The 288358-nt window shown below is 45.4% G+C and overlaps 1 protein-coding gene and 22 pseudogenes across 1 annotated transcript; 21 read left to right on the top strand and 2 right to left on the bottom strand.

Annotated features, from left to right (window-relative positions):
* Positions 1 to 24186: 24186 nt before the first annotated feature.
* LOC134366621 (polyadenylate-binding protein 1-like 2) lies at positions 24187 to 24879 on the bottom strand. The gene has a single exon (XM_063082980.1). It carries the CDS (start codon positions 24787 to 24789, stop codon positions 24187 to 24189), a length of 603 nt encoding a protein of 200 aa, XP_062939050.1. The 5' UTR covers positions 24790 to 24879.
* Positions 24880 to 101689: 76810 nt separating this feature from the next.
* Positions 101690 to 102156, bottom strand: LOC134367514 (protein tyrosine phosphatase type IVA 1-like; annotated as a pseudogene).
* A 56354-nt stretch (positions 102157 to 158510) lies between these two features.
* On the top strand, positions 158511 to 162060 carry LOC134368102 (doublesex- and mab-3-related transcription factor C1-like; annotated as a pseudogene).
* Positions 162061 to 164498: 2438 nt separating this feature from the next.
* On the top strand, positions 164499 to 168048 carry LOC134368101 (doublesex- and mab-3-related transcription factor C1-like; annotated as a pseudogene).
* A 2440-nt stretch (positions 168049 to 170488) lies between these two features.
* Positions 170489 to 174039, top strand: LOC134368100 (doublesex- and mab-3-related transcription factor C1-like; annotated as a pseudogene).
* A 2435-nt stretch (positions 174040 to 176474) lies between these two features.
* On the top strand, positions 176475 to 180024 carry LOC134368099 (doublesex- and mab-3-related transcription factor C1-like; annotated as a pseudogene).
* A 2435-nt stretch (positions 180025 to 182459) lies between these two features.
* On the top strand, positions 182460 to 186009 carry LOC134368098 (doublesex- and mab-3-related transcription factor C1-like; annotated as a pseudogene).
* Positions 186010 to 188444: 2435 nt separating this feature from the next.
* Positions 188445 to 191994, top strand: LOC134368097 (doublesex- and mab-3-related transcription factor C1-like; annotated as a pseudogene).
* Positions 191995 to 194428: 2434 nt separating this feature from the next.
* On the top strand, positions 194429 to 197978 carry LOC134368096 (doublesex- and mab-3-related transcription factor C1-like; annotated as a pseudogene).
* Positions 197979 to 200414: 2436 nt separating this feature from the next.
* On the top strand, positions 200415 to 203964 carry LOC134368094 (doublesex- and mab-3-related transcription factor C1-like; annotated as a pseudogene).
* A 2435-nt stretch (positions 203965 to 206399) lies between these two features.
* On the top strand, positions 206400 to 209949 carry LOC134368093 (doublesex- and mab-3-related transcription factor C1-like; annotated as a pseudogene).
* A 2432-nt stretch (positions 209950 to 212381) lies between these two features.
* On the top strand, positions 212382 to 215931 carry LOC134368092 (doublesex- and mab-3-related transcription factor C1-like; annotated as a pseudogene).
* A 2432-nt stretch (positions 215932 to 218363) lies between these two features.
* LOC134368091 (doublesex- and mab-3-related transcription factor C1-like) lies at positions 218364 to 221913 on the top strand (annotated as a pseudogene).
* Positions 221914 to 224349: 2436 nt separating this feature from the next.
* On the top strand, positions 224350 to 227899 carry LOC134368090 (doublesex- and mab-3-related transcription factor C1-like; annotated as a pseudogene).
* Positions 227900 to 230330: 2431 nt separating this feature from the next.
* LOC134368089 (doublesex- and mab-3-related transcription factor C1-like) lies at positions 230331 to 233879 on the top strand (annotated as a pseudogene).
* A 2445-nt stretch (positions 233880 to 236324) lies between these two features.
* On the top strand, positions 236325 to 239874 carry LOC134368088 (doublesex- and mab-3-related transcription factor C1-like; annotated as a pseudogene).
* Positions 239875 to 242302: 2428 nt separating this feature from the next.
* LOC134368087 (doublesex- and mab-3-related transcription factor C1-like) lies at positions 242303 to 245851 on the top strand (annotated as a pseudogene).
* A 2438-nt stretch (positions 245852 to 248289) lies between these two features.
* LOC134368086 (doublesex- and mab-3-related transcription factor C1-like) lies at positions 248290 to 251839 on the top strand (annotated as a pseudogene).
* A 2435-nt stretch (positions 251840 to 254274) lies between these two features.
* Positions 254275 to 257823, top strand: LOC134368085 (doublesex- and mab-3-related transcription factor C1-like; annotated as a pseudogene).
* Positions 257824 to 260262: 2439 nt separating this feature from the next.
* LOC134368083 (doublesex- and mab-3-related transcription factor C1-like) lies at positions 260263 to 263812 on the top strand (annotated as a pseudogene).
* Positions 263813 to 266248: 2436 nt separating this feature from the next.
* LOC134368082 (doublesex- and mab-3-related transcription factor C1-like) lies at positions 266249 to 269797 on the top strand (annotated as a pseudogene).
* A 2428-nt stretch (positions 269798 to 272225) lies between these two features.
* On the top strand, positions 272226 to 275775 carry LOC134368081 (doublesex- and mab-3-related transcription factor C1-like; annotated as a pseudogene).
* Positions 275776 to 278203: 2428 nt separating this feature from the next.
* LOC134368080 (doublesex- and mab-3-related transcription factor C1-like) lies at positions 278204 to 281753 on the top strand (annotated as a pseudogene).
* The last annotated feature ends 6605 nt before the right edge of the window (positions 281754 to 288358 follow it).

Genomic DNA, 288358 nt, shown 5'->3' with positions numbered 1-288358 from the left:
CATTGTCCCTTGGCCTTTAAGGTTTCTGCTGAGAAATATGATCTTAGTCTAAAGGGGATTCCCTCATATGTGACTTGCTGCTTTTCTTTTGCTGTTTTTAGAATTCTATCTTTGTCTTTGACTTTTGACATTTGACTATAATATGCCTTGAAGAGAACCATTTGAGGTTTAATCAATTTGGGGACTTTTGAGCTTCCAAGATCTGTACATCCATAACTCTCCCAAGACTTGGAAAGTTTTCAGCTATTATTTTATTATTAAGTTTTTGGTGCCTTTTCGTTCTCTTCTCCTTCTGGAACACCCATAATTTGAATACTTGTTCACTTAATTCTGTCCCATAGTTCCTGTAGGCTCTATTCACTGTTTAAAATTCTTCTTTCTTTTTAAAGCTCTCTATTGTATTTCATATTTTATTCATTGAATTCTTCCGATGCAGGAGTTCTGTTTTTAATGATATCTATCTTTTTGTTAAATTTCTCACTCATATTATGATTTTTTTCCTGATTTTTTTGATTTGTCTATCTGTACTCTTTTGCATCACATTGAGTTTTCTTATGATAATTATTTTAAATTCCTTTTCCAACAGTTCATTAATTTTCTTTTCTTTGGGGTCTGTCACTGGCATGTTGTCATGTTCCTTTGGTGGTGTCATATATCCTTGCTTTTTCATGTTTCTTGCATCTCTGTGTTAATGTCTGTGCATCTGGTGAAACAATTGCCTCTTCCAAACTTTACAGAATGGCTTTTATAGCTAGAGTCTTTCACCTACAGTTGGGTCTCAATGTGCTGGTTGAAAAGCATGTGGTGGTTCTGTTTCTATGTATATGCAGTGGTTTAGTATCTGGGCAGGTTTTTTAGCTGTGATCAATGTCACCAACAACTGTAGGTGCCTCAGTACCCTAGGCTGTAGAAGTTTGTGGTGGCAGCAGCACTGGCATGTCTTCACTGGCAAGAGCTTTTGGGGTCCTCCTATTCTTGTTTTACCCACAATGGGGCAACTTTGTCAAGGGAATTACTTTTGGTGTGGGTCTGACCCAACCTACAAGCAGCTTCAGTGATGCTGTGTTCCAGGTGCAGGTGTTCAGAGTGGCTGTGGAGCTGGAATCCTGGGGTCAGTGTCTTGTGAACCTATTGTAACACCTAGGTCTTGGAGTGTAGGTTTACTCTCTGTGGCAGGGTTGGATGTCAAATGCCTGCAGCACCAGGATCATTGGCTGTGAGTCTCCCCTGGCAGCTCAGGCTCTGTGGACCAGGTTTTATCTGTGACTCTGACCCTGGGGGACTAAGCAGAGTACTGGCCCAACTTTGGGGGACAAAGGGTTTTCTATAGATTTGGGCCTGGGGAGCACAGTATGGCTACAATTTGGGAACTAGAGAAAATGGGTCTCAGCTGTCACTTGGTTCCCAGAGGGCAAGGCAACTTGTAGTGCTGACTGTAGCCCCTGGAATGGTGAGACTCAGCAACAGATCAGTCTCTGTGAGGCCAGGTGCAGTGGCAGCAAGAGCCCAGAATGGTAGGCTGCAGCTGTAGTTTGTGCCTTGAGGGCAGGGAACATCACAGTGCTGACTTCACTCCCTAAGGGAAGGAATGTCTCAGCAGCTCAATCTCTAGGAGAATATTCCAGCTCCAGGAAAGCAGGGTACTAGAGTTGTTTGGCTCATAGGGCAGGGTGTCTCAGCTCAGCCACTGCTCTTTTCCTATGAGGTGTGGTACTGTGTCATCTCAGCCCTAGGATGCACAGCTGCTCAGCTCAGCAAAGTTTCTTCTTAGCCAAGCAGCTTCACAGCCAAGCAGCTTCTCAGGCAAGACAGCAACTCCCCAGGGGACAATGTTCCCCTTCAACTCAGTCCCAGGGGGATTGGGCACAGCCAGAACAGAGAAGTAGTAAAAATTTCCCCAGACGGAATGTGCAGATTTGCAGCTTCAGTTCCAGCCTGAGGGGGAGGGGCACTGCTGCAACTGGGAGGGATGGGTGAAGCAGTTTCACCACTGTCTAGTCCCTCAGGGTAGGGTGTAACAGCTACTCTCAGCTTGGCTGGGGGACGTCAACTCAACAGCTGCTTAGTCTCTGGTATAAAAGAGTGTCACTCACCCCCAGGGTAAGACACCCTCCAGCAGCAGTAGCCACATGAGCCACAGAGGGTGGGACATAGTGTTGTCTCCTCTGAGGGAGCATAACTGTGTGGAATCCAGGAAGTTCCCTCAGCTGGGCTTAGTGCCTGTGAGCATTGCAAGTGTCCCCAGTGGTGAGGACAGTAAGTGTCCAAGGTGCTGATGAGGGCTTCTGGGGTCCTCTCATTTACGTTTTCCCTGCATGGAGAAGTTTTTTCTTGGTTCCCTCCACTCCTTGCTGAGAGATGAGATGGTGGAGGCTGGGTTTTTCTTTCATTCTCTGTGTGGCTATCCTGAGTTTCTGTGCTCACTAGTATTTCTGTTACTCCTTTGATGTGCTCCAGGGCTCTCCTTTAGTTATTTTCATCCAAGTATAGTTGTTTATTGTTTTGTCTGTCTTTGTAGGAGAAACAAGTGGTAGAGTGTTCCAGTTTGCTCTGCCTTCTTGCTCTCTGTTCTTGATACAAGATATTTTTCTTTTCTTTCCTTTGAACATTGGTGTTCCTGGTTTTCAGGCCTTAAGACTTGGATTGAATTATGCCACTGGCATTTCTGGTTCTCCAGATTGTGGGAACAGATGGTGGGATTTCTCAGACTGCATAATCATAATCATCTGATTTAATTTCCATAATATATGTCTACTATTGGTTCTGTTTCTCGGGAGAACCCTGCCTGACTAACAGACTTTGGTACTGAGGTTGGTTCGAGAGGAACAGAATTTTAAGAATGAGGTTTCTAAATTGGTTCTTGGGTTTGTGGAATTGGCTGTCATATCTGATTAAATTTTTAAAAAACTAATGACTGTTTCAAGTAGTAGAGAGCACTGATACTCCATGACATAAACTGTTTATGGAAAAATGCAAAATATTTGCACCGGATACTCCTATCAACTACTAATAAGAAGCAAGGACCTCAGTGACTCTGTATATGATACTTTTGAAAACTTTTGAAAAGCTAAGAAATATAATGTCAGTTGGTTCTTCCTAACTGTCACTCAACAAAGTAGTGAAAACAAAAGATGAGCTTAAGAATTTGAATTCCCAGCTCAAGCACTACATAAATAACCTAAGAGCTTCTAGGTGTGCTCTGTGGGATAGCCTTACCACCTGTAACAACAGGGTTGAAACCGCTAAAAATCAAACACAGAACCTCATCCTGCAATTGGCTGAATTACAATGAAAGTTGAACTCCCAGGCTTGCAAGATGTCTAGTATTAAAGTGAAGACATCAATGATGAAAAAATGGGATTCCATAAATTGGGACGGGGATGTGTGGGAAGACCCTGATTAAGCTGGGATAATGACCCCCTACATCCCCATAAGTCATTTTTGCCAGTAGAAAAGTTCTCTCCACCTCTAGTGGGAATGGACCTTTCAACCCCAGGGGAAGTGGCCTTCCTATCCACAGTGGTATCAACCTTTCCACCTTAGTCTGAGGGAATTATCTCCACATTGCCTGAAAAAATGGCAATGGCCTCCCATGAAACAGTTGCCATGCAAGACAATGCTGATTCCCCTCAGGACCCACCCCCACTACACCTACTTGCTTTTAGACCTATAACTAGACTCAAGTGTCAGCAGGCACCTAAAGATGAGGTACAAGGAATGAACCATGAGGAGGGGCATTAAATCACAGAAGAACTACTCCAGTTTCCTAATGTGTACAGATGGAAATCCGGGGAACATGCATGGGAATGGATGCTAAAGGCATGGAATAATGGAGGAAGAAAAATAAAGTTGGATCAGGCCAAATTTATTGATATGGGCCTACTAAGCAGAAATTCTGCATTTAATGTTACACCTCAGGGAGTTAGAAAGGGCACTAACAGTTTATTTGGTTAGATGGACAAAACACTGACCAAAGGTGGCCCATCATGAATGAATCAGAAATGCTGGACATACTTTGGTTTAATGTAGAGAAAGAGGTTCAAAGGCTAGGAAGATTGAAATGTTAAAGCAGATTTGTCATTTAAGACCTACTCACCCACACTGGGAGGGTCCAGAAGACATATGTTTCACAAATACTGTGGGAATAAATTTGTAAGAGGAGCCCCAGCATCCTTGAAGACCTCTGTGATCACTCTTTTCTGTAGGCCAGACTTCACAGTGAAAACCACACTCATTTAATTGAGAAACCTATGCAATAGGTGTTATTGGATCCTATGGTGGCAAAGTGGCACTTGGCTAAGTGGTGGCACTCAGCCACCTAAGGCAAGGTGGGCGTGGTTACCATGATGGACAAAAGAGTCAAAGTGGCAATCAGAAGAGTCTGACCCACACAGACCTAAGGCATTGGCTAATTGATCATTGTGTTCCTAGAAATGAAATAGATAGCACGCCTACTAAATTCCTACTTGATCTGTATAAGCAGAAAAGTTCTAGGTAAAGTGAACAAAAGTCTAACCTGAATCATAAAAATAGAGTCATAGCTTACCCCTCAATCAATTCCCAGACTTTACCCAATTTACACACCCAGAATCCCTTGAACAAAAGGGAGACAGGGTCCCTTTGAGGAAGGAGCCCATTGTACTAATGAAAATACTGTTAATCTTTTTCCCAGCCTTCCCCAAAGGGGGCTACAGCATTTTACCAATGTAACTGTGCACTGAGAAAAAGGAAATAATCAGATCATTCAGGGATTACTGGACACTAGCTCTGAAAAGACACTGATTCAGGAGGAACAAAATATCCCTGTGGCCCCCTACTCAGAGTTAGGGCTTATGGAGGTCAAGTGATCAATGGAGGCTTTGCTCAGGTCCATTTCACTGTGGGTCCGGTGTGTTTCCAAACCCATCCCATGGTTATTTCCCCTGTTCCAGAATGCATAATTGGAATAGACATACTTAGCTGCTGCCAGTATCCCCACACTGGCTCCCTGACCTGTGGAATGAGAGCTATTATGGTGGGAAAGGCGAAATGGAAGGCTTTAGAGCTGCCTCCACCTGGGAAAATAGTAAATCAAAAACAATACCACAAACCTTTGAGGGATTACAGAGATTATTGCTACTATTAAGGACTTGAAAGATGCAGGGGTGGTGATTCCCACCACATACCCACTTAACTTTCCTGTTTGGACTATGTAGAAGAGAAATAGATCTTGGAGAATGATAGCAGATTATTGTAAGCTTAACCAGATGGTGACTCCAATTGCAGCTGCTGTACCAGATGTAAATTCATTGCTTGAGCAAATTAACACATCCCCTAGTACTTGGTATGCAGCTTTTCCTCTGGCAAATGCCTTTTTCTCCAACCCTGTTCATAAGGTGCACCAGGAACAGTTTGCTTTCAGCTAGCAACACCAGCAATATACCTTCATTGTCCTACCTCAGAGATGTATCAACTCTAAAGCCCTATGTCAGAATTTAGTTCAAAAAGATATTGATAACCTTTCCCTTTCACACGATATTACACTGGTCCATTACATTGATTACATTGTGCTGATTGCACCTAGTGAGTGAGAAGTAGCAACTACTCTAGACATATTAATCAGACATTTCTTTTCGTCAGAGGGTGGGAAATAAATTTGACTCAAATTCAGGGGCCTTCAATCTTGGTAAAACTTCTAAGGGTCCAGTGGTGTGGGGCATGTCCAAATATCTCTTTTAAGGTGAAGGATAAGTTGTTGCATTTGGCTCCTTCTATAACTAAGAAAGAGGCACAATGTTTAGTGGACCTATTTGGATTTTGGAGGTAACACATTCCTCATTTGGGTGTGTTACTCTGGCTCATTTACTGAGTGGCCTGAAAGGCTGATAATTTTGAGCGAGGCCCAGAATAAGAGAAGGTTCTGCAACAGGTCCAAGTTGCTGTGCAAGTTGCTCTGCCCCTTGGGCCATATGATGCAGCAGATCCAATGGTGCTTGAAGTGTCAGTAGCAAATAGGAAGGTTGTTTGGAGCCTTTGGCAGGACCCGATAGGCTCAAGGCTTCAGAATTCTGGAGCAATGTCCTGTTGTCATCTTCAGATAACCACTTTCCTTTTCAGAGACTTGGCCTGCTACTGGGCCTTAATAGAAACTGAACACTTGACCATAGGCAACACTTTACCATGTAATTGGAGCTGCCCATCATGAACTGGGTTATTTCTGAATCATCAAACCATACAGTTGGGTGTGCATAGCAATGCTCCATTATCAAATGGAACTGTTATATATGTGATTAGGCCCAAACAGGCTCTGAAGGCACAAGCAAGTTACATGAAGAAGTGGCCCAAATGTTCATGTCTCCACTCCTGCTATACTTCCTTCTCTCTCCAACTTTCGTGGTTCTCCAACTTGCAGAAAGCAGATTGTTGGACTTCTTAACCTCCAAAACCATGTCTGCCAATTTCCAAAATAAATATTTTCACATGTATATCATATATACATATATATGTATCAGAAGTTATTGGTTCTGTTTCTCTGGGGAACCCTAACAAATGGAAAGATCTCTCTTTTTTTTAATGTGCATTCATCTTTATATTATATATATATATAAAAGCATGAAAAGTCAATAACAAAAATTTAAATGTGGTTTTTACCCAGTGACAAGATTATGCTTATCTGCCATATTCCTCACTGTTTAACAATACAATATGGTTTGTCTAGGATTTGTTTGCCCAGCAAACAGAAATAAAAGAAAAATGTTTTTACAACAAGTAAAATTTAAGGATATGAATTATCTTTTATCCACTGAAAACATAGCAAAATTAAGATAAATTCTAATACCCAGTCAGAGCCTTGTGCAGAGAACTGGGTACACTTTTATACTGGAAATAACAGTAATGGTGTAAGTTGACACAACATTATAAGCAAAAATTTGACCACAAAGTATAAATTCTTAAAAATGCTGCATAATTTTTTTTTTCTTCTAGAAGCATTAACTACAAAAACAATCACAAATATGACTCCAAATTTAGGTAAAAGGTAGAACTGAGAATGAAAAATTTTTTTGACAATGTAAAAATGAAGAAATGAGTCAGTCCATACATATAATAAATGTTCAAAAACCATTTTAAGTGATGCGAAAAAAACAAAAATATGTCAGAGGTTTATATATTATTAAGAAAGATGCTGAAACAATGTGAAGATGTAAAGCATGATTTGATATTTTATGTAAGAAATATATTTAAATCATAATATGTAATGATATGTATATATTGTACAATGTCATATATATACACAGACACACACACACACCATATATACCACATATATATGTAGGTTTTTTAGGTACAGGTCAAAATATTAAAAGCAACACTAAGGATAGGGTTGTAGGTAGTTTTAAATTCTTCCTGTAATCAAAAGTCACTGATATTCTGTAATAAACCTTTATCTATTTAGTAAAAAATGTGTAGAAATTAAAAACATACATACTACATAGCAGCAACGGGATACTATAAATCTGTTTGTAAGAATGTTTGTTCAGGAAATGCTGCTGAATGAAAGCAATGATTTGTGCATCAGAATATTCTTAGCAGCTTTCGTTTGAGTGAGGAAAAACCAGAAGCAACACAAACCCAAATCCATCAAAACTGGAGGCCAGATGAAGACGAAACCTATCAAATTAGATCTATAGCACAGACCAAAAGGCTGACAATTGTTATATATGGATAGGAGAATTATCAGTGATTTTTATTTTCTGTATTTTGACTGTCAAAATTATTTGATTTCTTTTCTAAAATAACATTATTTGAATAACAAGCAAAATAAAACATTTTTTAAAAATTGAAAAAGTAAAACAAAAAATGAGGTTTGGCTTGTATAGCATTATGTTGGCAAAAAGTAAAATCTATAATACCCAGAAAGGAACTTGTGCAGGAAAATGGGCCTTCTTCTAAAGTGCTGGTGAAAGTGTAAATTGGTATATCCAGGCTACTTGATAGTACAGTTAAAGAACTTAAAAAGGCCTTTATGTTTCAATTTCACTTTTAGATATCTAAAGTAAATAACATGACAAGATTGCTGCTGCAAAATTATTTACCACAGATTTGGGTTTACAGGGGAAAATTTAGAAACTACTTAAAAGTCCAAAGTGAGGTAAAACAAAAAAAATTTTTGATCTATCTATACAATGGCAGCAAGTTGTGGGTGAATAGTGATAGCAAAAAAATATTTTAGAGGTATTTGCAATATTTTGAAAAGGAAATTTTGACAGAATACATTCTGTATGAATGTATAGAATATACATTTAGTACAGAATACATTAGGAATGATTCTATATTTGTTAAAAATTGACAAATAGGAGCATCTGCCAAGGTGAGCTAAGACCAGACCCTTGTGGCACTGGGGCTCAGTCTGAGGCCCAGAGGGAAGTGCACACAGCCCAGCAGCCACAAAAGTGAGCCAAAACCAGACCCTTGTGGCACCATGTCCAGTCTAAGGCCCCAGGGGGAAGGGAAGCGCACATAGCCCAGAAGCCACAGAGGTGAGCAGAGACCCTTGTGGTACCAGGGCCCAGTCTAAGGCCCAGAGGGAAGTGCACACAGCCCAGCAGCTTTGCAAGTGAGCCAAGACCCATATGTCAGTGGGGTCCAGTCTAATGCCCTGGGGGAGGGGGAAGTGTACAGAGCCCAGCAGGCACCAAGGTGGGCTGAGGCCTTCACAGCACCAGGGTCTCAGTCTACAGCCACAGAAAGCTAGAACAGGAGCCAAGGTGGTATAGTATAGACTGTCAAACCTTCTGTCACCACAAGGACAGTTCACCACCACAGTAGCAGCCAGGGCCACTCTACAGGCAACCTGCCATTCACTTGATTACACTGACATAAGAAGAGTCACCAGTAGAGCCTGCAAATAGAGGAGGAAGCCTTTATCCTCATAGCCAAACTCAGAGTAACAGAAGAAGCAAGCACTTCACCAGATGACCAAACATCAAGGAAAAAATAATAGAACTGCAAACAAACAAAAAGATATGACACCACCAAAGGAATACACTAGTTTTCAAATTCTAGACCCCATAGAACAGGGAATCCCTGAAATGTCTCAAAAAGAATTCCGAGCGATGGTCTTAAGAAAGCTTGAAGAAATAAAAGAAAACTCAATTCGAGAACACAAGGAAACAAGAAAACATGTAAAGAATATGAAGGAGAAAATTTACAAAGAGACTAATTACTTAAAAAAGAATGTAGCAGAATGCCTAGAAATGAAAGATTCACTCAGTGAAACAAAACAGACGACAGAGAGCTTAAGCAGCAGGTTAGAGCAAGCAGAAGGAAGAATTTCAGATCTCAAAGATGGTCTTTTTGAAATAACCCAGGAAGACAAAAAAAGGAAAACAGAATTAAAAATAATGAGGAAAATCTAAGAGAGATAGCAGACAATCTCAAGCACTCTAATATCTGAACTGTGAGTATTCCAGAAGGGGAGGATAAAGGAAAAGGTACCGAAAACCTATTAAAGGAGAAGATAACAGAAAACTTCCCAGGGAGAGATGCAGACCCTCAGATCCAGGAAGCTCAAAGGTCCCCAAACAGATTCAATCCAAAAAGATCCTCCCCAAGATACATTACAGTCAAATTTGCAAAGCTCAAAGACAAACAGAGAATTCTAAAAGCAGCAAGAGAAAAGCTTCAAGTCACCTATAAGGGAACCTCAATAAGACTAACAGCAGACTTCTCAAATGAAACCCTACAGGCCAGAAGAAAGTGGAATGGCATATTAAAAACACTAAAAGAAAAAAATTGCCAGCCAAGAACTCTTTACCGAGCAAGGCTCTCCTTCAGAATGAGGGAGAAATAGTGTATTTCCCAGACAAACAAAAATTGTGGGAGTTCACCACCACATGACCAGCCCTGCAAGAAATTCTCAAGGGAGTCCTGCATATGGAATCCGAATAATGAATGTCACTACCACAGATACACAAGAAAGAGCAAAACCTGCTGGTAAAACAAAAATAACAGTGAAAAAGAGCAAGAAGCTAAATCATGCTACCTCAAATATCCAACTGACATTGAGAAGAGAAATAAAAGGGGAAGGAAGGATCAAAAGATATTTAAAACATCTAAACAAAAAGCAATTGAATAACAGGAATTAAACAATATCTGTCAATAACCACTCTAAATGTGAGTCGATGAAACTCCCCACTCAAAAGGCACAGATTGAGTGTGTAAGAACCCAAATGCCCCAAGGGATCACACCCTGATCACATAAGTCCTTCTCGGCCACACCCCATCATGGCGCTGGTTGCCCTTCTCTTCCGTACTCTCCTTCCTGCCGGCAAGAATTGCACACCAATCAGCTCACCCCAAGCCCCATGCGGTATGCTAAGTAGGGATTGTATTTTAAGCCAATCAGCCTTCCCTAAAAGCCCCATATATATGTGTGTGTGCCACCTAATAAACGAGCTCTCTCTGGTGGATCGTCAACTGGTGTTGACTCGTCCTTTCATTTGGTGCCGAAACCCGGTACGGAGCTTCTCTCGAGCGGCGACACTTTTCAGATTGCAGCGGCAACACCTTCCAAGTTGCCCTTCAGAGCTCCCTCGAGCTGTAACACTTTTCGAATCACAGCGGCAGCACTTTCCAAGTCGCCCCTCGGGAACTCCATCCCGCCAGGACCGGCCTCCCTTCCACTGCTCACCATTGACAGTCCACCCTCATCCATTTTTTTCGGCGCTGGCTCCTTCCGCTCACCACTGGCTCATCATTAGGTAAGCCCCCTTTCCTAAAGGGCACCAGCCCTTTTTCAGGCTACCACAGGGAGTCTAGATCGTCCGGTAGCCCCTAACGCCCATACCCCACCCAACCACAGTCTTCAGGACCACCATAAATTCCCAAACTATAACAGGTTCCAAAGCCCTGGTAAACTTTTACTTTCATTTTTGGAGGTTAAAAGCCCCATTCTGTTCTCTCCTTCAGCCTCCTGTCCACCACTCTCTTCTCTCCACCTCCCGGGTCTGGGACCTGACCAGAAAATCCTGGCGCTAGGTTCCTTCAGGCACCGGGCTTTTGCCCTAGAGAAGTGGAGGTCTGAGTGACAACCCACACCTCCCTTCTCTCCTCCTGGTTCGTACCTGAACCTGCCGGGACTGACGTGACCTACTGGGGACGCCCTCTTGGATCCCGCCTTTCCCAACCGGCCAAAGGATCTGTCCTATCACTAAATCTCTGTCCGATTTCTGTCTAAATTCCCATTAAGAGACCAGAATGGGCACTTCCTCCTCCTCCCTAGGGGACTCTCCACTTCAATGCCTTCTGAAAAACCTCACCAAGCTTTCCCTCAGGCCGGGTATTGAACCCAAACTCCTCACCAAATTCTGTACACAAGATTGGCCTTATTATCCTTTAGATAATCAAAACACATGGCCCCCTGAGGGCACACTAGATCCTAACATTCTACGAGACCTCTTTAACTACTGCCAGTGCCTAAAAAAATGGAAGGAGATCCCCTACATCGAGGCTTTTCACCTCTTGGCTCAGAACCCCGCCCTCTGCTCCTCCTGTGCTCCCTCTCAAGTCCTTTTAGCCTGTAAACCCTCTTCACAGTCACCCCTCGATTCTTCCACCTTCAACCCTGCTGATGAACCCCCACCCTACCAACCTCCTCCTCCCCCGGTGCCTCTGGCATCCGCTCCTCCTCCCCCGTCATCCGCGTCACCTTCTGCACCTCCTGCGCCATCCACTCCCCCATCTTTACCCTCATCTACTCCTGACCCACTAAGCCCCCCTTTCACCCATTCCCTAAGACCTCCCCCCACCCCTTTAACAATCGCCCCACTACATGAGGTAGCTGGGGGTCCATGTTCCCTTTTCCCTAGCTGACCTTACAGAATTAGAAAAAAGACTAGGCTCTTTCTCTACCGACCCTACCACCTACATTAAAGAATTCCAATGGATCCTGCAGGCCTACAGCCTCACACATCATGACATCTTCATGCTCCTAGCCAATACCCTCCTCCCCGAGTAACGCCACAGGTTCTGGGATACAGCCCAAACCCATGCCACTGACACCCGTCGTACCAATCCGAATCACCCGGCAGGCCCCCAAGCAGTCCCAGAACAGGAACCTAATTGGGATTATAACACAGCCCAGGGAATCCAGGCTTGAGACCGTTTTGCCTCTTGCTTAATAATTGGCCTCAAAAAATCGGCTCGCAAGGTCGTCAATTTCCAAAAAATTCAAGAAATTGTCCAAAAAAAGGAGGAAACTCCCTCCGAGTTCCTCAATAGATTAACTCAGGCTTTTCAACAATACACCAACTTAGACCCCAACTCAGAAGACGGCCAGTATGTCCTTATGACCTATTTCCTGGCCCAATCCTACCCCGACATTAAAACTAAACTTAAAAAATTAGAGCAGGGTCCTGCAACCCCTCAGACCGAAATCCTGTCAGTGGCCTTCAAGGTTTTTCATAATCGGAAGGAGGAAAAAGAACGTTGAAAACAAAAGGCCGACCACACCAACTTCCAGATGTTGGCCCGGCTTATCAAACCCCCTGGGCACCCTCCCACAGCCTCCACCTCTAAGCCTCCACCTGGAGCCTGCTTTAAATGTGGAAAGGAAGGGCATTGGGCAAAGGCTTGCCCCACCCCCAGACCACCCACCACTCCTTGTTCAAAATGAAAAAAGAAGGGACATTGGGGATCTGATTGCCCCCTTGCCCGAAGGGGTGAGGGAACAACTGCCCCACAGTCCCCCGAACCGTGGACACCACCTATGGTGGGCCTCACTGAGGAAGACTGAAGGAGCCTTGGGCCCTTCCCGACCATCTCTATAACAAAGAAAGAGCCCAGGGTATCCATGGTTGTGGATGGCCACCCAATATCTTTCCTCCTGGACACTGGAGCCACCTTTTCGGTCTTAAGGGAATATAAAGGCCCCACCACCTCCAGCAGCTCTCCTATAGTCGGGGTAGGAGGTAAACAAATCTTTCCCCCAAAAACCCCTCTTTTAACCTGCTGCCTTCAAGGCACTCAATCCGTTTTCTCCCATTCCTTTCTAGTCATGCCACAATGCCCCGTCCCCTTGTTGGGTCGGGACATTCTATCACAGCTTCAAGTCTCCATTACTTTGCCCCTGTCCTCTCCCTCTTCCCCCATTTCCTTCCTCCTAGCGCTAGTCCAAGATCCTACTAATTCCACCCCTCCAAAGAAGTCCTTACCCATGCTAAGACACCCTGTTAACCCCACAGTTTGGAACACTGCCAGCCCCGCTCTGGCCCAGTGTTCCCCTGTACACATAAAACTAAAAGACCCCTCCAAATATATTTGTCAGGCTCAGTATCCATTAACCACAACAGCCCTCCTCGGGTTAAGCCCCATCATTCAGGACCTATTTAAAAAGGGGTATCTCCGTCCCACTATGCCTTCTTTTCCATACCCCTGGAAACTGATACTCAGGACATTTTTGCCTTCACATGGACTGACCCCCACTCCCGCCACTCCAAACAACTCACTTGGATGGTCCTGCCACAGGGATTTCGGGATAGCCCTCATATTTTCGGCCAGACCCTAGCACAGGACCTCAAATCTTTTCACTTAAAACATCCTCCTTCTATGCAGTTAACTTCCTAGCAGGTAGGGGATATCGAATGTCCCCTGCCAAGGCCCAAATCTCCTTGCCGTCTGTAACCTACCTTGGTTTTCTCCTCTCCCCGGGAAGGAAGGAAATCACCCTGGACAGGAAACAGCTTCTTACTGACCTGCCCATCCCCAAAACCAAAACAGAGATCCTATCTTTCCTGTGTCTAGCTGGATATTTCAGAGCATGGATCCCCATGCTAGCCCGACCTCTCTATAATATGAGTAAGGGTCCTCCTGAAGAACCTTTGCTCTCCTCACCTCAGCGCCCTTTTCTCAAGCTTCGGCAGGCCCTTCTAATGGCCCCTGCACTTCATCTTCCTGATCTAACTAAACCCTTTTTCCTCTATGTTCATGAAAATACGGGACAAGCTCTGGGCGTTCTAGGACAGAATTACGGCCCCTCCTTTGCCCCCGTAGTATACCTATCAAAACAATTAGACCCCACTGTACAAGGCTGGGCACCCTGTTTAAGAGCCCTGGCAGCGGGGCAGTTACTGCATAAGGAGGCATCCAAATTAACATTTGGGGCACCTCTCACCAGTCTCTCACCACATCACCTTAAAGTCCTCCTTACCTATAAGGCTCTCCAATCCCTTCCACCTTCCAGAATCCTAACCCTCCTATCCTCGCTTCTGGAAAATCCTGCCCTATCCTTCAATACCTGCCCACCCCTAAACCCGGCTACCCTACTGCCTATACCAGATTCCCCCAACACCCCTTTGCACAGCTGCGTAGAAAGCCTTCAGAATTTCATACCTTACCGCTCTTCCATCACTGAGGGGCCCCTGTCTCATGCTGATGTCGCATGGTTCATGGATGGTTCCTCATTCAAGGAAGGAAACACTCATTACACAGGGTATGCCATAGTATAGAAGCCCAACCTTTACCCAAGGGCACTACCAACCAGCAGGCTGAACTTATTGCTGCCACGCGAGCCTGCGTTCTAGCTGAAGGAAAAACTCTTAACTTATACACTGACTCCAAATATGTCTTTCATATACTTCTCTCTCATGCTGCCATATGGAAAGAATGTGGTCTGCTTAACACCAAGGGTAACACAATCACCAACTTAGCTTTAATCTCCACATTAATTGAGGCATCCCATTTACCTTGTGAATTAGGAGTCATTCATTATAGATCCCACCAGAGGGAGGATTCCCCAATCACTTGCGGGAATTGTAAGGCTGACCTTGCCACACGCACTGCGGCATGGCACCCACAGACACAAAACCAATTACCCATTCTTCCATACGGCTCCCAAGGTTCACAGACACCCTCTCAGCCTCAACCGCCTAATGATGATAAGTCCTCTCTCTTTCGCTTGATCCATGACCTGTTTCACTCTAGCCCCCAAGCTTTATCCCAGTTTTTACAAGCCTTCTTCTCAATCACCCCATTTGACAAAGCCCTCTTACAAAAAATTTCCTCCTCATGCACAATCTTCCAGCATACCAATCCTAACACCCCTCTCAAACCTGGGCCATACCCCTCCCACTAGGCCAGAGGTCTCACACCCACGGCCGACTGGCAAGTTGATTTTATGCACATGCCTTCCATCCGGCGCCTCAAATACCTCTTGGTGTTTGTTGATACCTTTTCAGGATGGGTAGAGGCACTCCCATCATCCAATAAAAAGGCCTCCACCATAGCCCAGACTCTCCTTTCCCAAATCATCCCATGATTTGGGATGCCCACTTCCATTCAATCTGACAATGGACCTGAATTTACCGCCCAGATAATAAAAAAACTCTCCCAGTCACTCTCTCTCCTCTGGCACCTACATTGCCCTTACCGACCTCAGGCATCTGGAAAGGTAGAGAGAACCATACTAACTAAATTGTCTCTGGAATTGCACCTTGATTGGGTCCGTCTTCTACCTCTCGCTCTACTCAAGACCAGAGCTCTCCCAAAAAAGCCCTCCAATCTTTCCCCTTTTGAAGTCATGTATGGTAGGCCCCTCCTACCCCCAGGGATCACAGCAACTGAAGGACCCATACCACCCACCATGGCCTTACCCTTGCTCTCCCACCTTCGCACCAAATTATGGAAGTACCAGGACTGGCTACTTCCAGATCCGTCACTTTCCAAAAATAACCTTTCACTCAGCCCAAGTCAATTAGTATTCTACACTTCCCTGGAACCCAAACCCCCCTAACCCCTAAGTGGGAAGGCCCATGTCCTGTCATCCTTTGCATATTTCCAGGCTGAAGCCTTACACTCAGGATCCTCCCTTGGCCACCGAGAACTCCAATAACAAGCTGCAAAAGAACTTAACACACCATTCTTTTAAGTGTATCCCTCATCCTACCGACCCTTTCAAACTCCGCCTATCCCGGACCTCAGCCTTATCCCCAATTCCGGAGACATGAACCTTCTCCTTGGCCTTCTCCTGTTCTTTTCATTTCACCCCGGGAGCTTTCAGGCCCCTCTGCTAGCTCCCCAGGGTCACCCACTTACACCTGGCAACAGATCATTTCTGAAACACTCATCTTTCTCTCTCTCTCCCGGAAATTGTTTTCTCTCATGTGACCGCTCCTGGCGGCCGTCCCCTTAAACGCTTCCCTTCCTCAACCATTTGTAACCACACTGTCGCCCCACCAGGCTCTTTCTTCTGGTGCAATGGAACCCTCTCTACTTCCATCCTGCCTAATCTTACTGCCCCATGCCTTCTTGTCACCATCGTCCCTCAACACACTCTGTACACCAGTTCAGAAATGTTCCATCTTCTTCATCCCCCTCAAGGCAAAAAAAGGGCCGCCTACCTCCCGATCATGGTTGGTATTTCCCTAACAACATCAGCGGTCGGAGCCGGCCTGTCGGGAGGAGCCTTAGGACACAGTTTATGGGCAGTCGAAGACATAAATGCTAAACTTGAAGGGGCTCTGACCTCCACTGCCAAATCTCTTTCCTCTCTACAGAGACAAATTATCTATTTAGCTCAGGTCACCCTCCAAAACCGTAGAGCACTAGACCTCCTCACCATAGAAAAAGGAGGTACTTGCATCTTCCTTGGGGAAGAATGCTGTTATTATATCAATGAATCTGGTCTAGTAGAAAAAACCATCATCAAACTCACTGACTTAGCTTCCAGCCTATGAACCACATCCAGTTCTAACCCCTTTTCTTCTTTTATCTTAAACCCTATCCTAACTTGGATTTGGCCCATTTTGGGACCTCTAATCATTATCCTCATAACCTGCCTTTTCTTGCCCTGCATCATTAGGTTTCTTCAAACCCAAGTGGGAAAAATCTATAATCAGGCCTTTAACCAGCTTTTGCTTAGAAACTACCAGCTTCTAGGTACCAATGAACCCCCCGCCTCATCTCGTGAGCACCTCAGCTGATGCTGAAGAGACACCACCTTACAGAGGAAATGCATTCCTACACGCCCTCGCCACCGACGCCTGGCTGCTCCCTCCAGTCTCCAACTACGAAGAATGGAACCGGTGCATATTCGACTTGTGGTTTCAAGGAACGTTTATGGACTTTTCCCCTTTTGAAATTACTTGTTTCTCCACTCTCCTTTGGGGTTTCATAATGGGTATTTATGTACCTTCCTCCCTTTGCCCCCCCCCCACAAAACCCAGTTCAGCAGGAAGTAGCTCGATGACTTCAACGTCCCCTTTCCTAAAACAAGAAAAAGGGAGGAATGTAAGAACCCAAATGCCCCAAGGGATCACACCCTGATCACATAAGTCCTTCTCGGCCACACCCCATCATGGTGCTGGTTGCCCTTCTCTTCCGTACTCTCCTTCCCACAGGCGTGAATCACACACCAATCAGCTCACCCCAAGCCCCACGCGGTATGCTAAGTAGGGATTGTATTTTAAGCCAATCAGCCTTCCCTAAAAGCCCTATATATGTGTGTGTGTGCTGCCTAATAAACGAGCTCTCTCTGGTGGATCGTCAACTGGTGTCGACTCGTCCTTTCAGAGTGATTGGATTAAAAAGCTAGACTTACGTATATGCTATCTTCAAGAGACCCATCTCACATATAGAGACACACACAGACTCAAAGTGAAGGGATGGAAAAAGATTTACCATGCAAACAGAAACCAATAACAAGCAGAATTAGCTATTCTTATATCAGATAAAATAGACTTTTAACCAAAAAACATAAAAAGAGACAAAGAAGGCCACTATATAATGATAAAAGGATCTATTCAGCTAGAAGACATAAAAATCATAAATATATATGCAACCAATACTGGAGAACCCAGATATATAAAGCAAACATTCTTAGACCTAAAGAAAGAAATAGGCCCTAATACATTAATAGTGGGTGACCTGAACACTCTTCTCTCAGTATGGGACAGATCATCCAGGAAACAAATCAACAAAGAGACACAGGATTTAAACTACACATTAGACCAACTGCAACTGGCAGAAATATACAGAATATTTCACCCAACGACTAAAGAATATACTTTCTTCTCATCAGCACATGAAACATTCTCCAGGATAGACCACATATTAGGTCACAAACCTAGCCTCAGCAAATTTTTAAAAATTTAAATCGTTCCAAGTATCTTTTTAGACCACAATGGACTAAAAATTGGAAATTAATAATAAGGCACACTCTGGAAACTATACAAATATATGGAAACTAAATAATAGACTCCTGAATGACCTATCAGTCCAAGAGGAAATTAAACAGGAAATCAAATAATTTCTAGAAACTAATGAAAATAAAGATACATCATACCAAAACATGTGGGATACTGCAAAAGCAGTACTAAGAGGCACATTTATTGCAATATATGCTTACATCAAAAGAACAGAAAGACTTCAAATACACGACCTAACACTATGGCTCAAGGAACTTGAAAACAACAACAACCCAAACGTAAAGGTAGGAGACAGAAGAAATAATTAAGGTCAGAGGAGAACTAAATGAAATAGAGACCCCCCAAAAACAAAAGAAAAGAACAACAAAACAAAACATTGGTTTTTCGAGAAGATAAAGAAAATAGACAAACCATTAGCGAGATTAACCAAAAAAAAAAAAAAAAAGAAGAAGAAGAGAAGACCCAAATAACAAAAATCTGAAATGAAAAGGGAGACATTACAACTGATACCACAGAAATATGAAGAATCATTAGAGACTATTATAAACAACTGTATGACAACAAATATGAAAATCTGGAAGATACGGATAAGTTTCTAGACACATAGAAATTACCAAGACTGAATGAAAAAGAGAGATAAAACCTGAACAGATCAATAACAAGCAAGGAGATTGAAGTGGTAATCAGCAATCTTCCAACAAATAAAAGTCTGGGTCGGGATGACTATACAGCTGAATTTTATCAAACTTTTAAAGAGGAATAAATACCGATTCTCCTCAAACTATTCCGAACAATTGAAATAGAAGCTACTCTCCCAAACTTATTCTATGAGGCCAACAAAACTCTAATACCAAAACCAGATGAAGACACAACAAAAAAGAAAATTACAGGCCAATATCTTTGATGAACCTAGATGCAAAAATCCTCAGCAAAATACTATAAATCAGAATATAGCACCATATTTAAAAAATTATACACTATTGATCAAGTGGGATTCATCCCAGGGATGCAAGGATGGTTCAACATATGAAAGTCAATAAATGTGATACATCACATCAACAAACTCAAGGACAAAGAATATCTCAATAGATGCTGAAAAAGCATTTGACAAAATTCAACATCCCTTCATGATAAAGACTCTCAACAAATTAGGTATAGAAGAAAAATATCTCAACACAATAGAACCCATTTAGGACAAGCCCACAACCAGTATCACTCTGAATGGGGAAGAACTGAGGGCCTCTTCCTTAAGAACAGGAACAAGAAAAGATTGCCCACTCTTACCACTTCTATTTAACATAGTACTGAAAGTACTTGCCAGAGCAATCAGGCAAGAGAAAGAAATAAAGGGAATCCACATTTGAAAAGACAAAGTCAAACTTTCTCTATTTGCAGATGACATGATACTATATATAGAAAAACCTAAAGACTCTATCAAAAACCTCCTAGAGCTGGTTAATAACTTCACTAACATTGCAGGATACAAAATAAATGCCCTCAAATCAATTGCATTTATATACTCAAATAATGAACAGAAAGAGAAATAAAGAAAGTAAGCCCATTTACAATTATCATGAAAAAAATAATATACCTAGGGATCAATTTAACCAAGGAGGTGGAAGACTTCTACAATGAGAACTACAAACAACTTATGAAAGAAATTAAAGAAGACACAAAAAGATGGAAAGATATCCCATGTTATTGGATTGGAAGAATTAACATTGTAAAAATGTCTATACTATCCAAAGCAATCTACAGATTCAATGCAATCCCCATGAAAATACCAATGACATTCTTCACAGAAATAGAAAAAGCAATCTTACCCTTCATATGGAACAACAAAGAACCCCGAATAGCCAAAGCAATCCTGAGCAAAAAAAATAATAAAGACAGAGGTATAACACTACCTGACTTCAAATAATACTATAAAGCTATTGTAACCAAAACAGCATGGTACTGGTATGAAAATAGACATTCAGACCAGTGGAGTAGAATTGAGAACCCAGAAGTTACCCCTCAGGCTTACAGCCATCTGATATTGGACAAAGGCAACAAAAATCTGCATTGGGGAAAAGACTGCCTCTTCAATAAGTGGTGCTGGGAAAACTGGATATCCATATGCAGAAGAATGAAACTAGATATGCACCTCTCACCATACACTAAAATCAACTCAAAATGAATTAAAGACTTAAGTATAAGACCTGAAACTCTAACATTACTAAGGGAAAATATAGGTGAAATGCTTCAGCAACTAAGTCTGGGCACAGATTTTATGAACATGAGCCCAAAAGCACAAGCAGTAAAAGAAAAAAATAAACAAATGGGACTATATCAAACTAAAAAGCTTCTGCACAGCAAAGGAAACAATCAACAGAGTGAAACAACAACCTACAGTGTGGGAGAAAGTTTTTGCTAAACATGCATCCAACAAGGGATTAATATCCATAATATACAAGAACCTCAAGCAACTATACAGTAAAAAAACAAATAACCCAATAAAAAAAATGGGCAAAGGAGATAATAGACATTTTTCAAAGGAAGACATACAAATGGCCAAAAGATACATGAAAAAATGCTCAACATCACTAGTCATCAGGGAAATGGAAATTAAAACTTCATTGAGATACCACCTCACCCCAGTTAGACTGGGTATAATTAAAGACGGTGAATAACAAATGCTGGAGTGGGTGTGGAGAGAAGGGAATACTCCTACACTGTTGGTAGGACTGTAAATTAGTACAACCACTATGGAAAACAGTAGGGAGTTTTCTCAGACAACTACAGATAAATCTTCCATATGATCCAGCAATCCCACTTCTGGGTATATACCCAGAGGAATGGAAATCTCATGTCGAAGGGATACCTGCACTCCCATGTTTATCGCAGCTCTCTTTACAATAGCCAAGATATGGAACCAACCTAAATGTCCATCGATGGATGATTGGATAAGGAAACTGTGGTATACGTACACCATGGAATACTACTCTGCCATAAAAGAAGAATGAAATACTCCCATTTGCAACAACATGGATGAGCCTGGTGAAACTTATGTTGAGTGAAATAAGGAAAGCACAGAGGGATAAATACTGCATGTGCTCACTCATATGTGGGAGCTAAGAGAGAAAGAAGGAAGGAAAGAAAGACCACAGTGGTGCAGTGGACTTGCAGAGGGAGAGAACATTCCTTGGGCTACAATGTAGAGTGAGGGGCGGGGGAAGAGGAGGGAGAGGGAGGTTGGGGACAATTGGGTGGGGGACACGGGCTACAAATGCAATTTGTGTTCATGGGTATGCTGCCAGTTTGAATCTGGCCCTCACACCATGGGCACGAGGGGGGACAATCAGCTTTGTATCTCATGAATATTCATAATCAATAATAAATAAATAAATAAAATTTATAAATAGTCAAAGCCTGCAAAGACATAAAATAATCTCTTTGAAGTGATGGTACCTATTTAATATGTATGTCTTTTTTTTTAAACAATGCACTTCAAAAAATCCAGAAGCCTAACAAATTTCTCATAACTTAAAAAAACAGTAATTTAAGAAGAGGAGCACTCTCTTACACTGTTAGTGGGCATAAACATTATGGAAGAAACATTTGGCGGAATATGTCAAAGTATGTAAGGCAATTAAATACCCCTAGATAAGAGCAAATATTCGGCTACAAATGTATTCTCTATAGAATTAAACGTACTGAGGAAAAGCCACAACCATTTAAGGGACTAAGATTTAGAAATTATACCTCACCCATAAAATAGAACATTAAGTAAAAGCAAAATTATAGGAGAATATATAATAATTTTGAAAGATTATAATAAAGAACTGTTATAGTGAAAATATCCCACAATGAAACATACATACTGTATATATTTTTCGAAATATTAATTATTTGTACATGTGTCAAATGTTTCAATTTTTTTTTTTTTTTTAGTCAAATGGTGGGATTAGGAATGATCTTAATTGTTTTCCTTTCCAATATATTTTTAAATGTTTCTATTATGATAATGTATTACGTCTATAAAGATAAATGCTTAAAACAAGTAAAAACAAAAAATCTTCAGTTACCCTGATAAAATATTGGAAAACTGCAGAAGTGGTTGTAATACCATGTACAGAAAACTGTCCAGGTGTTCAGGGTCTCTCGCAACATTTGTGTGCTTGACTAAGGAAAACAAGTACTATCTTCATGGATTATCAATAACTAATGAACCAAAAATAACAGCAATTTTAATCCTCCCATATCATTTGACCCTTCAATTATACTTTTAACAATGTTTATTCAGGAAATAATCTTGAATGTAAGCAAGGATTGTGCACTATGATATTCTTGGCAGCTTTGGTTTGGATAAGAATAAAACTGAAACAATCCAGATGTTCAAAAATGAGAAGGTAGATAAAATAAATATCCACATATATATGTACATATATCTATCATTCTATCTAGCCTACCCATACACTGGAACACTAAACAGCCATGGAAACTATTTTAGAAGAATATTTAATGACATGAAAGGAGTTTCAAGAATATCTTTCTATACATCTATATCTATATTATATATTTACGTGTGAAAAAGCAGATATTGAAACAGTATATACATTAAATTCACATATATCACATGAAAAATACTGCGCAGGTACAGATGAAAGTCTTTCAGGAACACATGGGCAGTCATTAGGACTGATTACTGGTGGCATTAGTTTTCTTCTGTTAACTTGTCTGCTTTGTGATTTTTTTTCCTGTAGTGAAGCTGCACTGTTTTTCTGACAACAGGGAAAAGTACAGGAAGTGGGCACAGAGGAAAGGGGTGATAAACAGTGTTTAATTCCAGCAAAGGACCAAGAACAGCAAAATACTACCATTTGCATTTCATCAAGCTGGCCAAGACACACACGCACACACACACAAACACACACACACACACATCGATTACAGTGAACAGGAGACTATGCAGGGGAAATGGGCATAATCATTTTACTAGCTGTGCTGGTTGGCACGAGTGCAAATCTGTACAATGCTTATGAAGGGGTCCTTTTGTCAACACACAGGAAAAGTCTTTAAAATGTCTGTATGCAGATCCTGCAAGTCCACAGTTAAAGAGACCATCCAGGATGCTAGCAAAGATTTGGCTTGACAAGGAAGGATTCACTCATCAGAGCACGCAGTGTTGGTTTTAAACACAGGGAAAGAACTAGGCACCACCTGAATGTCTAACAACGCCGGAATGATTACAGAAATGTTAAGGTCCATGGATACACTGGAGCACTCTGCAGGCACTGAAGATGACGTTTCATAAACCTGTTGAATAACATGGAAACAAATTCAATGGATTGATTTCTGTTTGGTTTTAGTTGCTGCAAAAGCAGGTTAAGAAACACCACATAAATGAACCATTCTATAACAATGTGTTAAAAGGGAAGGGGGGGGTAAGAAAGGGAGGGAGCAAGAGTAAGAGAGCCTGAAAAAGCAGCACACCAAAAAAGTAAAAGTGGTTCTCTCTGGGTGGTGGATCATGGGGAGCAAATACTCTCTTGGTTTTCCCTCATCTGATTTCCTTGTCCTGTCTGAGGTTTCTACCATGAAATTGTATCACCTGTGCAGTAAACAAAGAAAGAAAGAAAAATGCCTTTTAAACCAAACCACAGGGAGAAGGGGCAGCCTGTAACCTGTCAAATGGCACAGATTAGTAAAATCATTCACAACGCCCTCGGTGGGTGTGGGCGTGGGGGAGAGAAAGGGAAAGAGAGAAGAGGACAGAAAATGGGAGAAGGTAGGAAGTGGTGAGAGGGGAAGAGCAGGAGAGGGGAAGGGGGAAGAGAAAGAGCAGGGTGGGGAGAAAAAGAGGAATGGTGGGAGAGAGAGAGAAAGAGAGACAGAGACAGAGAGAGACCTGCACTCCCAATACAATACACTGCTGGTGGGTTAGCGGGTGGGATGGTGGGGGGGGTTGTAAACCGGGTAGGAGCCAAGGTTTGGCTCTGCTGGCTGGGTCGCTCCTAGGATGTCTTCATCGCAAGGTGGCCTCCTCGTCGGTGTCTTCCTCGAAATCCTTGACGTCAGCACTGGTGGACTGCCTGGCCCAGGCTCCCCTTTCGGCCTCTCGTTCTTTGTGCGACTTGAATCTCCCGACGAAAATTTTGCGGTAGTTCAGGAACATGCCATTCATCGCATCGATGGCCCGCTCGGCGGACTCCTGCTTCTGGAAGTGCACGAACCCATAGCCCTTGGGACCCTTTTCGTCACAGGCCACTTTGCAGGAGAGGATGTTGCCGAACGCCGAGAAGATGTTGTACAGCGCCTTGTTGTCGATGGTCTTGCCCAGGTTCTTGATGAAGACGTTGCCCACCCCACTCTTGCGGAGCGACGGGTCTCTCTGGGACCACATGATGCGCACTGGCCTGCCCTTTATGACATCAAAGTTCAGGGTCTCTAGGGCCCGCTTGGCGTCCACCGGTTGCTGGTAGTTGACATACGCGTAGCCCAAGGAGCGGCGGGTGATTTTGTCCCTGCAAATGCGGATGGAGAGGATGGGCCCGGCTGGGCTGAATTTCTCATACAGCATTGCCTCGGTCACCTCAGGGTGCAGGTCTCCCACGTACAGCGAGGCCATGGGAAAGTCTGGGTTCCCTTCGGGGCCCCCGCCGGTCTCAGCATCCGCATCGGCATCTGCAGCGGCGACAGTCGCCGCTGCCGCCACTTCCTCATCCTCATCCGCCTCCCCCAAGGGGGGCGCCGCAGCCTCCGCTGCGGTGGTGGCGGCAGCGGCGGCGGCGGCTTCGGCCTCGCTGGCCTCCTCCACCGCCGCTGCCGCCCGGGCGGCCTCCGCCTCCTCACCCGCCAGGACAGCCGCTGCCTCCCCCAGGGTGGCCTCCGCCGCTGCCTCCCCTGAGGCCTCGGCCTCCACCTCAGCCTCCACCTCTGCTTCCGCCTCCGCCACGGAGGCCTCCGCCACCGCCTCTGCCACGGTCGCTGCCGCAGCCTCCGCCGCCGCCGCCGCCTCCGCCGCCGCCACTGTCGCCGCTGTCGCCACGGTCACCACTGCCGCCAGGCCGCTGCCGCGACCTCCCTTCCCGCGAGCTGGGAGGCGGAGAGGCGGAGGAGGGCAAGAGGGCCGGTGGGTGCCGGAACCCGGGCCAGGGACGACAGCGGGAGCTGCGGCGGCAGGGGAACGGAGCCAACTGAGCTGGCGAGTCCAAGTCACCTGGGATGGGGAGCGCTGCCAGGACCGCGCCGGTGCGAGTCGCCGCAGCCTGCAGCGTGCAGCGTGCAGCCTGCTGCTGTTGCCGCCGCCGCCGTTCGGTCGTGGGCTAGCGTGCGGGGCGCGGGCGGGCGGGCGGCGCGTGGTGGGGGGCGGGGGGTGTTGGCGTCTGTGGTCCGGGCAGCTGGGAAGACTTCTGTCTCTTTGGTTCCCCCTGTGGCTGCTGCGGGGCTGTGGGGCACCAGGTGGTGAGAGGGGGCAGGAGCAGGAGGCTGGGGGCGGGGGCGGGGGCGGGGGTGGCAGTGCTCAGTTTCTTGGGTCTCCTGGAAATTTATGAAGAGGATGTCAGGGAAAGGGCTCCACGGTGGACGTAGGGAACACAGGTTAGAAATTGGGTGGGTGGGGAGTATTTTATCCCCTCTCTCCCCATTAAGGGAACGTTTAAATGATTAAATCAAGCACCTTGCAAGAGAGAAGACACACACACTCACTAACATCACCACCACCACGGAAACAGCTCCTGAGCCTCAGAAGCTCCCCATGCAGTCTGCTGATCCATTTTCTCAGAGATCTCTTTCCTTTTTCCAGCTCTTTCCCTCCTCTGCAACACTTGCAAAAGAGCCAATAAAGAGCATGTATTCATTCATAATGCCCTGCCGCAGATATTTATGGAGCCGACGCCAGTCCCTAGGGATACAGGGGTCTGAGAGATGGGAGGACATAGACTGGTCTTGAGCTTGTCTCTGGGAGCAGACAACCTGGGCTGGAAATCCTGCCCATGCTCCAGACTACCGGCGAACTATGGACCTGGGGTCCTGCATAACCCCAACGCACCCCACCCCCAGCCTCAGTATATGCAGCCTGGAAATGGGGAAATCAAGAGTACCCTGTCCCTAGTGCTGTCCTCAATGATAAGGTGAGGAAAGCCAAAGCAAGGGCTGGAAATACGGCCTGGTCCGGTGCCAGACACTTGTTTATTCTTGGCTCTGCTGAGGTTCTCAACCTGGACCAAGAAATGCGCATCCATGCTCAAAAGAAAAACAAAAACAAACCTGAAGTCTCTGTGTGGAAAGAGGTGCCTGTTCCCAGTTCACCAATATTTATGGAATATTGTTCACCTATATTTATTGAAAGTTTGTCAAGGACTTGGCACTGGGGGCTAAGGGACAGGCAATGTGAAAAGTGATCGGTGAGTATGGATGTGTCAGAGGTGTGGGGCAGGGTCAGAAGATGTGAGCAGCATGTGTGGTGGGAGCAGATTGGCCAACAGGGCCAAATGCTGAGGGGATAGACAAGTCAGCAACTCTTAGAGTGTAACAGAGGCTGGAGTCCCACTTTCTCCAGAAGGGAAGACCAGCTGCTACTCTTTCTAGTAGGAATCAAGTGAGGCTACACCAAAGATGGAACCTCCAAGGTGGGCTCTAAAAGATCTACTCATCTTTCCACCGTGTCAAGGCAGGAGGGAAGACGTTCCAGGCAGAGCAGAGGAATCAGTCTGTGCTGAAGGCCCTGTGACATGAGTGCACACACGTGGTCACTTCTGGTCATGCCTAATAATCTGGAGTGGGCAGAGCTCATAGTCTCCAAGAGCATATGGTAGGAGATAGGTCTGGAAGGTATTGGGCCCTGAGAGGCAAGTTAAGGTGCTTGGACTCTATGCTCAAGATCACGGGCACCACTCAGCATGTTCAAGGAGAAAGTGGTATGATCAGAACTTTAGAAAGAGTACAAATTAAACATCAGTACACATATAAGTGTGCGTGCATGCACACGCACACAAGTGCACAAAACCAGGACAGGGCTGACAGAACAAAAAGAACAAAGTCAGATGTGACCAGTTCCCGAAGATACAGAACAACCCTTCTCACTGCCCCTCCTTTCATTCCATAAATAGGGTTCTCACAGTTACCGTGAGCCAGTGGGGTCAGATATAAAGCAATGACAAAACCATAGTGCTTTCCCTCAGGACATCTCCACTCCACTAAAGCTTAGTTAGGCTGACCCCACAGATAACAGAAATGCCTGTAGAGGGCTGTAAGTCCTATGTGACTGAACTATGGTGGCCATGGAATTTCACCTGCTCAGCACATATTCTCTCCTTCCCCTCCTCCCCAAATTCCACCTTCTTTTGGTAAATAAAGCTGATTTCCGTAGTGGCAGCATTGCCTGGACCTGGGCAATCCCACGCGATAGAACAACGGTGAATCTAAGGAAGTGACTGAGTGACTCATCGTGGAGTGCCAGGCAGTGAGCACTTTCCATAGCTGCCTGGAAAGCATCCCAAGATGACTGAAAAGCAGGCACACCTCACCAGATTGCAACGTCCAGCTCTCTGCCCCTAGGCTGGACAAATGCTAGCAAAGGCAAGGGACAGAGACCTAGGAAAAGCCTGCTGTAAGAGCCCATGCCTGACCGAGGTGATCACTGTCATCACTGTTAGGAGTCATCTCCTGGGGGTCTAGGTTGCATGCAGGCAGGGGGCAGATGACATGTGCCTCACCATTCCAGGTGGTTATCCAAGAGGCATCAGAGGAGGCAGAGGCCGAGGGGGAAGTCATGATTGCTGAGGAGTAGGGGATGTGGCGATGATGAAAAGAGCTTCTTGGCCAATTGTTAGATTGTTAGGAGACAGAAATGAGAAGGGGCACTAACTGGGGACCAAGTTGAGGACCAGGACTCAGAATGATCTCTTTCTCTGGCTTTTTCTTCCAGCCCACAGTGCCAATAAAAATCAGTGAAACAGCAGGAAAAAGGTTCAGGTAAGTCATGCTATAGCCAGCAAATCTCCAAACCTGAAGACAATCCCTAGGATCCTGAACCTCCAGCAACAAGAACAGGATTACTAAAGGGACAAGGACAGCACTCCAAGTCCTTTCTCAGGGGTAATCATGGAGTCACCACCTCCTTTAGTTTGCGGTCAGTTTCTGCCACCTGCAGTCGAACGTGTTCCTGACTACTACACACTGTGACAGAGGTAAAAATAAAGAGCCTTGTGGAACATCACTGTCGGAGGAAGTGCTGTTTCTCTGTCTTGCCCTCTCTCTGTCTTTCTTTCCCTCTCCCCGCCTTTCTCTCTCTCTCTCTCTCTCTCTCTGTCTCTCTCTCTCTTTCTTTCATGATTCAAAAAGTATTTAGGCCTTCTATATACCACGAATTCTTCTAGTCAGAGGGTTTTTGCACTCAAGGGGCTTATTTTCTAGTGGGGAGGCAGACAAGAGACACGTCAGAAAATATAGAAACAATTAAAGGTTGTTATGACTGCCCTCAGGGAGATACACAAGATGATTTGGCACATTTTACCTAGAACCTCAGAGAAGTGGCAAAGCTCAGAGAAGGCCTTTCTGAGGCCAATGACGAAGTGCCAGTACTGCAGGAATCCAGGGGAAAAACATGCCCAGCAGAGCGAACTGCTATTCCCCCAGCCCTGTGGCAGAAAAGAAGGATGCTGGAGGGACAGAAAGGATGTCATTGTGGCTGGCACCCAGTGTGAGAAAAGGTAGAAGGAAGGGATGGCGGAAGGTGCAGTGGTGGGCGGCAGCCACTATGAAGACTTTGGCTCTTGTTCGGCGTGCTCTGGAGCCAGAGAGAGCATCGCATCAGGGGAGTGTCATGATATAATTTACGTTCAATCATTTCTCTCTGACAGCTCTGTGTGGGAAATATTGCAACCGGACAGAGCACAAAGGAAAGCAGGGAGAGCAGTTAGGAGGCTCTTGGAGTATCCAGATGAGAGACAACAGTGGCTGGGCCCAGACTGGAAGCATGAATTTGGAGGATAGTGCATGGATTCAGCTGGTATTTTGGAAATAGAAGAAACAGCACTTGTTAATGGATTAAAGGCAGTTGGTGAATGAACTTAAGAAATGAACGATTACTATGAGAGAGTTTTCTTGTATGTCTTCATCACGGAGGTGTTATATATGGTCGTAGGCAATACGAGGAGTGGGTGGGGTAGATTTGGAGAAGTGAGAAAGACAGTTGGGGGGTTGAGGTGTCAAGAGCTCCTATTTGCACATGTTTAGTTTCTGAAGTCTGTTTGTCATCCATAGAGGCCAGAGAAACATTTATTGAGATGACAGGACACAGATAGTGTTTAAAGTCATGAGACGGGGTAGGATCACCTAAAGAGAGTATAGCCAGGAGAAGAAGGTGCAGGGCTATTTCCCGAGACTCTCAGACATTCAGAAGTTGGGTTGAGGAGGACAAGCCAGCAAAAGAGATTGAGAAGGGCTGGGCAGTGAATGGGCCTTCCGTCCAAAGCCCTGCATGTCCAGCCTTAGTTTCCTCACTCAGGTCCTGCTCTTGGTGCTCCTAGCTGGCACGTGCATCGGAGTTGGTTTAAAATGGGAAAACAACCTCTTCATGTGCTAGGGTTTGGACTTCTTCTTCTGATCATTTCTCAGTGGCGCTTTAAAAAGAGAGAGGTTCAGGAGACTCTTCCGACCAAGATGGCAGAATAGATGGTCCCCAGTGTCACCCTCTCCCACAATCAATCAATTTGCAACTATTAAAAAGCAACAAACTGCCAAGCTGGGGTCACTAGAGTTCAGGGGAACAAAAAGAGAGACCTACAGAGTTCACAAAGGCAGGAGACGTCACGATGAGAGAAAGAAAGGACCACTCTGACCGTTTCAAGTCCCAGCAATTTCAAGACTGGCCCTGGTGAGCACATGGAGCTAGAGCAGGAAAAAGCCTCAGCTGTGCCCTTTGTATGAAGTTGCTTGGAGGCTGCAGGGGAGAAGAGGGCCTTGGTGGCCCCCAGGCCAACAAGACCACTAACGGGGTTCCCGTGGACCTGCATAGGAATGAGGGACCACAGACACCTGAAAAAAGGAGCCACTTAAGAGGCCAGTGAGTCACATGGCCTGTCCCACAGGAAATGTCTGGAGTGCGGGTGGTGGGGGAGACAGACCCACCCGGGGAACGTGAGGGTACATCATGGATAGCTGATCTATCCCCCTAACAGCACAGGACCATGCAGTGGAGACTGGTCAGGGGTATAGAGCTGTAGGGGGTGCAGTTTACTGAAAAGACTCAGGCCCAGACCAGAGTTTCCACACAACCCATGGGTATTGGACCTCACGAGACCTGGAAGTACATACAAGGTCAACCATCAAAACCTGCGCTGCACAAAAGGCCTTTCCCAGGGAATGAGCAGCAAAGCAGCAGTTTAGTTCAACCACATGGCTCAGGTGCTGGTCCCCACAGGAAGTTCTTCCATTTTAGAAGTAACCAAAGGACAACAAATTAGTTCCAGTGCAGACTTTATTATTTCTTATTTTATTTTATTTTATCAATACACAATGTAGTTGATTTTCGTGTCCCTTTACTGATTCCTCCCTTCCCCCTCCCTCTCCCCCTCCCACCCATCAACATCATATCTGTTCACTTGTCTTAACAAGTTCAAGGAATTATGATTGTTGTGTCTTCTTCCCCACCCCACCCTCATTTGTTTCTGTATTTATTTATTTATTTCTAGGTCCCACAAATAAGTGAGAACATGTGGTATTTCTCTTTCTGTGCCTGACTTATTTCACTTAATATAATTTTTCCTAAGTCCACCCATTTTTGCAAATGGTAATATTTCATTCTTTTTTAGAGCAGAGTAGAATTCCATTGTGTATATATACCACATTTTCCGTATCCACTATGTGATGATGGACATTTGGGCGGGTTCCAACTGTTGGCTATTGTAAATAGTGCTGCAATGAACATTGGAGTACAGGTATCCTTTTGACATGATGATTTACATTCCTCTGGGTATATTCCCAGCAGTGGAATAGCTGGGTCATATGGCAGATCTCTCTGTAATTGTTTGAGGAACCTCCAGACCATTTTCCATAAAGGCTGTTCCATTTTGCAGTCCCACCAACAGTGTAGGAGGGTTCCTTTTTCTCCGCAATCTCACCAGCATTTATCATTCTCAGTCTTTTGAATATTAGCCATCCTAACTGGAATGAGATGGTATCTCAGTGTGGTTTGGATTTGCGTTTCCAGAATCTTGAGTGATGTTGAGCATTTTTTCATGTGGCTGTTGGCCATTCATATATCTTCCTTTGAGAAATGCCTATTCAGCTCCTTTGCCCGTTTTTTAATTGGGTTACTGGGGGGGGGGTTGTTTTGTTTGTTTGTTTGTTTTTGCTGTAAAGTTGTTTGTTTCAGTTCCTTGTATATTCTGGATATTAATTCTTTGTCAGATGTATAGTTTGCAAATATTTTCTCCCACTCTGTTGGTTATCTTTTCACTCTGTTATTTCTTTTGCTGTGCAGAAGCGTTTTAGTTTGATATAATCCCATTTGTTTATTTTTCCTTTGGTTGCCTGTGCTTTTGGGGTCGTATTCATGAAGTCTTTGTCCAGTCCTACTTCCTGGAGTGTTTCTCCTATGTTTTCTTTAATGAGTTTTATTTTTTCAGGGATTATATTTAATTCTTTAATCCATTTTGAGTTGATTTTGGTATATGGTGAGAGGTACGGGTCTAGTTTCTTTCTCCTGCATATGGATATCCAGTTTTCCCAGCACGATTTGCCAGTGCAGAGTCTAAAGAACAAATAATCCAACACAGAAGTGAAAGAAAAAACAAAAAACCCACAGATTAAAGTTCTGATATTAACTAGTAAAGGTCTAACACCACCAAAGAACACCTAAAAAGCTAGAAGGAACAGAAGCTCCTTAGTCTCCCAAGCCAGAGTGGGGGGATGCCAATGGCCTCAGCCATGTGCCCCTGACATCTGTATCCAGCCCTGTGATGATCACCACTGCCAGAAGTGCCCTGGACTCCCGGGTTGGGGGAGGGGGGCCGAGGGCTTCAACCACCACCCCCCAATGTCTGCATCCAGTCAAGCCATGACCGAGCCACCACTGGAAGCCCCCTGGACTCCCCTGCCAGAATGAGGGGGATGCCATAGGCCTCGACCATGCCCCTCTTTCTCTTCCTCCCATTCTATCTCCCTCCCTCTTCCTCTCTCCCCATCCCCCAAACTGCTCTGCAGCATCTTAGAATGTAAATAATAATAATGATAATTAATAAATTAATTCTAAATAATTTTAAAAAAGAAAAAACAAAGACGGGTTCAGATTCTGAGACCTTCAAAGAGTGAGGCAGGCACTGCTCTGCTGTCTCATGTGGCTCACCTCCGTCGTCCCATCAGGAGTGAGAAATCACAAGGGGCAGGGATGCAGTTCAGAGAGCAGAGGAAAATAATAGAAAAGCATGGAAGAAGGAAGGGGATGGGTGCTCCAATGGGGAGAGGTAGAGATCAACTCTGTATGCAAGAGTGAATCAAAACACCCAAATCAGGGGTCTACTTAAAGATGCCTTTTCCCAAGAATTTCTCATTGCCATAGCTGCAGGGAAGATGCTGAAGTGTACAGAGAATGAAAGCATTAATGTCTTTTGGAGTAAGGAAGTTGTTTCTGTCAATGCACACTAACCGCCCCCCCCAATTCCTCCAAATAAAAATAATTATGGGATACAGGCCAACAAATATTCAGCCTTGGGCTTTTATTTAGGGAGAATTGGAAAGTGTCTGGACCTGCCCCTGTTATGTAACAAATAACTAAAATGATTATAAAATTGTCTTGAATAAATTCAACAAATTTAGCAAACACTCCTTCAGATTCTTATAAAGAGTTAAGGGAGACAGTCATGTATGTGAGGGAGGGATGGAATGAGAATCTGTCCTATAGAAGTAAGAGCCCCGGGGCGTAAGGACATATGGACAAGAATGTTTGTATCACAGAATGATTCATATTGGGTACACTAGGACACAAAGCAAGTATGCATCAGTGGGGGAATGACTGAATGACTGATGCATTGTGGTGCAGCCATTCTGTGGATCATTATGCAGCCAATAAAAAGCATGAGTTTGTTGGTTGGCTGATTTAAGGGGATTTTCAAAATGTGCTATTACTATGTGAGAAAAGCATTTTGCAAACAGTGGAGCAGTATGCGATCCTACTATTGTGTGTTTGGGGGTGAGAGGGGGGTGAGAAATGAGATTGGGATCTCATACTTACTTGACCATCTACCATAGCCTCCTAACTGGTCACCTGCTTCCACCAAACTCCCTTCTCTACCGAATAGCCAGACTGATCTTTCTGAAAGATGAACCATGTCCATTGCTTCCCCTACGTAAAAACCCCAGATTGGCTCCCTGTTCCACCTGGACTGAAGTGCAAACTCCTCAACATGGCTTAAGTAAAATGAGCTGCATGGTGTGGCTCTTGCCAACCTCCCCATTCTCACCCCTCTTTATCCTGGCCAACGTGGGGCTTCTTAGAATTCTTTGGCTATTCCAGGCTCCAAGCTCAATCCTTCCTGAGGGCTTCCATCTGCCTGAAACCTTTCTCCATCTTTTTTACATCACGGGCAAGTTTTTAAAAATACAGAAAATTACAGCTAGTCACAGGACACATACCCAATTACACACCATTCAGAATGGAAAAACAAAAACAGTTTGTCCTATTTTCGTTTCACATGTTTTGATTTTTAGGGAGATAAAACAATACGAAATACAGCTACCACTCCCTTTGGAGCCCTCGCCAATCCCATTTCCCTCTTTCCCTTCCCATAGAGACATGACCAAGTCAGTTCTGGGTACAATTAAAGGCAGGAGACAAAGACACATCACACCAAAACCTGTGGGATACTGCAAAAGCAGTACTAAGGTGGAAGTTTATTGCAATAAACACTTACATCAAAAGAATAGAAAGACTTCAAATAAATGACATAACACTATGCCTCAAAGAACTAGAAAAACAACAACAATCCAATCTTAAAAGTAGTAGATGGAAAGAAATAATTAAGATCAGGGCAGAACTAAATGAAATAGAGACCCTCAAAACAAAACAAAAGATAAATGAAACAAAACATTGGTTTTCAGAGAAGATAAACAAAATAGACAAACCATCAACTAGGTTAACCTAAAAAGAAGAGAGAAGACCCAAATAACAAAAATCAGAGACATTATATTACAAACAATACCACAGAAATATGAAGGATCACTATATATTATTATAAACAACTGTATGCCAACAAATGTGAAAACCTGGAGGAAATGGATAAATTTCTAGACACATGCGGACTACCAAGACTGAACCAAGAAGAAAGAGAGAACCTGAACAGACCAATAACAAGCAACGAGATTGAAGCAGTAACCAGCAGTCTTCCAACAAAGAAAAGCCCAGGACTGGATGGCTTTACAGCTGAATTCTATCAAACCTTTAAAGAAGAATTAATACCACTTCTCTTCAAACTTTTCCAAAAAATTGAAACAGAAGCCACTGTCCCAAACTCATTCTATGAGGCCAGCATCACCCTGATACCAAAACCAGATAAAGATGCATCAAGAAAAGAAAATTACAGGCCAATATCCTTGATGAATATAGATGCAAAAATCTTCAACAAAATATTAGCAACCAGAATACAGCAGCACATCAAAAGAATTATACACCATGATCAAGTGGGATTCATCCCAGGGATGCAAGTTTGGTTCAATATAAGCAAGTCAGTAAATGTGATACACCACACTAACGAAACCGAGGACATAAACCATATGATTATCTCAATGGATGCAGAAAAAGCCTTCAACAAAATTCAACATCCCTTCATGATAAAGACTCTTAAAAATTAGATACAGAAGGAAATTATCTCAACACAATAAAAGCCAATTATGACGAACCAATAGCCAATGTCATCCTGAACAGGAGCAAGATAAGGATGCCCACTCTCATCACTCCTACTTAAGATAGTATTGAAAGTAGTAGCCAGAGCCATCAGGCAAGATTTTATACTCCAGTAACAAACTAGCAGAAAACAAAATCAGAAAGCAAGCCCATTTACAATAGTCACCAATAAGATCAAATACATGGGAATCAATTTAACCAAGGAGGTGAAAGATCTCTACACTCAGAAATACAAAACGCTACTGAAAGAAACCAAAGAGGATACAAAAAGGTGGAAAGACATACCATGCAATAAAGCTGGAGGCGTAACACTACCCAACTTCAAATTATATTATAAAGCTATTGTAAATAAAGCAGCATGGTACTGTCATAAAAACAGACACTCAGATCAATGGAACAGAATAGAGAACCTGAGAATCAACCCACATACCTACAGCCAACTGATCTTTGACAAAGGCAACAAGAATGTACGTTGGGGAAAAGACTGCCTCTTCAATAAATGGTGCTGGGTAAACTGGACATCTATATGCAGAAGAATGAAACTGGACCTGTACCTCTCACCATATATTAAAATCAACTCAAAATGGATTAAAGACTTAAATATAAGACCCGAAACCATAAAGTTACTAAAGGAAAGCATAGGGGAAACACTCCAGGAAGTAGGACTGGGCAAAGACTTTATGAATAAGACCCCAAAAGCAAAAGCAACAAAAGAAGAAATAAACAAATGGGATTATATCAAACTGAAAAACTTCTGCACAGCAAAGGAAACAATCAACAGAGTGGAAAGACAACCAATGTAATGGGAGAAAATATTTGCAAACTATACATCCAGCAAGGGATTAATATCCGCAATATACAAAGAACTCAAACAACTATACAGTAAAAAAAACATATAATCAAAGTAAAAAGTGGGCAAAGGAGATGAATAGACATTTTTCAAGGGAAGACATACAAACGGCCAAATAGTACACAAAAAAATGCTGAGCATCACTAGCCATCAATGAAATGCAAATGAAAACCACACTGAGATATCATCTCACTCGAGTTAGACTGGCCATTATTAAAAAGACTGAGAATAACAAATGCTGGCGAGGATGTGGGGAAAGGAGAACACTTCTACACTGTTGGTGGGACTGTAAACTAGCATAGCCATTATGGAAAACAGTATGGAGGTTCCTCAAACGACTACAGATAGAACTACCATATGATCGAACAATCCTGCTATTGAGTATATATCCAAAGGAACAGAAATCATCTTGTGGAAGGGATACTTGCACTCCCATGTTCATTGCAGCTGTATTCCCAACAGCCATGTTATGGAAAAAACGTAAGTGTCTATCAACAGATGACTGGATAAGGAAAATGTGGTATATATACACAATGGAATACTACTCAGTCATAAAAAAGAATGAAATTTTTCTATTTGCAGAAACACACATGAGTCTGGAATAAATTATGTTAAGTGAAATAAGCCAGACAAGGGAAGAGAAATACCACATGTTGTCACTCATAGCTGGGTGCTACGAAGGAAGGAAGGGAGAGAAGAGAGAGAGAGAGAGAGAGAGAGAGAGACCACAGCAATATGCTGAACTTACAGAAGGAGAGAACAAGCCTAAGGATACTAGAGATTGGCAGGGGATAGAGGGGGTTTGGGGAGTGATAGGTCAGGTAAAGGGCATAAAGAAAAATCATGATTTGTAATAATGAATATGCTAATAATAAATAATAAAAATTTTCTTTAAAAGGCAGGATACAAGCAAGACCTTGGTTTCTCTCTCTAATTTCTTTTTTTCTCTCTCTCTGTCCCTTTCCCTTTACCCCTTCCTGAGGCTGTGAATCTCCACGACCCTTTGGTCTTTGTCTCTCAGAAGCAGGAAGGGTCCACAAAAGGGATCATAATTGGTGATTTGGGGACTCAGGATAGTCATGAGAAGCAAAGAAATCTATACTTCTAGCGGTTCTTATATATTCCTAAATTCCTGGGCCTGGCTTGGTGCAAACAAAAGAAGATGGGCCTTGGAGTCAAACTGGCTTGTAGGCAGAACTCCAGAGCAAAACATTTAAACACTCTGAGCCTGAGCATGTGCTTGGAATTTGAATTTCAGATACTCCCATTAAAGATCTTGGGGATCTCCCTTACAACAAGTAGTTTTGCTCCAACCCTGCTTAGGAACCAAGAACAGGACTGTCTTGACTGATGGTTTTTACATAGCATTCCAGATATTTTTCTCTCCGGGAACTAACTCATCTTCCAAGGTATGCTTAAAGTTTTCACTAACGCCCTTCTTTGTCATAATCTTGAGCAGTTTACAGAAGTGATCTTATGACAATATACCTATAGATACACTCCAGGCCATGACTTACTAATTGTGCTTACCTTGCTTGGTCAAGTTCCTTTACCAGCCCCCCCCCCCCGTTTTTTTCTTAGCTTTGGAGTCCTCATCTGTACAAAGGCATATTTATAAGGATAGAAACTGATGATGTATGGCAAATGTTTTTCTTTTTCTTTTTTTCAATTTTCTCTATATTTATTTTCTCTATATTTATTTTTATATTTATTTTGTTGTTTCAATTCATGCATATACTGCACAATGAATCACTTAGGGTAGATAGCACAGTTTTGTACCCGTTGACGGGTAAATGTTTTTCACAGCACCTGGCATGCATTCAATGCCCAATACAGGAGACTTTTTATTAATCTCATTTCCCTGTGTCCTAAGCGTGTGCTTATTCAGCTGGGTTTTGAAGACCCAGGATCCTTTCTTTCTTGTGCCCTAGGAAGTCTGGAATTTTCTTTCTAACCAGGAGAGAAGTGTCAGTACACAGGGAGTCTGATCCTCTGGATTCCATCCCAGGTTATGGCTGGATTTTACTGCAGGCAACTGCCTTATTCTCTGGCCTGAACTCACTTAGCTTACACCCTCATTCAGCTTCTCGATAGTTCTCCCAACCATAGGACCTTTTTATGATTCATTTATTTATTTTCCGGAGGTCCAAAAGTCTTGGAAATTAACCTATGTGGAAGCGTGGCATTTTCTGTACTCAAGAAAACCACCTAGAAGTTTTGATAATCCAATCTCAATGAATTGGGGTATTGAGTGGGGTGTAAATTTTCTGTCAACTGCTATTCATCCCTTGGAGCAATCTCTTGGGGGCCATTTCAGAGATAATTTACTGTAAGGTAATACACTCCTTCAGCTCCTTTGTTGTAGGGTACTGGATGCATTTATATGTCTCCGTGCTATCTCTGGAACAATATTACCAACATTCGTGATTGTTATGTGCTTGATTAATTCATGTTAATGATCTGTGAGTCGCTGATCTTCAGTACCATGAGTTGCTGAGCAATTTAGCTTTTCACTCTTTTTAATAGATGTAAAATTAAATCTCCTTCAATATGGTAATGTCTTGCTAAAGTCATGGTGATTAACCTTGGGGCCTCCTCCCGTACACACCATCTTTTATAAGTAGTCTACCAAAAAAGAAAAATTGTTTTTAATGAGAAAAGGTCCTACACTTGATAAATATAACAGTAATGAGCAGAAAGTACAGAGGCGCTTATGCTAAAAAACAGAGGTCCGAGGTTCCATCACTTCCTCCTCCCCAGTTGTGCTTCGCAGGGTTGACTGTTTTAATTATTTCTGTGCGTTATTCTGGCAGTTACCTCCTTACATCTAAATAAAGTGCTTAATCTTCTATTTCAATAATTCACCAACTTCAGACATCATCAAGTGACCACATTCGGAAACTAGAGAGGAGGATTTAACTCACTCAGTGTCATCAATCTGCCCTCTCTTTCTTTCTCTCAATTTTTATACCTTCTTCTGATTTTTAGTTCCTCTTCTGGTGACTCTATCAACTTTAAATGACACCCTTAACTCTCAACTTCTTACATACACCTTTGTCAGTTTCCCTTGGTTTTCGATAAAATGGAGATATCACTACCCCTCCCCTTCCCTTCCCTCACTCCCTCCTCCTCCTTTCTATATCCTTCTTCTAACCAGATTGATAATCATTTACATCCACTCTGGAAACTTAATCAAATCCTTTGCACTCTGAAAAGCAACACGAGCCTTTTATCTTTCAACGAATGTCTAATACTGCTGACCCAAAGGCCCCATTTCTTCACTGAGTGTAGGCTGGGTCGCTAGAAGGAGATTAATTCTGATATTAAGTTTGAATTCTCTCTTTTTCTTTATTCCAGGATCTCCTGAAAGGTCCACTGCATTTGAGTTTGATTTATATTTGATTTATGCATCAAACACGCATTCTATGTCTCTCTCTCACACACACACAAGCATTTAAAACAGTAGAACAGGCGACTGATTATTAAACCATTTAAGCCTACAACAACCTATAAAGTGGGTGTTATTATAATCTCCATCTTACATATAGGAACACTTTGGTACCCAGTAGTTAAATAACCTGCCCAAGGTCTCACATATAATAAGTGACAGATTCTGGTTCCAGAGTTGGTCCTGGTGACCACTATGTTATTCTACACTGACCTTCCCTCTTTTGGTTTCTTAGGGACCATAAATATTAGCAAATTAACTCATGCTGTTCAAACAGATGGGATAGTGCACAGATGTACAAATAATGGTTAACAATCCCCTTACTATTGCATCCCCCACCAATCCCAGACACTTGAGATTACAGAGAACACAATTATCCAGGGTTTTTTACACTTTTCTCAAGCTCATACAAATAAATAAAAGCATATGGGCATTTTCCTGTGTCGATTTCTTTTTGTTTGTTTGTTTGTTTGTTTGTTTGTCTTTGTCAACAATGGGATCATACATTTTACATTTTTCTGCAACTTCCTACGTTCACAGAACAGGTTGACACAGGAAGATCAAATACAGTTTTTTTGTATTAAAATCCGCATAAGCATCCACATTAGGTATGAACTGGACTTTATGTAACAATTCCCTGATTGCTTCAGATGTTTTATTTTCGAAGAGTAGAAAACAGAAGTCATTTCTGACCTTGTTTCCTTTCCCATATTGTGTGTCTTTTCTCAGCCTGCTTTTAATGATTTCTCTGTAGTTTTGCTTTTTAGGCAACTTGTTTATGGTGAGCCTTGGTGAGACTCATTTTGTTTCCTGCTCGGAGTTCGTAGAACTTCTTGGAGCTGTGAGTTTATAGTTTTGCCTGATATTTGGAATATTTTCTACATTATTTCTTCAAATATTTTTCCACCCCTCCCTCCCCATACCCCTTCCTGTTTTCTTCAGAGACGCTGATTACATGTAGGCTTGGTGACTTGACATTGTTCCACAGGTCAGTGAGGTGCTTTCCACTTTTGTTTGTTTGACTTTCTGAAGCTTTATTATGGTATAACTGGTATACAACAACGTACACATATTTAAAGTTCACAATTGGATAAGTTTTAACATGTAACCCATGAAATTACTACCACAGTTAAAATAAGGGACATTTACTTAAGCCCTTTGCAACCCCTCCCTGCAGCTTTTGCCTGACACTCCCCTCCTCATCACCAGGCAATCACTGATCTGCTTTCTGTGACTATAGATCACATCGCACTTTCCAAAATTATGCACAACTGATGATTGTCACACACATGCACAAATATCACAGTAATATGAATGTTTTGGTTTGGCTTCTTTCAGTCAGAATAATTACTTTGAGATTTATCCATGCTGTAGCATGCGTCAATAGTTCATCACTATTTATTGCTGACTAGTATTCTGTTGTGTAGATATACAATGGTTTATTTATCCGCTCACCTGATGATGAACACTTGAGATGTTTCTAATTTGGGGCTATTACAAATAAGGCTGTTATGGACATCCGTGTACAAGTTTTGTGTGGATGTATGCTTTCATTTGACTTTGATAAAAATACCTAGGAATGGAATGGCTGAGTCATACGGTAGGTGTGTGTTTAACTTTTTAAAAGACTGCAAAAAGTGTTTTCCCAGTGGTTGTACCATTTTACATTCCCATCAGTGGTACATGACCATGCCAGTTCCTTCATTTACTAGCCCACACTTGGTACGGAAAGTCTTTTTAATTTCATCCATTCTAATATTTGTGTAGTGGTATCAAATAGGGGTTTTTAGTTGTATTTTCCTTATAATCAGGGATGTTGAACATATTTTCATGTGCTGATTTCTCATCCATGTTTCTTCTTTGATGAAGTATCTGTTGTCTTGTTTTGTCCACTTTGAACTTGGTTGTCTGTATTCTTATTAGTGAGACTACATGCTCATACATAGTTCTGTACATATTCTGGATAACGGCCTTTTATCGGATTTATGTTGTATCTCAGAAAACTTTGCCTAACACAAGGACAATACAGGTTTCCATACGTTTTCTCCTAGAATTTTTTAAAGCTTACATTTAGGCCCATGATCAACATTGAGTCAATTTTTGCCCGGAGTAAGAGGTACCGAGCGATGCTCATTTGGGTGGAATAGGAATATCCAACTGCTCCAGCACCATTTGTTGAAAAGTCTATCCTTTCTACACCAAGTTGCCTTTGTATTTGTGTCAAAAATTGGTTGTCCTTACGTGGGTGGGTTTATTTTTGCATTATTTATTTTGTTACATGGTCTGTTTGTCTATCTTTATGCCAGTATCACACTGTGTTGATGACCGCTGCTTTATAGTATGTCTTGAAATAAGGTAGTCTTAACTCTCCAACTTTGTTCTTCTTCAAGGTTATATTGGCTATTCTAGGTCCTTTGTAATTGTGTGTGAATTTTAGAATGTTCTTGTCAATTTCTACAAAAATCCCTTCCAGAATTTTGAATATGATTGCATTGATTCTATTGTTCAATTTGGGAAAATTGGCATGTTAACTATATTGTCTTCTGACCAATGAGCATGGAACCTCTCTCCATTTGTATAAGTCTCCTTTCATTTCTCTCAGCAGCAGTTTTCTGGGTATAGTTCTTGAAAATATTATCCCTAAGTATGTCATATTTTCTGTTGCTGTTGTAAATTTATTTCAATTTCTCACTGCTTGTTATTAGTATATATGAATAAAATTGAGTTTTATATACTAATGTTGTATCCTGAAATCTTACTAAGCAGACTGGTTAGTTCTTGTTGCTCTTTTGTGTGTGCCTGAGGAGTTTCTATGTACAAGATCATGTTACCTGCAGAGAGAGAGTTTTACTTCTTCCTTTCCAATCTGGATGCCTTTTATTTATTTTTCTTGCCTAATTGCCCTCGCTAGAACATCCATAGAAGCGGTGAGAGTGGACATCCATGTCTTGTTTCTGATCTCAGGGGGAAGTCATTCAGTCTTTCACCATTATGTATGATGTTATCTGTCAGTTATTTGTAGGTGCCCATTATCTGGTTAAGTTCCCTTCTAGTCTTAGTTTGGTGAGACCTTTAATCATGAACTGGAGTTGAATTTTATGAAAGCTTTGTTGGAATGATCTTATGGTTTTTCTGTTATTAGTTTGCTCCCATGGTGAACTACATTGCCTGACTTTAAAAGTTAAGTGTATCTTGTATTCCTGGGGTAAACCCCATTTGGTCATGATGCATTAGCTTTTTAACGTACTGTTGGATTTGATTTGCAAAAATATTGTTCAGAAATTTTCTGTCTTCTTCACGAGTGATATTGGTCTATACTTCTCTTTTCTTATAATGTCTTTTCCTGATTTTGGTGTCAGAGCGATGCTGGCATCACACGAGTTTGAAAATTAAATTAAAATTAAATTATCTGAGTTTATGCAGAATTGGTATTATTTCTTCCTTGAGGGTTTGGTACTATTTGCCAGTGTCCTGTATGGACCTGGAGTTTTCTTTGTGAGAATAATTTACTCACGAATTCAATTTCTTTACTAGGTAGAAGACTTCAGGTTACCTATTTCTTCTTGAGTGGACTTTGGTAGTTTGTGTATTTCAAGTCATTTGCCCATTGCATCTAAGTTGTTGATTTTTTTAGCATAGAGCTGTTCATAATATTTCCTTAGTAACATTTTTAATATTTATAGCCTCCTTGTGGAGAAGTCATCTGCCTCATTTTGGCATTGGTAATTTGTAGCCCTTCTCTCTCTCTCTCTCCTCTGTCTCTCTTTTTCTCTTAAACTGTTAAGCTGAAGGCTTATCACGTTTATTGATCCTCTCAAAGGAAATAACTTTTTGTTTCATTGATTTTCTCTATGTTTTTTCCTGTTTTCTGTTTCATTGATTTCTGCTCTGATCTTTATTATTTCCTTTCTTCTGCTTATTTTGGCTTGAATTTTCCATTCTTTCTTAAAATGTAAGCTGAGGTCATTGATTTCAAACTTTTCATCTATTCTTTATGTATAAAGTGTGTTTCTTGTAGACGACATATAGTTAGTTGGATCTTGTTCTTTTATTTTTCATTTTTTAATTGACAGATGACATTGTATATTTATATTGTGCAAAACATGATGTTCTGAAGTATATATACATTGTGAAATGGTCAAATATAGCTAATTAACCAATGCATTACCCCACATAGTTATTGTTTTTGTGGTGAGAACACATATCCACTCTCTTCATATTTTTCAAGAATACAATATATCACCATTGACTATAGTCACCTTGCTGTACAATAGATACCTTGAAATTTATTCCACCTATCTAACTGCAATTATGTATTCTTTGACCCACATCTCTGCATCCCCCCACGCCCATCCCCCTAACCACCTGATCCTCTGGTAACAACCATTCTACTCTCTGCTTCTGTGAGATCAACTTTATTAGATTCTGCACGTGAGTGAAATCATGTGGCATTTGTCTTTTGGTGCCTGGCTTATTTCACTTAGCATGATGTCCTCCAGGTTCATCTATGTTATAGCAAATGACAGGATTTTGTTTTTTATGGCTGAATAGTATATTGTTGTGCATACATACCACATTTTTTTAAACCCATTCATCCATTGATGGACACTTAGGTTGATTCCGTATCCTGGCTATATTGCAAATAGTGCTGCAATGAACATGGGTGTGCAGGCATCTCGTCGAAATACTGATTTCATTTCCTTTAGCTATATGTCCAGAAGTGGGATTACTGGATCATACAGTAGTTCTATTTTTAATTTTTTGAGGAACCTCTATACTGTTTTCTGGTAATTTACATTCCCACAGCCAGTATATAAGGGTTTCCCTTTCTCCACATCCTCTCCAACACTTGTTATCTTTTGTCTTTCTCATAGTAGCCATTCTAACTGCGGTGAAGTGATAGCTCATTGTGGTTTTTACTTGCATTTTCCCGAAGATTAGGGATGAACATTTTTCATATATCTGTTGGTATTTGTATGTCTTTTGAGAGATCTCTATTCAGGTCTTTTGACAATTTTTATTTTATTTTATTTTTATTGAGACATAATTGATCGCACATATCTGTGGGGATACAGAGTTGAATATCAACACTTGTGTGCAATATGTGATGCTCAAATCAGGATAATTAGTATATTCAACATTGTACAGTGTAATCGTTTTGAGAACTTTTAAATGAGGTTATTTGGTTTTCTTGCTCTTGAGTTATTTGAGTTTCTTATACATTTTGTATGATAGCCCCTTGCCAGATGCATAGTTTGCAATTATTTCCTCCCATTCTACAGGTTGTCACTTTACTCCATTGTTTCCTTTGCTGTGCAGAAGCTTTTTAGTGTGGTGTGATCCCATTTGTCTATGTTTGGTTTTGTTGCCTGTGCATTTGAGGTCCTATCCAAAAAATCCTTGTCCAGACCAATGTCATGAAGCATTTTCCCTATGTTTTATTCTAGTAGTTTCATAATTTTCAGTCTTACATTTAAGTTGTTAATCTACATTGAGCCAGTATTTGTATATGATCAGAGATAAGGGTCTAGTTTCGTTCTTCTGCATGTGGCTATTCAGTTTTCCCAGCACCATGATATGAAAAACCCACAGCTATCATCATACTGAATGGGGAAAGGTTGAAAACTTTTCATCTAAAATTTGGAACAAGACAAGGATGCTTTACTTTCACGAATTTTAGTCAACATCATACTGGAAGTCCTAGCCAGAGTTATTAGGCAAGAGAAAGAAATAAAAGGCACCCAAATGACAAAGGAAAAAGTTAAACCATCCTTGTTTGCAGATGACATGATCCTATATATAGAAAAGCCTGAAGACTCCACCAAAAAAACTGTTAGAACTAAAAAATGAATTCATTAAAGTTGCATGATAAAAAAACAACATACATGAATTGGATTGGTAGTATTTGTGTACGCCAATAGTGAACTATCTGAAAATAAAATCAGAAAAACTACCCCATTTACAGTAGTTGTGAAAAAAAAAATTTTAAACCTAGAAAATTTCGCCACAGGAGGTGAAAGACCTCTACAATAAAAACTATAAAACAGTGGTGAAAAAACTTGAAAAAGACACAAATAAAAAGAAGGATATTCTGTGTTCATGGATTGGAAGAATACTGTAAAAATGTCCATATTACCCAAGCTATTTACAGATTGGTATAATCCTTATCAAAATACCAATGACATTCTTCACAAAAAATAGAAAAGCAAGTCTTAAATTTCAAAAGGAACTGCAACAAACCCAGAATAGCCAAAGCAATATTGAGTAAAAAGAACAAAGCTGGAAGCATCCAGCTTTCAACATATACTATAAAGCTACAGTAACCAAAACAGCATGGTATTGGCATAAAAACAGACACATAGACCAACAGAACAAAATAGAGAGCCCAGGAATTAATCCACATATTCAGAAAAAGGGACAAGAACAAGGAATGGAAAGCTATGTACAGCGGAGCACATCAGTGGGGAGCATGGGAAGGCAGCAGGAGCCTGGTGAGGACCCTGTGGAGCATGAAAACGAACCAGGGTAGTGTAGAGAAGAAAGACACATGGGGCTTCAGCCACTACCACTACTCCAACACTGGGATCAGGCAGGAGGAATTCTCCCTTACGGTGGAAAGAATCTGCTTGGCCATGGGCACTTCCCAGCAGTAATCCTCCTCCTGCTCCTGCCCCAGTTCACAACCACTACTGCCACTCTCACCTGTGCCACTGTCTAGCCCCAGAGCCTGGCCCTTCTCCCTGCACAGGAGTTCATCCTGCACTGCGCATCCCATTTGCACAGCCCATGCTGCACACTTGGTCTAGTCCAGCTGCTGGCATGGCACCGGGTGCCTGTGGAGTTCCAGCCCTCCAGCTGCCCACACGGCCCCAGCCACCCACGTGGCCCTGGCTGCCCACATGACTCCACCTGCCTGGCCACCTGTGTGGCCCCACCCACCCATGTGGGCCCTGCTGTCTGACCACCTGCGTGGCCCTGGCCACCCACATGGCCCCACCGGCATGTGTGTGCCCAGCCATCCAGATGCCTGGCTGCCAACACAGCCCCCACCTGCCCACATGGGCCAAGCTGTACACATGGCCCCAGACACAGACATAGCTGCCAGTGCCCCTGGAACTATGGAGTCTACCCAGAACTGCAAATTCTACCTGGAGCAACCGAGTCTACCCGGAACCAATGAAACTACTGAGTCTACTCAGAACCAAAACTAAAATACTCCACCCAACAGGCAATATATAACAAATCTACAGAGGGAGGAGGGAGTCTCTCTCCTCAAAAGCCACGCCATAGTAATAGAAGGAGTAACCACTCTACCAGATGACTAGAAATCAATGCAGGGATACTAGAAAGATGAAAAAAAGAAGAAAATATGACACCACCAAAGGAGTACCATAATTTTCAAATACCATATGTCAAACAACAGGAAAACTTTGAAATGTCTGAAAAAGAATTCTGAATAACAACCTTAAGGAAACTCAGTGAGATACAGGAAGACTCAGCTAGACAACACAATGAAATGAGGGAAAAATCCAGTACATGAAGGAGAAAATTTACAAAAAGGTAAATACAATAAAAAAGAATGTAGCAGAACTCCTGGAACTAAAAGACTCATACAATGAAATAAAACTACATTTGAGAGCATAGGCAGCAGGCGAGAGCAAACAGAAAAAGAATTTATCATCTTGAAGATGATCTTTTTGAAATGATCCAAGTGGACAGAAATAAAAAAGAATAAAGAATGAAAGAAAAGTAGAAAATCTAAGAGAGCTAGCAGACAACATTAAGCACACAAACATCCAAATCATGGGTGTTCCAGAGGGGGAGGAGAAAGGAAAAGGCACTGAAAACATTTAATGAAATGATAGTGGAAAACTTGCCAGGTATTGGCAGAGATATTGACTTCTAGATCCACGAGGCTCAAAGAGCCCCAAACAGATTCAATCCAAAAAGGTCCTCTCCAAGAAACATTATAGTCAAACTATCAAAAATCAAAGACAAAGAGAGAATCCTAAAAATAGCGAGAAAAGCATCAAGTCATCTATGAGACAGACCCCATCAGATTAACAGTGGACTTCTCAATGGAAACTCTATAGGCCAGAAGAGAACAGGATGATATATTAAAATACTGATGAAAAAAAGAAACTGCCAGCAAGATTGCTGCACCAAGCAAGGCTATCCTTCAGAAATGAAGGGGAAATGGGGCATTTCCCAGATAAACATAAGCTGCAGGAGTTTACCACCACATGACCAGGTCTACAAGAAATCCTTAAGGGAGCCCTGCACCTGGAACCCAAACAATGATAATCACCACCATGAATACATGAGAAAGAGCCAACACCACTGGTAGAGGAGATATGCAAGTGAGAAAGAGAAACAAACTATACCCTACCACCTCAAAAAACCACCAACATTGAAGACAAACAATGAAAGGTGAAGACAAGAACATAAATCAACCATACGGAAAGCAATTATATGTCAGGCATAAGATACTACCTTTCAATAACAACCCTAAATGTAAATGGATTAAATTCCTCACTCAAAAGGTACAGACTGACTGATTGGATTAAAAAGCCAGACCCAACTTTATGCTGTCTACAAGAGACTCACTTCACCTGTAAAGATACACACAGACTAATAGTGAAGGAATGGCAAAAGATATACCATGCAAATGGAAAACAAAAATGAGCAGGAGTAGTTATTTTTATATTGCATAAAATAGACTTTAATCCAAAAACTATAAAAAGAGACAAAGAATGCCACTGTATAATGATAAAGGGATCTATCCAGCAAGAGGACATAATAATCATAAATATATATATGCCCAACCCCAGAGCACCCAGATATATAAAGCAAACAAGCAAACACTATTAGACCTAAAGAAAGAGATAGACCCCAGTGCAATAATAGTGGGGGACCTGAACACCCCTCTTTCAACATTGGACAGATCATCTAGGCAACAAATCAACAGAGAAACACAGGATTTAAACTACACCATAGACAAATAGGATTTGGCAGATACCTACAGAGCATTTACCCAACAACTACAGGGTATACATTCTTCTCACCAGCATACTAAATAATATCCAGGATAGACCACATGTTAGGTCACAAATAAAGTCTCAACAAATTTTTAAAAAATCAGAATCATTTCAAGAATATTTTTACACCACAACAGATTAAATATAGAAATGAATAACAAGCAAAACTCTGGAAACAATACAAACACACGGAAATTAAAGAACACACTCCTGAATGACCTGTGGGCCCAAGAAGAAATTAAACAGGAAATCAAAAAATTCCATGAAACAAACGAAAATAAAGACACACCATACTAATATCTGTGGGATACAGCAAAAGCAGTATTAAGAGTAGTAAGAGGGAAGTTGATTGCAATAAACACTTACATCAAAAGAATACAAAGATTTCAAGTGAACAACCTAACTCTACAACCCAAAGAACTAGAAAAACAAGAACAATGCAATCTCAAAATTTAAAGATGGAAATAAAAAATTAAGATCAGAGCAGAACTAAATGAAATAGAGACCCCAAACATGATATGAAAGATCAATGAAACAAAAAGTTAGTTTTCTTAGAAGATAAACAAAATAGACAAGCCATTCGTTAGGCTAAAAAAAGAAGAAAGAAGACCCAAATAACAAAAATCAGAAATGAAAGAGGACACAATACAACCAGCACCACAGAAATACAAAGAACGATTAGAGACTATCATACAACTATATGCCAACAAATTTGAAAACTGGAGGAAATGGACAAATTTCTGGACACATACAAACTACCAAGACTGAACCAAGAAGACACAGAAAACTTGAACAGACCAATAACAAGCAATGAGATTGAAGCTGTAATCAGCAGTCTAACAACAAAGAAAAGCCCAGGACTGGATGGCTTTACTGCTGAATTCTACCAAACCTTTAAAGAGGAATTAATACCAATTCTCTTCAAACTTTTCCATAAAGTTGAAACAGAGACCATTCTCCCAAACTCATTCTATGAGGCAAACATCACCCTGATACCAAAACCAGACAAAAATAGAACAAAAAAGAAAATTACAGGCCAATATGTTTGATGAACATCAACGCAAAAATGCACAATACAGTATTAGCTAACAGAATACAGCAACACATAAAAAAAATTATGAAACATAATCAAGTGGGATTCATCCGAGGGGTGCAAGGATGGATGAACATATGCAAATCAATAAATGTGATCCAAGATGTTAACAAAATCAAGAAAAAAACCATATGATTACCTCAGTAGATGCAGAAAAAGCATTTGATAAAATTCAAACATTGCTTTACAATAAAGACTCTCAGCAAATTGGGTGTAGAAGGAAAGTATCTCAACACAATAAAAGCTATAAATGATAAACCCACTGTCAATATCATCCTGAATGGATGATAAAAGCTTCCAGCTGATCTCTTAACGACAGGAACAAGACAAGGATGCCCACTCTCACCACTCCTATTTAACATAGTATTGAAAGTACTAGCCAGAGCAATCAGGCAAGAGAAAGAAATAAAAGGCATCCAGACTGGAAAAGATGAAGTCAGACTGTCTCTGTTTGCAGATGCTGTGATTCTATATATAGAAAAACCTAAAGACTCTACAAATAATTCTTAGAGCTGATGAACAATTTCAATAAAGTTGCAGGATACAAAATCAACACGCAAAAATCAGTAGCGTTTTTATACTCCAATAACAAACTAGCAGAAAAAGAAATCAAGAAAGCAAGCCCACTTACAATCGTCGCCAAAAACGTAAAAAACCTAGGAATCAGTTTAGGCAAGGAGGTGAAAGATCTCTACAATGAGAACTACATAGCACTGCTACAATGAGAACTACATAGCACTGCTGAAAGAAATTAGAGGACACAAAAAGATGGAAAGACATTCCACATTCTTGAATTGGAAAAAATATCATTGTGACAATGTCCGTACTAGCGACAGCAATCTCCAGATTCAATGCAATCACTATCAAAATTCCAATGACATTCTTCACAGAAATAGAAAAAACAATCCTAACATTCATACAGAACAACAAAAAACCCCAGATAGCCAAACCAATCCTGAGCAAAACTAAATTAATTAATTAATTAAATACAGCAGGAGGCATTACACTAACTGTCATCAATTTATACTGCAAAGCAATTGTAACCAAAACAGCATGGTAGTGGCATAAAAACAGACACTTGGACCAGCGGAACAGAACAGAGAACCCAGAAACCAACCCACAAAGGCAACCAGGACATACATTGTGCAAAAGAGTGCCTCTTCAATAAATGGTGCTGGGAACACTGGACATCCATATGTAGAAGAATGGAACTAGACCTGTACCTGTCGCCTTACACCAAAATCAACTCAAAATGGATTAAGGACTTATATTTAAGACCTGAAACTATTAAACTCCTAAAAGAAAACATAAGGGAAACACTGGGAATAGGACTGGGCAAAAACTTTATGAATATGACCCCGAAAGCACAGGGAACAAAAGGAAAAGTAAACAAATGGGATTATATCAAACTGAAAAGTTTCTGCACAGCAAAAGAAACAATTAACAGAGCAAAAAGACAACGTACAGAATGGGAGAAAATATTTGCAAACTATGCATCCAACAAGGGATTCATATCCAGAATATACAAGGAACTCAAACAACTTAACAGTAGAAAACAAGTAGCCCAATTTTTAAAAAATAGGCAAAGGAGATGAATAGGCATTTCATAAAAGAAAGATCTAGAAATGGCCAATAGACACATGAAAAAATGTTCACAATCACTAAGCATCAGGGAAATGCAAATTAAAACCACACTGAGATATCATCTCACCCCAGGTAGACTGGCCATTACAGAAAAGACAGAGAATAACAAATGCTGGCAAAGATGCAGAGAAAGGGGAACCCTCCTAGACTGTTGGTGGGACTGTAAATTATGGAAAACAGTATGGAGTTTCCTCAAACAACTACAGATAGAACTGCCATATGATCCAGCAGTTCCACTGCTGGGTATGTACCCAAAGGAATGGAAATCATCATGTTGAAGGCACACCTGCACTCCCATGTTTATAGTAGCTCTATTTACAGTAGCCAACTTATGGACCAACCAAAATATCGATCTATGGGATGACTGGATAAGGAAAATGTGGTATATATGCTCAATGGAATACTACTCTGCCTTAGAAAAAAGAATGAAAGTCTGCCATTTGCAGCAGCACAGATGAACTTAGAGACAATTATGTTATGTGAAATAAGTCAGGCACAGAAAGAGAAATACCACGTGTCCTCACTAATAAGTCGGAGCTAAAGAAAAATAAACAAAGAAAGAAAGGTCATAATAAAATGTTGAAATTTCAAAAGCAGAGAACAGAACTGAGGTTACCAGAGGAAGGAAAGGGGGAGGGGGAGGAGGAGGAGGGCATTAGCCACAAACTGGTAAAGGGTCACAAGAAAAATGATTACATTGTGTAATGTTGAATATACTGATTATCCTTATTTGAGCATCACATATTGCACCCAGGTATGGATATTGAACATGGAACCCCACAGATATATACAATCAGTTATGTTTCAATAAATAAATAAATCCACATGTTTACAGCCAACTGATTTTTGACAAGAATGTTAAAAACACACATTGGGGACAGGACAGTCTCTTCAATAAAGGGTTTTGTTTTTTTAATTCACTCTGACAATAAATGTCTTTTCATTGGTGTATTTAGACCATTCACATTTACAGCGGTTATCGACATAGTTAGATTAATATCTACCATATTTGTAACTATTTTCTCTCCATTACACTTGTTCTTTGTTTTTTTTTGTTTTTTTTTTTTTTCTCCTTGTCCTCCTTTTCTGCCTTCTCTGGGTTTAACTGAGCATTTTATATGATTCCATTTTATCTCCTCTTTTAGCATTTTATGGGTTTTTTTTTTTAATTCAAGTGGTTACCCTAGAGTTTGCAGTATACATTTACAGCTAATATGTGTCTGTCTTCAAATAACACTACACCACTTCATCTGTAGTACAAGTACCTTGAATGTGACCTTCAATAGCACAGTCTTCCTAGTTCCTCATTCCTGTGTCTTATGCCAATAGTATCATTCATTTCACTTATTTATGTGCTATAATCACCCAATATATGGTTACTATTATTACTTTAAACAGGCAGTTATCTTTTAGATTAGTTAAGAATAAGAACAACAAACAATTTCATTTTACCTTCATCTCTTCCTTGTCCTACACTCTTTTCATCATGTAGATCTGAGTTTTTGACCTTATATTAGTCCTTTTTGTGCTGCTATAACAGAAATACATGAGACTGGGTAATTTATAAGAACAGAGATTTATTTAGCTTACAATCCTGGGACAACTGCATCTGGCACAGGCCTCAGGCTGCTTCTACTCATGGCAGAAAGCAGCAGGCAGCTGGGAGGTACAAGCAGATCACATGGTGAGAGGAAGCAAGAGAGAGAGAGAGAAGGTGCCAGGGTCTTTTAATCAACCAGCTATCGCAGGAACAAATAGAGCGAGAACTCACTCATTACCCCTCCTCCCCCAGGGAGAGCATTAATCCAGTCATGAGGGATCCACCCCCATGACTCAAACAGCTTCCAACACTGCCACATTGGGGATCAAATTTCCACATGAGTTTTGGAGGGGAGAACACATCCAAACTCTATCAGACCTATACCATTTTTCTTCTCTCTGAAGAACTTCTTTTAACATCTCATGCTCAGCAGATCTGCTGGCAATAAATTCCCTCAATTTTTGCTTGTCCAAGAAAGTCTTTATTTTGTCCTCATTTTGAAGAATGATTTTGCTGCATCAGATTGCTAAATTAATGTGGTCCCCCCCCCCACCAGTACTTTATTTCACTCCGCTTTATGGTTTCTGACCACAAGGTCGCTTTTATTCTTATCGTTCTTCAATGCTTAAGGCATTTTTTTTTTCTTTCTGGTTTCTTTCGGGATTCCCTCCATTGTCTTTGTTTTTTTCTTAGCAGCCTGCAAATTATATTCCAGATTTTGTGGTATTTATCCTGCTTCATGTTCTCCAAGCTTTCTGAATCTCTGGAGCTTGGCATCTACCATTAATTTCAGAAATGTCTCAGCCATTATTATATCAAATATTTCTTCTTCTCCATTGTCTCCTATCATTCTGCTGTTTCATTTGTGCTTGTGCTGCAATTTATCAACTTGTTGTAAAATATTATGGATACTCTGCTACTTTCTTTCATTTTTTTTTCTCTTTGTACTTCAGTTCACAAAGTTTCCATGGACATATCTTCAGACGCTCTGACTATTTCATTGTCGTGTACTGTCTATTGATGAGTCCATCAGAGGTATTCTTCAGACCTGGTAGTGTTTTTTTTTTTTTTTTTAATTTTATTTTGTCGATATACATTGTGGCTGATTATTGTTGCCCATCACCAAAACCTCCCTCCCTCCTCCCTCCCCCCCTCCACCCCAACAATGTCCTTTCTGTTTGCTTGTCGTATCAACTTCAAGTAATTGTGGTTGTTATATCTTCTTCCCCCCCACCCCCGGTTTTTCTGTGTGTGTGTGTGTGTGTGTGTGTGTGTGTGTATGTGTGTGTGTGTGTGTGTGTGAATTTATATATTAATTTTTAGCTCCCACCAATAAGTGAGAACATGTGGTATTTCTCTTTCTGTGCCTGAATTGTTTCACTTAATATAATTCTCTCAAGGTCCATCCATGTTGTTGCAAATGGCAGTATTTCATTCGTTTTTATAGCTGAGTAGTATTCCATTGTGTAGGTGTACCACATTTTCCGTATCCACTCATCTGATGATGGACATTTGGGCTGGTTCCAACTCTTGGCTATTGTAAAGAGTGCTGTGATGAACATTGGGGAACAGGTATACCTTCGACTTGATGATTTCCATTCCTCTGGGTATATTCCCAACAGTGGGATAGCTGGGTCGTATGATAGATCTATCTGCAATTGTTTGAGGAACCTCCATACCATTTTCCATAGAGGCTGCACCATTTTGTAGTCCCACCAACAATGTGTGAGAGTTCCTTTTTCTCCACAACCTCGCCAGCATTTATCGTTCATAGTCTTTTGGATGTTAGCCATCCTAACTGGGGTGAGATGGTATCTCAGTGTAGTTTTGACTTGCATTTCCCGGATGCGGAGTGAGGTTGAGCATTTTTTCATATGTCTGTTGGCCATTAATATATCTTCCTTAGAGAAATGCCTACTTAGCTCTTTTGCCCATTTTTTAATTGGGTTGCTTGTTTTCTTCTTGTAAAGTTGTATGAGTTCCTTATATATTCGGGATATTAATCCTTTGTCAGATGTATATTTTGCAAATATTTTCTCCCACTCTCTTGGTTGTCTTTTAACTCTGTTAATTGTTTCTTTTGCCATGCAGAAGCTTTTTAGTTTGATATAATCCCATTTGTTTATTTTTCCTTTGGTAGCCCGTGCTTTTGGGGTCATATTCATGAAGTCTGTGTCCAGTCCTATTTCCTGAAGTGTTTCTCCTATGTTTTCTTTAAGAAGTTTTATTGTTTCAGGGTGTATATTTAAATCCTTAATCCATTTTGAGTTGATTTTAGTATATGGTGAGAGGTATGGATCTAGTTTCATTCTCCTGCATATGGATATCCAGTTATCCCAGCACCATTTGCTGAAGAGGCAGTCCCTTCCCCAGTGAATAGGCTTGGTGCCTTTGTCAAAGATCAGATGGCAGTAAGTGCGTGTGTTGATTTCTGGATTCTTTATTCTATTCCATTGATCAGTGTGTCTGTTTTTCTGCAAGTACCATACTGTTTTGGTTATTATAGCTTTGTAGTATAGCTTAAAGTCAGGTAGTGTTATGCCTCCAGCTTTATTTTTTTTTGCTCAGCATTGCTTTGGCTATGCGTGGTCTTTTATTGTTCCATATAAATGTCTGGAGAGTTTTTTCCATTTTTGAGAAAAATGTCATTGGAATTTTGATGGGGATTGCATTGAATTTGTATATCACTTTGGGTAGTATGGACATTTTCACTATGTTGATTCTTCCAATCCAAGAGCATGGGATATCTTTCCATCTTCCTGTATCCTCTCTAATTTCTCTCAGCAGTGGTTTGTAGTTCTCATTATAGAGATTTTTCACCTCCTTGGTTAACTCAGTTCCTAAGTATTTTATTTTTTTGGTGGCTTTCTTGATTTCTCGTTCTGCATGTTCACTATTGGAGAAAAGAAATGCTACTAATTTTTGTGTGTTGATTTTGTATCCTGCTACTGTGCTGAAATCATTTATCAATTCCAAGAGTTTTTTTGTAGAGGTTTTAGGCTGTTCGATATATAGGATCATGTCATCTGCAAACAGGGACAGTTTGACTTCATCTTTTCCAATCTGGATGCCATTTATTTCCTTCTCTTCTCTGATTGCTCTGGCTAGTACTTCCAACACTATGTTGAATAGGAGTGGTGAGAGTGGGCATCCTTGTCTAGTTCCTGTTTGTAAAGGAAAAGCTTTCTGCTTTTGCCCATTCAGGATGATATTGGCAGTGGGTTTGGCATATATGGCTTTAATTATGTTGAGATACTTTCCGTATATACCTCACTTATAGAGGGTCTTTTTCATGAATGAGTGCTTAATTTTATCAAATACTTTTTCAGCATCTATAGAGATGATCATAAGGTCCTCGTGTTTGACTTTATTAATATGGTGTATCACATTTATTGATTTGCGTATGTTGAACCAACCTTGCATCCCTGGGATAAATCCCACTTGATCGTGATGAATAATTTTACGTATGTGTTGCTGTATTCTGTTTGCTAGTATTTTAGTGAGGATTTTTGCATCTATATTCATAAAGGATATCAGCCTGTAGTTTTCTTTTTTGGTTATATCTTTACCTGGTTTTGGTATCAGGATGATGTTTGCTTCATAGAATGAGTTTGGGAGATTTGCGTCTGTTTCAATATTTTGGAATAGTTTGTAAAGAATTGGTGTCAATTACTCTTTGAATGTTTGGTAAAATTCTGCTGTGAATCCATCTGGTCCTGGGATTTTCTTTGTTGAGAGCCTTCTGATAACAGCTTCAATCTCCTCTATTGTTATTGGTCTGTTCAAATTTTCTACGTCTTCACGGTTCAGTTTTGGGAGCTTGTGTGTGTCCAGAAATTTATCCATTTCCTCCAGATTTTCAAATTTGTTGGCGTATAGTTGTTTATAGTAGTCTCGAATGATTCCTTGTATTTCAGATGAATCAGTTGTAATATCGCCTTTTTCATTTCTAATTTTTGTTATTTGAGTCTTCTCTCTTCTTTTTTTTGTTAGCCATGCTAATGGTTTATCAATTTTATTTATCTTTTCAAAAAACCAACTTTTTGATTCATTGATTTTTTGAATTGTTTTTTGGGTTTCAATTTCATTCAGTTCTGCTCTGATCTTAATGATTTCTTTCCATCTCTAACTTTAGGTTTGGATTGTTGTTGTTATTCTAGTTCTTTAAGGTGAAGTGTTAAGTTGTTCACTTGCCATTTTTCCATTCTTCTGAGGTGAGCATTTAAGGCAATAAATTTCCCCCTTAATACTGCTTTTGCAGTATCCCACAGGTTTTGGTATGATGTATCATTGTTTTCATTAGTTTCAATAAATTTTTTGATTTCCTGCTTGATTTCTTCTTGGACCCATATGTCATTAAGTAGAATGCTGTTTAATTTCCATGTGTTTGTATAGTTTCCAGAGTTTCGTTTGTTATTAATTTCTAGTTTTAATCCATTGTGGTCTGAGAAAATACATGGGATAATTCTAATTTTTTTGAATTTGTTGAGACTTGATTTGTGACCTAATATGTGATCTATCCTGGAGAATGATCCATGTGCTGATGAGAAGAATAAATATTCTGAGGTTGTTGGATGGAATGTTCTGTAGATATCTGCCAATTCCAATTTGTCTAGAGTCTTGTTTAGATCTTGTGTTTCTCTATTGATTATTTGCCTAGATGATCTGTCTAATATTGACAGTGTGGTGTTCAGGTCCCCTGCTATTATGGTATTAGTGTCTATTTCCTTCTTTAGGTCTAATAGAGTTTGTTTTATAAATCTGGCTGCTCCAACATTGGGTGCGTACATATTTATGATTGTTATGTCTTCTTGATGGATCAGTCCTTTTATCATTAAGTAGTGTCCCTCGTTGTCTCTTTTTCTGGTTTTTAGTTTAAAGTCTATTTTGTCAGATATAAGAATAGCTACTCCAGCTCGTTTTTCTTTTCTGTTTGCATGGTAAATCTTTTTCCATCCTTTCACTCTTAGTCTATGTGAGTCTTTATGGGTGAGGTGGGTCTCTTGTAGGCAGCATATAGTTGGGTCCTCCAATTTGATCCAGTCAGCCAGTCTGTGTCTTTTGATTGGGGAATTTAAAACTTTTACATTAAGAGTTGTTATTGAAAGGTGTTGATTTATTCCTAGCATTTTATTGGTTCTTTGGTTGTCTTAGGTGTCTTTTGTTCCTGGCTTTCTGATTTACTCTTTGGTTTCTGTGTTTGTTCGTTCCTTAGGTTGTAGATAGCCATTTTGTTTGCTTGTTTTCTCTTCATGAATGCCATTTTTATTATACTAGTGGGTTTTGATTTTTCTTGGGTTTTTATGGCAGTGGTAGTTATTTTTCAGGAACCAAACCCAGTACTCCCTTGAGGATTTCTTGTAAGTGTGGTCGTGTGGTAGTGAACTCCCGCAGTTTTTGTTTGTCTGAGAAATATACTATTTGCCCTTCATTTCGGAAGGATAGCCTTGCAGGGTAGAGTATTCTTGGCTAGCAATCTTTGTCTTTTATTATTTTGAATATATCATCCCATTCCTTCCTAGCTTTTAGGGTTTGTGAGGAAAAGTCTGATGTTAGCCTGATTGGGGCTCCCTTATAGGTGATTTGACGCTTCTCTCTTGCAGCTTTTAAGATTCTCTCTTTGTCTCTGAGTTTTGCCAATTTGACTATAACATGTCTTGGAGAAGGCCTTTTTGGGTTGAATACATTTGGAGATCGTTGAGCTTCCTGAATCTGAAAATCTGTTATTTTTCCTATACCTGGGAAGTTTTCTGCCACTATTTTATTGAATATGTTTTCAGTGGAATCTCCATTTTCCTCCCCTTCTGGAATACACATGACTCGGATATTTGAGCGCTTAAGGTTGTCTGATCTCTCTCTCAGATTTTCTTCAATGTCTTTGATTATTTTTTCTTTCTTTTTGTCTGCTTGTGTTATTTCAAACAGCCCATCTTCAAATTCAGAGGTTCTCTCTTCAACTTCGACAAGCCTGCTGGTTAAACTCTCCACTGTGTATTTTATTTCGCTGAATAACTTCTTCAGTTCAGCAAGTTCTGCTACATTTTTTTTCAGGACATTGATTTCCTTGTACATTTCCTATTTCAGGTCCTGTACACTTTTCCTCATTTCATCATGATGTCTAGCTGAGTTTTCTTGTATCTCATTCAGTTTCCTTAGAATTATCACTCGACATTCCTTGTCAGTCATTTCAAGGGCTTCTTGTTCTATAGGATCTTGAGTTTGAGATTTATTAACTTTTGGTGGTGTACTTTCTTGATTTTTTGTATTTCTGGTATCTTTTTTTTATGTTTATTCATTGTGGCGGGGGGGTTCACAGTCCACCGGTTTGAGACTATTGACTAACTAGGATGTTGCCGTGGTTGCCAATTTGGTATGGCTACCTCCGTGACTGCTCAGTTGGCCTCTAGTGCCTTGTATGTATGGTTGCCTCAGGTCTTGGGCCTCTCCGGGGAGCCACCTTTCTGGTCAGCTTGGACTCTGCTGGGCTGCTCGATCACATACCACAGGGTGTGTGATCTCTGTTGAGCTTTCACTTCCTGTGCAGGACTTCTCCCTGTTCCGTGTGCTCTGGCCCAGGCTGTTGGATCGTGCAGTGGCAACCCCACAGGGTGTGTGGTTTCTGTCGAGTCTCCGCCTCCCTTGCTGCACGTCTCCACACTCTGTGTGCACTGGGCTGGGCTGGGACGTGTCTTCTGCAACCCTCCTCTATCAGCTGGGCCTTCAAGACCCTGCTCGGCACCGCCTCGCCCAAGAAGTCTACCAGGTTTTTGCTAGGCACAGATGACCGGTCACTCTGGATGCCTTTGTAGCACTGTGTAGATCTTTCTCGAGACATCACCTTCCTTCTGGTATTGCGGTTATTTGTGTACTTGTCTTATCTCCCACACCAGAGCGTGAGCTCCTCGGGGGAGGAGCCTGCAGCACATTGTTCACCTTTGTATCCCCCTGGCATGGACCGAGTCTAGTGCCTGCCTGCAGTCAGCTCTCCGGCAGGTTCAATAGGACTTGGGAACTCTCCTACCACACTATTCCCAACCAGAAATTGGTTAGGCGTTTTTTCCAAACTGGTGGCCACAGAGATGGTATCTGCCTCCCAGTAACAGGAAGTTGACCGGGGGCCAGAATCCAGGGTGTGGTGGAGTGACAGTCGGCCCCACCCATACTTCCTTCCCCCCAACACTGGCCGTGGATGCCCCATGCCACCAGCCCCGCCAGAGAACCACGGAGGGAGTGGGAGGGGAGGCCAGCCTGCAGGCCCTGGGAAGGCCCGTGCCAGGGCAAGCAAGTGGGAAGGCTCAGTGAGGAGATGAGCCGGGTCGGAGCTGCCACCACCTGAGAAAATGGAGGCATCCCCGGGGCGGTGAGTGGCCCGGTGATGCAGGCGGAAGCCAGGTGGGCGTCAGCCCCCCAAGCAGGGCCGGGCCAGGGGTCACTCACAGGGCTGTGCCAGGTCGGACGCTCACTCTCTGCCTCCGGTTTGTCTCCTTCCCCGTTCTCGGCTACCACCGTCTCGGGCTGCTTGCTCGGTCCCGCGGCATGGCTCGGGCGCTCCCAGGAATCTTCTTTAATGCTGGCCTGAAACCTCGAATCATGAATAGGTCAGCTGGCTGCCTTCAGCGCAGCCCCGGCCTCTGGGATCCTGTCTGCATCCACAGCAGCCCTGGCGCTTTGTTCTCTGTTTAGAGACTCGCTTTTGCAGCTACGGAACAGTTCTTTTCCTGGTCCATTCTTCAAAGCTGTTTCCTGTAAATGAGGCAGCCTCTCCCGCCGAGGGCAAAGTGGCGGTCAGCCCCCATGACCGACCACCAGCAGCGGTCCTCCCTTAAGAGATGGCAAGAGGAAGGTCCACAAGTTTCCCAGCTGCCTGAGGCCCAGTGGCCACCTTTTCCACCTCAGCTACTCCGCACCAACCGCTGCAGCCACCACCATCTTGAAACCCCCCCTGGTAGTGTTTTTAATTTTTAACATTTACCTTTGATTCTTTCTCAGAGTTTTCATCCTTCTTATAATACCCATCTGTTCTTTTAGTGGTCTACATTTTTGCTTTAAATCTCTTAATATATTAATCAGGGTTGTTTTAAATTCCCTGTCTCTGTGTGTTTGAATACATAAGTTGTGACAGATGCTAGGCTCAGAGGAAAGAATCTAACCATGCGACCAATTGGTCATGTGTTCTTACCAGGCCTTGACCCCTGTTCTTTAGAGAGCTCAAGGGAAAGAACTTACACCTTGTGCAATATACAGGCTCATGATAATCTCCGTTCCTTTGGATATATACCCAGTAGTGGGATTGCTGGATCATATGCTAGTTCTATCTGTAGCTGTTTGAAGAGCCTCCATACTGTTTTTCATAATGGCTGTGCTAATTTACAGTCCCACCAACAGAATAGAAGAGTACACTTTCCCCACATCCTCACCAGCATTTGATATTCATGGTCTTTTTAATAATGGCCAGTCTAACTGGGGTGAGATGATGTCTCAATGTAGTTTTGATTTGCATTTCTCTGATGACTAATGATGTTGAGCATTTTTTCATGTACCTGTTGTCCATTTCTACATCCTCCTCTTAAGAAATACCTTCTACACTGTTGGTGGGACTAGAAAATGGTGCAGCCTTTATGGAAAATGGTATGGAGGTTTCTCAAACAATTACAGATAGATCTACCATATTACCCAGCCATCCCACTGCTGGGTACATACCCAAAGGAATAGAAATCATGTCGAAGTGATACTTGCACTCCTATGTTCAGCCCAGCTCTATTTACAATGGCCAAAATATGGAACCAACCTAAGTGTCCATCTACACATGACTGGATAAGGAAAATGTGGTATATATGCACAATGGAGTACTACTCAGCCATAAGAAAGAATGAAATTCTTCCATTTGCAGCAACATGGATGAGTCTGGAGAAAATTATGTTAAGTGAAATAAGCCAGACTAGGGAAGACAAATACCACCTGTTCTCACTTATAACTGGGTACCAAGAAAGAAGGAGAGAAAGAGATAGAGAGACAGAGAGAGAGAGAGAGAGAGAGAGAGAGAGAGAAGAAACAAAGAAAGAAACAAAGAAAGGAAGGACAGACCACAACAATTCATTGAACTTTCAGAAGAATAGAACAAACCTAAGGTTACTAGAGGCGGGGGAGGGAGGGAGTGGGTTTGGGGAGGGACAGGTTGAGTAAGGGCCATAAAGAAAAATCATGATTTGTGATAATGAATATGCTAATAATAATAAAGAAACAACTTTTATTTAAGAAAGCACATAGAAACTTAAACAAACAACAGCAACAACAACAAAAATATATACAGGCTTATTGGGTAGTTGCTCATAGAAAAAGCACTCAGTAGAGAGGAAAAAAGAGGAAAGAAAGAAAAAGAAAGAAAGAAAGAAAGAAAGGAAGGAAGGAAGGAAGGAAGGAAGGAAGGAAGGAAGGAAGGAAGGAAGGAAGGAAGGAAGGAAGGAAGGAAGGAAGATGATTTTTGTTTTTTAAAAAGGCAGCAACAACTCCGTGTGGCCTGCTGAGTTCTACACTCCTAAGAACAGACAGCTCACTAAGACCCTTAAATCCCTTTGCTGCTGCTGCTGCCCATGCTTCAGTCATAAAGATCCTGATTCTCAGGGTTGTTGGAGAATACACCCGTGGTGTCCTGTGGCACAAAGGACTATAAAAAGTGGCCCCAAATGCCTTATCTGAACATCCTAAATGCCAAAAGACACCATGATTCTACTGGTTAATTGTAAACAGAATGACAGTGGATACTTGCTCTCTTAAGAGTTAAAGCATAACAAACAAGCTAAAGGGCTACTTTCCTCTTGGCTTAGGCCCATGGCCTCTAAAGCTAATAAGATAGAAACCATGGAGGATTCCCCTAACCCTGCTTAAACTGATTGGGACTCCCTGGAGGAGGCAGCTGTGGTAGGTCTCCCAAGATGAACACATTCCAACCCTGGAACCTTTGAATGTTACTTTATATGACAAAGACTTTGGAGATATGATTAAGCTAAGGATATTGAGGTGGGAAAACTCTGCTGTGTTATCTGGGTGGGCTCTAAATGTAATCACAAGTGACCTTATGAGAGAGAGGTAGACGTAGGAGGAGAAAGCAATGTGATGATAGAGGCAGAGATTGGAGTGATGTAGCCACAAGCCAAGAAATGCCAGCAGCTCTCAGCAGTCAGAAGAAGCAAGCAACTGATTCTCTGCTAGAGCCTCTGGAGATAGCACAGCCCTTCAGACAGCTTGATTTCAACCCAGTGGAACTGGTTTCAGACTTTCCTCCAGAACTGTGGAAAAGTTAATTTCTGTTGTTTTAAGCCACTAAGTATGTGGTGATTTTTTTTTTTTAACTGCAGCCATAGGAAACTAATACAGAAGCTTACTAACATGAGCTGAGTAGAGAAGATCCCCCTGAAGTACATATTATAACCACACCAAAATCAGAAATACAAGAGGAGGAAACTGAAACAGAGGTCCAGGATTGGCCTTGATTAGACATTCAAAATTTATTAAAAGATTTTATGTAATTAGCAGTTGAAAGGGGAACTGATTGGCTCTTGTGCCAATACTATGCTGGCACCAAATTAATTTTAATTTCTGCCAGGATGAGCCAACTGGCTGGCATATCTCATGATCCTCAAATTAATTCTTTACTTTGGGATTCACCAGACTTATGGAAACAGGTGCACAATGTCCACCCATCTCAACGATCATGGGCATGTGTTTAATTTTTATTGTAGTGGTTTCTTTCTAATTTGGTCTCAAGTTCTCTCCATCAAGAGTGGCTGTAAACCAAGACAGCCACTCTTCATAAAAGCCCTGAACTGGGGGGAAAGTTAGGTTCTGGTCAGATGAGACACAATGAGAAAATGAAACCAAACTGCATGAAACAACAACAACAACAACAAAACTCATGGTCCCAGAGAGGCTAGGCTTGTCAACCGGAGGCCCACAGGGGTTGTGGACTGCCTGGTTTGAAGAACAAAAAAAACACACAAAGGGGAGAATTTATTCGCATGACTCTGGTGTTTCTGCTGTTGACCATTAGGTTTTACTGTGTGTGTTGGGTTGGGTTTTGGGTCAGTGGGGTGAGAAACAAATGAACTATATCAGAAACAACCACACTGGATTTCAAACAACTTACGTCAGGCCTAAAAGTGGATGCAAAGGAAGCAACTGTATTAAATAAATTTATGGCAGCACAGCATATAGTCTTTCTCTTGCTACACTGGGTGGTGTTCATAGCATGGAACATGGTCCATCCTACTCTCAAAGTCATTAATGAGGATGCCTTCACAAATTAGAATACTTTAGAGGAGGGGTGCCAATTAAGGGAAATTGGTGTAGTTCAATCAGTGTTATAGAGAGAACGTTTATGTTCCCCCCCCTCCAAATTCATATGTTGAAACTTAATCCCTAATTTGATGGCATCTGGAGGTATGGCCTTTGGGAGGTGATTAGGTCATGGGGGTGAAGCCCTCATGAACAGAATTATTGTTCTTATGAACAAGACCTCACAGTGCTCCCTCACCCCTTCTGCCATGTGAAGACAGTGAGAAGATGGCCATCTACGAACCAGGAAAGTGGACCCTTGCCAGACACTGAATCAGGTGGGGCCTCAACCATGGTCTTTCCAGCCTCCCAAATTGTGAGAAATAAATTTATGTTGTTTGTAAGTCACCCAGTCTGGTATTCTGTTATGACAGCTCAAATGGACTAAGACAATTGGCACATGACTATTTCATCACTCCAAGGGACGGAAACCGTAGCCAGTCTTAAGCAGGCTCCTTCTGAAACCAACACCTACCTGTTATTTCTCATGGGAACACTCACAAATTATAGGGCTTCCGAACTATCCTTAATCAGCCAAGGGGCTATTAAAGTGGTCTTAGATGGCCTGGAATCATTGACTGCTCATGGAGAGGGCCCTGAGACCTAGGTCTTCACTACTACAAGGCAGCACTACTACTGAGGTAAGCCCCTACTTCAGAGTTTTCTGTGCCTCCTCCCATCACCTGCAGAGCCCTTGCCAAAACTCTTGGTATTGGTGATTCTGTGACCTGGGGTGCCCCGACTACATGATTTTGGGTAATATCCCTGGAAAGTGTCAGTTCTTCTATGACAAGCTATATACAGCATCCAGTCTCCTTCTCACCAAAATCCATCCCCAAGGTACAGGACCAACTGCCCCATTCCCTGACATGAGGCATGCCCCTGGGACTTCAGTGGACACCTAAAGAAAATTTCTCATGTGGGTTCATTGCTTGCCACAAACACAATACCTTTTATGACCTTGATTAATATTGGTTTCCCAATTACAGTGATCCCTGAAAGCCATGATAAATTTAGGAGAGAAACTCCCTATGTTTTCTGGGGAATTACCAGACATAAAAAGGCAAATAAGTCTGCTCTACATCATCCACTGGCACAAAAATGTGCCTAGTTTTCCAGTGGTCGTAGCTCCCACCCCCTTTGGATTTTCCATTATTGGGATGAATGCTCTAGCCGGCTGAGAGGCCCAATGGAATAAAATTAAAACCTGAGCCCTTATTGTTAGCCTCACCGAATAAGACCCCGTAGATCTGCCCCAGTCCCTTGAAATTATTAATAGAGCCAAATATAAATTGAAATAGGGCTTTTGAGGATTGGGACCCATTATGCAAGAGCTATTAAGTGAAGGGGTAATTATCTCCACTTTTATTTCCATTTAACAGCCCGATTTTGCCTCCTCATAAACCTGGAAAGAAAGAATGGTGGCTCATGGACAATCATCACAACTTTGATGCTACCTACTGTATGACCCATGAAGGCCTCTACACCTAACACAGTTGCAATGACCAATGCCATCCAGTCTTCCACTGACAGAGAATAGCGTATCCATTGCTATATCCACTGCTACGGATCTGGTTAACACATTGTATTTGCAGTGCCTATTTTTAAGAGCCTTCAGCCTCAGTTCACATTCACCTTAGAAAGGACACAATACATCTTTACTCAGTTACCCATAGGGTAACTTAATAGCCCTCCAATTGCACACAACTCCTGTTGGCAATACCTTAATCGGATACAGTTTTCCCCAAGACACTCAGTCTGGCACTGCCTTGATGATAGCCTCCTGTGAGAAGAGTCTCTAGACACTCTCATACAAGACACGCACTTACTGAGAGCAGACGGGCTATTGCCCCATGTAAGGTTCATGGGCTGGTCACCTCAGTTAAATTTATAGGCATCATCTAGACCACTGAGGGCTGCCCCACTCCTGATATAGTTTAAAACCAACTCCCAACTTTGTCATCCTCAACCACTCTCATGGAGGCCCAACAACTATCAGGTCTCTGTGGTTCCTTGAATCAACATATTCCTTATTTGCAAACACTGTTACAGCCTACTTACATGTTCTCTCACAAACTGGCCCATTTTGAATGGGACCCTTTAAAAAAAGAAACCTCTAGAGGCAGCTCAAAGGACCATACAACAGGCACTTCATTCACTACCTCCTGGTGAATCCTTTATGTTAGAAGCTCTGGCAACCACCTCCTTTGCTTCTTGGAATCTCTGGACCACCCATGATAAACACCATGGGCTTCTCGGGCAAAATCTTGCTCATTTTGGCCCCATATCATTACAGCAACAACTGCTGCTTGCGTACTGGATACTCCTGGAAACAGAGGCTCCCACATAATCTGAACCTGTGACCTTCTGCACCTAGTTGCCTGCTATACCCGGCTTATAGAAGCAGCACCCCCATGGGCTTGGCACGTCAACCAAGGCCTCCTTGCTGAAATGGAAATGGCATATACAGGATAGATCCCAAACCTAGCCCTCTGTAATATCACACCTGCAGGAGGACGGGGCCTCCCCCATCTTCAATCTCTTGCCAGATGCCATGACACTGGGAGGTCACCTCTCTCAGACTCCTTGGCTACCTGGGGCTCCCCTTGTGATCAGCTGAGTGAACACCAAAGGAAGTTCATATACTCTATGATGTTAGTGCTGTCATCAAATGCTACAGACCTAGTTGGAGGACTGATGTTTTTCATCCCTTAGCCAGGATACCCCTAACAAATGATGGCATCCACAGTTAGCACAATTGGCTGAACTTCTGGAAGTCACATTAGCAATGGAGGATGCCCTGGACAGCAATCAGCACCAGTAACACCTCTTTACAGACTCCTAAGTCATTGCCAATGGTCTAGCTATTTGGTCCGGGCAACGGCAGCAACAATTCTGTATTCAGAAAGCATTCAAAAAATTTTGCTACCTGCCCCTTTGAGATAAGGAATTTGGAAATTCCTTGCCTTTCAGATATAAAAGGTATGTATTATGGTTATGGATATCTATGCCCACGTCAAGGATGAGACTACTGAAGCCCAATTTAATGACCAAGGTGATAGATTAATATAATTTTAGAGACTGGGGACAAACTTCTTGAGATAACACTCCAGATTCCATTCTCTTACTTTTGATTTGTTGGGCTCATGAAACATCAGGTCGTAGAGGTCCTTCTGCCCTTGAGGCTTGAGCTGAATGCAAAGGGCTACCCCTCTCCTCTGCCATGGCCCATATGCTGACAAGCTAATGCACTCTATAGAGAAAGAGCTGGCATTGGTGGTATAATCTCTGGAATGCTACCCCATGAGTGATTTTATCAGGCCACTGCCTCCCTCTACTGGTGCCACTCATTATATACCTTGACCCTGGTGAATAGGTGCACCAGCATCTTGCTCTCCCGATACACTAGAACTGCCATTGTTTAACCTACCTTACAGTGCCTCCCCAAAACACAGTTCATTCCCTATGGAGTTCTGGACATTATCAACGGTGTCCAATGCACTCACTTTACTTCTCAAAGCACACAATACTGGACCCTTGAACAAGGAATTCAATGGAATATTCACCTTGCCTGTTGTCCTGAGGCAGCAGGTCTTATAGAGTGTCACAGTGGCTTGCTTAAGCAAACCTTACTGAAATAAGAAAAAAATATATGGTCTCCTAAATGGCTCTTCCTCCTTCCTGTGACCCCTTTATACTAAATTTCTGGCCTCGTGGCCACTTATTCCATATTAAAGTGCACAAAAACACTTCAATCAATTTTCTTTCCTGGCTGTCTTTGGTTCTTTGGTAACACTTGGCATATCAGGTTTACACTAAACTGGGCATTCTTCTCTGCCTCTCCTCCCCTTTTATCTACCCCTTTTTCATTCCAGCCCCCATTCCAACTAAGATGGAAGCTAGAGCAAGTATAAATTGTTAGTTGTGATCCACTCATTATTGACTGACCCTCTGGCAATCTTTTAGAGCTATGCTGGCATGGTGATGGTGATGGTGGTGGTGGTGATGATGATGATGATGATGATGATGTGCCTAAGCTACCAGCTTTGCCCAAATTTTCTGGCTGCCATGGATGTTTCATTAATAATGTCACTCAAAGTAGAGAACATAGCTCCAGGACCCACACCCACAACATAGTGTAGAGCAGAAAGAGCCAAGGATAAAAAAATTGGTCTCATCCAAGAGCATCCTCCACTAAAGAATGCAGGCTACGCTCATCCACACAGACATGGAATGAGGATGTTAACCAGTCCACACTGTGCCCATCCTGTCAGCGGCTCCCCAGTGCCTCGGGTTACAGCATTCTCACAGCACACATATTCTTGTTTGGCCTTCTTGCTTATGGTAGCCTGGCTACGCTCACTATGGGTAATAACGTGGGCCTGGGATACTGCAGGTCATCGGGAGAACCACACCTGGAAATAGGACAGCTACTGGACTATATTTTGGCCTCACTGCCACATGTACTTATTTGGCATCTTTAACAATACTGCTGTAGCAGACCATTAAATGGAACCATAATTTCATTCCCACTTCACTTGTGAAATTTTCTAGTGTTCAAAACAGTCTCTTTTAAAATAGGCTATTCTAAACTCACAAGAGTAACACCACACAGGAGGAAGCGCTCATACTTGTGGCATGCAACACTGTTAAGATGCTTGAATTAATGTCTCTATGCCCAGATCTTGCCTCTCGAAATACATGTCAGATCATCACTGAAAGGGCAATGGAAATCTTCATGTGGGGATTATATTCCCAAAGTAATTACAAGATGGCAGCCTCTTTTCTTGCTTATCGTGCCCTTCTTTATCCAACTATATTCATGCACTTCTGTGAGTCTGCAACCAACAAGGCTTTACATCTGAAGGTCCTAAATTCAGCCCAAGATTATTACAAACACAGTGAGGTCCACGGTCTCACTCTCAACCACTTCTGTTACTGCTTGATGGTCCATCAGATGATCTTAGCCCAGCACCTGGACTTATCTTTGATAATAACATCAGAACCACAGCTGGATTCATTCCCAATTATGGCCTCAGCCTCACAAATGGATTAATTCATCATATTGATCTCTGTCGACTGTTGGGCTCATCCCAGGTGATATCTTCCATGACCCCAAGCCCTCATCATGCCTCCTATCAAATGTCTCTTCCATTGTTTTATCATTTTGCTGGTTGTTTTAAAATTTGTATCATATATCTTTATCTTATTTCTGTCTAACTTCAAGTGACGTTATAAACATCACGTATATTATAACGATATTACAATAGTATGTTTTCATTTTGTCTCTCCTGACCTTTGTGCTATTGTAATACATTTTACTTCTACATGTCTCATAAACCCCACTATGCATTATTATTATTAAACAGTCAATGATATTTGAAATAACTAGGAAAAATCTTATGTGTGTACCCATGCATTTGCCATTTCCTGTGCTCTTTAATCTTTTGAATAGATCCACGTTTCTCCTCTGGTAATATTTTCCTTCTGCCTGAAGAACCTCATTTAATATTTCTTGCAGTCTTCTGATGATAAATTCTTTGAGATTTTGAATGTTGAAAGAGCCATTATTTCACTTTCCTTCTTGAAAGCTCTTTTTGCCCAGTATAGATGTCAAGCATGAACAGTTTTGGTCTTCTGTGCTTTAAAGATGTTGCTCCCCTTTCTTTACTTGCATTGTTGACAAGTAATCTGCTGCTATCCTTACCTATGTTTCTCTTACTGTAATGTGACTTTCTTTTCTCTGACTGCCTTTCAGATTTCTCTCTATAGATGCACCTGAGAACTTAGATTCTGATGGGCCTTGATGAAGTTTTCTTCATTGTAGTGGATTGAATTATTGAATTATTTAGTCCCCCCAAAACTCCCCGAAGCTTGAATTGTGTCCCCCAAGTTTTATGTATTAGAATTTTAGCCCCCACTGTGACCATTAAGAGGGTGGGAAATCCTATTATGGTATTTGAAAGGTGGAGCCTTGAAGAAGTGATTGGATTGTAGAACCTTGCAGTAGGGAATGGATTAATCATGGTGGTCAGGGGCATAATTCTGAGGGTTTTAAAAAGTGAGTGACTGAGGAGATTACTCTCCCTCTGCTCCGCCATTTTGCAATGTGACACCCTGCCATCACTGTCGCCACCACCAAGGCCTTCATCACTATGTTCCCTGGACAATGGACTTCCAGCCACAGAATCTGTAATCAATAAATTTCATTTTCTTTATAAATCACCTAGTTTCAGGTATTTTGTTATAAGCAACAGAAATGGACTAATACATTCATGTTTCTAGTAGTTGGGGCTTTTGAGCCTTATGTCTGTAGGTATATAATTTTCAACAAGTTTGGGACGTTTTTGGCCATTATTTCTTTAGTTATTTTTATGCCTCCCTCCTTTAGTGACCCCAATTCCATATATTTTAGGAAACTTAAAGTTGTTCTGCAGCTTCCAGATAACCTGTTCTTTTTTTGCACTTCAAATTTCTCTCTGTGTATTATTTGTATAGTTTATATTGCTATGTCTTTGGGCTCACTATTGTTACACTTTTTGCTGTGTAATGGAGATGCAAGAAAGGATTACTCAAAGCAACATGAAAGCAATGAGAAGCCCAAAAGGACTGCACCTCAGCAACTCCTCTGTGAAAAGGAGAAAACTGGGTACAGCTCTGATTCAAAGTTAGTTTCTGTTTTTTATTGTAAACATAAGGAAGTTTTACAAGAAAAATCAGTTGATTCAATCATTTTAAAAGGACACAAGGACATAGGCAATATGACAAAAGTTATCTACAGCTAAGTATAGCTTAAATAATGGAAACTAGTAGCATCATTTAAATTAACAAGGTGACATTCCAAAGTACGATCTCCAAAACGCTAAATTGATCAGACTGCAATCATTATCTGATCCAAAATATAACCTCTCCTTAAATGATTTAAGCAAAAGTTGCATTCTTATGATAATTGTCTCTCAAGTTTCCACCAACAAACAGCTTGCCCTTAGCAAACATTTTTTCATATTTTTCTCTACATCAGTCCTTTCAACATCTTTTAACAACAATCAGTATGTTAAGTAGTCAAAGTACATAATCCCATCCCTAAACAGTGACTAGAATTAATTAGATGGACTTTTGCCCACTGGCTGTGGACTTTTGTCCCTTAATCGAGGACTTTTGTCACATACATGCACTACCTAAAAACCCTATTCTAAAAATCAACTGAGAATCAACATATACTTGATTAGAATTGATTAGATAGGTTACTGGCCACTGGCTGTGGACTTGGCCCTCAATCAAGGACTTTTGTCCCATACATGCATTACCTAAAAACCCTATTCTAAAAATCAAATGAGAATCAAGATTTCTAACCTTCTACACACTATTTTTTTCTTTTGCAGAGTTTAGTATGCTGTACATTCCATCCATTCTATTTTTTATCTCACATGTTGTAGTTTTCATTTCTTGAAGTCCAATTTTGATTACTTTTGGTAAATGTCTTCCATGACTCAATTTAACCTTTTCAACACATGGAATATTATTATGACTGTTTTAAATGTCCTTGTCTAATTTTAATATCTTTGTCAGTTTGGAGTCTCCTTCAATTGATTTCCCCCCTTGTTACAGGAGAGTATTTCCCCGTGTGTTTGCATGCCTGGTTTGTCTGGATGCCAGACACTGTGAATTTTACTTTGTTAGATGCTGGATATTTTTTATTCCTACAAATATTCTGTTTTTTAATTTTTTTATTGGGACATAGTTGACTGTACGTTATCAGTGGGGTACAGCATTGAACATCAACACCAGTGTGCAATATATGATGTTCAAATAAGGATAATTAGTACATCATTATACAATGTAATCAATTTTCATGACCCTTTACCAATTCTTCCCTTTCTCCTCTCCCTCTCCCCCTTTCCCACCCCTGGAAACCTCAGTTCTGTTCTATTCTCTTAAAAAGTTCAACACATTACTGTGATTGTTGTATCTTTCTTTACCTTTTTTATTTATTTGTTTATTTTTTTATTAGTTCCCACATATAAGTGAGGGCATGTGGTATTTCTCTTTCTGTGCCTGGCTCATTTCACTTAACATAATTTTCTCTAAGTTCATCCATGTTGCTGCAAATGTCAGTATTGCATTCTTTTTTATAGAAGAGTACCATTCCATTGTATAAACATACCACATTTTCCTTATCCACTCATCTGTTGATGGGCATTTAGGTTGATTCCAACTCTTGGCTATCATAAATAGAGCTGCAATAAACATGGGAGTACAGACATCCCGTCGACATGGTGATTTCCATTCCTTTGGGTACACACCCAACAGTGGGATTGCTGGGTCATATGGAAGTTCTATCCACAGTCATTTGAGGAAACTCCATACCATTTTCCATGATGGCTGCACCATTTTACAGTCCCACCAACAGTGTAGGAGGGTTCCCCTTTCTCTGCATCCTTGTCAGCATTTGTTATTCTTTTTGATAACAGTCAGTCTAACTAGAGTGAGATGATATCTCAATATGGTTTTGATTTGCATTTCCCTGATGCCTAGTGATGCTGAGCACTTTTTCATGTGTCTGTTGACCATTCATATATCTTCCTTTGGAGAAATGCCTATTCAGCTTCCTTGCCCATTTTTAAATCAAATTACTTGTTTTTTTTTTACTAAGTTGTTTGAGTTCCTTGTATATTCTGGATATTAATCCTTTGTTGGATGCATATTTTGCAAATATTTTCTCCTATTCTGTTGGTTGTCTTTTTCCTCTGTTAATTATTTCTTCTGCTGCCATGCAGAAGCTTTTTAGTTTGCTATAATCCCATTTGTTTATTTTTCCTTTTGTTGTCTGTGCTTTTCGGGTTGTATGCATAACGTCTTTGCCCAGTCCTACTTCCTGAAGTGTTTCCCTATGTTTTCTGTTAGGGATTTTATAGTAACAGGACATATATTTAATTCCTTAATCCATTTTGGGTTGAGTTTGGTATACGGTGAAAGGTATGGGTCTAGTTTCATTCTCCTACATATGAATGTCCAATTTTCCCAAGCACCATTTATCGAAGAGGCAGTCTTTTCCCCAGTGTATATTCTTGGTGTCTTTGTTGAAGATCAGTTGTCTGCAGGTATAAGGGGTGATTTCTAGGTTCTCTATTTTGTTCCATTGGTCCATGTGACTGTTTTTATGACAGTACCATGCCGTTTTGGTTACTATAGTTTTGTAGTATAATATGGTCATGTCATGCCTCCAGCTTTATTTATTTATTTATTTATTTATTTATTTATTTATTTATTTATTTATTTATTTATTTATTTAATTTTTCTTTGCTCATGATTGCTTTGGCTATCCGGGGTCTTTTTTTGCTCCATATGTATGTTAGGATTGTTCTTTTCATTTCTGTGAAGAATGTCATTGGTATTTTGATGGGGAATGAGTTGAATCTGTAGATCACTTTTAGTAGTATGGACATTTTCACAATGTTAATTCTTCCAATACAAGAGCATGGAATATCTTTCCATCTCCTTGTGTCCTATATAATTTCTTTCAACAGTGATTTTTGCTTCTCATCATAGAGATATTTCACATCCTTGGTTACCTTTGTTCCTAGATATCTTATTTTATTGGTGCATATTTAATTGGATTAGCTTTCTTGATTTTTTTTTTTGTGCAAGTTCATTGATGGGGTGTAAAAATGCTACCGATTTTTGAGTGCTCATGTTGCATCCTGAAAATTTGCTGAAATAGTTTATCAATTCTGAGAGTTTTTTTGTAGTCTTTGGCTCCTCTCTATATACGATCATGCCATCTGTAAACAGGGACAATTTGACATCATCTTTTCCAATCTGGATGCCCTTTATTTCTTTCTCTTCCCTGATTGCTCTGGCTAGTATTTCCCATACTAGGATGAATAGAAGTAGTGAGAATGGGCATTCTTATCATGTCCCCATTCTTAAGGGAAAATCTTTCAACTTTTCCACATTCTGCATGATTTTGGCAGTGGGTTTGTCATATATGGCTTTAATTGTGCTGAGATATTTTCTTTCTCTACCAAATATATAGACAGTCTTTATCATGAATGAATGCTGAATTTTGTCAAATGCTTTCTCTGCATCTATTGAGATAATTACATGTTTTTTGTCTTTGATTTTGTTGATCTGGTGTATCACATTTATTGGCTTCTGTATGTTGAACCATCCTTGCTTACCTGGGATGAATCCCACTTGATCGTGCTATATAATTTTTTGATGTGTTGCTCTATTCTATTTTTAGGATTTTTTCATCAATACTCATCAAAGATATTGACATATAGTTTTCTTTTTTTGTTGTATCTTCATCTGGTTTTGGTATCAGGGTGATGTTTGCCTCATAGAATGAGTTTGGGAGAATGGCCTCTGTTTTAATTTTTTGGAATAGTTTGAAGAGAATTGGTACTAATTCTTCTTTAAATGTTTGGTAGAATTCAGCAGTAAAGCCATCCAGTCCTGGGGTTTTCTTTGTTGGGAGACTGTTGTTTACTGCTTTGATCTTGTTGCTTGTTATTGGTCTGTTCAGGCTTTCTGTGTCTTCTTGGTTCAGTCTTGGTAGTTTGTATGTGTCCAGAAATTTGTCCATTTCCTCCAGATTTTCAAATTTGTTGGCATATGGCTGTTTGTAATAGTCTCTTTGATTCTGTGGTATTGGTTATAATGTCTCCTTTTTCATTTCTAATTTTTGTTATTTGTGTCTTCTCTCTTCATTTTTAGTTACCCAAGTTAACAGCTTGTCTATTTTGTTTATCTTCTCAAAAAACCAAGTTTTTGTTTCATTGATCTTCCATATCATTTTTGGAGACTCTATTTCATTTTGCTCTGCTCTGGTCTTAATTATTTCATTCTGTCTACTAACTTTGGGGTTGGATTGTGCTTGTTTTTCCTTTTCTTTGAGGTGTAGCATTAGGTTGTTTATTCGCACTCTTTTTATTCTTCTGAGGTAAGTGTTTATTGTGATAAACTTCCCTCTGTGTACTGCTTTTGCAGTATCCCACAGGTTTTGATATGATGTGTCATTATTTTGTTAGTTTCAAGATATGTTTTGATTATCTGTTTCATTTCTTCTTTCACCTCTATGTCATTCAGGAGAATGTTGTTTAATTTCCATGCATTTGTATAGTTTCCAGAGTTTCGTTTGTTATTGATTTCTAGTTTTAGTTCATTGTAGTCTGAAAAAATACATGAAATAATTTTGATCTTTTAAAATTTGTTGAGACTTGATTTGTGACCTAATATTGGTCTATCCTGGGGACTGTTCCATGTGCTGATGAGAAGAATGTATATTCCTTGGATTTTGGATGAAATGTTATGTAGATGTCTGCCAAATCCAATTGTTCTAAAGTGCTGTTTAGATCTTATGCTTCTCTTTTGATTTTTTCCCTAGATGACCTGTCCAATATTGAGAGAGGGGTGTTCAAGTCCCCAACTATTATGGTATTTGGGTCTATCTCTTTCTTTGAGTCTAATAGAGTTTTCTTCATATATCTAGCTGCTCTGATGTTGGGTGCATACATATTTATGATTGTAGTGTCTTCTAACTGGATCGATCCCTGTATCATCATACAGTGGCTTTCTTTGTCTCTTTTTGTGGTTTTTGGTTTAAAGTTTATTTTATCTGGTATAAGAATAGCTACTCATGCTCATTTTTTGTTTTCTACTTGAGCGGTATATCTTTTTCTATCCTTTCACTCTTAATCTGTGTGTGTTTTTACAGGTGAGGTGGGTCTCTTGAAGACTGCACGTTGTAGGGTCTATCTTTGTAATTCAACCAGTCTGTGTCTTTTGAGTGGGGATTTATTCCTTTTACATTAAGAGTTATTATTTAAAGGTGTCGATTTACTCCAGGCATTTTATCGATATTTGTTTGGCTGTTTAAAATATCTTTTGTTCTTTTCTTTCTTCATTATTGTTAGTCTTCCGTGTTGTTGTTTTCTTGAGGTGGTTAAATAAAGTTCCTTTCTTTTTGTCATTTGCGTTTTCATTCTACTGGTGGGTGTTGTTCTTCTTGTGTATTCATAGTAGCGATGCTTGTTTTTCAGATGCCAGGTCCAATACTCCAATGAGGATTTCTTGTATGGTGGCTGTGTGGTGGTGAACTTCAGCAGTTTTTGTCTCTGAAATATTCCATTTCTCCTTCATTTCTGAAGCATAACCTCACTGAGTATATAATTGTTGGCTGGCAATTTTTGTATTTTAGTATTTTGATTATATAATCCCATTCTCTTCTGGCCTTTAGGGTTTCTGATGAAAAGTCTGCTATTAGTCCAATAGGGGCTCCCTTATAGGTGACTTGATGCTTTTCTCTTGCTGCCTTTAAGATTCTCACTTTGTCTTTGAGCTTTGCCAATTTGCCTATAACATGTCTTGGAGAGGACCATTTGGGGTTGAATCTGTTTGGGGAACTTTGAGCCTCCTGGATCTGAAGGTCCACGTCTCTCTCTATACTTGGGAAGTTTTCCACTGTTATTTTATTGAATATGCTTACAATACCTTTTCCTTTTTCCTCCCCTTCTGGAATAGCCATTATTCAGATATTTGTATGCTTAAGGTTGTCTGCTATCTCTCTTAGATCGTCTCCATTTTTTAAATTCTTCTTTCTTTTTTTGTCCACCTGGGTTATTTCAAAAAGACCATCGTCAAGATCAGAAATTCTCTCTTCTGCTTGTTCTAGCCTGCCGTTTAAGCTCTCTTTTGAGTTTTTTATTTTGTTGAATGAATCCTTCAGCTCCATGAGCTCTGCTACATTCTGTTTTAGGCCATTAATTTCTTTGTACATTTCCTCCTTCAGGTCTTGGATACTTTTTCTCATTTTGCTGTGCTGTCTAACTGTGTCTTCTTGTATCTCATTGAGTTTTCCTATGATTGTTGCTGTAAATTCCTTTTCAGCCATTCCAAGGACTTCCTGTTCTGTAGGATCTAGTAATTGAGAATTATTACATTCCTTTGGTGGTGTCATATTTCCTTGTTTTTTTTTTTCTCACATTTCTAGTTGGTGTCTAGTCATCTGGTAGAGCAATTGCTCTTTCTAGTACCCTGGAGTGGTGTTTGTGTAGAGGGAGTTCCTCTTGTAGATGTGTCTTATAATGACTGCAGAATGGGGTGTTTTACTATTGGCTCCAGGTAGATGCAACAGTGTAGTCTCCCTGTAGGTCTTTTGCTAAATTCATTGTTGGAGTTGCGTGAGACTGCCTCTGTTGTGTAGTCCCTGAGGTACTTAGTACTTCCTTGCTGAAGTTGGTGACATTATGTTGGTTTGTCAGGATGTGGGCAAGGTCTCAAATTTTGGGGGGAGGGTAACACCCTGGAATCTTGTCCCAATTAGGTTATGATGGGTATTCTTGGGTGGTCCTGTTGGCACCCTGGCTATCTGCTCCATCTCTGCTGGGTGCACTGGAGTATATTAGTGCTCCTTAATTTGAATGGATGACACTGGGTGGGTTTTCCCTTTTTTCCTTCCTCTTTCCCTGAGCTCCACTGGTGATTCTCCTGTCTATGCTGATAAGTGGTCAGTGGGTCACCTGTGAGGTAGTGGTGTCTGCTGATGTGGCAATGAGTGACGCTTGTGGCAGCAGTTGTTGTGGCAGTTGCTGTCATGGACCACTCAGTTGGCACGGGTGTCTGTTGCAGAGGCTGGGAGTGGTGCTGATGGCATGGCTGCCTGTCGTGCTAGCGCCCTCAGTGGCAGATGGGTCAGGTTCTCAGGGATGGGGCCCTCTCACCAGAGTCCTGCATGGCTGCCTGTTGCACTGGCATCCCTTGGTGGTGGCTGGGTCAGGCTCCTACAAATATTCCGGAATATTTTCTGGGACAAACTGAGGTTACTGTCCTTTGGGTTTTGCTATTTTTGTGTCCTCAGATTTACTGTTTATTTTCTCCCATACACAGTGTCTAATATGCTCTTGAGCACATCCAGTTAAATTTGCACCTTAGATATAATTATTCTGTGATGGGCACAGAGGAGGCACCAAGTAAACATTTACTGAAAGTATAAATGAATGAATTTGTACTTAACTTTTTAGATTTGGTTAATTCTAGTAAAATTCTGGTTTTACCTGACTACTTCATCTGAACAAGTCAAATCGTTCAGGACAATTTTAAGTTTATAGGAATGTCTCATGCCGTTTTGCCTCCATCTGCCTTTAGCACATTTATTTCTCTTGCTTTTTTGTCCTCTGATGGCAGAGTATCAGAATGATCATTGGGATGATCACATCAGGCATCCAATTTGTGAGCTTGGCTGTTATCAAATTTCCCTGCAGACACTTCCATCACTCCTCACAATCTCATGTAAGGACTTTACCAAGCTTTCTTTAAACCCATCATTTTATAATATTAAAATGACACACCCAACCACCCTCTTGTGCTGTTTCTTTCTTACATTTTGTCTTCTATTCATTTGATGAGGGTAGGAGAGCAGAATTACTTGCGTATAATCCAGAAGACCATAATACTTTACATGACTGACAGCACACTACCTACATGTGCACTCAACAAGAATTTGTTAAACACCAAATGTATACCTAGAATTGTATACTGTGTCAGATGTTGTGTGACAAAGACAAATGAGACAAGGGTCCTGATTTCAAAAACTTTAATGAGGCAGACATAGAACCAGACAAGTAAATACAATGTAGTAAGAGCAATGCCACAGATACACAGTGGCATGTACTATAACTTAATAAGAATATGTGTAAGATAATCTCCAGATCACTCGGATGTGGAAATGATTGGTAGGTCTCCCCACGTAGTGAGGCTTGCAGCCTCTCTTCATGTTTACTAATTATATGAGCGAAAAATTTGAGATTTGATACCATATCAAAACAACAAATATTTTTTTTCAAAGAAATCGTGTAGAATTAGTATTACTTTATCCATAAATGTTGGAATTCAGTAAAACCATCGTAGGCCAGAAATTTTCTTTTCTTTTCCTTCCTTTCTTTCTTTCTTTCTTTCTTTCTTTCTTTCTTTCTTTCTTTCTTTCTTTCTTTCTTTCTTTCTTTCTTTCTTTCTTTCTTTCTTTCTTTCTTTCATTTTTTCCAAAGGTTTTAAATTACTTATTCAGTTTATTTAATAGATACAGGACTAATTGGGTTATTTATATTTCCTTGAGTGAATGTTCATAGTAGTGTCTTTCAAGAAATGAGTCCATTTCCACTAAGATATCAAATTTGTGGGCATAGAGTTATTCATAGCTTCCTCTTGTTATCATTTTAATGTCCATAGATTCAGTATTGATGACCCCTCTTTTATTCCTGAAATTGGTACTCACTGTCTTCTTTTTTTATGGTTAGCCTGGCTAGAACTTCATAAATTTAACTGATCTTTTTAGAGAACCAGTATTTGGTTTTGTTGATTTTTTTCCATTTTTTCCATTCAATTTCATTGATTATTCTTTTTTTATAATTATGTGCAATGCATATTTATATTCACATACATATATCAGTGTACATTTAGGTTACAGGTTGAATATCCCTTATCCAAAATGCCTGGGACCGGAAGTGTTTCGTATTTTGGATTAGGTGGCAGTGGTCATGTTTTTTTCTTACAGAAGACATCTCCTGTGTCCAAGGAGACCCATGCTCTGCTGTGCATCTGGGCTCTTAGCTGAGGTCCAGGTGGGTCTCCAGGGCCGGGGTATTTTGAGCAGTATTGAGACAGGTCCCCATTGCCTCCTTCTTAGGCCACTTTCATTATTTATTTTCATCCATTTGTTTTATGTTTCATTAGCTCTGATTTCTCTAGTTTGTTAAGTGACAGGCTTAGGTATTCATTTTAGATCACTCTTCTTCCTATTTATTTAATGCTATAAATTTATTTATTTAATGCTATAAATTTATTTATTTAATGCTGTAAACTTCTCCCTAAACCCTGTATATATGCATTACACAAATTTTGATCAGTTGCATTTTCATTTTTATTTACTTCAAAATTTTTTATTATGTTAATTTATCAATATACAACATAGTTGATTTTCATATCCCTTTACCAATTCCACTTTTCCTCTCTCTTTCTCCCCCCTCCACCACATAAACATCATATCTGTTCACTTGTCTTAACAAGATCAAGGAATTATTGTGGTTGTTGTGTCTTCTTCCTCCCCCCACCCCCCATTGATTTGTATATTTACTTATTTATTTTTCTTAGCTCCCACAAATAAGTGAGAACCTGCAGTTTTCTCTTTCTGTGCCTGGCTTGTTTCACTTAATGTAGTTTTCTCTGAGTTCATGAATATTGCTGCAATTGGTAGTATTTCATCTTTTTCATAGCAGAGTAGTAATCCATTGTGTAGGTATATGACATTTTCCTTATCCACTCATCTGATGATGAGCATTTAGGCTGGTTCCAACTCTTGGCTACTGTAAATAGCGCTGCAATAAACATAGGAGTACAGGTATCCCTTTCGACATGATGTTTTCCATTCCTCTGGGTATATACCCAGCAGTGGAATAGCTGGGTCATATGGTAGATCTACCCGTAGTTGTTTGAGGAGCCTCCAGACTGTTTTCCTTAAGGGATGCACCATTCCACAGTCCCACCAACAGTGTAGGAGGGTTCCTTTTTCTACGCAACATACCCAGCATCTATCATTCTCAGTCTTTTGGATATTAGCCATCCTAACTGGAGGGAGATGGTATCTCGGTGTGGTTTTGATTTCCATTTCCCGAATGCTGAGTGATGTTGAGCACTTTTTCATGTGTCTGTTGGCCATTCATATGTCTTCCTTTGAGAAATGCCTATTCAGCTCCTTTGCCCATTTTTTAATTTGGTTACTTGGGTGTTTTTGCTGTAAAGTTGTTTGATTTCCTTGTATATTCTGGATATTAATCCTTTGTCAGATGTATACTTTGCAAATACTTTCTCCCACTCTGTTGGTTGTCTTTTCACTCTGTTAATTGTTTCTTTTGCTGTGCAGAAGCTTTTTAGTTTGATATAGTTTTGATATAGTTTGATTTAGTTTTATATAGCTTAGTTTCTCATTTGTTTATTTTTCCTTTTGTTGCTTGTGCGTTTGGGGGATCTCGTTTCATTCTACTACCTATAAATATCCAACTTTCTGAGCACCAGTTACTGAAGAGGCAGTCTCTTCCCCAGTGTGTAGTCTTGGTGCCTTTGTCAAAGATCACATGGCTGTAGGGGCATGGGTTGATTTCTGGATTCTCTATTCTCTTCTATTGGTTGGTGTGTCTGTTTTTATGTCAGTACCATGCTGTTTTCGTTACTATTGCTTTGTAGTATAGTTTAAAGTCAGGTAGTATTATGCCTCCTGCTTTATATTTTTATTTTTATTGCTGAGGATTGCTTTGGCTGTTCATGGTCTTTTTTCATCCATACGAATGTTAGGATTGTTATTTCCAATTCTGAGAAAAATTTTATTGGAATTTTGATGGGGATTGGGTTGAATCTGTAGATCACTTTGGGTACTATGGACATTTTCACAATATTAATTCCTCCAATCCAAGAGCATGGGATATCTTTCCATCTCCTTGTGTCCTCTAATTTCTCTCAACAGTGGTTTGTAGATCTCGCCATAGAGATTTTTCACATCCTTGTTTAAATTTATTCCTAAGTATTTTACTTTTTTGGTGACTATTGTAAATGGGTTAGCTTTCTTGATTTCTTTTTCTGCCAGTTCACTGTTAGAATATACAAATGGTACTGATTTTCTGTGTTGATTTTGTATCCTGTAACTTTGCTGAAGTAATTCATGTCATCTGCAAATAGGAATAGTCTGACCTCATGTTTTCCAATCTCAATGCCCTTTTTTTCCCTTCTTTTCCCTGATTGCTCTGACTAGTACTTCCAACACTACGTTGAATAGGAGTGGCAAGAGTGGTCATCCTTGTCTTGTTCCTGTTCTTAAGGGAAAATCTTTCAATTTTTCTCCATTCAGGATGATACTGGCAGCAGATTGTTCATATATGGCTTTAATTGTGTTGAGATGCTTTCCTTCTATACTCAATTTATAGAGAGTCTTTATCATGAATGAATGTTGAATTTTATCAAAAGCTCATTCAGCATCTGTAGAGATCATCTAGTTTTTGTGTTTGATTTTATGGATGTGGAGTATCACATTTACTGATTTGTGTATGTTGGACCAACCTTGCATCTTTGGGACAAATCCCATTTGATCATGATGTATAATTTTATGTATGTGCTGCTGCATTCTATTAGTTAGTATTTTATTGAGGATTTTTGCATCTATCTTCCTCAAAGATATTGGCCTGTAGTTTTCTTTTTTCTTTTCTTTTCTTTTCTTTTTTTTTTTTTTTGCAATATCAGTGTGATGTTTTCCTCATAGAATGAGTTTGGGAGAGTGGCCTCTGTTTCAGCTTTTTGGAATAGTTTGTAGAGAATTGGTACCAATTCTCCTTTAAAGGTGTGGTAGAATTCTGCAGTGAAGCCATCTGGTCCTGGGCTTTTCTTTGTTGGGAGACTGCTGAAAACAGCTACAATCTCTTTGACTCTTACTCGTCTGTTCAGTTTTTCTATGTCTTCTTCTCTCAGTCTTGGTAGTTTGCATGTGTCCAAAAATGTATCCATTTCTTGCAGATTTTCAAATTTATTGGCATATAGTTGTTTATAGTAGTCTTTGATGATTCCTTATATTTCTCAAATATCAATTATAATATCATGATTTTCATTTCTAATTTTCATTACTTGTGTCTCTCTCTTCTTTTTCTAGTTAACCGTGTGAATGACTTGTCAATTTTATTTATCTTTTCAAAGAATCAACTTTTTGTTTCATTGACCTGTTGTATTATGTTTGGGATTTCTATTTCATTTATTTCTGATTCTGATCTTAATTATTTCTTTCTGTGTACTAACTTTGGGTTTGGATTTTTCTTGTTTTTCCAGTTCTTTAAGGTGAAATGTTAGGTTGTTTACTTGCCATCTTCCTGTTCTTCTGAAGTAAGCCTTTAGTGGAATACATTTCCCCCTTAGTACTGCTTTTGCAGTATCCCACAAATTTTGGAGTGATGTGTCATTATTTTCATTACTTTCAATAAATTTTTTCATTTCCTGTTTAATTTTGTCTTGGACCCATAGGTCATTAAGTAGAATGTTGTTTAATTTCCATGTATTTATATAATTTCCAGAATTTGGGTTGTTATTGATTTCTAGCTTTAATCCATTGTAGTCTGAAAAAATGTATGGAATAATTCCACTTTTTTTGAATGTGCTGAGACTTTGTTTGTGACCTAACATGTGGTCCATGCTGGAGAATGTTCCTTGTGCTGATGAAAAGAACATATATTCTGAGATTGTTGGGTGAAATGTTCTGTAGATATCTGCTAAGTCCAATTGGTCTGAAATGTTGTTTAGATCTTGTGTTTCTCTGCTGATTTTTTGCCTAGATGATATGGCCAATGTTAACAGTGGGGTGTTCAGGTTCTCTGCTACTATGGTATTAATGTCTATCTCTTTCAATAGGTCTAATTGTGTTTCCTTAAAAAATTTGGCTGCTCTGTTGTTGGGTGCATATATATTTATGATTGTTATGACTTTTTGTTGGATAGATCCTTTTATCATTATATAGTGGCGTTCTTTATCTCTTTTTATGATTCTTGAGTTAAAGTCTATTCAACCTGATATAAGAATAGGTACTCCAGCCTCTTTTGGGGATCTATTTGCATGGCATATGTTTTTCTATCCTTTTACTCTTAGGCTATGTGTCTTTACAGGTGAGGTGAGCCTCTCAGGTGAAGGTAGTATATTGTTGGATCCATCTCTTCAATCCAATCAGTCTGTGTCTTTGAATGGGGAATGTATTTCTTTTACATTAAGAGTTACTATTGAAAGGTGTTGATTTACTCCTGGCACTTTATCGATTTTTGTTTGGATGTTTTAAATATCTTTTTTTCCTTTCTTTCTGATTTACTGTTTGTCTTCTGTGTTCGTTGGTTACTTGGGATGGTAGATAAACTTCTTTTCTCTTTATTATTAGGATTTTTTTTTTTTTTTTTTTTTACTGGTGGGTTTTGAGTATTCATGGTAGTGAGGGTTCTTTTTCTGGTGTCAGATCCAGTACTCCCTTGAGAATTTCTTGTAAGGCTTGTCGTGTGGTAGTGAACTCCCACAGTTTTTGCTTTTCTGGGAAATACACTATTTGTCCTTCATTTTGGAATGATACCCTTGCTGGGTAAAGTATTCTTGGTTGGCAGTTTTTGTCTTTTACTATTTTGAATATATCATCCCTTTCTCTTCTGGCTTTTAGGGTTCCTGATGAAAAGTCTGATGTTAGTCTGATAGGGGTTCACTTACAAGTGACTTGATGCTTCTCTCTTGAAAATTTTCAGATTCTCTCTTTGTCTTTGTGTTTTGCCAGTTTGGCTATCACATGTCTTGGAGAGGACCTTTTGGGGTTGAATATATGGGATATCTTTGAGCCCCTTGTATATGAAGATCTGTATCTCTTCCTATATCAGGGAAGTTTTCAGCTATTATTTCATTGCACATATCTTCAATGCCATTTACTTTTTCCTCCCCCTCTGGAATACCCATGATTCAGATATTTGAGTGCTTGATGATGTCTGTTATCTCTCTTAGATTTTCTTCAAGTTTTTAAACTCTTTATTCTTTTATTTTCTGTCCACCTGTGGTATTTCAAACAAGCCATCTTCAAGTTCAGATATTCTCTCTTCTGCTTTTCCTAGCCTGCTGTTTAAGCTCTCTGTTGTGCTTTTTTAAAATTTTAATCTCATTGAATGAATGCTTCAGCTCTGCAAGCTCTGGTACATTGTTTTTCAGGGCACTGATTTCTTTGTACATTTCCTCTTTCAGATCCTGTGTGCTCTTTTTCATTTCATTGTGTTGTCTAACTGAGTCTTCTTGTATCTCATTTAGTTTCCTCAGAATTGTTGTTCGAAATTCCTGTCAGTCATTTCAAGGACTTCCTGTTCTATAGCATCTAAAACTTGAGAGTTATTATATTCCTTTGGTGATGCCATACTTTCTTGGTTTTTCATATTTCTAGTATCTCTCCTTTCGTGTTCAGTCATTGTGGCAAAGTCTATTGCAGTCTACTTGTTCCACCCTGGTGGCTGGAGCAATGTCAGGGAGTCTTGTTGATGCTCAGCTGCCTGTTGCTGCCTACAGTCCCGGGGGCTGACAGTGGCTGGGGCCTTGCTCAGGGGTGGAGACTCGCCTGGAGGTCACTTCAAAATATTAAAAACATTTCCTCTTGAGATTTTGCTTTTATGCATGGGTCATTTCAAAGTGTCTTATTTAATTTCCAAATATTTGGGTATTTTTCAGATATTTTTCCGTTATTGATTCTTAGTTTAATTCCATCATTTTCTGATAATATATCATGTATGACTTCTCTCCTTTTAAATTTCTCAAAGTGTTTTTTGAGGCCCAGAATACAATATATCTTAGTGAATGTTTCATGTGCACTGAAGATTGTGCATTCTGCTGTTGTTGGATGGGGTGTTCTATAAATGTTAATCAGTTCAAGTTGATTAATAATGCTGATCAGGTCATATATATACCCACGGATACAAAGTGAAGTGGGGAAAGTGGGATAGTGAGGGAGGTCAGGGATAATTGAGGGGATAATTGGGTGGGAGACATGGGGTATAATCGCAATTTGTGGTAATGTTCATGCTGCCAGTACGGATCTGGCCATCACATCTTAGGCATGAGTGGTGATGATTTGCTTTGCACCCTGTGAATATTCGTAACCAAAAAAACAAAACTAAGCATTAAAAAATAAATAAATAAATAAATAATACCTTCAACGGGTAATTTTTAAAGAACAGACATTTATTTCTTACAGATCTGGAAGCTGAAAATTCCAAGATTGAGGGGTACACATCTGGTGAAGGGCTTCTTGCTGCATCATCCCACAGAGAAAGGATGAAGGGCAAAAGAGTACACTCACACATGACAGAGAGTAGGGGGAAGGGATCTAAACTCATCCTTGTATCAGGAGCCCATTCCCGCAATAACCAGTCTACTCTTGTAAAAACGACATTAGTCCATTCATGAGAGCTCTTAATCATCTTTTAAAGGCTCCACCTCCAACTCCATTGCATTGAGGATTAAGTTTCTAATGTGTGAACTTTGACAAATGCTTTTTCTAAAAATAAAAAAAAGTTTCTAACACATGAGCCGTAGTAAATTCCTTTTCTAAAAATAAAATAAAGGTGGTTTCTCACTTGTAGAAAAAGAGAGAGAGACTATCTTTTCTCCATTGAATTGTTCTTGCACTTTTGTCAAAAATTTGTTGTCCATGTATGTGTGAGTTAATTTCTAAACTCTCTATTCTATCCACTGATCAATTTGTCTATCTTTATGTCAATACCTCACTGTCTTAATTAGTCCTCTTTTGTAGTAAGTCATGAAATCAGGTAGTATTAATCCTCCAAGTTTGTTATCCTTTTTCAAAATTGTTTTGGCTACACTGGGTCTTTGCATTTCTTTGTAAAACCTAGAATCAGCTTGCAAATCTCTTTCTTAGAAAAACCTTTCTGTACATTGGATTTGGCAATGATTTCTTAGATATGGCATCAAAAGCACAGGCAAAAAAAAAGGATAAATTAATCTACATCAAAATTTAAAACTTTTGTACATCAGAGGACACTATCAACAGAGTGAAGAGGCATCTCAGAATGGGAGAAATTATTTGCAAATCATATACCTGATAAATATATAAAGAATATCTAAAGAACTTCTATAACTCAACAACAAAAACAAACAATCCAATTAAAAATGGGCAAAGGACTTGAATAGACATTTCTTCAAAAAAAGATATATAAATAGCGAATAACCCCATGAAAAGATGCTTAACATCGCTAATTATTAGGGAAATGCAAATCAAAACCACAATGAGATACCACTTCACATCCATTAGATATGCCTATTACATAAAAAATAATAATACCAAGAGTTGGTGAAGATGTGGTGAAATTGGAATCCTTTTGCACTACTGACAGGAATGTAAAATGGTGCAGCTGCTTTGGAAAACAGTAGGGTGGTTCCTCAAAAATAAAAAGTAGAATTACCATATGATCCAGCAGTTGCACTTCTGCATATACACCCTAAAGAATTGAATTCAGGAACTTAAACAAATATTTGTACACCCCTGTTTATAGCAGTATTATTCACAATAGCCAAAAGGTGGAAGCAACCCAAGTGTACATTATACACTGATGAATAAATGGATAAGCAAAATGTGGCATATTATGTTTTTCTTTATTTATAAAGGAAGGAAATTCTGACACAGGCTACAACATAGATGAAGCTTGGAAATATTATACAAAGTGAAATGAGCCTGCCACAAAAGGATAATTACCTAGAGAAATCAAATTCATAGAGACAGAAAGTAACTTACTGAAACTAAACTGTATAATTATAAAATGATTAAAATGGCAAGTTCTATGTTTTGTATACTTTACCATAATTAAAATAATTGAGCTTTGAAAATGATGAAAAATAAAGCCTTCTGGAATTTAGATTGGGATTGTGAGGAAGCTATAAATCAATATGGGAAGTGTTGACATTTTAACAATTTTGAGTCTTCCAGAAAAGGTGGATTTTCATTTATTTAGGTCTTAAATTGTTTCAAAGCAATGCTTTGTAGTTTTCAACGTACAGGTCTTAAATATGCTTTTCAGATTTATTCCTAAGTAAGATTTTAAAAAATTTCAATATCTAATTGTTGATAGTATATTCATACAAAATAGATTTTCGTATACTTATCCTATGTCCTGCAACCTTGCTCATTTTCCTTTTCAGTTTGAGTAGCTTGTTTTTTAGATTGCATTAGAGTTTCTACATTGACAAACATGGTGACTGTGAATAAAGACATTTTCATTTCTTCCTTTCTGATCTGGATGCCTTTTATTTATTTTTTCTTGCCTAATTGCACTGGTTGGAATCTTCAGTATATTGTGGAATAGATGAGAATGAACATTCTTGTCTTGTTCCTGATCTTATGGGGAAAGCATTCAGTCTTTCACCACTGAGTATGATGCTAGCTGTAGGTTTTTCGTGAATGCCTTTCATTAAGTTGAAGAAGTTCTCATCTACTCCTGGTTTGTTGAAGATTTTTACCAGGAATAGATTTTTGGTACTGTCAAATGATTTTCCTGTGTATACTGAGGTGGTAAAATGGATTTTCTTTTTTGGATTGTTAATGGTGAATTAGACTAATTTTTGAATGCTAAGCAAAACTTCCATTCCTGGTATAAACCTGCTTGGACAATATATCATCCTATTTATGCAATGTTAGATTTGATTTGCTAATATTTTGTGGAAAATTTTTTACACCTGTGTTCATGAGGGATATGGGTCTGTCATTTCCCTCTCTTTTAATGCATTTGCCTAATTTGGTTTCAAGGTAATTCCAGCCTCACAGAATAAGTTGGGAAGTATGCCGTCCTCTTCAACTTTGGGGAGGATTTTATGTAAAATTGGCATTATTTCTTCCTGAAATCTTTGGTAGAATTTGCCAGTGAAACTGGGGTTTTCTTTGTTAGGAAAGTATTTAACTACACATTAAATTTCTTTAATAGATAAAGGGCCATTAGATAAAGAGCCATTCAGATTATCTTCTACTTGGGTGAGCCTTGGTAGTTTGTGACTTTCAAAGAATTGGTCCATTTCATCTCAGTTAATGAATTTATCTACATAAAGTTGTTCAAATTGCTCCCTTTTAATGACTACTGAATCTATCAGGTTATCATCCCTCTTTTTCCTGGTATTGGTAATTTGTGTCTTCTCTCTTTTTTTCTTCATCAGTATGGCTAGAGGTGTCTGGATTTTATTTCTCTTCTGAAAGAACCAGATTTGGGCTTCATTGATTTTCTTTATTGTTTTTCTGCTTTGTGTTATGTTGATTTCTGATCTGATATGTACCATTTCCTTTGTTTTGCTTACTTTGTGTTTAATTTGCTTTTCTTTTTCTCATTTATTAATGTGGTTGCTGAGGTCATTCATTTGAGATCTTTCTTCTTTTTTCACAGAGGTGCCTAATACTACAAAAATTTCCCTTCAGTACTTCTTTACCAGCATCTCAGATCTTTTGATACTGTGTTTCAGTCAGGTCAACATGCTTCTTTATTTTTGTTTGTTTGTTTGGTATTTTTGTTTTTTTGCTTTTTTAAAAATTTTGTTTTAATTTTTTCCACGTACAATGTAGTTGATTTTCCTGTCCCTTTACCAATTCCTCTTCCCCCCTCCCTCTCCTCCCTCCCCCCATCAACATCATATCTGTTTACCTGTCTTAACAAGTTCAAGGAATTGTTGTGATTGTTGTGTCTTCTTCCCCACCCACTCCCACCATTTGTTTGTATATTTACTTATTTATTTATTTTTAGCTCCCACAAATAAGTGAGAACATGTGGTATTTCTCTTATTATGCCTGACTTATTTCACTTTATTAATTTTTTCTAAGTCCATCCATGTTGCTACGAATTGTAGTATTTCATTCTTTTTTTTTTTATAGCAGAGTAGTATTCCATTGTGTAGATACAGCACATTTTCCGTATCCACTCATCTGATGATGGACATTTGGGCTGGTTCCAACTCTTGGCTATTGTAAATAGTGCTGCAATATACACTGGAGTACTGGTATCCCTTCAACATGATGATTTCCATTCCTCTGGGGATTCAAAATACTTTCTAATTTCCTTTATAACTTCTTCTTTGATTCATGGATTATTCAGAAGTGCATTATCCAAATATTTGCAGATTTTCTGAATATGATTCAGTTGTTAATTTCTAATTTAATTTTATTGTGGTTGGGGAACACACTTTGTATTACTGGAATCCTTTAGTATTTGTTGAGACCTGTTTAATGGCACAGAATATGGTCTCTCTTGGTAAATGCTCCATATACACTTGAAAAGAACACATATTCTTCTGTTGTGGGGTGGAGATAAATGACAATTAGGTCAAGTTGGTAGTGGTGTTGCTCAAGTTTTCTATCTTGTCATCGATTTTATGTCTACTTGCCCTACTTATTATATATAGAGGGGATTGAAATCTTGGCCTACAATTGTTGATGTATCTCTCTCTCCTTGTAGTCCTATTATTTTTTGCTTCATGTACTTTGAAGTTCTGTTCATTGGTGCACAAACACTTAGGCTTGCTATCTACTCATGAGAAACTGACTCCATTGTCATTATGAAATGATCCTCTTTATCAATAGTAGTATTCTTTGTTTTGAAATCTACTGTGTCTCTTGTTAATATAACCACATCATTATTGTGATTAGGGTTAGCATGGTATACTTTTCCCTACCTCTTTACATTTAATGTATATGTGTCCTTGTATTTAAAGTGGATTTCTCATGGTCAATTTATAGTTGGGTCCTGCTTTTTTATCCAGTCTGACAGTTTTTGCCTCTTGATTGGCATGCTTAAACATACATATTTAATGTGATTGTTGATAAGGTTAAGTCTAAATTTCCCATCTTGCTTTAAGTTTGCCTTTTGCCTTGTCTGTTCTTTCTTCCCTATTCCTCTTTTTGGCCTTCATTTCTGAAAGATATTTTTTCCCTGGTTATAGCATTCTCACTTTCCAATATTTTTCTTTTAGTTCTTTAAAAATGTTGCTCCACTGTCTTCTCACTTGGATTTTTTCTGATGAGAAATCTATTGTAATCCTCATCTTAGTTCCTCTGCATCTGATGTGCCTTCTCCCTCTTTACCTCTGTATCTGTGTGCCTTCTCCCTCTTTACTGACTGCTTTTAAGATGTTCTTTTCACTGGCCATGTGAAATGTTATTATAGTGTACTTTAGTATAGCTTTCTTCATGTTTCTTGGTGTTTGTTGAGTTTCTTGGATCTGTGGGTTTAAAGTTTTAATGAAATATGGGGAGTTTCCAGCCAAAATTTCTTCAAATAATTTTTTCTGTCCCTCCCTCCCTTATTTTCTGTCCTTCAGAGATACCAATTACACATATATTTGGCTGCCTGACATTGTCCTGCAATTCTCTGTTGCTCTGTTCATTTTTCTTAAAATTTTTTTCTGTCTGTATTTCATATTGTATACCTTATATTGTTATGTCTTCAAGTTCACTAACCTTTTCTTCTGCAATGTTTAATCTACTGTTAATCCCATCCAGTCTATTTTCCATCTTAGATACGGTAGTGCTCATCTCCAGAATTTTGATTTGCATCTTTCCTGTATCTTCCATGTGTTGACTTGACTTTTGAACATATAGACCACAGTTATTATAAGTTTTAATGTTTCTCTATTCTATTCAAAAATCTGTGCCAGTTCTAGGTCACCTTCAGTTGATTGATTTTTCTCCTCATTGTTGTCATTTTCTTGCTTCTTTGTATGTCTACTAAGTTTTGATTGTATGCCCACATATTTTAAAACTCAGGTTGGATGTTGGATATTTTTGTATTCTTATAAATTTTACTGAGCTTTGCTCTGGGACACAGTTAAGGTGCTTTCAGTTTCATAACTTCGGATCTTGCTTTTAAGACTTGCTGGGTGGCAGCAAAGCTGTGTTTCGTCTAGAGCCCCTTATTCTCTGTTAGTTAAGCAAAACCCTTTTCAGTATCTTACATACTGTCCAAAGAATTGAGAGATTTTTCCATTTGGCTAGTGACAATAGGCACTATTCCAGGCCTTGTGTGGGCACCAGGTATGGTGCCCTCTAACTTTTTTAAGTGGTTCTTTCCCACCTGGGGTAGTTTCCTTGCATCTTTGTGCTGCTCGGTACTATGGAGGGCATTGAATTGCAATGCATCACGTGTTTATTTCTCTAGATTATGATTATATTAGCAAACTTTTATTAAGCACTTTTTACATTCCAGGGCTGTACTAAGTGTGTTAATTTATTTAATATAATAATCCCATTAAGAAAATGCCATCATGATGATTCTCATTTTATAGATGAAGAAGCTGAGGTACAGAGAATTTAAGTAACTTGCTCAAGGACACACACAGAGGACATGGTAGAACTGGAGTTTGAACCCAAGGCAGTTTGACATCAGAGATTAAATTCAAAATGTAAACCATCATGTGCTAGAATACTTGGATATACAATCAGGATTCAAGTAAATGATAAGCCTGCAACTCCGTATCTCAGCCTCATTAGCCAATCAGCCTCTAATACACATCCAAATCCCTCCCTCCAGCCTAAGGGCAAGGAAGTACGGGCGGCATATGGGAGGAAGTAAAGAGAAGATATGTATAATCCTTGTGTTCTGACAAATTGCCATTATCTTCTTTGTCCCGCAGAGCCTTTTTGTCTCCCACGTATATGAGGTAGTACCCAATTGTTCTTAACAGATACGAGCCCAGTGCCAATGCTGTCGCCCTGTCAGTACTGCTGCTGCCACGTTCCGCCATGCGAGAAGCAAAGACCTCCAAGGGATATAAACAGCCTTGTCTGGGGTGACCAGGCCTGGCCTTGTGTCTTTGGTGAGGAAGATTGGGGGCTATTTTCTCTTGTTTTCCATGTGCCTCATTGAGTGGGAAGGCATGTCCTTCTTCATCTGTGTCTCCAAGTGTTGCAGTGGACAATAACCCCTAAGAAGCTCCTCTCCTCAGCAATGATATGTCCCACAAAAGGGACATGTCATTCTCTTCCCACATCCAGCCAGTCACCTCCCCTCAAGTCTTTTGTCAAATTTGATGCATTTTCTCATAAGTATTCTATACCACCTCCCCAACCGAGTAAAAAACCTTTATAATCCTTGTGAGATTACATCTTCCTTGCTCCCTACACGGAATGACAAATTGGCTTTGCAAACATTTAACTGGGGCACTCTGGTAAATGCTCTGGTTTATGTTTCCAGGGACACCTCAAATAGGAATGATGTATGTATATGGTACTTTCCTGAGACATATCAGAAACAGCATGGCAATGGGGACACAAGCCAGAGTTTATGCCCCTATGCCTATGAAATATTGCCCTACCACCTGGCTGCCCATTTCACAGAGGGCACTACAACAATTTTTCACAGAAGTTCACTTCGGAGCCTTGAGCAACAGCCTGTGCTACTGTCACCTACCTTCAATCACTAGGCAGTCAATACCTTCTAGAACATTGCTACACCAGCACAGACCAATTTTAACCAGAGGTTCCTCTGTTCTGTAACTTGAGACCAGCAGATGCCACCAAGCCTCATGTCTCTGTTATTCTCAGATACTGGCCCAGTGCAAAAATTTCTGTTCATTTTTTTTTCTCTTTTCCTCTCCATATCGCACTCTGCGCGGCTCTTTCTTGAATACACTCTGGCTTTTTGTTTCATGGCTAAAAACACCCAACTCCCATCTATCCTCCAATTTTTTCAGTGTTTATTTTCTCCTTGTCTTAATTGTAGCAGTAGAAGATAACTAGGTACCATTTCCCATTTTTGCCTACTTTACCTAAAGACACCATTGCCCTGCAGCATTTTCCAGTAGATGATTCTCTTGTTGTCATACCCAATATACTATATAGACCTGGGGGCAGAGACATCATTCTCTTAGTTTCCCAGATTAATGCAACACAGCAGTTAAGAGCTCCAGCTCTATAGTAATAGGTTTTGGTTCAAATCCTGGTGTTTTCATTTACTAGCGATATGATCTTGGGCAAGTGAATTCGTCTTTCTAAACCTGTTTCCTTATTTACAAATACAGATAATAAACCTGTTCTACTAAGATTGTAGTGAGGATCAAGCTTAAATGAGGTAACCTGTAAAGTATCTAATAATGATCATACCAGATGGGAACCCGTTATTGTCGTTGTTGCTACATTCATAGTATGACTCCTCCCCCATCTTAGAAAAGCCCTTCCTCTTCTGAGGTTCACGACTCATGACAGCTATCAAGAGCCTAAATAGGACATAACGAAGGAACTGAAGTAAGATGCAGAAGACAAAAGTGGGAATGTGGCTCGAGGGTCCAGAACTTTTTTATTTTTATTTTATTTTATTTTATTTTGTCAATATACAATGTGGTTGATTATTGCGGCCCATTACCGAAACCCCCCTCCCTCCTCCCTCTCCCCCCTCCCACCCAACAATGTCCTTTCTGTTTGCTTGTCGCATCAACTTCAAGGAATTGTAATTGTTATGTCTTCTTCCCTCCCCCGCTGTTTTGTGTGTGTGTGTGTGTGTGTGTGTGTGTGTGTATTTATTTATTTATTTTTAGCTCCCACAAATAAGTGAGAACATGTGATATTTCTCTTTCTGTGCCTGACTCGTTTCACTTAACAGAAAAAGAATGTCTGAGTTTCCCTCTTCTTGAGTGCCACCATGTGGTACAACTGGAAATGTAAGAAGGCAGCTTTGGGAGGAAGCTGTGGCTGGAGAGGTCACTCGAAAAAAGGGTGAGGGCAGAAATTGGAATAATAGAAGTCAAGACTTCCTTCAAAATAAAAAGTCACCTGAACAGACTGGTGACTGCGGATTCCTTAGGGAAATAAGACAATGTGTAAAGATAAGTGAATATGTGCTTGGGCCAAGAAATAGAGCAAGAAAACCTGAATTGCTTCTCCTTTCCTCCCTCCCTCCCCCTGTCTTCCTCTCTACCTCTTTATTTTCTTCCTTTCCCCTTCCACTTCTCTCTCTTTCCTCCTTCTTTTATACTTATCCTTTCATCCGTCCATTTAGCCTTCCATCATATATCCATTCACCACTGGCGCTGGGGACAAAAAAATAAGTAAGCCACAGGCCCTGTCCCAAAGAAGGTTGCAGTCTAGGGGATGGGCAACGGTGGAAGGCAAGTAAACAGATGTTTATAATATGTCAATGCCCACCAGTCAACAATCACCAGGAGCACACCTGTAGTTGAACAGAGATGGCTTTATTGCTTGTTGTAACAAGGGAGAATCCATCCCATGGGGAACTCTGGAGAAATTCAGTAAGAGGGTATTATAAAGGACTTAAAGGTTTTGGGCAAAGTAGAACTTCACTTTGGATTGGATGCTCTTAAGGATCAGTGCAATCCTATGATCAGGTATTTCAATAAATTTTCTCTAGAAGGAGGGAGGAATAACCCAAGCCTAGAGCTGCAAGTGTAAAGAAGCAGCAGTCACCAATCCTGGCTGGGAGAGGGGTATGTTTTATATTTTGGGGGTTTTGCACAGTGACCTGAAGAAGTGGTCCTACTTCTCATATGTCACTTCATCGCAGTCGCAGAGTGGCCTTGACTGAGGTGAGTGCTGTGTGAGATTGTTTAGCTTCAAAAGAAACACATCACGGCCTAGTTGCAAGTGTCAGTCCAGCTCTTAACAACAGCAAGCCCTGGCTATAAGAGTCAGGCCAGTTCCCAGGTGTCAGGCCAGTTCCTGGATATCAGGGGCTGCTTTTCTCTTTCTGAGTCTCCTCTTTGGGGTGAAGAAAGATAAAGTCAGGGCGTAGGACATTAATCCATGATATCCAGATTTTCACCATTGCTGGGATTTTGCTAACCCAGATCAGGAGGGTGTTCAGAGAACGTAGTCTGTAGTTGGAGTAGAGTTAATCCCTCCTTTTCCTTCTGATATAGGCAGAGCTGTTGAAACATTTGACGTGATAATGGCCACATGGGAGCATTTTAGACTCTAATGAGTTTAAAGAATATTTTTTTTGGAATCCAGTGCTGAAGTTGTGTCATTTATCACTTCTGCCATGGTCAGAGAAAGGTTTTGGACTACCATTTCCAGTATTTCTGTTGCGGGAATTGTAGCCGGCACAGAATGCAAAAAGAGGGAGTCAGTTATCTCCCCTGGAATTCTCCCAAGTAGCTTGTGCTCACCATATTTTAAAGGTTTCTGGGGTTCCCCCCCCCACCCCCCACCAGGAAAACATAAAGAGGTAGTAGTTTTAAATATCTCAAATCTCTATCAATTATCTGGAATGCTCAGGCTAAGTTAGTGGCAGATGAAGGTAAATCTGATGTTCACATAAGTAGCATTCCAGTGGAGCACAAGCTGTATTGGGAGTATGACTATCACTTGGCACAACAGGAGTGAGCCGATGTTCTGTGTCTTGAGGTGGGCAAATTCCTTGAGCGGAGCCAAATATTTCCTGCAAAGCAGCTGCAGTGTCTCTGAGTAGAAGAAATATTTATTCCCATTCCCAGAGGTCTAGGTTTTGTCAAGGCTCATTTTTCACAAGACTGAAGTTTGGGGAGGAAAAAGGAAATACTGGAAGGGGCCTGTAAAAGGAAATCCAACTTCTTAGATACCTGCACTCCCATGTTTATTGCAGCGCTATTCACAATGGCCAAGATACGGAATCAACCTATGATTCCATCACTGGATGAATGGATAAAGAAAATGTAGTATATATATACACAATGGAATACTATTCAGCCTTTAAAAAGGAAGGCAATCTTGTCATTTGCATCAGTGTGGATGAGCCTGGCTGGAGAACATTATGTTAAGTGAAATGAGCGAGGCACAGAAAGATAAGTACCACATGTTCTCATTCATATATGGGAGCTAAATAAGTTGATCTTGTAGAAGTAGAAAGTAGGATCATGGTTACTAGAGGCTGGAAGGGTAGTGGGGAGGTAGGGAGAGGGAGAGGTTGGTCAACAGATACAAAATTACAGGTAGATAGGAGGAATAAATTCTAGTGTTCTATAGCACTGTGGGGTGACTAGTTCCCAATAATTTATTCTATATTTTCAAATAGCTAGAAGAGAGGATTTTGAATGTTTCCAGCACAAAGAAATGATAAATTTTGCAATGATAAATATGCTAATTACTCCGATTTGATCATTACACACTGGATAAAAGTATAGAAATATCATACTGCACCCAATACATATGTACAATGATTATGGATCAACAAAAAAATAATAATTTTTAAAAATCCTGTCCCAGTGCAGGGGTTTAATCAGAGATGGAGCTGAGCAGTGAAAGCACAGATTCTTCATAACAAGATCTTTTGATATATGACTGGCTGTGACGTGGAAGGTACAATCCAGCTAAATTGACTTTAACTCCTTGAATGTTGGAAGAATACTAAAGGATCTTTCAAAGGAGTTCTATGTATAATGAACTATGCAATTCCAAATTCAGCAAAACAAATAATATAGTGTACAAATTTTTAAAAGAGGAATTCTACCTTCTGAACTACTTAAAGAAGCAGCTATCAAATTTTCATCAGTAAGGAGAGAAAGGGGTTATCGGTCCAGTAATCAGTTAACTTCAGAACCATAGCTATAGTCTGGGGAAAAGGCACAAAAGAGTTTTGTCTTTTTCTTAATTGGCAGAAGGAAACCAGAGGGGGCCAAAAAAAAAAAAAAAAAAAAAAAAGACCATAGTAGCGTTTTAGAGGGTGACAAAATTTAATAGGCAAGACTGAGTAGAATACTACAGGGACAGAAAAGAGTGCTGGAAAATCAGACATTAATCTTCTTCCATAGTTTCAAGCAGAAGTTGTCCAATTCTGAAGTAGGTGTCTTGGTTTGTAGAAATGGGCAGAATCTGTCCATTTCTGAAATCAACTGCTTCTGGAAAATTCCTAAGAATCCTCAGTTTGAGGCCTCCCAGTGGAATGGACAGGCAGTAGTCAGGAAAAAATGATGTATGTCTTTCTAATTGGAAAATACGATTGCAAAGATCAACACCTCATTGTTTTATTGTTCTGCCAGTTATTAGCAGTACCTGATAAGGTCGTTTTCATTGAGGTTCAAGGGCAGTTTCTCCCTTATGTCATTTCCAGAAGACTAAATCTCTAGGTTGCAGATCATGCAGAAGCTGCTTAAGTGGGATTTTGGAAATGAAGCTTGTACTTGTTGGTGATACATGTAGAGGCATCATATGATCTCTTGTATTCAGACGGATTAGCCTCTAGTATGGTAGAATCCAGAATTGGAAGTAATTTACAAACGTGTGGGGCAGTGGGAAATTAACACAGGAGCAGACAACTTGTGGGTCCTAGAGGGAACTGATCTTCTTGTCATCAAGGCCAATGGCAACAGTTTGGTTGTTGACAATTTGAGGATTTCTGAGAGCTTTTATGATTATAGTTAGAGAATTCCATTAGCTCTCTTTTCTTTTCCTGAAGTAAAGATGATGAATGATAAAGACAGCGGAGCTCTGTGTAAAGGGTATTAAATTGTTCTTTGATAATAGCACCAGTAAAATATGTGTTCCTGTTACCAGAGAGATAAATTGGGATTATGCAATTTTGGAATAGAAATAAAGTAATTTAAAAATCAAGACAGCCATAGCTCACCAGCTAAGACAGTACACCCACCCTAGGGATGAAAAACAATAACCAAAGCATATTTATGGGCAATTGGTGGGGCATTTGTAAAAAATCCCTATGGAGGTGCTCAAAGGGGCCTTGAGCCTTTGGTTTCTATTCATGTCTTACCTTTATAGTCTGGCCAGGATTGTGTCATTGGCAGGTACCATATGCATTGGAAACATCCTTGGCAGTATCCTTAAAATTACCCAACCACTCTTGGTTCGATATCATGACCAATTCATCTCCGCTATTGTGAGTAATATCGTGAAGCATTTTTGCTAAACTACACTTTTATTACAGGCATCCCCTTAGGCGGCAAGGCATCTCAAGGTTTTAAAATTTCACATCAATTTTATGGGGTTCTTGTAAGGAGAGAAGAAAAGTCTACATGTAGAGAAGCCAATTTTGATAAACGTGCACACTAAAGAGAGTAAGGTATAGCTGTTTTATACAACTTGAGCCCTTGACAAATTTATCAAGCCATGTGAATTTAAAGCCAGCACTTTTTAATTCCCCAAGTGATGGAAATAAAGAGAAGGCTGCCTCCTATACTGAACAAGATGATCTCTTTTAGACAAAAAGGAAAAACAAACTCCTCGTGAAGATTTCTTCACTTCTTGTTTAAGTTGCCCCTCAAATGGAAAATCTGTTTCATGTCAAAAGGTCCCCTGAAAGGCCACAGTGACTTAAAATTGCTCTTAGTGAAATCGTGCCAGCCAGGGACAAGTATACAAGTTCACATTACAATGAAAAAACATAAAGGAAACAGGTATTTTGCCTGGAATAAATGCAGGGTTTTTTTAGATAAGAGGACCTCATGAGAACAACAGTCTATAAGTATGGTGCTTGTGTAACTTGATGTCTGTAGAATTTGGTGAAAAGCCAGTTGTTGCCATTCAGGGGCCAGACAAAACCAACTGATACTGAGCAAGTGAAGCTAAACAAAGCAGTTTACAGGGACACAAAGACAAAACTGAGAAAGAAGTTCTTGTAACAATTTGATATGGTGACTCGAGGCAACATATGTCTGAAGGAAACTGGTCTCAGGAGACCGCCTGTGCTCCTCAGCCCCAGGGACTAGCTTGAGGACACACTTATTGGGTTTATGCCTCTCATCCCTTATTGATTTGGCTAATCATCTTATAGCCAAATGACACTTATAGCCAAATGACACTCAAATACTAGACGAGCAGACAGACCATATGAGCAGCTATTAGAAGGCCAGAAAACCTTTTCACCAAGGAACAACACAAATCTGATCAGATAATCAAATAGAGACTTTAGTCCTAGAAAAATAAAATAAGCCCAATGATGAAGGGATTCAAGAGAACATCAGAGCTTAATTCAACATAAACATTCTATCAGCCATGGGTAGGATGACGCTTTGAAAAGGTAGAGACACAAGGGATCTCAGATGTGCACACTATCATTGAGCGTCCCGGTCCAACACAGTGAGGACTTCAGCTGAATCTTGGTGGGTGGAAACTCCATTTGTGGGACTACCTTCCAGACAAAGATCAGCAGGATGACACCTATAGTTTGAACAAAGTTGGTTTACTGCTGGTTGTGACAAAGGAGAATATTCACCATGCGAAACTGTGGAGCATCTCAGTAAGAGATTGTTTTCAGTTTTCAGCTACTAAAAATAAATCCACGGTGACCATTCATGTATAAGTCATTCTACAGATACCTGACATCCGTATACCTTTTTTGGTTCAAATAGTTTGCCCACTTTTAAAATTAGGTCATTTATTTTCTTATTATTGAGTTTTGAGAGTTCTTTATATGTTCTGGATACAAATCCTTTACCAAATATATGCTTTGCAAACATATTCTCCCAGTCTGTGGCTTGACTTTTAATTCTCTTAACCAGGTCTTTCAAAGAGCAAAAGTTTTAAATTTGACAAAGTCCAATTTACTACGTTTTTCCTTATGGGTCATACTTTTGGTGTCAGATTTAAGAACTTTTTGCCTAATTCATTGGCACAAAGGTTGTCTCATATTTTCTTCTAGGACTTTTGTAGTTTTAGATTTTACATTTAATTCTATGATCCACCTTAATATTTTTGCATTTCATTATTTATTTAGATGTTTAAGCTCTCACACTAAGTTTTTACAAGCTTGTGAGCACTGACAAATTATTTCTCCCCACAGAACTATGACCGTACATTCCCAGACAGTATAAATATATGGTCGAACTAACACTAATACACCGTTTTATCAATTAGATATTAAAACAAATCATCAAGTATCCAGATATTAAGTTACACAGTTCAAAAAGCATACAAAATATTAGATGTCTGCTCAATTCATTAGCAGAAACACACTTTTTGGTTTTTTGCAAGAGAGATTGGGAAGAAGAGAAAAAAACCACACTTCAAACAAAAATAAGTTGGTAAACAACTTCTGATAAGCATGGAGAAAATGACAAGAATTTCAGAAATTTTATGATTAGGAATTGCCTTAGCTACAATAACAAAGCCTTCTAAAAAACATTTACTAAATTAAAGAGCATATTTTACATTTTCTGCACGAGACAAAGGCAACATTTTACTAAAAATATTTAATAGCCCCCTCCCATTCATTTTTCTTGCACTCCCTGTTAAGTGCACCTCAGAGTGCAAACATTAAATTAACTGTAAGGCTTTTTGGTCTGGAGATATTAAAGACATGTTTCCGTATAATGTATATTTCCAAAATGGAGGTTTTTTCATAACAGCACTAAATGAGACTTATAGAAAGACACTAACTAATCGCTGTTAGACTTGGTGAAAATAAAACAAAAAGTCAATGGTTACACAAACCTGATGTATACCGGTATGAATGTGGGAGATGTAAACATCAAGTGAGTAGGCAAATAACCATGTAGGCCCTATTTTCAATGTCTGGGATGACTGAGAGAATAAACCACATAAGGTCTAGAGTGTTCATACTTCCTAGGATTTTAGTTCTGTATGATGCTAAAAACATACAAGTACTGTCCTGGGCATTTTGGCACCTAATCTTTCTAAATTTCTTATACATTGACAAATTCTGGCATGGGAATAGATTTAAAGAAGACATAACTCGATACCACATGATTTCAGGAAAGGTCAATTGGTACAAATGATAAGCACATTTAAAACGATCACAATTCCTTGAACTTGTTAAGACAAGTGAACGGATGTGATGTTGATGGGTGGGAGGGAGGAGAGGGAGGGGGCAGGGAGGAATCAGTAAAAGAACATGAAAATCAACCACATTGTATATTCATAAAATTTTTTAAAATTTTAATTAAATAAAAAATAAAAAATTAATTAAAATAATAAGAATAAAAATAAAACACTAAACAGTAAGAATCTTATGCTAAGTGTCCAAATAGTTTGATCGCAACCCAAACGTAGAGGTTGCAATTCTGTCAAGCTTGTGGCCTGGTGAAACTGCTTTTCGATCCTCCTGTGGAAGCTTCATTAGACTTATTCACCAAGTAACATGTTGGCTAATATGTACAACAAATTAGGTCCTGTCTCAGATTCCACTTCCAAGGCACCCCAGTTTTATTCAATGCAACAGCTATTTCCACAACCACTGGAGTCTTTGAAGTGCAGCCACATTTTAGGATGATACTTCTCCAAATATAAAAGCTACACGCCACTTTTGTCTCATGAATTGTACTGCATCTTCACACTTCATTCCACCTTCAATTGATGGTAGGGCAACAAGCACTGGAGCTCTCCCAAGACCTGCAACACAATGAACACCATAATTTTCACAAGACTTAACCAGTCCTCAACAATCTGGTTGGACGGTGGTGCATAAGGCCAATCGAGAACATAGATGGCTTCTTTCTCCACAACAGTAGTGTCGTAAGTTCTTCACATACTCTTACTATTGTGGTAACTCCATACTCCTTAAGCTCCTCTAAAAATTTGTTTAAGGTCGCATTGGTTGGATTGTGTGTGGCAAGAAATATCATGTTCTTACATGTGACTTCCACAGGAGCTGAACAGTTCATTAGAGCCATGTTAATTTAGTTAAAAAAAAACACTCAACAGGGTTAGGAGAGAATTCTAAAAATTGAACACAGAAATGATGCAAAGAAACTGAAATCTACTTCACTATGTTCCACTTGAAATTCTCAGTGCTTTGAGTATGAATTTGGAAGAATGGTAAATGAAATGAACCTCCTAACAAGAAGCAATAGAAAGGAAGTGCACTGAGGTTTACCCCATCCAGCTCACAACTCTTGTAAAATGCTCTGCGGATTTCAATTCATCACTTCTGTGTCCAGGCTAATCACTCTTATGGGGGCTTGTTGGTGGAGTAGTAATGAATTTCTACAATTCACTTGTCTGCATAAAGGTCGTGCTGTGTGCCTGGCACAAATCTCCACTGCCCTTCAGAAACTCCGTAAATGTGTGACCAAGGCCACCACAGAACTGAGGAATGTGTTTGCTCACTGATGATTGTGGCCAAATCATACAGCCGGTCCTGAAGAGGCAGCAACAGGTGGCGGCAGTGGCTGCAGCTGCAGGGCAGAGGGATGGGGGTGGTCCTTGCCTGGTGGCAGCAGTGGCGGCGGTGGCGGCGACGCAGGCGGCGGCAGGGACCCAATTAATTTTTAATTTTTTAAAAATATTTTATTGGTTATGAATATTCATGAGATACAAAGCTGATTGTCACCACACTCATGCCCAAGATGTGAAGACCACATCCATACTGGCAACATGCCCATTATCACAAATTGCGAGTATACCCCGTGTTCCCCACCCAATTATACCCGACCTCCCTCCCCATCTCCCCTTCCCCCTCTCCACTTTCTTTCCCTAGGTATGCTCTCTCCCTCTGCAAGTCCATCACACCACTGTGGTCTATCGTTCCTTCCTTCTTTCTCTCTTAGCACCCACTTGCGAGTGAGGACATGTGGTATTTTTCCCTCTGTGCTTTGCTTATTTGACTCAATGTAAGTTTCTCCAAGCTCATCCATGTTGTTGCAGATAGGAGAATTTCATTCTTTTTTAATGGTTGACTAATATTCCATGGTGTATGTATACCACAGTTTTCTTATGCAATCGTCCATCGATGGACATTTAGGTTGGTTCCATATCCTGACTGTTGTAAACAGAGCTGCAGTGAACATAGGAGTGCAGGTATCCCTTTGACATGATGATTTCCATTTTGGGGGGTATATACCCAGAAGTGGGATTGCTGGATTGTATGGAAGATCTATCTGTAGTTGTTTGAGAAACCTCCATACTGTTTTCCATAGTGGTTGTACTAATTGACAGTCCCACCAAGAGTGTAGGAGTGTTCCTTTCTCTCCACACCCTCACCAGCATTTGTTATTCTCAGTCTTTTTGATTATAGGCAGTCTAACTAGGGTGAGATGACAGTTGGACCAGTGGAGCAGAATAGAGAACCCAGAAATCACCCCTCAGGTCTATAACCATCTGATATTTAACAAAGGCAACAAAAATCTACATTGGGGAAAAGACTGCCTCTTCAATAAGTGGTGCTGGGAAAATTGGATATCCATATGCAGAAGAATGAAACTAGACATGCATTTCTCACCGTATACTAAAGTCAACTCAAAATGGATTAAAGACTTAAGTCTAAGACCTGAAACTGTAAAATTACTAAGGGAAAATATAGGGGAAACACTTCAGGAAATAGGTCTGGGCACAGTCTTCATGAACATGAGCCCGAAAGCATGGGCAACATAAGAAAAAATAAACAAATGGGACTGTATCAAACTAAAAAGCTTCTGCATAGCAAAAGAAACAATCAACAGAGTGAAACGACAACCTACAGAGTGGGAGAAAATTTTTGCTAACTATGCATCCGACAAGGGATTAATATCCATAATATACAAGGAACTCAAGCAATTACCCAGTAAAAAAACAAATAACCCCATTAAGAAATGGGCAAAGGAGCTGAATAGACATTTTTCAAAGGAAGACATACAAATGACCAATGGGTACATGAATAAATGCTCAACATCACTAGTCATCAGGGAAATGCAAAGTAAAACCACTTTGAGATACCATCTCACCAATTAATTTTTGTATAAAGTTTGAGATTCATTTTATTTTTCCACATGAATGTCCAGCTGCTTCTACACCGTTGTCAAAAGGACTGTTCTTTCTTCACTGAATTGCTTTAGCATCTGTATCAAAAATTGATTGGCCATTTTCTATGGGTCTATTTCTGGACTCTACTCTTTTCTGTCAAGTCCTTTGATAATACCACGTTGTCATTGTCTTGCTTAGTGTAGCTTTATAGTAACTCTTAAAATCAGGTAGTGTGATTCCTCTGTTTATTATTCTTTTACAAAATTCTTTTATATCTTTTATTTCCTCTACATTTTTGTACAACATTTAGAATCAGCTTGTCTATATCTACAAAAACTCTGGCATTACATCTATCTGTGAATTTAGGGAAAATTGACTTTTTAGCCATCCTGAATCTTTCAATACACAATTATGGTATGTCTCTCCATTTACTTAGGTCTTTCAGCTCACAAATCCTGTACACATTTTGTAAATGTGTATCTAAGTATTTCATTTTTTTGGAGCTATTACACATTTGATTGTTTTTAATTCTTCTGTTTCCAATTATTCATTGCTAAAATATAGAAAAGAATGATTAAATGGGATTATATCAAACTAAAAAGCTTCTTCACAGCAAAGGAAACAGTCAGTAGAGTGAGAAGACGACCTACAGAATGGGAGAAAATATTTGCAAACTATCTGCCTGACAAAGGTTTCATATCCAGAATATACAAGGAGTTCAAACAACTGCACAGTAAAAAATCAAATAACCCAATTAAAAAATGGACAAAGGATCTGGACAGACATTTTTTGAAGGAAGACGTAAAAATGGCCAACAGGGTTTTGAAAAAATGCTCAACATCACTAATCATCAGGGAATGCAAATCAAAACCACATTGAGATATCATCTCACTCCAGTTAGACTGGCTATTAGCAAAAGGACAGAATTACAAACGCTGGTGAGGATGTGGAGAAAGGGGAACTCTTCTACACTTTTGGTGGGACTGTAAATTAGTACAGCCATTATGGAAAACAGTATGGAGGTTTCTCAGACAACTACAGTAGATCTACCATGTGATCCAGGAATCCCATTTCTGGGTATATACACAAAGGAGTGGAAATCATCACGTCACAGGGATAACTGCACTCCCATGTTCACTGCAGCTCTGTTTACAATAGCGAAAATATGGAACCAACCTAAATGTCTATCGATGGATGACTAGATGAGGAAAATGTGGTATATATACACAGTGGAATACTACTCAGCCATAAAAAAGAATAAAATTCTGCCATTTGCAGGAACATGGATGAGCTTGGAGAAAATTATGTTAAATGAAATAAATCTGGCACTGAGGGAAAAAAAATGCCTCATGTTCTCACTCATAAGTGGGAGCTAAGAGAGAAAGAAGGAAGGAAAGAAAGACCACAGTGGTGTGTCGAACTTGCAGAAGGAGAGAACAGACCTAGGTTTGCTTGGTCAGGGGTGGGGCAAGGAGAGGGGCATTGGGGAGAGGTTGGGTGGGGGACATGGGGAATAATCACAATTTGAGGTGGTGGTCATGCTGATAGCATTGATTTGCTTACCACATCTTGGGCACGGGTGCTGATAGTCAGCTCTTGCCCCATGAATATGTATAATCAATAATAAAAAGAAAAGAGAATTATTTCTCAAATTAATGCATGTTACTTTACCTAAATACTTATACTTGTAAAGAATTTTCCAAAGTATTTTATAGGACATTTGTATTTTGAATGTACAGAGATTGTTAGGCTTTTAGAAAAAACAGTGAAAAGTAAAACTCTATTTGTAAAGTGAAAAAAAAATACAATTGATTATGGGGCCGCTCAACTCATTTATTAGTTCTAAAGGTTTTATGGTGGGTGTCTTGGGATTCTCTACATAGACAGTCATGTGGTCCATAAATAACAACAGTTTTCTTTCTTGCTTTCCAATCTGTAAGCCTTTATTTATTTTTCTTCCTTTATTATACCTTTTAGGACATCCAGTACGATGTAGAATAAGAGTGGTGAGAGTGGGTATCTTTTCCCTTTTTTCTGATGTTAGTGAAGAAGTATTCAGTCTTTCATCCTTGAGTATGATGTTTGCTGTTGGTTTTTTGCACATGACCTTTATCGGGTTGAGAGAGTTCCCTTATATTCTTAGGTTGCCGAGAGTTCCTATTTATATATGGAGGTCGAATTTTGTCAAATGCTTTTTACTACATCAATTGATACGATCATTTGGTTTTTCTTCTTCAGTCTGCTAATTTGATGGGTTGCATTGATTAATTTATACCATAATCACCCACAAAGCCATAACTCAAGGGCAAGAAACGGAAATTCAAAATGAAACCCAAGATCTTACCCAGCTGGAAATTCAAATTTTAATTAAAGATTACATGCACTCAGAGGATGAAAAGGGGACTGTTTGGCTATTATGCCTCTTCAACACTAACCCTGAGCTAAACTTATCCCATCCCGAGATCTGCCAACTTGTATTTCATGTGACCCCTCAGTTAACAGCCTGTTAAAGAGAGTCCCAACTGACCTCCTAAAATGTGCTCTCTCAGAAGACGATATTCCTCATAGACGGATCCTACATTTTTCCCTCCTACATTGAGTTTTTATGTCCTTGTGGATAGCCCACTCTATCACTGCAGTACTTAATGTTAGGGTTCTTAGCAGCTGGGCCTCATTAGAAGAATACAGACAACTGTCGTGCAAAATTCTTATAGTCCAAAGGGTCAACTACTTAGATAAACATCTGGAAGTCAAGAATGCCCTTCCTAGTTCCAGGTATGCCCCCTTAGGTGCACACACTCAGCAGTGATCTCTTGGGTCCTTTATTAGTCCGTTTCTGTTGCTTATAACGAAATGCCTGGAACTGGGAAATTTATAAGAAAATGAAATTTATTATTGCTTTCAGTTTCAGAGGTGGGGGAGTCCAAAGCATAGGGAACATATCTGGTGAGGATCTTATGGTTGGTGGCTTTATGGTATTGCAGGGGTCTCACATGGCAGAAAACGGCAGAGCAGAGAGAACGAGACTCTCATGTGCTCTCCTTTTAAGGCCCTCAGAACCACGCCCCTGACCACTATTATTAATCCATTCACTACGACCTAATCACCTCGTCAAGGCCCCCCCTTTCAATCACCATCATAGGATTTCCCAACCTCAACAGTTGCGGCGGGATTAAGTTTCTAATATATGGACTTTGGGGGACACGATTCAGTCCATCCACAGCAGATCCATTCCCAAAACTGCAGGGCAACTCTACTCTTTCTATCTGAACTAACAGCCACTGTAAAAGAGGACCTGCATGGATTAGAATCATCAGCCAGCCACGAGGCCATCTTGGATGCCATTGTCTACCAAATTCAAACACAAAATAAACCCTTTAAAAAAGGAGATGCCCACAGGGTAATGAAACCCAAATCATCAAATATCCCCAACAGAATCTCTGGTACTAGAAACTTTGAGATTTAGGCTTCCCCAACCATCTAATATCAGGGAAAACTGTCTCAGAACTATAGGACATCTAAGAATGAATTATTCAAATGGCCCACGAGTATCCTTTTCTGCGGCAAATTCTGGACCACTAGTTCCCAGTGGCTCTCCCACTATATAGCCTCTCTAGCTTCTCCAAACATTGTCAGTGGTAACCTCTAGCTCTCTATCAGCCCATTTCTGTTGCTTATAACAAAAATACCCAGAACTGGGCACTTTGTAAGAAAACAAAATTTATTGCTTACAGTTTCAGAGGCTGGGAAGTGCAAAGTCCAGGGAACACATCTGGTGAGGGTCTTGGTAGTGTGACAGTGACTCAGGAGTCTCACATGGCAGAAAATGGTGGAGGAGAGAGAGAGAACTTCTCATGTGCTCTTCTTTTAAAGCCCCTCAGAGCCACATCCCTGACCACCATTACTAATCCATTCACTATGGCATGGTCCTACAATCTAATCACCTCTTCAAGGCTCCACCTTTCAATTACCATAATAGGATTTTCCACCCTTGACAGTTACAGTAAGGGCCAAGTTTCCAATACCTGGAACTTTGGGGGACACAATTTAAGCTTCAATGAGTTTGGGGAGGGGACATTCAATCCACACCAAGCTCCACATAATAATTAGAGAGTTGGCAGCCCTTTGGTGCTCCAGTCACCCTCTGGGGTTGCAAGGCCATATACAAACCTGGTGCTTCATTGATCCCTTCATAATACTCAACATTTTCTGGCCTTAATTTATACAGGTGCTCAGGTCATTCGTATTCCTGGGGATACTTCCAAATTCAAACAGGGGAAATTCTTTCTCACTAAGAGGTATTACAGGCCATAGAACCATTGAGACTGTTACTCTGTGTGATTTCACCATGGTCATAGCCCCCATTCGATTGGCTACCCTGAAAACTGCCATTGATGCCCTGACCCAAGGAACAACAAGTTAGCTCAAACCCGAAATGGTTGTGCTACTTATTGGGCAAGTCAAATGGACCCCAGTGGAATTTCCCATGTTGGTGAAAGTTGTTGATCCCCCAGTGCAGACACTTTTGGGCTCCGAGCCACGGATTCTCACTCTGACTCCTCACTCCTGAGCACTGCCACCACCCAATACTCTATTCCTCTATCTTTTTCAACCCAAGCACAATCCATAAAGGAATGACTCCTGGACCAATGGCAGATAATATGCTGAGATCCACTGGCCATAGACTGAGCAATGAGATATCCAACATTGCTTCTCTACTTTTATGGAAAGCAGGCACTATTACCCTCTAAAACTTGCCCCAGTTATGATGGCTTTAAAGGTTTTCCCAACAGGAAATAGAAGTACTGGTACACAGACCAATGCCTACCACCGTATAAATCTTGCTCAAAGGTGAAAAAGATCCCAAACGGGCCCCTGATGCCAATATCCTAAAATAGCATGCCTGAGGCTACCTATTCCCCACCATAGGGCAGCCTCTCACAACCCTGGGACGCAGATGGCCCCTGTTGCCATAAACAGGAAGCCCCCGATGTCCAGAGTACAACCCTTAAAAACTTGAAATGTTATTGTGAAACTTTACTGGCCTGGCTATGCCTGGTATGTCTGATGGTTTGTATCTGGAACACAGTTTCCCCTACTCAGTGCTAGGCCACCCGAGCAATATTGCAACCACGGTGTCATCCTTACCTATAGTGTACCCCTATTCCTCTACAACGCCATAGACTAGGCATATTACATTACCTTGAACAGCCATCAGGATGATCAAAAAATAATGTGGTCCCACATTTGTAGTGCACCCCAAAGCTACCTTTAGGGTAGGTATGATGATAGATTTTCTGACACTGACCTGTGCTTCCATGTCTTGGATTTTGCTCAAGAGTGTGCTGGCCTTGGGAATCCATCGCTGCACCCCACGTGCCATCAAGTACCGTATCCCAGAGGATGACCACAGCCCAGACAACAACCACATTCTAGACTCCAGAGTTTTTAACCTTATCCTCCTCTATCATCCACATGGTGTGCAGTAAACCCCACCTTCAGGACCCCGCTCACTTATGGTCCTCACACCCACCCTAGGAGAACAAACCTCATTCCCAGTAGGGCTAAATCTTGCACTCCTCTGCCTCTTGCAGCAAGGCTACTGCTTAAGGCTATTCCCTGTGCATATCTGTATATTCATGTGGCTGAAGCTATATCCCAATGGCTGGACCTCACACAATGACAGGCCTGCTATCTGCCCCACAAGCAGGCCACCCTCTTATTTGCCACATGCTGGCTGACCCTAAGCTCATAAAACAAGCCTGTAAGACCATTCATAGCAAACACTATTGGTTTAAGACTTTACATTTATTTTTAATTTATTTGTATTTTTATTTGCTTTTATTTTGGCCACAAAACAAATCTTAATATGTTTAAAAAGATTAAGATCATAGAAAATATGTTCTCTGACTGCAATAACAGAAGGAAATTTAGAAAATTTACAAACGTGGAAATTAAACAACGCTCACCCAAATAAACGATGGGCAAAAAGAAAAAATGATAGAGAAATTAGAAAGTACTTTGAGATAAAAATCAGAGTGCAACATATCAAAACTTCTAGGATGCAGGATTCATACAGTGCTTAGAGGAAAATGTATACTTGTATGCATTTATATTAAAAATAAGAAAAATATCAAATCAGTAATGTAAACTTCTTCCTTAAGAAAATAGAAAAAGGAGAGCAAAGTAAAACAAATGCAAATATAAGTAGGAAATAACAAAGATTACAACAGAAATATATGAAATGGGGAAGTAAAAAAACAATAGAGAAAACCAACAAAACCAAAAGTCGATTCTTTAAGAAAATCAACAAAATTTGCATACCTTTATCTAGACTGACCAAGAAAAAAAAGAGAGAAGACCAAAATCACTAAAGTCAGAAATACACCAGGGGCATTACTACATTGTCATTATGGTTTTTTGTGGTGGTAAGATTTAGTTTTTTTCTCTTTCTCATTTGCATTCTTGTTCTAGCAGTGGGTTTTGTTCTTTCTTGTGTATTTGTGACAGTGAATATTGTTTTTCTGAGTCCAGATGTAGGACGTCCTTGAGGATTTCTTGCAAGGCTGGTCATGTGGTGGCAAACTCCCACAGTTTTTGTTTGCCTGGAAAATACACTGTTTTTCCATCATTTCTGAAGGATAGCCTTGCTGGGTATGGTATTCTTGGCTGGCAGCTTTTTTTTTTCTTTCTTTCTTTTAGTATTTTGAATATATCATCCCATTTTATTCTGGCCTGTAGATTTTCTGTTGAAATCTGCTGTTAGTCTGATAGGGGCTCCCTTACAGGTGACTTGATGGTTTTCTCTGGCTCCTCTTAAGATTCTCTCTTTGTCTTTGAGCTTTACCAGTTTGACTACAATGTGTCTCAGAGAGGATCTTTTTGGGTTGAACCTGTATGGGGATCTCTGAGCCTCCTGGATCTGAAGGTCCATGTCTCTTCCTATACCTGGGAAGTTTTCCACTATTATTTTGTTGAATAGGTTTTCCATGCCTTTTCCTTTTTCCTCCTCTTCTAGAACACCCATGATTTAAATGTGTGTGCCATAAAGGTTGTCTGCTTGCTCTCTTAGATTTTCTTCATTTTTCTATAATTCTCTTTTCCTTTTTTTTGTCCACCTGGGTTATTTCAAAAAGACTGCCTTCAAGACCTTCTTTCATCTGCTTGTTCTAGCTTGCCGCTTAAGCTATTGGTTATGTTTTTTATTTCACTGAGTGAATCTTTCAGTTCTATGAGTTCTGCTACGTTCTTTTTCAAGATATTAATCCCTTTGTAAATTTCCTCCTTCATATCTTGGATTTTTCTCCTCATTTCATTATGTTGCCTAACTGAGTCTTCTCCTATCTCAGTGAGTGTCCTTAAGACTGTTGCTCAGAATTCCTTTTCAGTCATTTCAAGGGTTTCCTGCTCTATAGGGTCTGGTATTTGAGAATTACTGTATTCTTTTGGTGGTGTCATATTTTCTTGGGTTTTTGTATTTCTAGTATCTCTACATTGATGTCTGGGCATCTGGTAGAACAGTTGCTTCTTCTATTACTCTGGAGTGGGCTTTGAGGAGAGATGTCCTCCTTTCTGTTCGGTCTCTGCTTGTGACTCTCCTGGTATCAATGCAGTTGAGTGTCTGGCATGCTGCCTGCACAGTGGCTGTGGCTACTGCTCTGGTGTTGAGCCGTTTTTGCAGCAGCCATGGCTGTGGCAGTGGCTATGGTAGGCCACCCACATGGAAGTGGTGTTTTTGGCATACTCTTTTGCCTGTTTCTGGGAGGAGGGGGTTGCTCTTGGCTCCTGCCTAGGACCCCAGGTGTGCTCTCTTCCATTAGGTTTTGCCCTATGCTATCCAGGAGCATAGCACCTATCCCAATGCATGTGGCTGTATTTGGTTTCCTATGCCCACACAATGCAACTGGATACCCCCCTTCCCTCTTCCCCCAGATATTAAGTGAAAGTGATCCCTGGAGGTAAACTGGTTCACATGTGTCACTCGCCTAGAGAACTCCCGTCTGATCTCCCACCTCCATAAACTCACTCTTAGCCACTTCACCTGCACATTGCTAACCCTGACCTTCTTCCCTCCCCCACCCCCTGCGACTACAACACTCCCTGGGCTGCCAGAAATTAGTCTTCCCTCCTGGCATTATTCAAAAATCCCACAGAGAGTTCCTGTTCTCTATATATTTCCTGATACCCTCTGCCTCCCTCCCTCAGGCACTCCCCTCACGTTGAATATGCCTGAGTGAGTAATAAACCTTTAAATTACTTGACATCAGTTGTTGGCTCCAGTGTGGTGTGTTCTGACATTGATACCTTTAAAGGGAAGGGAGCAGCAGACCTAGGTCTGAAGCTGGCTGGGTCAGACTGTAACACTGTCAATAGGAAAGTAGATAAACAGACTGTGATGTATTCGTATAGCGGAATGCCACTCAGCAATAAAAAATAACAAACTACTGGTACACACAACAACATGGATGAATCTCAAAAACATGTTGAGGAAAAGAAGTCAGACAAAAGGAGCATATACAGTACCGTGATTCAATTTATATAAAGTTCCAGAATAGGTAAAACTAATCCATGGCGATTGAAATCAGAAAAGTGGTTGCAGGGCCGGCCTGTGGCTCACTCGGTAGAGTGCGGTGCAGAAAAGTGGTTGCCTCTGGGGGGAGGGGTGGACTTTGACTGGAAAGGAATCCAAGGTAACTTTCTGGAGTGATTGAAGTCGCCTCTATTCTGATCTGTGTGATAGTTGCAGAGGTGAATGGATTTGACCAAAATCAGCAGTTTTTATACTTACCACTTGGATTTGTGCATTTTAGGGCATGTAATTTATACCTCAGTTTAAAGTGCTGTCAGTATAAGAAAAGAAACAAAACCAAAAAAATATTGCTACCCCAGCTTTCTTTATGTTTTTATATCATTTTCTACCCTTTCTTTCTCAATCTTTCTGTGTCTTTTTGATGTAAATGCATTTTGTGGATCTTATTTTTTAAATCCAACTCTAGAGTCTCTTTTCATTGGTAAGTTTACCAGATTTACAATTACATTTACTAAAATTACTTTACATTAGGACTTATTCATGCCATTTTATTTCATCACCTGTGGACAGACCATAGCTCAACAGTCCTAGATACTTGGATGCTTCACTGAACAGAGGGTGGGGGGATACAGACACCTGGGGATGGAGCCATATAGGGAATCCTCGTCCCCTGACCAAGGTGAAACTGAACTTGCCAATTGAGAATTTTCTCACGGACTGAACAGCAGTGAATGTACAGTTACTCTTATGAAATTTTGAAAAATAAGAACTCAGAGGAGAACTTGTCATAATATAAATTATGCATATGGTAAAGATATACTAATTAGAACAGTGTTGCCTTGTCTCAAGACAAGATAAATAGATCAACCTAAAAGAACCAGAGTTAGATCCATGCATACATGGAATTCGGTAAGTTCAAAATTGTTTGGCACTTAAAGTCAATGTTGAAACGATGGACATTCAATAAAAAGCACACATTCCAAACCCCCCAAAATTAAAAGCTCCACTCCAAAGTTGACCACTCTTAAAAGGTTGATGAGTATCTTTTTAGACCTAGTTCTACGCATTTACACTAATGTATTTTTACCTACAGAAATGTATAATTCAGTTTCGCTTTGTCTTACTAAATGATATCAATTTCAAATATTGTTCCACAACACTTTTTAACTCAAAACAGATTTTTTTTCATGTCACTACACAAAAATCTGCCTTGATCTTTTAACTTATGCATGGTATTTAAGTCACAGTGTAGTTTTTTACACCATTCTTCTATTGATGAATATTTTTTATTATTTTCCATTCTCTTCCTTATTATAACAAACAAGACAGCAAAAACTACACTCTTCTGCATACCTTCTTGGGCACAGGATTGGGTGGTTCTCTAGGATTCTGATTGCCAGTGTTAGTAAATAAAAGTACAGAACACCCAGTTAAATTTGAATTTCACATAAACAGTGAGTAATTGTTTAACATTTGGTAATTGTTTTAGTATAAGAATGTCTTATATATTGCACGGGACACATGTACACTAAAAAAGCATTTGCTGTTGATCTGAAACTCCAGTTTAGCTAGACGTCTTGTATTTTCTCTGGTAACTATACCTAGGATGAATATTTCTAAGTAAATTTTTGTTGTCAAGTGCATGCACATTTAAAATTTGAATAGATATTGCCTACCAATTTACAGTCTTAACAATAGTATGTTACCATATTTGATATAAATCTATTTGTTTTGCCAATATTTTGGGTGAAATCTGTATCTCTGCCATTTTAATGAGCATTTCCCCAATTACTTGTGCAGTTGAGCATTTAAAAATAAGTTTATTGGCCCTTTGAATTTCTGACTCTGGCTAGTGTGTCTCTACGTTTTGCCCATTTTCTATTTTTTCTCTACCTTTTAGAGCAGGCTAGCATGGGCCGTGTGTGGCTGGTAGAGGGAGGGAGTGCATAGGCCTGTGCTGCTGCACAGATAAGCAGAGGGCATGAATGGCAGCTTGACTGCATCACTCCCCCTGAGTGTACCCAGCAAGCAGGCTGCTCTCAGGTTGGGTCATTTTCTGGTGGTCCCTCTTCTGAAATGTAAAGCCTTCTGGCCTTGGATTTTTCCCCTTTTCTTGGTCTTCAGAGGCCCTCTCTGATCTGGCTGTGGACAGAGTAGGGGGTTCAGTGATTTTGTCATGGGGAGAAAAGAAAACGATTGTGAACAAATTCTACACTGGAAGGTGGGGAGTCTTCCAGGGAACAGAGTTCTCCTCCGACTCACAGGCTAAACCCTCCACGTGGCCAATGGCCTGGGTATAGTGGGCAGTGTAGAGAGGATTCTATACTATTTGTGGTATCTTGATGAGAGTCTGCAGCCAAAGATTCATCAAGGACAGTTTTAAAGAAACTTGTATTATTCTCTCAACTTGCAATGATTTCTAATGCATGTCTCTTTGTTCATGTTTTCTGCATTTTTCTTAGGCTGCTTTACGATTAGAACGTTATGGGAAAAAAACCATGTGAATAATTTGATGGATGATGAAAAGCCATTCAATAAAATCTAAAATGCATTTTCAAATTGAAACAATCAATCAATCAAACAAACAAACAAACACCTAGAAAGTTTGGCTTAGAGGGAAATATCTCTAGGTTGATAATTGGTATGTGAGTCAGGGTCCAATCAGGGAACAGAAACCATGCTGGTTATTTGGACAGAGAACATTGGAGACAAAGGATGGCTAAGTAGTAGAAGGAGGTGGTTAACTACCAAAAGGAGTAAAAGAGGATTTCAAGGGGTCCAGAAGTAGCAGATGCAAAAGAGCAGCTACCACCTCTAGGATAAAGAAGAGCAGACAATAAAGGAGTAGGAGAGGCCACCCTTCCTCCCAAGCTGAGAATCAGACCTCTTTGAAGAGGGCGTGGCTATTGAAAGAACATGCAGCCTGCCAGTGGTGTAGAAACTTGCCAGAGAGTGCGGGCCTTCGCTGGTCTGCAGAAGAGACCACCATTGCAGGATGGTGATGGTGCGCGGGAAGGCTGGAGCTGCTCAGAGGCAGCAGATGGTAGAGAGAGCACGGCCTGAGGATGCATGCAGCTGGAGCTTGTCTGTGCTGGCCTCTGACCTCCTGCAGTGAGTAACATAAAACGGGAGACTGCAACTAGAAAAGAAGTACTTTCCTGCTGGGATTAGTAGGGTCACTCCAGTGCTCTCTATTGACAAAGCCTAATACTCTGTTCACCGGCACAGGAGAAATGTTAACAAAAATCAGCTCTAGTATCAGAAAGCAGGGCAAAGAAGGATTGGTTTGGGCCTGACAGACAATAAGTGGATAACTGGCACAATTGGTATCAGAAACCAACAACATATTTAGCCCCAAATCAACAAAGTCCTTCCCATTAAAAGCAGGAACAGAAAAAGGAGTTTTGCATCACTGCTATTAGCTAACATGGTACTATGGTCCTAGCCAATGGGATAAGAGAAAGGGAAATGAGTACTATAATTATAATATGCAGACAATGTGATTGTCTACCTAGGAAACGCAAGAGAATCCACTGGGAAAGTATTATACTTAAGGAGAGTTGTTCTTAAGATGGCCATATACTAGATAAAATATACGAAACCACCAGGTTTTCTACATGTCATGAATAAGTAATTAGAAGATAGAATGGGAAAATATCCAACTCGAAGCAGCAACGAAACTAAAAAAAAAAAACTGCCTTGGACAAACTTAAGAAATATGCAAATGCTAAATAAGGCAAACTGTAGAAGGTAACTGAAATAATCTGATTAAAACCCGAAATCAATGGGAAAACATACTACATTTTTTGGATGAGAAGCCTCCGTATGGTAAAGATGTTACTTCTTCTCATAGTGAACTATATATCCTAAGCAATTCTAGTTAAAATTCAAGCCAGAGATTTTTTTTTTAACTTGAAAAATTTGATCCTGAAGCTCTTATAGAGGACAGCATTTTTCAAAATATTTGAAGAGTTTTTGAAAAAGAAGAATAATGACGGGGAACTTGTTCTACCCAGATAGTAAAAAGAATTTCTAAATGTATATAGTAGAATTGGCAGCAATAGAACTTAGGTCGATGGAAGGACTGAATCAGAAGCATAGAAATTATATAGAGATTTAGTAAATGCAGTGAGATATAAAAATCGCTATAGAAAAGCACACAGTTTTGTTATGTGCAAGGAGGCGCCACTGGACTGCCTGGAAAAGTTAGGCTGAAAAAAAATGGAGTGCTCAATTTTACCACGTGACATACAATAACAGGATGTACTCGCTGGGGTGAAGAAATCTTGTTATTTGCGGGCTTCCTAGGGGCTGTCCTCAAAGCAGGCATTTATCGAAGGTCCCCGAATCTCAGATGAGAGGCGAAATGGGAGAAAGCACTTTGTAGAGGAAGAATGAGGCCCAGTAACTTGGGAGTAAGAGAAGTAACAAGAAAATGTTACTTCTCTTAATTAAGAGTGGTGATTTGGGAAGTTAGATTATAATTAACAATAACCTTCTGGACTGTCTAGGAGAGGAATGATACACAAGAGAACTGATGTTCTGCTCTCCAGATCTGCTGATCATCAAGAAAAGCAAATGCATCCCCAGTTCTCCATGGAGGTCCTTCCTCCACCTCTAGATGACCACAAGGTACAAGCACTGCAGATACAATGTATCATATAATAACGAAACGAACCCAAGGGAACATTCGCTAAGGTGCTTACTCCCGGCCAGGCACTGAGCAGGGCAACTTCAGGTAAATTATCTGAAGGGGAAGAGGCGGTGGCTGCTGCTGGATAAATGCCTACAGTTAGGAACAGAGGCCTCTCCTAGGGAGCGTCCTCCACAAGCGAAAAAGGGAGACAAAGATAATCGCGAATGGTCTGCTTCTTCGCACTAACTGGCAACAGTTATTGAGCGTTTCCTCTGGGCCTGGCCTTTAGGCTTATGGTCTCTTTCTATCCTCACACTAGAGGCCCCACCTCTGGGAGCTGCGCCCCGCATCATCGCATCGCTCAGGCCCCACCTGAGGTGCCGGCCCCGACCAGAAGAGGCACAGGGGGCGGCGCCCGCCCGTTCCCACAGCTGGGGGAAGACCCGGGTGGCGGCGGCGGCTTAGCCCCCTCCCATGCCGTTTCCTACTCCTCCGGGTCTGAGGGCCGCTGCCTCCCACTCAACAGACCTTGGGGCTCCGGATCTTCCAGCAGCGGCCGCAGCATCCGCGGCGACGGCACTGTCCTCACGGCCTTGCACACAACACCCTGGCTGCCAAATGCCCGTGGACGCGCCTCCCTTCCCAGACTTCCTGCTTCCTGGGCCAGCCAAAGCCGCAGGTGAGAACGTCCGCGATAGAGGTGACACCCCGGGCCTGCGGGTCTCAGAGGCCCCGTGGCCTCCTCCTTCTCTCCTCTTGCTCAAGATAGCCCCAAGGGGGCGCCTGCAACGGGAACACCAAGTGCTCGCCAGAGCCCTGGGGGCACTTAATCTGAGGCATGGAGCCCCCAGCTCAGGTGCTTCTGAAAGTTCCTTTGTGGACCCCAGCAACCCCTAGAGGGGCCTGAGTACCTCGTGGGCCCCAACATCCCTGACGCGCATGCCCAGAGACCCCGTGAGCTAGATAGTAGCGGAGCTGGTGCAATACCTGCTGGTTAAGATTCGGAAGATGGTGCCGATCAAAAGGGCAGACATGCTGAAGTATGTCATCAAAAGGTGCAGGAGCTTCCTCCCTGAGATTTTCAAGAAAAGCTCCAACCTTCCCAAGTTAGTCTTTGGGTTCTGGTTGAAGGAACTTGACACTCCTGTGTCCTGATCAGAAAATCCCATTCGGCCCCGATTTGGGGCCTGGCAGACGACCAGGGCACACCAGAGACTGGGCTCCTGATGATTGCCCTGGACTTGATCTTCATGCAGGCAAGCTGTGCCTCTGAGGAGGTGGTCTGGGAGGTGTTGAGGGTGTTGGAGGTACATTCGACTTAAAAGCTTCTCATCTTTGGGGAGCCCATGAGGCTCGTCACCAAAGCTTATGTGCAACAGAAGTATCTGGTGCACAAGTAGGTGTCCAACGGCAATCCCATGCTCAAGGTGTTCTTGTGGAGCTCTCAGAGGAATCAAGACAGATGGAAGTCCCGGAGTTTGTGGCTAAAGCGAATGACACCCATTCCAGATCCTTTTTGTGGCAGTAAACGAGGCATTGAAAGAAGAGGAGGAAATACCCTGTGCCCGAGATGCAGCTGCTGTCGGAGATGTGACAAGTGCCAGAGTTAGTGCCAGTTCCAGTTGCAGGGCAGAGCCTATGCTATGACTGAAGCAAGCATTGGCACCACTACCAGTTCAAGGGCCAGTGCCAGGGCGAGAGCCATGGCTGGAGGAATGATAAGTATGACAGTGGCAGTGCTGGTTACAATCTCAGGCTACTGCCAGCGGCTCTTCCTGCCACCAGGGGAAGCTGAGGCTGGGTCTTCACATTGTTTTGTTGTGAGTGGTCAAAGGTGACATGTAGCATTGGAAGCTGGGGCTCTGACTTACGAAGAGTAGAGGGGAGGGGTAGGGTGTGGTTAGAAAGAACATACTGCTCATGGTATTTGTGTTCCATTTCTGTTTGTGTTTCTTGGTGATTTAACTTTCAACTTGTATATTACAAAGTTTGGTTTGCTTTAATCACCTTTTTTTCTAATGATAAATATTTTATAGGCATAAGCTGGTTAAAACTAAGTGATAACAGGATTATATCAAAGTTGAAACAAAAGCCATACCTAACCATTCATTCAAAATCCGTGGTTCTGTAGGCATTTGATTAAGTATTCAAGCTGAGCATCAAGGCTTAGGAATGTCATTAGTTAAATGTTTTATTGTTCTTTGTTTTGGGTGTAGAAGGAGAGATTTGCAGTTTTGTGAAAGAAATTGGGACACTATTATTTTATATCTGGGACATATTATAGCATTGGAATAAGCTGGGGGTTTTTTTGTTTGAAAGTTTGAAAGAATCTACCAGTACAATGATTCCCCCCTCCGAATGAAAAAAGATAAAATAAAAAGTTGGTCAGTGTACGTTGTACAAAAATACAACTGATATTTCGTTGTATTTGCTTCGTTCTCCGGAATGTATGGGGAAAATAAAAAATTAATGAAGTAGGCACCTTGCTCATTGACTCATTTATTTAACATACATTTACTGACCACCTACTATATGTGAGGCACTGTGCGGAGCACTGCAGACGCAAGAACACTCCAGACTCAGCCTCTGCCCCACATCTGAGATTCTAGATGGGACTGTCATGTAAGTAAATCAGCCAGATGTGGCAGTTGGGTGTGTAAATTGCTGGGATGAGGATAAGAAAGCAGGTGGTATGGGAGCCTAAAAGAGAGACATCTAACCCAGGGTGGTGGGTGTCTAGGATCAAGGAGGACTTTCTTGTAGTGAGATGTCATCTGAGATCTGAAGCACTAGAGAGAGGGGTAGTAAGTACAAAGGCTCTGAGGCAGGGTGTTGTGGGCACCTGGAGAATTCCAGCATCATCATCAGTGGAACCGGAAGGTTAGATTTTAGGGAAACTGGGGGGAGACGATCCGGGTGTGGGGCCATGTGCAGGAGCCAAGACCCTCAGTTGATGGACTTCAGGGCTGAGAGAGAAAAACTTGGTATAGAAAATGACTATTTGGAAAGCAGCCTACTCTTGGCTCTGGAAAGAGCCTGAGAGAAGACTTCACCTGTGGCAGGTCTGGAAGCTGTCCTGGACTCCTGTCCCTGTGCAGTTTCTGTAGTGCACACACCGTGTACTTTACATTCATTGTCTCTAAGGATTGATGGGCGAGGGGGTAAATGTTCACTCACCGGAGCTGATTCCCAGAAGCCACTGGGCAGAAGTCCTGCCCTGTAGCATAGGAGAGCCAGTGAGTTATGAAAGCATTGTTATGTTTACAGTTAGAGTTTAAAAAAAGCAAAGGCCTGGATGTTATAATGGACAAGCGATCGTGTTTTTGTAGAGGGAGAGCTGTTTGTAGGTATGAGAGATAAGTCTCATCTAGCCTGGAACAAAGCCAGGAAGAGCTGTGATGGCCAGACTGAGGTGCCCAAACCTAATTTTGTTGGCCCAGGAAGCTAGGAGGGTACTTCAAAAAGTTCGTGGAAAAGTAGAATTAAAAGATAGTAAGTTCATCTTTCCATGAACTTTTCAAAGGCCCTCATAGAGAGGGTTTTTTGAGCAGGGAGGGGCCTGATGAAAGCACAACCTTACCAAAATCACAGCGGCCAGCACTAGCAACTATTTTAAAGGACCAGTATTCTGCACACCCTAGAATGGCCCTGGTGGGTATAGTGAATATAATGATCAGCCTAGAATTATCTTCAGTCCTTAGAGATTGACATGCATGCTTTACATCCCTGTCTGTTGGCCTGGGAAGCCTTTTTGTGTCCCTCGACACAAACACCATGGGATCCTTGCACCAATTCTCTCATAACCTACTCTAGGTTATGTAGGGTCCAGAGAACATTACGCTGTGACTCCTCATTCACATCCTCTGCTGGCAGCAAGGAAAGGCTGGTGTGTATGTGGGTGGGGGATCATGATATGAGAATGTGCAATCTGAGGCAAATGGGTGAAATGTTTTGGAAGAGCTTTGTCTGGCATGGGGATAGTTGGGACTGGCTACGTGTCCACCAATGAGGCCTTCCCTCAGGGTCCCAAGCCACCGACTACCCCCTTGAAGTCCACATCCATTGTCAGACACGAAGGGTGCCTGTGTTTCGACAAGGAGAGATGAAATTTTTCCCCATTGTTACATTGAATTGCCCTCGTCAAGGTCATAACAAGATACCTGTGGAAAAAAATCATTGTCTCTAGGCCACAGTCCTAATAGGTACTTAGGAACAAGCAATACTGTTCCGTGGCTAGGACCAGGTGCGTGTGTCCAAGTGCATGGGTATATCTTAAACTCTTCCCCATCCAACAACCAACCCTACCCCAACTAAATTACTATCCTTCCAAAGAGGTGTAAGAAAGATATTGACCCCTAAAAACACCAAACATTTCCTGATTTATTTCAGCCTTAATGAGAGAGAAACAAGAGAAAGCAAGACAATGTGGCAGCAGAGAGGCTGGGCCAGCCTCTTGTGGGAGAGGGTCCTCCAGAGAGTTGCTCTCCCCGGGTCAAGCTGAGACACTGGAGCCGCTGGCCCTGCAAAGATCTGGGAGCTCCAGTGGGATTCAGTTCCCCATTCAGTAAAAAAACAGATCAATGTGTTCTGATGGGGGCTCCACGAAGTCCACTCAACTACTATTCTGTGTCTGAAAGACCCACCATTTCTTTTTTGGCCTCAGTGATTCTTGGTATCACCATTTCTAACAGGGCCTCCTCCACATTGTTGGGTTACAGGGACAAATATGCTCTGACTCCCGCATACAGACTTCTTCTGCAGATACTATGTTGCGATACATATCAAGGTCACTTTAGAGAGGCAAAAAACCTCTCGTCCTGTGAAAGGGAAGAATCTGTAGCCGGAGACAAAGTCGTCTATTAGAGAGGTTCTGTCTTGTGGTGGGGTTGGGATGCTTGGAGGCTCTTTGTGAGTATAGGGGTCTATGGTATTTCCTTGGGATCCACGGATTTTTCCTCCATGTGTCCCTCACCCCTCCCTCATACAAACACTGCCCAGGTTTTCTCAGAGATGAAGACTGTGTGCATGTCTGGGGGAAGAGAGATGTTATTCCTTCCTCATTCCTAGTTGTAAGTGCCCCATCAGGGTCAGTTGCCAGCTGTGGAAAATTCACTGTTGATTGGCTGCAGTCCATTGCAACCACGACCAAGCGAGGAACAAGCAGCACTGCCTCAAGAAGGAGGTGGACAGCCTTACAAGGCTAAGGAAGATGCTAGCTCCTTCCCCCCACCACCCCACCACCACCCAAGCTGACAACCCCCAACTCCCCTGAGGCTGGAGTGAGTGTGGAAAGTTGCATCAAATATCATGAAGCAAAAATGGTCAGCTTGCAGCGTTTATTTCGGGCCCAGTGACCGAGACACTGGGGAAAGCAGGGGCCTGCGGCAGCAGAGGGGGCTTGATCACCGTTCATGGGTCTGTGTCTGAGGCTCTGTGGTCTCAGTTTCCGAGTGTCCGGTGTCCTTTCCTAGGAAGGCAAAGCAGACTGACAGGGACCCTTGGGATCCCTGGGGAATTCAGGCCTGGCCTGGGTTTCTCTTGGTGGAGCAGGAAGGGGAGGCAGGTGGGCTTGGCTGTGGAGGCAGAGCCTGGCTCCGAGCTCTCACCTGAAGGACTTGGTCCCACATGCCAGGGCTCTCTGGAGCCAGCTCCTCCAAGACCCTCACAGGAGAGCAGGCTCCCTGGGTGAGACTGTGCCACTGGATGGGCTCTCCGTGGTGGCACATGAAGCAATAAATTCCTCAGGGTCTTTTCGAGAGCCTTTCACATTCTGCAAAATGGAGTAAACAGCCTCGTCCTAACCGTTCAACCACCCGTGGCATCCATGACCTCATTCAACAACATTATGTGCATTCCCGACCCTGTCCCACATGCTGGGGATACAGCAGTGACCTGCACAGACCAAACACCAGTCCCTTGGAGCACATTCCACAGCAATGGAGGAAACTCAGATTCACCAGGTCAGCAAGTGGAAAGAAGGGCATGAAGATCATGCTTCCAGGAGAGTGTGATGTGTCGATAGTGACCAACAGGACTTCCCTGAAGAGACCAGCTAAGCTCCTCACTCTGCTGGGTGCAAAGAAGCCTAGGACCCACCCCCTCCATGTCCTCCCCCTCCCGCCACCCCAGCCACTCTGTCCCTGCCCATCTTTCCTCCCTCCTACAGCCTGGTGCACTGTGCTCAAGCAGTGGATACATTTCTGGTATGTGACATTCCCTGCGTTGCTGTGTCTCCTACTCCCACCCCTCCCATCATTCTTTCCTTTTCTTCCTTCCGCTGGCCCTCTCAGCAGGCTCAAGCCAGGTTTCTTCTCGCTGAACCGAAAAAGCTGTGGTGTTCAGGCTGATGGTGAGTTGTCATTTGGTGGGGATGCCACAGATAGGAGTGTCCATGTGTGCCCTCCCCTCCATTTGATTTTCAGGATTATGTGCATCAAGTCCCTAGGGAGGTGTATGGGTCCAAACGGGTCATCAAAGCAAGGAGGGTGAGCGGGGTGATAGCATCAAGAGTCCGAATCAACAGCAGAGGTTTTCCTCTCAGAGGACTGTATGAGATGCTGTGTCTGTGTGACAGTCAGCCTCTGGTGGATAGTGGACAGGTGGTTTGAGGACTGGATGCCGTGGGAAATGTGAGGGACAGTGGGGAAGGGCCTGGGCTGGACTAAGTTGAAAGCACAACAGCAGGGGTGAAAGCTTCTTGTTGCCTCGTCCTACTACATCAAATTCTATCTTTGACGCTTGGCTTTCAAGTGATGCTGCCACCTTATGCCCCCTGCTTACCAACCAGATCTGTGGGCTTTGCACTACTGACTTCAAAGGAACTCCCTGCATACAGTACCCTGAAGGGAAAGAGGAAGTAGCTGGCCTCAGCGTCTTTTATTGGCTCTTTGAAATAATACAGTGTTGTGTAGGGAAGATATCTTACATAAACCTGAGGATACAGGATATCTTTCTTCTCTGTGAGCCTATCATGGGCCCTTCCCTGAATGGGACTCAGTTGCTGCTTCAAGCCATTCTGTGGAGGAGAAGCCAAGGACAACATGACTGCAACAGAGTGATGAAAGGAATTTTAGGGGCTATAGGAGGACTGAGGAGGGGCAACCATCCAGACGTGGGAGTTGAAAGAGTCATTGAAGGCATGCCTGAAATGAGTGAAGAAAGAAGTCGGCCAAGAAAGAGAGCATCACACGTAGAAGCACAAGCCAATACCGTGAGTTTTCACAACCGAAAATAAGGAGATCTAGTTTTCTGCTCTAGGCGTTAGTAGAAGTCAAAGTCTGTCACAAGTTTCCAGTACAGGATTAGAATATGTGCCTCACAGAGACACTGAACCCTGGGTTTTGAGAAGCAAACGTTTTTGTTTTTAAACACTTTAATAGCAATCCATTGATCATTTTTTCATTGTCATTCATGCTGGGGGTTTCTTTGTTTTCTGTCTTTTTTTTTGTTTTTGTCATCTCAATCATTGAAAATGTTTATTTTATTTTTAATTGACACTTATTCATAGGGTACATAGTTATATTTTGATAGACATATACAATGTGTAATGATCAGGCTAATTAACGTGCACATCCCCTCAGACACATATCATTACTTTGTGTTGGGGACATTCAAAATCCTCTCTTCTAGCTATGTGAAAATACAAAGTATTGTTTTCTATATTCACCCTACAGTGTTATAAAACACTAGAACTTATTCCTCCCTATCTAGCTGTAATTCTGTATCCATTAACCAACCTCTCCCAATCCTCCCTTCCCTCCTACCTTTCCCAGCCTCTGGTAACCACAATTTTACTCTCTACTTCTATGAGCTCAACTTTTTTAGATCCTACATATGAGTGAGAACATGCAGTACTTATCCTTCTGTGCCTGACTTATTTCCTTAGCATAATGTCCTCTAGGCTCATTCATGTTGTCATAAATGACAAGATTTCTTTCTTTTTTATGGCTGAGTAATACTCCATTGGGTGTATATATTCCACATTTTCTTTATCGGTTCATCTGTTGATGGACACTTAAATTGGTTCCATATTTTGGCTATGGTGAGTAGTGATGCAATAAACATGGGTCTGCAGATATCTCTTTGGTATATTGATATCCTTTCCTTTGGATAAACACCCAGTAGCGGGATTGCTAGATGATGTGGTAGTTTTAATTTTAATTTTTGGAGGAACCTCCATACTGTTTTCCATATGGCTGTTCTAATTTACATTCCCACAAAAGTGTCAAAGAGTTCCCCTTTCTCCACATTCTTACCAGCATTTGTTATTCTTTGTGTGTGCTTTTGATAATAGCCATATTAACTGGGGTGAGACGATATCCTATTATGGTTTTCATTTGCACTTACCAAATTATTAGTGATGTTGAGCATTTTTTCTTATATCTGTTTGGCCATTTGTGTGTCTTCTTTTGAGAAATTTCTACTTAGCTCATTTGCCCTTTTCTTGAATTGATTTTTTTGGTTCTCTCTCTCTCTCTCTTTTTTTCTCTGTTGAGTTGTTTGAGTTCTTTGCATATTTTGGATATTGATCCGTTGTCATATGAATAGTTTGCAAATATATTCTCTCATTCTGAAGGCTACCTCTTCACTCCATTGATTTTCTTTGCTGTGCAGAAGTTTTTTAGTTTGGCATAGTCTCATTTGTCTATTTTTGCTTTTGTTACCTGCGCTTTTGAAATCTTATTCGTAAAATCTTTGCCCAGATCAATGTCTTGAAGAGCTTCCCCTGTGTTTCCTTTTAGTAGTTATTTAGTTTCTGGTTTGACATTTAAGTCTTTAATCCATTTTGTGTTGATTTTTTTGTATTTGGTGAAAGATAAGGTTTAGTTTCATTCTTTGGCTCATGCATTTCAGATTTCCCAGCACATTTACTGAAGAGGTTGTCATTTTTCCAAGGTATGTTCTTGGCGCCTTTGTCGAAAATCAGTTGGCTGTAAATACATGGATTTATTTCTGGGTTCTCTGTTTTGTTCCATTGGTCCGTGTGTCTTTTTTTTTCTTTCTCTCTCTTTTAGTGGTTAATTAATTGATTAGTTTTTTATTCAAAATATTTTAACCTTTACTTGTACATATTTGTGGGGTACAGTATATCGTTTCAGTACATGCCTACACTGCACAATGATTCCCTTAGGGTAGATAGCATAGCTTTGTACCTGTTAATCCACCATTTTTCCTCCTCCCCACTCCCCGGCCTCTGGTAATCTTTAGTCTACTCTCTACTTCTATGAGAACCACTTCTTTTTTAAAATTTAGATTCCACATATGAGTGACATTATGTGGTATTTGTCTTTCTATGCCTGACTTACTTCATTTAACATGATGGTTTCCAGTTCCACCCATGTTGCTGCCAATGATAGTGTATCATTTTTTTTTTTTTTATGGTGGAGTAGTATTCCATTTTGTGTATATACCACCATTGATGGACATTTAAGTTGATTCCATCTCTTGGCTATTGCGAATAGTGCCGCGATGAACATGGAAGTGCAGGTGTCTTTTTGATATATAGACTTCGTTTTCTTTGGGTATATACCCAGTACCCGGATAGCTGAGTTGTGAAGGAGATGTATTTTCAGTTCTCTGAGGAAACTCCATACTGTTTTCCACAGGGGCTGTATTAATTTATACTCCCACCAGCAATGTAGGAGAGTTCCTTTTTCTCCACATCCTTGCCAGCATTTGTTATTTTTTGTCTTGATAATAGCCATTCTAGCTGGAGTGAGAGGATATCTCGTTGTGGTTTTAATTTGCATTTCCCTGATGATTAGTGATGTTGAGCATTTTTTTTCATGTGCACGTTGGCCATCTGTATGTCTCCTTTTGAGAAATGTCTGTTCAGGTCTTTGTCCGTTTTAAAATTGTGTTTTTGTTTTTTGCTGTTGAGTTGTGTAAGTTCCTTATATATTCCGGACATTAGCCCCTTGTCTGATGTGTAGTTTGCAAACACTTTCTCCCATTCTGTAGGTGGTGTCCACACTTTGTTGACAGTGTCCCTTGCTTTTTAGTTTGGTGTAGGTGTAGTCCCATTTGTGTGTTTTTGGTTTAGTTGTCTGTGCCTTTGTAGTGCACTCAAAAAAAGCACTACCCACTCCCATTTCATGTAGCATTTCCCCTATGCTTTCTTCTAGTAGTTTCATAGGTTTTGGTCTTAAATTTAGATCTTTGATCCATTTTGAGTTCGTTTTTATGTATGGTGAGAGATAGGGGTCTAGTTTCAATCTTCTGCATGTGGATACCCAGTTTTCCCCGCACCATTTATTGAAGATTGGCCTTTCCTCATTGTATATTTTTGGCACCTTTGTCGAAAATCAAGTTGGCTGTAAATATGTGGGTTGATTTGGGGACTCTGTGTTCTACTCCATTGGTCAATTTGTCTGTTTTGATCCCAGCACCATGTTGTTATGGTTACTATAGCTTTATAGAATATTTTGAAGTCAGGGAGTGTGATGCCGCCAACTTTGTTCTTTTTGTTCAGGGTCTTCTGCGGTTCTGTGCAGATTTTAAAATCTTTTTTCTATTTCTGTGAAGAAGAATGTCGTTTGTATTTTGATCAGGATTGCGTTGAATGTAATATGGACATTTTGATGACGTTAATTTCTCCGACCTATGAACAGAGGATTTCTTTCCACTTATTTGTGTCCTCTTCAATTTTTTTTTTCACCAAAGTTTTATAGTTTTCATTGTATACGTCTTTCACCACCTTAGTTTAATCTACTCCTAGGTGTTTCATTTTTGGGGTAGCTATTGTGAATGGGATTCCTTTCTTGATTTCTCCTTTGGCCGTGGCGTTATTGGTGTATAGTAACGCTGATGATTTTTCTGTGCTGGTTTTGTATCCTGTCAAAATACTGATTTCATTTGTTAGTTCTAGTAATTTTTTGGTGGCATCTTTAGGGTTTTCTGTGTATAGGATCATGTCGTCTGTAAACAGGGATAGTTTGACTTCCTCCTTTCCGATCTGAATGCCCCTTATTGCTTTCTCTTGCCTTACTGCACTGGCTAAACCTTCCAGTACTGTGTTGAATAAGAGTGGGGAAAGTGGGCTTCCTTGTCTTGCTCCACATGTTATTAGAGGAAAAGCCTCCAATTTTTGCCCATTCGGTATGATGTTAGCAGTGGGTTTGTCATAGATGGCCATTACTGTGTTGAGGTACATTCCTTCCATAGCGAGTTTGTTGAGTGTTTTTGTTTTTGTTTTTTCCATCATGAAGGGGTGTTGGATTTTAACAAATGCTTTCTCTGCATCTATTTAAATGGCCATATCTTTTTACCCGTTTCATTCTGTTGATGTGATGTATCACCTTTACAGATTTGAGTGTGTTGTACCACCCTTGCATCCGTGGGATGAATCCCACTTGACCATGGTGTATGGTCTTTTTAATGTGTTGCTGGATTCTATTTGCTAGCATTTTGTTGAGGATCTTTGCATCTGTGTTCATTAGGAATATAGTCCATAGTGTTTTTGTTCTTGTTGTGTCCTGCTCCGGTTTTGGTATAAGGATAATACTGGTCTCATGGAATGAGTTTGGAAGTATTACCTCTTCTTCAACATTTTTGGAAGAGTTTGAGAAAAATTGGCATTAGTTCTTCTTTATTATATATTTATTTCTTCTTTAAGTGTCTGGTGGAATTTGGCAGTGAAGCCATCTTGTCCTGGAATTTTCTTTGTTGGAAATCCTTTTATTACTGCTTCAGTCTCATTACTCGTTATTGATCTGCTTAGGTTTTCTAGTTCTTTATGATTCAAGTTTGGTAAGTTGTATGTGTCCAGGAATTTACCTATTTCTTCTAGGTTTTCCTGTTTGTTTTCATATAGTTGTTTGTAGAAGTCTCTTGCGATCCTTTGCATTTCTGTGGTATCAGCTGTAATGTCTCCTTCTTCATTTCTGGTTTTATTTGTTTGAGTATCCTCTCTTTTTTTCTATGTTGGTCTAGCTAAAGGTTTACCAATTATGTTTATCTTTTTGAAAAACCAACTCTTTGTTTCATCAATCTTCTGAACGGTTTTTTAAATCTCTAATTCATTTATTTCTGCTCTTATCTTTGTTATTTCTCTTCTACTGATATTTGGTTTGGTTTGTTGTTGTTTTTCCAGCTCCTTGAGGTGTAATGTTAAGTTGTCTATTTGAAGTCTTTCTTCATTTTTGACGTAGGCATTTGTCGCTATAAACTTCCCTCTTAGAACTGTTTTCACTGTATCCCTTAGGTTCTGGTATGTTGTGTTTTCATTTTCACTTGTCTCCAGGAATTTTTAAATTTCCTTCTTCATTTCTTCTTTGACTCATTCGTTGTTTAGGAGCATATTGCTTAATTTCCATGTATTTGTACGATTTGTAGTGTCCCTTTTGTTGCTGATTTCTAGCTTTATTCCATTGTGTTCAGGCAAGGTAGTTGATATGATTTTGATTTTTAAAAATTTGTTGAGACTTGTTTTGTGTCCTAACATATGGTCTATTCCATGTACTGCTGAGAAGAATGTGTATGCTGCAGCTGTTGGATGAAATGTTCTATAAAAGTCCATTAGGTCAAGTCAGCCTGTGGTAGAGATTAATTCTGATGTTTCCTGGTTAATTTTCTGTCTGGATGATCTGTCCTTTGCTGAAAGTAGGGCATTAAAGTTTCCAGCTATTATTGTGTTGAAGTCTATTCTCCCATTAGGTCCAATAGTAATTGCTTTATATAACCAGGTGCTCTGGGGTTGGGTGTGCATATGTTTAGAATTGTTATATCTTCTTGTTGAATTGGTCCCTCCATCATTTTATAATGACCTTCCTTTTTTTTTTTTCTTTTAACTTTGCTTGGCTTGAAGTCTGTTTTATCTGATACAAGTGTAGCTACTCCTGCTCTTTTTGGATTCCATTTGCATTTGCATGGCATGTCTTTTTCCTTCCCTTCCCTTTCAGCTGGTCTGTGTCTTTATAGGTTAAGGAGTTCCTTGTGGGCAACATATTGTTGATTCTTGTTTTATAATCCATTCAGCCACTCCGTGTCTTTTAATTGGGGCTTTAAATCCATTCACATTCAGGATTATTCATTTTGCTTTTTTTTTTTTTTTCTGGTTGTTTTGTAGCTCCTTTTTTCCTTTTTTCTGGTCTTACTGATTCCCTTTGTGGTTGAGTGGTTTTCTCTAGTTTTACATTATGATTTCTCATTATTTATTTTTAGTGCCTCAAGTTTTTGTGTTATGGTTACCATGAAGCTTACAAAACACATGTTATAGTTATAACTAATTATTTCAGACTAAGAGCAACTTAACTTTGATATCTAAGTAAAAAGGAAAAATCAAAGCCAACTTTACACTTTGCAGTCATCCCCCCCTCCCCATACACACTTTTTGACATTTTATTATTCCAAGCTACATCTTTTAATATTGCCTATCTCTTATATGGTTGCTGTATATGTTAATGTCTTGTTAGGTTTATCCTTTTGTCATTATATTAAGGATATAAGTGGCTTATTCACCACCCTTACAACATTGGAGTCTTCTGAGGTTGTCTGTGTATTTACTTTATAATGAGTTATATACCTTCAGATGTTTACTTGCTACTATTTAGTGTAACTTTTTTTCAGATCCAAGAGCATTTCTTGTGGGATTGTTCTAGTGTTGGTGAATTCCCTAAGCTTTCGTTTGTCTGGGTAAGACTTTATTTCTCCCTCATATTTGAAAGTTAGTTTTGCCGGATACAGAATTCTTGGCTGATGTCTTTTTCCTTCAGCACTCTGAATATATCATTCCTTTCTCTTCTGGCCTGTAGGGTTGCTACTGAGAAATCCACTGAGAGATGTGTCAGGGCTCTGCTGAATGTTATGTGTTTCTTCTCTCTTGCTGCTTTCAGTATTCTCTGTTTGTCTTTTGTTTTTAATAACTTCATTATGGTGTGTCTTGGGATGCTCCTCTTTGGATTGAATTTGATTGGTGACCTCTGAGCTTCCTGTATCTGGGTGCTGTCAGCTTTCTCCATACTTGGGAAATTTTCAGTCTTTGTTTCCTTGAGTATGCTTTCTAGGTATCTTCCTTTTTCTTTTTCCTTGGGTATGCTAATTATGCAGAAGTTATTTCTCTTGAGGGAGTCCCATATTTGCTGTATTTCTGTTTCATTTTTTTCTCCTTATTTTTTCTTTTTGCCCCTCTGATTGGATAATTTTGTGTGTTTTATCTCCGAACTTTCCGATTCTTTCCTCTGTTTGATGAAGTCTGCGGTTGGAGCTTTCTGTCAAGTTTTTCAATTCAGATAATGTATTTTAATTTCTAGAGCTCCTGTTTGTTTTTTGTTTTAATTGATTCTATTCCTTGGTGAAGTTTCTCATTCTGCTCCTGAGTTTCTTTCCAGATATCATTTAATTTTCTTTTTTTTGGGCAGCTGGTCAGTTTGGGGATCTGAACCTGTGACCTTGGTGTTGTAAGGCTGTGCTCTAACCAGCCGAGCTAACTGGCCATCCCCTAATTTTCTATCTTTATCCTTCTATCTTCTATTTTTGTGACTCCCTGAGCATCCTTAAGAGGGTTATTCTAAATTTCTGTCAGACATTTTATAATCTGCTGTTCCTCTGCATCCACTGCTGGTGCTTTGTTTTTTTCCTTTGGTGGCCACATAGTTCTCTGTTCTTTCCCAATCTTCACGTCTTTACGTTGATGCCTGGGCATTTGAGGAGACTGCTACCTCTTCTAGGTTTTATACGTGATTATGAGAGCTTTGCCTTTGTTTTGTGTTTTTCTCTTTTTTCCCCATTCTGTGGCTGCTTAATAGACACTACCACCACTTAGACTCTGCACAGGAACTAATGTGCTGTTCTGTGATTAGTTCCAGAGTTGAGGAAATTTTTTGTGGGGACTAGACCTTGAGATCTGTGCTTCAGCTAAATTGCTGTTTTGCTGCCGATTCTCTGAAGAAGGCTTTTTGTGCAGATCGTTAATCACTTCTGGGTCTGGGCAGCCTCTGGGAAGCTCCTTTCTCCAGTCAGCTGCAGTTGCCTGCTTCTACATGGGCTCAGAAGAATCCTGCCAGTGGTCTTTAGGGACTGTGGGCTGATATGATGCATTCCGAAGCCTTTCTCTCCCCTGCAGACTCCAAGGAGGTTTATGCGAAGGGTGCTGCTGTGGCCTTTTCTGGCTTCAACCCGTGTGCAGCAGCCACTCCCCGCCCTCTGCCAGGATGGCTCAGAAGCGGCCAGGGTGGCTCAGAAGCGGCCAGGGCTCAGAATGATAGGCACTGTGTCTACACCCTTTTGCCACAGCCTTTCTAACCTTCAAGAACTCCATAGATCTCTCCTCCTCTTCCCCCAGCTCCAGAAGCCCAGGTTGGCATTCTTTGCTTTGTAATAGTTGTATATTGGTCACTTGTGGGGAGGAGCGATGCTGGGAATCAATGGTTTCTTCAGCCATCTCGATGACATCACTCTCCTCCATGTGTCTGTTTTTACACCAGTGCCATGCTATTTTGGTTACTATAGCTTTGCAGTGTATTATCAAGTCAGATGGTGTGATGCCTCCAGCTTTGTTCTTTTTGTTTAGGATTGCTCTGGCTGTCCAGAGTCTTTTGAGGTTTTAGGATTTTTTTTTTTCTGTTTCTGTGAAGAATGTCACTGATGTTTTGATAGAGATCACATTGAATATGTAGATTGCTTGGGGTAGTATGGTCACTGTGACAATATTAATTCTTCCAATTTGTGAACATAGGGTCATTTTTTACTTTTTGTGTCCTCCTTAATTTCTTTCATCAGCGTTTTGTAGCTTTCATTGCAGAGATCTTTCACCTCCTTGGTTAAACTTATGCCTGAGGGTTTTTTTTTTTTTTTTTTTTGGTAGCTATTGTAAATGAATTGCTTTCTTGATATCTTTTTCAGCTAGTTTGTTGTTGGTGTATAAAAATGCAACCTATTTTTGTATGTTGGCTTTGTATCCTGCAACATAACCAAATTCTTTGATCAGTTCTAAGAGTTTTTAGGTAATGTCTTTAGGTTTTGCTATGTACAGGATCGTGTCATCTGTAAACAGGAAAAATTTGACCTCATCTTTTCCAATTTGAATGCCCTTTATTTCTTTCTCTTGCCTGATTGTTCTGGCTAGAAATTCTAGTACTATGTTGAGTAAGAATGTTAAAGGTTTCCTCCCTTGCTTTGTTCCTGTGCTTAGAGGAAACATATTCAACTTTTTCCTGTTTGGTATGATGTTAGCTGTGGTTTTGTGAAATATGGCCTTTATTGTGTTGAGATAAGTTTTTTCTATACCTAATTTGTTCAGAGTTTCTTTTTTTATTGTAAATCGATGTCAGATTTTATCAAACGCTTTTTCTGCATTTATTGAGATGATCATATGATTTTTGTTCTCCATTCTATTGATGTGATATATCACATTTAATGACTTGCTTATGTTGACTCATCCTTGCAACCCTGTGATAAATCTCACTTGATGGTGGTGTATAATCTTTTTGAAGTGCTGTTGGATTCAGTTTGCCAGTATTTTGTTGAAGATTTCTGTGTCCATATTTATCAGGGATACTGGCTCATAGTTTTCTTTTTCTCTTATGTCCTTGTCTGATTTTGGTATCAGAGTGACACTGGCCTCATAGAACAAGTCAGGAAGAATTCCCTCCTTTTTGATTTTTGGGAATAGTTTGAGAAGAATTGGCATTAGCTCTTCTTAAAAGTTTGGTACAGCTCAGCAGTGAAGCCATTCCTTGGTTTCTCTTTTTGGGGGGAGATATTTTATTATTGATTTAATCTCATTAGTCATTATTGGTGAGTTCAGGTTTTATATTTCTTCTTGTTTCAATCTTCATAGGTTATATGTGTCCAGGGGTTTAACCATTTCCTCTACGTTTTCCAATTTGTTGGCATAGAGTTGTTGTTCGTACTAGCCTAAATGATCGTTTCTACTTGTATTACTTCTGGTATCAGTTGTAACGTATTCTTTTCCATTTCTGATTTACCTTTTTGAGTTCTCTCTCCTTTTTTCTTAGTCTAGCTAATGATTTGCAATTTTGTTTATCTTTTCAAAAAAAACCCACCTTTTTGTTCTAGTGATCTTTTGGTTCGCCTTTTTATTTTTTTACTCTCTAGTTTTTTTGTTTGTTTGGTTGGTTGGGTTTTTTTTAATTGTTTTTTTTTTATTTTTATTTTTTAGTTCTGCTCTAATCTTTATTATTTCTTTCCTTCTTGTAATTTTGTGTTTGGTTTGTTCTTGCTTTTCTAGTTCCTTGAGGTGCAACATTAAGTTGTTTATTTGAAATCTTTCTTTCAATGTAGGCATTATCAATATAAACTTCTCTCTTAGTACTCCTCTTGCTGTATCCCATAGGTTTTGGTATTTTTGCATTTCTATATTCATTTGGTCTAAACATTTTTTAAAATTTCCTTCTTAATTTCTTTGTTGATACATTGTATACTCAGGAGCATATTGTTTAACGTCCATGCATTTGTACAGTTTCCAACGTTCCTCTTCTTATTCATTTCTAGTTTTATTTTGTTGTGGTCTGAAAAGATACTTGATATGATTTTCACTTTTTAAAATTTGTTGAGATTTGTTGTGTGGCCTAACATGTGGTCTATTCTGGAGAATGTTTCATGTGCTGATGAGAAGAATATGTATTCTGCAGTCAGTGGGTGAAATGTTCTGTAAACGTGTTGGGTCCGTTTGGCCTACAGTGCAATTTAACTCCAATGTTTCTTTGCTGCTTTTCTGTCTATGTGGTCTGTCCAATGCTGAGACTGGGGTGTTGAAGTTCCCAACGATTATTATATTGGGGTCTATCTCTCTGTTTAGCTCTAATAATCTTTGCCTTATGTATCTGGGTGCTCCCGTGTCGGATGCATATATATTTACAATTGTTATATCCACTTGCTGAATTTATCCTTTATCATTTATATAAAGACTTTCTTTGTCTTTTGTATTAGCTTGTTTTCTGTTGCTTATAACAGAATACCTGAATCTGGCTACTATATATGAAAATGAAATTTATTTCGTACAGTTTTGGAGTCTACGAAGTCCAAGGTCCAGTGAACACATCTGGTGAGGGCCTTCTTCTTGATGGTGACTCTGTATGGAGTCCTGTGGCAATGCAGGCTATCACATGGTGAGCACAGCAAGAGCTCTTAAGTGTGCTCATTTGCAATATATTAACAATCGTTATATTCACTTGCTGAATTGATCCCTTTATCATTATATAAAGACTTTATTTGCCTCTCTTTGTCTTTTTTGATTTAAAGTCTATTTTATCTGAAATAAGTATAGCTGCTCCTATCATTTTTCATTTCCAATTGTGTGGAATATTTTTTTCCATCCTTTCACTTTTAGTCTTTGATTGTCTTTCCAGGTGAAGTGAGTTTCTTTCTTCTTCTTTTCTTCAAAAAGAAATCAGTACTCACTCATTTATTTATTTCAACATTTACTTTTACATATTTGTGGGGTAGAGTGTGTTGTTTCAATACATGCATATATTGCACATTGATTCAGAATGAGTTTCTTGTAGGCAGCATGTAGCTGGTTTATTTATTTATTTTTTATCCATTCAGCCAGTGTATAGCTTTTAATTGAAGAGTTTAATCCACTTACACTCAAGGTTCTTATTGAAAGCATGGACTGACGGCTGTCATTTTGTTAACTGTTTTCTGCTTATTTTGTATGTTATTTTTTTCTTTCTTCCTCTTTTATTGTTTATGTTCGAGGTGTGGTAGTTTTCTGTAGTGATAAGGTATGACTTCTTTCTCTTTCTCTCTTGTGTATCTGCTCTACCTATGAGTTTTAGGGCCGAGCCTGTGGTGCGCTCGGGAGAGTGCGGCGCTGGGAGCACGGTGACGCTCCCGCCGTGGGTTCAGATCCTATATAGGAATGGCCGGTGCACTCACTGGCTGAGTGCCGGTCACGAAAAAGACAAAAAAAAAAAAAAATACCTATGAGTTTTATTCTTTTATGTGTTTTTTTGATGCTACATATCATCCTTTAGCTTCCGGATGTAGGATTTCTGGTAGGACCAGTCTAGTGGTGATGAATTCCCTCAGTTTTTGCTTGTCTGGGAAAGATTTTATTTCTCCTTCATTTCTGAAGGATAGCCATGCTGAGTATAGCATTCCTGGCTGGCTTTTTTTTTTTTTCTTCTTCTTCTTCTTCTTCTTCTAGCATTTTGAATATATTATCCTATTTTCTCCAGCCTCTCCTTCTCAGTTTCCACTGAGAAATCTGCTGTTAGTGTGATGAGGATTCCCTTTTATATGACTTGATGCTTTTCTCAAGTCTGACTTTTTGAAATTCTCTCTGTCTTTGACTTTTGACACTTGGGCTCAAACGGGCCTTGGAGAGGACCTTTTGAATTCAATCTATTTGGTGATCTTTGAACTGCCTGGATGTGGATGTTCGTTTCTCTCTCTCAAGACTGTGAAAGTTTTCAGCTATTATTTCAGTAGGTTTTTGGTGGCTTTACTCTGCTCTTCTTCTGGAATGCCCATAATCTGAATATTTGTTCATTTAAATTTTCTTTATAAATCCTGTAGGCTTTCTTCATTCTTTTTTATTTTATGTATTTAATGATGTTTTGTTTTGCCTTTGTTTGGCTGAGTTATTTCAAAAGACTTGTTTTAAAGTTCAGAAATTCTTCTTCTTCTTCTTTTATTTTTGCTTGACTTAGTCTGTCATTGAAGCTCTTGGTTGTATTTTTTTATTTCATTCAAAAAATTCTTTAGTTCCAAGATTTCTGTTTGGTTATTTTTTATGATACCTATCTCTTTGCTGAATTTATAATTCAGATCATGAGTTGTTTCCCAAATTAATTGAATTGTCTATCTGTAGTCTCTTATATCTCACTGAGTTTCCTTAAGATCATTATTTTGCATTTTATTTTAGGCATTTGAAAGGTTTCCCTTTCTTTGGGATCTGTTACTGGTGAATTATTGTGTTCCCTTTGGTGTGTAATGTTACCTTGTTTTTTCATGTTTCCTGTAGCCTTACATTGATGAGTGCATCAGGTGGAAGAGTTGCTTTTTTTAATTGTATGGAGTCGTCGTTTCCTTTAGATGTTTTCTATAGTGCTAGTTGGGTAGGGTGCTTTGGCTCCGGTTCTGGGTGAACACAGTAGTATATTCTTTGTGTGATCCGGCTATATTCAATGTGAGAGGTGTGCACAAGTGCCTCAGCAGCCTAGGCTACAGTTATTTGTGGAGGCTGTGTTGCAGCTCTTCTGGGGGCAAGGGCTGCTGGGCTGGAGCCATGTAAGGGCATGTGCAGCTATGCAGCGTCACATCTGGTCAGTGGGATAGGGCCCCAGGCAAGCTGGTCCTCAAGCACAGGGAGGGGTGAACGGGCATTCAGCAGCTCTGTGCCTGGAGTGGGCCGGGTCACTGGGAGGGGCAGGCAGAGCTCAGGCCCCTGGAAGGGGCACCCAGGACCTTGCCAGCTTTGCTGCTGAAGTTCGTAGCGCTGCAGGGAGGAGAGGGAAGATGAGGGCTCTTGGGCTCCCAGATGAAAAATATAGAGTGCTTGGCGGCTCCTCCACTGAAGTGGTGGGGTTGCTGGAGGCAGTGCATAGACTGATAGTAATCTTGACTCTCAGGCTCTGGGGAGCACTGCACCATAGGCTCCCTTTTTCTTGGGGGTGGCAGGACGCTGCACGATTTTGGGTGCTGGCATCAGAGCTGCACCACTGGGTCTAGCTGGTGCTGCAAAGTTGCTGTCCTCCGGGTAGATGTGGTTGAATGTCGGCAGGACCCCAGGGATGTGGAGATGCTGGGGCTATAGGGCCTCAGGGCAACGTGTACTGTGGTATTGGCTCCAATCTCAAAACTGCAATGTGCTGTGGCAACCTGGGTCCCGGGGGTGGGGGGTACTCAACGTGAATTCCGTCTCTAAAATAATGCAGTCCCGTTGAACTCCAGGCATCTCCCGTATACTGAGCTCGGGCCCTGCAAAGGCTGTGGGCCTCTCTTGTAGCTAGGATTGCAGGGAACCGTGGTAAGAATGGAGACTGCTGGAGATCCCTGCTTACACCTCAGCCCCCGGCCCCCGCCCCCGCAGCTGTAGACAGTCCCTTCTGGCTCCGAGTGAATCCTGGAATCTTGGCCAGAAGCCTCAGTTTTCTTTCTATGATGCTATTCCAAATCTGCGTGCCTTAGGCAGTCTTCTTCATTTCTTTGCAGAATTCCAGTGCTCTCCCCTAGACACTCTATTCAACATGTGGTTGTCTACTTGATTTGGTCTTTCTTTGGGGTGGAAGCGAGTGCTGGGTCCCTCTAGTTAGCCATCTTGATCCAGAAATCTTAATTCTTAAAGTTGTTTCAATGAATGACTGGACTGAGGCTGACATGATGAAAATCTGGAAACTCTAGGCTCTGGCTCCCTATAAATATCACCCTTGTGGACATTTGTTGGTGTCCATTTATACACACACCCCCAATGGAACCCTGGTTTGCTTTTTAAAAGAGATAGCCCCTTCCCCTGTCTCCATCACTTTCAGTTTTGATAACAGGAGTGTCCTCTAGATTAATCAATTATTTTGATCACTTTATAGAACCAGTGTTTTATTTCAATGGTTTTCTTTATAGATTGTTCATTTTCGTTTTTATTAATTTCAGCTCTTTATTAGTTCTTTTCTTCTACTCACGTGGGATTTACCTTCTTCTTCTTTTCTAGTTTTAGCTTTGTAAAGTGAAATCTTAGATCATTGACTTGAGGCCTTCATTATTTTATAGCAAGTACATTGAAAGAAATTAGTTCATTAATTTCTACAGTCTTGCTTTTGCTGCATCCCCCAAATTTTCATGTTATGTTTTCATTTTCATTTAGTTTAACATATTTTCTAGTTTCCCTTGTGATTTCTTCTTTGACCTGTGTGTTACCAAATTTTTTCTGTTTAATTTCCAAATATCTTTGGATTTTCTAATATGTTTCGTTTATCGGCTTGTCACTTAATTCAGTCATGGTCAGAGACTACATTCTGAAAGATTCCAATTTTTTTTTTGATGTTAGATTAAAGGTTTTTATTGGCTTCATTACAAATACAGAGTTGTTGCTTTATTGCCACCCTAAGAAAAAAATGAAATGCTTTAAATAGTTATGCAGCAACATGTTCAATTAAATGACTGTGTATCAGAACATCCCAGGCAAGTATAGGGAGGTAGAATGAGAGTTTGTTAGCTTGGCAGAATGAGGTGCTCTTCTCTTGGAGAAATAAATACAAAATGTAAAACTTTTTTTACCTTTAATTTTCCCTCATGTAGCTACAGTTTCACTGCTTATCAGTGATAGCATTTGGTTCATTCAGCATTTCTACGTACCAACTGTGCTCCAGATGTGTGCTAAGTGTTGGAACTAATTGTGAAGTTTCAATGAGAAAACAGTAATGGTAAGCAGTTTAACTTGGGGTCTCAGAGTCAGTCTTCCTGGTTCGCCTCTCAGCTTCACGCCCATTAGCTGTGAGCAATGGGCAAGTGAGTGAAACATCTTCTCCCTGTTTCCATCTGTAAAACGGAAGTGATGACAGTTCTTTCCTCACAGGGTTATTGATATGGATCGTATCCCCCAAGTTTTATGTATTAGTAGCTTGATCCCCACTGTGACTGTTAAGAGGGTGGGAAATCCTATTATGGTAATTGAAAGGTGGGGCCTTGAAGAGTTGATTAGATTCTGAGGACCATGCCATAGTGAATGGATTAATAATAATGGTGGTCATGGGCGTGGTTCTGAGGGCTTTAAAAGGAGAGCACGTGAGAGTCTCTCTCTCTCTCTCTCTCTGCTTACACCATCTCGCAATGTGAGACCCTGCATCGCCAGAGTCACCACCAAAGAAGGCCCTCACCATAAGTGTTCCCTGGACTTTGGACTTATCACCCTCCCAAACTGTAAGCAATAAATTTCATTTTCTTCTAAATCACCCAGTTCTAGGTATTTTGTTATAAGCAACAGAAACGGACTAATAGAGTTATTAAGATTAAATGTAGACTATTGTTACGATTAAATTAAAACAGTGTCTGGCATATATAAGGGCTCCAAAAATGTTATATGCAGTGAGAGTGCCAGGAATATAGTAATCATTTAACAATATTAGTATGTCCCCACACCAGCATCTTTTTTGTATACTGTGAGTTCCGTGAGGGTACCATGCTAATATTTGTTTCTCCAGTGTTTCAGCCTGGTGCCAGGCACATAGTAGGAACTCAAAAACATTTGTTGATGGAAGACACAGCTCCATTTTCTATGAAGTCAGTGTCTAGTAGTGACATTCAATCCCAGTCCTTACCGTGACCTTGAAAACAGCTATTTTAAATGAGATAATGCTGAGTCTACCCCTACTAGGGGGGTGTAAACTGCACAAGGGAAGGAGCCTTGTCTGCTTTTACTTTTTCAAATTCATGTATCCCAAGTACTGATAAGAATGTCTGATACATTATGCATGCTCAATGGAGATGAGTAAGTGCCCAGAAAAATCACAGACACGGCTGGAACTCTTGCTAAATTATTTGCATGTGTGTGTGTGTGTGTGTGTGTGTGTGTGTGTGTGTGTGTGTGTGTATCCAGAAGTTACTTCATTTTTAAAAAATAAAAACTGCATATATTTAAGGTAGACAGCATGATGCCTTGATACATGTATATTATATATAATGTACGTACTATATATTTAAATTATACACGATATACATAATATTTATTATATGTATATTATATATATATTTATATAGTACAGCATAGTCACCGTGCTGTACGTTATATTCCAAGAACTTATTCATCTAATAACAAAGTTTGTAACCTGTGAGTAACATTTCTCCACTCCCCGCAAACCCCAGTCCTTGGCAGCCACCATTGTATCTCTGCTTCTGTGAGTTCTGCATTTTTAGATTCCACATATAAGTGAGATCATACAGTATTCATCTTTCTGTGTCTGGCTTATTTTACTTAGTATAATACCCTCCAGGTTCATCCCTGTCATCACAAATGGCAGGATTTCCTTCTTTTTTGTGACTGAATAATATTCCATTGCATATATACCACTTTTTCTTTATCCATTCCTCAATTGACAGACACTTAGGGTGTTTCCATATTCTGTCTATTGTAAATAATATTGCAGTGAACATGGGGATGCAGAAATCTCCTCAGGGTACTGATTTTATTATTATTCTTGAGTATGTACCCAGAGGTGGGATTGCTGGATCGTATAGTAGTTCTATTTTTAATTTTTTGAGAAAGTTCTATGCTGTTTTCCATAATGGTTATACCAATTTACATTTCCACCAACAGTGTACAAAGGTGTGCTTTTCTCCACACCCTTGCCCACACTTATCTCTTAACTTTTTTGTTGTTACTTTTGTAGTTTATTTTTTATTGAGACGTAATTGATTATACATATTTGTGGGGTACTGAGTAAACTATCAGTATTTGTGTACGAGATGTGGTGATCAAATTGAGATAATTAGCATACTCATCATTACAAAACACAATCATTCTTTGTGTCCATTAACTACTTTCTCCCTAATCCCCCTCCCCCTCCCCCTTTCCCATCTGTAGTAACCGCAGTTCTGTTCTCGCCTTCTGAAAGTTCAACATATTATTGTGATTGTTCTTTCTCTTTCTCTCTGTCTCTCTTTCTGTCTTGATAATAACTGTCCTAACGGGTGTGAGGCAATATCTCATTGTGGTTTTGATTTGCATTTGTCTGATGCCTAGTTGTAGTGCACCGTTTTGCATACCTGTTGACCATTTACATGTCCTCTTTGGAAAAATGTTTATTCGTGCTCTTTGCCCTTTTTTTTGGTTTATATTTTTTCACAATTGAGTTGTATGAGTTCCTCATATATTTTGTATGTTAACCGCTTACCAGAGATACAAGTGGCAAATATTTTCTCCCAAACCATAGGTTGTTTTTCATTTTGTCAAACGTTTCCTTTGTTGTGGAGAGTTTTTTAGATGCCAGTTCTATTCGACATAATACTGAGAAAACTAGCAAGGGCAATCAGACAAGAGAAAGGAATAGAAGGCATCTCAATAAGAAAGGAAGATGTAAAATTATCTCTGTTTGCAAATGACATGATCCTGTATGTAGAAAACCCTAAAAACTCCACACATGCACAAAAACTCTGTTAGAACTAATAAATACAGTAAAGTTGCAGGATACAAAACCAATATGCAAAAGTCAGTTGCTTTCTTTTTTACACCGAAAATGATCTGTCAAAAAGGAGATCATGACAACAATCCCAATTAATGCTAACACCAAAAAGAATAAAATATCGAGAACTAACTTAACCAAGGAGTGGAAAGACATAAACACTGAAATCTCTATGACTATGATAAAAGAAACTGAAGAAGACACAAACAAATGGAAAGATATCCTGTGTTCATGGACTGGAAGAATTAATATTTTTAAATGTCCATACTACCCGAGGTGATATACAGATCCAAGACAAAACCTGCCAAAATTCCAAAGGCATTTTTCACAGAAATATATAGCACAATTCTTTTTTTTTTTTTTTTTGTCTGTTTCGTGACCAGCACTCAGCCAGTGAGTGCACCGGCCATTCCTATATAGGATCCGAACCCGTGGCGGGAGCGTCACCACGCTCCCAGCGCCGCACTCTCCCGAGTGCACCACGGGCTCGGCCCACATAGCAAAATTCTAAAATTCATAGGGAACCACAAGAAAAAGAAAGGATTTGCATTTTGCTAAGGGTTAATGACATTGAGCCTCTTTTCATGTGCTAAGTGGCCCTTTGTATATCTTTTGGGGAGAAATGACTATTCTCATCTTTTGCTCATTTCCCAATGAAGTTATTTATTCTATTATTGATTTGTAAAGGTGCAGTGGATTGAATTATGTCCCCCCAAAACTCACTGAAGCTTGAATTGTGTCCCCCAACTTTTATGCATTAGAAACTTGGTGCCCACTGTGACTGTTAAGAGGGTGGGAAACCCTATTATGGTAATTGAAAGGTGGAGCCTTGAAGAGGTGATTAGATTGTATGACCGTGCCATAGTGAATGGATTAAAAGTGGTGGTCAGGGGCATGGTTCCGAGGGCTTCAAAAGAAGAGAGAAGAGAGTCTGTCTTTCTCTCTGCTGTCTCTGTTCCCACCGTCTTGCAATGTGAGACCCCTGGGTCACTGTCACCACCACCAGATGGACTTTGGACTTCCCAGCCTCAGAAACTGTAAGCAATAAATTTTGTTTTTCTTTATATATCACCCAGTCCCAGGTATTTTGTTATAACCAACAGAAACGGACTAATGCCAAAGCTAATTTATAAAATCTGTATACATACCCCTTGTAAGTCATGTGATTTGCAAATACTTTCTTTTATTCTGTGGCCTATCTTTTTACCTTTTCAATGGTATTATTTGCAGCAAAAAATATACTTCTTAATTTGGATGAAATCTGGTTTTTCTTTTTGTCTTCTTTTGTTGCTTGGGCTTTTGGAGTTACATCTAAGAAAGCATTGCCTAACCTAATATCATGAAGGTTTCCCGTTAGGCCTCCTTTGAAAAGTTTTGTACTTTCAGCTCTAACATTTAGGCCTGTGACCCATATTGAATTAATTTTTATATATGCAGTGAGATAAGAGTCGGGTCCAATTTTATCATTTTGCATGTGGATATCCAGATGTCCCAACACCATTTGTTGAAAACACTACTCTTTCCCATATGGAATTATATTGCCACCCTGTTTGAAAATTAATTAACTATAAATGTCAGGGTCTGTTTATGGACTCTCCATTCTGTTCCATTAATCCTTATGACTTTCCTTGTGCCAGACCCACACTGTCTTGATTGCTGTAGCTTTGTAGTACAATTTGAAATGGGGAAAGTATGAGCCCTCCAACTTTATTCATCTATTCAAGATGGCTTTGGGTATTTTGGGTCTGGTGAATTCGCATGTCAGTTTCAGGATCAGCTTGTCAATTTCTGCAAAGAAGTCAGCTGGGATTTTGAGGAAGATTTCATGGAATCTATAGATTAGTTTAGACAGTACGGCCATATGAACAACAGTAAGTCTTCCCGTCAAGGTGCAAGGGATGTCTTTCCATTTCTTTCCTTTTCATAAATTGTGGTAAAACACACATAACATCGAATTTAACATTCTAATTGTTTTTAAGTTTATAGCTCTGTGCCATTAAGACATTCACATTGTTGTGCAACCATCACTGCCATTCATCTCCAGAAGTTTTTCATTTTCTCCAAATGCACTCATTAAACATTAACTCACCATTCCCTACTCCCCGCCAGGCTCTGGCAACTACCATTCCACTTTCTGTTTCTATGGTTTTGACTAGTCCATATAAGTGGAATCACACAATATTTGTCCTTCTTATTTCACTTAGCACAATGCCTTCAAAGATCATCGATGTTGGATCATGTGTCGGAATTTCCTTCCCTTTTAAGGCTGAAAAATATGTTCCCTTGTGTGTATTTACCACATTCTGTTTTTATCTGTTCTTCCACCCATGGACATTTGGATTTGCATCCACCCGTTGTGAATCGCACTGCGATGAACGTGGGTGTAAAATGGATTTTGGGGTCTCTGCATTCATTTCTTTTGTATAAATGCCTGGAAGTGGAATTGTTTGATCCTATGGTCATCCTGTGTTTAATTTTTTGAGGGAAGGTGAACCTATTTTCCAAAGTGGATGCACCACTTCACATTTTCACCAGCAATGCGTAGGGGTTCCAATGTCTTCCAGTTTTTTATGTCCTTTAATTTGTTTCAACAATGTTTTGTGGTTTTGAGAGTATAAGTGTTGCACTTTCTGTTAAACTTATTTTTATGTATTTTATTATTTTTGATGCTATTGCAAGTGGAATTGTTTTCTTAATTTTGTATTCAGTGTGCTTTTGCTACTGTATGGAAATAGAAATTATTTTTGTGTATTGATGTTGGATCCTTTTACCTTGCAAAATCATTTTTGAAGGTCTTTTGGTGGATTCCTCAGGATTTTATGATTACAAGATGATGCCATATGTCTTTTTATTTTTTCTTGATGTTAGTAAACTGAGTGTCCTCACCTTTTTCTTGGTTGATTTAGTCTACAGTTTGTCAATTTTGTAGATTTTTCAGAGTCAGATTTTTGTTTCATTGATTTTTCTCTTTTGGTTTGTACTCTTTATTTCATTAATTAATGCTCTGATCATTACTCACTCCTTCCTTCTATTTACGTGAAGCTTAGTTTGCTCTTTTTTCCATGTGTCATAACGTTGAAGGTAAGTTTATTGATCTGTGATCTTTCTTCTTTTTTAGTATAGGGATTTAGAGCTATAAATTTTTCTCTGAGCGCTGCTTAACTGCATCCCATAAGTTTTAGTATAGTGTGCCTTCATTTTCTTTCATCCCAAAGTATTTTCTAATTCCCCTTTTGATTTCTTCTTTGACCCATTGATTATTTAGGTGATAGTTAATTTCCATATAATTATAAATTTCCCAGTAGTAAGTCTCATTGGTTTCCAACTTTGTTCCATTGTGGTTGGAGAACCTACTTTATATTGTTTCTATTCTTTTAAGTTTGTTGAGGTTTGTTATAGCCTACCTTATGGGCTATCCTGGAGAACATTTCAGATGTAATTGAGAGGAATATATATCCTTGTGTGGTTGGGTGAAGTGTTGCATAGGTTTCATTTAGGTTCTTTTGCTTTATAGCTTTTTCAAGTCTAGTATATCTTTGCTGATCTTCCGTTTGGTTTTTCTAACCATTATTGAAAGTGAGGTATTGAAGTCTTCAACTATTATTGTCGAATTGTCGATTCTTTTCCTTATGTCTGTCAGTTTTTACTTCAGGTAATTTGGTGCTCCGTTGCGTGGTGTAAATATATTTATTTATTTAATTTCTTTTATTTTGGCAGCTGGCCGGTACAGGGATCAAACCCTGGACCTTGGTGTTTATAGATGGTATATCTTCCTGATAGATTGACATGTTTATTATTTTAGATTGTCCCTCTGTGTCTCTAGTCATATTTGGTGTATTAAACTCTATTTTGTCTGATGTTTGTTGTGCCACTCCAGCTATCTTATGGTTCCTATTTTCAGTGTACGTATTTTTCCATGGTTTTACATTCAAACTATTTGTATCTTTGAATCTAAAGTGTGTCTCTTCTGGACAGCATATACTTCAATCGTGTTATATATGTATATTTATATACATATATATGTATATATAAAGGAGATATTGGCAGAATGTCTAGTGTAGTGCTCAATCTGTTTACATCTAATGTAACTACTGATATGGGAGGATTTATGCCTGCCATTGTTGTATTTTATTTCTCATATTCTTAAGTTCCTCTATCCTTCCATTGTGGTGTTCTTTTGCATTAAGCAGATATTTTCTCATATGCCCTCTTAATTCCTTTGTTGTTTCATCCTATTTTTGAGTTATTTTCTTAGTGATTGCCTCACAAATTGCAATTAATATGTTAACTTAAAAGAATCTAGTTTAGACCATTAGAAGGGAGGGGGCGGAGTAAGATGGCAAAGTAGATCTCTCCAGCAATCATCTAGTTCAGATTAGTATCAACTTAATTTCAATCTTATAAAAAACTTTGACCTTATAAAGCTCCAGACCCTCTGGCTCCTTCGTGCTATTGTCATCATAAAATTACTTCTTTATATCTTTAAAGCCCATCCAGACAGTTTTACGATTATTGCTTTATGCAATAATTGTCCTTGAAATAAGATAAAAGAGGAAAAGACTTACAAACAACAAATGCCATGTAGTTAACTTTAGTGGTGTTCTTATTTTTTCATGTGGATTTGAGTGACTGTCTACTGTCTATTTGAGATTTCCCTTTAATATTTCTTACAGATCAGGTCTGCTAACGATACCTTTTCTCAGTTTTTCTTCATTGGGATGTAGCTCTATTTCACCATCATTTTTGAAGGATAGTTTCGCTGGATAGAGAATTCTTGGTTAACAGTCTCTTTCTTTCAGCACTTCGAATATAACTTCCACTATCTTCTGTTCAGCTTGGACTCTGATAAGAAGTCAGCTGTTAATCTTAACTTGGGATCCCTTGTGTGTGGCGAGCTGCATTTCTCCTGTTGCTTTCAACATTCTCTCACTGTCCTTGATTTTCAGCAGTTTGACTAAGATGTGTCCAGGTGAAGTTCTCTTTGGAGTTTCTGTGCTTCTCATTTGTGTAGATAAATAATTTTAATCACATTTAGGGATTTGGGGGCATCATTTTTAAAAGTATTCTTTTGGCCCTTTCTCTCCTCTTCTTCAGGGACTCTCATTATGCATATGGTGGTGTGCTTGATCATGTCCTGCAAGGTCTCTGATGCTCTGTTCATTTTTCTTCATTTTTTCTCTTTTTTTGCTCTCAGACTGGACAGCCTCCATTGACTTATCTTCCAAGTTTGATGTTCTTTCTCTTGCCGGTTTCAGTTTCTTTTGACACCCTCTTGTGAATTTTCTATTGTCGTTATCGAACTTTTCAACTCCAGAGCTTCTACTTGGGTCTTTTTATTTTTTTATTTTTTATTTTTTATTTTATTTTGTCTTTTTCGTGGCCGGCACTCAGCCAGTGAGTGCACTGGCCAGTCCTATATAGGATCCGAACCTACGGCGGGAGCGTCGCCGCACTCCCAGCGCCGCACTCTCCTGAGTGCGCCACGGGCTCGGCCCTACTTGGGTCTTTTTAAAAAGTAATTTCTATCTCTCTGACGATCTTCCCTATTTCATGAGATATTGTTCTCATACTTTTGAAAAAAAATCTTTTGACATGGTTTCTTTTAGTTGTTTAAGCCTATTTATAATAGTTGGTTTAAAGTCTTTGTCTAGTAAGTCCAGTACTTACTACTGGGCTTCCCTGCGTGTGTTCCAGTTTCCCATCGCTTTGCCAGTCTCATAAGTTTTTGTTGAAAAGTGGACATTTTAAATAATGGAATGTGGCAACTCTGGAATTCAGATTTTCTCTCCTTTCAAGGTTTTGTTTTTGTTGCTTGGTGGTGTTAATCTTGCCATTGTTTGCTTGTTTAGGGCTTTTTCTGAACTATTTCTTGTAAAGTCTGTATCCTCTGCTGTCTGTGGCCACTGACTTCTCTGCTTGGTTAGCTTAGTGGTCATCTAATGATTGGACAGAAATGTCTTTAAATGTCTGGAACTAGAAAAACTCCCAGTCATTGCCATGGAACTCTGTATATGTTGGGCATGCCTTCAACATCTAGCCAGGCAATTGTCAACTCTTTCTTAACCTTCCCTTCTGATTGCACAGAACCTCAAAATAAACCAGAGCGGAGAGCTTAGGGACTTTTGGGGGCTTTCCAGACCATAATGTAGTCCTGGGCATGTGTCTGGCCTTTTAGATTCCCAGGAATATGTCACAGCTTTTCAAAGGTCCTATAGACATCTCATTACCTAGTTTCTCCTCTTAAGGTTTTGGGCATCTATTGTTTGCCCCAAGTGTTATCCACTGCCTGAGGCAGCTCCAGTGTTAAATGATTGCCTCCAAATACTTCTGACAAATGCATCCAGGGAAAAGCATTTCAAATCAAGACAACCATGCAAGTAGGGCCTTCCAGGGAACTGCCAGACAAATCAAGTAATGACAGTTCTCGGGAATGAGGCTTTGCAGGAGTTCCAAACCTGTTCTGCTCCCCCTGGTGGCTGCCAGGCTCCTGGTTTACACTTTGATTCCAGGCTGTTGGTATTCAAGGCTACCACGGAATTGGATGGAAGGGCATGGGAACAGGGCTAGTTGAAATGCCACATAGCTCACTGTTCCTACCAAGATTCAGCTTTTTTTTCTTGAATAAACACACCTGAGCTGTAGGCAAATTTCCACATTTCTGAAAACAGTTATTCTGACCATTTTTGCCAGTTTTCTCATTGTTTTTATGGCAGAGAGAATTTTCAGGGGGCCTTACTTTGCTGTTTTTGCTGACTTCCTGTACAACTTCTCCTCGTACTCGTTTATCAGGGTGTTTGTTGCTATGCAGTCTCTGCGCTTAGAACTTACATATCTCTCAATAAATAATTTTGTTGGTCACTGACCATGTGAAAGGGACCACAACAGGAGCTCAGGAAGCAAAGATGTATAAGATACCATCTTTGATCTCAAAGTTGTTACTCTCTATTAGGCCTCATGGCTAGTTTAACATCAGCACAGCCAGGTTAAGCAACTTTCCCGTTTTCCCCCTCCCCATTTCCCTTTTCTGCTCCGGGAACTAAGAGTCCTGTTCTGGGTAAACATTACCATTATCACCAAGGGAACATCTTGTGGTTTGTGTCCAGCAGGCTTCGGTCTGGAATGCTTTGTACTGAGATAGTGGCTTATCTAGGGCCTGTGCCCTAACTGACCAGATGTTATTGGGCCTCAAGGCCTGTGTCACCTTGCATACCACTGATTTTGAAATTGCCCGTTACTCTGTCAGAACCCTCCCTAAAAATCTTATAAACCTCCTGCTTTCCTTGGTTTGGGGGAACTGATCTGGCTCAGTCTCCCCTCCACGTTAGCTGAAATAACGCTTTTGGCTGAAATGGCGCTGGCTCGGGTCTCTCTCCCTTCTCCATCTCACTGAACCTAACACTCTCAAGTATATTCTATTGAACCGACACATGTAAAACCTACTGATTGCCAAGCCTGCATCTGGACACCAAATTATACCTTAAGTCAGCAAGATGGGGGAAGGGGTGGAAGGGGAAGGATGTGGATCATTTCTGGCCACAGTGTTTTAACTACAACCAAGTCTTTACCTGGATATTTTGCAGCAGCCTTGCTAATATCTCTGGTCAAAGCTACTTTTATCTCCAACCACTTCAGAAAGCTGAGAGTCTCGAGTGAGTGCAGAGAAAGTGCTGCAGAGATCTCCCATATGAAGAGTTAGAAACAGAGATTCATTGGAACAAACAGGTTTGGTTTTGAATAATTTCATGGTACCAATCTGGGATTTTCTACTAAAATGGCTTGTTTTTATATGGATGCAGCCCACCACCTTGGCAGTTATTGATAGACTTTTAGGTAAAAAGCAGAAGGGACCCAAGATATCACTCTTCACACCACAGAATGGAAATATAGCTCCATCCCTCTCCTTTTTAATCAGCCTCTGCCTATCAAAAAATACATATATATCACTTGGTCGTTGATCGAGGATTCCCATGGTAGCCTAAGACCCAAGTTTACATAGAACATCTATGTCTGTGAAATGCTCTGAACTGCAGGAGATGCCTGCTAACATACTCACAGCCAGTTTGTTCCGGGTTTGATTTCTCAAGGCATGCAGGTGTCTTATATAAACATGTCTTGTAAAGATTTCAAGAGCCTTCAAATGACAATATAAAATTTCAGACCTACACAAATTTTGCTTTGAATACAGGTTCTACTGCTTCTTAGCTGTGTAACCTCGGACAGATTACTTAGTCTCTTTCAACCTCAGATACCTAATTTGCAAAACTGAGAATAATAATAGGGAGATACGATTGTAGGGCTTAAATATGACAATGTTTTTGTAATGCATTTAATGCACTATCTGACAAATAGTTAATGCCACAAAACATTAGGTCTAATTCCCATTGATTAACCTCTGAATGCCATAAACACTCAAAGTCTATTATAGTGACCTGAATTAAGAGATTCAGAATTCAGTTCCTCACTTGGCTGACAATGAGCTGCACGGATGGACAGTGGCCAGAGAGAGGGAGGGAGAGAGAGGGAGAGACAGAGAGAGACAGAGAGACAGAGAGACAGAGATCCCCTGTGATCAGAACTCTTGTCTATTATTTCTTTGTGATGCTGGGTGACAACAAAATCAATTCTCCTAAAAATCAATGAATTTACCAAATGGCAAATCTTCCACATTTACTGAATTTCCTGATTGCCATTTTAATAGCTTTCATGGGAATCTTTATTTTTATTATTATTTATTGTTTTTATTATTTTATTAAAGATAAAACATGCATTTCTGATTATTAGCTCAGTAAAGGTGGATGTGCCTTAGGAATTGGAGAAAAAATCCAAAAGTAGAGACTGAAAAAGTCTCCCTTTATTATTTGTATTATTATTCCAATCTAAAATATGGCCTTGTATCTAAGATGGAATTGTTTTGAATAATCCTGATAGATTATTCAATGTTGAATAATCCTGATAGATTATTCAATGTGGGAATGTTTTGAGTATCATTTTCTATCCTTTTAAATCATATGCTTTTTTGGTTTTCTTTTGCATTTTTTGAAATGGCTTCGTCAGACAGAATTGCTCACTTTTTGTAAGTGTAATTTCTATTCAAAGGCAAATCAATTGAATTCCAAAGATGTGTTTAATTTCAATTATTATTTCAAATCAAATTATTTTCGGCGCTGGGAGCATGGCGACGCTCCCGCCGCGGGTTCGGATCCTATATAGGACTGGCCGGTGCACTCACTGGCTGAGTGCTGGTCACGAAAAAGACAAAAAAAGAAAAAAAGAAAAAAAAAGAAACAGGTGCAAATCAAATTATTTTAAGGTGGGTTAAAATTGAATTTGAATTTAATTTTAAATTTGAACACATTCAAAGAATCAAAAATTTAAATTAAATTTATAAAACTGAAATTAGAATGATCATTTGATCCAACACTTCTGGGTATATATCCAAAAGATGTGAAATCAGTGCGTCAAAGACATATCTGCACTCCCATGTTTATTGCAGGGTGATTCATGATAGCAAAGGTATGGAATCAACCTACGTGTCCATCAACAAATGAATGAATAAAGAAAACGTGGTGTGTATACACAATGGAATTCTATTTGGCCTTAAAAAAGAGGGAAATCCTGTCTTTTGCAACAATGTGGATAAATCTGAGAGACATTATGCTAAGTGAAATAAACCAGGTGCAGAAAAACAAATACTGTGTGATGTCACTAATATGCAAAATCTAAAAAAATCTAACTCATAGAAGTAGAGAGTAGAATGGTGATTATCGGAGGCTGGAAGTTGGCGGTGGGGGCAGATGGGGAAGGGAAATATGTTGATCAAAAATTCAAAGTTCCAGTTAGGGCGAACAAGTTTTAGTGATCTATTGCATAGCATTATTAACTAATAAAAACGTATCGTATATTTTTAAATTGCTAAAAGAATATATTTTAAATGTTCTCATTACTAAAAATGACAGGTAGGCGAGGTGATGGATATGTTAATTAGCTTGATTTAATCATTCCACATTGTATACATATACCAAAACATCATATTGTGCCCCATAAATATATAAAATTATTATTTGATTGGACAGGGGCATAAAGAATAAGTACAATTTGTAACTATATACATACTAGTAATATTGATTCGATCAACATATGTCAACATTGAACCCCCAAAATATGTATAATCAATTGTAATTCAATAAAAAACCTAAAATTGTTATTTGTCAATTAAACGTTTTTAAAATAATAAATATAATAAATTTATAGAGACTGCTGCTTCTGGGAAGATGTAGACGTACATTTCCCCATTATTCCCACTAAGTACAACTTAAAATCCTAGACACTGTATATAAAACAAACGTAGGAATTTTCAAAGTGGAGAGAAGAAAGTAGACCAACTGAGGACCTCAGAACGACATGGTAGTGAGTTCCCTGGGTATTGTCTTTGTCTGATATGTCCCAGACTTGGGGATAAATAGGCTACAGAAAATGCCAGTAGGCACAAGCAAAAACCAAAACAAAACAAAAGAAAAACCTAAAAAGCAACAAAACAAAACAAAAAACACAAAAACAAAAATGAAAAAAACAAAACGACAAAAACCCAACCAACAAAAGCCTGCTCTCCCTAGACTAAGGATCACAAAAGGGGAAGCCTAACAAGACAGAAAATGTTTTCACAACACCTGCTCTTCCCCAGCCAGCCAAACACCACAGAAAAATCTGTGGCTCCGTTGCCACTCAGGCCAGCAAAGGTATAGTGAGAAGCACAGGCTTCCACACTCATTTCCACTGGCAGAAACGAGAGCCCCCTCATGCTCCCGTGTCAGGGGAGGTTATGTGGAGATCCCAAAATTACACCCCCACCAGACAATAAGGAGGCAACCCTCTCCATCCTTACTGGGATGATGTCAGGACTTGCACCACCGTTCAGTGGTAAGGATGCCACTCAATCCATGGGCTAGAGAGAAAGTCTTCCAGATGTAAATTAGTACAGCCATTATGGAAAAAAGCATGGAGGGTCCTCCAAAAAACAAAAACAAAACTAGAGCTACCATATGGTCCAGCCTTCCCACTTCGGGGCATATATCCAAAGGATATAAAACCAGTACGTCAAAGAGATAGGTGCACTCCCATGTTCGTTGCAACATTGTTTACAATAGCCAAGATATGGAATCAAACAAAGCATCCATCAACAGATGAATGTCTAAATAAAATGTGGTGTATACACAGTGGAATACTGTTCAGTGTTTAAAAATTAGAAGAAATTCTGTCATTTGCAGCAACATAGATGAGCCTGGAGGACATCACACTAAGTGAAATAAGCCGGGCACAGAAAGATAAACACTGCATGATCTCACTTATATGTAGAATCTGAAAAAAAGTTCAACTCATACAAGCAGAGTAGAATGATGGTTACCAGAGGATGGGGGTTGCGGGGGCAGGGAGATGTTGGTCAAAGGGGACAAAATTTCAGTTAGACAGGAAGAGTAATTTTAAGAGCGTCTATTGCACATTATGATGACTATAGTTAATAACAATATATTGCATACTTGAAAATTGCTAAAAGAGTTCATTTTAAGTGTTTTCACCACACACAAAAAATGGTTAAGTATGTGAGGTAATGCCTATGTTAATTAGCTTGATTTAGCCATTCCATAATGTATACTTATAACAAAACATATGTTGTATATCATAAAATGTACAATTTTTACATGTCAGTTACAAAAAAAATCATAAAAAAGAGAACTCTTCTAGGACATCAAGAAATGAATTGAACTGAATGGAAATGGCTATAAGACATCTCAAAATTTGTGGGACAAAGCTAAACCGTTGCTGAAAGGGAAGCTTGTACCATTACGTGCTTCCGTTAGACAAAAGGAAAAGTATCTAAGCAGTACTCTAAGCTGTCCACCTCAATAAACTAGAAAATGAAGAGAAAAATAAACCCTAGGCAAGCAGAAGGAAGGGAATGTGAAAGGTAAGTACAGTAATCAATGAAATGGAAAACGGAAAAACAATAGAGAAAGTCAATTAAACAAAAATGGTTTTTTGGAAAACATCAATAAAACTTACCTCTAGCAAGGCTTACAAGGTAAACCTATGGTGATTCGCTACATTTGCACATATTCACTTAATGACTTTAATGACTATATTCGTAAAACTTTTCATATAGTCTAGGAAGCTAAACCCCTATGTTTTCAACATGAATCATACAGTGGAAAGAAGAAATAAGAGAAACACCAGATTCCTGATTTGAATTACAACAAAACTCGGTTTTTGACCTAACAGCCAGATCCCTGCCTTGCATCCTAGAAACTAGTTTTTGTAATGTCTTTCATAATTAGTTCAATTTCTTTCCTAAGAGATAAAAAATGATTCCAAAATATCTGTGCCATGAGTTCAACTTTTTAATGCTACAAGCATGTCTTTGCAAATTGGAAAGTTCCTGGAGACAAAATGTCTCATGGACTCATCTGATGCTAAAAATGAGGTACTCTAAAGTTTTCAGATTTTGCATTAATTACTCTTCCATATTGTTAAACCCCACAAATGTGTATAATCAAAACTAAGTAAATAATAATTTTAAAAACTTATACCATAAAAAAAGTCCTGTATTACATGGGCATATGCTTGGTGATTTAGTTGAAAGTCTCCTGCTTTTCGTAAAATATTATATATGGTCTCACAATTTTCTAACTTACATTCTATAAATGAAATAACAATTTCTTCTTACCATGTTTCCACCTAAAATGCTCATGTGTGCGTGTGTGTGACTGTGTATGTGCAAGATCCAAGCCATTCTTTAGCTGGCTGAATTTATAAACTCAGATCCTCTCAATAATTGTCAAAAACTGCTTTACTGTTGTTGATGACTAATTAATTCTAATTTCAAGCAACTGACTTTGTCAATCTGTTTAGATTGTTGGAGGGGAAATTCTCATCAAATTCATCATATATTTGCTTACATTTCTTTTAGTATTGTCCACTTCATTCTCTTTGTATTTCTTTCAACACAACGAATAAACAGCTTTTCCTTTTTCTCTGCTGCAGCAAATGCAATATCAACAACAAAAATGAGATGGAAAGGGGATGGCATGCTCCTCTTTACAGCAAATGCCCACCAATGAAAGTAGAAGTGAATGAGAGAATTAGAAAATCACTATTTTTCAACCACCAAAGCAATAACGAAATCAGGCAAGAACCCTGAATGAATACCAAGGTCAAGAGGTGAAATTTTTCTGGAGAACAGAATACTCACATGATATAAAAATGTTATGCCACAGACTACTTAGAAATCACACAGGGAAAAGGTACCTTTACAAAGGAGAAATCTGTCTGCAAAAAAACACCCTAAATAAGTCATCAAACTGAGTAATACTAATAGCATCACTGATGACTAGACAAACTGGCATTAAGAGCTTCCAGATGTAACACATTGTAAACTACTTATCACCTGCTTAATATTCTTACCCAAACTGTTAAACATAAACCTCAACAAGAGACAAATATCAGGCAAACCCATATTGTAGGACACTTTAAAGGACAACAGTCCTAGGCTCTGAGAAAGTGTCATTGTCATGAAAAATTAAAAAACGTGGCTGGGGGACTACTCAAGATTAAAGAACACTAAAGAGACATGACAACAGAATGCAATGTATGATACTTGCTTGGATTGTTGATCCCCCAAATATCTGTAAAAAGGGACAACCGAGGAAGTTTAAATATGGACTGTATATGGACTTAGATAATATTACCATATAATTGTTTAATTTTTTTTCTTTTTTTTTTTAAATTTCATTTTGTCGATATATATTGTGGCTGATTATTGTTGCCACTCACCAAAACCTCCCTCCCTCCTCCCTCCCCCCTCCCCCCACCGATGTCCCCTCTGTTTGCTTGTCACATCAACTTCAAGTAATTGTGGTTGTTATATCTTCTTCCCCCGCCCCCCGGTTTTTTTTTTTTATGTGTGTGTGTGTGAATTTATATATTAATTTTTAGCTCCCACCAATAAGTGAGAACATGTGGTATTTCTCTTTCTGTGCCTGACTTGTTTCACTTAATATAATTCTCTCAAGGTCTATCCATGTTGTTGCAAATGGCAGTATTTCATTCGTTTTTATAGCTGAGTAGTATTCCATTGTGTAGATGTACCCTTATTGGTGGGAGCTAAAAATTAATATATAATTCACACACACACACACACACACACACAAAAAAAAAAAAAAAAAAAAAAAAAAAAAAAAAAACCGGGTGGGGGGGAGAAGATATAACAACCACAATTACTTGAAGTTGATGCGACAAGCAAACAGAGGGGACATCAGTGGGGGGAGGAGGGAGGGAGGGGGGAGGGAGGTTTTGGTGAGGGGCAACAATAATCAGCCACAATGTATATCGACAAAATAAAATTTAAAAAAAAAAGAAGTCATGCTGAATTTTGAAAAGGTCAATTCCAGAATACCAAGTCCATGAGTTAAAAATGCATTCACACAAGGTATTTTCCATCCAAAGGGAGACTAGTCTGAGAAACGAGCCTTGGGAAGCACAAAGCTGAACTTCCCCTCAGGAGCTACCGGCTAGTCTAGTATAGAGAGCACAAGAAGCTACACGGATGTGGAGAGGGCGGAACTGCCGGGCGTGAGCGTCAGTGGATCTCGAAGCTCATTTGTCACCGGCAGCAGAGGTGGGAGGGGGGAAGGGGGAGGTGGAAGGCAGCGCTGGAAGCTCATTGGCCTTGTAGGAAGGGCGGGAAAGGTAGCAGAAGCCGGGTTTTCCCTCAGGCCTCTTGTCCCAGCTGATCGATTCCGACCTGCTGTAGGCTTAGGTAAGGCTTTTGACACAGGTTTTCGTCAGGAATACCACCCTTGTTCTCCATGCCTCTTCTTTCCTCCCTCCCTCCTGCTCCGAATCCCCAGCCCCTTCCCCTCTCCTCCACCTCAGCGGGGTATCCCCACCCGCCATGACATCCCACTCAGCCCCTACACTTCCCCACACCCCTTTTGGGAGAACCCTTCGCCCCTGCCCCTGGGACAGGGCTCATGCCCCTGCCTTTTATTCGGAGGTGGGGGAGACAGTGAGTGATCGGGCTTCCTGAGGAGATGGTACACTCCAGGACGGTGGGGTGGAATGGGGTGTGGGGGGTGGGGCGGAGTGTGGTGATGGTGTGTGCTCAAGCACAATCGTTGAAGTGTGGAGAAGAGTATGGAAGATTGTTGGGAGGCTGCAGAGGGAGTGCATGGGTTTGCATGAAAGCAGAGAGGGTGCGTCGGCCCAAGAGAAAAATTAGTTTAATGAGGAGTTGCCGATTGGCTAGATTAAGGCCTGGCACTTCGCAGAGGGCTCAACAAATATCTGTTGAGTAAAGAATGGAGGGAATGAATGAAGGGCTGAATGAAAACAATAATTGAAAGAGGGCTGGGGATCCAGGAGAACATTATGGTTTCATGGGGTGGAAGAGGGTATTCAGCTTAAAGGGGGAGCAAGGGAATAATTAAGATTGCAGTGGGGTGCAAGAAAAGTCAGAATGGAGTGTGAGGGGAAAACTGAACACAGGGCAAACGTGAAACTAATAGAGTTGAGTGTAGGGAGCATAAAATCCTGTGTGGCGAGTGAATGAAGGCAGGAGGTTAGGAAGACTATTGTTGATGTGGATGCCAGAAATAATAGTTGGGTTTGGCAGAATACACGATGATACGCAAGAAGAGGGTGGAGTAACTGTTGAAGGGGGCACGGGAGTACATGTGCATGCTGAAAATGAAATCTATGGCGGAGTGAAGGTAAGCAAGGAGAAGAGCGATCGGCTTGAATGTGTATGCGGCCCATGCTAAGAGTTTCTTGGTGGGGAGGCTATGTATGAGTGGGGCTTCCTGGGAAGGAGGCTATGTGAGTAAGGAGGTTGGGGTGAAGGTTAGAGAAAGCCATGGGAGAACAAGGGAGGAGGCAATCTGATTCCAGTGGTGAGAGGGATGGAGAAGAAGAATCGAGCCACTTCACATAGGACTTTCCAAGGGCGAAGGAAGTACGTTGGAGGGAGGGCATCACGTGGCCATTCTGACCTCCACTACTGACCCTAGAACCATGGATCCCCAAGAAACACCTGCTGTGCCCTGCTGCTCCTCCAACTTGGAATGCACCACAGGGTGTGAGATCGGAGCCCCATGGGGGGCTGAACTTGTCCCCAGAAGAGCTATAGGCCGCCATGACCACTGCCAGAAGCGTGACATCTCTACCCAAATCAGAGGCCACAAGCGTTTCTGCATCTTCCGGGCCTGCAAGTGTCACAATTGTGCCCTCTTCTGGTGAGTATGCTGTCTGGCAAGGAGAAGGGTCAGGCCTCCTCTAAATGTGACTAACCTTAGACCTGTAATCCCTCACTTTAGGGAACACCGTCGGGTCTTGCCTGCTGTGAGTGCCTTGAAGGAGGAGCAGAGGGCAGCGCTGGCAGAGCCAGCGCACCTGGCTCGAAGACTGAAAAGGAGTGTGGCAGCCCCTGCCAGAGCTCACATCCCTGTCAAGAATTTGGTCATCAAAGGAGTCCTCAGTGAGTATCTCTGGCCAGGGAGGGAGCCTGAGTTTGGGTGGAGGAAGCAGGAGTAATTCTGTCACCAGTTCTATCACTGAATTGCTATGTGGCCTTGGGCAAGTTACTCGCTGGACCTTAGCTCGCCCAAGTGTAAAACATCGTCAACATTATTTACCAAATGTTTGTGGGAATGACAGACCGGGGAGTCGAAAAGGTCCATGGTGAGATGAGACTTCAGATTGGGGGTGGGCAGAGTGGGGTGGGGCTGAGGGGGAAAGGCTCACCAAAGCTGTCCCTGGTCTTTCACAGCTGGGAAGGTGGACATTGTGCCTCAGCCTGAGGCCCACCCCCACACAACCCCCGAGGAGGTAAGTAGAGTCTGTTGCCAGTGGGGGAGGCTCCCACCCAGCCACTGCCCAGACCCCTTCCACTGTGTCCCAAAGACGTGGGTTCCATCTCCAATCCTACCACCGTCTTGCCATGTGACCTTGGGAAAAAAATCACTTCTCCTCCCCGGCCCTCAGTTTCCCTAGTTGCAAAATGAAAGATAAGACTGTCTGGTCTTCAAGATCTTCAGAGCTCTGGCATTCTGGGCTCCTATCCTCATCCCCAAACATGCCCACACCTCCTCTCTCCATGGCCGACCTGGTACCTGACTCCAACCTGTGCTCTGCGCCCCTGCAGGAGAGCTCCCAAGGGGCTCTGCTCCTCGGCCAGCCCGCAGAACCTCTGTCTCTGCCCTGCACTCCAGTGACCTTGGAGCAGCAACCGATGGCTTCTCTTTCTAGGCAGCCCCACGGGTCCCCTGTCCTGTGCAGCAGGTGAGTAGAGCAAGGTCATGTCTTGTGTTGTTGTGTGCCCACCCTTGTGCTTGATGCTATGGGAGACAGGAGGAGGAAGAGGAGAAGGAGGAGGAGAAGGCAGCATCTCAGGCTAATGGGCAAGACAGGGCTCTCCCAGCTTTGCCATTTCCTACTTGTGAGGCTTTGGACAAGTGAGTTTATGTTTTTGAACCCCCCATTTCCCTATGGGTGTACTGGGGACAATATTCTACACCTATAGCATTGACAAGAGAACTAGCCTGAGGCCTGACACATAGTAGGCCTTCAACTAGTGAAGGCTGTTATTTCACATGAAACAGATAGATGGGATAGAAGGTCCTGCTGAAAAGTAGGGCCATGATGGCGACGGCCACAGAGGACCAGGGGAAAGCCCAGAGGCCGTTAGAGAAGGCTTCCTGGAGATGAGGCAAACTTGTCCGTCAAGACCCATGGGGATTGGACAGTATGGAGGCGAGAACCAGTCCCTGAACCGGGACAGTAATCACATCTCTGCAGGTGCTTTGCAGGTAAAAGCACGGACACCTGTGTGATTTTCCATACTCTTCGCTGTTGCCCCAGGAGGAAAAAAGCTGGCAGAAATTAGTGTCTCACAAAAGATATAGAAAAAAGAGGTATGGAAAAGAAAACAGGCCAAGCAGGAGAAGAGGCTTGCCCAAGCCACGGCAGTGGCTCAGCAGGCATTCGGATTCCCACATCCAGATATTGCAGAATCCTTCCCCTCTCTCTGTTGACTGGTGCTATGTGTCTGCCACAGGGTTTAATCCCCTGGCCTCTCCTCTCCTTGTTTCTAGATGCTCAGCGCTGATCCTGCAGCCCAGTGCCACCCTTGACTCTCTTCTACTGCAGCCACAGGTCCTGGAAGAGTAGTGGGGTCCAGAACCCTGGGAGGGGCCGAACTTAGTGAATGGAAAGAACAGAAGACCTCGGGGGTTGGGAGGGGGTGCGGGCTCTCTAGAACTGGAGGCTTCAGAGGCACTTGTCGCGTTGGAAGGAGGTATGGTTTCCCAGCCCCCATTCTCTCAAGCCCTTTCCTTTGCAGGCCGCTACAGCATCTGACCAGGCTTTGGCTTCTGCCTCCTCAGAGTGGCAGCGGAAGCTGGAGGCTGTCGAGGCTCTGCTGAGTCTGAGACACTCTTTTCAGACCCCTTCTGACTCCATCTCCCTCCACCAGGCCTGTGACCCACCAGGTAGCCTGCTCCTTGAGAGGACACGGGGTGGGGATGGTTGGGAATTGGGGGTTGTTGTGGTAAGCAGGTTCTAACTGGGAAATCAGGGTCGGTGGACTGAACCTCCTTGGAGCCAGCTACCCAAGCTCCTCAGTCTAACTCCTGAGATGGTCGTTGAGAACTGCTCAGTGAATCTTTAGTTTATCGAACTTTGTGCCCTTGTCCAGTGCCCTTCGTGCAGAGGTTGAGCGCCCTTTAGTCGAGAAACAAGGAAACTGAGGCCCTGAGAGTGGCAGGGACTTGCCCTAGGGCATGCAGCACACATGTTAGGTGGAAGAACCAGGTCTCCCGACTCTCCGCCCAAGGCTCTCTATCGAGACCCCTGAAGTCTTCTGTGGCCTGGGGAGGACATACAGAGGTGATAAGGGCCTAGTCTGGAAGGAGGTCTGGTCCCTGCCTTCAAGAAACTTCCAGCCTAGATGTGGAGCCTGGATGCCTGTACCGCCTGTGTTTTGTGGCTAAATCTCAATGGTGTGCCCAGAGAGGAAGGGCTGGAGGAGCCCTGAGGGAAGATAAACTCCTGGGAAGGCTGAGAGGGAAGGCTTGGTATTCCAAGACCAAAATGGTGGATGGGGCATGGTGTGTGAGTGAAGAGGCAACCCTGGAGGAACTAATGGAACAGAGGGAAATGGGGCTGGAGAGTCTACCAATCACGGACCAGCAGCTGTGGGTGACGAGGAGCCAGGCAACGCTTCTGAGCGAGGGAGGAGCATATTCAGAGACCCCAGCCTTGAGGAAAGAGACGTGGTGGCTGTGATGGAGGGACTGGGGAAGGCGAGAGGGGTGATGAGGAAATCAGAGAGGAAGAGGTCTGTGCAGTAGTCCAGGTGACAAATCTTCAGTTGGGTAGGACAAAAAAAGAGGGGACAGCCAGGAGGGGACATGGATGTGACCTGGCTCTGGCCTCTTCTTTTCTGTCTATAGCTTCTGCTGAAGAAAGAGGACTCCAGCCTCCCAGTCGCTCTATCGGACCCAGGCCAGACAGCTCCACCTCACTGTCTATTGGATATCTGTGATGCATGTCCCTCTTGCGCTAGGAGCCAAGAGAAGGAGGCCTCACTAAAGCACGGCCTACCCTGTTTCTGAATGTGCGAAATGGTTAATGTGCAAAATGCTTCACATCTTTTTTCTTTTTTTTTTTAAGCCTTTAGGTGTTTTATAAGCTTTCACATCCCTTTAATTATATGGAGCAATTCCTTGACTGAGCGTGGATTTTCTTCTACCTCCATCCCACCTTACTCCTTTGGATGCTGGGGCCTTTCCAATGACTCTTACAAAAACAGGATTGTGCTACCCAGAGGAATGGAAATCACCAAGTCAAAGGTATACCTGTTCCCCAATGTTCATCGCAACACTCATTACAATAGCCAAGAGTTGTAACCAGCCCAAATGTCCACCATCAGATGAGTGGATACGGAAAATGTGGTACATCTACACAATGAAATACTACTCAGCTATAAAAACGAATGAAATACTGCCATTTGCAACAACATGGATGGACCTTTAGAGAATTATATTAAGTGAAATGAGTCAGGCACAGAAAGAGAAATACCACATGTTCTCACTTATTGGTGAGAGCTAAAAATTAATATATAATTCACACACAAACACACACACACACACACACACAAAAAAAAAAAAAAAAAACCGGGTGGGGGGGAGAAGATATAACAACCACAATTACTTGAAGTTGATGTGACAAGCAAACAGAGGGGACATCGGTGGGGGGAGGGGGGAGGGAGGGGGGAGGGAGGTTTTGGTGAGGGGCAACAATAATCAGCCACAATGTATATCGACAAAATAAAATTTAAAAAAAAAAGAAGTCATGCTGAATTTTGAAAAGGTCAATTCCAGAATACCAAGTCCATGAGTTAAAAGTGCATTCACACAAGGTATTTTCCATCCAAAGGGAGACTAGTCTGAGAAACGAGCCTTGGGAAGCACAAAGCTGAACTTCCCCTCAGGAGCTACCGGCTAGTCTAGTATAGAGAGCACAAGAAGCTACACGGATGTGGAGAGGGCGGAACTGCCGGGCGTGAGCGTCAGTGGATCTCGAAGCTCATTTGTCACCGGCAGCAGAGGTGGGAGGGGGGAAGGGGGAGGTGGAAGGCAGCGCTGGAAGCTCATTGGCCTTGTAGGAAGGGCGGGAAAGGTAGCAGAAGCCGGGTTTTCCCTCAGGCCTCTTGTCCCAGCTGATCGATTCCGACCTGCTGTAGGCTTAGGTAAGGCTTTTGACACAGGTTTTCGTCAGGAATACCACCCTTGTTCTCCATGCCTCTTCTTTCCTCCCTCCCTCCTGCTCCGAATCCCCAGCCCCTTCCCCTCTCCTCCACCTCAGCGGGGTATCCCCACCCGCCATGACATCCCACTCAGCCCCTACACTTCCCCACACCCCTTTTGGGAGAACCCTTCGCCCCTGCCCCTGGGACAGGGCTCATGCCCCTGCCTTTTATTCGGAGGTGGGGGAGACAGTGAGTGATCGGGCTTCCTGAGGAGATGGTACACTCCAGGACGGTGGGGTGGAATGGGGTGTGGGGGGTGGGGCGGAGTGTGGTGATGGTGTGTGCTCAAGCACAATCGTTGAAGTGTGGAGAAGAGTATGGGAGATTGTTGGGAGGCTGCAGAGGGAGTGCATGGGTTTGCATGAAAGCAGAGAGGGTGCGTCGGCCCAAGAGAAAAATTAGTTTGATGAGGAGTTGCCGATTGGCTAGATTAAGGCCTGGCACTTCGCAGAGGGCTCAACAAATATCTGTTGAGTAAAGAATGGAGGGAATGAATGAAGGGCTGAATGAAAACAATAATTGAAAGAGGGCTGGGGATCCAGGAGAACATTATGGTTTCATGGGGTGGAAGAGGGTATTCAGCTTAAAGGGGGAGCAAGGGAATAATTAAGATTGCAGTGGGGTGCAAGAAAAGTCAGAATGGAGTGTGAGGGGAAAACTGAACACAGGGCAAACGTGAAACTAATAGAGTTGAGTGTAGGGAGCATAAAATCCTGTGTGGCGAGTGAATGAAGGCAGGAGGTTAGGAAGACTATTGTTGATGTGGATGCCAGAAATAATAGTTGGGTTTGGCAGAATACACGATGATACGCAAGAAGAGGGTGGAGTAACTGTTGAAGGGGGCACGGGAGTACATGTGCATGCTGAAAATGAAATCTATGGCGGAGTGAAGGTAAGCAAGGAGAAGAGCGATCGGCTTGAATGTGTATGCGGCCCATGCTAAGAGTTTCTTGGTGGGGAGGCTATGTATGAGTGGGGCTTCCTGGGAAGGAGGCTATGTGAGTAAGGAGGTTGGGGTGAAGGTTAGAGAAAGCCATGGGAGAACAAGGGAGGAGGCAATCTGATTCCAGTGGTGAGAGGGATGGAGAAGAAGAATCGAGCCACTTCACATAGGACTTTCCAAGGGCGAAGGAAGTACGTTGGAGGGAGGGCATCACGTGGCCATTCTGACCTCCACTACTGACCCTAGAACCATGGATCCCCAAGAAAAACCTGCTGTGCCCTGCTGCTCCTCCAACTTGGAATGCACCACAGGGTGTGAGATCGGAGCCCCATGGGGGGCTGAACTTGTCCCCAGAAGAGCTATAGGCCGCCATGACCACTGCCAGAAGCGTGACATCTCTACCCAAATCAGAGGCCACAAGCGTTTCTGCATCTTCCGGGCCTGCAAGTGTCACAATTGTGCCCTCTTCTGGTGAGTATGCTGTCTGGCAAGGAGAAGGGTCAGGCCTCCTCTAAATGTGACTAACCTTAGACCTGTAATCCCTCACTTTAGGGAACACCGTCGGGTCTTGCCTGCTGTGAGTGCCTTGAAGGAGGAGCAGAGGGCAGCGCTGGCAGAGCCAGCGCACCTGGCTCGAAGACTGAAAAGGAGTGTGGCAGCCCCTGCCAGAGCTCACATCCCTGTCAAGAATTTGGTCATCAAAGGAGTCCTCAGTGAGTATCTCTGGCCAGGGAGGGAGCCTGAGTTTGGGTGGAGGAAGCAGGAGTAATTCTGTCACCAGTTCTATCACTGAATTGCTATGTGGCCTTGGGCAAGTTACTCGCTGGACCTTAGCTCGCCCAAGTGTAAAACATCGTCAACATTATTTACCAAATGTTTGTGGGAATGACAGACCGGGGAGTCGAAAAGGTCCATGGTGAGATGAGACTTCAGATTGGGGGTGGGCAGAGTGGGGTGGGGCTGAGGGGGAAAGGCTCACCAAAGCTGTCCCTGGTCTTTCACAGCTGGGAAGGTGGACATTGTGCCTCAGCCTGAGGCCCACCCCCACACAACCCCCGAGGAGGTAAGTAGAGTCTGTTGCCAGTGGGGGAGGCTCCCACCCAGCCACTGCCCAGACCCCTTCCACTGTGTCCCAAAGACGTGGGTTCCATCTCCAATCCTACCACCGTCTTGCCATGTGACCTTGGGAAAAAAATCACTTCTCCTCCCCGGCCCTCAGTTTCCCTAGTTGCAAAATGAAAGATAAGACTGTCTGGTCTTCAAGATCTTCAGAGCTCTGGCATTCTGGGCTCCTATCCTCATCCCCAAACATGCCCACACCTCCTCTCTCCATGGCCGACCTGGTACCTGACTCCAACCTGTGCTCTGCGCCCCTGCAGGAGAGCTCCCAAGGGGCTCTGCTCCTCGGCCAGCCCCCAGAACCTCTGTCTCTGCCCTGCACTCCAGTGACCTTGGAGCAGCAACCGATGGCTTCTCTTTCTAGGCAGCCCCACGGGTCCCCTGTCCTGTGCAGCAGGTGAGTAGAGCAAGGTCATGTCTTGTGTTGTTGTGTGCCCACCCTTGTGCTTGATGCTATGGGAGACAGGAGGAGGAAGAGGAGAAGGAGGAGGAGAAGGCAGCATCTCAGGCTAATGGGCAAGACAGGGCTCTCCCAGCTTTGCCATTTCCTACTTGTGAGGCTTTGGACAAGTGAGTTTATGTTTTTGAACCCCCCATTTCCCTATGGGTGTACTGGGGACAATATTCTACACCTATAGCATTGACAAGAGAACTAGCCTGAGGCCTGACACATAGTAGGCCTTCAACTAGTGAAGGCTGTTATTTCACATGAAACAGATAGATGGGATAGAAGGTCCTGCTGAAAAGTAGGGCCATGATGGCGACGGCCACAGAGGACCAGGGGAAAGCCCAGAGGCCGTTAGAGAAGGCTTCCTGGAGATGAGGCAAACTTGTCCGTCAAGACCCATGGGGATTGGACAGTATGGAGGCGAGAACCAGTCCCTGAACCGGGACAGTAATCACATCTCTGCAGGTGCTTTGCAGGTAAAAGCACGGACACCTGTGTGATTTTCCATACTCTTCGCTGTTGCCCCAGGAGGAAAAAAGCTGGCAGAAATTAGTGTCTCACAAAAGATATAGAAAAAAGAGGTATGGAAAAGAAAACAGGCCAAGCAGGAGAAGAGGCTTGCCCAAGCCACGGCAGTGGCTCAGCAGGCATTCGGATTCCCACATCCAGATATTGCAGAATCCTTCCCCTCTCTCTGTTGACTGGTGCTATGTGTCTGCCACAGGGTTTAATCCCCTGGCCTCTCCTCTCCTTGTTTCTAGATGCTCAGCGCTGATCCTGCAGCCCAGTGCCACCCTTGACTCTCTTCTACTGCAGCCACAGGTCCTGGAAGAGTAGTGGGGTCCAGAACCCTGGGAGGGGCCGAACTTAGTGAATGGAAAGAACAGAAGACCTCGGGGGTTGGGAGGGGGTGCGGGCTCTCTAGAACTGGAGGCTTCAGAGGCACTTGTCGCGTTGGAAGGAGGTATGGTTTCCCAGCCCCCATTCTCTCAAGCCCTTTCCTTTGCAGGCCGCTACAGCATCTGACCAGGCTTTGGCTTCTGCCTCCTCAGAGTGGCAGCGGAAGCTGGAGGCTGTCGAGGCTCTGCTGAGTCTGAGACACTCTTTTCAGACCCCTTCTGACTCCATCTCCCTCCACCAGGCCTGTGACCCACCAGGTAGCCTGCTCCTTGAGAGGACACGGGGTGGGGATGGTTGGGAATTGGGGGTTGTTGTGGTAAGCAGGTTCTAACTGGGAAATCAGGGTCGGTGGACTGAACCTCCTTGGAGCCAGCTACCCAAGCTCCTCAGTCTAACTCCTGAGATGGTCGTTGAGAACTGCTCAGTGAATCTTTAGTTTATCGAACTTTGTGCCCTTGTCCAGTGCCCTTCGTGCAGAGGTTGAGCGCCCTTTAGTCGAGAAACAAGGAAACTGAGGCCCTGAGAGTGGCAGGGACTTGCCCTAGGGCATGCAGCACACATGTTAGGTGGAAGAACCAGGTCTCCCGACTCTCCGCCCAAGGCTCTCTATCGAGACCCCTGAAGTCTTCTGTGGCCTGGGGAGGACATACAGAGGTGATAAGGGCCTAGTCTGGAAGGAGGTCTGGTCCCTGCCTTCAAGAAACTTCCAGCCTAGATGTGGAGCCTGGATGCCTGTACCGCCTGTGTTTTGTGGCTAAATCTCAATGGTGTGCCCAGAGAGGAAGGGCTGGAGGAGCCCTGAGGGAAGATAAACTCCTGGGAAGGCTGAGAGGGAAGGCTTGGTATTCCAAGACCAAAATGGTGGATGGGGCATGGTGTGTGAGTGAAGAGGCAACCCTGGAGGAACTAATGGAACAGAGGGAAATGGGGCTGGAGAGTCTACCAATCACGGACCAGCAGCTGTGGGTGACGAGGAGCCAGGCAACGCTTCTGAGCGAGGGAGGAGCATATTCAGAGACCCCAGCCTTGAGGAAAGAGACGTGGTGGCTGTGATGGAGGGACTGGGGAAGGCGAGAGGGGTGATGAGGAAATCAGAGAGGAAGAGGTCTGTGCAGTAGTCCAGGTGACAAATCTTCAGTTGGGTAGGACAAAAAAAGAGGGGACAGCCAGGAGGGGACATGGATGTGACCTGGCTCTGGCCTCTTCTTTTCTGTCTATAGCTTCTGCTGAAGAAAGAGGACTCCAGCCTCCCAGTCGCTCTATCGGACCCAGGCCAGACAGCTCCACCTCACTGTCTATTGGATATCTGTGATGCATGTCCCTCTTGCGCTAGGAGCCAAGAGAAGGAGGCCTCACTAAAGCACGGCCTACCCTGTTTCTGAATGTGCGAAATGGTTAATGTGCAAAATGCTTCACATCTTTTTTCTTTTTTTTTTTAAGCCTTTAGGTGTTTTATAAGCTTTCACATCCCTTTAATTATATGGAGCAATTCCTTGACTGAGCGTGGATTTTCTTCTACCTCCATCCCACCTTACTCCTTTGGATGCTGGGGCCTTTCCAATGACTCTTACAAAAACAGGATTGTGCTACCCAGAGGAATGGAAATCACCAAGTCAAAGGTATACCTGTTCCCCAATGTTCATCGCAACACTCATTACAATAGCCAAGAGTTGTAACCAGCCCAAATGTCCACCATCAGATGAGTGGATACGGAAAATGTGGTACATCTACACAATGAAATACTACTCAGCTATAAAAACGAATGAAATACTGCCATTTGCAACAACATGGATGGACCTTTAGAGAATTATATTAAGTGAAACGAGTCAGGCACAGAAAGAGAAATACCACATGTTCTCACTTATTGGTGAGAGCTAAAAATTAATATATAATTCACACACAAACACACACACACACACACACACACAAAAAAAAAAAAAAAAAAAAAAACCGGGTGGGGGGGAGAAGATATAACAACCACAATTACTTGAAGTTGATGTCACAAGCAAACAGAGGGTACATCGGTGGGGGGAGGGGGGAGGGAGTGAGGTTTTGGTGAGGGGCAACAATAATCAGCCACAATGTATATCGACAAAATAAAATTTAAAAAAAAAAAAGAAGTCATGCTGAATTTTGAAAAGGTCAATTCCAGAATACCAAGTCCATGAGTTAAAAATGCATTCACACAAGGTATTTTCCATCCAAAGGGAGACTAGTCTGAGAAACGAGCCTTGGGAAGCACAAAGCTGAACTTCCCCTCAGGAGCTACCGGCTAGTCTAGTATAGAGAGCACAAGAAGCTACACGGATGTGGAGAGGGCGGAACTGCCGGGCGTGAGCGTCAGTGGATCTCGAAGCTCATTTGTCACCGGCCGCAGAGGTGGGAGGGGTGAAGGGGGAGGTGGAAGGCAGCGCTGGAAGCTCATTGGCCTTGTAGGAAGGGCGGGAAATGTAGCAGAAGCCGGGTTTTCCCTCAGGCCTCTTGTCCCAGCTGATCGATTCCGACCTGCTGTAGGCTTAGGTAAGGCTTTTGACACAGGTTTTCGTCAGGAATACCACCCTTGTTCTCCATGCCTCTTCTTTCCTCCCTCCCTCCTGCTCCGAATCCCCAGCCCCTTCCCCTCTCCTCCACCTCAGCGGGGTATCCCCACCCGCCATGACATCCCACTCAGCCCCTACACTTCCCCACACCCCTTTTGGGAGAACCCTTCGCCCCTGCCCCTGGGACAGGGCTCATGCCCCTGCCTTTTATTCGGAGGTGGGGGAGACAGTGAGTGATCGGGCTTCCTGAGGAGATGGTACACTCCAGGACGGTGGGGTGGAATGGGGTGTGGGGGGTGGGGCGGAGTGTGGTGATGGTGTGTGCTCAAGCACAATCGTTGAAGTGTGGAGAAGAGTATGGGAGATTGTTGGGAGGCTGCAGAGGGAGTGCATGGGTTTGCATGAAAGCAGAGAGGGTGCGTCGGCCCAAGAGAAAAATTAGTTTGATGAGGAGTTGCCGATTGGCTAGATTAAGGCCTGGCACTTCGCAGAGGGCTCAACAAATATCTGTTGAGTAAAGAATGGAGGGAATGAATGAAGGGCTGAATGAAAACAATAATTGAAAGAGGGCTGGGGATCCAGGAGAACATTATGGTTTCATGGGGTGGAAGAGGGTATTCAGCTTAAAGGGGGAGCAAGGGAATAATTAAGATTGCAGTGGGGTGCAAGAAAAGTCAGAATGGAGTGTGAGGGGAAAACTGAACACAGGGCAAACGTGAAACTAATAGAGTTGAGTGTAGGGAGCATAAAATCCTGTGTGGCGAGTGAATGAAGGCAGGAGGTTAGGAAGACTATTGTTGATGTGGATGCCAGAAATAATAGTTGGGTTTGGCAGAATACACGATGATACGCAAGAAGAGGGTGGAGTAACTGTTGAAGGGGGCACGGGAGTACATGTGCATGCTGAAAATGAAATCTATGGCGGAGTGAAGGCAAGCAAGGAGAAGAGCGATCGGCTTGAATGTGTATGCGGCCCATGCTAAGAGTTTCTTGGTGGGGAGGCTATGTATGAGTGGGGCTTCCTGGGAAGGAGGCTATGTGAGTAAGGAGGTTGGGGTGAAGGTTAGAGAAAGCCATGGGAGAACAAGGGAGGAGGCAATCTGATTCCAGTGGTGAGAGGGATGGAGAAGAAGAATCGAGCCACTTCACATAGGACTTTCCAAGGGCGAAGGAAGTACGTTGGAGGGAGGGCATCACGTGGCCATTCTGACCTCCACTACTGACCCTAGAACCATGGATCCCCAAGAAACACCTGCTGTGCCCTGCTGCTACTCCAACTTGGAATGCACCACAGGGTGTGAGATCGGAGCCCCATGGGGGGCTGAACTTGTCCCCAGAAGAGCTATAGGCCGCCATGACCACTGCCAGAAGCGTGACATCTCTACCCAAATCAGAGGCCACAAGCGTTTCTGCATCTTCCGGGCCTGCAAGTGTCACAATTGTGCCCTCTTCTGGTGAGTATGCTGTCTGGCAAGGAGAAGGGTCAGGCCTCCTCTAAATGTGACTAACCTTAGACCTGTAATCCCTCACTTTAGGGAACACCGTCGGGTCTTGCCTGCTGTGAGTGCCTTGAAGGAGGAGCAGAGGGCAGCGCTGGCAGAGCCAGCGCACCTGGCTCGAAGACTGAAAAGGAGTGTGGCAGCCCCTGCCAGAGCTCACATCCCTGTCAAGAATTTGGTCATCAAAGGAGTCCTCAGTGAGTATCTCTGGCCAGGGAGGGAGCCTGAGTTTGGGTGGAGGAAGCAGGAGTAATTCTGTCACCAGTTCTATCACTGAATTGCTATGTGGCCTTGGGCAAGTTACTCGCTGGACCTTAGCTCGCCCAAGTGTAAAACATCGTCAACATTATTTACCAAATGTTTGTGGGAATGACAGACCGGGGAGTCGAAAAGGTCCATGGTGAGATGAGACTTCAGATTGGGGGTGGGCAGAGTGGGGTGGGGCTGAGGGGGAAAGGCTCACCAAAGCTGTCCCTGGTCTTTCACAGCTGGGAAGGTGGACATTGTGCCTCAGCCTGAGGCCCACCCCCACACAACCCCCGAGGAGGTAAGTAGAGTCTGTTGCCAGTGGGGGAGGCTCCCACCCAGCCACTGCCCAGACCCCTTCCACTGTGTCCCAAAGACGTGGGTTCCATCTCCAATCCTACCACCGTCTTGCCATGTGACCTTGGGAAAAAAAATCACTTCTCCTCCCCGGCCCTCAGTTTCCCTAGTTGCAAAATGAAAGATAAGACTGTCTGGTCTTCAAGATCTTCAGAGCTCTGGCATTCTGGGCTCCTATCCTCATCCCCAAACATGCCCACACCTCCTCTCTCCATGGCCGACCTGGTACCTGACTCCAACCTGTGCTCTGCGCCCCTGCAGGAGAGCTCCCAAGGGGCTCTGCTCCTCGGCCAGCCCCCAGAACCTCTGTCTCTGCCCTGCACTCCAGTGACCTTGGAGCAGCAACCGATGGCTTCTCTTTCTAGGCAGCCCCACGGGTCCCCTGTCCTGTGCAGCAGGTGAGTAGAGCAAGGTCATGTCTTGTGTTGTTGTGTGCCCACCCTTGTGCTTGATGCTATGGGAGACAGGAGGAGGAAGAGGAGAAGGAGGAGGAGAAGGCAGCATCTCAGGCTAATGGGCAAGACAGGGCTCTCCCAGCTTTGCCATTTCCTACTTGTGAGGCTTTGGACAAGTGAGTTTATGTTTTTGAACCCCCCATTTCCCTATGGGTGTACTGGGGACAATATTCTACACCTATAGCATTGACAAGAGAACTAGCCTGAGGCCTGACACATAGTAGGCCTTCAACTAGTGAAGGCTGTTATTTCACATGAAACAGATAGATGGGATAGAAGGTCCTGCTGAAAAGTAGGGCCATGATGGCGACGGCCACAGAGGACCAGGGGAAAGCCCAGAGGCCGTTAGAGAAGGCTTCCTGGAGATGAGGCAAACTTGTCCGTCAAGACCCATGGGGATTGGACAGTATGGAGGCGAGAACCAGTCCCTGAACCGGGACAGTAATCACATCTCTGCAGGTGCTTTGCAGGTAAAAGCACGGACACCTGTGTGATTTTCCATACTCTTCGCTGTTGCCCCAGGAGGAAAAAAGCTGGCAGAAATTAGTGTCTCACAAAAGATATAGAAAAAAGAGGTATGGAAAAGAAAACAGGCCAAGCAGGAGAAGAGGCTTGCCCAAGCCACGGCAGTGGCTCAGCAGGCATTCGGATTCCCACATCCAGATATTGCAGAATCCTTCCCCTCTCTCTGTTGACTGGTGCTATGTGTCTGCCACAGGGTTTAATCCCCTGGCCTCTCCTCTCCTTGTTTCTAGATGCTCAGCGCTGATCCTGCAGCCCAGTGCCACCCTTGACTCTCTTCTACTGCAGCCACAGGTCCTGGAAGAGTAGTGGGGTCCAGAACCCTGGGAGGGGCCGAACTTAGTGAATGGAAAGAACAGAAGACCTCGGGGGTTGGGAGGGGGTGCGGGCTCTCTAGAACTGGAGGCTTCAGAGGCACTTGTCGCGTTGGAAGGAGGTATGGTTTCCCAGCCCCCATTCTCTCAAGCCCTTTCCTTTGCAGGCCGCTACAGCATCTGACCAGGCTTTGGCTTCTGCCTCCTCAGAGTGGCAGCGGAAGCTGGAGGCTGTCGAGGCTCTGCTGAGTCTGAGACACTCTTTTCAGACCCCTTCTGACTCCATCTCCCTCCACCAGGCCTGTGACCCACCAGGTAGCCTGCTCCTTGAGAGGACACGGGGTGGGGATGGTTGGGAATTGGGGGTTGTTGTGGTAAGCAGGTTCTAACTGGGAAATCAGGGTCGGTGGACTGAACCTCCTTGGAGCCAGCTACCCAAGCTCCTCAGTCTAACTCCTGAGATGGTCGTTGAGAACTGCTCAGTGAATCTTTAGTTTATCGAACTTTGTGCCCTTGTCCAGTGCCCTTCGTGCAGAGGTTGAGCGCCCTTTAGTCGAGAAACAAGGAAACTGAGGCCCTGAGAGTGGCAGGGACTTGCCCTAGGGCATGCAGCACACATGTTAGGTGGAAGAACCAGGTCTCCCGACTCTCCGCCCAAGGCTCTCTATCGAGACCCCTGAAGTCTTCTGTGGCCTGGGGAGGACATACAGAGGTGATAAGGGCCTAGTCTGGAAGGAGGTCTGGTCCCTGCCTTCAAGAAACTTCCAGCCTAGATGTGGAGCCTGGATGCCTGTACCGCCTGTGTTTTGTGGCTAAATCTCAATGGTGTGCCCAGAGAGGAAGGGCTGGAGGAGCCCTGAGGGAAGATAAACTCCTGGGAAGGCTGAGAGGGAAGGCTTGGTATTCCAAGACCAAAATGGTGGATGGGGCATGGTGTGTGAGTGAAGAGGCAACCCTGGAGGAACTAATGGAACAGAGGGAAATGGGGCTGGAGAGTCTACCAATCACGGACCAGCAGCTGTGGGTGACGAGGAGCCAGGCAACGCTTCTGAGCGAGGGAGGAGCATATTCAGAGACCCCAGCCTTGAGGAAAGAGACGTGGTGGCTGTGATGGAGGGACTGGGGAAGGCGAGAGGGGTGATGAGGAAATCAGAGAGGAAGAGGTCTGTGCAGTAGTCCAGGTGACAAATCTTCAGTTGGGTAGGACAAAAAAAGAGGGGACAGCCAGGAGGGGATATGGATGTGACCTGGCTCTGGCCTCTTCTTTTCTGTCTATAGCTTCTGCTGAAGAAAGAGGACTCCAGCCTCCCAGTCGCTCTATCGGACCCAGGCCAGACAGCTCCACCTCACTGTCTATTGGATATCTGTGATGCATGTCCCTCTTGCGCTAGGAGCCAAGAGAAGGAGGCCTCACTAAAGCACGGCCTACCCTGTTTCTGAATGTGCGAAATGGTTAATGTGCAAAATGCTTCACATCTTTTTTCTTTTTTTTTTTAAGCCTTTAGGTGTTTTATAAGCTTTCACATCCCTTTAATTATATGGAGCAATTCCTTGACTGAGCGTGGATTTTCTTGTACCTCCATCCCACCTTACTCCTTTGGATGCTGGGGCCTTTCCAATGACTCTTACAAAAACAGGATTGTGCTACCCAGAGGAATGGAAATCACCAAGTCAAAGGTATACCTGTTCCCCAATGTTCATCGCAACACTCATTACAATAGCCAAGAGTTGTAACCAGCCCAAATGTCCACCATCAGATGAGTGGATACGGAAAATGTGGTACATCTACACAATGAAATACTACTCAGCTATAAAAACGAATGAAATACTGCCATTTGCAACAACATGGATGGACCTTTAGAGAATTATATTAAGTGAAACGAGTCAGGCACAGAAAGAGAAATACCACATGTTCTCACTTATTGGTGAGAGCTAAAAATTAATATATAATTCACACACAAACACACACACACACACACACAAAAAAAAAAAAAAAAAAAAAAAACCGGGTGGGGGGGAGAAGATATAACAACCACAATTACTTGAAGTTGATGTGACAAGCAAACAGAGGGGACATCGGTGGGGGGAGGGGGGAGGGAGGGAGGTTTTGGTGAGGGGCAACAATAATCAGCCACAATGTATATCGACAAAATAAAATTTTAAAAAAAAAGAAGTCATGCTGAATTTTGAAAAGGTCAATTCCAGAATACCAAGTCCATGAGTTAAAAGTGCATTCACACAAGGTATTTTCCATCCAAAGGGAGACTAGTCTGAGAAACGAGCCTTGGGAAGCACAAAGCTGAACTTCCCCTCAGGAGCTACCGGCTAGTCTAGTATAGAGAGCACAAGAAGCTACACGGATGTGGAGAGGGCGGAACTGCCGGGCGTGAGCGTCAGTGGATCTCGAAGCTCATTTGTCACCGGCCGCAGAGGTGGGAGGGGGGAAGGGGGAGGTGGAAGGCAGCGCTGGAAGCTCATTGGCCTTGTAGGAAGGGCGGGAAAGGTAGCAGAAGCCGGGTTTTCCCTCAGGCCTCTTGTCCCAGCTGATCGATTCCGACCTGCTGTAGGCTTAGGTAAGGCTTTTGACACAGGTTTTCGTCAGGAATACCACCCTTGTTCTCCATGCCTCTTCTTTCCTCCCTCCCTCCTGCTCCGAATCCCCAGCCCCTTCCCCTCTCCTCCACCTCAGCGGGGTATCCCCACCCGCCATGACATCCCACTCAGCCCCTACACTTCCCCACACCCCTTTTGGGAGAACCCTTCGCCCCTGCCCCTGGGACAGGGCTCATGCCCCTGCCTTTTATTCGGAGGTGGGGGAGACAGTGAGTGATCGGGCTTCCTGAGGAGATGGTACACTCCAGGACGGTGGGGTGGAATGGGGTGTGGGGGGTGGGGCGGAGTGTGGTGATGGTGTGTGCTCAAGCACAATCGTTGAAGTGTGGAGAAGAGTATGGGAGATTGTTGGGAGGCTGCAGAGGGAGTGCATGGGTTTGCATGAAAGCAGAGAGGGTGCGTCGGCCCAAGAGAAAAGTTAGTTTGATGAGGAGTTGCCGATTGGCTAGATTAAGGCCTGGCACTTCGCAGAGGGCTCAACAAATATCTGTTGAGTAAAGAATGGAGGGAATGAATGAAGGGCTGAATGAAAACAATAATTGAAAGAGGGCTGGGGATCCAGGAGAACATTATGGTTTCATGGGGTGGAAGAGGGTATTCAGCTTAAAGGGGGAGCAAGGGAATAATTAAGATTGCAGTGGGGTGCAAGAAAAGTCAGAATGGAGTGTGAGGGGAAAACTGAACACAGGGCAAACGTGAAACTAATAGAGTTGAGTGTAGGGAGCATAAAATCCTGTGTGGCGAGTGAATGAAGGCAGGAGGTTAGGAAGACTATTGTTGATGTGGATGCCAGAAATAATAGTTGGGTTTGGCAGAATACACGATGATACGCAAGAAGAGGGTGGAGTAACTGTTGAAGGGGGCACGGGAGTACATGTGCATGCTGAAAATGAAATCTATGGCGGAGTGAAGGCAAGCAAGGAGAAGAGCGATCGGCTTGAATGTGTATGCGGCCCATGCTAAGAGTTTCTTGGTGGGGAGGCTATGTATGAGTGGGGCTTCCTGGGAAGGAGGCTATGTGAGTAAGGAGGTTGGGGTGAAGGTTAGAGAAAGCCATGGGAGAACAAGGGAGGAGGCAATCTGATTCCAGTGGTGAGAGGGATGGAGAAGAAGAATCGAGCCACTTCACATAGGACTTTCCAAGGGCGAAGGAAGTACGTTGGAGGGAGGGCATCACGTGGCCATTCTGACCTCCACTACTGACCCTAGAACCATGGATCCCCAAGAAACACCTGCTGTGCCCTGCTGCTCCTCCAACTTGGAATGCACCACAGGGTGTGAGATCGGAGCCCCATGGGGGGCTGAACTTGTCCCCAGAAGAGCTATAGGCCGCCATGACCACTGCCAGAAGCGTGACATCTCTACCCAAATCAGAGGCCACAAGCGTTTCTGCATCTTCCGGGCCTGCAAGTGTCACAATTGTGCCCTCTTCTGGTGAGTATGCTGTCTGGCAAGGAGAAGGGTCAGGCCTCCTCTAAATGTGACTAACCTTAGACCTGTAATCCCTCACTTTAGGGAACACCGTCGGGTCTTGCCTGCTGTGAGTGCCTTGAAGGAGGAGCAGAGGGCAGCGCTGGCAGAGCCAGCGCACCTGGCTCGAAGACTGAAAAGGAGTGTGGCAGCCCCTGCCAGAGCTCACATCCCTGTCAAGAATTTGGTCATCAAAGGAGTCCTCAGTGAGTATCTCTGGCCAGGGAGGGAGCCTGAGTTTGGGTGGAGGAAGCAGGAGTAATTCTCTCACCAGTTCTATCACTGAATTGCTATGTGGCCTTGGGCAAGTTACTCGCTGGACCTTAGCTCGCCCAAGTGTAAAACATCGTCAACATTATTTACCAAATGTTTGTGGGAATGACAGACCGGGGAGTCGAAAAGGTCCGTGGTGAGATGAGACTTCAGATTGGGGGTGGGCAGAGTGGGGTGGGGCTGAGGGGGAAAGGCTCACCAAAGCTGTCCCTGGTCTTTCACAGCTGGGAAGGTGGACATTGTGCCTCAGCCTGAGGCCCACCCCCACACAACCCCCGAGGAGGTAAGTAGAGTCTGTTGCCAGTGGGGGAGGCTCCCACCCAGCCACTGCCCAGACCCCTTCCACTGTGTCCCAAAGACGTGGGTTCCATCTCCAATCCTACCACCGTCTTGCCATGTGACCTTGGGAAAAAAATCACTTCTCCTCCCCGGCCCTCAGTTTCCCTAGTTGCAAAATGAAAGATAAGACTGTCTGGTCTTCAAGATCTTCAGAGCTCTGGCATTCTGGGCTCCTATCCTCATCCCCAAACATGCCCACACCTCCTCTCTCCATGGCCGACCTGGTACCTGACTCCAACCTGTGCTCTGCGCCCCTGCAGGAGAGCTCCCAAGGGGCTCTGCTCCTCGGCCAGCCCGCAGAACCTCTGTCTCTGCCCTGCACTCCAGTGACCTTGGAGCAGCAACCGATGGCTTCTCTTTCTAGGCAGCCCCACGGGTCCCCTGTCCTGTGCAGCAGGTGAGTAGAGCAAGGTCATGTCTTGTGTTGTTGTGTGCCCACCCTTGTGCTTGATGCTATGGGAGACAGGAGGAGGAAGAGGAGAAGGAGGAGGAGAAGGCAGCATCTCAGGCTAATGGGCAAGACAGGGCTCTCCCAGCTTTGCCATTTCCTACTTGTGAGGCTTTGGACAAGTGAGTTTATGTTTTTGAACCCCCCATTTCCCTATGGGTGTACTGGGGACAATATTCTACACCTATAGCATTGACAAGAGAACTAGCCTGAGGCCTGACACATAGTAGGCCTTCAACTAGTGAAGGCTGTTATTTCACATGAAACAGATAGATGGGATAGAAGGTCCTGCTGAAAAGTAGGGCCATGATGGCGACGGCCACAGAGGACCAGGGGAAAGCCCAGAGGCCGTTAGAGAAGGCTTCCTGGAGATGAGGCAAACTTGTCCGTCAAGACCCATGGGGATTGGACAGTATGGAGGCGAGAACCAGTCCCTGAACCGGGACAGTAATCACATCTCTGCAGGTGCTTTGCAGGTAAAAGCACGGACACCTGTGTGATTTTCCATACTCTTCGCTGTTGCCCCAGGAGGAAAAAAGCTGGCAGAAATTAGTGTCTCACAAAAGATATAGAAAAAAGAGGTATGGAAAAGAAAACAGGCCAAGCAGGAGAAGAGGCTTGCCCAAGCCACGGCAGTGGCTCAGCAGGCATTCGGATTCCCACATCCAGATATTGCAGAATCCTTCCCCTCTCTCTGTTGACTGGTGCTATGTGTCTGCCACAGGGTTTAATCCCCTGGCCTCTCCTCTCCTTGTTTCTAGATGCTCAGCGCTGATCCTGCAGCCCAGTGCCACCCTTGACTCTCTTCTACTGCAGCCACAGGTCCTGGAAGAGTAGTGGGGTCCAGAACCCTGGGAGGGGCCGAACTTAGTGAATGGAAAGAACAGAAGACCTCGGGGGTTGGGAGGGGGTGCGGGCTCTCTAGAACTGGAGGCTTCAGAGGCACTTGTCGCGTTGGAAGGAGGTATGGTTTCCCAGCCCCCATTCTCTCAAGCCCTTTCCTTTGCAGGCCGCTACAGCATCTGACCAGGCTTTGGCTTCTGCCTCCTCAGAGTGGCAGCGGAAGCTGGAGGCTGTCGAGGCTCTGCTGAGTCTGAGACACTCTTTTCAGACCCCTTCTGACTCCATCTCCCTCCACCAGGCCTGTGACCCACCAGGTAGCCTGCTCCTTGAGAGGACACGGGGTGGGGATGGTTGGGAATTGGGGGTTGTTGTGGTAAGCAGGTTCTAACTGGGAAATCAGGGTCGGTGGACTGAACCTCCTTGGAGCCAGCTACCCAAGCTCCTCAGTCTAACTCCTGAGATGGTCGTTGAGAACTGCTCAGTGAATCTTTAGTTTATCGAACTTTGTGCCCTTGTCCAGTGCCCTTCGTGCAGAGGTTGAGCGCCCTTTAGTCGAGAAACAAGGAAACTGAGGCCCTGAGAGTGGCAGGGACTTGCCCTAGGGCATGCAGCACACATGTTAGGTGGAAGAACCAGGTCTCCCGACTCTCCGCCCAAGGCTCTCTATCGAGACCCCTGAAGTCTTCTGTGGCCTGGGGAGGACATACAGAGGTGATAAGGGCCTAGTCTGGAAGGAGGTCTGGTCCCTGCCTTCAAGAAACTTCCAGCCTAGATGTGGAGCCTGGATGCCTGTACCGCCTGTGTTTTGTGGCTAAATCTCAATGGTGTGCCCAGAGAGGAAGGGCTGGAGGAGCCCTGAGGGAAGATAAACTCCTGGGAAGGCTGAGAGGGAAGGCTTGGTATTCCAAGACCAAAATGGTGGATGGGGCATGGTGTGTGAGTGAAGAGGCAACCCTGGAGGAACTAATGGAACAGAGGGAAATGGGGCTGGAGAGTCTACCAATCACGGACCAGCAGCTGTGGGTGACGAGGAGCCAGGCAACGCTTCTGAGCGAGGGAGGAGCATATTCAGAGACCCCAGCCTTGAGGAAAGAGACGTGGTGGCTGTGATGGAGGGACTGGGGAAGGCGAGAGGGGTGATGAGGAAATCAGAGAGGAAGAGGTCTGTGCAGTAGTCCAGGTGACAAATCTTCAGTTGGGTAGGACAAAAAAAGAGGGGACAGCCAGGAGGGGATATGGATGTGACCTGGCTCTGGCCTCTTCTTTTCTGTCTATAGCTTCTGCTGAAGAAAGAGGACTCCAGCCTCCCAGTCGCTCTATCGGACCCAGGCCAGACAGCTCCACCTCACTGTCTATTGGATATCTGTGATGCATGTCCCTCTTGCGCTAGGAGCCAAGAGAAGGAGGCCTCACTAAAGCACGGCCTACCCTGTTTCTGAATGTGCGAAATGGTTAATGTGCAAAATGCTTCACATCTTTTTTCTTTTTTTTTTTAAGCCTTTAGGTGTTTTATAAGCTTTCACATCCCTTTAATTATATGGAGCAATTCCTTGACTGAGCGTGGATTTTCTTGTACCTCCATCCCACCTTACTCCTTTGGATGCTGGGGCCTTTCCAATGACTCTTACAAAAACAGGATTGTGCTACCCAGAGGAATGGAAATCACCAAGTCAAAGGTATACCTGTTCCCCAATGTTCATCGCAACACTCATTACAATAGCCAAGAGTTGTAACCAGCCCAAATGTCCACCATCAGATGAGTGGATACGGAAAATGTGGTACATCTACACAATGAAATACTACTCAGCTATAAAAACGAATGAAATACTGCCATTTGCAACAACATGGATGGACCTTTAGAGAATTATATTAAGTGAAACGAGTCAGGCACAGAAAGAGAAATACCACATGTTCTCACTTATTGGTGAGAGCTAAAAATTAATATATAATTCACACACAAACACACACACACACACACACACAAAAAAAAAAAAAAAAAAAAAACCGGGTGGGGGGGAGAAGATATAACAACCACAATTACTTGAAGTTGATGTGACAAGCAAACAGAGGGGACATCGGTGGGGGGAGGGGGGAGGGAGGGAGGTTTTGGTGAGGGGCAACAATAATCAGCCACAATGTATATCGACAAAATAAAATTTTAAAAAAAAAGAAGTCATGCTGAATTTTGAAAAGGTCAATTCCAGAATACCAAGTCCATGAGTTAAAAGTGCATTCACACAAGGTATTTTCCATCCAAAGGGAGACTAGTCTGAGAAACGAGCCTTGGGAAGCACAAAGCTGAACTTCCCCTCAGGAGCTACCGGCTAGTCTAGTATAGAGAGCACAAGAAGCTACACGGATGTGGAGAGGGCGGAACTGCCGGGCGTGAGCGTCAGTGGATCTCGAAGCTCATTTGTCACCGGCCGCAGAGGTGGGAGGGGGGAAGGGGGAGGTGGAAGGCAGCGCTGGAAGCTCATTGGCCTTGTAGGAAGGGCGGGAAAGGTAGCAGAAGCCGGGTTTTCCCTCAGGCCTCTTGTCCCAGCTGATCGATTCCGACCTGCTGTAGGCTTAGGTAAGGCTTTTGACACAGGTTTTCGTCAGGAATACCACCCTTGTTCTCCATGCCTCTTCTTTCCTCCCTCCCTCCTGCTCCGAATCCCCAGCCCCTTCCCCTCTCCTCCACCTCAGCGGGGTATCCCCACCCGCCATGACATCCCACTCAGCCCCTACACTTCCCCACACCCCTTTTGGGAGAACCCTTCGCCCCTGCCCCTGGGACAGGGCTCATGCCCCTGCCTTTTATTCGGAGGTGGGGGAGACAGTGAGTGATCGGGCTTCCTGAGGAGATGGTACACTCCAGGACGGTGGGGTGGAATGGGGTGTGGGGGGTGGGGCGGAGTGTGGTGATGGTGTGTGCTCAAGCACAATCGTTGAAGTGTGGAGAAGAGTATGGGAGATTGTTGGGAGGCTGCAGAGGGAGTGCATGGGTTTGCATGAAAGCAGAGAGGGTGCGTCGGCCCAAGAGAAAAATTAGTTTGATGAGGAGTTGCCGATTGGCTAGATTAAGGCCTGGCACTTCGCAGAGGGCTCAACAAATATCTGTTGAGTAAAGAATGGAGGGAATGAATGAAGGGCTGAATGAAAACAATAATTGAAAGAGGGCTGGGGATCCAGGAGAACATTATGGTTTCATGGGGTGGAAGAGGGTATTCAGCTTAAAGGGGGAGCAAGGGAATAATTAAGATTGCAGTGGGGTGCAAGAAAAGTCAGAATGGAGTGTGAGGGGAAAACTGAACACAGGGCAAACGTGAAACTAATAGAGTTGAGTGTAGGGAGCATAAAATCCTGTGTGGCGAGTGAATGAAGGCAGGAGGTTAGGAAGACTATTGTTGATGTGGATGCCAGAAATAATAGTTGGGTTTGGCAGAATACACGATGATACGCAAGAAGAGGGTGGAGTAACTGTTGAAGGGGGCACGGGAGTACATGTGCATGCTGAAAATGAAATCTATGGCGGAGTGAAGGCAAGCAAGGAGAAGAGCGATCGGCTTGAATGTGTATGCGGCCCATGCTAAGAGTTTCTTGGTGGGGAGGCTATGTATGAGTGGGGCTTCCTGGGAAGGAGGCTATGTGAGTAAGGAGGTTGGGGTGAAGGTTAGAGAAAGCCATGGGAGAACAAGGGAGGAGGCAATCTGATTCCAGTGGTGAGAGGGATGGAGAAGAAGAATCGAGCCACTTCACATAGGACTTTCCAAGGGCGAAGGAAGTACGTTGGAGGGAGGGCATCACGTGGCCATTCTGACCTCCACTACTGACCCTAGAACCATGGATCCCCAAGAAACACCTGCTGTGCCCTGCTGCTCCTCCAACTTGGAATGCACCACAGGGTGTGAGATCGGAGCCCCATGGGGGGCTGAACTTGTCCCCAGAAGAGCTATAGGCCGCCATGACCACTGCCAGAAGCGTGACATCTCTACCCAAATCAGAGGCCACAAGCGTTTCTGCATCTTCCGGGCCTGCAAGTGTCACAATTGTGCCCTCTTCTGGTGAGTATGCTGTCTGGCAAGGAGAAGGGTCAGGCCTCCTCTAAATGTGACTAACCTTAGACCTGTAATCCCTCACTTTAGGGAACACCGTCGGGTCTTGCCTGCTGTGAGTGCCTTGAAGGAGGAGCAGAGGGCAGCGCTGGCAGAGCCAGCGCACCTGGCTCGAAGACTGAAAAGGAGTGTGGCAGCCCCTGCCAGAGCTCACATCCCTGTCAAGAATTTGGTCATCAAAGGAGTCCTCAGTGAGTATCTCTGGCCAGGGAGGGAGCCTGAGTTTGGGTGGAGGAAGCAGGAGTAATTCTCTCACCAGTTCTATCACTGAATTGCTATGTGGCCTTGGGCAAGTTACTCGCTGGACCTTAGCTCGCCCAAGTGTAAAACATCGTCAACATTATTTACCAAATGTTTGTGGGAATGACAGACCGGGGAGTCGAAAAGGTCCATGGTGAGATGAGACTTCAGATTGGGGGTGGGCAGAGTGGGGTGGGGCTGAGGGGGAAAGGCTCACCAAAGCTGTCCCTGGTCTTTCACAGCTGGGAAGGTGGACATTGTGCCTCAGCCTGAGGCCCACCCCCACACAACCCCCGAGGAGGTAAGTAGAGTCTGTTGCCAGTGGGGGAGGCTCCCACCCAGCCACTGCCCAGACCCCTTCCACTGTGTCCCAAAGACGTGGGTTCCATCTCCAATCCTACCACCGTCTTGCCATGTGACCTTGGGAAAAAAATCACTTCTCCTCCCCGGCCCTCAGTTTCCCTAGTTGCAAAATGAAAGATAAGACTGTCTGGTCTTCAAGATCTTCAGAGCTCTGGCATTCTGGGCTCCTATCCTCATCCCCAAACATTCCCACACCTCCTCTCTCCATGGCCGACCTGGTACCTGACTCCAACCTGTGCTCTGCGCCCCTGCAGGAGAGCTCCCAAGGGGCTCTGCTCCTCGGCCAGCCCCCAGAACCTCTGTCTCTGCCCTGCACTCCAGTGACCTTGGAGCAGCAACCGATGGCTTCTCTTTCTAGGCAGCCCCACGGGTCCCCTGTCCTGTGCAGCAGGTGAGTAGAGCAAGGTCATGTCTTGTGTTGTTGTGTGCCCACCCTTGTGCTTGATGCTATGGGAGACAGGAGGAGGAAGAGGAGAAGGAGGAGGAGAAGGCAGCATCTCAGGCTAATGGGCAAGACAGGGCTCTCCCAGCTTTGCCATTTCCTATTTGTGAGGCTTTGGACAAGTGAGTTTATGTTTTTGAACCCCCCATTTCCCTATGGGTGTACTGGGGACAATATTCTACACCTATAGCATTGACAAGAGAACTAGCCTGAGGCCTGACACATAGTAGGCCTTCAACTAGTGAAGGCTGTTATTTCACATGAAACAGATAGATGGGATAGAAGGTCCTGCTGAAAAGTAGGGCCATGATGGCGACGGCCACAGAGGACCAGGGGAAAGCCCAGAGGCCGTTAGAGAAGGCTTCCTGGAGATGAGGCAAACTTGTCCGTCAAGACCCATGGGGATTGGACAGTATGGAGGCGAGAACCAGTCCCTGAACCGGGACAGTAATCACATCTCTGCAGGTGCTTTGCAGGTAAAAGCACGGACACCTGTGTGATTTTCCATACTCTTCGCTGTTGCCCCAGGAGGAAAAAAGCTGGCAGAAATTAGTGTCTCACAAAAGATATAGAAAAAAGAGGTATGGAAAAGAAAACAGGCCAAGCAGGAGAAGAGGCTTGCCCAAGCCACGGCAGTGGCTCAGCAGGCATTCGAATTCCCACATCCAGATATTGCAGAATCCTTCCCCTCTCTCTGTTGACTGGTGCTATGTGTCTGCCACAGGGTTTAATCCCCTGGCCTCTCCTCTCCTTGTTTCTAGATGCTCAGCGCTGATCCTGCAGCCCAGTGCCACCCTTGACTCTCTTCTACTGCAGCCACAGGTCCTGGAAGAGTAGTGGGGTCCAGAACCCTGGGAGGGGCCGAACTTAGTGAATGGAAAGAACAGAAGACCTCGGGGGTTGGGAGGGGGTGCGGGCTCTCTAGAACTGGAGGCTTCAGAGGCACTTGTCGCGTTGGAAGGAGGTATGGTTTCCCAGCCCCCATTCTCTCAAGCCCTTTCCTTTGCAGGCCGCTACAGCATCTGACCAGGCTTTGGCTTCTGCCTCCTCAGAGTGGCAGCGGAAGCTGGAGGCTGTCGAGGCTCTGCTGAGTCTGAGACACTCTTTTCAGACCCCTTCTGACTCCATCTCCCTCCACCAGGCCTGTGACCCACCAGGTAGCCTGCTCCTTGAGAGGACACGGGGTGGGGATGGTTGGGAATTGGGGGTTGTTGTGGTAAGCAGGTTCTAACTGGGAAATCAGGGTCGGTGGACTGAACCTCCTTGGAGCCAGCTACCCAAGCTCCTCAGTCTAACTCCTGAGATGGTCATTGAGAACTGCTCAGTGAATCTTTAGTTTATCGAACTTTGTGCCCTTGTCCAGTGCCCTTTGTGCAGAGGTTGAGCGCCCTTTAGTCGAGAAACAAGGAAACTGAGGCCCTGAGAGTGGCAGGGACTTGCCCTAGGGCATGCAGCACACATGTTAGGTGGAAGAACCAGGTCTCCCGACTCTCCGCCCAAGGCTCTCTATCGAGACCCCTGAAGTCTTCTGTGGCCTGGGGAGGACATACAGAGGTGATAAGGGCCTAGTCTGGAAGGAGGTCTGGTCCCTGCCTTCAAGAAACTTCCAGCCTAGATGTGGAGCCTGGATGCTTGTACCGCCTGTGTTTTGTGGCTAAATCTCAATGGTGTGCCCAGAGAGGAAGGGCTGGAGGAGCCCTGAGGGAAGATAAACTCCTGGGAAGGCTGAGAGGGAAGGCTTGGTATTCCAAGACCAAAATGGTGGATGGGGCATGGTGTGTGAGTGAAGAGGCAACCCTGGAGGAACTAATGGAACAGAGGGAAATGGGGCTGGAGAGTCTACCAATCACGGACCAGCAGCTGTGGGTGACGAGGAGCCAGGCAACGCTTCTGAGCGAGGGAGGAGCATATTCAGAGACCCCAGCCTTGAGGAAAGAGACGTGGTGGCTGTGATGGAGGGACTGGGGAAGGCGAGAGGGGTGATGAGGAAATCAGTGAGGAAGAGGTCTGTGCAATAGTCCAGGTGACAAATCTTCAGTTGGGTAGGACAAAAAAAGAGGGGACAGCCAGGAGGGGACATGGATGTGACCTGGCTCTGGCCTCTTCTTTACTGTCTATAGCTTCTGCTGAAGAAAGAGGACTCCAGCCTCCCAGTCGCTCTATCGGACCCAGGCCAGACAGCTCCACCTCACTGTCTATTGGATATCTGTGATGCATGTCCCTCTTGCGCTAAGAGCAAAGAGAAGGCGGCCTCACTAAAGCACGGCCTACCCTGTTTCTGAATGTGCGAAATGGTTAATGTGCAAAATGCTTCACATCTTTTTTTTTTTTTTTTAAGCCTTTAGGTGTTTTATAAGCTTTCACATCCCTTTAATTATATGGAGCAATTCCTTGACTGAGCGTGGATTTTCTTCTACCTCCATCCCACCTTACTCCTTTGGATGCTGGGGCCTTTCCAATGACTCTTACAAAAACAGGATTGTGCTACCCAGAGGAATGGAAATCACCAAGTCAAAGGTATACCTGTTCCCCAATGTTCATCGCAACACTCATTACAATAGCCAAGAGTTGTAACCAGCCCAAATGTCCACCATCAGATGAGTGGATACGGAAAATGTGGTACATCTACACAATGAAATACTACTCAGCTATAAAAACGAATGAAATACTGCCATTTGCAACAACATGGATGGACCTTTAGAGAATTATATTAAGTGAAACGAGTCAGGCACAGAAAGAGAAATACCACATGTTCTCACTTATTGGTGAGAGCTAAAAATTAATATATAATTCACACACAAACACACACACACACACACACACACACAAAAAAAAAAAAAAAAAAAACCGGGTGGGGGGGAGAAGATATAACAACCACAATTACTTGAAGTTGATGTGACAAGCAAACAGAGGGGACATCGGTGGGGGGAGGGGGGAGGGAGGGAGGTTTTGGTGAGGGGCAACAATAATCAGCCACAATGTATATCGACAAAATAAAATTTTAAAAAAAAAGAAGTCATGCTGAATTTTGAAAAGGTCAATTCCAGAATACCAAGTCCATGAGTTAAAAGTGCATTCACACAAGGTATTTTCCATCCAAAGGGAGACTAGTCTGAGAAACGAGCCTTGGGAAGCACAAAGCTGAACTTCCCCTCAGGAGCTACCGGCTAGTCTAGTATAGAGAGCACAAGAAGCTACACGGATGTGGAGAGGGCGGAACTGCCGGGCGTGAGCGTCAGTGGATCTCGAAGCTCATTTGTCACCGGCCGCAGAGGTGGGAGGGGGGAAGGGGGAGGTGGAAGGCAGCGCTGGAAGCTCATTGGCCTTGTAGGAAGGGCGGGAAAGGTAGCAGAAGCCGGGTTTTCCCTCAGGCCTCTTGTCCCAGCTGATCGATTCCGACCTGCTGTAGGCTTAGGTAAGGCTTTTGACACAGGTTTTCGTCAGGAATACCACCCTTGTTCTCCATGCCTCTTCTTTCCTCCCTCCCTCCTGCTCCGAATCCCCAGCCCCTTCCCCTCTCCTCCACCTCAGCGGGGTATCCCCACCCGCCATGACATCCCACTCAGCCCCTACACTTCCCCACACCCCTTTTGGGAGAACCCTTCGCCCCTGCCCCTGGGACAGGGCTCATGCCCCTGCCTTTTATTCGGAGGTGGGGGAGACAGTGAGTGATCGGGCTTCCTGAGGAGATGGTACACTCCAGGACGGTGGGGTGGAATGGGGTGTGGGGGGTGGGGCGGAGTGTGGTGATGGTGTGTGCTCAAGCACAATCGTTGAAGTGTGGAGAAGAGTATGGGAGATTGTTGGGAGGCTGCAGAGGGAGTGCATGGGTTTGCATGAAAGCAGAGAGGGTGCGTCGGCCCAAGAGAAAAATTAGTTTGATGAGGAGTTGCCGATTGGCTAGATTAAGGCCTGGCACTTCGCAGAGGGCTCAACAAATATCTGTTGAGTAAAGAATGGAGGGAATGAATGAAGGGCTGAATGAAAACAATAATTGAAAGAGGGCTGGGGATCCAGGAGAACATTATGGTTTCATGGGGTGGAAGAGGGTATTCAGCTTAAAGGGGGAGCAAGGGAATAATTAAGATTGCAGTGGGGTGCAAGAAAAGTCAGAATGGAGTGTGAGGGGAAAACTGAACACAGGGCAAACGTGAAACTAATAGAGTTGAGTGTAGGGAGCATAAAATCCTGTGTGGCGAGTGAATGAAGGCAGGAGGTTAGGAAGACTATTGTTGATGTGGATGCCAGAAATAATAGTTGGGTTTGGCAGAATACACGATGATACGCAAGAAGAGGGTGGAGTAACTGTTGAAGGGGGCACGGGAGTACATGTGCATGCTGAAAATGAAATCTATGGCGGAGTGAAGGCAAGCAAGGAGAAGAGCGATCGGCTTGAATGTGTATGCGGCCCATGCTAAGAGTTTCTTGGTGGGGAGGCTATGTATGAGTGGGGCTTCCTGGGAAGGAGGCTATGTGAGTAAGGAGGTTGGGGTGAAGGTTAGAGAAAGCCATGGGAGAACAAGGGAGGAGGCAATCTGATTCCAGTGGTGAGAGGGATGGAGAAGAAGAATCGAGCCACTTCACATAGGACTTTCCAAGGGCGAAGGAAGTACGTTGGAGGGAGGGCATCACGTGGCCATTCTGACCTCCACTACTGACCCTAGAACCATGGATCCCCAAGAAACACCTGCTGTGCCCTGCTGCTCCTCCAACTTGGAATGCACCACAGGGTGTGAGATCGGAGCCCCATGGGGGGCTGAACTTGTCCCCAGAAGAGCTATAGGCCGCCATGACCACTGCCAGAAGCGTGACATCTCTACCCAAATCAGAGGCCACAAGCGTTTCTGCATCTTCCGGGCCTGCAAGTGTCACAATTGTGCCCTCTTCTGGTGAGTATGCTGTCTGGCAAGGAGAAGGGTCAGGCCTCCTCTAAATGTGACTAACCTTAGACCTGTAATCCCTCACTTTAGGGAACACCGTCGGGTCTTGCCTGCTGTGAGTGCCTTGAAGGAGGAGCAGAGGGCAGCGCTGGCAGAGCCAGCGCACCTGGCTCGAAGACTGAAAAGGAGTGTGGCAGCCCCTGCCAGAGCTCACATCCCTGTCAAGAATTTGGTCATCAAAGGAGTCCTCAGTGAGTATCTCTGGCCAGGGAGGGAGCCTGAGTTTGGGTGGAGGAAGCAGGAGTAATTCTCTCACCAGTTCTATCACTGAATTGCTATGTGGCCTTGGGCAAGTTACTCGCTGGACCTTAGCTCGCCCAAGTGTAAAACATCGTCAACATTATTTACCAAATGTTTGTGGGAATGACAGACCGGGGAGTCGAAAAGGTCCATGGTGAGATGAGACTTCAGATTGGGGGTGGGCAGAGTGGGGTGGGGCTGAGGGGGAAAGGCTCACCAAAGCTGTCCCTGGTCTTTCACAGCTGGGAAGGTGGACATTGTGCCTCAGCCTGAGGCCCACCCCCACACAACCCCCGAGGAGGTAAGTAGAGTCTGTTGCCAGTGGGGGAGGCTCCCACCCAGCCACTGCCCAGACCCCTTCCACTGTGTCCCAAAGACGTGGGTTCCATCTCCAATCCTACCACCGTCTTGCCATGTGACCTTGGGAAAAAAATCACTTCTCCTCCCCGGCCCTCAGTTTCCCTAGTTGCAAAATGAAAGATAAGACTGTCTGGTCTTCAAGATCTTCAGAGCTCTGGCATTCTGGGCTCCTATCCTCATCCCCAAACATGCCCACACCTCCTCTCTCCATGGCCGACCTGGTACCTGACTCCAACCTGTGCTCTGCGCCCCTGCAGGAGAGCTCCCAAGGGGCTCTGCTCCTCGGCCAGCCCGCAGAACCTCTGTCTCTGCCCTGCACTCCAGTGACCTTGGAGCAGCAACCGATGGCTTCTCTTTCTAGGCAGCCCCACGGGTCCCCTGTCCTGTGCAGCAGGTGAGTAGAGCAAGGTCATGTCTTGTGTTGTTGTGTGCCCACCCTTGTGCTTGATGCTATGGGAGACAGGAGGAGGAAGAGGAGAAGGAGGAGGAGAAGGCAGCATCTCAGGCTAATGGGCAAGACAGGGCTCTCCCAGCTTTGCCATTTCCTACTTGTGAGGCTTTGGACAAGTGAGTTTATGTTTTTGAACCCCCCATTTCCCTATGGGTGTACTGGGGACAATATTCTACACCTATAGCATTGACAAGAGAACTAGCCTGAGGCCTGACACATAGTAGGCCTTCAACTAGTGAAGGCTGTTATTTCACATGAAACAGATAGATGGGATAGAAGGTCCTGCTGAAAAGTAGGGCCATGATGGCGACGGCCACAGAGGACCAGGGGAAAGCCCAGAGGCCGTTAGAGAAGGCTTCCTGGAGATGAGGCAAACTTGTCCGTCAAGACCCATGGGGATTGGACAGTATGGAGGCGAGAACCAGTCCCTGAACCGGGACAGTAATCACATCTCTGCAGGTGCTTTGCAGGTAAAAGCACGGACACCTGTGTGATTTTCCATACTCTTCGCTGTTGCCCCAGGAGGAAAAAAGCTGGCAGAAATTAGTGTCTCACAAAAGATATAGAAAAAAGAGGTATGGAAAAGAAAACAGGCCAAGCAGGAGAAGAGGCTTGCCCAAGCCACGGCAGTGGCTCAGCAGGCATTCGAATTCCCACATCCAGATATTGCAGAATCCTTCCCCTCTCTCTGTTGACTGGTGCTATGTGTCTGCCACAGGGTTTAATCCCCTGGCCTCTCCTCTCCTTGTTTCTAGATGCTCAGCGCTGATCCTGCAGCCCAGTGCCACCCTTGACTCTCTTCTACTGCAGCCACAGGTCCTGGAAGAGTAGTGGGGTCCAGAACCCTGGGAGGGGCCGAACTTAGTGAATGGAAAGAACAGAAGACCTCGGGGGTTGGGAGGGGGTGCGGGCTCTCTAGAACTGGAGGCTTCAGAGGCACTTGTCGCGTTGGAAGGAGGTATGGTTTCCCAGCCCCCATTCTCTCAAGCCCTTTCCTTTGCAGGCCGCTACAGCATCTGACCAGGCTTTGGCTTCTGCCTCCTCAGAGTGGCAGCGGAAGCTGGAGGCTGTCGAGGCTCTGCTGAGTCTGAGACACTCTTTTCAGACCCCTTCTGACTCCATCTCCCTCCACCAGGCCTGTGACCCACCAGGTAGCCTGCTCCTTGAGAGGACACGGGGTGGGGATGGTTGGGAATTGGGGGTTGTTGTGGTAAGCAGGTTCTAACTGGGAAATCAGGGTCGGTGGACTGAACCTCCTTGGAGCCAGCTACCCAAGCTCCTCAGTCTAACTCCTGAGATGGTCGTTGAGAACTGCTCAGTGAATCTTTAGTTTATCGAACTTTGTGCCCTTGTCCAGTGCCCTTCGTGCAGAGGTTGAGCGCCCTTTAGTCGAGAAACAAGGAAACTGAGGCCCTGAGAGTGGCAGGGACTTGCCCTAGGGCATGCAGCACACATGTTAGGTGGAAGAACCAGGTCTCCCGACTCTCCGCCCAAGGCTCTCTATCGAGACCCCTGAAGTCTTCTGTGGCCTGGGGAGGACATACAGAGGTGATAAGGGCCTAGTCTGGAAGGAGGTCTGGTCCCTGCCTTCAAGAAACTTCCAGCCTAGATGTGGAGCCTGGATGCTTGTACCGCCTGTGTTTTGTGGCTAAATCTCAATGGTGTGCCCAGAGAGGAAGGGCTGGAGGAGCCCTGAGGGAAGATAAACTCCTGGGAAGGCTGAGAGGGAAGGCTTGGTATTCCAAGACCAAAATGGTGGATGGGGCATGGTGTGTGAGTGAAGAGGCAACCCTGGAGGAACTAATGGAACAGAGGGAAATGGGGCTGGAGAGTCTACCAATCACGGACCAGCAGCTGTGGGTGACGAGGAGCCAGGCAACGCTTCTGAGCGAGGGAGGAGCATATTCAGAGACCCCAGCCTTGAGGAAAGAGACGTGGTGGCTGTGATGGAGGGACTGGGGAAGGCGAGAGGGGTGATGAGGAAATCAGTGAGGAAGAGGTCTGTGCAATAGTCCAGGTGACAAATCTTCAGTTGGGTAGGACAAAAAAAGAGGGGACAGCCAGGAGGGGACATGGATGTGACCTGGCTCTGGCCTCTTCTTTTCTGTCTATAGCTTCTGCTGAAGAAAGAGGACTCCAGCCTCCCAGTCGCTCTATCGGACCCAGGCCAGACAGCTCCACCTCACTGTCTATTGGATATCTGTGATGCATGTCCCTCTTGCGCTAAGAGCAAAGAGAAGGAGGCCTCACTAAAGCACGGCCTACCCTGTTTCTGAATGTGCGAAATGGTTAATGTGCAAAATGCTTCACATCTTTTTTTTTTTTTTTTAAGCCTTTAGGTGTTTTATAAGCTTTCACATCCCTTTAATTATATGGAGCAATTCCTTGACTGAGCGTGGATTTTCTTCTACCTCCATCCCACCTTACTCCTTTGGATGCTGGGGCCTTTCCAATGACTCTTACAAAAACAGGATTGTGCTACCCAGAGGAATGGAAATCACCAAGTCAAAGGTATACCTGTTCCCCAATGTTCATCGCAACACTCATTACAATAGCCAAGAGTTGTAACCAGCCCAAATGTCCACCATCAGATGAGTGGATACGGAAAATGTGGTACATCTACACAATGAAATACTACTCAGCTATAAAAACGAATGAAATACTGCCATTTGCAACAACATGGATGGACCTTTAGAGAATTATATTAAGTGAAACGAGTCAGGCACAGAAAGAGAAATACCACATGTTCTCACTTATTGGTGAGAGCTAAAAATTAATATATAATTCACACACAAACACACACACACACACACACACACACAAAAAAAAAAAAAAAAAAAAAAAACCGGGTGGGGGGGAGAAGATATAACAACCACAATTACTTGAAGTTGATGTCACAAGCAAACAGAGGGTACATCGGTGGGGGGAGGGGGGAGGGAGTGAGGTTTTGGTGAGGGGCAACAATAATCAGCCACAATGTATATCGACAAAATAAAATTTAAAAAAAAAAAAGAAGTCATGCTGAATTTTGAAAAGGTAAATTCCAGAATACCAAGTCCATGAGTTAAAAATGCATTCACACAAGGTATTTTCCATCCAAAGGGAGACTAGTCTGAGAAACGAGCCTTGGGAAGCACAAAGCTGAACTTCCCCTCAGGAGCTACCGGCTAGTCTAGTATAGAGAGCACAAGAAGCTACACGGATGTGGAGAGGGCGGAACTGCCGGGCGTGAGCGTCAGTGGATCTCGAAGCTCATTTGTCACCGGCCGCAGAGGTGGGAGGGGGGAAGGGGGAGGTGGAAGGCAGCGCTGGAAGCTCATTGGCCTTGTAGGAAGGGCGGGAAAGGTAGCAGAAGCCGGGTTTTCCCTCAGGCCTCTTGTCCCAGCTGATCGATTCCGACCTGCTGTAGGCTTAGGTAAGGCTTTTGACACAGGTTTTCGTCAGGAATACCACCCTTGTTCTCCATGCCTCTTCTTTCCTCCCTCCCTCCTGCTCCGAATCCCCAGCCCCTTCCCCTCTCCTCCACCTCAGCGGGGTATCCCCACCCGCCATGACATCCCACTCAGCCCCTACACTTCCCCACACCCCTTTTGGGAGAACCCTTCGCCCCTGCCCCTGGGACAGGGCTCATGCCCCTGCCTTTTATTCGGAGGTGGGGGAGACAGTGAGTGATCGGGCTTCCTGAGGAGATGGTACACTCCAGGACGGTGGGGTGGAATGGGGGGTGGGGCGGAGTGTGGTGATGGTGTGTGCTCAAGCACAATCGTTGAAGTGTGGAGAAGAGTATGGAAGATTGTTGGGAGGCTGCAGAGGGAGTGCATGGGTTTGCATGAAAGCAGAGAGGGTGCGTCGGCCCAAGAGAAAAATTAGTTTAATGAGGAGTTGCCGATTGGCTAGATTAAGGCCTGGCACTTCGCAGAGGGCTCAACAAATATCTGTTGAGTAAAGAATGGAGGGAATGAATGAAGGGCTGAATGAAAACAATAATTGAAAGAGGGCTGGGGATCCAGGAGAACATTATGGTTTCATGGGGTGGAAGAGGGTATTCAGCTTAAAGGGGGAGCAAGGGAATAATTAAGATTGCAGTGGGGTGCAAGAAAAGTCAGAATGGAGTGTGAGGGGAAAACTGAACACAGGGCAAACGTGAAACTAATAGAGTTGAGTGTAGGGAGCATAAAATCCTGTGTGGCGAGTGAATGAAGGCAGGAGGTTAGGAAGACTATTGTTGATGTGGATGCCAGAAATAATAGTTGGGTTTGGCAGAATACACGATGATACGCAAGAAGAGGGTGGAGTAACTGTTGAAGGGGGCACGGGAGTACATGTGCATGCTGAAAATGAAATCTATGGCGGAGTGAAGGTAAGCAAGGAGAAGAGCGATCGGCTTGAATGTGTATGCGGCCCATGCTAAGAGTTTCTTGGTGGGGAGGCTATGTATGAGTGGGGCTTCCTGGGAAGGAGGCTATGTGAGTAAGGAGGTTGGGGTGAAGGTTAGAGAAAGCCATGGGAGAACAAGGGAGGAGGCAATCTGATTCCAGTGGTGAGAGGGATGGAGAAGAAGAATCGAGCCACTTCACATAGGACTTTCCAAGGGCGAAGGAAGTACGTTGGAGGGAGGGCATCACGTGGCCATTCTGACCTCCACTACTGACCCTAGAACCATGGATCCCCAAGAAACACCTGCTGTGCCCTGCTGCTCCTCCAACTTGGAATGCACCACAGGGTGTGAGATCGGAGCCCCATGGGGGGCTGAACTTGTCCCCAGAAGAGCTATAGGCCGCCATGACCACTGCCAGAAGCGTGACATCTCTACCCAAATCAGAGGCCACAAGCGTTTCTGCATCTTCCGGGCCTGCAAGTGTCACAATTGTGCCCTCTTCTGGTGAGTATGCTGTCTGGCAAGGAGAAGGGTCAGGCCTCCTCTAAATGTGACTAACCTTAGACCTGTAATCCCTCACTTTAGGGAACACCGTCGGGTCTTGCCTGCTGTGAGTGCCTTGAAGGAGGAGCAGAGGGCAGCGCTGGCAGAGCCAGCGCACCTGGCTCGAAGACTGAAAAGGAGTGTGGCAGCCCCTGCCAGAGCTCACATCCCTGTCAAGAATTTGGTCATCAAAGGAGTCCTCAGTGAGTATCTCTGGCCAGGGAGGGAGCCTGAGTTTGGGTGGAGGAAGCAGGAGTAATTCTGTCACCAGTTCTATCACTGAATTGCTATGTGGCCTTGGGCAAGTTACTCGCTGGACCTTAGCTCGCCCAAGTGTAAAACATCGTCAACATTATTTACCAAATGTTTGTGGGAATGACAGACCGGGGAGTCGAAAAGGTCCGTGGTGAGATGAGACTTCAGATTGGGGGTGGGCAGAGTGGGGTGGGGCTGAGGGGGAAAGGCTCACCAAAGCTGTCCCTGGTCTTTCACAGCTGGGAAGGTGGACATTGTGCCTCAGCCTGAGGCCCACCCCCACACAACCCCCGAGGAGGTAAGTAGAGTCTGTTGCCAGTGGGGGAGGCTCCCACCCAGCCACTGCCCAGACCCCTTCCACTGTGTCCCAAAGACGTGGGTTCCATCTCCAATCCTACCACCGTCTTGCCATGTGACCTTGGGAAAAAAATCACTTCTCCTCCCCGGCCCTCAGTTTCCCTAGTTGCAAAATGAAAGATAAGACTGTCTGGTCTTCAAGATCTTCAGAGCTCTGGCATTCTGGGCTCCTATCCTCATCCCCAAACATGCCCACACCTCCTCTCTCCATGGCCGACCTGGTACCTGACTCCAACCTGTGCTCTGCGCCCCTGCAGGAGAGCTCCCAAGGGGCTCTGCTCCTCGGCCAGCCCGCAGAACCTCTGTCTCTGCCCTGCACTCCAGTGACCTTGGAGCAGCAACCGATGGCTTCTCTTTCTAGGCAGCCCCACGGGTCCCCTGTCCTGTGCAGCAGGTGAGTAGAGCAAGGTCATGTCTTGTGTTGTTGTGTGCCCACCCTTGTGCTTGATGCTATGGGAGACAGGAGGAGGAAGAGGAGAAGGAGGAGGAGAAGGCAGCATCTCAGGCTAATGGGCAAGACAGGGCTCTCCCAGCTTTGCCATTTCCTACTTGTGAGGCTTTGGACAAGTGAGTTTATGTTTTTGAACCCCCCATTTCCCTATGGGTGTACTGGGGACAATATTCTACACCTATAGCATTGACAAGAGAACTAGCCTGAGGCCTGACACATAGTAGGCCTTCAACTAGTGAAGGCTGTTATTTCACATGAAACAGATAGATGGGATAGAAGGTCCTGCTGAAAAGTAGGGCCATGATGGCGACGGCCACAGAGGACCAGGGGAAAGCCCAGAGGCCGTTAGAGAAGGCTTCCTGGAGATGAGGCAAACTTGTCCGTCAAGACCCATGGGGATTGGACAGTATGGAGGCGAGAACCAGTCCCTGAACCGGGACAGTAATCACATCTCTGCAGGTGCTTTGCAGGTAAAAGCACGGACACCTGTGTGATTTTCCATACTCTTCGCTGTTGCCCCAGGAGGAAAAAAGCTGGCAGAAATTAGTGTCTCACAAAAGATATAGAAAAAAGAGGTATGGAAAAGAAAACAGGCCAAGCAGGAGAAGAGGCTTGCCCAAGCCACGGCAGTGGCTCAGCAGGCATTCGGATTCCCACATCCAGATATTGCAGAATCCTTCCCCTCTCTCTGTTGACTGGTGCTATGTGTCTGCCACAGGGTTTAATCCCCTGGCCTCTCCTCTCCTTGTTTCTAGATGCTCAGCGCTGATCCTGCAGCCCAGTGCCACCCTTGACTCTCTTCTACTGCAGCCACAGGTCCTGGAAGAGTAGTGGGGTCCAGAACCCTGGGAGGGGCCGAACTTAGTGAATGGAAAGAACAGAAGACCTCGGGGGTTGGGAGGGGGTGCGGGCTCTCTAGAACTGGAGGCTTCAGAGGCACTTGTCGCGTTGGAAGGAGGTATGGTTTCCCAGCCCCCATTCTCTCAAGCCCTTTCCTTTGCAGGCCGCTACAGCATCTGACCAGGCTTTGGCTTCTGCCTCCTCAGAGTGGCAGCGGAAGCTGGAGGCTGTCGAGGCTCTGCTGAGTCTGAGACACTCTTTTCAGACCCCTTCTGACTCCATCTCCCTCCACCAGGCCTGTGACCCACCAGGTAGCCTGCTCCTTGAGAGGACACGGGGTGGGGATGGTTGGGAATTGGGGGTTGTTGTGGTAAGCAGGTTCTAACTGGGAAATCAGGGTCGGTGGACTGAACCTCCTTGGAGCCAGCTACCCAAGCTCCTCAGTCTAACTCCTGAGATGGTCGTTGAGAACTGCTCAGTGAATCTTTAGTTTATCGAACTTTGTGCCCTTGTCCAGTGCCCTTCGTGCAGAGGTTGAGCGCCCTTTAGTCGAGAAACAAGGAAACTGAGGCCCTGAGAGTGGCAGGGACTTGCCCTAGGGCATGCAGCACACATGTTAGGTGGAAGAACCAGGTCTCCCGACTCTCCGCCCAAGGCTCTCTATCGAGACCCCTGAAGTCTTCTGTGGCCTGGGGAGGACATACAGAGGTGATAAGGGCCTAGTCTGGAAGGAGGTCTGGTCCCTGCCTTCAAGAAACTTCCAGCCTAGATGTGGAGCCTGGATGCCTGTACCGCCTGTGTTTTGTGGCTAAATCTCAATGGTGTGCCCAGAGAGGAAGGGCTGGAGGAGCCCTGAGGGAAGATAAACTCCTGGGAAGGCTGAGAGGGAAGGCTTGGTATTCCAAGACCAAAATGGTGGATGGGGCATGGTGTGTGAGTGAAGAGGCAACCCTGGAGGAACTAATGGAACAGAGGGAAATGGGGCTGGAGAGTCTACCAATCACGGACCAGCAGCTGTGGGTGACGAGGAGCCAGGCAACGCTTCTGAGCGAGGGAGGAGCATATTCAGAGACCCCAGCCTTGAGGAAAGAGACGTGGTGGCTGTGATGGAGGGACTGGGGAAGGCGAGAGGGGTGATGAGGAAATCAGAGAGGAAGAGGTCTGTGCAGTAGTCCAGGTGACAAATCTTCAGTTGGGTAGGACAAAAAAAGAGGGGACAGCCAGGAGGGGATATGGATGTGACCTGGCTCTGGCCTCTTCTTTTCTGTCTATAGCTTCTGCTGAAGAAAGAGGACTCCAGCCTCCCAGTCGCTCTATCGGACCCAGGCCAGACAGCTCCACCTCACTGTCTATTGGATATCTGTGATGCATGTCCCTCTTGCGCTAGGAGCCAAGAGAAGGAGGCCTCACTAAAGCACGGCCTACCCTGTTTCTGAATGTGCGAAATGGTTAATGTGCAAAATGCTTCACATCTTTTTTCTTTTTTTTTTTAAGCCTTTAGGTGTTTTATAAGCTTTCACATCCCTTTAATTATATGGAGCAATTCCTTGACTGAGCGTGGATTTTCTTCTACCTCCATCCCACCTTACTCCTTTGGATGCTGGGGCCTTTCCAATGACTCTTACAAAAACAGGATTGTGCTACCCAGAGGAATGGAAATCACCAAGTCAAAGGTATACCTGTTCCCCAATGTTCATCGCAACACTCATTACAATAGCCAAGAGTTGTAACCAGCCCAAATGTCCACCATCAGATGAGTGGATACGGAAAATGTGGTACATCTACACAATGAAATACTACTCAGCTATAAAAACGAATGAAATACTGCCATTTGCAACAACATGGATGGACCTTTAGAGAATTATATTAAGTGAAACGAGTCAGGCACAGAAAGAGAAATACCACATGTTCTCACTTATTGGTGAGAGCTAAAAATTAATATATAATTCACACACAAACACACACACACACACACACACACAAAAAAAAAAAAAAACGGGTGGGGGGGAGAAGATATAACAACCACAATTACTTGAAGTTGATGTGACAAGCAAACAGAGGGGACATCGGTGGGGGGAGGGGGGAGGGAGGGGGGAGGGAGGTTTTGGTGAGGGGCAACAATAATCAGCCACAATGTATATCGACAAAATAAAATTTAAAAAAAAAAGAAGTCATGCTGAATTTTGAAAAGGTCAATTCCAGAATACCAAGTCCATGAGTTAAAAGTGCATTCACACAAGGTATTTTCCATCCAAAGGGAGACTAGTCTGAGAAACGAGCCTTGGGAAGCACAAAGCTGAACTTCCCCTCAGGAGCTACCGGCTAGTCTAGTATAGAGAGCACAAGAAGCTACACGGATGTGGAGAGGGCGGAACTGCCGGGCGTGAGCGTCAGTGGATCTCGAAGCTCATTTGTCACCGGCCGCAGAGGTGGGAGGGGGGAAGGGGGAGGTGGAAGGCAGCGCTGGAAGCTCATTGGCCTTGTAGGAAGGGCGGGAAAGGTAGCAGAAGCCGGGTTTTCCCTCAGGCCTCTTGTCCCAGCTGATCGATTCCGACCTGCTGTAGGCTTAGGTAAGGCTTTTGACACAGGTTTTCGTCAGGAATACCACCCTTGTTCTCCATGCCTCTTCTTTCCTCCCTCCCTCCTGCTCCGAATCCCCAGCCCCTTCCCCTCTCCTCCACCTCAGCGGGGTATCCCCACCCGCCATGACATCCCACTCAGCCCCTACACTTCCCCACACCCCTTTTGGGAGAACCCTTCGCCCCTGCCCCTGGGACAGGGCTCATGCCCCTGCCTTTTATTCGGAGGTGGGGGAGACAGTGAGTGATCGGGCTTCCTGAGGAGATGGTACACTCCAGGACGGTGGGGTGGAATGGGGTGTGGGGGGTGGGGCGGAGTGTGGTGATGGTGTGTGCTCAAGCACAATCGTTGAAGTGTGGAGAAGAGTATGGGAGATTGTTGGGAGGCTGCAGAGGGAGTGCATGGGTTTGCATGAAAGCAGAGAGGGTGCGTCGGCCCAAGAGAAAAATTAGTTTGATGAGGAGTTGCCGATTGGCTAGATTAAGGCCTGGCACTTCGCAGAGGGCTCAACAAATATCTGTTGAGTAAAGAATGGAGGGAATGAATGAAGGGCTGAATGAAAACAATAATTGAAAGAGGGCTGGGGATCCAGGAGAACATTATGGTTTCATGGGGTGGAAGAGGGTATTCAGCTTAAAGGGGGAGCAAGGGAATAATTAAGATTGCAGTGGGGTGCAAGAAAAGTCAGAATGGAGTGTGAGGGGAAAACTGAACACAGGGCAAACGTGAAACTAATAGAGTTGAGTGTAGGGAGCATAAAATCCTGTGTGGCGAGTGAATGAAGGCAGGAGGTTAGGAAGACTATTGTTGATGTGGATGCCAGAAATAATAGTTGGGTTTGGCAGAATACACGATGATACGCAAGAAGAGGGTGGAGTAACTGTTGAAGGGGGCACGGGAGTACATGTGCATGCTGAAAATGAAATCTATGGCGGAGTGAAGGCAAGCAAGGAGAAGAGCGATCGGCTTGAATGTGTATGCGGCCCATGCTAAGAGTTTCTTGGTGGGGAGGCTATGTATGAGTGGGGCTTCCTGGGAAGGAGGCTATGTGAGTAAGGAGGTTGGGGTGAAGGTTAGAGAAAGCCATGGGAGAACAAGGGAGGAGGCAATCTGATTCCAGTGGTGAGAGGGATGGAGAAGAAGAATCGAGCCACTTCACATAGGACTTTCCAAGGGCGAAGGAAGTACGTTGGAGGGAGGGCATCACGTGGCCATTCTGACCTCCACTACTGACCCTAGAACCATGGATCCCCAAGAAACACCTGCTGTGCCCTGCTGCTCCTCCAACTTGGAATGCACCACAGGGTGTGAGATCGGAGCCCCATGGGGGGCTGAACTTGTCCCCAGAAGAGCTATAGGCCGCCATGACCACTGCCAGAAGCGTGACATCTCTACCCAAATCAGAGGCCACAAGCGTTTCTGCATCTTCCGGGCCTGCAAGTGTCACAATTGTGCCCTCTTCTGGTGAGTATGCTGTCTGGCAAGGAGAAGGGTCAGGCCTCCTCTAAATGTGACTAACCTTAGACCTGTAATCCCTCACTTTAGGGAACACCGTCGGGTCTTGCCTGCTGTGAGTGCCTTGAAGGAGGAGCAGAGGGCAGCGCTGGCAGAGCCAGCGCACCTGGCTCGAAGACTGAAAAGGAGTGTGGCAGCCCCTGCCAGAGCTCACATCCCTGTCAAGAATTTGGTCATCAAAGGAGTCCTCAGTGAGTATCTCTGGCCAGGGAGGGAGCCTGAGTTTGGGTGGAGGAAGCAGGAGTAATTCTCTCACCAGTTCTATCACTGAATTGCTATGTGGCCTTGGGCAAGTTACTCGCTGGACCTTAGCTCGCCCAAGTGTAAAACATCGTCAACATTATTTACCAAATGTTTGTGGGAATGACAGACCGGGGAGTCGAAAAGGTCCATGGTGAGATGAGACTTCAGATTGGGGGTGGGCAGAGTGGGGTGGGGCTGAGGGGGAAAGGCTCACCAAAGCTGTCCCTGGTCTTTCACAGCTGGGAAGGTGGACATTGTGCCTCAGCCTGAGGCCCACCCCCACACAACCCCCGAGGAGGTAAGTAGAGTCTGTTGCCAGTGGGGGAGGCTCCCACCCAGCCACTGCCCAGACCCCTTCCACTGTGTCCCAAAGACGTGGGTTCCATCTCCAATCCTACCACCGTCTTGCCATGTGACCTTGGGAAAAAAATCACTTCTCCTCCCCGGCCCTCAGTTTCCCTAGTTGCAAAATGAAAGATAAGACTGTCTGGTCTTCAAGATCTTCAGAGCTCTGGCATTCTGGGCTCCTATCCTCATCCCCAAACATGCCCACACCTCCTCTCTCCATGGCCGACCTGGTACCTGACTCCAACCTGTGCTCTGCGCCCCTGCAGGAGAGCTCCCAAGGGGCTCTGCTCCTCGGCCAGCCCCCAGAACCTCTGTCTCTGCCCTGCACTCCAGTGACCTTGGAGCAGCAACCGATGGCTTCTCTTTCTAGGCAGCCCCACGGGTCCCCTGTCCTGTGCAGCAGGTGAGTAGAGCAAGGTCATGTCTTGTGTTGTTGTGTGCCCACCCTTGTGCTTGATGCTATGGGAGACAGGAGGAGGAAGAGGAGAAGGAGGAGGAGAAGGCAGCATCTCAGGCTAATGGGCAAGACAGGGCTCTCCCAGCTTTGCCATTTCCTATTTGTGAGGCTTTGGACAAGTGAGTTTATGTTTTTGAACCCCCCATTTCCCTATGGGTGTACTGGGGACAATATTCTACACCTATAGCATTGACAAGAGAACTAGCCTGAGGCCTGACACATAGTAGGCCTTCAACTAGTGAAGGCTGTTATTTCACATGAAACAGATAGATGGGATAGAAGGTCCTGCTGAAAAGTAGGGCCATGATGGCGACGGCCACAGAGGACCAGGGGAAAGCCCAGAGGCCGTTAGAGAAGGCTTCCTGGAGATGAGGCAAACTTGTCCGTCAAGACCCATGGGGATTGGACAGTATGGAGGCGAGAACCAGTCCCTGAACCGGGACAGTAATCACATCTCTGCAGGTGCTTTGCAGGTAAAAGCACGGACACCTGTGTGATTTTCCATACTCTTCGCTGTTGCCCCAGGAGGAAAAAAGCTGGCAGAAATTAGTGTCTCACAAAAGATATAGAAAAAAGAGGTATGGAAAAGAAAACAGGCCAAGCAGGAGAAGAGGCTTGCCCAAGCCACGGCAGTGGCTCAGCAGGCATTCGAATTCCCACATCCAGATATTGCAGAATCCTTCCCCTCTCTCTGTTGACTGGTGCTATGTGTCTGCCACAGGGTTTAATCCCCTGGCCTCTCCTCTCCTTGTTTCTAGATGCTCAGCGCTGATCCTGCAGCCCAGTGCCACCCTTGACTCTCTTCTACTGCAGCCACAGGTCCTGGAAGAGTAGTGGGGTCCAGAACCCTGGGAGGGGCCGAACTTAGTGAATGGAAAGAACAGAAGACCTCGGGGGTTGGGAGGGGGTGCGGGCTCTCTAGAACTGGAGGCTTCAGAGGCACTTGTCGCGTTGGAAGGAGGTATGGTTTCCCAGCCCCCATTCTCTCAAGCCCTTTCCTTTGCAGGCCGCTACAGCATCTGACCAGGCTTTGGCTTCTGCCTCCTCAGAGTGGCAGCGGAAGCTGGAGGCTGTCGAGGCTCTGCTGAGTCTGAGACACTCTTTTCAGACCCCTTCTGACTCCATCTCCCTCCACCAGGCCTGTGACCCACCAGGTAGCCTGCTCCTTGAGAGGACACGGGGTGGGGATGGTTGGGAATTGGGGGTTGTTGTGGTAAGCAGGTTCTAACTGGGAAATCAGGGTCGGTGGACTGAACCTCCTTGGAGCCAGCTACCCAAGCTCCTCAGTCTAACTCCTGAGATGGTCGTTGAGAACTGCTCAGTGAATCTTTAGTTTATCGAACTTTGTGCCCTTGTCCAGTGCCCTTCGTGCAGAGGTTGAGCGCCCTTTAGTCGAGAAACAAGGAAACTGAGGCCCTGAGAGTGGCAGGGACTTGCCCTAGGGCATGCAGCACACATGTTAGGTGGAAGAACCAGGTCTCCCGACTCTCCGCCCAAGGCTCTCTATCGAGACCCCTGAAGTCTTCTGTGGCCTGGGGAGGACATACAGAGGTGATAAGGGCCTAGTCTGGAAGGAGGTCTGGTCCCTGCCTTCAAGAAACTTCCAGCCTAGATGTGGAGCCTGGATGCCTGTACCGCCTGTGTTTTGTGGCTAAATCTCAATGGTGTGCCCAGAGAGGAAGGGCTGGAGGAGCCCTGAGGGAAGATAAACTCCTGGGAAGGCTGAGAGGGAAGGCTTGGTATTCCAAGACCAAAATGGTGGATGGGGCATGGTGTGTGAGTGAAGAGGCAACCCTGGAGGAACTAATGGAACAGAGGGAAATGGGGCTGGAGAGTCTACCAATCACGGACCAGCAGCTGTGGGTGACGAGGAGCCAGGCAACGCTTCTGAGCGAGGGAGGAGCATATTCAGAGACCCCAGCCTTGAGGAAAGAGACGTGGTGGCTGTGATGGAGGGACTGGGGAAGGCGAGAGGGGTGATGAGGAAATCAGTGAGGAAGAGGTCTGTGCAATAGTCCAGGTGACAAATCTTCAGTTGGGTAGGACAAAAAAAGAGGGGACAGCCAGGAGGGGACATGGATGTGACCTGGCTCTGGCCTCTTCTTTACTGTCTATAGCTTCTGCTGAAGAAAGAGGACTCCAGCCTCCCAGTCGCTCTATCGGACCCAGGCCAGACAGCTCCACCTCACTGTCTATTGGATATCTGTGATGCATGTCCCTCTTGCGCTAAGAGCAAAGAGAAGGAGGCCTCACTAAAGCACGGCCTACCCTGTTTCTGAATGTGCGAAATGGTTAATGTGCAAAATGCTTCACATCTTTTTTCTTTTTTTTTTTAAGCCTTTAGGTGTTTTATAAGCTTTCACATCCCTTTAATTATATGGAGCAATTCCTTGACTGAGCGTGGATTTTCTTGTACCTCCATCCCACCTTACTCCTTTGGATGCTGGGGCCTTTCCAATGACTCTTACAAAAACAGGATTGTGCTACCCAGAGGAATGGAAATCACCAAGTCAAAGGTATACCTGTTCCCCAATGTTCATCGCAACACTCATTACAATAGCCAAGAGTTGTAACCAGCCCAAATGTCCACCATCAGATGAGTGGATACGGAAAATGTGGTACATCTACACAATGAAATACTACTCAGCTATAAAAACGAATGAAATACTGCCATTTGCAACAACATGGATGGACCTTTAGAGAATTATATTAAGTGAAACGAGTCAGGCACAGAAAGAGAAATACCACATGTTCTCACTTATTGGTGAGAGCTAAAAATTAATATATAATTCACACACAAACACACACACACACACACACAAAAAAAAAAAAAAAAAAAAAAAACCGGGTGGGGGGGAGAAGATATAACAACCACAATTACTTGAAGTTGATGTGACAAGCAAACAGAGGGGACATCGGTGGGGGGAGGGGGGAGGGAGGGAGGTTTTGGTGAGGGGCAACAATAATCAGCCACAATGTATATCGACAAAATAAAATTTTAAAAAAAAAGAAGTCATGCTGAATTTTGAAAAGGTCAATTCCAGAATACCAAGTCCATGAGTTAAAAGTGCATTCACACAAGGTATTTTCCATCCAAAGGGAGACTAGTCTGAGAAACGAGCCTTGGGAAGCACAAAGCTGAACTTCCCCTCAGGAGCTACCGGCTAGTCTAGTATAGAGAGCACAAGAAGCTACACGGATGTGGAGAGGGCGGAACTGCCGGGCGTGAGCGTCAGTGGATCTCGAAGCTCATTTGTCACCGGCCGCAGAGGTGGGAGGGGGGAAGGGGGAGGTGGAAGGCAGCGCTGGAAGCTCATTGGCCTTGTAGGAAGGGCGGGAAAGGTAGCAGAAGCCGGGTTTTCCCTCAGGCCTCTTGTCCCAGCTGATCGATTCCGACCTGCTGTAGGCTTAGGTAAGGCTTTTGACACAGGTTTTCGTCAGGAATACCACCCTTGTTCTCCATGCCTCTTCTTTCCTCCCTCCCTCCTGCTCCGAATCCCCAGCCCCTTCCCCTCTCCTCCACCTCAGCGGGGTATCCCCACCCGCCATGACATCCCACTCAGCCCCTACACTTCCCCACACCCCTTTTGGGAGAACCCTTCGCCCCTGCCCCTGGGACAGGGCTCATGCCCCTGCCTTTTATTCGGAGGTGGGGGAGACAGTGAGTGATCGGGCTTCCTGAGGAGATGGTACACTCCAGGACGGTGGGGTGGAATGGGGTGTGGGGGTTGGGGCGGAGTGTGGTGATGGTGTGTGCTCAAGCACAATCGTTGAAGTGTGGAGAAGAGTATGGAAGATTGTTGGGAGGCTGCAGAGGGAGTGCATGGGTTTGCATGAAAGCAGAGAGGGTGCGTCGGCCCAAGAGAAAAATTAGTTTGATGAGGAGTTGCCGATTGGCTAGATTAAGGCCTGGCACTTCGCAGAGGGCTCAACAAATATCTGTTGAGTAAAGAATGGAGGGAATGAATGAAGGGCTGAATGAAAACAATAATTGAAAGAGGGCTGGGGATCCAGGAGAACATTATGGTTTCATGGGGTGGAAGAGGGTATTCAGCTTAAAGGGGGAGCAAGGGAATAATTAAGATTGCAGTGGGGTGCAAGAAAAGTCAGAATGGAGTGTGAGGGGAAAACTGAACACAGGGCAAACGTGAAACTAATAGAGTTGAGTGTAGGGAGCATAAAATCCTGTGTGGCGAGTGAATGAAGGCAGGAGGTTAGGAAGACTATTGTTGATGTGGATGCCAGAAATAATAGTTGGGTTTGGCAGAATACACGATGATACGCAAGAAGAGGGTGGAGTAACTGTTGAAGGGGGCACGGGAGTACATGTGCATGCTGAAAATGAAATCTATGGCGGAGTGAAGGCAAGCAAGGAGAAGAGCGATCGGCTTGAATGTGTATGCGGCCCATGCTAAGAGTTTCTTGGTGGGGAGGCTATGTATGAGTGGGGCTTCCTGGGAAGGAGGCTATGTGAGTAAGGAGGTTGGGGTGAAGGTTAGAGAAAGCCATGGGAGAACAAGGGAGGAGGCAATCTGATTCCAGTGGTGAGAGGGATGGAGAAGAAGAATCGAGCCACTTCACATAGGACTTTCCAAGGGCGAAGGAAGTACGTTGGAGGGAGGGCATCACGTGGCCATTCTGACCTCCACTACTGACCCTAGAACCATGGATCCCCAAGAAACACCTGCTGTGCCCTGCTGCTCCTCCAACTTGGAATGCACCACAGGGTGTGAGATCGGAGCCCCATGGGGGGCTGAACTTGTCCCCAGAAGAGCTATAGGCCGCCATGACCACTGCCAGAAGCGTGACATCTCTACCCAAATCAGAGGCCACAAGCGTTTCTGCATCTTCCGGGCCTGCAAGTGTCACAATTGTGCCCTCTTCTGGTGAGTATGCTGTCTGGCAAGGAGAAGGGTCAGGCCTCCTCTAAATGTGACTAACCTTAGACCTGTAATCCCTCACTTTAGGGAACACCGTCGGGTCTTGCCTGCTGTGAGTGCCTTGAAGGAGGAGCAGAGGGCAGCGCTGGCAGAGCCAGCGCACCTGGCTCGAAGACTGAAAAGGAGTGTGGCAGCCCCTGCCAGAGCTCACATCCCTGTCAAGAATTTGGTCATCAAAGGAGTCCTCAGTGAGTATCTCTGGCCAGGGAGGGAGCCTGAGTTTGGGTGGAGGAAGCAGGAGTAATTCTCTCACCAGTTCTATCACTGAATTGCTATGTGGCCTTGGGCAAGTTACTCGCTGGACCTTAGCTCGCCCAAGTGTAAAACATCGTCAACATTATTTACCAAATGTTTGTGGGAATGACAGACCGGGGAGTCGAAAAGGTCCGTGGTGAGATGAGACTTCAGATTGGGGGTGGGCAGAGTGGGGTGGGGCTGAGGGGGAAAGGCTCACCAAAGCTGTCCCTGGTCTTTCACAGCTGGGAAGGTGGACATTGTGCCTCAGCCTGAGGCCCACCCCCACACAACCCCCGAGGAGGTAAGTAGAGTCTGTTGCCAGTGGGGGAGGCTCCCACCCAGCCACTGCCCAGACCCCTTCCACTGTGTCCCAAAGACGTGGGTTCCATCTCCAATCCTACCACCGTCTTGCCATGTGACCTTGGGAAAAAAATCACTTCTCCTCCCCGGCCCTCAGTTTCCCTAGTTGCAAAATGAAAGATAAGACTGTCTGGTCTTCAAGATCTTCAGAGCTCTGGCATTCTGGGCTCCTATCCTCATCCCCAAACATGCCCACACCTCCTCTCTCCATGGCCGACCTGGTACCTGACTCCAACCTGTGCTCTGCGCCCCTGCAGGAGAGCTCCCAAGGGGCTCTGCTCCTCGGCCAGCCCCCAGAACCTCTGTCTCTGCCCTGCACTCCAGTGACCTTGGAGCAGCAACCGATGGCTTCTCTTTCTAGGCAGCCCCACGGGTCCCCTGTCCTGTGCAGCAGGTGAGTAGAGCAAGGTCATGTCTTGTGTTGTTGTGTGCCCACCCTTGTGCTTGATGCTATGGGAGACAGGAGGAGGAAGAGGAGAAGGAGGAGGAGAAGGCAGCATCTCAGGCTAATGGGCAAGACAGGGCTCTCCCAGCTTTGCCATTTCCTACTTGTGAGGCTTTGGACAAGTGAGTTTATGTTTTTGAACCCCCCATTTCCCTATGGGTGTACTGGGGACAATATTCTACACCTATAGCATTGACAAGAGAACTAGCCTGAGGCCTGACACATAGTAGGCCTTCAACTAGTGAAGGCTGTTATTTCACATGAAACAGATAGATGGGATAGAAGGTCCTGCTGAAAAGTAGGGCCATGATGGCGACGGCCACAGAGGACCAGGGGAAAGCCCAGAGGCCGTTAGAGAAGGCTTCCTGGAGATGAGGCAAACTTGTCCGTCAAGACCCATGGGGATTGGACAGTATGGAGGCGAGAACCAGTCCCTGAACCGGGACAGTAATCACATCTCTGCAGGTGCTTTGCAGGTAAAAGCACGGACACCTGTGTGATTTTCCATACTCTTCGCTGTTGCCCCAGGAGGAAAAAAGCTGGCAGAAATTAGTGTCTCACAAAAGATATAGAAAAAAGAGGTATGGAAAAGAAAACAGGCCAAGCAGGAGAAGAGGCTTGCCCAAGCCACGGCAGTGGCTCAGCAGGCATTCGGATTCCCACATCCAGATATTGCAGAATCCTTCCCCTCTCTCTGTTGACTGGTGCTATGTGTCTGCCACAGGGTTTAATCCCCTGGCCTCTCCTCTCCTTGTTTCTAGATGCTCAGCGCTGATCCTGCAGCCCAGTGCCACCCTTGACTCTCTTCTACTGCAGCCACAGGTCCTGGAAGAGTAGTGGGGTCCAGAACCCTGGGAGGGGCCGAACTTAGTGAATGGAAAGAACAGAAGACCTCGGGGGTTGGGAGGGGGTGCGGGCTCTCTAGAACTGGAGGCTTCAGAGGCACTTGTCGCGTTGGAAGGAGGTATGGTTTCCCAGCCCCCATTCTCTCAAGCCCTTTCCTTTGCAGGCCGCTACAGCATCTGACCAGGCTTTGGCTTCTGCCTCCTCAGAGTGGCAGCGGAAGCTGGAGGCTGTCGAGGCTCTGCTGAGTCTGAGACACTCTTTTCAGACCCCTTCTGACTCCATCTCCCTCCACCAGGCCTGTGACCCACCAGGTAGCCTGCTCCTTGAGAGGACACGGGGTGGGGATGGTTGGGAATTGGGGGTTGTTGTGGTAAGCAGGTTCTAACTGGGAAATCAGGGTCGGTGGACTGAACCTCCTTGGAGCCAGCTACCCAAGCTCCTCAGTCTAACTCCTGAGATGGTCGTTGAGAACTGCTCAGTGAATCTTTAGTTTATCGAACTTTGTGCCCTTGTCCAGTGCCCTTCGTGCAGAGGTTGAGCGCCCTTTAGTCGAGAAACAAGGAAACTGAGGCCCTGAGAGTGGCAGGGACTTGCCCTAGGGCATGCAGCACACATGTTAGGTGGAAGAACCAGGTCTCCCGACTCTCCGCCCAAGGCTCTCTATCGAGACCCCTGAAGTCTTCTGTGGCCTGGGGAGGACATACAGAGGTGATAAGGGCCTAGTCTGGAAGGAGGTCTGGTCCCTGCCTTCAAGAAACTTCCAGCCTAGATGTGGAGCCTGGATGCTTGTACCGCCTGTGTTTTGTGGCTAAATCTCAATGGTGTGCCCAGAGAGGAAGGGCTGGAGGAGCCCTGAGGGAAGATAAACTCCTGGGAAGGCTGAGAGGGAAGGCTTGGTATTCCAAGACCAAAATGGTGGATGGGGCATGGTGTGTGAGTGAAGAGGCAACCCTGGAGGAACTAATGGAACAGAGGGAAATGGGGCTGGAGAGTCTACCAATCACGGACCAGCAGCTGTGGGTGACGAGGAGTCAGGCAACGCTTCTGAGCGAGGGAGGAGCATATTCAGAGACCCCAGCCTTGAGGAAAGAGACGTGGTGGCTGTGATGGAGGGACTGGGGAAGGCGAGAGGGGTGATGAGGAAATCAGTGAGGAAGAGGTCTGTGCAATAGTCCAGGTGACAAATCTTCAGTTGGGTAGGACAAAAAAAGAGGGGACAGCCAGGAGGGGACATGGATGTGACCTGGCTCTGGCCTCTTCTTTTCTGTCTATAGCTTCTGCTGAAGAAAGAGGACTCCAGCCTCCCAGTCGCTCTATCGGACCCAGGCCAGACAGCTCCACCTCACTGTCTATTGGATATCTGTGATGCATGTCCCTCTTGCGCTAAGAGCAAAGAGAAGGAGGCCTCACTAAAGCACGGCCTACCCTGTTTCTGAATGTGCGAAATGGTTAATGTGCAAAATGCTTCACATCTTTTTTTTTTTTTTTAAGCCTTTAGGTGTTTTATAAGCTTTCACATCCCTTTAATTATATGGAGCAATTCCTTGACTGAGCGTGGATTTTCTTCTACCTCCATTCCACCTTACTCCTTTGGATGCTGGGGCCTTTCCAATGACTCTTACAAAAACAGGATTGTGCTACCCAGAGGAATGGAAATCACCAAGTCAAAGGTATACCTGTTCCCCAATGTTCATCGCAACACTCATTACAATAGCCAAGAGTTGTAACCAGCCCAAATGTCCACCATCAGATGAGTGGATACGGAAAATGTGGTACATCTACACAATGAAATACTACTCAGCTATAAAAACGAATGAAATACTGCCATTTGCAACAACATGGATGGACCTTTAGAGAATTATATTAAGTGAAACGAGTCAGGCACAGAAAGAGAAATACCACATGTTCTCACTTATTGGTGAGAGCTAAAAATTAATATATAATTCACACACAAACACACACACACACACACACACAAAAAAAAAAAAAAAACCGGGTGGGGGTGAGAAGATATAACAACCACAATTACTTGAAGTTGATGTGACAAGCAAACAGAGGGGACATCGGTGGGGGGAGGGGGGAGGGAGGGGGAGGGAGGTTTTGGTGAGGGGCAACAATAATCAGCCACAATGTATATCGACAAAATAAAATTTTAAAAAAAAAGAAGTCATGCTGAATTTTGAAAAGGTCAATTCCAGAATACCAAGTCCATGAGTTAAAAATGCATTCACACAAGGTATTTTCCATCCAAAGGGAGACTAGTCTGAGAAACGAGCCTTGGGAAGCACAAAGCTGAACTTCCCCTCAGGAGCTACCGGCTAGTCTAGTATAGAGAGCACAAGAAGCTACACGGATGTGGAGAGGGCGGAACTGCCGGGCGTGAGCGTCAGTGGATCTCGAAGCTCATTTGTCACCGGCAGCAGCGGTGGGAGGGGGGAAGGGGGAGGTGGAAGGCAGCGCTGGAAGCTCATTGGCCTTGTAGGAAGGGCGGGAAAGGTAGCAGAAGCCGGGTTTTCCCTCAGGCCTCTTGTCCCAGCTGATCGATTCCGACCTGCTGTAGGCTTAGGTAAGGCTTTTGACACAGGTTTTCGTCAGGAATACCACCCTTGTTCTCCATGCCTCTTCTTTCCTCCCTCCCTCCTGCTCCGAATCCCCAGCCCCTTCCCCTCTCCTCCACCTCAGCGGGGTATCCCCACCCGCCATGACATCCCACTCATCCCCTACATTTCCCCACACCCCTTTTGGGAGAACCCTTCGCCCCTGCCCCTGGGACAGGGCTCATGCCCCTGCCTTTTATTCGGAGGTGGGGGAGACAGTGAGTGATCGGGCTTCCTGAGGAGATGGTACACTCCAGGACGGTGGGGTGGAATGGGGTGTGGGGGGTGGGGCGGAGTGTGGTGATGGTGTGTGCTCAAGCACAATCGTTGAAGTGTGGAGAAGAGTATGGAAGATTGTTGGGAGGCTGCAGAGGGAGTGCATGTGTTTGCATGAAAGCAGAGAGGGTGCGTCGGCCCAAGAGAAAAATTAGTTTGATGAGGAGTTGCCGATTGGCTAGATTAAGGCCTGGCACTTCGCAGAGGGCTCAACAAATATCTGTTGAGTAAAGAATGGAGGGAATGAATGAAGGGCTGAATGAAAACAATAATTGAAAGAGGGCTGGGGATCCAGGAGAACATTATGGTTTCATGGGGTGGAAGAGGGTATTCAGCTTAAAGGGGGAGCAAGGGAATAATTAAGATTGCAGTGGGGTGCAAGAAAAGTCAGAATGGAGTGTGAGGGGAAAACTGAACACAGGGCAAACGTGAAACTAATAGAGTTGAGTGTAGGGAGCATAAAATCCTGTGTGGCGAGTGAATGAAGGCAGGAGGTTAGGAAGACTATTGTTGATGTGGATGCCAGAAATAATAGTTGGGTTTGGCAGAATACACGATGATACGCAAGAAGAGGGTGGAGTAACTGTTGAAGGGGGCACGGGAGTACATGTGCATGCTGAAAATGAAATCTATGGCGGAGTGAAGGTAAGCAAGGAGAAGAGCGATCGGCTTGAATGTGTATGCGGCCCATGCTAAGAGTTTCTTGGTGGGGAGGCTATGTATGAGTGGGGCTTCCTGGGAAGGAGGCTATGTGAGTAAGGAGGTTGGGGTGAAGGTTAGAGAAAGCCATGGGAGAACAAGGGAGGAGGCAATCTGATTCCAGTGGTGAGAGGGATGGAGAAGAAGAATCGAGCCACTTCACATAGGACTTTCCAAGGGCGAAGGAAGTACGTTGGAGGGAGGGCATCACGTGGCCATTCTGACCTCCACTACTGACCCTAGAACCATGGATCCCCAAGAAACACCTGCTGTGCCCTGCTGCTCCTCCAACTTGGAATGCACCACAGGGTGTGAGATCGGAGCCCCATGGGGGGCTGAACTTGTCCCCAGAAGAGCTATAGGCCGCCATGACCACTGCCAGAAGCGTGACATCTCTACCCAAATCAGAGGCCACAAGCGTTTCTGCATCTTCCGGGCCTGCAAGTGTCACAATTGTGCCCTCTTCTGGTGAGTATGCTGTCTGGCAAGGAGAAGGGTCAGGCCTCCTCTAAATGTGACTAACCTTAGACCTGTAATCCCTCACTTTAGGGAACACCGTCGGGTCTTGCCTGCTGTGAGTGCCTTGAAGGAGGAGCAGAGGGCAGCGCTGGCAGAGCCAGCGCACCTGGCTCGAAGACTGAAAAGGAGTGTGGCAGCCCCTGCCAGAGCTCACATCCCTGTCAAGAATTTGGTCATCAAAGGAGTCCTCAGTGAGTATCTCTGGCCAGGGAGGGAGCCTGAGTTTGGGTGGAGGAAGCAGGAGTAATTCTCTCACCAGTTCTATCACTGAATTGCTATGTGGCCTTGGGCAAGTTACTCGCTGGACCTTAGCTCGCCCAAGTGTAAAACATCGTCAACATTATTTACCAAATGTTTGTGGGAATGACAGACCGGGGAGTCGAAAAGGTCCGTGGTGAGATGAGACTTCAGATTGGGGGTGGGCAGAGTGGGGTGGGGCTGAGGGGGAAAGGCTCACCAAAGCTGTCCCTGGTCTTTCACAGCTGGGAAGGTGGACATTGTGCCTCAGCCTGAGGCCCACCCCCACACAACCCCCGAGGAGGTAAGTAGAGTCTGTTGCCAGTGGGGGAGGCTCCCACCCAGCCACTGCCCAGACCCCTTCCACTGTGTCCCAAAGACGTGGGTTCCATCTCCAATCCTACCACCGTCTTGCCATGTGACCTTGGGAAAAAAATCACTTCTCCTCCCCGGCCCTCAGTTTCCCTAGTTGCAAAATGAAAGATAAGACTGTCTGGTCTTCAAGATCTTCAGAGCTCTGGCATTCTGGGCTCCTATCCTCATCCCCAAACATGCCCACACCTCCTCTCTCCATGGCCGACCTGGTACCTGACTCCAACCTGTGCTCTGCGCCCCTGCAGGAGAGCTCCCAAGGGGCTCTGCTCCTCGGCCAGCCCGCAGAACCTCTGTCTCTGCCCTGCACTCCAGTGACCTTGGAGCAGCAACCGATGGCTTCTCTTTCTAGGCAGCCCCACGGGTCCCCTGTCCTGTGCAGCAGGTGAGTAGAGCAAGGTCATGTCTTGTGTTGTTGCGTGCCCACCCTTGTGCTTGATGCTATGGGAGACAGGAGGAGGAAGAGGAGAAGGAGGAGGAGAAGGCAGCATCTCAGGCTAATGGGCAAGACAGGGCTCTCCCAGCTTTGCCATTTCCTACTTGTGAGGCTTTGGACAAGTGAGTTTATGTTTTTGAACCCCCCATTTCCCTATGGGTGTACTGGGGACAATATTCTACACCTATAGCATTGACAAGAGAACTAGCCTGAGGCCTGACACATAGTAGGCCTTCAACTAGTGAAGGCTGTTATTTCACATGAAACAGATAGATGGGATAGAAGGTCCTGCTGAAAAGTAGGGCCATGATGGCGACGGCCACAGAGGACCAGGGGAAAGCCCAGAGGCCGTTAGAGAAGGCTTCCTGGAGATGAGGCAAACTTGTCCGTCAAGACCCATGGGGATTGGACAGTATGGAGGCGAGAACCAGTCCCTGAACCGGGACAGTAATCACATCTCTGCAGGTGCTTTGCAGGTAAAAGCACGGACACCTGTGTGATTTTCCATACTCTTCGCTGTTGCCCCAGGAGGAAAAAAGCTGGCAGAAATTAGTGTCTCACAAAAGATATAGAAAAAAGAGGTATGGAAAAGAAAACAGGCCAAGCAGGAGAAGAGGCTTGCCCAAGCCACGGCAGTGGCTCAGCAGGCATTCGGATTCCCACATCCAGATATTGCAGAATCCTTCCCCTCTCTCTGTTGACTGGTGCTATGTGTCTGCCACAGGGTTTAATCCCCTGGCCTCTCCTCTCCTTGTTTCTAGATGCTCAGCGCTGATCCTGCAGCCCAGTGCCACCCTTGACTCTCTTCTACTGCAGCCACAGGTCCTGGAAGAGTAGTGGGGTCCAGAACCCTGGGAGGGGCCGAACTTAGTGAATGGAAAGAACAGAAGACCTCGGGGGTTGGGAGGGGGTGCGGGCTCTCTAGAACTGGAGGCTTCAGAGGCACTTGTCGCGTTGGAAGGAGGTATGGTTTCCCAGCCCCCATTCTCTCAAGCCCTTTCCTTTGCAGGCCGCTACAGCATCTGACCAGGCTTTGGCTTCTGCCTCCTCAGAGTGGCAGCGGAAGCTGGAGGCTGTCGAGGCTCTGCTGAGTCTGAGACACTCTTTTCAGACCCCTTCTGACTCCATCTCCCTCCACCAGGCCTGTGACCCACCAGGTAGCCTGCTCCTTGAGAGGACACGGGGTGGGGATGGTTGGGAATTGGGGGTTGTTGTGGTAAGCAGGTTCTAACTGGGAAATCAGGGTCGGTGGACTGAACCTCCTTGGAGCCAGCTACCCAAGCTCCTCAGTCTAACTCCTGAGATGGTCGTTGAGAACTGCTCAGTGAATCTTTAGTTTATCGAACTTTGTGCCCTTGTCCAGTGCCCTTCGTGCAGAGGTTGAGCGCCCTTTAGTCGAGAAACAAGGAAACTGAGGCCCTGAGAGTGGCAGGGACTTGCCCTAGGGCATGCAGCACACATGTTAGGTGGAAGAACCAGGCCTCCCGACTCTCCGCCCAAGGCTCTCTATCGAGACCCCTGAAGTCTTCTGTGGCCTGGGGAGGACATACAGAGGTGATAAGGGCCTAGTCTGGAAGGAGGTCTGGTCCCTGCCTTCAAGAAACTTCCAGCCTAGATGTGGAGCCTGGATGCCTGTACCGCCTGTGTTTTGTGGCTAAATCTCAATGGTGTGCCCAGAGAGGAAGGGCTGGAGGAGCCCTGAGGGAAGATAAACTCCTGGGAAGGCTGAGAGGGAAGGCTTGGTATTCCAAGACCAAAATGGTGGATGGGGCATGGTGTGTGAGTGAAGAGGCAACCCTGGAGGAACTAATGGAACAGAGGGAAATGGGGCTGGAGAGTCTACCAATCACGGACCAGCAGCTGTGGGTGACGAGGAGCCAGGCAATGCTTCTGAGCGAGGGAGGAGCATATTCAGAGAACCCAGCCTTGAGGAAAGAGACGTGGTGGCTGTGATGGAGGGACTGGGGAAGGCGAGAGGGGTGATGAGGAAATCAGTGAGGAAGAGGTCTGTGCAATAGTCCAGGTGACAAATCTTCAGTTGGGTAGGACAAAAAAAGAGGGGACAGCCAGGACGGGACATGGATGTGACCTGGCTCTGGCCTCTTCTTTTCTGTCTATAGCTTCTGCTGAAGAAAGAGGACTCCAGCCTCCCAGTCGCTCTATCGGACCCAGGCCAGACAGCTCCACCTCACTGTCTATTGGATATCTGTGATGCATGTCCCTCTTGCGCTAAGAGCAAAGAGAAGGAGGCCTCACTAAAGCACGGCCTACCCTGTTTCTGAATGTGCGAAATGGTTAATGTGCAAAATGCTTCACATCTTTTTTTTTTTTTTAAGCCTTTAGGTGTTTTATAAGCTTTCACATCCCTTTAATTATATGGAGCAATTCCTTGACTGAGCGTGGATTTTCTTGTACCTCCATTCCACCTTACTCCTTTGGATGCTGGGGCCTTTCCAATGACTCTTACAAAAACAGGATTGTGCTACCCAGAGGAATGGAAATCACCAAGTCAAAGGTATACCTGTTCCCCAATGTTCATCGCAACACTCATTACAATAGCCAAGAGTTGTAACCAGCCCAAATGTCCACCATCAGATGAGTGGATACGGAAAATGTGGTACATCTACACAATGAAATATTACTCAGCTATAAAAACGAATGAAATACTGCCATTTGCAACAACATGGATGGACCTTTAGAGAATTATATTAAGTGAAACGAGTCAGGCACAGAAAGAGAAATACCACATGTTCTCACTTATTGGTGAGAGCTAAAAATTAATATATAATTCACACACAAACACACACACACACACACACAAAAAAAAAAAAAAAAAAACCGGGTGGGGGTGAGAAGATATAACAACCACAATTACTTGAAGTTGATGTGACAAGCAAACAGAGGGGACATCGGTGGAGGGAGGGGGGAGGGAGGGGGAGGGAGGTTTTGGTGAGGGGCAACAATAATCAGCCACAATGTATATCGACAAAATAAAATTTTTAAAAAAAAGAAGTCATGCTGAATTTTGAAAAGGTCAATTCCAGAATACCAAGTCCATGAGTTAAAAATGCATTCACACAAGGTATTTTCCATCCAAAGGGAGACTAGTCTGAGAAACGAGCCTTGGGAAGCACAAAGCTGAACTTCCCCTCAGGAGCTACCGGCTAGTCTAGTATAGAGAGCACAAGAAGCTACACGGATGTGGAGAGGGCGGAACTGCCGGGCGTGAGCGTCAGTGGATCTCGAAGCTCATTTGTCACCGGCAGCAGCGGTGGGAGGGGGGAAGGGGGAGGTGGAAGGCAGCGCTGGAAGCTCATTGGCCTTGTAGGAAGGGCGGGAAAGGTAGCAGAAGCCGGGTTTTCCCTCAGGCCTCTTGTCCCAGCTGATCGATTCCGACCTGCTGTAGGCTTAGGTAAGGCTTTTGACACAGGTTTTCGTCAGGAATACCACCCTTGTTCTCCATGCCTCTTCTTTCCTCCCTCCCTCCTGCTCCGAATCCCCAGCCCCTTCCCCTCTCCTCCACCTCAGCGGGGTATCCCCACCCGCCATGACATCCCACTCATCCCCTACATTTCCCCACACCCCTTTTGGGAGAACCCTTCGCCCCTGCCCCTGGGACAGGGCTCATGCCCCTGCCTTTTATTCGGAGGTGGGGGAGACAGTGAGTGATCGGGCTTCCTGAGGAGATGGTACACTCCAGGACGGTGGGGTGGAATGGGGTGTGGGGGGTGGGGCGGAGTGTGGTGATGGTGTGTGCTCAAGCACAATCGTTGAAGTGTGGAGAAGAGTATGGAAGATTGTTGGGAGGCTGCAGAGGGAGTGCATGGGTTTGCATGAAAGCAGAGAGGGTGCGTCGGCCCAAGAGAAAAATTAGTTTAATGAGGAGTTGCCGATTGGCTAGATTAAGGCCTGGCACTTCGCAGAGGGCTCAACAAATATCTGTTGAGTAAAGAATGGAGGGAATGAATGAAGGGCTGAATGAAAACAATAATTGAAAGAGAGCTGGGGATCCAGGAGAACATTATGGTTTCATGGGGTGGAAGAGGGTATTCAGCTTAAAGGGGGAGCAAGGGAATAATTAAGATTGCAGTGGGGTGCAAGAAAAGTCAGAATGGAGTGTGAGGGGAAAACTGAACACAGGGCAAACGTGAAACTAATAGAGTTGAGTGTAGGGAGCATAAAATCCTGTGTGGCGAGTGAATGAAGGCAGGAGGTTAGGAAGACTATTGTTGATGTGGATGCCAGAAATAATAGTTGGGTTTGGCAGAATACACGATGATACGCAAGAAGAGGGTGGAGTAACTGTTGAAGGGGGCACGGGAGTACATGTGCATGCTGAAAATGAAATCTATGGCGGAGTGAAGGTAAGCAAGGAGAAGAGCGATCGGCTTGAATGTGTATGCGGCCCATGCTAAGAGTTTCTTGGTGGGGAGGCTATGTATGAGTGGGGCTTCCTGGGAAGGAGGCTATGTGAGTAAGGAGGTTGGGGTGAAGGTTAGAGAAAGCCATGGGAGAACAAGGGAGGAGGCAATCTGATTCCAGTGGTGAGAGGGATGGAGAAGAAGAATCGAGCCACTTCACATAGGACTTTCCAAGGGCGAAGGAAGTACGTTGGAGGGAGGGCATCACGTGGCCATTCTGACCTCCACTACTGACCCTAGAACCATGGATCCCCAAGAAACACCTGCTGTGCCCTGCTGCTCCTCCAACTTGGAATGCACCACAGGGTGTGAGATCGGAGCCCCATGGGGGGCTGAACTTGTCCCCAGAAGAGCTATAGGCCGCCATGACCACTGCCAGAAGCGTGACATCTCTACCCAAATCAGAGGCCACAAGCGTTTCTGCATCTTCCGGGCCTGCAAGTGTCACAATTGTGCCCTCTTCTGGTGAGTATGCTGTCTGGCAAGGAGAAGGGTCAGGCCTCCTCTAAATGTGACTAACCTTAGACCTGTAATCCCTCACTTTAGGGAACACCGTCGGGTCTTGCCTGCTGTGAGTGCCTTGAAGGAGGAGCAGAGGGCAGCGCTGGCAGAGCCAGCGCACCTGGCTCGAAGACTGAAAAGGAGTGTGGCAGCCCCTGCCAGAGCTCACATCCCTGTCAAGAATTTGGTCATCAAAGGAGTCCTCAGTGAGTATCTCTGGCCAGGGAGGGAGCCTGAGTTTGGGTGGAGGAAGCAGGAGTAATTCTCTCACCAGTTCTATCACTGAATTGCTATGTGGCCTTGGGCAAGTTACTCGCTGGACCTTAGCTCGCCCAAGTGTAAAACATCGTCAACATTATTTACCAAATGTTTGTGGGAATGACAGACCGGGGAGTCGAAAAGGTCCGTGGTGAGATGAGACTTCAGATTGGGGGTGGGCAGAGTGGGGTGGGGCTGAGGGGGAAAGGCTCACCAAAGCTGTCCCTGGTCTTTCACAGCTGGGAAGGTGGACATTGTGCCTCAGCCTGAGGCCCACCCCCACACAACCCCCGAGGAGGTAAGTAGAGTCTGTTGCCAGTGGGGGAGGCTCCCACCCAGCCACTGCCCAGACCCCTTCCACTGTGTCCCAAAGACGTGGGTTCCATCTCCAATCCTACCACCGTCTTGCCATGTGACCTTGGGAAAAAAATCACTTCTCCTCCCCGGCCCTCAGTTTCCCTAGTTGCAAAATGAAAGATAAGACTGTCTGGTCTTCAAGATCTTCAGAGCTCTGGCATTCTGGGCTCCTATCCTCATCCCCAAACATGCCCACACCTCCTCTCTCCATGGCCGACCTGGTACCTGACTCCAACCTGTGCTCTGCGCCCCTGCAGGAGAGCTCCCAAGGGGCTCTGCTCCTCGGCCAGCCCCCAGAACCTCTGTCTCTGCCCTGCACTCCAGTGACCTTGGAGCAGCAACCGATGGCTTCTCTTTCTAGGCAGCCCCACGGGTCCCCTGTCCTGTGCAGCAGGTGAGTAGAGCAAGGTCATGTCTTGTGTTGTTGTGTGCCCACCCTTGTGCTTGATGCTATGGGAGACAGGAGGAGGAAGAGGAGAAGGAGGAGGAGAAGGCAGCATCTCAGGCTAATGGGCAAGACAGGGCTCTCCCAGCTTTGCCATTTCCTACTTGTGAGGCTTTGGACAAGTGAGTTTATGTTTTTGAACCCCCCATTTCCCTATGGGTGTACTGGGGACAATATTCTACACCTATAGCATTGACAAGAGAACTAGCCTGAGGCCTGACACATAGTAGGCCTTCAACTAGTGAAGGCTGTTATTTCACATGAAACAGATAGATGGGATAGAAGGTCCTGCTGAAAAGTAGGGCCATGATGGCGACGGCCACAGAGGACCAGGGGAAAGCCCAGAGGCCGTTAGAGAAGGCTTCCTGGAGATGAGGCAAACTTGTCCGTCAAGACCCATGGGGATTGGACAGTATGGAGGCGAGAACCAGTCCCTGAACCGGGACAGTAATCACATCTCTGCAGGTGCTTTGCAGGTAAAAGCACGGACACCTGTGTGATTTTCCATACTCTTCGCTGTTGCCCCAGGAGGAAAAAAGCTGGCAGAAATTAGTGTCTCACAAAAGATATAGAAAAAAGAGGTATGGAAAAGAAAACAGGCCAAGCAGGAGAAGAGGCTTGCCCAAGCCACGGCAGTGGCTCAGCAGGCATTCGGATTCCCACATCCAGATATTGCAGAATCCTTCCCCTCTCTCTGTTGACTGGTGCTATGTGTCTGCCACAGGGTTTAATCCCCTGGCCTCTCCTCTCCTTGTTTCTAGATGCTCAGCGCTGATCCTGCAGCCCAGTGCCACCCTTGACTCTCTTCTACTGCAGCCACAGGTCCTGGAAGAGTAGTGGGGTCCAGAACCCTGGGAGGGGCCGAACTTAGTGAATGGAAAGAACAGAAGACCTCGGGGGTTGGGAGGGGGTGCGGGCTCTCTAGAACTGGAGGCTTCAGAGGCACTTGTCGCGTTGGAAGGAGGTATGGTTTCCCAGCCCCCATTCTCTCAAGCCCTTTCCTTTGCAGGCCGCTACAGCATCTGACCAGGCTTTGGCTTCTGCCTCCTCAGAGTGGCAGCGGAAGCTGGAGGCTGTCGAGGCTCTGCTGAGTCTGAGACACTCTTTTCAGACCCCTTCTGACTCCATCTCCCTCCACCAGGCCTGTGACCCACCAGGTAGCCTGCTCCTTGAGAGGACACGGGGTGGGGATGGTTGGGAATTGGGGGTTGTTGTGGTAAGCAGGTTCTAACTGGGAAATCAGGGTCGGTGGACTGAACCTCCTTGGAGCCAGCTACCCAAGCTCCTCAGTCTAACTCCTGAGATGGTCGTTGAGAACTGCTCAGTGAATCTTTAGTTTATCGAACTTTGTGCCCTTGTCCAGTGCCCTTCGTGCAGAGGTTGAGCGCCCTTTAGTCGAGAAACAAGGAAACTGAGGCCCTGAGAGTGGCAGGGACTTGCCCTAGGGCATGCAGCACACATGTTAGGTGGAAGAACCAGGCCTCCCGACTCTCCGCCCAAGGCTCTCTATCGAGACCCCTGAAGTCTTCTGTGGCCTGGGGAGGACATACAGAGGTGATAAGGGCCTAGTCTGGAAGGAGGTCTGGTCCCTGCCTTCAAGAAACTTCCAGCCTAGATGTGGAGCCTGGATGCCTGTACCGCCTGTGTTTTGTGGCTAAATCTCAATGGTGTGCCCAGAGAGGAAGGGCTGGAGGAGCCCTGAGGGAAGATAAACTCCTGGGAAGGCTGAGAGGGAAGGCTTGGTATTCCAAGACCAAAATGGTGGATGGGGCATGGTGTGTGAGTGAAGAGGCAACCCTGGAGGAACTAATGGAACAGAGGGAAATGGGGCTGGAGAGTCTACCAATCACGGACCAGCAGCTGTGGGTGACGAGGAGCCAGGCAACGCTTCTGAGCGAGGGAGGAGCATATTCAGAGAACCCAGCCTTGAGGAAAGAGACGTGGTGGCTGTGATGGAGGGACTGGGGAAGGCGAGAGGGGTGATGAGGAAATCAGTGAGGAAGAGGTCTGTGCAATAGTCCAGGTGACAAATCTTCAGTTGGGTAGGACAAAAAAAGAGGGGACAGCCAGGAGGGGACATGGATGTGACCTGGCTCTGGCCTCTTCTTTTCTGTCTATAGCTTCTGCTGAAGAAAGAGGACTCCAGCCTCCCAGTCACTCTATCGGACCCAGGCCAGACAGCTCCACCTCACTGTCTATTGGATATCTGTGATGCATGTCCCTCTTGCGCTAAGAGCAAAGAGAAGGAGGCCTCACTAAAGCACGGCCTACCCTGTTTCTGAATGTGCGAAATGGTTAATGTGCAAAATGCTTCACATCTTTTTTTTTTTTTTAAGCCTTTAGGTGTTTTATAAGCTTTCACATCCCTTTAATTATATGGAGCAATTCCTTGACTGAGCGTGGATTTTCTTGTACCTCCATTCCACCTTACTCCTTTGGATGCTGGGGCCTTTCCAATGACTCTTACAAAAACAGGATTGTGCTACCCAGAGGAATGGAAATCACCAAGTCAAAGGTATACCTGTTCCCCAATGTTCATCGCAACACTCATTACAATAGCCAAGAGTTGTAACCAGCCCAAATGTCCACCATCAGATGAGTGGATACGGAAAATGTGGTACATCTACACAATGAAATACTACTCAGCTATAAAAACGAATGAAATACTGCCATTTGCAACAACATGGATGGACCTTTAGAGAATTATATTAAGTGAAACGAGTCAGGCACAGAAAGAGAAATACCACATGTTCTCACTTATTGGTGAGAGCTAAAAATTAATATATAATTCACACACAAACACACACACACACACACACACAAAAAAAAAAAAAAAAAAAAAAAAAACCGGGTGGGGGGGAGAAGATATAACAACCACAATTACTTGAAGTTGATGTCACAAGCAAACAGAGGGTACATCGGTGGGGGGAGGGGGGAGGGAGTGAGGTTTTGGTGAGGGGCAACAATAATCAGCCACAATGTATATCGACAAAATAAAATTTAAAAAAAAAAAGAAGTCATGCTGAATTTTGAAAAGGTAAATTCCAGAATACCAAGTCCATGAGTTAAAAATGCATTCACACAAGGTATTTTCCATCCAAAGGGAGACTAGTCTGAGAAACGAGCCTTGGGAAGCACAAAGCTGAACTTCCCCTCAGGAGCTACCGGCTAGTCTAGTATAGAGAGCACAAGAAGCTACACGGATGTGGAGAGGGCGGAACTGCCGGGCGTGAGCGTCAGTGGATCTCGAAGCTCATTGGTCACCGGCCGCAGAGGTGGGAGGGGGGAAGGGGGAGGTGGAAGGCAGCGCTGGAAGCTCATTGGCCTTGTAGGAAGGGCGGGAAAGGTAGCAGAAGCCGGGTTTTCCCTCAGGCCTCTTGTCCCAGCTGATCGATTCCGACCTGCTGTAGGCTTAGGTAAGGCTTTTGACACAGGTTTTCGTCAGGAATACCACCCTTGTTCTCCATGCCTCTTCTTTCCTCCCTCCCTCCTGCTCCGAATCCCCAGCCCCTTCCCCTCTCCTCCACCTCAGCGGGGTATCCCCACCCGCCATGACATCCCACTCAGCCCCTACACTTCCCCACACCCCTTTTGGGAGAACCCTTCGCCCCTGCCCCTGGGACAGGGCTCATGCCCCTGCCTTTTATTCGGAGGTAGGGGAGACAGTGAGTGATCGGGCTTCCTGAGGAGATGGTACACTCCAGGACGGTGGGGTGGAATGGGGTGTGGGGGGTGGGGCGGAGTGTGGTGATGGTGTGTGCTCAAGCACAATCGTTGAAGTGTGGAGAAGAGTATGGAAGATTGTTGGGAGGCTGCAGAGGGAGTGCATGGGTTTGCATGAAAGCAGAGAGGGTGCGTCGGCCCAAGAGAAAAATTAGTTTAATGAGGAGTTGCCGATTGGCTAGATTAAGGCCTGGCACTTCGCAGAGGGCTCAACAAATATCTGTTGAGTAAAGAATGGAGGGAATGAATGAAGGGCTGAATGAAAACAATAATTGAAAGAGGGCTGGGGATCCAGGAGAACATTATGGTTTCATGGGGTGGAAGAGGGTATTCAGCTTAAAGGGGGAGCAAGGGAATAATTAAGATTGCAGTGGGGTGCAAGAAAAGTCAGAATGGAGTGTGAGGGGAAAACTGAACACAGGGCAAACGTGAAACTAATAGAGTTGAGTGTAGGGAGCATAAAATCCTGTGTGGCGAGTGAATGAAGGCAGGAGGTTAGGAAGACTATTGTTGATGTGGATGCCAGAAATAATAGTTGGGTTTGGCAGAATACACGATGATACGCAAGAAGAGGGTGGAGTAACTGTTGAAGGGGGCACGGGAGTACATGTGCATGCTGAAAATGAAATCTATGGCGGAGTGAAGGTAAGCAAGGAGAAGAGCGATCGGCTTGAATGTGTATGCGGCCCATGCTAAGAGTTTCTTGGTGGGGAGGCTATGTATGAGTGGGGCTTCCTGGGAAGGAGGCTATGTGAGTAAGGAGGTTGGGGTGAAGGTTAGAGAAAGCCATGGGAGAACAAGGGAGGAGGCAATCTGATTCCAGTGGTGAGAGGGATGGAGAAGAAGAATCGAGCCACTTCACATAGGACTTTCCAAGGGCGAAGGAAGTACGTTGGAGGGAGGGCATCACGTGGCCATTCTGACCTCCACTACTGACCCTAGAACCATGGATCCCCAAGAAACACCTGCTGTGCCCTGCTGCTCCTCCAACTTGGAATGCACCACAGGGTGTGAGATCGGAGCCCCATGGGGGGCTGAACTTGTCCCCAGAAGAGCTATAGGCCGCCATGACCACTGCCAGAAGCGTGACATCTCTACCCAAATCAGAGGCCACAAGCGTTTCTGCATCTTCCGGGCCTGCAAGTGTCACAATTGTGCCCTCTTCTGGTGAGTATGCTGTCTGGCAAGGAGAAGGGTCAGGCCTCCTCTAAATGTGACTAACCTTAGACCTGTAATCCCTCACTTTAGGGAACACCGTCGGGTCTTGCCTGCTGTGAGTGCCTTGAAGGAGGAGCAGAGGGCAGCGCTGGCAGAGCCAGCGCACCTGGCTCGAAGACTGAAAAGGAGTGTGGCAGCCCCTGCCAAAGCTCACATCCCTGTCAAGAATTTGGTCATCAAAGGAGTCCTCAGTGAGTATCTCTGGCCAGGGAGGGAGCCTGAGTTTGGGTGGAGGAAGCAGGAGTAATTCTCTCACCAGTTCTATCACTGAATTGCTATGTGGCCTTGGGCAAGTTACTCGCTGGACCTTAGCTCGCCCAAGTGTAAAACATCGTCAACATTATTTACCAAATGTTTGTGGGAATGACAGACCGGGGAGTCGAAAAGGTCCGTGGTGAGATGAGACTTCAGATTGGGGGTGGGCAGAGTGGGGTGGGGCTGAGGGGGAAAGGCTCACCAAAGCTGTCCCTGGTCTTTCACAGCTGGGAAGGTGGACATTGTGCCTCAGCCTGAGGCCCACCCCCACACAACCCCCGAGGAGGTAAGTAGAGTCTGTTGCCAGTGGGGGAGGCTCCCACCCAGCCACTGCCCAGACCCCTTCCACTGTGTCCCAAAGACGTGGGTTCCATCTCCAATCCTACCACCGTCTTGCCATGTGACCTTGGGAAAAAAATCACTTCTCCTCCCCGGCCCTCAGTTTCCCTAGTTGCAAAATGAAAGATAAGACTGTCTGGTCTTCAAGATCTTCAGAGCTCTGGCATTCTGGGCTCCTATCCTCATCCCCAAACATGCCCACACCTCCTCTCTCCATGGCCGACCTGGTACCTGACTCCAACCTGTGCTCTGCGCCCCTGCAGGAGAGCTCCCAAGGGGCTCTGCTCCTCGGCCAGCCCCCAGAACCTCTGTCTCTGCCCTGCACTCCAGTGACCTTGGAGCAGCAACCGATGGCTTCTCTTTCTAGGCAGCCCCACGGGTCCCCTGTCCTGTGCAGCAGGTGAGTAGAGCAAGGTCATGTCTTGTGTTGTTGTGTGCCCACCCTTGTGCTTGATGCTATGGGAGACAGGAGGAGGAAGAGGAGAAGGAGGAGGAGAAGGCAGCATCTCAGGCTAATGGGCAAGACAGGGCTCTCCCAGCTTTGCCATTTCCTACTTGTGAGGCTTTGGACAAGTGAGTTTATGTTTTTGAACCCCCCATTTCCCTATGGGTGTACTGGGGACAATATTCTACACCTATAGCATTGACAAGAGAACTAGCCTGAGGCCTGACACATAGTAGGCCTTCAACTAGTGAAGGCTGTTATTTCACATGAAACAGATAGATGGGATAGAAGGTCCTGCTGAAAAGTAGGGCCATGATGGCGACGGCCACAGAGGACCAGGGGAAAGCCCAGAGGCCGTTAGAGAAGGCTTCCTGGAGATGAGGCAAACTTGTCCGTCAAGACCCATGGGGATTGGACAGTATGGAGGCGAGAACCAGTCCCTGAACCGGGACAGTAATCACATCTCTGCAGGTGCTTTGCAGGTAAAAGCACGGACACCTGTGTGATTTTCCATACTCTTCGCTGTTGCCCCAGGAGGAAAAAAGCTGGCAGAAATTAGTGTCTCACAAAAGATATAGAAAAAAGAGGTATGGAAAAGAAAACAGGCCAAGCAGGAGAAGAGGCTTGCCCAAGCCACGGCAGTGGCTCAGCAGGCATTCGGATTCCCACATCCAGATATTGCAGAATCCTTCCCCTCTCTCTGTTGACTGGTGCTATGTGTCTGCCACAGGGTTTAATCCCCTGGCCTCTCCTCTCCTTGTTTCTAGATGCTCAGCGCTGATCCTGCAGCCCAGTGCCACCCTTGACTCTCTTCTACTGCAGCCACAGGTCCTGGAAGAGTAGTGGGGTCCAGAACCCTGGGAGGGGCCGAACTTAGTGAATGGAAAGAACAGAAGACCTCGGGGGTTGGGAGGGGGTGCGGGCTCTCTAGAACTGGAGGCTTCAGAGGCACTTGTCGCGTTGGAAGGAGGTATGGTTTCCCAGCCCCCATTCTCTCAAGCCCTTTCCTTTGCAGGCCGCTACAGCATCTGACCAGGCTTTGGCTTCTGCCTCCTCAGAGTGGCAGCGGAAGCTGGAGGCTGTCGAGGCTCTGCTGAGTCTGAGACACTCTTTTCAGACCCCTTCTGACTCCATCTCCCTCCACCAGGCCTGTGACCCACCAGGTAGCCTGCTCCTTGAGAGGACACGGGGTGGGGATGGTTGGGAATTGGGGGTTGTTGTGGTAAGCAGGTTCTAACTGGGAAATCAGGGTCGGTGGACTGAACCTCCTTGGAGCCAGCTACCCAAGCTCCTCAGTCTAACTCCTGAGATGGTCGTTGAGAACTGCTCAGTGAATCTTTAGTTTATCGAACTTTGTGCCCTTGTCCAGTGCCCTTCGTGCAGAGGTTGAGCGCCCTTTAGTCGAGAAACAAGGAAACTGAGGCCCTGAGAGTGGCAGGGACTTGCCCTAGGGCATGCAGCACACATGTTAGGTGGAAGAACCAGGTCTCCCGACTCTCCGCCCAAGGCTCTCTATCGAGACCCCTGAAGTCTTCTGTGGCCTGGGGAGGACATACAGAGGTGATAAGGGCCTAGTCTGGAAGGAGGTCTGGTCCCTGCCTTCAAGAAACTTCCAGCCTAGATGTGGAGCCTGGATGCCTGTACCGCCTGTGTTTTGTGGCTAAATCTCAATGGTGTGCCCAGAGAGGAAGGGCTGGAGGAGCCCTGAGGGAAGATAAACTCCTGGGAAGGCTGAGAGGGAAGGCTTGGTATTCCAAGACCAAAATGGTGGATGGGGCATGGTGTGTGAGTGAAGAGGCAACCCTGGAGGAACTAATGGAACAGAGGGAAATGGGGCTGGAGAGTCTACCAATCACGGACCAGCAGCTGTGGGTGACGAGGAGCCAGGCAACGCTTCTGAGCGAGGGAGGAGCATATTCAGAGACCCCAGCCTTGAGGAAAGAGACGTGGTGGCTGTGATGGAGGGACTGGGGAAGGCGAGAGGGGTGATGAGGAAATCAGTGAGGAAGAGGTCTGTGCAATAGTCCAGGTGACAAATCTTCAGTTGGGTAGGACAAAAAAAGAGGGGACAGCCAGGAGGGGACATGGATGTGACCTGGCTCTGGCCTCTTCTTTTCTGTCTATAGCTTCTGCTGAAGAAAGAGGACTCCAGCCTCCCAGTCGCTCTATCGGACCCAGGCCAGACAGCTCCACCTCACTGTCTATTGGATATCTGTGATGCATGTCCCTCTTGCGCTAAGAGCAAAGAGAAGGAGGCCTCACTAAAGCACGGCCTACCCTGTTTCTGAATGTGCGAAATGGTTAATGTGCAAAATGCTTCACATCTTTTTTTTTTTTTTAAGCCTTTAGGTGTTTTATAAGCTTTCACATCCCTTTAATTATATGGAGCAATTCCTTGACTGAGCGTGGATTTTCTTGTACCTCCATTCCACCTTACTCCTTTGGATGCTGGGGCCTTTCCAATGACTCTTACAAAAACAGGATTGTGCTACCCAGAGGAATGGAAATCACCAAGTCAAAGGTATACCTGTTCCCCAATGTTCATCGCAACACTCATTACAATAGCCAAGAGTTGTAACCAGCCCAAATGTCCACCATCAGATGAGTGGATACGGAAAATGTGGTACATCTACACAATGAAATACTACTCAGCTATAAAAACGAATGAAATACTGCCATTTGCAACAACATGGATGGACCTTTAGAGAATTATATTAAGTGAAACGAGTCAGGCACAGAAAGAGAAATACCACATGTTCTCACTTATTGGTGAGAGCTAAAAATTAATATATAATTCACAAACAAACACACACACACAAAAAAAAAAAAAAAAAAAAAAAAACCGGGTGGGGGTGAGAAGATATAACAACCACAATTACTTGAAGTTGATGTGACAAGCAAACAGAGGGGACATCGGTGGGGGGAGGGGGGAGGGAGGGGGGAGGGAGGTTTTGGTGAGGGGCAACAATAATCAGCCACAATGTATATCGACAAAATAAAATTTAAAAAAAAAAGAAGTCATGCTGAATTTTGAAAAGGTCAATTCCAGAATACCAAGTCCATGAGTTAAAAATGCATTCACACAAGGTATTTTCCATCCAAAGGGAGACTAGTCTGAGAAACGAGCCTTGGGAAGCACAAAGCTGAACTTCCCCTCAGGAGCTACCGGCTAGTCTAGTATAGAGAGCACAAGAAGCTACACGGATGTGGAGAGGGCGGAACTGCCGGGCGTGAGCGTCAGTGGATCTCGAAGCTCATTTGTCACCGGCAGCAGCGGTGGGAGGGGGGAAGGGGGAGGTGGAAGGCAGCGCTGGAAGCTCATTGGCCTTGTAGGAAGGGCGGGAAAGGTAGCAGAAGCCGGGTTTTCCCTCAGGCCTCTTGTCCCAGCTGATCGATTCCGACCTGCTGTAGGCTTAGGTAAGGCTTTTGACACAGGTTTTCGTCAGGAATACCACCCTTGTTCTCCATGCCTCTTCTTTCCTCCCTCCCTCCTGCTCCGAATCCCCAGCCCCTTCCCCTCTCCTCCACCTCAGCGGGGTATCCCCACCCGCCATGACATCCCACTCATCCCCTACATTTCCCCACACCCCTTTTGGGAGAACCCTTCGCCCCTGCCCCTGGGACAGGGCTCATGCCCCTGCCTTTTATTCGGAGGTGGGGGAGACAGTGAGTGATCGGGCTTCCTGAGGAGATGGTACACTCCAGGACGGTGGGGTGGAATGGGGTGTGGGGGGTGGGGCGGAGTGTGGTGATGGTGTGTGCTCAAGCACAATCGTTGAAGTGTGGAGAAGAGTATGGAAGATTGTTGGGAGGCTGCAGAGGGAGTGCATGGGTTTGCATGAAAGCAGAGAGGGTGCGTCGGCCCAAGAGAAAAATTAGTTTGATGAGGAGTTGCCGATTGGCTAGATTAAGGCCTGGCACTTCGCAGAGGGCTCAACAAATATCTGTTGAGTAAAGAATGGAGGGAATGAATGAAGGGCTGAATGAAAACAATAATTGAAAGAGAGCTGGGGATCCAGGAGAACATTATGGTTTCATGGGGTGGAAGAGGGTATTCAGCTTAAAGGGGGAGCAAGGGAATAATTAAGATTGCAGTGGGGTGCAAGAAAAGTCAGAATGGAGTGTGAGGGGAAAACTGAACACAGGGCAAACGTGAAACTAATAGAGTTGAGTGTAGGGAGCATAAAATCCTGTGTGGCGAGTGAATGAAGGCAGGAGGTTAGGAAGACTATTGTTGATGTGGATGCCAGAAATAATAGTTGGGTTTGGCAGAATACACGATGATACGCAAGAAGAGGGTGGAGTAACTGTTGAAGGGGGCACGGGAGTACATGTGCATGCTGAAAATGAAATCTATGGCGGAGTGAAGGTAAGCAAGGAGAAGAGCGATCGGCTTGAATGTGTATGCGGCCCATGCTAAGAGTTTCTTGGTGGGGAGGCTATGTATGAGTGGGGCTTCCTGGGAAGGAGGCTATGTGAGTAAGGAGGTTGGGGTGAAGGTTAGAGAAAGCCATGGGAGAACAAGGGAGGAGGCAATCTGATTCCAGTGGTGAGAGGGATGGAGAAGAAGAATCGAGCCACTTCACATAGGACTTTCCAAGGGCGAAGGAAGTACGTTGGAGGGAGGGCATCACGTGGCCATTCTGACCTCCACTACTGACCCTAGAACCATGGATCCCCAAGAAACACCTGCTGTGCCCTGCTGCTCCTCCAACTTGGAATGCACCACAGGGTGTGAGATCGGAGCCCCATGGGGGGCTGAACTTGTCCCCAGAAGAGCTATAGGCCGCCATGACCACTGCCAGAAGCGTGACATCTCTACCCAAATCAGAGGCCACAAGCGTTTCTGCATCTTCCGGGCCTGCAAGTGTCACAATTGTGCCCTCTTCTGGTGAGTATGCTGTCTGGCAAGGAGAAGGGTCAGGCCTCCTCTAAATGTGACTAACCTTAGACCTGTAATCCCTCACTTTAGGGAACACCGTCGGGTCTTGCCTGCTGTGAGTGCCTTGAAGGAGGAGCAGAGGGCAGCGCTGGCAGAGCCAGCGCACCTGGCTCGAAGACTGAAAAGGAGTGTGGCAGCCCCTGCCAGAGCTCACATCCCTGTCAAGAATTTGGTCATCAAAGGAGTCCTCAGTGAGTATCTCTGGCCAGGGAGGGAGCCTGAGTTTGGGTGGAGGAAGCAGGAGTAATTCTCTCACCAGTTCTATCACTGAATTGCTATGTGGCCTTGGGCAAGTTACTCGCTGGACCTTAGCTCGCCCAAGTGTAAAACATCGTCAACATTATTTACCAAATGTTTGTGGGAATGACAGACCGGGGAGTCGAAAAGGTCCGTGGTGAGATGAGACTTCAGATTGGGGGTGGGCAGAGTGGGGTGGGGCTGAGGGGGAAAGGCTCACCAAAGCTGTCCCTGGTCTTTCACAGCTGGGAAGGTGGACATTGTGCCTCAGCCTGAGGCCCACCCCCACACAACCCCCGAGGAGGTAAGTAGAGTCTGTTGCCAGTGGGGGAGGCTCCCACCCAGCCACTGCCCAGACCCCTTCCACTGTGTCCCAAAGACGTGGGTTCCATCTCCAATCCTACCACCGTCTTGCCATGTGACCTTGGGAAAAAAATCACTTCTCCTCCCCGGCCCTCAGTTTCCCTAGTTGCAAAATGAAAGATAAGACTGTCTGGTCTTCAAGATCTTCAGAGCTCTGGCATTCTGGGCTCCTATCCTCATCCCCAAACATGCCCACACCTCCTCTCTCCATGGCCGACCTGGTACCTGACTCCAACCTGTGCTCTGCGCCCCTGCAGGAGAGCTCCCAAGGGGCTCTGCTCCTCGGCCAGCCCCCAGAACCTCTGTCTCTGCCCTGCACTCCAGTGACCTTGGAGCAGCAACCGATGGCTTCTCTTTCTAGGCAGCCCCACGGGTCCCCTGTCCTGTGCAGCAGGTGAGTAGAGCAAGGTCATGTCTTGTGTTGTTGTGTGCCCACCCTTGTGCTTGATGCTATGGGAGACAGGAGGAGGAAGAGGAGAAGGAGGAGGAGAAGGCAGCATCTCAGGCTAATGGGCAAGACAGGGCTCTCCCAGCTTTGCCATTTCCTACTTGTGAGGCTTTGGACAAGTGAGTTTATGTTTTTGAACCCCCCATTTCCCTATGGGTGTACTGGGGACAATATTCTACACCTATAGCATTGACAAGAGAACTAGCCTGAGGCCTGACACATAGTAGGCCTTCAACTAGTGAAGGCTGTTATTTCACATGAAACAGATAGATGGGATAGAAGGTCCTGCTGAAAAGTAGGGCCATGATGGCGACGGCCACAGAGGACCAGGGGAAAGCCCAGAGGCCGTTAGAGAAGGCTTCCTGGAGATGAGGCAAACTTGTCCGTCAAGACCCATGGGGATTGGACAGTATGGAGGCGAGAACCAGTCCCTGAACCGGGACAGTAATCACATCTCTGCAGGTGCTTTGCAGGTAAAAGCACGGACACCTGTGTGATTTTCCATACTCTTCGCTGTTGCCCCAGGAGGAAAAAAGCTGGCAGAAATTAGTGTCTCACAAAAGATATAGAAAAAAGAGGTATGGAAAAGAAAACAGGCCAAGCAGGAGAAGAGGCTTGCCCAAGCCACGGCAGTGGCTCAGCAGGCATTCGGATTCCCACATCCAGATATTGCAGAATCCTTCCCCTCTCTCTGTTGACTGGTGCTATGTGTCTGCCACAGGGTTTAATCCCCTGGCCTCTCCTCTCCTTGTTTCTAGATGCTCAGCGCTGATCCTGCAGCCCAGTGCCACCCTTGACTCTCTTCTACTGCAGCCACAGGTCCTGGAAGAGTAGTGGGGTCCAGAACCCTGGGAGGGGCCGAACTTAGTGAATGGAAAGAACAGAAGACCTCGGGGGTTGGGAGGGGGTGCGGGCTCTCTAGAACTGGAGGCTTCAGAGGCACTTGTCGCGTTGGAAGGAGGTATGGTTTCCCAGCCCCGATTCTCTCAAGCCCTTTCCTTTGCAGGCCGCTACAGCATCTGACCAGGCTTTGGCTTCTGCCTCCTCAGAGTGGCAGCGGAAGCTCGAGGCTGTCGAGGCTCTGCTGAGTCTGAGACACTCTTTTCAGACCCCTTCTGACTCCATCTCCCTCCACCAGGCCTGTGACCCACCAGGTAGCCTGCTCCTTGAGAGGACACGGGGTGGGGATGGTTGGGAATTGGGGGTTGTTGTGGTAAGCAGGTTCTAACTGGGAAATCAGGGTCGGTGGACTGAACCTCCTTGGAGCCAGCTACCCAAGCTCCTCAGTCTAACTCCTGAGATGGTCGTTGAGAACTGCTCAGTGAATCTTTAGTTTATCGAACTTTGTGCCCTTGTCCAGTGCCCTTCGTGCAGAGGTTGAGCGCCCTTTAGTCGAGAAACAAGGAAACTGAGGCCCTGAGAGTGGCAGGGACTTGCCCTAGGGCATGCAGCACACATGTTAGGTGGAAGAACCAGGTCTCCCGACTCTCCGCCCAAGGCTCTCTATCGAGACCCCTGAAGTCTTCTGTGGCCTGGGGAGGACATACAGAGGTGATAAGGGCCTAGTCTGGAAGGAGGTCTGGTCCCTGCCTTCAAGAAACTTCCAGCCTAGATGTGGAGCCTGGATGCCTGTACCGCCTGTGTTTTGTGGCTAAATCTCAATGGTGTGCCCAGAGAGGAAGGGCTGGAGGAGCCCTGAGGGAAGATAAACTCCTGGGAAGGCTGAGAGGGAAGGCTTGGTATTCCAAGACCAAAATGGTGGATGGGGCATGGTGTGTGAGTGAAGAGGCAACCCTGGAGGAACTAATGGAACAGAGGGAAATGGGGCTGGAGAGTCTACCAATCACGGACCAGCAGCTGTGGGTGACGAGGAGCCAGGCAACGCTTCTGAGCGAGGGAGGAGCATATTCAGAGACCCCAGCCTTGAGGAAAGAGACGTGGTGGCTGTGATGGAGGGATTGGGAAGGCGAGAGGGGTGATGAGGAAATCAGAGAGGAAGAGGTCTGTGCAGTAGTCCAGGTGACAAATCTTCAGTTGGGTAGGACAAAAAAAGAGGGGACAGCCAGGAGGGGATATGGATGTGACCTGGCTCTGGCCTCTTCTTTTCTGTCTATAGCTTCTGCTGAAGAAAGAGGACTCCAGCCTCCCAGTCGCTCTATCGGACCCAGGCCAGACAGCTCCACCTCACTGTCTATTGGATATCTGTGATGCATGTCCCTCTTGCGCTAGGAGCAAAGAGAAGGAGGCCTCACTAAACCACGGCCTACCCTGTTTCTGAATGTGCGAAATGGTTAATGTGCAAAATGCTTCACATCTTTTTTCTTTTTTTTTTTAAGCCTTTAGGTGTTTTATAAGCTTTCACATCCCTTTAATTATATGGAGCAATTCCTTGACTGAGCGTGGATTTTCTTGTACCTCCATCCCACCTTACTCCTTTGGATGCTGGGGCCTTTCCAATGACTCTTACAAAAACAGGATTGTGCTACCCAGAGGAATGGAAATCATCAAGTCGAAGGTATACCTGTTCCCCAATGTTCATCGCAACACTCTTTACAATAGCCAAGAGTTGTAACCAGCCCAAATGTCCACCATCAGATGAGTGGATACGGAAAATGTGGTACATCTACACAATGAAATACTACTCAGCTATAAAAACGAATGAAATACTGCCATTTGCAACAACATGGATGGACCTTGAGAGAATTATATTAAGTGAAACGAGTCAGGCACAGAAAGAGAAATACCACATGTTCTCACTTATTGGTGAGAGCTAAAAATTAATATATAATTCACACACAAACACACACACACACACACACACAAAAAAAAAAAAAAAAAAAAAAAACCGGGTGGGGGGGAGAAGATATAACAACCACAATTACTTGAAGTTGATGTCACAAGCAAACAGAGGGGACATCGGTGGGGGGAGGGGGGAGGGAGGGGGGAGGGAGGTTTTGGTGAGGGGCAACAATAATCAGCCACAATGTATATCGACAAAATAAAATTTAAAAAAAAAAAGAAGTCATGCTGAATTTTGAAAAGGTCAATTCCAGAATACCAAGTCCATGAGTTAAAAATGCATTCACACAAGGTATTTTCCATCCAAAGGGAGACTAGTCTGAGAAACGAGCCTTGGGAAGCACAAAGCTGAACTTCCCCTCAGGAGCTACCGGCTAGTCTAGTATAGAGAGCACAAGAAGCTACACGGATGTGGAGAGGGCGGAACTGCCGGGCGTGAGCGTCAGTGGATCTCGAAGCTCATTTGTCACCGGCCGCAGCGGTGGGAGGGGGGAAGGGGGAGGTGGAAGGCAGCGCTGGAAGCTCATTGGCCTTGTAGGAAGGGCGGGAAAGGTAGCAGAAGCCGGGTTTTCCCTCAGGCCTCTTGTCCCAGCTGATCGATTCCGACCTGCTGTAGGCTTAGGTAAGGCTTTTGACACAGGTTTTCGTCAGGAATACCACCCTTGTTCTCCATGCCTCTTCTTTCCTCCCTCCCTCCTGCTCCGAATCCCCAGCCCCTTCCCCTCTCCTCCACCTCAGCGGGGTATCCCCACCCGCCATGACATCCCACTCAGCCCCTACACTTCCCCACACCCCTTTTGGGAGAACCCTTCGCCCCTGCCCCTGGGACAGGGCTCATGCCCCTGCCTTTTATTCGGAGGTGGGGGAGACAGTGAGTGATCGGGCTTCCTGAGGAGATGGTACACTCCAGGACGGTGGGGTGGAATGGGGTGTGGGGGGTGGGGCGGAGTGTGGTGATGGTGTGTGCTCAAGCACAATCGTTGAAGTGTGGAGAAGAGTATGGAAGATTGTTGGGAGGCTGCAGAGGGAGTGCATGGGTTTGCATGAAAGCAGAGAGGGTGCGTCGGCCCAAGAGAAAAATTAGTTTGATGAGGAGTTGCCGATTGGCTAGATTAAGGCCTGGCACTTCGCAGAGGGCTCAACAAATATCTGTTGAGTAAAGAATGGAGGGAATGAATGAAGGGCTGAATGAAAACAATAATTGAAAGAGGGCTGGGGATCCAGGAGAACATTATGGTTTCATGGGGTGGAAGAGGGTATTCAGCTTAAAGGGGGAGCAAGGGAATAATTAAGATTGCAGTGGGGTGCAAGAAAAGTCAGAATGGAGTGTGAGGGGAAAACTGAACACAGGGCAAACGTGAAACTAATAGAGTTGAGTGTAGGGAGCATAAAATCCTGTGTGGCGAGTGAATGAAGGCAGGAGGTTAGGAAGACTATTGTTGATGTGGATGCCAGAAATAATAGTTGGGTTTGGCAGAATACACGATGATACGCAAGAAGAGGGTGGAGTAACTGTTGAAGGGGGCACGGGAGTACATGTGCATGCTGAAAATGAAATCTATGGCGGAGTGAAGGTAAGCAAGGAGAAGAGCGATCGGCTTGAATGTGTATGCGGCCCATGCTAAGAGTTTCTTGGTGGGGAGGCTATGTATGAGTGGGGCTTCCTGGGAAGGAGGCTATGTGAGTAAGGAGGTTGGGGTGAAGGTTAGAGAAAGCCATGGGAGAACAAGGGAGGAGGCAATCTGATTCCAGTGGTGAGAGGGATGGAGAAGAAGAATCGAGCCACTTCACATAGGACTTTCCAAGGGCGAAGGAAGTACGTTGGAGGGAGGGCATCACGTGGCCATTCTGACCTCCACTACTGACCCTAGAACCATGGATCCCCAAGAAACACCTGCTGTGCCCTGCTGCTCCTCCAACTTGGAATGCACCACAGGGTGTGAGATCGGAGCCCCATGGGGGGCTGAACTTGTCCCCAGAAGAGCTATAGGCCGCCATGACCACTGCCAGAAGCGTGACATCTCTACCCAAATCAGAGGCCACAAGCGTTTCTGCATCTTCCGGGCCTGCAAGTGTCACAATTGTGCCCTCTTCTGGTGAGTATGCTGTCTGGCAAGGAGAAGGGTCAGGCCTCCTCTAAATGTGACTAACCTTAGACCTGTAATCCCTCACTTTAGGGAACACCGTCGGGTCTTGCCTGCTGTGAGTGCCTTGAAGGAGGAGCAGAGGGCAGCGCTGGCAGAGCCAGCGCACCTGGCTCGAAGACTGAAAAGGAGTGTGGCAGCCCCTGCCAGAGCTCACATCCCTGTCAAGAATTTGGTCATCAAAGGAGTCCTCAGTGAGTATCTCTGGCCAGGGAGGGAGCCTGAGTTTGGGTGGAGGAAGCAGGAGTAATTCTCTCACCAGTTCTATCACTGAATTGCTATGTGGCCTTGGGCAAGTTACTCGCTGGACCTTAGCTCGCCCAAGTGTAAAACATCGTCAACATTATTTACCAAATGTTTGTGGGAATGACAGACCGGGGAGTCGAAAAGGTCCGTGGTGAGATGAGACTTCAGATTGGGGGTGGGCAGAGTGGGGTGGGGCTGAGGGGGAAAGGCTCACCAAAGCTGTCCCTGGTCTTTCACAGCTGGGAAGGTGGACATTGTGCCTCAGCCTGAGGCCCACCCCCACACAACCCCCGAGGAGGTAAGTAGAGTCTGTTGCCAGTGGGGGAGGCTCCCACCCAGCCACTGCCCAGACCCCTTCCACTGTGTCCCAAAGACGTGGGTTCCATCTCCAATCCTACCACCGTCTTGCCATGTGACCTTGGGAAAAAAATCACTTCTCCTCCCCGGCCCTCAGTTTCCCTAGTTGCAAAATGAAAGATAAGACTGTCTGGTCTTCAAGATCTTCAGAGCTCTGGCATTCTGGGCTCCTATCCTCATCCCCAAACATGCCCACACCTCCTCTCTCCATGGCCGACCTGGTACCTGACTCCAACCTGTGCTCTGCGCCCCTGCAGGAGAGCTCCCAAGGGGCTCTGCTCCTCGGCCAGCCCCCAGAACCTCTGTCTCTGCCCTGCACTCCAGTGACCTTGGAGCAGCAACCGATGGCTTCTCTTTCTAGGCAGCCCCACGGGTCCCCTGTCCTGTGCAGCAGGTGAGTAGAGCAAGGTCATGTCTTGTGTTGTTGTGTGCCCACCCTTGTGCTTGATGCTATGGGAGACAGGAGGAGGAAGAGGAGAAGGAGGAGGAGAAGGCAGCATCTCAGGCTAATGGGCAAGACAGGGCTCTCCCAGCTTTGCCATTTCCTACTTGTGAGGCTTTGGACAAGTGAGTTTATGTTTTTGAACCCCCCATTTCCCTATGGGTGTACTGGGGACAATATTCTACACCTATAGCATTGACAAGAGAACTAGCCTGAGGCCTGACACATAGTAGGCCTTCAACTAGTGAAGGCTGTTATTTCACATGAAACAGATAGATGGGATAGAAGGTCCTGCTGAAAAGTAGGGCCATGATGGCGACGGCCACAGAGGACCAGGGGAAAGCCCAGAGGCCGTTAGAGAAGGCTTCCTGGAGATGAGGCAAACTTGTCCGTCAAGACCCATGGGGATTGGACAGTATGGAGGCGAGAACCAGTCCCTGAACCGGGACAGTAATCACATCTCTGCAGGTGCTTTGCAGGTAAAAGCACGGACACCTGTGTGATTTTCCATACTCTTCGCTGTTGCCCCAGGAGGAAAAAAGCTGGCAGAAATTAGTGTCTCACAAAAGATATAGAAAAAAGAGGTATGGAAAAGAAAACAGGCCAAGCAGGAGAAGAGGCTTGCCCAAGCCACGGCAGTGGCTCAGCAGGCATTCGGATTCCCACATCCAGATATTGCAGAATCCTTCCCCTCTCTCTGTTGACTGGTGCTATGTGTCTGCCACAGGGTTTAATCCCCTGGCCTCTCCTCTCCTTGTTTCTAGATGCTCAGCGCTGATCCTGCAGCCCAGTGCCACCCTTGACTCTCTTCTACTGCAGCCACAGGTCCTGGAAGAGTAGTGGGGTCCAGAACCCTGGGAGGGGCCGAACTTAGTGAATGGAAAGAACAGAAGACCTCGGGGGTTGGGAGGGGGTGCGGGCTCTCTAGAACTGGAGGCTTCAGAGGCACTTGTCGCGTTGGAAGGAGGTATGGTTTCCCAGCCCCCATTCTCTCAAGCCCTTTCCTTTGCAGGCCGCTACAGCATCTGACCAGGCTTTGGCTTCTGCCTCCTCAGAGTGGCAGCGGAAGCTGGAGGCTGTCGAGGCTCTGCTGAGTCTGAGACACTCTTTTCAGACCCCTTCTGACTCCATCTCCCTCCACCAGGCCTGTGACCCACCAGGTAGCCTGCTCCTTGAGAGGACACGGGGTGGGGATGGTTGGGAATTGGGGGTTGTTGTGGTAAGCAGGTTCTAACTGGGAAATCAGGGTCGGTGGACTGAACCTCCTTGGAGCCAGCTACCCAAGCTCCTCAGTCTAACTCCTGAGATGGTCGTTGAGAACTGCTCAGTGAATCTTTAGTTTATCGAACTTTGTGCCCTTGTCCAGTGCCCTTCGTGCAGAGGTTGAGCGCCCTTTAGTCGAGAAACAAGGAAACTGAGGCCCTGAGAGTGGCAGGGACTTGCCCTAGGGCATGCAGCACACATGTTAGGTGGAAGAACCAGGTCTCCCGACTCTCCGCCCAAGGCTCTCTATCGAGACCCCTGAAGTCTTCTGTGGCCTGGGGAGGACATACAGAGGTGATAAGGGCCTAGTCTGGAAGGAGGTCTGGTCCCTGCCTTCAAGAAACTTCCAGCCTAGATGTGGAGCCTGGATGCCTGTACCGCCTGTGTTTTGTGGCTAAATCTCAATGGTGTGCCCAGAGAGGAAGGGCTGGAGGAGCCCTGAGGGAAGATAAACTCCTGGGAAGGCTGAGAGGGAAGGCTTGGTATTCCAAGACCAAAATGGTGGATGGGGCATGGTGTGTGAGTGAAGAGGCAACCCTGGAGGAACTAATGGAACAGAGGGAAATGGGGCTGGAGAGTCTACCAATCACGGACCAGCAGCTGTGGGTGACGAGGAGCCAGGCAACGCTTCTGAGCGAGGGAGGAGCATATTCAGAGACCCCAGCCTTGAGGAAAGAGACGTGGTGGCTGTGATGGAGGGATTGGGGAAGGCGAGAGGGGTGATGAGGAAATCAGAGAGGAAGAGGTCTGTGCAGTAGCCCAGGTGACAAATCTTCAGTTGGGTAGGACAAAAAAAGAGGGGACAGCCAGGAGGGGATATGGATGTGACCTGGCTCTGGCCTCTTCTTTTCTGTCTATAGCTTCTGCTGAAGAAAGAGGACTCCAGCCTCCCAGTCGCTCTATCGGACCCAGGCCAGACAGCTCCACCTCACTGTCTATTGGATATCTGTGATGCATGTCCCTCTTGCGCTAGGAGCAAAGAGAAGGAGGCCTCACTAAACCACGGCCTACCCTGTTTCTGAATGTGCGAAATGGTTAATGTGCAAAATGCTTCACATCTTTTTTCTTTTTTTTTTTAAGCCTTTAGGTGTTTTATAAGCTTTCACATCCCTTTAATTATATGGAGCAATTCCTTGACTGAGCGTGGATTTTCTTGTACCTCCATCCCACCTTACTCCTTTGGATGCTGGGGCCTTTCCAATGACTCTTACAAAAACAGGATTGTGCTACCCAGAGGAATGGAAATCATCAAGTCGAAGGTATACCTGTTCCCCAATGTTCATCGCAACACTCTTTACAATAGCCAAGAGTTGTAACCAGCCCAAATGTCCACCATCAGATGAGTGGATACGGAAAATGTGGTACATCTACACAATGAAATACTACTCAGCTATAAAAACGAATGAAATACTGCCATTTGCAACAACATGGATGGACCTTGAGAGAATTATATTAAGTGAAACGAGTCAGGCACAGAAAGAGAAATACCACATGTTCTCACTTATTGGTGAGAGCTAAATATTAATATATAATTCACACACACACACACACACAAAAAAAAAAAACCGGGGAGGGGGGAGAAGATATAACAACCACAATTACTTGAAGTTGATGTGACAAGCAAACAGAGGGGACATCGGTGGGGGGAGGGGGGAGGGGAGAGGGAGGAGGGAGGGAGGTTTTGGTGAGGGGCAACAATAATCAGCCACAATGTATATCGACAAAATAAAATTAAAAAAAAAAAAGAAGTCATGCTGAATTTTGAAAAGGTCAATTCCAGAATACCAAGTCCATGAGTTAAAAATGCATTCACACAAGGTATTTTCCATCCAAAGGGAGACTAGTCTGAGAAACGAGCCTTGGGAAGCACAAAGCTGAACTTCCCCTCAGGAGCTACCGGCTAGTCTAGTAAAGAGAGCACAAGAAGCTACACGGATGTGGAGAGGGCGGAACTGCCGGGCGTGAGCGTCAGTGGATCTCGAAGCTCATTTGTCACCGGCCGCAGAGGTGGGAGGGGGGAAGGGGGAGGTGGAAGGCAGCACTGGAAGCTCATTGGCCTTGTAGGAAGGGCGGGAAAGGTAGCAGAAGCCGGGTTTTCCCTCAGGCCTCTTGTCCCAGCTGATCGATTCCGACCTGCTGTAGGCTTAGGTAAGGCTTTTGACACAGGTTTTCGTCAGGAATACCACCCTTGTTCTCCATGCCTCTTCTTTCCTCCCTCCCTCCTGCTCCGAATCCCCAGCCCCTTCCCCTCTCCTCCACCTCAGTGGGGTATCCCGACCCGCCATGACATCCCACTCAGCCCCTACACTTCCCCACACCCCTTTTGGGAGAACCCTTCGCCCCTGCCCCTGGGACAGGGCTCATGCCCCTGCCTTTTATTCGGAGGTGGGGGAGACAGTGAGTGATCGGGCTTCCTGAGGAGATGGTACACTCCAGGACGGTGGGGTGGAATGGGGTGTGGGGGGTGGGGCGGAGTGTGGTGATGGTGTGTGCTCAAGCACAATCGTTGAAGTGTGGAGAAGAGTATGGAAGATTGTTGGGAGGCTGCAGAGGGAGTGCATGGGTTTGCATGAAAGCAGAGAGGGTGCGTCGGCCCAAGAGAAAAATTAGTTTGATGAGGAGTTGCCGATTGGCTAGATTAAGGCCTGGCACTTTGCAGAGGGCTCAACAAATATCTGTTGAGTAAAGAATGGAGGGAATGAATGAAGGGCTGAATGAAAACAATAATTGAAAGAGGGCTGGGGATCCAGGAGAACATTATGGTTTCATGGGGTGGAAGAGGGTATTCAGCTTAAAGGGGGAGCAAGGGAATAATTAAGATTGCAGTGGGGTGCAAGAAAAGTCAGAATGGAGTGTGAGGGGAAAACTGAACACAGGGCAAACGTGAAACTAATAGAGTTGAGTGTAGGGAGCATAAAATCCTGTGTGGCGAGTGAATGAAGGCAGGAGGTTAGGAAGACTATTGTTGATGTGGATGCCAGAAATAATAGTTGGGTTTGGCAGAATACACGATGATACGCAAGAAGAGGGTGGAGTAACTGTTGAAGGGGGCACGGGAGTACATGTGCATGCTGAAAATGAAATCTATGGCGGAGTGAAGGTAAGCAAGGAGAAGAGCGATCGGCTTGAATGTGTATGCGGCCCATGCTAAGAGTTTCTTGGTGGGGAGGCTATGTATGAGTGGGGCTTCCTGGGAAGGAGGCTATGTGAGTAAGGAGATTGGGGGGAAGGTTAGAGAAAGCCATGGGAGAACAAGGGAGGAGGCAATCTGATTCCAGTGGTGAGAGGGATGGAGAAGAAGAATCGAGCCACTTCACATAGGACTTTCCAAGGGCGAAGGAAGTACGTTGGAGGGAGGGCATCACGTGGCCATTCTGACCTCCACTACTGACCCTAGAACCATGGATCCCCAAGAAACACCTGCTGTGCCCTGCTGCTCCTCCAACTTGGAATGCACCACAGGGTGTGAGATCGGAGCCCCATGGGGGGCTGAACTTGTCCCCAGAAGAGCTATAGGCCGCCATGACCACTGCCAGAAGCGTGACATCTCTACCCAAATCAGAGGCCACAAGCGTTTCTGCATCTTCCGGGCCTGCAAGTGTCACAATTGTGCCCTCTTCTGGTGAGTATGCTGTCTGGCAAGGAGAAGGGTCAGGCCTCCTCTAAATGTGACTAACCTTAGACCTGTAATCCCTCACTTTAGGGAACACCGTCGGGTCTTGCCTGCTGTGAGTGCCTTGAAGGAGGAGCAGAGGGCAGCGCTGGCAGAGCCAGCGCACCTGGCTCGAAGACTGAAAAGGAGTGTGGCAGCCCCTGCCAAAGCTCACATCCCTGTCAAGAATTTGGTCATCAAAGGAGTCCTCAGTGAGTATCTCTGGCCAGGGAGGGAGCCTGAGTTTGGGTGGAGGAAGCAGGAGTAATTCTCTCACCAGTTCTATCACTGAATTGCTATGTGGCCTTGGGCAAGTTACTCGCTGGACCTTAGCTCGCCCAAGTGTAAAACATCGTCAACATTATTTACCAAATGTTTGTGGGAATGACAGACCGGGGAGTCGAAAAGGTCCATGGTGAGATGAGACTTCAGATTGGGGGTGGGCAGAGTGGGGTGGGGCTGAGGGGGAAAGGCTCACCAAAGCTGTCCCTGGTCTTTCACAGCTGGGAAGGTGGACATTGTGCCTCAGCCTGAGGCCCACCCCCACACAACCCCCGAGGAGGTAAGTAGAGTCTGTTGCCAGTGGGGGAGGCTCCCACCCAGCCACTGCCCAGACCCCTTCCACTGTGTCCCAAAGACGTGGGTTCCATCTCCAATCCTACCACCGTCTTGCCATGTGACCTTGGGAAAAAAATCACTTCTCCTCCCCGGCCCTCAGTTTCCCTAGTTGCAAAATGAAAGATAAGACTGTCTGGTCTTCAAGATCTTCAGAGCTCTGGCATTCTGGGCTCCTATCCTCATCCCCAAACATGCCCACACCTCCTCTCTCCATGGCCGACCTGGTACCTGACTCCAACCTGTGCTCTGCGCCCCTGCAGGAGAGCTCCCAAGGGGCTCTGCTCCTCGGCCAGCCCCCAGAACCTCTGTCTCTGCCCTGCACTCCAGTGACCTTGGAGCAGCAACCGATGGCTTCTCTTTCTAGGCAGCCCCACGGGTCCCCTGTCCTGTGCAGCAGGTGAGTAGAGCAAGGTCATGTCTTGTGTTGTTGTGTGCCCACCCTTGTGCTTGATGCTATGGGAGACAGGAGGAGGAAGAGGAGAAGGAGGAGGAGAAGGCAGCATCTCAGGCTAATGGGCAAGACAGGGCTCTCCCAGCTTTGCCATTTCCTACTTGTGAGGCTTTGGACAAGTGAGTTTATGTTTTTGAACCCCCCATTTCCCTATGGGTGTACTGGGGACAATATTCTACACCTATAGCATTGACAAGAGAACTAGCCTGAGGCCTGACACATAGTAGGCCTTCAACTAGTGAAGGCTGTTATTTCACATGAAACAGATAGATGGGATAGAAGGTCCTGCTGAAAAGTAGGGCCATGATGGCGACGGCCACAGAGGACCAGGGGAAAGCCCAGAGGCCGTTAGAGAAGGCTTCCTGGAGATGAGGCAAACTTGTCCGTCAAGACCCATGGGGATTGGACAGTATGGAGGCGAGAACCAGTCCCTGAACCGGGACAGTAATCACATCTCTGCAGGTGCTTTGCAGGTAAAAGCACGGACACCTGTGTGATTTTCCATACTCTTCGCTGTTGCCCCAGGAGGAAAAAAGCTGGCAGAAATTAGTGTCTCACAAAAGATATAGAAAAAAGAGGTATGGAAAAGAAAACAGGCCAAGCAGGAGAAGAGGCTTGCCCAAGCCACGGCAGTGGCTCAGCAGGCATTCGGATTCCCACATCCAGATATTGCAGAATCCTTCCCCTCTCTCTGTTGACTGGTGCTATGTGTCTGCCACAGGGTTTAATCCCCTGGCCTCTCCTCTCCTTGTTTCTAGATGCTCAGCGCTGATCCTGCAGCCCAGTGCCACCCTTGACTCTCTTCTACTGCAGCCACAGGTCCTGGAAGAGTAGTGGGGTCCAGAACCCTGGGAGGGGCCGAACTTAGTGAATGGAAAGAACAGAAGACCTCGGGGGTTGGGAGGGGGTGCGGGCTCTCTAGAACTGGAGGCTTCAGAGGCACTTGTCGCGTTGGAAGGAGGTATGGTTTCCCAGCCCCCATTCTCTCAAGCCCTTTCCTTTGCAGGCCGCTACAGCATCTGACCAGGCTTTGGCTTCTGCCTCCTCAGAGTGGCAGCGGAAGCTGGAGGCTGTCGAGGCTCTGCTGAGTCTGAGACACTCTTTTCAGACCCCTTCTGACTCCATCTCCCTCCACCAGGCCTGTGACCCACCAGGTAGCCTGCTCCTTGAGAGGACACGGGGTGGGGATGGTTGGGAATTGGGGGTTGTTGTGGTAAGCAGGTTCTAACTGGGAAATCAGGGTCGGTGGACTGAACCTCCTTGGAGCCAGCTACCCAAGCTCCTCAGTCTAACTCCTGAGATGGTCGTTGAGAACTGCTCAGTGAATCTTTAGTTTATCGAACTTTGTGCCCTTGTCCAGTGCCCTTCGTGCAGAGGTTGAGCGCCCTTTAGTCGAGAAACAAGGAAACTGAGGCCCTGAGAGTGGCAGGGACTTGCCCTAGGGCATGCAGCACACATGTTAGGTGGAAGAACCAGGTCTCCCGACTCTCCGCCCAAGGCTCTCTATCGAGACCCCTGAAGTCTTCTGTGGCCTGGGGAGGACATACAGAGGTGATAAGGGCCTAGTCTGGAAGGAGGTCTGGTCCCTGCCTTCAAGAAACTTCCAGCCTAGATGTGGAGCCTGGATGCCTGTACCGCCTGTGTTTTGTGGCTAAATCTCAATGGTGTGCCCAGAGAGGAAGGGCTGGAGGAGCCCTGAGGGAAGATAAACTCCTGGGAAGGCTGAGAGGGAAGGCTTGGTATTCCAAGACCAAAATGGTGGATGGGGCATGGTGTGTGAGTGAAGAGGCAACCCTGGAGGAACTAATGGAACAGAGGGAAATGGGGCTGGAGAGTCTACCAATCACGGACCAGCAGCTGTGGGTGACGAGGAGCCAGGCAACGCTTCTGAGCGAGGGAGGAGCATATTCAGAGACCCCAGCCTTGAGGAAAGAGACGTGGTGGCTGTGATGGAGGGATTGGGAAGGCGAGAGGGGTGATGAGGAAATCAGAGAGGAAGAGGTCTGTGCAGTAGTCCAGGTGACAAATCTTCAGTTGGGTAGGACAAAAAAAGAGGGGACAGCCAGGAGGGGATATGGATGTGACCTGGCTCTGGCCTCTTCTTTTCTGTCTATAGCTTCTGCTGAAGAAAGAGGACTCCAGCCTCCCAGTCGCTCTATCGGACCCAGGCCAGACAGCTCCACCTCACTGTCTATTGGATATCTGTGATGCATGTCCCTCTTGCGCTAGGAGCAAAGAGAAGGAGGCCTCACTAAACCACGGCCTACCCTGTTTCTGAATGTGCGAAATGGTTAATGTGCAAAATGCTTCACATCATTTTTCTTTTTTTTTTTAAGCCTTTAGGTGTTTTATAAGCTTTCACATCCCTTTAATTATATGGAGCAATTCCTTGACTGAGCGTGGATTTTCTTGTACCTCCATCCCACCTTACTCCTTTGGATGCTGGGGCCTTTCCAATGACTCTTACAAAAACAGGATTGTGCTACCCAGAGGAATGGAAATCATCAAGTCGAAGGTATACCTGTTCCCCAATGTTCATCGCAACACTCTTTACAATAGCCAAGAGTTGTAACCAGCCCAAATGTCCACCATCAGATGAGTGGATACGGAAAATGTGGTACATCTACACAATGAAATACTACTCAGCTATAAAAACGAATGAAATACTGCCATTTGCAACAACATGGATGGACCTTGAGAGAATTATATTAAGTGAAACGAGTCAGGCACAGAAAGAGAAATACCACATGTTCTCACTTATTGGTGAGAGCTAAAAATTAATATATAATTCACACACAAACACACACACACACACACACAAAAAAAAAAAAAAAAAAAAAAAAAACCGGGTGGGGGGGAGAAGATATAACAACCACAATTACTTGAAGTTGATGTCACAAGCAAACAGAGGGGACATCGGTGGGGGGAGGGGGGAGGGAGGGAGGTTTTGGTGAGGGGCAACAATAATCAGCCACAATGTATATCGACAAAATAAAATTTAAAAAAAAAAAGAAGTCATGCTGAATTTTGAAAAGGTCAATTCCAGAATACCAAGTCCATGAGTTAAAAATGCATTCACACAAGGTATTTTCCATCCAAAGGGAGACTAGTCTGAGAAACGAGCCTTGGGAAGCACAAAGCTGAACTTCCCCTCAGGAGCTACCGGCTAGTCTAGTAAAGAGAGCACAAGAAGCTACACGGATGTGGAGAGGGCGGAACTGCCGGGCGTGAGCGTCAGTGGATCTCGAAGCTCATTTGTCACCGGCCGCAGCGGTGGGAGGGGGGAAGGGGGAGGTGGAAGGCAGCGCTGGAAGCTCATTGGCCTTGTAGGAAGGGCGGGAAAGGTAGCAGAAGCCGGGTTTTCCCTCAGGCCTCTTGTCCCAGCTGATCGATTCCGACCTGCTGTAGGCTTAGGTAAGGCTTTTGACACAGGTTTTCGTCAGGAATACCACCCTTGTTCTCCATGCCTCTTCTTTCCTCCCTCCCTCCTGCTCCGAATCCCCAGCCCCTTCCCCTCTCCTCCACCTCAGCGGGGTATCCCCACCCGCCATGACATCCCACTCAGCCCCTACACTTCCCCACACCCCTTTTGGGAGAACCCTTCGCCCCTGCCCCTGGGACAGGGCTCATGCCCCTGCCTTTTATTCGGAGGTGGGGGAGACAGTGAGTGATCGGGCTTCCTGAGGAGATGGTACACTCCAGGACGGTGGGGTGGAATGGGGTGTGGGGGGTGGGGCGGAGTGTGGTGATGGTGTGTGCTCAAGCACAATCGTTGAAGTGTGGAGAAGAGTATGGAAGATTGTTGGGAGGCTGCAGAGGGAGTGCATGGGTTTGCATGAAAGCAGAGAGGGTGCGTCGGCCCAAGAGAAAAATTAGTTTGATGAGGAGTTGCCGATTGGCTAGATTAAGGCCTGGCACTTCGCAGAGGGCTCAACAAATATCTGTTGAGTAAAGAATGGAGGGAATGAATGAAGGGCTGAATGAAAACAATAATTGAAAGAGGGCTGGGGATCCAGGAGAACATTATGGTTTCATGGGGTGGAAGAGGGTATTCAGCTTAAAGGGGGAGCAAGGGAATAATTAAGATTGCAGTGGGGTGCAAGAAAAGTCAGAATGGAGTGTGAGGGGAAAACTGAACACAGGGCAAACGTGAAACTAATAGAGTTGAGTGTAGGGAGCATAAAATCCTGTGTGGCGAGTGAATGAAGGCAGGAGGTTAGGAAGACTATTGTTGATGTGGATGCCAGAAATAATAGTTGGGTTTGGCAGAATACACGATGATACGCAAGAAGAGGGTGGAGTAACTGTTGAAGGGGGCACGGGAGTACATGTGCATGCTGAAAATGAAATCTATGGCGGAGTGAAGGTAAGCAAGGAGAAGAGCGATCGGCTTGAATGTGTATGCGGCCCATGCTAAGAGTTTCTTGGTGGGGAGGCTATGTATGAGTGGGGCTTCCTGGGAAGGAGGCTATGTGAGTAAGGAGGTTGGGGTGAAGGTTAGAGAAAGCCATGGGAGAACAAGGGAGGAGGCAATCTGATTCCAGTGGTGAGAGGGATGGAGAAGAAGAATCGAGCCACTTCACATAGGACTTTCCAAGGGCGAAGGAAGTACGTTGGAGGGAGGGCATCACGTGGCCATTCTGACCTCCACTACTGACCCTAGAACCATGGATCCCCAAGAAACACCTGCTGTGCCCTGCTGCTCCTCCAACTTGGAATGCACCACAGGGTGTGAGATCGGAGCCCCATGGGGGGCTGAACTTGTCCCCAGAAGAGCTATAGGCCGCCATGACCACTGCCAGAAGCGTGACATCTCTACCCAAATCAGAGGCCACAAGCGTTTCTGCATCTTCCGGGCCTGCAAGTGTCACAATTGTGCCCTCTTCTGGTGAGTATGCTGTCTGGCAAGGAGAAGGGTCAGGCCTCCTCTAAATGTGACTAACCTTAGACCTGTAATCCCTCACTTTAGGGAACACCGTCGGGTCTTGCCTGCTGTGAGTGCCTTGAAGGAGGAGCAGAGGGCAGCGCTGGCAGAGCCAGCGCACCTGGCTCGAAGACTGAAAAGGAGTGTGGCAGCCCCTGCCAGAGCTCACATCCCTGTCAAGAATTTGGTCATCAAAGGAGTCCTCAGTGAGTATCTCTGGCCAGGGAGGGAGCCTGAGTTTGGGTGGAGGAAGCAGGAGTAATTCTCTCACCAGTTCTATCACTGAATTGCTATGTGGCCTTGGGCAAGTTACTCGCTGGACCTTAGCTCGCCCAAGTGTAAAACATCGTCAACATTATTTACCAAATGTTTGTGGGAATGACAGACCGGGGAGTCGAAAAGGTCCGTGGTGAGATGAGACTTCAGATTGGGGGTGGGCAGAGTGGGGTGGGGCTGAGGGGGAAAGGCTCACCAAAGCTGTCCCTGGTCTTTCACAGCTGGGAAGGTGGACATTGTGCCTCAGCCTGAGGCCCACCCCCACACAACCCCCGAGGAGGTAAGTAGAGTCTGTTGCCAGTGGGGGAGGCTCCCACCCAGCCACTGCCCAGACCCCTTCCACTGTGTCCCAAAGACGTGGGTTCCATCTCCAATCCTACCACCGTCTTGCCATGTGACCTTGGGAAAAAAATCACTTCTCCTCCCCGGCCCTCAGTTTCCCTAGTTGCAAAATGAAAGATAAGACTGTCTGGTCTTCAAGATCTTCAGAGCTCTGGCATTCTGGGCTCCTATCCTCATCCCCAAACATGCCCACACCTCCTCTCTCCATGGCCGACCTGGTACCTGACTCCAACCTGTGCTCTGCGCCCCTGCAGGAGAGCTCCCAAGGGGCTCTGCTCCTCGGCCAGCCCCCAGAACCTCTGTCTCTGCCCTGCACTCCAGTGACCTTGGAGCAGCAACCGATGGCTTCTCTTTCTAGGCAGCCCCACGGGTCCCCTGTCCTGTGCAGCAGGTGAGTAGAGCAAGGTCATGTCTTGTGTTGTTGTGTGCCCACCCTTGTGCTTGATGCTATGGGAGACAGGAGGAGGAAGAGGAGAAGGAGGAGGAGAAGGCAGCATCTCAGGCTAATGGGCAAGACAGGGCTCTCCCAGCTTTGCCATTTCCTACTTGTGAGGCTTTGGACAAGTGAGTTTATGTTTTTGAACCCCCCATTTCCCTATGGGTGTACTGGGGACAATATTCTACACCTATAGCATTGACAAGAGAACTAGCCTGAGGCCTGACACATAGTAGGCCTTCAACTAGTGAAGGCTGTTATTTCACATGAAACAGATAGATGGGATAGAAGGTCCTGCTGAAAAGTAGGGCCATGATGGCGACGGCCACAGAGGACCAGGGGAAAGCCCAGAGGCCGTTAGAGAAGGCTTCCTGGAGATGAGGCAAACTTGTCCGTCAAGACCCATGGGGATTGGACAGTATGGAGGCGAGAACCAGTCCCTGAACCGGGACAGTAATCACATCTCTGCAGGTGCTTTGCAGGTAAAAGCACGGACACCTGTGTGATTTTCCATACTCTTCGCTGTTGCCCCAGGAGGAAAAAAGCTGGCAGAAATTAGTGTCTCACAAAAGATATAGAAAAAAGAGGTATGGAAAAGAAAACAGGCCAAGCAGGAGAAGAGGCTTGCCCAAGCCACGGCAGTGGCTCAGCAGGCATTCGGATTCCCACATCCAGATATTGCAGAATCCTTCCCCTCTCTCTGTTGACTGGTGCTATGTGTCTGCCACAGGGTTTAATCCCCTGGCCTCTCCTCTCCTTGTTTCTAGATGCTCAGCGCTGATCCTGCAGCCCAGTGCCACCCTTGACTCTCTTCTACTGCAGCCACAGGTCCTGGAAGAGTAGTGGGGTCCAGAACCCTGGGAGGGGCCGAACTTAGTGAATGGAAAGAACAGAAGACCTCGGGGGTTGGGAGGGGGTGCGGGCTCTCTAGAACTGGAGGCTTCAGAGGCACTTGTCGCGTTGGAAGGAGGTATGGTTTCCCAGCCCCCATTCTCTCAAGCCCTTTCCTTTGCAGGCCGCTACAGCATCTGACCAGGCTTTGGCTTCTGCCTCCTCAGAGTGGCAGCGGAAGCTGGAGGCTGTCGAGGCTCTGCTGAGTCTGAGACACTCTTTTCAGACCCCTTCTGACTCCATCTCCCTCCACCAGGCCTGTGACCCACCAGGTAGCCTGCTCCTTGAGAGGACACGGGGTGGGGATGGTTGGGAATTGGGGGTTGTTGTGGTAAGCAGGTTCTAACTGGGAAATCAGGGTCGGTGGACTGAACCTCCTTGGAGCCAGCTACCCAAGCTCCTCAGTCTAACTCCTGAGATGGTCGTTGAGAACTGCTCAGTGAATCTTTAGTTTATCGAACTTTGTGCCCTTGTCCAGTGCCCTTCGTGCAGAGGTTGAGCGCCCTTTAGTCGAGAAACAAGGAAACTGAGGCCCTGAGAGTGGCAGGGACTTGCCCTAGGGCATGCAGCACACATGTTAGGTGGAAGAACCAGGTCTCCCGACTCTCCGCCCAAGGCTCTCTATCGAGACCCCTGAAGTCTTCTGTGGCCTGGGGAGGACATACAGAGGTGATAAGGGCCTAGTCTGGAAGGAGGTCTGGTCCCTGCCTTCAAGAAACTTCCAGCCTAGATGTGGAGCCTGGATGCTTGTACCGCCTGTGTTTTGTGGCTAAATCTCAATGGTGTGCCCAGAGAGGAAGGGCTGGAGGAGCCCTGAGGGAAGATAAACTCCTGGGAAGGCTGAGAGGGAAGGCTTGGTATTCCAAGACCAAAATGGTGGATGGGGCATGGTGTGTGAGTGAAGAGGCAACCCTGGAGGAACTAATGGAACAGAGGGAAATGGGGCTGGAGAGTCTACCAATCACGGACCAGCAGCTGTGGGTGACGAGGAGCCAGGCAACGCTTCTGAGCGAGGGAGGAGCATATTCAGAGACCCCAGCCTTGAGGAAAGAGACGTGGTGGCTGTGATGGAGGGACTGGGGAAGGCGAGAGGGGTGATGAGGAAATCAGTGAGGAAGAGGTCTGTGCAATAGTCCAGGTGACAAATCTTCAGTTGGGTAGGACAAAAAAAGAGGGGACAGCCAGGAGGGGACATGGATGTGACCTGGCTCTGGCCTCTTCTTTTCTGTCTATAGCTTCTGCTGAAGAAAGAGGACTCCAGCCTCCCAGTCGCTCTATCGGACCCAGGCCAGACAGCTCCACCTCACTGTCTATTGGATATCTGTGATGCATGTCCCTCTTGCGCTAAGAGCAAAGAGAAGGAGGCCTCACTAAAGCACGGCCTACCCTGTTTCTGAATGTGCGAAATGGTTAATGTGCAAAATGCTTCACATCTTTTTTTTTTTTTTAAGCCTTTAGGTGTTTTATAAGCTTTCACATCCCTTTAATTATATGGAGCAATTCCTTGACTGAGCGTGGATTTTCTTCTACCTCCATCCCACCTTACTCCTTTGGATGCTGGGGCCTTTCCAATGACTCTTACAAAAACAGGATTGTGCTACCCAGAGGAATGGAAATCACCAAGTCAAAGGTATACCTGTTCCCCAATGTTCATCGCAACACTCATTACAATAGCCAAGAGTTGTAACCAGCCCAAATGTCCACCATCAGATGAGTGGATACGGAAAATGTGGTACATCTACACAATGAAATACTACTCAGCTATAAAAACGAATGAAATACTGCCATTTGCAACAACATGGATGGACCTTTAGAGAATTATATTAAGTGAAACGAGTCAGGCACAGAAAGAGAAATACCACATGTTCTCACTTATTGGTGAGAGCTAAAAATTAATATATAATTCACACACAAACACACACACACACACACACAAAAAAAAAAAAAAAAAAAAAAAAAAACCGGGTGGGGGGGAGAAGATATAACAACCACAATTACTTGAAGTTGATGTCACAAGCAAACAGAGGGGACATCGGTGGGGGGAGGGGGGAGGGAGGGAGGTTTTGGTGAGGGGCAACAATAATCAGCCACAATGTATATCGACAAAATAAAATTTAAAAAAAAAAAGAAGTCATGCTGAATTTTGAAAAGGTCAATTCCAGAATACCAAGTCCATGAGTTAAAAATGCATTCACACAAGGTATTTTCCATCCAAAGGGAGACTAGTCTGAGAAACGAGCCTTGGGAAGCACAAAGCTGAACTTCCCCTCAGGAGCTACCGGCTAGTCTAGTATAGAGAGCACAAGAAGCTACACGGATGTGGAGAGGGCGGAACTGCCGGGCGTGAGCGTCAGTGGATCTCGAAGCTCATTTGTCACCGGCCGCAGCGGTGGGAGGGGGGAAGGGGGAGGTGGAAGGCAGCGCTGGAAGCTCATTGGCCTTGTAGGAAGGGCGGGAAAGGTAGCAGAAGCCGGGTTTTCCCTCAGGCCTCTTGTCCCAGCTGATCGATTCCGACCTGCTGTAGGCTTAGGTAAGGCTTTTGACACAGGTTTTCGTCAGGAATACCACCCTTGTTCTCCATGCCTCTTCTTTCCTCCCTCCCTCCTGCTCCGAATCCCCAGCCCCTTCCCCTCTCCTCCACCTCAGCGGGGTATCCCCACCCGCCATGACATCCCACTCAGCCCCTACACTTCCCCACACCCCTTTTGGGAGAACCCTTCGCCCCTGCCCCTGGGACAGGGCTCATGCCCCTGCCTTTTATTCGGAGGTGGGGGAGACAGTGAGTGATCGGGCTTCCTGAGGAGATGGTACACTCCAGGACGGTGGGGTGGAATGGGGTGTGGGGGGTGGGGCGGAGTGTGGTGATGGTGTGTGCTCAAGCACAATCGTTGAAGTGTGGAGAAGAGTATGGAAGATTGTTGGGAGGCTGCAGAGGGAGTGCATGGGTTTGCATGAAAGCAGAGAGGGTGCGTCGGCCCAAGAGAAAAATTAGTTTGATGAGGAGTTGCCGATTGGCTAGATTAAGGCCTGGCACTTCGCAGAGGGCTCAACAAATATCTGTTGAGTAAAGAATGGAGGGAATGAATGAAGGGCTGAATGAAAACAATAATTGAAAGAGGGCTGGGGATCCAGGAGAACATTATGGTTTCATGGGGTGGAAGAGGGTATTCAGCTTAAAGGGGGAGCAAGGGAATAATTAAGATTGCAGTGGGGTGCAAGAAAAGTCAGAATGGAGTGTGAGGGGAAAACTGAACACAGGGCAAACGTGAAACTAATAGAGTTGAGTGTAGGGAGCATAAAATCCTGTGTGGCGAGTGAATGAAGGCAGGAGGTTAGGAAGACTATTGTTGATGTGGATGCCAGAAATAATAGTTGGGTTTGGCAGAATACACGATGATACGCAAGAAGAGGGTGGAGTAACTGTTGAAGGGGGCACGGGAGTACATGTGCATGCTGAAAATGAAATCTATGGCGGAGTGAAGGTAAGCAAGGAGAAGAGCGATCGGCTTGAATGTGTATGCGGCCCATGCTAAGAGTTTCTTGGTGGGGAGGCTATGTATGAGTGGGGCTTCCTGGGAAGGAGGCTATGTGAGTAAGGAGGTTGGGGTGAAGGTTAGAGAAAGCCATGGGAGAACAAGGGAGGAGGCAATCTGATTCCAGTGGTGAGAGGGATGGAGAAGAAGAATCGAGCCACTTCACATAGGACTTTCCAAGGGCGAAGGAAGTACGTTGGAGGGAGGGCATCACGTGGCCATTCTGACCTCCACTACTGACCCTAGAACCATGGATCCCCAAGAAACACCTGCTGTGCCCTGCTGCTCCTCCAACTTGGAATGCACCACAGGGTGTGAGATCGGAGCCCCATGGGGGGCTGAACTTGTCCCCAGAAGAGCTATAGGCCGCCATGACCACTGCCAGAAGCGTGACATCTCTACCCAAATCAGAGGCCACAAGCGTTTCTGCATCTTCCGGGCCTGCAAGTGTCACAATTGTGCCCTCTTCTGGTGAGTATGCTGTCTGGCAAGGAGAAGGGTCAGGCCTCCTCTAAATGTGACTAACCTTAGACCTGTAATCCCTCACTTTAGGGAACACCGTCGGGTCTTGCCTGCTGTGAGTGCCTTGAAGGAGGAGCAGAGGGCAGCGCTGGCAGAGCCAGCGCACCTGGCTCGAAGACTGAAAAGGAGTGTGGCAGCCCCTGCCAGAGCTCACATCCCTGTCAAGAATTTGGTCATCAAAGGAGTCCTCAGTGAGTATCTCTGGCCAGGGAGGGAGCCTGAGTTTGGGTGGAGGAAGCAGGAGTAATTCTCTCACCAGTTCTATCACTGAATTGCTATGTGGCCTTGGGCAAGTTACTCGCTGGACCTTAGCTCGCCCAAGTGTAAAACATCGTCAACATTATTTACCAAATGTTTGTGGGAATGACAGACCGGGGAGTCGAAAAGGTCCGTGGTGAGATGAGACTTCAGATTGGGGGTGGGCAGAGTGGGGTGGGGCTGAGGGGGAAAGGCTCACCAAAGCTGTCCCTGGTCTTTCACAGCTGGGAAGGTGGACATTGTGCCTCAGCCTGAGGCCCACCCCCACACAACCCCCGAGGAGGTAAGTAGAGTCTGTTGCCAGTGGGGGAGGCTCCCACCCAGCCACTGCCCAGACCCCTTCCACTGTGTCCCAAAGACGTGGGTTCCATCTCCAATCCTACCACCGTCTTGCCATGTGACCTTGGGAAAAAAATCACTTCTCCTCCCCGGCCCTCAGTTTCCCTAGTTGCAAAATGAAAGATAAGACTGTCTGGTCTTCAAGATCTTCAGAGCTCTGGCATTCTGGGCTCCTATCCTCATCCCCAAACATGCCCACACCTCCTCTCTCCATGGCCGACCTGGTACCTGACTCCAACCTGTGCTCTGCGCCCCTGCAGGAGAGCTCCCAAGGGGCTCTGCTCCTCGGCCAGCCCCCAGAACCTCTGTCTCTGCCCTGCACTCCAGTGACCTTGGAGCAGCAACCGATGGCTTCTCTTTCTAGGCAGCCCCACGGGTCCCCTGTCCTGTGCAGCAGGTGAGTAGAGCAAGGTCATGTCTTGTGTTGTTGTGTGCCCACCCTTGTGCTTGATGCTATGGGAGACAGGAGGAGGAAGAGGAGAAGGAGGAGGAGAAGGCAGCATCTCAGGCTAATGGGCAAGACAGGGCTCTCCCAGCTTTGCCATTTCCTACTTGTGAGGCTTTGGACAAGTGAGTTTATGTTTTTGAACCCCCCATTTCCCTATGGGTGTACTGGGGACAATATTCTACACCTATAGCATTGACAAGAGAACTAGCCTGAGGCCTGACACATAGTAGGCCTTCAACTAGTGAAGGCTGTTATTTCACATGAAACAGATAGATGGGATAGAAGGTCCTGCTGAAAAGTAGGGCCATGATGGCGACGGCCACAGAGGACCAGGGGAAAGCCCAGAGGCCGTTAGAGAAGGCTTCCTGGAGATGAGGCAAACTTGTCCGTCAAGACCCATGGGGATTGGACAGTATGGAGGCGAGAACCAGTCCCTGAACCGGGACAGTAATCACATCTCTGCAGGTGCTTTGCAGGTAAAAGCACGGACACCTGTGTGATTTTCCATACTCTTCGCTGTTGCCCCAGGAGGAAAAAAGCTGGCAGAAATTAGTGTCTCACAAAAGATATAGAAAAAAGAGGTATGGAAAAGAAAACAGGCCAAGCAGGAGAAGAGGCTTGCCCAAGCCACGGCAGTGGCTCAGCAGGCATTCGGATTCCCACATCCAGATATTGCAGAATCCTTCCCCTCTCTCTGTTGACTGGTGCTATGTGTCTGCCACAGGGTTTAATCCCCTGGCCTCTCCTCTCCTTGTTTCTAGATGCTCAGCGCTGATCCTGCAGCCCAGTGCCACCCTTGACTCTCTTCTACTGCAGCCACAGGTCCTGGAAGAGTAGTGGGGTCCAGAACCCTGGGAGGGGCCGAACTTAGTGAATGGAAAGAACAGAAGACCTCGGGGGTTGGGAGGGGGTGCGGGCTCTCTAGAACTGGAGGCTTCAGAGGCACTTGTCGCGTTGGAAGGAGGTATGGTTTCCCAGCCCCCATTCTCTCAAGCCCTTTCCTTTGCAGGCCGCTACAGCATCTGACCAGGCTTTGGCTTCTGCCTCCTCAGAGTGGCAGCGGAAGCTGGAGGCTGTCGAGGCTCTGCTGAGTCTGAGACACTCTTTTCAGACCCCTTCTGACTCCATCTCCCTCCACCAGGCCTGTGACCCACCAGGTAGCCTGCTCCTTGAGAGGACACGGGGTGGGGATGGTTGGGAATTGGGGGTTGTTGTGGTAAGCAGGTTCTAACTGGGAAATCAGGGTCGGTGGACTGAACCTCCTTGGAGCCAGCTACCCAAGCTCCTCAGTCTAACTCCTGAGATGGTCGTTGAGAACTGCTCAGTGAATCTTTAGTTTATCGAACTTTGTGCCCTTGTCCAGTGCCCTTCGTGCAGAGGTTGAGCGCCCTTTAGTCGAGAAACAAGGAAACTGAGGCCCTGAGAGTGGCAGGGACTTGCCCTAGGGCATGCAGCACACATGTTAGGTGGAAGAACCAGGTCTCCCGACTCTCCGCCCAAGGCTCTCTATCGAGACCCCTGAAGTCTTCTGTGGCCTGGGGAGGACATACAGAGGTGATAAGGGCCTAGTCTGGAAGGAGGTCTGGTCCCTGCCTTCAAGAAACTTCCAGCCTAGATGTGGAGCCTGGATGCCTGTACCGCCTGTGTTTTGTGGCTAAATCTCAATGGTGTGCCCAGAGAGGAAGGGCTGGAGGAGCCCTGAGGGAAGATAAACTCCTGGGAAGGCTGAGAGGGAAGGCTTGGTATTCCAAGACCAAAATGGTGGATGGGGCATGGTGTGTGAGTGAAGAGGCAACCCTGGAGGAACTAATGGAACAGAGGGAAATGGGGCTGGAGAGTCTACCAATCACGGACCAGCAGCTGTGGGTGACGAGGAGCCAGGCAACGCTTCTGAGCGAGGGAGGAGCATATTCAGAGACCCCAGCCTTGAGGAAAGAGACGTGGTGGCTGTGATGGAGGGATTGGGAAGGCGAGAGGGGTGATGAGGAAATCAGAGAGGAAGAGGTCTGTGCAGTAGTCCAGGTGACAAATCTTCAGTTGGGTAGGACAAAAAAAGAGGGGACAGCCAGGAGGGGATATGGATGTGACCTGGCTCTGGCCTCTTCTTTTCTGTCTATAGCTTCTGCTGAAGAAAGAGGACTCCAGCCTCCCAGTCGCTCTATCGGACCCAGGCCAGACAGCTCCACCTCACTGTCTATTGGATATCTGTGATGCATGTCCCTCTTGCGCTAGGAGCAAAGAGAAGGAGGCCTCACTAAACCACGGCCTACCCTGTTTCTGAATGTGCGAAATGGTTAATGTGCAAAATGCTTCACATCATTTTTCTTTTTTTTTTTAAGCCTTTAGGTGTTTTATAAGCTTTCACATCCCTTTAATTATATGGAGCAATTCCTTGACTGAGCGTGGATTTTCTTGTACCTCCATCCCACCTTACTCCTTTGGATGCTGGGGCCTTTCCAATGACTCTTACAAAAACAGGATTGTGCTACCCAGAGGAATGGAAATCATCAAGTCGAAGGTATACCTGTTCCCCAATGTTCATCGCAACACTCTTTACAATAGCCAAGAGTTGTAACCAGCCCAAATGTCCACCATCAGATGAGTGGATACGGAAAATGTGGTACATCTACACAATGAAATACTACTCAGCTATAAAAACGAATGAAATACTGCCATTTGCAACAACATGGATGGACCTTGAGAGAATTATATTAAGTGAAACGAGTCAGGCACAGAAAGAGAAATACCACATGTTCTCACTTATTGGTGAGAGCTAAAAATTAATATATAATTCACACACAAACACACACACACACACACACAAAAAAAAAAAAAAAAAAAAAAAAAAACCGGGTGGGGGGGAGAAGATATAACAACCACAATTACTTGAAGTTGATGTCACAAGCAAACAGAGGGGACATCGGTGGGGGGAGGGGGGAGGGAGGGAGGTTTTGGTGAGGGGCAACAATAATCAGCCACAATGTATATCGACAAAATAAAATTTAAAAAAAAAAAGAAGTCATGCTGAATTTTGAAAAGGTCAATTCCAGAATACCAAGTCCATGAGTTAAAAATGCATTCACACAAGGTATTTTCCATCCAAAGGGAGACTAGTCTGAGAAACGAGCCTTGGGAAGCACAAAGCTGAACTTCCCCTCAGGAGCTACCGGCTAGTCTAGTAAAGAGAGCACAAGAAGCTACACGGATGTGGAGAGGGCGGAACTGCCGGGCGTGAGCGTCAGTGGATCTCGAAGCTCATTTGTCACCGGCCGCAGCGGTGGGAGGGGGGAAGGGGGAGGTGGAAGGCAGCGCTGGAAGCTCATTGGCCTTGTAGGAAGGGCGGGAAAGGTAGCAGAAGCCGGGTTTTCCCTCAGGCCTCTTGTCCCAGCTGATCGATTCCGACCTGCTGTAGGCTTAGGTAAGGCTTTTGACACAGGTTTTCGTCAGGAATACCACCCTTGTTCTCCATGCCTCTTCTTTCCTCCCTCCCTCCTGCTCCGAATCCCCAGCCCCTTCCCCTCTCCTCCACCTCAGCGGGGTATCCCCACCCGCCATGACATCCCACTCAGCCCCTACACTTCCCCACACCCCTTTTGGGAGAACCCTTCGCCCCTGCCCCTGGGACAGGGCTCATGCCCCTGCCTTTTATTCGGAGGTGGGGGAGACAGTGAGTGATCGGGCTTCCTGAGGAGATGGTACACTCCAGGACGGTGGGGTGGAATGGGGTGTGGGGGGTGGGGCGGAGTGTGGTGATGGTGTGTGCTCAAGCACAATCGTTGAAGTGTGGAGAAGAGTATGGAAGATTGTTGGGAGGCTGCAGAGGGAGTGCATGGGTTTGCATGAAAGCAGAGAGGGTGCGTCGGCCCAAGAGAAAAATTAGTTTGATGAGGAGTTGCCGATTGGCTAGATTAAGGCCTGGCACTTCGCAGAGGGCTCAACAAATATCTGTTGAGTAAAGAATGGAGGGAATGAATGAAGGGCTGAATGAAAACAATAATTGAAAGAGGGCTGGGGATCCAGGAGAACATTATGGTTTCATGGGGTGGAAGAGGGTATTCAGCTTAAAGGGGGAGCAAGGGAATAATTAAGATTGCAGTGGGGTGCAAGAAAAGTCAGAATGGAGTGTGAGGGGAAAACTGAACACAGGGCAAACGTGAAACTAATAGAGTTGAGTGTAGGGAGCATAAAATCCTGTGTGGCGAGTGAATGAAGGCAGGAGGTTAGGAAGACTATTGTTGATGTGGATGCCAGAAATAATAGTTGGGTTTGGCAGAATACACGATGATACGCAAGAAGAGGGTGGAGTAACTGTTGAAGGGGGCACGGGAGTACATGTGCATGCTGAAAATGAAATCTATGGCGGAGTGAAGGTAAGCAAGGAGAAGAGCGATCGGCTTGAATGTGTATGCGGCCCATGCTAAGAGTTTCTTGGTGGGGAGGCTATGTATGAGTGGGGCTTCCTGGGAAGGAGGCTATGTGAGTAAGGAGGTTGGGGTGAAGGTTAGAGAAAGCCATGGGAGAACAAGGGAGGAGGCAATCTGATTCCAGTGGTGAGAGGGATGGAGAAGAAGAATCGAGCCACTTCACATAGGACTTTCCAAGGGCGAAGGAAGTACGTTGGAGGGAGGGCATCACGTGGCCATTCTGACCTCCACTACTGACCCTAGAACCATGGATCCCCAAGAAACACCTGCTGTGCCCTGCTGCTCCTCCAACTTGGAATGCACCACAGGGTGTGAGATCGGAGCCCCATGGGGGGCTGAACTTGTCCCCAGAAGAGCTATAGGCCGCCATGACCACTGCCAGAAGCGTGACATCTCTACCCAAATCAGAGGCCACAAGCGTTTCTGCATCTTCCGGGCCTGCAAGTGTCACAATTGTGCCCTCTTCTGGTGAGTATGCTGTCTGGCAAGGAGAAGGGTCAGGCCTCCTCTAAATGTGACTAACCTTAGACCTGTAATCCCTCACTTTAGGGAACACCGTCGGGTCTTGCCTGCTGTGAGTGCCTTGAAGGAGGAGCAGAGGGCAGCGCTGGCAGAGCCAGCGCACCTGGCTCGAAGACTGAAAAGGAGTGTGGCAGCCCCTGCCAGAGCTCACATCCCTGTCAAGAATTTGGTCATCAAAGGAGTCCTCAGTGAGTATCTCTGGCCAGGGAGGGAGCCTGAGTTTGGGTGGAGGAAGCAGGAGTAATTCTCTCACCAGTTCTATCACTGAATTGCTATGTGGCCTTGGGCAAGTTACTCGCTGGACCTTAGCTCGCCCAAGTGTAAAACATCGTCAACATTATTTACCAAATGTTTGTGGGAATGACAGACCGGGGAGTCGAAAAGGTCCGTGGTGAGATGAGACTTCAGATTGGGGGTGGGCAGAGTGGGGTGGGGCTGAGGGGGAAAGGCTCACCAAAGCTGTCCCTGGTCTTTCACAGCTGGGAAGGTGGACATTGTGCCTCAGCCTGAGGCCCACCCCCACACAACCCCCGAGGAGGTAAGTAGAGTCTGTTGCCAGTGGGGGAGGCTCCCACCCAGCCACTGCCCAGACCCCTTCCACTGTGTCCCAAAGACGTGGGTTCCATCTCCAATCCTACCACCGTCTTGCCATGTGACCTTGGGAAAAAAATCACTTCTCCTCCCCGGCCCTCAGTTTCCCTAGTTGCAAAATGAAAGATAAGACTGTCTGGTCTTCAAGATCTTCAGAGCTCTGGCATTCTGGGCTCCTATCCTCATCCCCAAACATGCCCACACCTCCTCTCTCCATGGCCGACCTGGTACCTGACTCCAACCTGTGCTCTGCGCCCCTGCAGGAGAGCTCCCAAGGGGCTCTGCTCCTCGGCCAGCCCCCAGAACCTCTGTCTCTGCCCTGCACTCCAGTGACCTTGGAGCAGCAACCGATGGCTTCTCTTTCTAGGCAGCCCCACGGGTCCCCTGTCCTGTGCAGCAGGTGAGTAGAGCAAGGTCATGTCTTGTGTTGTTGTGTGCCCACCCTTGTGCTTGATGCTATGGGAGACAGGAGGAGGAAGAGGAGAAGGAGGAGGAGAAGGCAGCATCTCAGGCTAATGGGCAAGACAGGGCTCTCCCAGCTTTGCCATTTCCTACTTGTGAGGCTTTGGACAAGTGAGTTTATGTTTTTGAACCCCCCATTTCCCTATGGGTGTACTGGGGACAATATTCTACACCTATAGCATTGACAAGAGAACTAGCCTGAGGCCTGACACATAGTAGGCCTTCAACTAGTGAAGGCTGTTATTTCACATGAAACAGATAGATGGGATAGAAGGTCCTGCTGAAAAGTAGGGCCATGATGGCGACGGCCACAGAGGACCAGGGGAAAGCCCAGAGGCCGTTAGAGAAGGCTTCCTGGAGATGAGGCAAACTTGTCCGTCAAGACCCATGGGGATTGGACAGTATGGAGGCGAGAACCAGTCCCTGAACCGGGACAGTAATCACATCTCTGCAGGTGCTTTGCAGGTAAAAGCACGGACACCTGTGTGATTTTCCATACTCTTCGCTGTTGCCCCAGGAGGAAAAAAGCTGGCAGAAATTAGTGTCTCACAAAAGATATAGAAAAAAGAGGTATGGAAAAGAAAACAGGCCAAGCAGGAGAAGAGGCTTGCCCAAGCCACGGCAGTGGCTCAGCAGGCATTCGGATTCCCACATCCAGATATTGCAGAATCCTTCCCCTCTCTCTGTTGACTGGTGCTATGTGTCTGCCACAGGGTTTAATCCCCTGGCCTCTCCTCTCCTTGTTTCTAGATGCTCAGCGCTGATCCTGCAGCCCAGTGCCACCCTTGACTCTCTTCTACTGCAGCCACAGGTCCTGGAAGAGTAGTGGGGTCCAGAACCCTGGGAGGGGCCGAACTTAGTGAATGGAAAGAACAGAAGACCTCGGGGGTTGGGAGGGGGTGCGGGCTCTCTAGAACTGGAGGCTTCAGAGGCACTTGTCGCGTTGGAAGGAGGTATGGTTTCCCAGCCCCCATTCTCTCAAGCCCTTTCCTTTGCAGGCCGCTACAGCATCTGACCAGGCTTTGGCTTCTGCCTCCTCAGAGTGGCAGCGGAAGCTGGAGGCTGTCGAGGCTCTGCTGAGTCTGAGACACTCTTTTCAGACCCCTTCTGACTCCATCTCCCTCCACCAGGCCTGTGACCCACCAGGTAGCCTGCTCCTTGAGAGGACACGGGGTGGGGATGGTTGGGAATTGGGGGTTGTTGTGGTAAGCAGGTTCTAACTGGGAAATCAGGGTCGGTGGACTGAACCTCCTTGGAGCCAGCTACCCAAGCTCCTCAGTCTAACTCCTGAGATGGTCGTTGAGAACTGCTCAGTGAATCTTTAGTTTATCGAACTTTGTGCCCTTGTCCAGTGCCCTTCGTGCAGAGGTTGAGCGCCCTTTAGTCGAGAAACAAGGAAACTGAGGCCCTGAGAGTGGCAGGGACTTGCCCTAGGGCATGCAGCACACATGTTAGGTGGAAGAACCAGGTCTCCCGACTCTCCGCCCAAGGCTCTCTATCGAGACCCCTGAAGTCTTCTGTGGCCTGGGGAGGACATACAGAGGTGATAAGGGCCTAGTCTGGAAGGAGGTCTGGTCCCTGCCTTCAAGAAACTTCCAGCCTAGATGTGGAGCCTGGATGCTTGTACCGCCTGTGTTTTGTGGCTAAATCTCAATGGTGTGCCCAGAGAGGAAGGGCTGGAGGAGCCCTGAGGGAAGATAAACTCCTGGGAAGGCTGAGAGGGAAGGCTTGGTATTCCAAGACCAAAATGGTGGATGGGGCATGGTGTGTGAGTGAAGAGGCAACCCTGGAGGAACTAATGGAACAGAGGGAAATGGGGCTGGAGAGTCTACCAATCACGGACCAGCAGCTGTGGGTGACGAGGAGCCAGGCAACGCTTCTGAGCGAGGGAGGAGCATATTCAGAGACCCCAGCCTTGAGGAAAGAGACGTGGTGGCTGTGATGGAGGGACTGGGGAAGGCGAGAGGGGTGATGAGGAAATCAGTGAGGAAGAGGTCTGTGCAATAGTCCAGGTGACAAATCTTCAGTTGGGTAGGACAAAAAAAGAGGGGACAGCCAGGAGGGGACATGGATGTGACCTGGCTCTGGCCTCTTCTTTTCTGTCTATAGCTTCTGCTGAAGAAAGAGGACTCCAGCCTCCCAGTCGCTCTATCGGACCCAGGCCAGACAGCTCCACCTCACTGTCTATTGGATATCTGTGATGCATGTCCCTCTTGCGCTAAGAGCAAAGAGAAGGAGGCCTCACTAAAGCACGGCCTACCCTGTTTCTGAATGTGCGAAATGGTTAATGTGCAAAATGCTTCACATCTTTTTTTTTTTTTTAAGCCTTTAGGTGTTTTATAAGCTTTCACATCCCTTTAATTATATGGAGCAATTCCTTGACTGAGCGTGGATTTTCTTCTACCTCCATCCCACCTTACTCCTTTGGATGCTGGGGCCTTTCCAATGACTCTTACAAAAACAGGATTGTGCTACCCAGAGGAATGGAAATCACCAAGTCAAAGGTATACCTGTTCCCCAATGTTCATCGCAACACTCATTACAATAGCCAAGAGTTGTAACCAGCCCAAATGTCCACCATCAGATGAGTGGATACGGAAAATGTGGTACATCTACACAATGAAATACTACTCAGCTATAAAAACGAATGAAATACTGCCATTTGCAACAACATGGATGGACCTTTAGAGAATTATATTAAGTGAAACGAGTCAGGCACAGAAAGAGAAATACCACATGTTCTCACTTATTGGTGAGAGCTAAAAATTAATATATAATTCACACACAAACACACACACACACACACACAAAAAAAAAAAAAAAAAAAAAAAAAAAACCGGGTGGGGGGGAGAAGATATAACAACCACAATTACTTGAAGTTGATGTCACAAGCAAACAGAGGGGACATCGGTGGGGGGAGGGGGGAGGGAGGGAGGTTTTGGTGAGGGGCAACAATAATCAGCCACAATGTATATCGACAAAATAAAATTTAAAAAAAAAAAGAAGTCATGCTGAATTTTGAAAAGGTCAATTCCAGAATACCAAGTCCATGAGTTAAAAATGCATTCACACAAGGTATTTTCCATCCAAAGGGAGACTAGTCTGAGAAACGAGCCTTGGGAAGCACAAAGCTGAACTTCCCCTCAGGAGCTACCGGCTAGTCTAGTATAGAGAGCACAAGAAGCTACACGGATGTGGAGAGGGCGGAACTGCCGGGCGTGAGCGTCAGTGGATCTCGAAGCTCATTTGTCACCGGCCGCAGCGGTGGGAGGGGGGAAGGGGGAGGTGGAAGGCAGCGCTGGAAGCTCATTGGCCTTGTAGGAAGGGCGGGAAAGGTAGCAGAAGCCGGGTTTTCCCTCAGGCCTCTTGTCCCAGCTGATCGATTCCGACCTGCTGTAGGCTTAGGTAAGGCTTTTGACACAGGTTTTCGTCAGGAATACCACCCTTGTTCTCCATGCCTCTTCTTTCCTCCCTCCCTCCTGCTCCGAATCCCCAGCCCCTTCCCCTCTCCTCCACCTCAGCGGGGTATCCCCACCCGCCATGACATCCCACTCAGCCCCTACACTTCCCCACACCCCTTTTGGGAGAACCCTTCGCCCCTGCCCCTGGGACAGGGCTCATGCCCCTGCCTTTTATTCGGAGGTGGGGGAGACAGTGAGTGATCGGGCTTCCTGAGGAGATGGTACACTCCAGGACGGTGGGGTGGAATGGGGTGTGGGGGGTGGGGCGGAGTGTGGTGATGGTGTGTGCTCAAGCACAATCGTTGAAGTGTGGAGAAGAGTATGGAAGATTGTTGGGAGGCTGCAGAGGGAGTGCATGGGTTTGCATGAAAGCAGAGAGGGTGCGTCGGCCCAAGAGAAAAATTAGTTTGATGAGGAGTTGCCGATTGGCTAGATTAAGGCCTGGCACTTCGCAGAGGGCTCAACAAATATCTGTTGAGTAAAGAATGGAGGGAATGAATGAAGGGCTGAATGAAAACAATAATTGAAAGAGGGCTGGGGATCCAGGAGAACATTATGGTTTCATGGGGTGGAAGAGGGTATTCAGCTTAAAGGGGGAGCAAGGGAATAATTAAGATTGCAGTGGGGTGCAAGAAAAGTCAGAATGGAGTGTGAGGGGAAAACTGAACACAGGGCAAACGTGAAACTAATAGAGTTGAGTGTAGGGAGCATAAAATCCTGTGTGGCGAGTGAATGAAGGCAGGAGGTTAGGAAGACTATTGTTGATGTGGATGCCAGAAATAATAGTTGGGTTTGGCAGAATACACGATGATACGCAAGAAGAGGGTGGAGTAACTGTTGAAGGGGGCACGGGAGTACATGTGCATGCTGAAAATGAAATCTATGGCGGAGTGAAGGTAAGCAAGGAGAAGAGCGATCGGCTTGAATGTGTATGCGGCCCATGCTAAGAGTTTCTTGGTGGGGAGGCTATGTATGAGTGGGGCTTCCTGGGAAGGAGGCTATGTGAGTAAGGAGGTTGGGGTGAAGGTTAGAGAAAGCCATGGGAGAACAAGGGAGGAGGCAATCTGATTCCAGTGGTGAGAGGGATGGAGAAGAAGAATCGAGCCACTTCACATAGGACTTTCCAAGGGCGAAGGAAGTACGTTGGAGGGAGGGCATCACGTGGCCATTCTGACCTCCACTACTGACCCTAGAACCATGGATCCCCAAGAAACACCTGCTGTGCCCTGCTGCTCCTCCAACTTGGAATGCACCACAGGGTGTGAGATCGGAGCCCCATGGGGGGCTGAACTTGTCCCCAGAAGAGCTATAGGCCGCCATGACCACTGCCAGAAGCGTGACATCTCTACCCAAATCAGAGGCCACAAGCGTTTCTGCATCTTCCGGGCCTGCAAGTGTCACAATTGTGCCCTCTTCTGGTGAGTATGCTGTCTGGCAAGGAGAAGGGTCAGGCCTCCTCTAAATGTGACTAACCTTAGACCTGTAATCCCTCACTTTAGGGAACACCGTCGGGTCTTGCCTGCTGTGAGTGCCTTGAAGGAGGAGCAGAGGGCAGCGCTGGCAGAGCCAGCGCACCTGGCTCGAAGACTGAAAAGGAGTGTGGCAGCCCCTGCCAGAGCTCACATCCCTGTCAAGAATTTGGTCATCAAAGGAGTCCTCAGTGAGTATCTCTGGCCAGGGAGGGAGCCTGAGTTTGGGTGGAGGAAGCAGGAGTAATTCTCTCACCAGTTCTATCACTGAATTGCTATGTGGCCTTGGGCAAGTTACTCGCTGGACCTTAGCTCGCCCAAGTGTAAAACATCGTCAACATTATTTACCAAATGTTTGTGGGAATGACAGACCGGGGAGTCGAAAAGGTCCGTGGTGAGATGAGACTTCAGATTGGGGGTGGGCAGAGTGGGGTGGGGCTGAGGGGGAAAGGCTCACCAAAGCTGTCCCTGGTCTTTCACAGCTGGGAAGGTGGACATTGTGCCTCAGCCTGAGGCCCACCCCCACACAACCCCCGAGGAGGTAAGTAGAGTCTGTTGCCAGTGGGGGAGGCTCCCACCCAGCCACTGCCCAGACCCCTTCCACTGTGTCCCAAAGACGTGGGTTCCATCTCCAATCCTACCACCGTCTTGCCATGTGACCTTGGGAAAAAAATCACTTCTCCTCCCCGGCCCTCAGTTTCCCTAGTTGCAAAATGAAAGATAAGACTGTCTGGTCTTCAAGATCTTCAGAGCTCTGGCATTCTGGGCTCCTATCCTCATCCCCAAACATGCCCACACCTCCTCTCTCCATGGCCGACCTGGTACCTGACTCCAACCTGTGCTCTGCGCCCCTGCAGGAGAGCTCCCAAGGGGCTCTGCTCCTCGGCCAGCCCCCAGAACCTCTGTCTCTGCCCTGCACTCCAGTGACCTTGGAGCAGCAACCGATGGCTTCTCTTTCTAGGCAGCCCCACGGGTCCCCTGTCCTGTGCAGCAGGTGAGTAGAGCAAGGTCATGTCTTGTGTTGTTGTGTGCCCACCCTTGTGCTTGATGCTATGGGAGACAGGAGGAGGAAGAGGAGAAGGAGGAGGAGAAGGCAGCATCTCAGGCTAATGGGCAAGACAGGGCTCTCCCAGCTTTGCCATTTCCTACTTGTGAGGCTTTGGACAAGTGAGTTTATGTTTTTGAACCCCCCATTTCCCTATGGGTGTACTGGGGACAATATTCTACACCTATAGCATTGACAAGAGAACTAGCCTGAGGCCTGACACATAGTAGGCCTTCAACTAGTGAAGGCTGTTATTTCACATGAAACAGATAGATGGGATAGAAGGTCCTGCTGAAAAGTAGGGCCATGATGGCGACGGCCACAGAGGACCAGGGGAAAGCCCAGAGGCCGTTAGAGAAGGCTTCCTGGAGATGAGGCAAACTTGTCCGTCAAGACCCATGGGGATTGGACAGTATGGAGGCGAGAACCAGTCCCTGAACCGGGACAGTAATCACATCTCTGCAGGTGCTTTGCAGGTAAAAGCACGGACACCTGTGTGATTTTCCATACTCTTCGCTGTTGCCCCAGGAGGAAAAAAGCTGGCAGAAATTAGTGTCTCACAAAAGATATAGAAAAAAGAGGTATGGAAAAGAAAACAGGCCAAGCAGGAGAAGAGGCTTGCCCAAGCCACGGCAGTGGCTCAGCAGGCATTCGGATTCCCACATCCAGATATTGCAGAATCCTTCCCCTCTCTCTGTTGACTGGTGCTATGTGTCTGCCACAGGGTTTAATCCCCTGGCCTCTCCTCTCCTTGTTTCTAGATGCTCAGCGCTGATCCTGCAGCCCAGTGCCACCCTTGACTCTCTTCTACTGCAGCCACAGGTCCTGGAAGAGTAGTGGGGTCCAGAACCCTGGGAGGGGCCGAACTTAGTGAATGGAAAGAACAGAAGACCTCGGGGGTTGGGAGGGGGTGCGGGCTCTCTAGAACTGGAGGCTTCAGAGGCACTTGTCGCGTTGGAAGGAGGTATGGTTTCCCAGCCCCCATTCTCTCAAGCCCTTTCCTTTGCAGGCCGCTACAGCATCTGACCAGGCTTTGGCTTCTGCCTCCTCAGAGTGGCAGCGGAAGCTGGAGGCTGTCGAGGCTCTGCTGAGTCTGAGACACTCTTTTCAGACCCCTTCTGACTCCATCTCCCTCCACCAGGCCTGTGACCCACCAGGTAGCCTGCTCCTTGAGAGGACACGGGGTGGGGATGGTTGGGAATTGGGGGTTGTTGTGGTAAGCAGGTTCTAACTGGGAAATCAGGGTCGGTGGACTGAACCTCCTTGGAGCCAGCTACCCAAGCTCCTCAGTCTAACTCCTGAGATGGTCGTTGAGAACTGCTCAGTGAATCTTTAGTTTATCGAACTTTGTGCCCTTGTCCAGTGCCCTTCGTGCAGAGGTTGAGCGCCCTTTAGTCGAGAAACAAGGAAACTGAGGCCCTGAGAGTGGCAGGGACTTGCCCTAGGGCATGCAGCACACATGTTAGGTGGAAGAACCAGGTCTCCCGACTCTCCGCCCAAGGCTCTCTATCGAGACCCCTGAAGTCTTCTGTGGCCTGGGGAGGACATACAGAGGTGATAAGGGCCTAGTCTGGAAGGAGGTCTGGTCCCTGCCTTCAAGAAACTTCCAGCCTAGATGTGGAGCCTGGATGCCTGTACCGCCTGTGTTTTGTGGCTAAATCTCAATGGTGTGCCCAGAGAGGAAGGGCTGGAGGAGCCCTGAGGGAAGATAAACTCCTGGGAAGGCTGAGAGGGAAGGCTTGGTATTCCAAGACCAAAATGGTGGATGGGGCATGGTGTGTGAGTGAAGAGGCAACCCTGGAGGAACTAATGGAACAGAGGGAAATGGGGCTGGAGAGTCTACCAATCACGGACCAGCAGCTGTGGGTGACGAGGAGCCAGGCAACGCTTCTGAGCGAGGGAGGAGCATATTCAGAGACCCCAGCCTTGAGGAAAGAGACGTGGTGGCTGTGATGGAGGGATTGGGAAGGCGAGAGGGGTGATGAGGAAATCAGAGAGGAAGAGGTCTGTGCAGTAGTCCAGGTGACAAATCTTCAGTTGGGTAGGACAAAAAAAGAGGGGACAGCCAGGAGGGGATATGGATGTGACCTGGCTCTGGCCTCTTCTTTTCTGTCTATAGCTTCTGCTGAAGAAAGAGGACTCCAGCCTCCCAGTCGCTCTATCGGACCCAGGCCAGACAGCTCCACCTCACTGTCTATTGGATATCTGTGATGCATGTCCCTCTTGCGCTAGGAGCAAAGAGAAGGAGGCCTCACTAAACCACGGCCTACCCTGTTTCTGAATGTGCGAAATGGTTAATGTGCAAAATGCTTCACATCTTTTTTCTTTTTTTTTTTAAGCCTTTAGGTGTTTTATAAGCTTTCACATCCCTTTAATTATATGGAGCAATTCCTTGACTGAGCGTGGATTTTCTTGTACCTCCATCCCACCTTACTCCTTTGGATGCTGGGGCCTTTCCAATGACTCTTACAAAAACAGGATTGTGCTACCCAGAGGAATGGAAATCATCAAGTCGAAGGTATACCTGTTCCCCAATGTTCATCGCAACACTCTTTACAATAGCCAAGAGTTGTAACCAGCCCAAATGTCCACCATCAGATGAGTGGATACGGAAAATGTGGTACATCTACACAATGAAATACTACTCAGCTATAAAAACGAATGAAATACTGCCATTTGCAACAACATGGATGGACCTTGAGAGAATTATATTAAGTGAAACGAGTCAGGCACAGAAAGAGAAATACCACATGTTCTCACTTATTGGTGAGAGCTAAATATTAATATATAATTCACACACACACACACACACACAAAAAAAAAACCGGGGAGGGGGGAGAAGATATAACAACCACAATTACTTGAAGTTGATGTGACAAGCAAACAGAGGGGACATCGGTGGGGGGAGGGGGGAGGGGGGAGGGAGGAGGGAGGGAGGTTTTGGTGAGGGGCAACAATAATCAGCCACAATGTATATCGACAAAATAAAATTAAAAAAAAAAAAGAAGTCATGCTGAATTTTGAAAAGGTCAATTCCAGAATACCAAGTCCATGAGTTAAAAATGCATTCACACAAGGTATTTTCCATCCAAAGGGAGACTAGTCTGAGAAACGAGCCTTGGGAAGCACAAAGCTGAACTTCCCCTCAGGAGCTACCAGCTAGTCTAGTAAAGAGAGCACAAGAAGCTACACGGATGTGGAGAGGGCGGAACTGCCGGGCGTGAGCGTCAGTGGATCTCGAAGCTCATTTGTCACCGGCCGCAGAGGTGGGAGGGGGGAAGGGGGAGGTGGAAGGCAGCACTGGAAGCTCATTGGCCTTGTAGGAAGGGCGGGAAAGGTAGCAGAAGCCGGGTTTTCCCTCAGGCCTCTTGTCCCAGCTGATCGATTCCGACCTGCTGTAGGCTTAGGTAAGGCTTTTGACACAGGTTTTCGTCAGGAATACCACCCTTGTTCTCCATGCCTCTTCTTTCCTCCCTCCCTCCTGCTCCGAATCCCCAGCCCCTTCCCCTCTCCTCCACCTCAGTGGGGTATCCCGACCCGCCATGACATCCCACTCAGCCCCTACACTTCCCCACACCCCTTTTGGGAGAACCCTTCGCCCCTGCCCCTGGGACAGGGCTCATGCCCCTGCCTTTTATTCGGAGGTGGGGGAGACAGTGAGTGATCGGGCTTCCTGAGGAGATGGTACACTCCAGGACGGTGGGGTGGAATGGGGTGTGGGGGGTGGGGCGGAGTGTGGTGATGGTGTGTGCTCAAGCACAATCGTTGAAGTGTGGAGAAGAGTATGGAAGATTGTTGGGAGGCTGCAGAGGGAGTGCATGGGTTTGCATGAAAGCAGAGAGGGTGCGTCGGCCCAAGAGAAAAATTAGTTTGATGAGGAGTTGCCGATTGGCTAGATTAAGGCCTGGCACTTCGCAGAGGGCTCAACAAATATCTGTTGAGTAAAGAATGGAGGGAATGAATGAAGGGCTGAATGAAAACAATAATTGAAAGAGGGCTGGGGATCCAGGAGAACATTATGGTTTCATGGGGTGGAAGAGGGTATTCAGCTTAAAGGGGGAGCAAGGGAATAATTAAGATTGCAGTGGGGTGCAAGAAAAGTCAGAATGGAGTGTGAGGGGAAAACTGAACACAGGGCAAACGTGAAACTAATAGAGTTGAGTGTAGGGAGCATAAAATCCTGTGTGGCGAGTGAATGAAGGCAGGAGGTTAGGAAGACTATTGTTGATGTGGATGCCAGAAATAATAGTTGGGTTTGGCAGAATACACGATGATACGCAAGAAGAGGGTGGAGTAACTGTTGAAGGGGGCACGGGAGTACATGTGCATGCTGAAAATGAAATCTATGGCGGAGTGAAGGTAAGCAAGGAGAAGAGCGATCGGCTTGAATGTGTATGCGGCCCATGCTAAGAGTTTCTTGGTGGGGAGGCTATGTATGAGTGGGGCTTCCTGGGAAGGAGGCTATGTGAGTAAGGAGATTGGGGGGAAGGTTAGAGAAAGCCATGGGAGAACAAGGGACGAGGCAATCTGATTCCAGTGGTGAGAGGGATGGAGAAGAAGAATCGAGCCACTTCACATAGGACTTTCCAAGGGCGAAGGAAGTACGTTGGAGGGAGGGCATCACGTGGCCATTCTGACCTCCACTACTGACCCTAGAACCATGGATCCCCAAGAAACACCTGCTGTGCCCTGCTGCTCCTCCAACTTGGAATGCACCACAGGGTGTGAGATCGGAGCCCCATGGGGGGCTGAACTTGTCCCCAGAAGAGCTATAGGCCGCCATGACCACTGCCAGAAGCGTGACATCTCTACCCAAATCAGAGGCCACAAGCGTTTCTGCATCTTCCGGGCCTGCAAGTGTCACAATTGTGCCCTCTTCTGGTGAGTATGCTGTCTGGCAAGGAGAAGGGTCAGGCCTCCTCTAAATGTGACTAACCTTAGACCTGTAATCCCTCACTTTAGGGAACACCGTCGGGTCTTGCCTGCTGTGAGTGCCTTGAAGGAGGAGCAGAGGGCAGCGCTGGCAGAGCCAGCGCACCTGGCTCGAAGACTGAAAAGGAGTGTGGCAGCCCCTGCCAGAGCTCACATCCCTGTCAAGAATTTGGTCATCAAAGGAGTCCTCAGTGAGTATCTCTGGCCAGGGAGGGAGCCTGAGTTTGGGTGGAGGAAGCAGGAGTAATTCTCTCACCAGTTCTATCACTGAATTGCTATGTGGCCTTGGGCAAGTTACTCGCTGGACCTTAGCTCGCCCAAGTGTAAAACATCGTCAACATTATTTACCAAATGTTTGTGGGAATGACAGACCGGGGAGTCGAAAAGGTCCGTGGTGAGATGAGACTTCAGATTGGGGGTGGGCAGAGTGGGGTGGGGCTGAGGGGGAAAGGCTCACCAAAGCTGTCCCTGGTCTTTCACAGCTGGGAAGGTGGACATTGTGCCTCAGCCTGAGGCCCACCCCCACACAACCCCCGAGGAGGTAAGTAGAGTCTGTTGCCAGTGGGGGAGGCTCCCACCCAGCCACTGCCCAGACCCCTTCCACTGTGTCCCAAAGACGTGGGTTCCATCTCCAATCCTACCACCGTCTTGCCATGTGACCTTGGGAAAAAAATCACTTCTCCTCCCCGGCCCTCAGTTTCCCTAGTTGCAAAATGAAAGATAAGACTGTCTGGTCTTCAAGATCTTCAGAGCTCTGGCATTCTGGGCTCCTATCCTCATCCCCAAACATGCCCACACCTCCTCTCTCCATGGCCGACCTGGTACCTGACTCCAACCTGTGCTCTGCGCCCCTGCAGGAGAGCTCCCAAGGGGCTCTGCTCCTCGGCCAGCCCCCAGAACCTCTGTCTCTGCCCTGCACTCCAGTGACCTTGGAGCAGCAACCGATGGCTTCTCTTTCTAGGCAGCCCCACGGGTCCCCTGTCCTGTGCAGCAGGTGAGTAGAGCAAGGTCATGTCTTGTGTTGTTGTGTGCCCACCCTTGTGCTTGATGCTATGGGAGACAGGAGGAGGAAGAGGAGAAGGAGGAGGAGAAGGCAGCATCTCAGGCTAATGGGCAAGACAGGGCTCTCCCAGCTTTGCCATTTCCTACTTGTGAGGCTTTGGACAAGTGAGTTTATGTTTTTGAACCCCCCATTTCCCTATGGGTGTACTGGGGACAATATTCTACACCTATAGCATTGACAAGAGAACTAGCCTGAGGCCTGACACATAGTAGGCCTTCAACTAGTGAAGGCTGTTATTTCACATGAAACAGATAGATGGGATAGAAGGTCCTGCTGAAAAGTAGGGCCATGATGGCGACGGCCACAGAGGACCAGGGGAAAGCCCAGAGGCCGTTAGAGAAGGCTTCCTGGAGATGAGGCAAACTTGTCCGTCAAGACCCATGGGGATTGGACAGTATGGAGGCGAGAACCAGTCCCTGAACCGGGACAGTAATCACATCTCTGCAGGTGCTTTGCAGGTAAAAGCACGGACACCTGTGTGATTTTCCATACTCTTCGCTGTTGCCCCAGGAGGAAAAAAGCTGGCAGAAATTAGTGTCTCACAAAAGATATAGAAAAAAGAGGTATGGAAAAGAAAACAGGCCAAGCAGGAGAAGAGGCTTGCCCAAGCCACGGCAGTGGCTCAGCAGGCATTCGGATTCCCACATCCAGATATTGCAGAATCCTTCCCCTCTCTCTGTTGACTGGTGCTATGTGTCTGCCACAGGGTTTAATCCCCTGGCCTCTCCTCTCCTTGTTTCTAGATGCTCAGCGCTGATCCTGCAGCCCAGTGCCACCCTTGACTCTCTTCTACTGCAGCCACAGGTCCTGGAAGAGTAGTGGGGTCCAGAACCCTGGGAGGGGCCGAACTTAGTGAATGGAAAGAACAGAAGACCTCGGGGGTTGGGAGGGGGTGCGGGCTCTCTAGAACTGGAGGCTTCAGAGGCACTTGTCGCGTTGGAAGGAGGTATGGTTTCCCAGCCCCCATTCTCTCAAGCCCTTTCCTTTGCAGGCCGCTACAGCATCTGACCAGGCTTTGGCTTCTGCCTCCTCAGAGTGGCAGCGGAAGCTGGAGGCTGTCGAGGCTCTGCTGAGTCTGAGACACTCTTTTCAGACCCCTTCTGACTCCATCTCCCTCCACCAGGCCTGTGACCCACCAGGTAGCCTGCTCCTTGAGAGGACACGGGGTGGGGATGGTTGGGAATTGGGGGTTGTTGTGGTAAGCAGGTTCTAACTGGGAAATCAGGGTCGGTGGACTGAACCTCCTTGGAGCCAGCTACCCAAGCTCCTCAGTCTAACTCCTGAGATGGTCGTTGAGAACTGCTCAGTGAATCTTTAGTTTATCGAACTTTGTGCCCTTGTCCAGTGCCCTTCGTGCAGAGGTTGAGCGCCCTTTAGTCGAGAAACAAGGAAACTGAGGCCCTGAGAGTGGCAGGGACTTGCCCTAGGGCATGCAGCACACATGTTAGGTGGAAGAACCAGGTCTCCCGACTCTCCGCCCAAGGCTCTCTATCGAGACCCCTGAAGTCTTCTGTGGCCTGGGGAGGACATACAGAGGTGATAAGGGCCTAGTCTGGAAGGAGGTCTGGTCCCTGCCTTCAAGAAACTTCCAGCCTAGATGTGGAGCCTGGATGCCTGTACCGCCTGTGTTTTGTGGCTAAATCTCAATGGTGTGCCCAGAGAGGAAGGGCTGGAGGAGCCCTGAGGGAAGATAAACTCCTGGGAAGGCTGAGAGGGAAGGCTTGGTATTCCAAGACCAAAATGGTGGATGGGGCATGGTGTGTGAGTGAAGAGGCAACCCTGGAGGAACTAATGGAACAGAGGGAAATGGGGCTGGAGAGTCTACCAATCACGGACCAGCAGCTGTGGGTGACGAGGAGCCAGGCAACGCTTCTGAGCGAGGGAGGAGCATATTCAGAGACCCCAGCCTTGAGGAAAGAGACGTGGTGGCTGTGATGGAGGGATTGGGGAAGGCGAGAGGGGTGATGAGGAAATCAGAGAGGAAGAGGTCTGTGCAGTAGCCCAGGTGACAAATCTTCAGTTGGGTAGGACAAAAAAAGAGGGGACAGCCAGGAGGGGATATGGATGTGACCTGGCTCTGGCCTCTTCTTTTCTGTCTATAGCTTCTGCTGAAGAAAGAGGACTCCAGCCTCCCAGTCGCTCTATCGGACCCAGGCCAGACAGCTCCACCTCACTGTCTATTGGATATCTGTGATGCATGTCCCTCTTGCGCTAGGAGCAAAGAGAAGGAGGCCTCACTAAACCACGGCCTACCCTGTTTCTGAATGTGCGAAATGGTTAATGTGCAAAATGCTTCACATCTTTTTTCTTTTTTTTTTTAAGCCTTTAGGTGTTTTATAAGCTTTCACATCCCTTTAATTATATGGAGCAATTCCTTGACTGAGCGTGGATTTTCTTGTACCTCCATCCCACCTTACTCCTTTGGATGCTGGGGCCTTTCCAATGACTCTTACAAAAACAGGATTGTGCTACCCAGAGGAATGGAAATCATCAAGTCGAAGGTATACCTGTTCCCCAATGTTCATCGCAACACTCTTTACAATAGCCAAGAGTTGTAACCAGCCCAAATGTCCACCATCAGATGAGTGGATACGGAAAATGTGGTACATCTACACAATGAAATACTACTCAGCTATAAAAACGAATGAAATACTGCCATTTGCAACAACATGGATGGACCTTGAGAGAATTATATTAAGTGAAACGAGTCAGGCACAGAAAGAGAAATACCACATGTTCTCACTTATTGGTGAGAGCTAAATATTAATATATAATTCACACACACACACACACACAAAAAAAAAAAACCGGGGAGGGGGGAGAAGATATAACAACCACAATTACTTGAAGTTGATGTGACAAGCAAACAGAGGGGACATCGGTGGGGGGAGGGGGGAGGGGAGAGGGAGGAGGGAGGGAGGTTTTGGTGAGGGGCAACAATAATCAGCCACAATGTATATCGACAAAATAAAATTAAAAAAAAAAAAGAAGTCATGCTGAATTTTGAAAAGGTCAATTCCAGAATACCAAGTCCATGAGTTAAAAATGCATTCACACAAGGTATTTTCCATCCAAAGGGAGACTAGTCTGAGAAACGAGCCTTGGGAAGCACAAAGCTGAACTTCCCCTCAGGAGCTACCGGCTAGTCTAGTAAAGAGAGCACAAGAAGCTACACGGATGTGGAGAGGGCGGAACTGCCGGGCGTGAGCGTCAGTGGATCTCGAAGCTCATTTGTCACCGGCCGCAGAGGTGGGAGGGGGGAAGGGGGAGGTGGAAGGCAGCACTGGAAGCTCATTGGCCTTGTAGGAAGGGCGGGAAAGGTAGCAGAAGCCGGGTTTTCCCTCAGGCCTCTTGTCCCAGCTGATCGATTCCGACCTGCTGTAGGCTTAGGTAAGGCTTTTGACACAGGTTTTCGTCAGGAATACCACCCTTGTTCTCCATGCCTCTTCTTTCCTCCCTCCCTCCTGCTCCGAATCCCCAGCCCCTTCCCCTCTCCTCCACCTCAGTGGGGTATCCCGACCCGCCATGACATCCCACTCAGCCCCTACACTTCCCCACACCCCTTTTGGGAGAACCCTTCGCCCCTGCCCCTGGGACAGGGCTCATGCCCCTGCCTTTTATTCGGAGGTGGGGGAGACAGTGAGTGATCGGGCTTCCTGAGGAGATGGTACACTCCAGGACGGTGGGGTGGAATGGGGTGTGGGGGGTGGGGCGGAGTGTGGTGATGGTGTGTGCTCAAGCACAATCGTTGAAGTGTGGAGAAGAGTATGGAAGATTGTTGGGAGGCTGCAGAGGGAGTGCATGGGTTTGCATGAAAGCAGAGAGGGTGCGTCGGCCCAAGAGAAAAATTAGTTTGATGAGGAGTTGCCGATTGGCTAGATTAAGGCCTGGCACTTTGCAGAGGGCTCAACAAATATCTGTTGAGTAAAGAATGGAGGGAATGAATGAAGGGCTGAATGAAAACAATAATTGAAAGAGGGCTGGGGATCCAGGAGAACATTATGGTTTCATGGGGTGGAAGAGGGTATTCAGCTTAAAGGGGGAGCAAGGGAATAATTAAGATTGCAGTGGGGTGCAAGAAAAGTCAGAATGGAGTGTGAGGGGAAAACTGAACACAGGGCAAACGTGAAACTAATAGAGTTGAGTGTAGGGAGCATAAAATCCTGTGTGGCGAGTGAATGAAGGCAGGAGGTTAGGAAGACTATTGTTGATGTGGATGCCAGAAATAATAGTTGGGTTTGGCAGAATACACGATGATACGCAAGAAGAGGGTGGAGTAACTGTTGAAGGGGGCACGGGAGTACATGTGCATGCTGAAAATGAAATCTATGGCGGAGTGAAGGTAAGCAAGGAGAAGAGCGATCGGCTTGAATGTGTATGCGGCCCATGCTAAGAGTTTCTTGGTGGGGAGGCTATGTATGAGTGGGGCTTCCTGGGAAGGAGGCTATGTGAGTAAGGAGATTGGGGGGAAGGTTAGAGAAAGCCATGGGAGAACAAGGGAGGAGGCAATCTGATTCCAGTGGTGAGAGGGATGGAGAAGAAGAATCGAGCCACTTCACATAGGACTTTCCAAGGGCGAAGGAAGTACGTTGGAGGGAGGGCATCACGTGGCCATTCTGACCTCCACTACTGACCCTAGAACCATGGATCCCCAAGAAACACCTGCTGTGCCCTGCTGCTCCTCCAACTTGGAATGCACCACAGGGTGTGAGATCGGAGCCCCATGGGGGGCTGAACTTGTCCCCAGAAGAGCTATAGGCCGCCATGACCACTGCCAGAAGCGTGACATCTCTACCCAAATCAGAGGCCACAAGCGTTTCTGCATCTTCCGGGCCTGCAAGTGTCACAATTGTGCCCTCTTCTGGTGAGTATGCTGTCTGGCAAGGAGAAGGGTCAGGCCTCCTCTAAATGTGACTAACCTTAGACCTGTAATCCCTCACTTTAGGGAACACCGTCGGGTCTTGCCTGCTGTGAGTGCCTTGAAGGAGGAGCAGAGGGCAGCGCTGGCAGAGCCAGCGCACCTGGCTCGAAGACTGAAAAGGAGTGTGGCAGCCCCTGCCAAAGCTCACATCCCTGTCAAGAATTTGGTCATCAAAGGAGTCCTCAGTGAGTATCTCTGGCCAGGGAGGGAGCCTGAGTTTGGGTGGAGGAAGCAGGAGTAATTCTCTCACCAGTTCTATCACTGAATTGCTATGTGGCCTTGGGCAAGTTACTCGCTGGACCTTAGCTCGCCCAAGTGTAAAACATCGTCAACATTATTTACCAAATGTTTGTGGGAATGACAGACCGGGGAGTCGAAAAGGTCCATGGTGAGATGAGACTTCAGATTGGGGGTGGGCAGAGTGGGGTGGGGCTGAGGGGGAAAGGCTCACCAAAGCTGTCCCTGGTCTTTCACAGCTGGGAAGGTGGACATTGTGCCTCAGCCTGAGGCCCACCCCCACACAACCCCCGAGGAGGTAAGTAGAGTCTGTTGCCAGTGGGGGAGGCTCCCACCCAGCCACTGCCCAGACCCCTTCCACTGTGTCCCAAAGACGTGGGTTCCATCTCCAATCCTACCACCGTCTTGCCATGTGACCTTGGGAAAAAAATCACTTCTCCTCCCCGGCCCTCAGTTTCCCTAGTTGCAAAATGAAAGATAAGACTGTCTGGTCTTCAAGATCTTCAGAGCTCTGGCATTCTGGGCTCCTATCCTCATCCCCAAACATGCCCACACCTCCTCTCTCCATGGCCGACCTGGTACCTGACTCCAACCTGTGCTCTGCGCCCCTGCAGGAGAGCTCCCAAGGGGCTCTGCTCCTCGGCCAGCCCCCAGAACCTCTGTCTCTGCCCTGCACTCCAGTGACCTTGGAGCAGCAACCGATGGCTTCTCTTTCTAGGCAGCCCCACGGGTCCCCTGTCCTGTGCAGCAGGTGAGTAGAGCAAGGTCATGTCTTGTGTTGTTGTGTGCCCACCCTTGTGCTTGATGCTATGGGAGACAGGAGGAGGAAGAGGAGAAGGAGGAGGAGAAGGCAGCATCTCAGGCTAATGGGCAAGACAGGGCTCTCCCAGCTTTGCCATTTCCTACTTGTGAGGCTTTGGACAAGTGAGTTTATGTTTTTGAACCCCCCATTTCCCTATGGGTGTACTGGGGACAATATTCTACACCTATAGCATTGACAAGAGAACTAGCCTGAGGCCTGACACATAGTAGGCCTTCAACTAGTGAAGGCTGTTATTTCACATGAAACAGATAGATGGGATAGAAGGTCCTGCTGAAAAGTAGGGCCATGATGGCGACGGCCACAGAGGACCAGGGGAAAGCCCAGAGGCCGTTAGAGAAGGCTTCCTGGAGATGAGGCAAACTTGTCCGTCAAGACCCATGGGGATTGGACAGTATGGAGGCGAGAACCAGTCCCTGAACCGGGACAGTAATCACATCTCTGCAGGTGCTTTGCAGGTAAAAGCACGGACACCTGTGTGATTTTCCATACTCTTCGCTGTTGCCCCAGGAGGAAAAAAGCTGGCAGAAATTAGTGTCTCACAAAAGATATAGAAAAAAGAGGTATGGAAAAGAAAACAGGCCAAGCAGGAGAAGAGGCTTGCCCAAGCCACGGCAGTGGCTCAGCAGGCATTCGGATTCCCACATCCAGATATTGCAGAATCCTTCCCCTCTCTCTGTTGACTGGTGCTATGTGTCTGCCACAGGGTTTAATCCCCTGGCCTCTCCTCTCCTTGTTTCTAGATGCTCAGCGCTGATCCTGCAGCCCAGTGCCACCCTTGACTCTCTTCTACTGCAGCCACAGGTCCTGGAAGAGTAGTGGGGTCCAGAACCCTGGGAGGGGCCGAACTTAGTGAATGGAAAGAACAGAAGACCTCGGGGGTTGGGAGGGGGTGCGGGCTCTCTAGAACTGGAGGCTTCAGAGGCACTTGTCGCGTTGGAAGGAGGTATGGTTTCCCAGCCCCCATTCTCTCAAGCCCTTTCCTTTGCAGGCCGCTACAGCATCTGACCAGGCTTTGGCTTCTGCCTCCTCAGAGTGGCAGCGGAAGCTGGAGGCTGTCGAGGCTCTGCTGAGTCTGAGACACTCTTTTCAGACCCCTTCTGACTCCATCTCCCTCCACCAGGCCTGTGACCCACCAGGTAGCCTGCTCCTTGAGAGGACACGGGGTGGGGATGGTTGGGAATTGGGGGTTGTTGTGGTAAGCAGGTTCTAACTGGGAAATCAGGGTCGGTGGACTGAACCTCCTTGGAGCCAGCTACCCAAGCTCCTCAGTCTAACTCCTGAGATGGTCGTTGAGAACTGCTCAGTGAATCTTTAGTTTATCGAACTTTGTGCCCTTGTCCAGTGCCCTTCGTGCAGAGGTTGAGCGCCCTTTAGTCGAGAAACAAGGAAACTGAGGCCCTGAGAGTGGCAGGGACTTGCCCTAGGGCATGCAGCACACATGTTAGGTGGAAGAACCAGGTCTCCCGACTCTCCGCCCAAGGCTCTCTATCGAGACCCCTGAAGTCTTCTGTGGCCTGGGGAGGACATACAGAGGTGATAAGGGCCTAGTCTGGAAGGAGGTCTGGTCCCTGCCTTCAAGAAACTTCCAGCCTAGATGTGGAGCCTGGATGCCTGTACCGCCTGTGTTTTGTGGCTAAATCTCAATGGCGTGCCCAGAGAGGAAGGGCTGGAGGAGCCCTGAGGGAAGATAAACTCCTGGGAAGGCTGAGAGGGAAGGCTTGGTATTCCAAGACCAAAATGGTGGATGGGGCATGGTGTGTGAGTGAAGAGGCAACCCTGGAGGAACTAATGGAACAGAGGGAAATGGGGCTGGAGAGTCTACCAATCACGGACCAGCAGCTGTGGGTGACGAGGAGCCAGGCAACGCTTCTGAGCGAGGGAGGAGCATATTCAGAGACCCCAGCCTTGAGGAAAGAGACGTGGTGGCTGTGATGGAGGGACTGGGGAAGGCGAGAGGGGTGATGAGGAAATCAGTGAGGAAGAGGTTTGTGCAATAGTCCAGGTGACAAATCTTCAGTTGGGTAGGACAAAAAAAGAGGGGACAGCCAGGAGGGGACATGGATGTGACCTGGCTCTGGCCTCTTCTTTTCTGTCTATAGCTTCTGCTGAAGAAAGAGGACTCCAGCCTCCCAGTCGCTCTATCGGACCCAGGCCAGACAGCTCCACCTCACTGTCTATTGGATATCTGTGATGCATGTCCCTCTTGCGCTAGGAGCCAAGAGAAGGAGGCCTCACTAAAGCACGGCCTACCCTGTTTCTGAATGTGCGAAATGGTTAATGTGCAAAATGCTTCACATCTTTTTTTTTTTTTTAAGCCTTTAGGTGTTTTATAAGCTTTCACATCCCTTTAATTATATGGAGCAATTCCTTGACTGAGCGTGGATTTTCTTGTACCTCCATCCCACCTTACTCCTTTGGATGCTGGGGCCTTTCCAATGACTCTTATAAAAACAGGATTGTGCTACCCAGAGGAATGGAAATCATCAAGTCGAAGGTATACCTGTTCCCCAATGTTCATCGCAACACTCTTTACAATAGCCAAGAGTTGTAACCAGCCCAAATGTCCACCATCAGATGAGTGGATACGGAAAATGTGGTACATCTACACAATGGAATACTACTCAGCTATAAAAACGAGTTAAATACTGCCATTTGCAACAACATGGATGGACCTTGAGAGAATTATATTAAGTGAAACGAGTCAGGCACAGAAAGAGAAATACCACATGTTCTCACTTATTGGTGAGAGCTAAAAATTAATATATAATTCACACACACACACACACACACACAGACACACACACACACACACAAAAAAACCCGGGGGGTGGGGAAGAATATATAACAACCACAACTACTTTAAGTTGATGCGACAAGCAAGCAGAAAGGACATTGTTGGTGGGGAGGCGGGAAGGGAGGAGGGAGGGAGGTTTGGGTGAGGGGCAACAATAATCAGCCACAATGTATATCGACATTATAAAATTTAAAAAAAAAAAACCAAAACAACAAAACAGGATTGTGCTATGTAAGTTGATCAGTCTCTGAACGGGGTTCTGTGTGAGTTTATTCATCACAGTTTTTATTTTTCTTGTGATCGCGGACATACCTGTGCACTCACATACCTATCCATGCATGTGGAAACATGAGGATGCTTTCGCTTTGTGTCTAGGTTTGTGTGCGTGAACAAATAACAAACCCTTGTTTTTGTAAGGCACTGAGATATACGGGCTCTTTGTCACCACAGTATAACCAACACTGTCATGACCCTAGCAGACTTGTTCATTGCACGTTTTAAACTGAAAACCACCTTATTCAATAACTGGGATTTTAAAAACATAGCTAGATAAGAAAATGGTAGAGGAAGAAAAGTAGGATATCTATTTGTTGAGCAATTAAGTACCTACCCTCTGCCTGGCATAGACTTTTCCAGTTGTCCAGAGAGCCACAAATCGTAATGCCTACAGGATATCGCAGATGTCAATGAGTAGGGCAGGCCAGATGGTCTCTGGTGAGCTAACAGTGCATGTTCTACCTAAGGGGGCAGCTGCTGCTTGGCCCTGGCCAATTGTTGCCATGCAGGAATGCGGACTCATTGTTGCCAAATCGACCTATTTTTCAAGAGAAGATGGAATTCTAGATTTCTATGTAAAATTACTCAATTTGTAAACGCTGGCTCAGGTTTCTTCTTTTAGCCCTCTATGTGGGCCCAATCAAACATCAACCCAGGACAGCTTTGGCTGATGGAATGCTAGTTTGATTCTAGTCCAATGTGAATTTTACAGTGGAGGAAACAGGCCAATCACAAAGGGAAGACTCAAAGTGAGGAAATGAATTAGACCCAGACCCCACTTTTGAAGGACCCATGAAATATGAGGAGTCACTGCCTTTTATTTATTCTGTGCTCACTATGTGCTGAGCACTTACAGCCTCATAGCAACTCTGCAAGCTAAGCATTATTATTTCCATCTTTCGGATGAGGAAACATGCTCAAAGGGTGAAAGTGACTTGCACAAGTGTTTTCTGGGAAATTTTTAGCCAAAAATTGGGGAAGACTCCCTTGTCTTTCCCTAAATTAGCCACTTATTTATAATTTTATATAGCATTGAATGAAAGATTCAAAACTTGAGGCAGCAGACATTAGTCAGAAGGGTTTTTCAAAAGTAGTTCCTCTGTTTCCTACTCTAGGTAACAATATGTAGTCATTGATCACAGCTTCCTTCCCTACACTTGTTTCCCAGTCCTGTGCTGAAGTTCCAAACAAGTTAAGAACTGGAGACCCCCACCAGGCAGACAGAAAGTTCAATTGGACACACATGGACATGGACTCTTCCCTATGCTGTTACCTCCCTCCTTCTTCCCTTCGTCTTTTTCACCCAAGAAGATTGATGGTGATGACATCCAATTACAACTTGTCCTTTCTTTTCTGCGGCCTTGAAAAGTCAGGATTCTTATGTTCTCTATCCGATGGCAGAGAAACAAACATGCAAAATCCCTCAGGACTTGGAGTAAGACTGAGGACAATCTCATGCCTTCCGTCCTTCCCCAAAGTGATCTGTCACTTGAATAAATGATCCCCAAACCTCTCTTTCTCCAGTGACAGATGGACAAGTCCACATATTCCTGGAGGATGGAAACAGCAGTACCTGAAAAGGAAGAAGATCCTGTGATACAATTGTGTCCTAGGCACACCACAGTCCCATAGCTGACTTGAGTAAAAGACAAAGTATATTTTGGTTAAGGATGTGGCATGAGAAGAGGGAGGAACAGAGAAATACAAGGGTAATTCAAAAAGTTCATGTAAGGATTTGTACTGTCTCTCAATTCCATTTTTCCATGAACCACCATAAAGTGAGAAACACTGAGGGAAGAAGTGACAGACGTTGTGGGAAGGAGTGAGACCCTTCTCCCTGCACCTCTTCACTTTTCTGAGGCCCACCACCCTTTTCTGTACAGGGCTTTGTAGACCTGACACTGGTGACACACACACGCGCGCACACAAACACACACACACACACACACACACACACTGCTCTGTAACTTGGTTTTTTGGGAAGCTGGCCAGTAAGGGGATCCGAACCGATGACCTTGGGGTTATAAGGCTGTATTCTAGCCAACTGAGCTAATCGGGCAGCCCTGCTCTGTAACTTTTTATAAAGTCTCTTCATGGCATATTTTGGGCATCTTAAGACATCTTCGTAAATGTTAAATATCAAACGTTTTTTGTGTACTTTGTCGTGTACTACCGCAGTTCACAGATTTAAATCATCACTGTATAGAGCACTCTGAGTTACGTCTTGACTCTTGTATGTTAGGTAACAATATTGGTTAGATCTGAGTATATCCACCACATCAGAGTATCTGCAGAGCAGATGGATCAATTTCAAGAAGCAGCGTGCAAGTAAAGGTTTAGCAACAGGCTCTCAGGGGGAAAGGGGTTGGGGGAAATGCCCTAAGTTGTCACATTTGCTGATGTCAGGATACCAAAGTGGTGTCAATGAATGCAGAGTTGGGAAGAGATGTATTTTCACCACGCAGATACAGTAAATGTAAATAACCTCAAGGACATTGATAATAGTAAAATGTAGGAAAATAATTGGGGATTGATGAGTTTCGAGCATGCGTTATGTCTGTCTTCTATGTAATGGATGTGATTGTTAGTTTATATAATTTAGTTTTTATTAATGGCCGTATTTTACAACTGGCTCACAAAAGTCCTGACAAGTTAACAGTTGGCTCTTATGCTCCAGTAAAAACCAGCTCCAGCACTCCACTTCTTTCAACCCCTGGCCAGGAAGAATTCTCTTCCCAAGTAGGTTCCACTAATACTGCAGGGCCACAAAGGGCTGCTACTACTGGTTTCTTACCAAGAACAGCCTAAAGTGTGTGGCAAAGTATTATTTTTTAGTGAAAACTGGAAAGATCTTGGACAAATACTGAGCAAAATAAATACTCGAAAGCATTTATGTGGGAATGTGGGTCTTGGAGGGGGCCAAAGTTGGGTAGAGTTGAGTGGTAGGGACATAAGAATTAGAAAAACACATACAGGGGTATATTCAGCAGATTTCTTAAAGGCTAAAGGAATGGGGGCGACTCATGTTACCTGGCCATTGGACCTGTATCTCTCATTAGAGAGACAGACGTTCATTACTCTCCCTCCTCCTGCTTATATAAATGTTGCATAAGCTACACAATCTTCTCCACCTTGCCTTTTTTCACTTAAGAATATACCTTGAGGCTACTTGCTTGCGAAGTTGAGAACAGTGATATTCCAGTGAATGGATGTATTGAGCACACTATAATGCGTCGTCTGAAGTATTTAAAGCCACACATGCAGAAAAAGTTTCTAAAAACTCTACTTGCTCCCCACATTGAAAACTGTGTTATTTCAGGGAACAAAATGTGGTAGCCAAAGTGCGATGCATGTGAAGTGTTTAAAGACACATGATTTTAAGAAATTACTATAAATGAAGAAAGAAAACTCAAAATCACTCTATAGTGTTTTGTAGAGACATCCCTCATTCTTCTCAATAGATAGAGAGTACTCCACCGTGTGAATGTACCATAGCTTTGTTAACTAGTCTTCTATTGACAGACACTTTAGTTGTTTTTATTCTTGTTATTACAAATATTGCTGCAATGAATAGCCTTGTGACATAATCTTTACTAGTTTTTAATCACTATATCTTTGGCATTTATCCATAGATGTACTATTGCTACTTAAGGAATAAAAACACGAGTTATCTTTCTCATTACTGTCAAAACCCCCTTCATAAAGGTTGTGCCACTTGCCTTTTCCCCATCAATATCTGAAAGAGAAAGTTTTCCCAGAGTCTCACCAGTAGTGTTACCAGACTTGAATTTTGCCCACCTCTTGGCGTTAAATGATATATCGGTACATATTTTTACTTGCATTTCCCTTGATACGAGCAAGGTTGCACATCTTTTGCATATGGTTAAGAGCCATTCCTGTTTTATTTTTTCTTATGGGCTGTCAGTTCAGTTTATATTTTTGGCCTTTTTTTTTTCTTTTCAAAAATGTTCTTTATGTCTTAGAGATATATTAGGGCATTAGCTTTTTTTTCTCTGACATAAGTTGCAAATAATTTTCCCTGTTTGTCATGTATCTTTTTACCATGGCTGTGATGTTTTTTTTTTTCTTTTTGCTGTGCAAAAGCATTTTATGTTTATTTAGTCAACATTATCAACAGCTTGCCTTATTTCTTCTGAATTTTCAGTCATAGCTGGGAAAGATTTCCCATTCTTGAGGTAGAGAGAAACATGTCCTGTAAGTGCCTATGTGGTTTCATTCTTTACATTTTAAATTCCAGTCCATTTAAAATTCATCCTCTTATATGATGTGAGGAAGAAATGAAGTTATTCCAAACTTCCCCATGGGAGTGAAATCAGCATGGTGGCAGTTAAGGAAGCTGCAGGCCCTGCTTCCTCCACAGAGACGTTGAGTTGAAAACAATATACGGACTAGAATACCTCTACAAGAGCCGCAGCGATCAGTTGAGAAGCTTCATTCAGCACACAGGCCACTGAAAAACCAAGAATGGATTTCAGCAAAATAGGGAGGAAAATTCCCGGTGTTTGGCCCACTTGTTTGTGCCCCTCGTCCTGTCTGGCACAGCGTGGAGCAACCGGGAAGAAATTTCTAATACTGGGATCCTCCTTTGGAACGGAGATGAAAGAGTGGACAGTGATCTAATGTTCTGGCTTGGCTGGGCGCTGCTGGAGGGACTGGCTTCTGTCTCATGAAGGCTGAAGCAACCTGAGGCAGAGCTTGGAAGCTCCTGAAAACAGAGGAGAGTAGCACGTTAGAGCTGCAGTAATGCAGGCAGAAGCCAGGAGGAGCAAGAGATCAGAAAAGGTTTGAGAGGTCCTAGACCCTCCAGCCAACTGGTGAAGGTCTTCCTATGCACCGAGCCATTATGCAAAGACTGGGAGAGGTGGTTATTTTCTCAAATGCCCAAATCCCAACATAAGATTGCAAGGCATACATATCAACAGGGAAACATGGCTCCGTCAAAGAAATAAAACAAAACTCCAGGAGCCAACCCTTAAAAAACGCAGGTCTATGAGCTGCCTGACAAAGAATCTAAAATACCTGTCATAAACATGTCCAATGAGCTAAAAGCACAGACAGACAACTGAATAAAATCGGAAAAAATATGCACGAACACAATGAGAATATTGACAAAGAAATAAGAACTACAAAAAAGAGCCATGCAGATTGTGGAGATAAATACAATAATTTAACTGAAAAATTCATTAACAACACACTTGATAGGGCAGAAAAAAACTATTATCAAACTTGAAAACAGGTCATTTTAAATCATTGAGTCAGAGGAGCAAAAGAAAAAAAGGCTGAATTAAAGTGAAAAGAGCCTAAAACTTATGGGACTACTATCAGGTGGACCAGTACATGCACTATGGTAATCTCAGTAGAGAAAGAGATGGAGAGTGCCCACTTGACGAAGTAATGACTGAAAACTTCTCAAGTCTGGGGAAAGAAATGGACCTACACATGCAAGAAGCTCAAATAACTCCAACAAGTTTAAATCAAGAGAATCACTCTGAGACACATTATACTCAAACTAACTAAAGTTTATAGACAGGGAGATAATCTCAAAAGCAGCAAGAGAAAAGCATTTTGTCACATACGAGACTGATTCCATAAGATTATCAGTGGGTTTCTGGGCAAAAACTTTGCAGACCAGAAGGGAGTGGAAAGATATAGTCAAAGTGCTTAAATTAAAAAACAAAAAAACAAAAAACTTTTGACAAAGAACACTGACTCTGGAACAATGGTTC

This window comes from Cynocephalus volans, chromosome X, assembly GCF_027409185.1.
Source record: "Cynocephalus volans isolate mCynVol1 chromosome X, mCynVol1.pri, whole genome shotgun sequence".
Lineage (NCBI taxonomy): Eukaryota > Metazoa > Chordata > Mammalia > Dermoptera > Cynocephalidae > Cynocephalus > Cynocephalus volans.
The sequence above is the reverse complement of the archived record's forward strand: the minus strand, read 5'-3'. Positions and strand labels throughout refer to the sequence as shown.

Excerpts from the sequence above, each read along its gene's own strand:
- LOC134366621 (XM_063082980.1), bottom strand. The coding sequence starts at position 24,789 with ATGGCCTCGCTGTACGTGGGAGACCTGCACCCTGAGGTGACCGAGGCA.